Source organism: Drosophila pseudoobscura, chromosome X, assembly GCF_009870125.1.
Source record: "Drosophila pseudoobscura strain MV-25-SWS-2005 chromosome X, UCI_Dpse_MV25, whole genome shotgun sequence".
NCBI classification, from domain to species: domain Eukaryota; kingdom Metazoa; phylum Arthropoda; class Insecta; order Diptera; family Drosophilidae; genus Drosophila; species Drosophila pseudoobscura.
Genome location: NC_046683.1, coordinates 48933334 through 49204511, shown reverse-complemented (window position 1 = coordinate 49204511; position 271178 = coordinate 48933334). Strand labels below are relative to the sequence as shown.

Genomic DNA, 271178 nt, shown 5'->3' with positions numbered 1-271178 from the left:
TGTCGAACGGCATCAAAATCTCGACGACGAAAATGAGGCCGATTTTTGGCAAATTTAATGATGGTTACATCATGATTTCTTGCGAAAATCTTGATGGAAAGGATGTCCTTTTTTCCGATGGCAGTCGATTGGCAGGACTCTCCCGATCACGGTGAGACATGCCACCCCCAGATCGGCTACCGTATAGCTGAGATATAGCTTACAGAAAAAACCAGTATTTTCATGGTGTGAACATCAAAATCTTCAGAAGGCTATATCTCAGGCAAATAGGGACAGATGGGTGAAGGACCTACTTTCCCAGGATCGCGAGGATCCAGCCTGTATACCGTATAGCTGAGATATAGCTTATAGAAAAAACCAGTATTTTAATGGTGTGAACATCAAAATCTTCAGAAGGCTATATCTCAGATCGTTTCAAACCTGATCGACATCAAGGATTACGTTAACTTGGGAGCCAGCCAATCCCGAAAGTATGCAATGATTAATTTAAGCATTCTTAAGTCATCTGATATCTGGTTTAGTTAGCTTTTTAGTCATTAATTATGTTAATTAAAACTACTTGTAAAAAATGCTATCAGTTTTGAGCAAGCTGTCGTCTAAAGCTGCTCAGCAATTAATCTACTTTCTACTATTCCAGTTAGTCGCTGCGTTGATCCTCAATCTGACGCGGTCCGGGTCCGTCCTCGCCAGCCTCGTTTCCTGCAGCCGCCGCCGCCGCTTGGTACAGCTGCTTCAGATCATTGTAGAGCCGCACGGCGAGCTGCATATTTGGAGCCTGGTGGCGGCCTGGCACCTGGTGCTCCTTGGGCGGCTGCACGCACATTTTCACCACCTTCTGCATGGGTCGCGTGAGCCGCACACCACTCAAGAGTCCAGGCTGAAAGGTTCCGCCGCCCAGGAGTATGTGTTCACAAAAAATCTGGAAGTTGTTGTTCTGCTGGATGTGGGTGCAAGCATGTCGCTCCTCGTTGCACATTCCGCGACAGGAGTGGAAGTGGCAGTCCTTGTCGCTTTGGCACTTCACCCCGCGGGACAGGCGCTTGTCCAGCTGGCTCTCGACGTACACGTGCTCGGCGCTCTGGTACTTGAGGCGACGCTCGGGCGTGGTGCCAAATCGATTCACCTGCATCTTGCACATTTTCAAGGGCTCTGGCTTCATCTCGTCCATGCGGAAGATGTACTCCATGATGTTGAGAGCGTGCTTCAGACGCTGCTGCCGATTAGAGGCTCTGAAAAAATACATTGAAAAACTAAGAGGGAGGACAAAAGGGTTTCTAATGTACTCACAAGTACTGCATAATGCTGGGATTCGATTGCACTATCTCTAGTCCTTCGGTGGCATAGTAGGGCCCGCAAGACCCGAGTACTGCTGGGAATACAGACTCCTCGTCGAAAAGCTTCCCCATCATGTAGTTGTTATCCTTGAACAATCGCCAGAAGCTGACCATCTGCTGGGAGTTGTCATCGGCAATCTCCTGGTTGACCAAGGCGCGTATCTGAAAATTGTACATAAAAAAGTTAGACCAACCCTTGGACCTTGCTCAGAGCCCCACCATGTTATCGTCGAGGGTGACATTGTAAGCGAGTATAATGTGTAGCTTGACAATCTCATGGAACTCCTCAATCTTTGGGTAAATCGACTCCCCCTTGGTGTTCTTCCAGCTCAACTCGTCATCGTTGTGCCTGGCCAGCTGCAAAAACGGAGTTATGAACGGAATTGGTAGGCATGACAACGCCCCGATATTGCCAGATACACGACCTACCTTCACCGCATACATATCACCATTCTTTTCGGCCGTAAACAAAATGGTCTTCATGTCATTCAGCGGACACTGGAAGTTGTCGAATGTGGACTGTGCCCCGCATAGCTCTTCGCATAGCGAGCCACTGTACTCCTGCTGCTCAAACTTCTGGCACTGATTCGACAGAGACGGGTAAATGTATAAAAGGATATACTCGTACATATGTATGTATTTAGTATGCAATTTCTTAGGGCTCACCATGAGATTGAGACTCCTGTGCGACATGAGCTTGAAGCAGAATTTTAGGTTGAGGAAGGCATAGCTGAATAGGCCCACCGCCAGCAGGACCGCAATGAGAACTGTTCGCTGCATTCCAAACCGAAGTTTCCGACGCAGGGCGGACAACATTTTATTGAATTTCGGTTTTCATTATGGATACATTTGCCACTACAGCAGGTCCTAATTGTCGCGAGGTCTATCCCCAGGTATATACACTTGAAGCTGCAGAAGCTGTCAATGGAAATGACACGAGTCCAGGTCGAGGACATGCGCATTGGATGCGCACCTATCGATGACTATCGATTACTATCGGACCACACGCACCCCCAGCTAGGCAGCCAGCCAGCTGGCCTGCCAGCTAGCCAAAAATCAAAAGGGTGTTTGCATTTTGAAATTATTACTTAACGTATAATTCTTTATTTATACTCTCTGCTAAATTGAGCAATTATTACCGTTACTTAATTCATCAATTTTTGTATTATTTTTTGTATTTTTTAATAAGTGTTTCATTTTAATTTTCATTCAAGTGTTTAGAGTTTCTTCTGTATTGTTTTTGTATTTGGTTTTGGTTTTGTTTTTGGTTTGTTCTGCTTTACTAAAAATTATTTAAATTCAGAATCATATACCTAGGTCCAAGTTTTATTGTTGTATATTTTTAATAATATAATTATTATTTTCGCATTATCTATCTGCTGCGCTGCACTTCTTGCCATTGAATTAGTGTCTCCATTGTGTGTTCAGTATCAGTATCTGTATTTGTATCTGTATCTGTATCTGTATCTGTGTCATTTGTCTGTATCTGTATCCGTGTCTCAGTATCTGTCTCTTTGTCTAATATTCATCTTTGTGTGTATGTATGTATGTATGTGTACGTGTATTTATATACTTAAGATAACCGTTCTTTATGCACAATTTTATTTAGTTATATACACAACTATAGTATGTGGCTATGACAAATGCTACAACAAATCAAATAGGTAAAAAAAAATATTATTCTAGGGGATAAATGTCTGTGCACTCGACTCTGAATCGTCTTGCGCTAATTGTGTTTAATTCTGCTATATATATACCTCAAACGGCGCATCATATCATCTGTCTATAGAGCTCTCTCTCTCACTCTCTCTCTCGCTCTGTCTCTAATGCTTTCTGCAGTTTCTGTGTATAATTATCGCATCCTATATCCGTTTCCATTCGTAACACTATCTTCTGTCCCTCCAAAGTACTCGTATTTTATGTATTTTCTTGGTAAATTTGTGTCTCGCTACGTGAACATTAAAAATGGTATGCCTCGGCTTAGTTATTCTTTGCTTTACTTTACTTTACTTTACGTTACTTCTCTCCTCCTCTCGTTAGTACCTCGTATTAGATAATTTCATTAACTTGCATTAATCGCTCCGTGTTTTTGTTTGTTATTTGCTTTTTTTGCTGGGCTGTAGGCTGTTATGAGTATTCTACTGCTCTGTTATATACACTCTGAAGATTAGAAAGGACCTCTCCTCCGATTTGCCCTACACTGCTCCTTTAGTAGTCGTTTCCGATTCCGATTCCGGCATCGTGTTCTCATGTTCTCGTATTCGTGTCTTCTGTTCGTGTTGTTCTTGCTCTCTTGTTCTTCTCTGTTGTATATTATTATGTTTTTTTCGTTTAAACTTTATGCAATGTTAACATTTTGTTGTCTGTTTTTTTTTCTTCTTTTGATTTTGTTACAAAATTGCAGCCGCTTGGCATTTTCATTTGGTTTCGTTTCGTTCGTAATTTTAACTCATTATTGTTGGTTTTGTTTTTTTTTTTGTTTGCTTAGTTCATTTAAAATAATGTAAAAAAATTGCAAATTGCATGCGCTCATTCGTTAATTATGTGCCATTAAAAAATGTCTATGATTTCTCTATATGTATTCATTCTTATATTTACAGCAGTTAATCGTTTTTCATCTTTTGTTTTTGTTTTTGGTGTTGGTTTTGGTTTGGGTTTTGGTTTTCATTGAACTTGAACGCAGCTCTCCCCCACTGTGTTCTATCTATCGTTTATTATCTGTTTCTGTCGACCTACTTTGTTGTTCAATTACGTAAAACCTTTGTTTTTGGCAGTGCATTTATATTTATTATTATTTTCGCCCCACTATGTCCTGTCTCGTCCCGTCTCGTTTCGTGATGATTCCCGTTCTTTGTTCGACTACAAATTATTTTTTTTCGTTTAGTTATAATTTACTCATAAATTAAAGGTTATTAATTAATCAACAGCAGTTACTATATATACAGTTTTCATCTCGTGTTTCGCAAGGTACTTCCGATTCAACGGCTATACATACAAACTTATATATATATATATATCTATCAATATATATATATATATATTGGGAAATCAATCTGTGTTCGAGTTTTCTTTAAGTTTTGATCTTGTTTTTTTTTTTAAAGCGAAACTGAGGAGATTAGAGGACCATCGAATATATCGAGTACTTAATTGGAAGACAGTTGTTTTGGGGATAATGTGGGATAATGCACACAGAAAACGATAATACGGGAAGTTGGGAGAATCCCTCTACCTCCTCTACCTTTGGGGTAGTGGAACCTTCTCTTCAGAGTGGGAGAACCTTCTCTTCTCGTTCATTGAGCTGAGAGAACCGCCTCTTTAGCTTTATTTTTGGGGTCGAAGAACCCACTCCTTGGATTCATAGAGCCCCCTTGTCAAAAGTAGCTGCCAAGAGAACAATATTTAGGGGTTGGTTTACTCTGGGGAAATAACAGAATCGTATTTGGTATTTGAGCAAAAAACGGCTTATTGCTTTGTTACAAAAATCGCAAGCAGTCCCTGAAGAAAGTCATCGATCGATCAATCATAAAAATTGCGCATATCAAAAAAATGATAACAAAAATCACCCTCCTCCACTCTTTTTATGCAATATATTGTTATTGTTATTGTTTTTACTTATAATTCGATCTTAAAAACTCTTCTCTTCTGCTTCTCCGTTAACTGCGGTAATTTGTGTGCCAAAAACTACAGTTTGCTGTTTGCTGTTTGCCGTTTGCTGTGGTTGCTTCTTTGGTTATTCATTTGTAATTATTTGTTAATATTATTATTTAGTTGCACGTTGCGTGTTGCAGTTGCAGTTGCAGTTGCGGTTGCTGAAACTCTAAATCTTGTGGCGCTGCTTTCGATGCAATCGGTGCATCCCTTAGAACTATGTATCTTTAACTAGCATTTTCATGTTCATTTTCATTTTAGATTGGGTTTCCTACTCCGCTCCGTGTCTTCTCTATCTGCGAGTACTGTACTCTGTGGAGTAGTAGGTGCATTTTTATTTCCATTCCAGGCCTCATAATCTTATGTTTCTATATGATGTATATGTATAATATGTATCTCTAGTTTTATATCTGTATCTTTAGTCAATTTAAATACGCAAATTTCAAAACTGTCGCTTAATAATTAGGTTTGAATATACAAATGTTCCGGGAGTGTACAGTACGCGTACTGTGCTTAAGTATTTCATTATCATTATCATTATCATTATCATTATCATTATCATTATCATCATCATCATCGTTATTTATTAAAATAGTCGTTGTTCTGCTTGCTGTTTTATTTCTCCTTCGCCTCTCTCTTGTAGCTGTGATTCGTGATGAGTGTGTGTGTGTGTGTGTGTATCTGTGATTTGTGTATCTGATTCGTGACTCGGTTATCTTTTTGCGGAGTGCATGGTGTGTGTGTGATGAGTGACGCTTTCAACAGAGTTTTTTTTTTGGCTTAGCACAAAATTAACCTTAACTTTCTTTCGTTTTTCATTTCTTGTTTTTGGCAGTGTACAAATTGTAATTAAATTTAAAAGATTTCCATAGGTGTTCCGACATTCTCTGGTCATTACTCAGTTATTGCTTATCGCGATGATGATGCTGATGGCAATGGCGATGCTGATGGACAGCCACTGTCCCACTATCATCTCAGTCCTCGTCCAGGCTCTGCGTCCGCCGTCCCAGGTGCTGCTGTTGGGGTTTCTGTTGCTTTGAGACCACCAGGTACTTTCGGCCAAAGTACGGCGAATCTATGGGATTGGGATGCACGAGACGGGGGAACACTCTTTTACTTCTTCCGCAGGAAATTGCGTGCACGCTTGCGCACTCTCTTCAAGACCCCAGACCCGGCGAGTGGGTCCTCGTAGCGCGTGGCATGTGCTGCCTGTGGCTGATGCTGCAGCATATGGTGGCCATGGCCATGGGCATGGGTGTGAGCATGAGCGTGACTGTGGTGCGATTGCGATTGCGGGTGCGATTGCGTTTGCGAGTGGTGATGGGCATGCGAATGCGAGGTGGAGGTGGAGGCTGTGGAGGCGTGATAGTGATGCATTTGAACAAAGTCGTCGTCGCCAGCGGGATTCACGGACCCGGAAAGCGGCGAACCCGGGGACATGGGCTGCGACAGGAGATTGTGCTCGGAGGGAGCATCGAAGGATTCAAAGTGATGGAACTGCTGCTGCTGGTGTTGGTGGTACAGCGGCTGTGGCGATGGCGATGGCAGCGACGATGAGTGCTCGCTGGTTGTAGAGGCATCCACTCCGTTGAACTCTTTGGGCAGCTCATCGATCCCCAGGGACTTCTCGAAGTGCGAGTTCCCCGACATGTTCGTGTAATCATAGCTGGGAAAGGTGTACGGCAGATACCCCGCATGATGGCCCTCGCATCCCACCATCCCACTCTCGTCTGAGGTGCCGCCTCCACTCCGATTGTTGATGAACTTCACTTCGTTGGCATTCCGCTCGAGGCTGCTGCTAAACACGATATTGATGTTGTTCGAGCTGGTCGACAGATTGATGTTGGTCGGAGACATGGGCTCCGTCGAAGTCCCAGTCCCAGGTCTAGTTCCAGTCGTCGCCGTCGTCACCGTCGTCGCCGTTTGGTTGAGGTTCGTCTCCTTGGAGCTGGCCCTGTAGCTCTGGAAGCACTCCCCCGCATCGCTGGAGGCTGTGTTCGTGGTGTTCGTATTGTTGTTGTTGCCGCCGCCCTGCTGGAAGTTGTTCTTGTACTGAAACTCCAGCGCATTGCTCGGCTGGAAGGGATAGTTCTTCGAATTGTTGAGGACATCTGTGGCCGTGGGATCGCCCTTGGACAAATACTGATGGATATCCTCGCTGGTGATCTGTAGGTCCTGGTCCAAGTAGCTGTTGCACTGAATGTAGTTGTTGCAACAGTTGTTGAACGACTCCCCGGGATCCTGATGGAAGAGCACCGTCGTGGACTCTTCCTCGAATTCGCAATGGTAGTTGCTGCCGCGACGCTTCCGGGCTGCAGCCGCCGCCGAAGTACTGGGACCCTCATCGTACACGGAGCCACTCTTCCAGCAGGCAGTCTCTGCGCTGGTGATCTTCCTGCAGGGCTTTTTCCCGGGCTCTGGCTCTGGCACCTGCCAGGCATCTAGCTTTTCCTCCTCTTCCCCTCCTACAGCGCCCTCGAACTCCGTCGGCGACTTGCCGTCGGCCAGGAAGCTCCAGCGGATGGGCGAAGGCGAGCAGGCGTATTCGGGGAGATCGTTGCTCAAAGCTCCCTTGGAGCTCTGTCTCTCTAGAGTAGAGCCGGCCGCGTCCTCTCCTGCCTTAAGCTCCCCCGCCATCTGCTTGGCCCTGTCGAAGATGGAGGTCAGTGATCCCAGTTGGCTATTCGGGCGACTGGCATTCAATCCCCTCAAGGAGATGGATGTGTAGCTCGGCTGGCGGTGCTGCAGCCGCTGCTGCTTCCGCATGGCGGCGGACGCCGACTTGATGGAATTGTTGCGGCTGAGCGAGGACCTGGAGCCGTAGAGACTCGTCGAGTCCGTCTGGTAGCAGTAGTCGGAGCTGGTGCAGCAGCTGCTGGGGCGTCGCGACGAGGAGCCGTACAGATCCTCGGCGAAGAACTGGGCCAGCTCTGTGCGCGAGGAAGAAGTGCAGCATGACTTGCGCACCATTATCTCCTGGACCTCACGGTCCGCGCAACTGGGATCCTGGCAGGAATTGGTGGACACATCCGTGACTGAGCGGTGGCGACGACTGGCGGCGCAGACAGCGCCGTGGCGCGTGGTGGTGCCTGCCGCCGAGTGGTGCCCCGAATGATGGGTGGAAGTGGTGTGGGCTCCCGGCAGACTCCCGCTGCCCTGGCGACGACGTCTACGATAATGATGATGATGTGAGTGATGGCTGTGCGGTGAGGTGTGGCGACTATGATGCGGACTATGGCTGTGTGGCTTGCGTGGCTGGTTCTGCAGTGGTTGCAGTGGTTGCACTGGTTGTTGCTGCTGTTGCATTTGGTGGCAGTGTGATAGAATGGAGACCGTCTCCTGATTCGGCTCGTGCTTGTGGCTGTGGCTGTGCGGTGGAGGCTGCTGCTGCTGTTGCTGTTGCTGTGGCATCTGTTGGGGCTGCTGCGAGGGGGCTGCTTGATCACATACAACATCCTTCTCATAGCTACAATGTACGTATTCGTGTGTGGCATATCGTGACTGGTGATGCGACTGCTGCTGCTGCTGCTGCTGTTGCTGCTGTTGCATGGACATCGGCATCGGCATCTCCTCAGCGCGACTCACGGACCGAACACTGGCAGTTTCAGGAGGTGAGGCGTTCCTCAGTCAAGGCCCGCTGTTCGGGCAGACAGGTGCTTGCTGACGAAGGTGATGGGGCGCAGAGGCACCGCTCCGGCCCTGGTGTGTACTTCGGCCGCCGTCTAAAAATCGCTCTGATGCAGCTGCAGGGAAGCGCAGTTGCGGTTGCGGTTGCAGTTGCAGGAGCAGGAGCAGGACGACAAAGCGGCGGCAACAACGAAAACGTGAGAAATAAAGAACCAAAAAATCGAGAATACAAAAAGCGATTAATATAGCCGCCAAATGTGGTTCAATCGTTTCGTTTTGTGTCGTTCGAGTACTTTATTAATTTCTCTTTTTTTCTGGGCGTTGTTTTTTTTTTCTTTAGCTGTGGTTTCAATCACTCATTATAAAACAGTGCATGCAAAAAGGACATGCCAATAATACGCATGCAATCAATGGAAAATAAACGCTTCCACTAGTATCATGCAAATTCTATTCGAAAATAAATGAAAAGCATCCGTATGGACTTTCGTTGATGAGGTTGATAGGGGGTTCTACGGGCTTCGATTGATTGATTGACTGATTGATTGATTAATGGTCTGATTCAACGATGGATTGATTTGTTTGATTGACTGTAATGATTTTCATTTGCTTCCTTTATAGTTTTTATTTGTATAGCATACTTTTTTGCGACCATAAACAGAATCACAGTCGTGCTCCGAGTTTCATTTTCACCAAAATTGAGTGGCAAGAGAAATTCCGAATGAATTTTGTGAGATTTGATAATGAACTGTTTCTAAGGATATTCTTAAAATAAATTTCACTTTGTTAATGAGATTGAGCAACGGGTCGTATTTCTGCCAACAAAAAGTATGCCCATGAATCGTTCAAGGATGTCTTGTATTTTGAATGAATTTCAATTTAATTTGTCGCCTCAGTTCTTTGACGAAGTCGACTTTCTTATAAGTAGTGTGTGTGTGTATGTATGATATTTTTAACGCATTATTGGCACTAATCCTTTTTTTTTTTATCTGTGAATCTGTGAGGCGAGTGGTGTACGCGAGTGTTTGTTGGTTTTGTGGGTGAGTGGCGAGTGGTGTACGAGATTTGTTTTGGGTGAGTGTAGATTTTTGGAAAGAGTTGTGCGTGGGGGCTGTGGGGCTCTGGAGCCCTGGGGCCCTGGAGTTTTTACTTAGCCAATCGGTTGGTTCGCTTGATCCCAAGTCTACGAGTAGATATTCTCTTCACTTGCGTACTATAAAAAGAACGAAATGAAAACAAGATGTTTAAGCAGATTCGAAACTGTCTACGAGTATAAGTAGCTCGTTGTAGCCTTAGCCTCAGCATTAAGTAGCTCTAGATATATTTTGTATAGTTAGTTATAGTTCTAGATTCGACTTTTGGGTGCATTGAGTGCATTGACTGGCGCCGCCGCGGCGGGTCTTCCAAGCAGCACGCGCTGGGCATTTTCATGTAAATGCTTTCGTGATTGGGTGTTTTACGAGTAGTTGGGTGCTCTTTGGTAGCTTTTGTGTGCCTTTTGCAACCTACATGACATTCTTCCGTGCGCCGAGTGCCGGCGGAAACTGTCGTCGCCCACGTAGTCGGACTCGTTGTGGTAGCACTTTCTCGCTGCCACTGGCGTTTGTATATTCGTGCCATAGTTCGTGTAGCACGTGGAGGAGCCTCCTCCGCCAGCACCGCCGAGGCCTCCTCCCACTCCTACTCCAACTCCTACTCCTCCTCCGCTCGAGGCCGCCCCGTAGCTGTGGGGAGTCGATGTGGGACCCAGGAGATTGGTGCTGTCGCTTAAGGGATAGGGACCCATGCCTTCAACCGTCAATGAGAACGAGGTCGTACCAAAGACTTTGATTATTACATATAATACGAGTAGTTATAGAAGATTTCGTTTCGTTTTATGTTTTGGTATTTCATGCAAGATTCAGATCAGATTCATAGTCGCCAGATTTTGTTGTTGTTGTTTGTTGTTGTTGTTGTTGTTGCGGTTGGTAGCATACATTACATTTGGTTGTGTGGCAAGTGTGTTTTTGGTCCCAGTAGTAGATTGATGATTGATAAATTGATTGATTGATTGATTTGGTTTCCAATGGTTCAAAGTTTGATTCGATTTTCAGTGACAGAATTCATAAATAAACAATTTGAGAGTTAATTTATCTACCAGATAATACGCGAGTATCACATCGATTTCTCAATTGTAGAGTAGAGAGATTATAATAAATACAAGATTATAAATATAAAGATCACAATTTTCTACACGAACAAGCAGCTAAACAACAAAAGAAGATTGTACGACGAGTATATTTTTCATTCCAAATGAAAATTCATTAAGAAAAATACTCTATAATACTCTATAGGCAAACGATAATCATAAATAGAGTTTTACACCACAGATACGAGTATGTAGGTAGGAGTATCATTAAAAATGAGTGGAATGATTGGATGTTTATTTATTTAGATTATGTTTAAACAGAAACAGAACTTAAATGTTGTATAATTGCTCTTTGGAGTATTTGTGTGTGTGTGTGTGTGCAATGTATATCCTTTCGTTTAGGGGAAAAGTGTCACTAAAATGAATTTAAATTAACATTTAGATTTCTGTTTCGTTTGCGTTTTCGTTTGGGCTGTGATTGTGTGTGTTTTTGAACAGTTTACAAGTCTATTTTATACGTAGGTGTTTTTTTCTTGGGGGCAAGAGTCCTGTTGCTGTTTCTGTTTCTGTTTATCTAGAGGTAGGTGTGTGCGTGTGTATCTGTATCTGTGTGTATTTGTCTTGCAACATGGATATGCAAATATTTGTGGATGTTGTTTTCGAGCAATTTGCACAACAAATAATGAGGAGCAAAGAGCACAAATGGGGATATTAAAAACACAAACTCAAATTGAAATAGAAACAGAAATTCAAATTCAAACTTAAACAAAAGGTGAAAACTTGTGTAGTGGATTTTTTTTTGGTGATTTCGGGTGGGTGGATTCTAGGGTGGAACGTGGGCTGTGTGTGTGTGTGTGTGTGGTGGTTGTTGGATTTTTGTTTTGGATTCTTACGTGAGTCATGTTGGGTCTTCTCCTCGGATACCATCAAGGCGGCATGCTCGATGCCAGAATTCATTGATTGTGGCTCCAAGCTATTTGTGCAGTTTAGCATACTCCTGAAATTCGCACACTCTACGATTATGTTTTAAGTGTAAACGTATTGTAAAATTGTAATTTTGCAAAAACTAATGAGAGCAATTTTCCGGGTTGGCAGGGGGGGTACTCAAGACAGTGTGTGTGAGAGAGAGTCAGAGAGAGAGAGAGAGAGTCACAGACACGGAGAGAAAGACCAAGCGAGAGGTTCGTTAAAAGCTTTCTTTCTTTATCTGGGATTTTAAGGGTCCATTGGGTGTGTTTTTCTTTACAGATAGCTGGAAGAGCTCTTGGATGCCTGCTGCTTGGAAGTTATTAGGCGCGGCTGTAAAACAATATTTTTAATTAAAATTAAACAAAAAAATCAACTGAAAAATGCTAAGAAAATAAAGTTTATTTATAATCAAAAAAAAAAAAAACGTGAAACAAAATTGTATTTAGGCTAGAATTAATACTAAAATCGGAATATTTGCTAGACACAAGACACAATCCAACATTCTCCCATAAAAGATCTTCCATTCCTTGAGAACGAAGGGGGGGGGCAGGGGTCCCTTTGGATCTTGGATATTGGATCTTCCATTCCAGTGGACAGAGGGGAATGAGGAGCATAACGAAAGTGGATCACTGCGCTTTGGGTCTCTTGGAGGCCTCCCCCTTGCCGGAGGAAGGCGGCGATTGTTGAACATCCCTCAGCGATATGTCAATTTCCGCCGTGGCCGTGGAGCCATTGTTCTCGTTGACACTATCCTCACTAAAAACGCGGTGTGTGGAGGGGACGTAGACATAATCAAAGACATAATCAGTGTGCGTGTGTGTGGATTGGTTGGTTGGTTGGTTTGATGGGGTGTTGTGTGGCATGTGTGGCATGTGGGCATGTGGGCATATGGGCATGTGGCATGTGACATTTGCCGGTTAACTAAACCAATTTTAATCGTTGATGAGCGGAGATGAGAGGGCGGGGGGGGCGCTGATTTTCATGAGTCATGATTCGAAGGAGTCATGATGAAGGATGCGGCGGCTCTTATAAATATATATTTTTTTATACGAGTAGATTGATTTTATGCAATAGAGAGAGTTAGAAGTTAGAGAGTAGAATAGTTTAAAGTTCATATTAAAGATATTTGTTGGGTATTTATTTGGATATAGTATTTGCTATGGATTTGGTTTTTTTATTTAGATTTGCTTTAAACGGCAGCCACTTGGTTTTTTTTTGTTTTGTTTTGTTTTTAATGTATTGTATTTTTTAAGGGGTGGTACGTAACAAAGTAACGAGAAGTACAGGCAAAGTTTTTTAAGCGACATGCCGAAAAATTGTATAGAAAACGTTTGAGCGCACTTTTCATATTTCAATTGGGGTTTTCTTTTTCTTTTGGTTTTTGTTTCTTTGGTTTTGGTTAATGTACATAAATGTTGCTAAATAAAGTACAGCAAATACGATAGCTACGTTTTAAAGTTTAGAAGAAGAGCGGAAACGCATCAGATTCGGATTCTTTGAGATTTAGAGCCCAGCCCTTCTACGAGTGGAGGGGCTTTCTTTTGGGGGGCTTTTGGGGGATAGGTAGCTTTCGGTGTGACTTCATGCATCGGTGGACTTACCCGTACAGTCTACTATCTCGAAAAGTCCTTTTGGTTTTGGTTTTGGTTTTTTTTTATCGGGGCATTACAATGGAATGTATTTCAAGTCAGAGAGAGAGAGTTATTTTTTTCGAAAGGAGATTGTGCATAAATCAAAACACAAAAGAGAACAAATTTTCAAAGGAAAAGAAATCAAGGGAACCCCCCGAGTCGAAGTGCATATGTTTTCCATCATTCGATTCAAGGGGTATCATAAACAAGGGGTATGCAAACCGCATAATAAACTTCCAAGTAAATGTTAAGAAAAAGTCAGAGTTAGTTCAGTTTTTGGGGTTTTCTTCTTCTTCGGGGTTTTTTTTTTGTTAGGGTTGGGGGGAGGGTTTGGGGGGGGGGGGAAGATTGCTTTTAGAGTTTTCAGGAACTTCGTCGAACAATTGCCATGATTGGTGTGCAGATTCGTGAGTTTAGAGAATGAAATCGGAAGAACATACCTGCCATTGTTGTGTCGGAAGAGGGCCAGTATCTCCTCGAACGTCTTGTTCTTGGTCTCGGGCACCTTTTTGTACGTGAATATCCAGAAGATGGCCAAGAAAACGCTGAACGGCAAGAACGTATAGTTCTCCAAAGCAGTCTGAAGTGGGCAGGGAATCAGAAAGGATAATCGTTATTCATATGTATATGTCATGGATAAGCCCAAACCCTATCCCACTCACCTTCATGCTGGGGAAACCAATGCCAACCACGAAATTGGCCATCCAATTCACTAGCACTGCAATGGCCATGGCACTGGGTCGTGGTCCCTGGGAGAAGAGCTCTGCGGTGATCATCCATGGTATGGATCCGGGGCCAACGGCAAAGAAGACCACAAATCCGAGGGTGGCCACAACCGAGAGGTAGGACATCCAGTCGATCATTTCCTGTACGTAACCAAAAAACTCCTATACAAAATGGCATAGTAATCGCATTCTCGATGATTTGTAGGCTTTCTCTTTTCGCGTTTTTCCTTCGTTACTCGTTACTTTTAACTCGTCTTGCGTTTAACAAAGAGAAAAAACAGTTATTCGTTACTTGAAACTCGTTCCTTCCACTCGTTTCAGGTTTAACGAACTGTTTGTTCTCTAATTACTCGTTACTCGCTTAGCGTTCAACGAACTGTCTGTTCAAACCAAAAACAAATCAAGGAAGTTGATGAAATCTCATCAAACAAAGAATAAAACTATATATCGTAACCCTAAGATCGCTATCGCCGACTTTTCTTTTATGCATGAGAGTTGAGTTGAGTTGAGATTAGAGTATAGCTATTGTTTAAGAATAGTATATTTTTTTAGCTTTTCGGTTCTGTTCTTGGTTCTCAAAGAGTTTCTACCGTTCACCGCAACTGTCGCTCGAGTCTTTTCTGTGCTGCTGCTTGGGATATTATTAGTAAGAGCGTGATTCTATATCTTACAAAGTAATCAAAATTAAATTAAACTTAAATTAAATTAAAGTCAATTAAAAGTTAAAGTTAAAGTTAAAGTAAGCTTTAATCGTAGTCTAAGTCGACATTGAGAGTAGTGTTTCGTTTGTGTTTTGATTTAAAAGCGATTGCTTTTCAGCGCGAGTGCTCTTCTGCTTCTGGCTCTATCTTTTGTACAGTTACCAACACTGCTGCAACAGTGTTGTGTCTCAGTGTTAGTGTTGGCTAGTGGCAGTAATGGAAACAGGGTGCCGTGTCCGAAAAACGTTTTTGCAGAGTGGTGTTCGATTATTGCGATTGTTGCCTTTGAAACTGTGTGGTTTGGATTGCTTCTAATAGAATTGTTTGGCCTGATCATAGCGAAAAGTAAAAGCAATAAATAAAACAGAATTCAAATGAAAACAGATTCGTCAAATGATTTCGATTTCGAGTGAGTGTTTGTTTTGGCTTGGTTGTTGTTCTGTGTTCTGTGTGGGTGGGCGAAAGCCTGCCAAGTCGAGAATAGCTTTTAAAAAAGGGGCGGGGACGGGTTGCACGCGGGGAGCTGAATCCATGGGGGAGCCCTTTCACCGGCAGTCGTCGCTCTTCCAGTCTTTGTGGAAGATAACAGCGAATGCCGGCTCTGACTCTGCTTTGACGGGGTCTCAGGACCAGCTCTCACTCGTGCAACAACTTAAGACTAGGCAAACGCAAAATTTCAAAACACAACTCATAAATGCATTCTAAAGGCAAGCAAGGTGCAAAGAGTATTATAGAAAATGTTACGGCTTAAAATTACGCTAACATATTGCACTAAATTATGTGCTTAAATATTTAAAAATTGTTTGAGAGGCCCATGGCTAATCATGCAATATCAAGCGGGAAAACAGATTGCAATCCGATGAAAAAACGATAATTAATAACCCCCAAAAGCGATACCATGTGTAGGCCTATAAATTACGACTAAATAGGTATATATGTATGTATGTATACATATTTACATGTATAAAGTAGGTATTAAATACAGGTACAAATTTAATGGCTGAGGGAGAGGGGGAGCTCTAGCAGCAGAGGCTATAAATTCATCGTGTTATAAATTCAAAATATATCTCACATCAATAATTTATAGAGAAATGTACGCGCGGGACAACTGTCATGCCATGTGTCCCCTCTTCTCCTCTCTATCTCGTTCTCTTTCTCTTTCTCTTTGAGGGTATCTATGTGTTGAGTGTGCATCTGCGTATGTGGAGTGTACTCGGTGTGAATGTGAGTGTACTCGTGTTTCTGTGTGTGTGAGTGTTTTTGGTTTTTTGTTTGTTTGTTTGTTTGCTGCTTAGCTCTTTTTAGGGGGCTACGGCTACTGGCACTGGGGTTTGTTTAAACACAACGTCATGCATAAAATATTCATATCAATATTCAAATATTTATAAAAACACACGCATTCGCTTGGACGATATGCAGATGTGGCAAGAACGAATATACATATTTATCTAAGGGATATACATATGTATATAGGGATAGAGTAGTTTCAACAGCATCTCCTTTAAAATCATATGCAAATGCGAGACACAAAAAAAATGGAACAAACTGCAGGCATTCCACATTCGCATTCCACATTCCGGGGAATATATATGTATAATATAATACTAATATATAATATTGTATGCTACAGCACAACCTGGCCACTCCTATACTTGCCTTAATCAAGAACGAAATCGTTATGAAAATGGAGAAGATGAACATGCCCCCGAGGCCGTACAAGTGCAGAGTCCTACGACCCGTGCGATCCATCAATGGAATGGAGACCAGTGTCATTACAACCTATGGGAGAGAAGCGCCAATGTTAGACACATTTAATGATATATGAAATGATCGGTAATTCTTGCCATTATGGCGCCTATGCCTATCGTAGCAAACTTGGCGCTCTCCTCCGTCAAACCCGAGCTCATGAACAGCGATGTGGAGTAGTAGAAGACGGCGTTGATGCCACTGAATTGCTGACTCAGCTGCATTACAATGCCAATGATCAATGGGGGACGCAGGGTGGGCGAACAGATGAGCTCCATGGTGGAGATATGGCTCTCGGCCTGCTGGGCACGCTCCTCGGCGCGCATCTCCTCAATGTCCTCTTCGACAGAGCCAGAGGCGCGGAGCCGTCGAAGGGCTACAAAAGGGAATCAATATGCTATAGATACAGATACTACAAGTATATATTTTGGGATGCGGGGTACCTTTTCGTGCCTCCTCCTCCCATTGTTTGGTAATCAGCAAATATCGTGGCGACTCTGGGCAGACGGGCAGTAAAATTAGTTGCAATATTGCTGGACATATGGCCAGGCCGAGGAGTATGGGCCAGCCCTCGTTGGTGCCGAGGATCTGCTCGATCCCCAGGACCTGGGATAATAGTAAACCTACAGTCACAGCCAATTGATTAACAGTACCTAAGCCACCGCGTAGATTCAGTGGCGCTATCTCCGAGATGTACATCGGCACTAGAGATGTATTGAGGCCTGAATGGGGGCAGAATGTAGATTTGAGTTTAGAGCATCTATTCAATCGGATATCAGAATACGTACCACAATTAACGCCAATTATAAATCGGCCAAGGAATAACATTTCATAGGAATGACTAACTTTGGTAAAACCCATCAAACAAGCACCCGATATTCCAAGTACATTATTCAATAGTAGGCCGCCTTTTCTGTGGATCCAAAGAGATATCGAAATCACATATATCATCTGTGGACTGGATGGTCATTGGGGGGTGTTGTCAGCCCTGGAACTTACCTGCCAAATCGATTGGCCATCCAGCCGCCACTGAAACCGCCGAGCATGCCGCCAATGGCAAAGATGGACACCGCCACCGAGTAGAGCTGCTGGATGAACTCCTCGCTAATGTCCTCGCCGTAGCGGTCCTTGTACACATCCTTCATGAAATTCTCGATATTCTTCTCCGGGGCATTGATCACTCCGGTATTATAGCCGAACTGCAGCATCCCCAGAACCGCCGAGAAGATCGAGTACGTGAGGAAGAAGGTGAGACCCTGGAAAATGTGTGCCGAAAGAAGAAAATGTATCCATTAGTCTTGTACAACATCTGCCCGAAGGGGAGGACAACGGAAGGACATTTAGGGATTCGGTTCTTGGGGGGTTCTGTGCGGGTCCATCAAACGCTTTGCAAACAAACGAGTGTGCGGTACAGTAAAACCAAATATTCAATATCCATAATCCATAATCCATCGATCGATCGATTCTCTAAGCATACGTTTTCGCCAATTATTCTAATCGAAACTTAGGCATAATCGAAATCATACATAAAACTCTGATGAATGGAGAGTGTCTGTCTGGTGGGATGTTTCAAAGGAAAATTTATTCAAAATATAAAGGAAAATCATATCCAAATAATATTTTCGTTTTATTTCCTCAGCTTTTCGCTTATAAACTTAATAAAAACTTAAAATTATAATTAAAAATACCATTGTTCCACTAGAAGGAGATCTGTTGAAAAGTTAAATGTAGCAATTTCCCATAATCGGGAGGATACATTCCTCGAATTATGTAAATGATTCATTGAAAGGATAGATTTGTTAAATTGCACTAGTGATTCATTGACTCGCTGATCAAATTCCTCATAAACGAAAGGCCATATCTCGCAAGTAACAATCTGTTATGAAAAATATATCGATGCTATATCGGCTGTAGGACGTCTCCTGCTAATGGAACTGGTGTACAAAAGATTCCTACATAAAGTACGTTGATGACAAAGCCGTCTGTATGTGTGTGTCTGTGGGATGTGCAGAAGCTGGTGCCCAAAATCGGGAATAGTTATATCCCATTTTTCAGGTAGCAGCTTCTGCTGTCAGTGGACGTGTGTGTGTGGGTGTGTGTGGAGCGTGTGGTATGTGGATGGCTGGACGGCTGGATGGATGGGTGGCAAGGTGGCAAGGTGGTTCTGTGGCAGGGATGACGGGATGGTTGAGTTTTTAGTGGGTTTAGTGGGTGGATGGTTTTAGTGGACAAGTGGCTGTGTGTGTGGTTGGTGGTTGGTGGTTTTGGTACTTTGGCTCTTTGGTGGTGTAGTTCGGTTTGTAGTACATGAGATAGAGAAATGAAATTCAAGTATTTAATTACACAACATGGCAAATAATTTAAGCTACAAACTTGTTCTAAAAGTCTTAGCTTCCGTCGGTGCGTGTGCTCCTCCAGTCTGTCGACATATTCGCGCAGCTCCTCGATCTCCTCCTTCACCTGCTGCACGGTGTCCAGTTCATGTTTGATGGCCACCATATCACGTTTGACCTGTTCGACAGACGGTATAGCATATATTCGATCAATCAATGGAGCGGAGCGAAGGATACTCACCTCTGAGACTTCACTCTGGCAGGACTCCACGGATTTGGTCAGCTCTTGGAGCTGAGTGCGAATTTCGCACAAGGCGACTGTCGTCTCCAGGTGTCGATCGCCTCGCTGCAGCTCATCGAGTTTCGCTGATAGATTCATGCTCATCACGCTAACTTGCTTTTGCAAACTGTACAATGTACATATAATTCAATTGCACAGTCACGGTAGCATGCCATAGTTTCAGTTTCAGTTCCAGTTCCAGTTCCAGGGCAAGAGGTCACGCAAGAGGTTGCAAGTAGGTTGTTTTTTTTGTTTTGTTTTTTTTTTTTGCGGTTGTCCAGTTGCAGAGAGTCGCAGGCGGAGGCGGAGGCGGAGTCGCAGTCAAAGATTAAGAAAATATCAAGCAGAAAATGCACTTTAGTCGTACGATACGCTACATGGCTTTCATTTCGGCCGAAATCCTACTATATAGTACATATATACATATACATATACATATATATATATGTATGCATATATATGGTACTTGTATCGTATATAGAGCTATTTAGCGTGTACGTATACGTAATTTATTTCGCAAAAACACACACAGAAAACGAAATTATTTATGACCGCTTGCATTAAAATTTACTGAACTATGCAATTATTGAGGAATGGGGAATGGGGAGTGGGGCATTCGGAATGCGGCATGGAATGGGGAGCAACATTAATATTAAGAGCCAAGGAAAACGCAGCAACAGAAAAGAGTGGGAAAAACGTAGGAAGGTGGAAGATGGAAGGTGGAGGCAGGATAGAGGCACGGGTCAGGCAGTCGAAAACAGGGAAAAGAGAAAGCTGCGGAAAAACGCACACCAGATACAACAGCAGGCAGCTCTTTCTTGGGGTTCTTCTGTGCTGTGGTTCTGTTTCTGGTGGCAAAAGTCCAAGAGCAAACGAAGGGATTTCTATAGAAACAACAAAAAAAAAGTTAAGAGCACGAAGGATGAGCAGGAAAGGAGGCAGAAGCAGTCGAAAGAGGAGTAGCACGAAAGGATGCAGAAGCAGTTGGTTGTTTCTCCAACAAATACGAAAACAAAAGCCAGGACAGGGCCCAGGAACACGCCCAGGCCCAGGCCCAGAAGGCAGTCGACGTCGACGGGCCACTAAGTACATAAAAAAGTAACTTAAACTAAATTGTTGGCATATTTCGTTAAGGTCCAAGGCTCAAGAGTAATGGGAAAGTCGAAAGTAGAAAGTAGAATCCAGAAAGAATGAAAAATTGATGGTATTATAGTCGCAGTGGTAGTCGTAGTGGTGGTCGCAGTCGTACTCGTTGCAGAGCTATCTCATCGCTTTAAGTCGCTGCCACATCCGAGAGGCAACCATCATTTATTAAAGATACCGTACAGTCCGCCTTTTGTTTGGTGGCTTTTTTGTTCTAGTTCTAATCCTGTTTATGCTTCAGTATCAGCATGCCCTTTCCTCTCCTCCCGTGTTGGTCCCATCGAATGCATTAGATTTACATTTTCATCAGAGAAAACAAATCGCTGGCGCGCTGTTTGCATTAGTTTTTGGATCCCAGAAATATCCATATTCGTGCTGCTTTTTGTGCGTTCGAGAGAATGCTGTTCGTACAACAAACAAACAGGCGAACATGCAACAAACAAAACACAAGCGTACGAACGAACCGGCATCTAAATCAAATGCCAACAATAGCAAAAAGCCATCATTTGAGGGTCGAGACTGTTGATACCCTACCCTTAAACACTGACTATTACAGAAGTTATACTACTAGTTCCAGTTGGAGGTTATTCGTCGTCTCATTCGATTCGAATGACTGGAACGGAGACCTTCATTTTGCACAACATGTGTAAATCCTGACTGCGAACGAAAACACTTTCGATTTCGATGTGGCATTAGATACATCCGTTTTCTGCTTCACGAACATTTGATGGAAATCATATAACCCTCCGCTAAATCTCTAAATTATAGTCACCAGGACGACACACTCTATGGTGGCGTGGTAGCGAAAGGGCAGCGTTGCTGCACACAATGCGCATACGACACGTGGGCCGGGTACTCTGGAGTCCATGCCGTGCCTCTCGAGCTGCTGCTGCTCCGCATTATGTTAATGCGGATGAGGCACTGAGGCAGCGGGGGATCTGCTGCTGTTGCTGTTGCTGCTGTCGTTAGTATTGTTATTGTTTTGCATTTGCACGGACATTGTTTTGCCGAGCATAAAAGGATTATTTTATGCATACATCAGCGAACGTTACGTTACGGAACGGAACCGAAAACCGAAACCAGAAACCAGAAACCAGAAACCGAAACCCCCGACCATAGTCGAGAGGGACCAACAGCAGCAGCACGCCCTGGAAACCAGAACGGAGGACGAACGGCAGGCGGCTGCCACTGTTGGCATCCTGTTGTTGCAAGTTATTGTTCTCTCTCAATGAAAACAATTGCTATCCTATCTGCTGTCTGCCTGCAACATGTGTATTGGCAACACACAGCACAACACAACTGTACTTGCGGTTGTCTCTCCCTTCGTCCGTTTTGTCTTCTGTCAGCTGCAGGAATTTTCAGTTTTGTATAATGGCTTTGTATACGTGAGCATTTAATAAATTTTCTGCCAATTTTCTCCGCTTTTCCGTTTCCTTCCCCCTGTCTTCACCTATGTCTTCCCCCCCCCCCCCCCCATTCATTCATTAAAATCTCGTGCGTACGTGCGTCGCCCTTGCGTCGAAAATGGATTCCACATGCCACATATGAATGTATCTGTTCGGTTTTCGGTTCAATCTGTCACAGGAGTGGAAATCCTAAGACAAAGCCAGGGCTTGCCCTCTAAGGATTATTTTTTTTTGGCAGATTATTTCAATCCCATTAGCATTGGGAGGGGTAAAACCACCTTCTGCAAGGAAAACCCCCCTCTGCAACGAGTACGAATATGGTTTCCATCGACATCATCATTGAGACGTTCGTTTTCAACGTTTCGTTGAAACATCAGTTACGGGTCACAGGTTACAGGATTCTGCTTATGGAAACATCAGTTCGAGGTCATATTATTTTCAGATTTCAGTGCACACACAATACATTTGAAGGAAATACACATACATAAAATGAATTGAAAGCATAATTCGATTATAAAGATCGGATCGGTTCAGAGCAGTTGGGAAGGGGGATACAGATCGAATCAGATCTGTTAGGGATAGTGGAAATACGGATACGGATACGGATACGTAGGATAAACCAATTGGCATATAGGACATTCACCAAACGCTAACACATGTGCTGCAGCTTCTCGTGGCATTCTGTTCTGCTGGCATCATATTTTCTGAATTAAATATCAATTTTATTTGCGGTTGCGTTGATTTTCATTGATTTTCCAGGGTCTATCAATATTTTATGATTTGCATAATTCATATTTTGATGTTGATTCTTTTTGTGTCTGAAATTTCTCAATTTGTTTTTTCACGGCTGGATATTCCTCAATTTCTATAAATTCTATAAATTATTATAGAGAGATATATGCAGAAAAGCAAAATGTTGTTCAATGGGAAACAAAACAAATGGTGGAGACGGAGGCGGAGGCGGACGAGGAGGGGGAGGGCAGAGGGTGTCTGTCCCTCCCTCCCTATCATGTGAGTGGGTGAAGAGGCAACAACAAAGATGCAACATAGATAGCAACAAACACTATGTACTTTTTCTGGGGTTTACTGTTTTGGTAGTTTGTTTCCCTCTTTAGTTAGTTTTTTGTTAATTTTGTTGGTAGAATGACCGTTACGCCAATTAGTTTGGGGTTTTCCTTTTTTTTCTTTTTGTTGGTTTTTTTTAGGTTTTTTTTGGTTTTTTGGGTGTTTTTTTTAACCATAAAAACTATGTGTGCAGTAAATTATTGCAGCAAACGAAACGAAAATGGAAACCAGAACAAAATGAAGGACATTTGACAGATGTTACACGATGCGTTTTCAACCGACGCGTCGGTGCTTCATGGTCATTGCATTTTGCCATTCACACTATATTGCTTACACAAAAACTTTGGAGCATATAATATTCTGTCGTAATACAGTCACATTTTCCTTCGGCGACATTTACGGAAACTACTGAAAGTTTTGTTTTATTTTTTGTATACATGAGAATGGCATATTTTCCCAATGGAAATGGCTGCTTTTAAGCGTTTGAAGATGTAATTTTCTTTACATTTTCGCAGATGAGATGTTTTTCTAAATAAACTTCTGAAAAACTACAGAAAGTTTTCGAATACATGAGAATGGCTCTCGTTTCCCCATGTGAATGGCTCTTTATAGCTTATTCGCTTCACAATTCGGCGGACTTTACGTTTCTGAGGTTTGTTTTGGATCAAAAACACATCGTGTAACAGCAGTAACTTTGAAAAGTGGACAAGTGGAATACATCCCGAAAACATATTGTGTGACTGACTGACGGGCTGATTGACTGACTGATGGATTACGACTACGGGGGAGTGGAGTATGGACAGTGGAGTGGATCGTGAGAGTGGAGGAGGCAGAGTGGGAATGGAGCTAATTATGAGCTTTGATGACATGCAGAGAGGAGAGGGACACCATAAAGAGGGCGAGAGAGAGTCAGGCCCTAAACCGCATGCTGATTGACTGCCTGTGCGAGTACGTTTGTCAATGACTGTACATGGCTTTTTCTCTCTGGATCAGTGACTGTGTGTGTCGTGTGTCCTGCGACTTAATGGGCACTCAAACACTTTTCGGCATGTCATAAAAAACATGACACAGGCAGGCAGACAGGCAGACAGGCAGACAGGCAGGCAGCCGCAAGGCTGCCCCTCGAGGGCACTACATGGCGCGCCGCACATCTCTCTTCGCATATACCCTCTCCTGGGGCCACACTCTCTCTCCTTTGGAGACTATGTACATATATTCATTGGTAAAACTAATTTAATTTATATTTTTGCACATAATTGAATACTAATTGAATGTTTGCATGCAGATGGAAATGGAAATGGCAAATAGAGAGAAAGAGTTGTGGCAAATATTCGAATAATCAACAAATAAATTTGAGTGCCAAAAACAGAGAGACGGAGAGAGTCCAGAGTGCAGAGAGTAGGGGTTACAGGTTACAGGTTAAAGGGGGATTAAACATTACAAAGAGTGAAAGAGATTGGGGAGGGGGGATTAGCAAATATATTTCGATATTTAATTGAAGTTTATTTGGTTTTTTGGAACTAAATTGCATACTCATTGAGTGGCGTGAATACCAAACCACTTTGCGAGTGGCTGCATCGTTCATGTTGTTGTTGTTCATGTTGTTGTGGCAGTGGCAGTGGCAGTGGCAGTGGTGGCAGAGTGGCACAGACAGAAAGGTGGATGAAGTGGATGACAAAAGAGCACATATACTAGACATTGGGTACAACATAGTGTGAGTGTGTGGTGGCAGAGTGACACTAATGGAATTTCTTTCGGCAGCCTCGCTTCAAATTTAGCGGCATCCCAGAAAGTAGACAACGAAATTCACTCGAGCGACTGTCCTTAAATTGCAGCAGCCCCGAAAGTATGCTACAACATCTGTGCTAAATAGACACATTAAGCGAATTGTCAGCGATGCATAGAGTACCAAAATTCGTTGCATACTTTTGGGGCTGCCTAAAATGGTAGACCAACTAGCAGGCCTGTCCTCGATTTCATTTCCACAAAAACTGACATTTGAATTAATAGAATTTAGTTTATTAGCAATGATCACCGTCAGTTCTCAACAAACATTTAAAACTCTACCAGCATTTAATTTTCCAAAAATGTGAATAAAACCGAGAACAAGATTGGTTATTACAGGAAATCAAATATTCTGAGTAATGGACAATCATTGTTTGCTGACTCAATCACTCAATAAACTCTGGTGACATTTTATGAACATTTTTCGTGTTTGATTGCAGCTTTTGCTGAGCAACAAAAGAAGTGACGGGTACGTAAAAAGTGACTGAAAAATATAACAAAAAAACGAAAAAAAAAATGACAGCAAAACAGCAAACAAATGTAAAATTAGACAAAATTGAATAAAAGCACTAATTTTTGCAATAATTTACAGATTTTACAGATACACAATTCAGATTCCGAAACGGAAACAGAAACAGATGCAACACATTTTTTGCAATGAATGAATGAATGAGTGAAAGAGACTCTTAAACGAATGCTGCTGCTCATTATGGCGTGATGATTATTCGTGATTATTCGTTAGTAAGTTGTGATTAATTGTTAAAATGAATGTTAGTTAGTGTTTAATGTTAGTTAGTAATGCTAGTAAGCGGAATGTGGATATGGATATGTACCTGGGTGGCATTGTGCCCATCATTTTGCTGCTGGCTTTTTATGCTTATTTCTCTGCTCCGTTGTTAAGTATTTTAGATGCTACTTATCTTATTATTGGTATTTTTAGTATATATATTAGATATAGTGATTGGTTCGTTGCTTTTGCCTTTTTCTCTCGGATTTGTTTTTGCTTTTCTTTCTTTTTCTTTTCTTTTTGGTGAATGTCGTATGTGCCCGCAGGTTTTGTTCGAGGGTACTTTCTCGAGGGTATCAGAAACAATACACACAACACACACAATGGGCAATGGGCAATGCGCAATGGGCAATGGATGATGCCGCTCAATGCGCCCTCTCAATGAATAATTGACAGAAGACAGTAGTCTAAAGGACACACAGGAGGAACACACTTAAATGAACACAAATCTGTTAAAGGAATGGAGAAACACATTGGATCATAGTACATATACAGATATATCACTTATCAAATTAACAAAAAACACATCAGAACAGAGACCGAAATTAAATTTGAAATTAAATTGAATTGAATTATTCGGAACATAGAAAAACATTAATTGTTTTCATAAATTAAGCCAAATTCCACGCGAAATAATTGCTGTTTATTTGCGGAAGATATTTATGGCTGCCCCCCCCTCCAAACGGTGCGTGCCACCAAAATAAATGACTCTTAATGAGTCATTATCTGGGGCATGCAACAGAGGGGGTTGTACAGATTCATTTAAAGTACGAGTAGATAGCGCGAGAGCGAGTGAGAGAGAGAGAGAGATACATACTCGAGCAGCAATTGGCGCAATGTGGCCTCGTCCTCTCCATGACATCTCAATCTCGATTCACGATCACGATCATCCCGACTCGAGGAGGAGGTGTGGCGCTGCCGCTTGGGGGCATAGCTAAACGAATGACGATAGAAACGGCCGTTGTTTTGTATATTCTCTGCACCACCACGATAGGCGTCTGTAAAAGCACGACGAATATATACATATATATATATATATTATCTGTAGCCTACAGGATATATTATGTCTATGTATGTTCTTACCTTCTGGTCGCAATCGCACTGGCGGTGATGTCAGCTTGAGTTGTTGTGACGTTGTTGAGGGCGGATTCTTACGTCGACCACCAAACACATAATCGTAGGAATCTTCGCTCAAATTGGACACTGGATTGGATCGATCGATCGGTACATTGGTAGATTGGTAGATATGGTAGTGGGGGATGGTGGAGGTAAGGACGGAGTTTAGATTTGGGAAACAACGCAAAAAACACCATTTAAGGCTTCGATTTCAACACTTTTGATACACAACAACACATGAAAAGAAGCACAAACTGAACCGAAACTTCAACGAAAATCAATGCAAATAACAGATATTCACCAACGAAATTGTTCATAAATATCATTGAATAATAAAGGTATACCACTAAGGTTTATTTCTTAAGCGAACAATTACTATTAAATAATAATATTCCGTACAGAAAATATCACAAATCCGACCGGAATATAAAAAACGGTACATATATGGGCATTTCCTGCGAAGATTCCATCGACATGGAATCAATATATGGCCTAGATTTTCGCTGAAATCACTTCTATTTTTGTCCCATGCGAATGCCTTGGATTTTTTGCAAAAATAGGGCAAATCAAGGGCTTCTTAAGAATAGAAAAATCATTTTGAAAATCTGTCAATGTATACGATTGTCCCGTCCCGTTCGGCTTCTTGGAAATGCCCATATGTTCTTTTGGTAATAAACTAATGAAAACTAAACCGAAATGAAATAATATTAATATATTCTTTTGGATTAGTGTATACTAACTCTAGAAACACAATTAATCGCAAAAAAAAACATTCAAGGATAAAGCAAAATGAGCAGAATTCAATCGAAATAATGAATATATTACACAAATAAACGCAGGAATCTTTTCCATATAGACACAATATATCGTGATACCCACACTTAAATATACCACGTATGTACAAATCACCACTAAATCAAAACTAAATCCCAAAGAGTCCCAAAATAATCAAAATAAACCCATCGAAATGTCCATAGAACTCACTCTAAAAAACCACAAAAAATCACGCATTAAACCATCAAAAGCATTATAAAAATAAAGAAAATATGAAAAAAAAAAACGATACAAAATCAAATGAAATCCAAACAAAGCAAATATTTAGTTTGTCAAGATTTCATGGTCATATAATATCATTAATTTGTGGTAGTTTTGGTTGTAGTTAAAGTTGTTGCAGTTCGTTGTAGGCAGAGGCAGAGACAGAGAGAGATAGAGAGATTGTTGGGTAGATTGTTGTTGTTGTTCGTATTATATTCGTGATGATTGAAAGAAGAGAGCACACAAACATCATTGTAGTTGTTGTTATAACATTTTCATTGTTCATTGCATACAATTTTCGGTGTTTCGACAGCACAAAAGGTTGTGGTCTTAAAGGGGGAGGGCGGGGGGGCTGGTAGTAGGCTTAAAAAGGAGCCCCAAAAAAGCGCAACTGCTAAAAAACACATTCCGCTGTTGTTTCTCTCTAAAGAAAAGCACAGCTTCAAAAAATAGACACACACAAAAACGAGAGAGAGTGAGAGAGAGAGAGCATAGATCATGGAAAAAGTGGAAGCAGGGAAAGTGGTTTTCCCGTTTTAGTGGGTTGAAGGGGGAGCGGGTTGAAGGTTGAAGGTTGAAGGGGAACAGCAGCATACAAATAAAAGCTATTATCAAAAAATGGCAATACAAACATCAGGCAAATATATAGAACTGTTCGAACATATAGAGACACAGACAGAGAGAGACAGAGAGAACGAGAAAGAGATAGATAGAGTTGATTTGAAATGTGAAGGAGCGATAGAGATGTTTGGCTTTTGATTGATTGATTGATTGATATTCTGACTGACTGACTGGCTGACTGATTGATTGAATGAGTGGTGCTTCTGCTGCTGTTTGCAAAAAAGTTAGAGGGGGGTGAATGGCCATGGGGGCAGACCCCAAAAAGTGTAGGGGAGGGGAATGGACAGTGTAGTACGAGACGAGTGTAGAGTTATGTGCTGGTCCGATGTGGTGTGTGCTTATAGGTGGACTCGCAGCGCAAATGTGACCATAAGCGAAAGGCTCCATAGGCCAGAATCGACTTGGGATGCTTAAACGATGAAGCACCAAGAACAATCACTGATTGAATGGGTGAAACTTGAAGGACTGCTGCAATTTGATTGCAAATTACTCAAATATTTGGGTTCTAGATGTAAACTGCTTGGCATTCGGTCCTACAAGCCAGCAAACATCATCTGGGAATGTGAGTGGGTGAATGGGAATGGGAATGGAATGTGATGTTCTTCTAATGGAACCAATGCAAAGTACGACGGTGTGTAGCTGTGTGTGTCAGAGTTCAGGTGTGGCTGTGTGTGTGTGTGTGTGTATGTGTGTATGTGTGTGTGCAATGAGGTGTTTTATTTGATAGAGAAAGAGAAAATAAACTAAAAAACGAGAACAGAACAGAACCGAACCGAACCGAACAGAACAGAAAACTATAAATAAAACTAAAATCCAATAGCAAAAGGGCAATCGAACAGAAGCCCCAATCTACACACCAATTAAAGTTGCAATCAATTGGAAAACTGGGCTCCAAAACGAACGGCAAGTGGGTGGAAAGGGGATGGAAAATGATAGATAAGAGTGGCGGGCAAAGGGCAGAGCCACAAATAAAAACGGTAGCAGCAACAGCAACAAATTGGTGCGCAACAAATTTTATAATGGGGCACAAAAATCTCTATGCAAAAAGCAAAACCAAAACACAACAACAAAATAAATGCGAATAAAATACAGAAACCGAAACAGAAACAGAAACAGAAACGAAAGAAACGGCAGGCAAACAACAATAACAAACAGATATGCAACATTCTGTGGCAGCGTGGTGGCACACCTGGAAATACGCTCAATGGCTGCAGCACTTGGGTGGAACGCAGTGGCGGTGGTAGCGGTGGCAGCTGTCCAAACGGATCTTGATCGTTCGAAATGGAAGACGTCGGCGGTGAGATGATCATCGATGATATGTCACCAATGGTCGCCATGTCATTGATCTGGCAGGCTTCTCCAACGAACGGATTGTAGCGGATTGTAGACGAGAGAGCAGATGAGAGAGAGAGAGAGAAGTACATTACAATTAATACGGAGAGAGAATCATTGGGCGAGCTAAGAGCGTTAAGAGAGCTAAGAGAGAGGTGGTCTTTAGAGATGCTTAAAAACTATGGTTTATTGTGCGTTTTGGGGGGTCTCTGTGTCCCCAAAGGGACTACGGGAGCATGGTAGCATGGAAAAGCTTTTAATTCCGGAAAAAGAGAAAGAAAAGAGTAGGGGAAAAGGGCAAGGAAGAGGAGGGGAAAAGGGTTAGGGTGTAAGTGTAAGGCAAAGGCAAAGGCAAATGCTAAAAAGGTATGTGCGGCAGTGCGGGCGCCATATTTCGCACATAAATTGTATGCCAAAAAGGGGGGAGGGGCTTTGGTCCCGGTCCGGGTCCGGGTCCGAGTCCAAGGATGGGCGTATGCATCGCTGCATACGCAAAAGCAACGCCTCGACAAACACACAGTAAGAGTAAGAGTAGGAGAGGAAGCGAGGGCGAGGGCGAGTGAGAGAGTAGTAGAGAAGAGCCTGGAGAAAACCCCACCCCGGGAAGAACGAAGAAATCGTAGGCGAAAAGGAAAACCCATACATATGCACACACGAGCATGTGTGTGTGTGTGTGTGTTTGAGTGTGTGTTGTGGTGCGTGCCTCTGCATAAAATAGATTTCCATTTTGATTCGAAGGAAGCAGCAGCAGCAGCAGCAGCAGCAGCAGCAGCAGCAGCGGAAGGACCGCAAGTCTTTAAGCTATTCCGCTGTGCACCCTGCTGTGGCACGGTGCATGCTACATGCGGCCCAAGGTGCAAAAGGTGAGCTTCCCACAGAAAGAGACTCCCATTAGAGAGAGAGAGGGGGGGAGAGCGGGGAATGCGGAGAGGATCAATCAAAGTTCAATAAAAGTCAGGTCAATCGAAGGGAAACCTCATATGTGATGCCATTTTCCTTCCATTCTCCATTCCCCCATTTCCCCATCCCCCTTGCCCCTCCTCCTATTTGCACAATTTGTAAGCCCCCTTCATCCTTTGGCAGGACTTAAAAAATGCCTCGTTTGCTGTGCGATAAATGTGTGTTCCGTGCCCCAAAGGCTACTCCTTTCCTCCGTGCCTCCGTTCCTCCATTCCTGTTCTTGTGGTTTTGGGTCTCTCTCGCAGCCCCTTCCTTCCTTCCGACCTGCTGCCACTAGCACTAACACACGTGCAACAGCATCCGCAGCAGCTGCCTTTTTCTACCGTTCGACGTCGTTCAAGCGTTCCAAGGGGGAAGGAGGGAGGAGGGAGGTCGGGGATATTTTGAATTTTTATTATTTGCAATTTGCGTTAATGTTGTGGAAAAAACAAGCATGTGGCAAGGTGGCACAAGAAGGAGGCGCCCTTGTTATGGCTTTGGCTTTTGGCTATCGGTATATCCCCCCCTCTGTCCCTCTGTCCCTCTATCACCTTCTTCTTCGCCTCTTCTACTGCCCCGTCCTCCTTCAATTTTAGCCCCACTTTTTCTTCTGGCTTCCCATTGAATGGCCATTTGTGTCACACACACATGCAGAGGGTGTGTGTGTGTGTGTGTGTGTGCATACACGCATACACTAATGACCTTTTCATGGGCGCCCTGCCCCACTGCGTCCCTGTCGATGAATGCAAGAAATGTGATGGCAAATTATGGGCCTCCTCTCTGGATTCGCCCCTGCCACATCGTGCGTCGCACTCACCATAGGCACATCCCTTAGCCACATTTACAGCCCCACATCTCTGTATCCTTGTCAGAAGCGAGCCTCAACCTCAACCTCAGCCTCAGCCTCAGCCTCGTCATCATCCGCATCCGCATCCCTTTGGGTCGTTCTCCCTTTACGAGGATACACCGAGCACTGAGGACCAAGCACTGAGGACCGAGTATATTGACAAAATGATTTGTAAACATTTTTCGCATCATTAGTTCTGTACTGCGGTGGCGGCGGCGACTGCGACGGCTGCTCCTTCGTACGAATATTCTGTACTCCTCTGTGATATCTGCAGATCCCTAGCCCCTGTTCCTGGGGCAGTCTGGGGCATGGGGCATGGGGCATGCGGTGCGGTGCGGTGCGGTGCGGTGCGATGGTGGTGCATCATTTCCCTTTTGGCATTTAAGCGATTAAAATCCGTGCATGCCTCATGGCCCATCTGCCCATGAATGCCACTTTCTTTCTCTGTGGGGAGCCCTCTCCATGGTCCATGGTCCATGTCCGTGTCCATGGCCCGATCTTTCTCTCAGTAGAATGTCCATGGCCCCTACTCTTACACCTGCCACTGAAGGGATGCCTTTGGATGCTGCGGATTGCTGACACCGCAGCAAAAGCGGAGCAGGAGGAATATAAAAATAAACTGCTTCCGGCTTCAATTGCATCAATGAGGATGGACGGCGACGGCGACGGTGACGACGACGACGACATGGAGTTGCCTTCGAATGAGGGGGAGGAGTAGCAGGACACCGCACGACAGACAGCAGGAGACGGGAGACGGGAGGAGATGCAAGAGATGCAGGATGCAGAATGCAGGATGCAGAGGCTTTGGCAGCAAATATTTGCTTAAATTTGTGCTGAGGTTAAGCTTTTTGTTTGCCTTTGCAGCAGCAGCAGCAGCAGAGGGGTGGGGAAGCGAGGGGAGATAAAATATGAATAGGAGAGGGAGAGGCGGGGGTGGAGGTGGAGAGAAGTAGCGGGAGGCAGAGGGGCAAGCGAAAAGGCAAAAGTAAAGTTGATGACATCTCCCCCAATGGCCCCTGTCCACAGCGCAAGGTATATGCAATGTCAGGTGGGGCGCACAGTCTCCGTTACTCTTCGGAGAACAAAGGTCTGCCTTCAAGTGGGCTGCCTTGTTTCATCTCATTTTTAAGGATGGAATGTCAAGTACTTTTATATCGAGAAAGACGGTTTTCTACTCTCCAATTAAACACAAATGCAGTGAATTTCCTTTCTCATTCAGCGCCTATCGATTGTTAAACGTTTTCAAAGGTTTTTCCTGGAGAGAAATATGTTTTCCAACATTTATAGACACTTTCATAAGAAATTAAGGCTGCACAGGTTTTCCAGTCCACTCCCAAAAGGCCGACCTTCCCTTCTGGCGGCTTGTACCTTGCGTACCACAATTGCGTCTGGGGGCAGCCGCTCCATCCGCTTGGATGCTTCGTTTGGCTTTGGCTTTGGCCCAGTCTCTTGTCTCTTGTCTCGTGGTCTGGCTGGTGGTCGGTCTGCTTCTGCTTTTATCCTTCCGTCCTCCAATGCTGCCCCACTCCTTATTTCTGCTCCTGACATAGAAAAATAGTTGATTGGGGCAAGGGGCAGGGGCAGCTGCTGCTGCTGCTGCTGCTGCTGCGTTTTGACTGCATGCCAAGGCTGAATGAAAGGCTGAGAGACGGAAAGACGGAGAGGCGGAGAGGAACGACTCCACACTGACGATGATGCTGCTGCTGATGACGCAAGCAGTCAGCCATGTGGCAGTGTGTGTGGCAGCAAGTGCATTGAGCAGTTTATTCACATGTGGCACTGTGCTGTGTGTGCGCGTCTGTGTGTTTGTGTGTGTTGCAAGGCTCTCTGTGGCACCCTGACTTTGAGGCTCCTTCTTGGCCATTGACAAAATATAGAGAAAACCTTTGCCTTGCGACTTGTGCCTCGTGCTGCTGCTTCGTCTTGGGGCAAGTTATGAAAAGTGGCCTCCAATCTGGTGCAGGCCTGCATGCAACACACTCCCACACTACTCCCCTCTCCATCTCTCCCCCCGAAAGAGGCACAAGCATTATGCAATCTCCAGACTTATTTTCGGGCTCCGATTGAGGGCCATTTTCCTTTGGCATTTCCCCCTCCCCCTCCCCCTCCCATTTGCCATTTTCCTTTTGTCTCGGCGGCGAAATCAAATCATCGTCGGGGGAAAATTGAAAACTTATTAATTCATGAGGGGCCGTCGCTCGCCTAATCAGCCAAGTCCTTGATGTCCCTCGCCCTCGATGGGGGAATGGGAAAAAAATTTAAAATTCAATTAACCGCAAAGGCCAAAAAAAGGGAGGGGAAAACAATGCACTTTCTGGGGGGAGGCAGGGGTATTTTCCTCCCTTCCTCCCCCGTCGCATGCGAATGCCCCACACACACACGGTTTTCCGCCAATGAAAAGCCTTCATAATGCGGCCTGCTTATAGGAGGCTTTTGTCTTAAGCTAAATGCTTCCATTCACTGATTAAATGATTGATTAAATGAAATAAAAGACCCTGTCACACACGCACACGCACACAGGCACACAGGCACACCTGTGCATTACAGTATCTTATGCCGCTTTTGTGGCTATTGCGGCAGGTTGTTGCCTGTTCATTAATAGGCTTTTGTCTCTGCTCACCGCAGATACAAAATTATTGCTGCTTAAATGCACTTGAATACCTGAATATCGTATGTGTGGCATCCATTGTGTAGCCAGTGGCAGTGGCAGTGGCAGTGGCGTGCCCCTTAAATGCTGCATTAACATAGAAAGCAGATAAGCCTGCCCCTCCTCCAAGCGTCCTCCTTCAGAGTTGCTTAACTCGAAATTTCCAACCAAATATTGAGAGACAACGAGGATGGGCTCTGCCTATGGCTCTGCCTCTCTGACTGTTGCACTGCCTATTGTGTGTGTCTGGGGCAAGCACTTGACAATCAGCTCTCATCTCACTGGCAACAGGAGGCCACAGCACAGGAGGCAACATCAATTGAAGCAACAGCACAGTATTAGAAGGCAGCAGCCTCTGCTCTGGCCGGAGCCCCAAATGTGATAGACACCCCGAGAGGAGGACTCCCAGCAGGCTTGCCACAGGGCAATACAAGCACACACACAGTGGAGCACAAGCCCATTGAAAGTGTGCGTCTAAGCCCCAGAAACCCTGGAAATCTCATCGTCCGATAATTCTAGGAACAACCAGAAGATGGGACCTACATTTCCACATCATTTCGTTCTTTCTAAATCATTTGGAGTTTCCCTCAGAGCAGGATATCCATTGGAGTCGTCCCACTGTGCCTATGCCTTGTCTGGGGCTCGTAGGGCTCTCCTCTGCTGCTGCCCTGCTGCCCTGCGGCCCTTCTGAGAGCATTGACAATGCGGGGCAGCTGTTAAGACAACACTTGCCTCTCCTCGCGTTTTCGAAGCATTTTCCCCCCCTCGGCAGAGGCTTCTCCTTCATCCTTCATCTTCGAGGAATCTCCGTTGGTCGCTTCTTCCTTTGTTTTCCCTTGCCCCAAAGTAGATTGCCTCGTAGATTATCGCCTGTGTTTATTTGTCCACACATTGGCGCAGCATGCCGCATGCCACATGCCACATGCCACATCCCACATGCCAGAGGCCGCATGCTGCATGCCCTTCACCTTTCCCAGAGGCAGCTGCCAGTTCACGGGGCGTATGATTAATATGATTTGCCAGCCGCAAAGTCAGGCTGCAGCATGCAGCAGGCAATCCATCAATGCACCCGCGAATCGACTTCAACGATCCCGCATTTTTCACATGATTAAAATCACTTTTCGCGCACGACGCGACGGGAACTTAATGCATGAAATATTACGCATACGCATGTGCCGCACATGCAACATTAAGACTGATGTGTGGCACTTAAATCTTTACAAGGAGGGACTCACGTTTATCCATAGGAAATCCATTTCGGGGGCAAAGAGATGGCGTATTATCCTTGCGTTATCCTCCGCCTCAGATGCTTTTGCTGCTCCTTGTGTTGTTGTTGTTGTTTCTGCTGCTGCTGCTGATGTGGCAGGTTCCTTCTACAGCGGCAACGTTCCGCTTGCCTCTCTCTATCGCGCTCTCTCTCCCTTCTAGCAGCAGTTGTGGCAAATGATAGAAACTGCTAGAAAATATGCATTTTTAATGCCATAAATTAGTTTTTCCGTTTGCCGTTGCCGTTGCCGTTGCCGTTGCACCGTGGACTGTGGACCGTGCAGCCACCGGGGGGCGGGTGTGCGGGGGGAGGGTTGATGGAGCTGCAAATAGAGAAGGAAAAACACATGGAATAAAAGTGGATTCAGAGCAAAAGCAGAAGGTAAAAGTGCCAGCAGGAGTCAGAGTGGAAGAGACGCAGAGGGAGGGTGGGGAGCGGAGGGTGCGGGAAAGTGGAGTCAAAAGTGAATCCTTTGTGTTTTCCTCCTGGAAGAGCGGTTTCTCTCACTCGCTCTTCCGCCTTAAAGTTTTACCGTGTTTTTAAAAGTTAATATATCCGATTAGCCAGCCACTAATCGCCTTCTTCCATTAGCTTTTGCTTCTCCCCCTCTCTCCCCCCTACACTCTTCTGTGCTCTCTCCTTGGCTGTGGTTTTAATCACACTTTAAACTTCTCCACTGAGCAAAACTTCATGTGGATTCCAGACTTAAATTTCGACTGTTTTCAGACTGTGAAAAGGGCGTCAGCAGATCATCGTTACATCGTTTACATCTCATCTCGTCTCCCCTTTACTGGCTGCCACTCATTCGCTGATGTGTGGCTGCCACACACATCCAACTCCTCCTCCAGCGAGTGTCTGCCCTCCGGCCCCAGAGACAGGTGTATGGCTGCCGCTGCTGCTGCCCCAAAAACTGCTAAAAGTCAAATTAAATTCTATTTTTAGGTACCCGCCAACGAAATGTGTCCCCCAAAAGTCAGATCAGATTCAAAGCCAGCCACGTAACCCTTTCCCCGCGCTCTAAACATTCATCTATTCATCCATCCTTCATCGTGGCCACCATCCAACCCCCTCATTCCCTTCCATTTATCCCTTCCTCCCGTCGCTGGCACCCCCTTTTATAGTTTCGTTAATTACTCCATGAATTTGAAAGTTTTCCACATGCCACACACGCTACTGATAATGATGAGGCTCCTCTTGCGCCGCCTGCGGCTCATCCTCCTCCGCCTGCGGCTGCTCCACCGATGGAAGTGGATATGCAAATGTGGCTTAGAATCTAGGGAAAATCCCCGGAATATGTACAAGTCGAAAGCTAGAACATCAAATTCGGGGGCATGCCGCATGCAGCTATGGATACCAATTAGAGTCTGATTATCTTCTGATGGCAGCAACAAGACGCGCGCGAGGGGCCGTTGCATCTGGAGAGTGGAATGCATTTCCTCGTGGAAATGAACTGGAAAATTGGATGAGGAAGTAGAAGTGTGATAGGGGGAGGGGGAGGGGAAGTGGGTAAGGGATTCGCATAATTTCTCTCTCTATTTCTCTCAGTGTACAACTGCTGGAGAAATGGGGCTAATGATGCGCATGATGTGGCTGTGTGGCGCTCTCTCTCTCTCTCTCTCTCGTTGGCATTGTCCTCGCTCGCGTCTTTATCCGTCTCCATCATCCTGCGTCAGCAGTGTGCCACTGCCACAGCCACAGCCTCAACTTCATCTTCATCTAAGGGATCTGCATCGTTGCATCCTCCGCGTACCACAGTCTGCTGCTGCTGTGGCAAGTTGGGCGCGGCGCTGCATTGAAATTAATATTAATCGCAGCAGCAAATGCATTAAAGCCGCTTTTAGATCCCTTTTGTTGCCTATTTATTACGTTTTGTGGCGCGTTATTAAAATTGCCACCCCTGCCACACTGCCTGCCCCACAATTTGCAATCATTAGGGGCATCTTTCTCCTGCCTCCTGTCGCCTGCCTCTCCCCCTCTTTGGGGCATGGCTGGGGAGACTTTTGGGGCACGGCACCGACAGACGGCTGACAAAAAGTCAGTGACATTTTAGCCGCAAAAACTTAATAGCCATGCAAATCTTATGCAAATTTCACTGATAGAGAGATAAAAAGAGAGAGAGAGAGACAGAGCGAGAGGGAGATGAAGAGGGAGAGGGTGAGAGAGACAGAGATAGAGTGTGGCAGGAGGAGACACAGCAATTGCAGCTCCACTGCCACAGCCACTGTCCAATTTTACACATTTAATGTCACTTTGTCATCCATTCTCCTCTGCCTCTGCCTCCTGCTGCTCCTGCTCCTCCCGCTCTTGCCCCTTCCTCCGCCGTGTGGTAGTTGTCGTGCCACAATTTAAGTGGCAACTTGACTAAATTAATACGACACTGACACTGCCACTCCCGACTCCCCACTTCCCCCCCACTCCAGTGCAGTGCAAAGTGCAAGTGCAGCAAGTGGCCCTGGACTCTTGTCTCTCGACTTCCCCCCCCCATTACTCACCCTCTCTGGCACAACTTTTTGGCCAACAAAATATGAATAATTATTCATGCATTCATGTTGCATGCCAGCCAGCCCCATCAGGCCGCAAAGGGAGAGCCAGATGGAAGGTAGAAGGCCTCCCACTGCCTCGGAAAGTCTTTAAGGATCCTTTCTGTGTGGAATATTCTCTCTAATTTATGCTGCAGAGGGAGCATGCCTCCTCCTCCTGCTCCTCGTTCATTCATCACACACGAGGGGGGGATGCGTTGCTGCCCCTGCCCATGGGTCTGGTCTCCTTTTGGTCTGTCAATTGCCTTAAATGCAATTTAATTTTCCACCTCATGATGCAAGTTCTTCTCTATGCAAAGGCACTCTTTACCTCCCCCTCCGCCTCCGCCTCCAAATCCCCGCCTGGAAACTCTTTTTCTATGCAACCTTCTGCCCCGTTCCTTGCCCCGTGTCCCCGTATCACACGTTGGTTCGCAGTTCTGTGGCCAGGGCTATAGCTATAACCTATAAGGCAATTTCTATCACAGCATCCCCTACATGCCCCACATGCCACTTGCCACACGTCACCCTCCACGCCCCCTCGACAGCTCTGTGTTGTGGCACTCATAAGCCGCCTTGAATGGGTAAATGTCAAAGTTACTCCTTGGCGTAACATTCGACACATTCGCAGGAGGCAGGAGGCATGAGGCAGGAGGCAGACGGAGTCATGGACGTGTTTGTGTGTGTGTCCTTCTGCTGCTTCCATCCTGGAGCTTGGAGCTTGGAGTCTGGAGCCTGGATCCTGGGGATTACATTACACTAAGTTCTGTGCAAACACCAGAGTTGGTTCTCCTCCGTTTCGTTCCGTTTCTGCAGTTCATTAACATGTTACACGGACACGGACACGAACACGGACACGGACTACGGGACACGGACTACGGGACACGGACTACGGGACACGAGACACGGAGTTCGAGTCGACTCTAGTCGAGGCGAGTCGCTGGTGAGACTTGGGCTTTCGTTTGCACTCCACTCCACTCCACGCTGCACACACCGCTCCAACCTCTCCACGTTTTTGTTTGTTTGTGGAAATGTATGCCTATGCCTATGCCTATGCCACCCCTCCCCCTTTCTGTTTGTCTATCTCAGTGGGGATGTGTGTGTGTGTCTGGCACTTCTATGTCTCGCACTCTCCCTTCGCCTTTGAATCTGTGGGTTCTACGCATATGTATGCTTTATGCCTTTTTCCCAATGCGGAAGTGTGGAGGAGGTCCCACCTCCTGCCTCCTGGAGCTGCCTTCCACTTCAAACTGAAGCGAGGCCTCAAAGGTTATGTTCTCCCTTTCAGATATGTACACATGTGCGGGGGTTTTCCCGCCCTGTCTAATCTCTGCATTTAAATATAAAGCATAAATAATTAACACAGTCGGTAGCTCGAATTCTGGGATTCACGAATGGAAATGGAAGGGACAAATGGGAATCTAAGAGGATTGTGTGTGAGAGGGCTGGGGTCGAGGCGGGTCGCGGCGGGGCGAAACCTCTTTCCCCTAATTAGGCAGCAAGCTTTTAGGGGCTGATCATCATCATCATTTGCAGCAGCAGCAGCAGTAGGAGCAGCAGCAGGCACATATCATGGCCAGGACTAGTCTCCAGTTAATTTGCACTTTTAATGCATTTTCCACTTGTGGCAAATGTTTGAGGATGGATGGAAGCCCCGAAAATACGGCAAAACCCTGACCGAAAATTTCATTTGTTCTCCTCGGTGAGGGGGGGGGGGGGGGTAGTGGGTGGGGGTTGCACATGCAACCAACAGCAGCCGTTGCATACTTTGCGGCGCAAAGCAAAACCTACAGAACCCCAGAGGCGGCAGCAGCAGCAGCAGCCCTTGGTTTGTGCACCCTACCCTCTCCCCTGTACCCTGTACCCTGTACTTGTATATGTTGCACGTCAATGAGTTGCCGACACAAAACCCAAAAAACAACTTGCACCAAAACACAGAAAGAGAAAGAGATGGGGGGGAGGGAGTGGGAGAGGGAGATGCAACTCCACCACTCCTCCTATGGGCGAGGAGAGGCCGTACCGTAAAACTTGCAATTCGTTTTAATGAATCCATCCTACAGGCCACACATCCACATCCCTATCCTACCATTGGGATCCATCCACAGAACCGCATGCCACATGCCACAATGCCACAGCCCATGCAGGCCACACAAGGCAGGAGGCAGGCATTCTCCCTCCCCCTCCCCCTCCCCCCAGAGGGGTTGGATAGTGAGAGTGAGAGAGAGAGAGAGAACTGATTGTATCAACTTCCTAAGTGGATTTTGCAGTCCAACTGGCATTAAGCTCTTGGCCGCAGGTAATTTCGTATGAATGAAAAGCAAAAGTCTCTCTCTTCTGCCCAGACTCCTCTCTCTCTGTCTCTCTGTCTCCCGGTGTTCCCCCTCCCCTCCTCTCGTTCCGTATTGGTATTCTGCACTGTGTTTTCTTGTACTGCAGTTGTGTTGTTGTTGTTGTCTTGCTGTCGAGCGACAAGAGGAGAAACGGAACGTAACGGAACGGAACCCAATGAAACGCTGGTCCAATCACTCGGATTTGCCTACAGAGGGATTCATCTGGGAATTCCAAACATCCTTCACCTCTCATCTGTCTCTCTCTCTCTCTCTCTCTGTGGTACTTGCATAGATTAAGTTCTTTCATTATATAAAGAGAGAGAAAGAGAGAGAGAGAGAGAGAGAGTCCACTGTAGTGACAGGCAGCCAGCCACAGCCACAGCCTCAGTCCCAGTCCCAGTCCAGGTCCCAGCCTATGCATATGAGCGCAGGGACCAGCACTCATATTTCAGGCCATTCCTGAGGTTCCTCTGGTCGCGAGTTCCGTTGCTTTTTCCTTTTTCCTGCTTTCTGCCCTCCACTGCTTCTGCTGCTGCTGCTGCTATGACATTGTCTTTCAATAAACATTCATTCCTACGATGGCATGGCCATTCCATAAAGCGAGCACAGAGCAAGTGGAAAAGAGTGAAAGAGGAAAAGCGAAAAAGGTGTGGGGTAGGGGCTGGGGAAGGGGAAGGGGAAGAGCAGAGCAGCACTGGGAATCCGTCCGTTATGATTTTTGTTTGCTTGTCGAAACTTTGGCTCTTCCTTTCAGCTGCTCTTTCACCCACACTTCGTCCTGTGGCTTTTCGCACTCATGAATTTTTAAGAGTGCCCCCCGTCTCCCGTTACCCGTTACCCGTTCCTCGTCTCTGTCCCCCTCTCTCTCTCGCTCTGCAGTTGGCAGCAAACTAACACCAAGTCCAGGACAAGGATTTTCTCTGCCTCCCCTCGGTCCACCCCCCTCTGACGTTGAGCAAGAGTGGAAATAGTTTCAATGCAATTTTGATGATTCGATGTTTCGAGAGAGAGAGAGAGAGAGGGGAAGAGCAGAGTGTGCTGCCAGGTGCCATAAGCACGAATATTGCTCTGATGGACAGAGGGAATATTTGAATGGGTTTTTGGCCAAAATGGGGAAAACGTTGTCAAGCCAACGGCTCGTCGTCTGTCTGTGTGTGTGTCTGTGTGTGTGTGACAATCTTCGAATCACATGAAATTCTAACTACACAATTTCCGATCCCAATTCGAGTTTCAATTTCAATTTCATTACGCATTAAATATGAAAACAGAAGGAGTGGGCGGGGGACGGGGAGAGTGCACCACTCTGTCAAGCCATATGTCAACTGATTCCATAAAAATAATACACTTGAGTGGAAAGTGATGCCATTCCGTACCGCATCGCACCAAGTGCTGTTCTGTGCTTTGTGCATCGTAATAGGTTTACCTATAAATGTTTATGGAGTTTGCTTAGTCGCCTGGAAGTGCCATAAAAATCATAAACACTCCCACACACACACACACACGCACGCAGTAAAGAGAAACAGCATCACACAAAAAGTGCACGAGCAGAGAGAGAGAGAGAGAGAGAGTAAGTGGGAATAACAACAGCATAGTAATCACTGCCGAATTATGAGCAAAAAGCGATTGAAAAAACGAGTACCGGTATACACAAGGTATATCCCAGTCGGGGTGAGGCATCACCAGACCGGTGTCTTACAACGGTTGCCTACTCCCTGAGGCAGCACATCAGTTCCACCTGCGAGCAAATATTGGTGCCTATCGTAGGAGCACCACACCCCGCACAAATATTCCCTGGGCATGCAGTGTAGCTGTTGTTGCTGTTTCATGTGTTTGCACTCTCTTGCAATTCATCTTTTTTGTTGTTTTTTTGCCGGCTGACGGAGGTTTTAATTGAGTTGAGCTCGTGTCGCTCTTCTCTCATTGTGTGCTGCTGTTCTCTTGTTTCTTTTTCTGATGCTGCTGCTGCTGGTGCTGCCGCATCGTGATTTTCCTTTTCGTTTTTCTTTTCAATTAATTTAAAATGCAATTGTTTTTAAGCGTCGAACACATCATCGCGCAAACTTGTTGCAATTTTCGTTTATTGCTTTATCTTGTTAAGTTCTTTCTTCTTTGCCGCCCTCCCGCGTGGCACTTTCTCTCTCGCCCTCTCCATGCCATGTGGAATGCCATGTCATGTTGACAAGTGCGTCAGAGCGAGATGGGGGACAAACAGCACTCAGCGGCAGAGGCAGCAGCGGCGGCAGCAGCAGAGGCGGCAGCGGTAAAGATTAATGCCCGCGAATGAAAGAGAAACAAATTCTGTTTGCCTTGCGCTTACCTTTTTTTTTTGTTTGTTTTTTGTTTACGCGGCTGTTCTCTTATATTAATTTATGCTTTAAACGTACTCGACTGAAGTGGAACGTGGAGATAGCCCCAGCGATAATTAATTTATTGATGCAGGCGATTAAGCCCCGAAAAAATATTTGGAGTGTAATGGTTCGTTCTTTACTATTGCACTTGAGCAGCACGAGCGCGAAACGATTAGCACTTCTGACGCGACTGATAACGAAAGAACGGAACGGATCGCAAAGGAACTCAGAGGAACGCAGAGGAACGCAACGGTACGGACAAGAGCAATAACTAACGAAACACGTTAACAATTGCTAATTAAAGACGTTTACACTTGTACGAACAAAACCGGCAAACACGGACGCGAACACGACGCTGGGGCTGACGACTGACGGTGCTGGAGCTCGCGATAGAACTGTGCGGAGCTCAAGCAAATTCGAGAGGGAGAACCTAAGTTATAATCAAGGCAGAGACAGAGACAGAGACAGCGCCAGGGACAGCGACAGCGACAGAGGGAGAGAGAGAGCGAGCGACTAAAGAGAGGGAGAGAGAGAGAGAGGGCCATTAAACTGTAAAACCTGCCAGACCAGAGTTTTGTTATTGATATGCTTACGAGATGATGAGTGAGGGAGGAGTAGGGGAACAATGGAATGGATAAAAACAAAGCGAAGCTGGAATACTCTTTCCAGGAAAGGAAGGGGACTCCGTGTACCAGCTGTTTTTGAAGGAAGTAACCAATCCAAATGTGTGCAATCGGATCCTAAAAATCGAATGACTCCCTTTGGGAATCGTGAAAATGAGTGGCATTTGAGTGTCATTCGAATACAGTACAAATTCGAGTGTTGCCCAAGGGTCAACGACAGCTTCTTGTTCGCAGACAATTCTGCTCAACAGATAACCCCATAGGCTCCTGAAGAAATGAGTCAATGCTTTCAGAGAATGAGAGATGAACGATAAGATGGGAATGTTCTCGCCCCCTCCCCTCTGGCACTCCACTTTGCATACACTTTGCAACATGTTATTAACTTCCATTGCATTCCATGGGTGGGCACAAAACGAAACAAAACGAACTTGGATAAACTGTGCGGCAAGGCAAGCGACGAAAAGTGAAAGCAAGGTTTACACTGGGACTTAACAGATAGAGACAGACCCTGAAGAGGGGGGGGGAGGGCGAGCGGCAAGAGGTGCATCACACAGCAACAAATTTCGATTCAGAGTGCCTTCCATTCCACCACATCCTCGGCATCCCACACACATTTACTCGTATTATGTATCGAGAGACAAGCTACTTAATGTAATCGCATTTGTATCTGCAATTATACACAAGTACTCGGATGCTCGGATACTCGGATACTCGATATCCTCATACCCATACTCGTGCTCGCACTCGTACCAGGGGCATCGCAAGCGGCTTTGATTTTGATGCCGAAACAGATTCCGAATTGCGATTACGATTCCGATTGCGGCCTGTTATCAGGCCTCAACAAGGGGCAAGAACAATGGCATACCTGAACGGGCAATGCAATGGGGTGGGGTAGGGTGGGGAGTGGGGAGTGGGGGTCGGTCTTGGAGAGGGCTTAGTGCCTGTCGAGGGTGTGACGGCAATTAGTGTCGAGAAGTGTCGAGTGCCGATTATCTCAGGATGGGCTCTGGGGACGTCTGGGGCTAAGGGTGCCCCGCTGCTGGCATGCCTCGTTCCGGGCTTCGAGAGTGTTTTGCGGTGATGAGACTTCGACAAGCAGATACTCGTACGCGTACACCGATAGCGGTTGCCGTTTGCCACTTGACTTGGCTAAGACCTGGCCTACCGAGCGAGCACCGGACACACCTTCTCAATCTCTGATTTAAAGCTGAGAAATGCTACGATTTTGCACCCCAAAGGAGGTGCAGCTTGATTTCTTCATTGATTGTGGGGAACAGAAGAAAATCATTCGGTTTTGAGGGAACATCATAGAAGTATCTCTAATGAAACTATCGCTAAAGATCGCTTTTAAGCGAATTCGATGCTTAAACTTAACCGATTTCAGCCGACCGATGGATGCTGCCGCATTACGCGCCAGGCGCGTCAGCAGGAGGATAGTAGAATGCCAAAAGCGATCCATCAGCAAGAGTATCTTCGATGAGGGCCCTCTCCCCCATCCACATTTGGACATCCTGAGGTCGCATATTATCTAAGATTTAATCACTCGCTGCCTTCTACTTGCTAGACGGCAAATTGAAATAAAACCAAACCAGAACGAAGCCAAAGCAGAGTTGAAAACACTTTTGCTCTGCTCATTAATCTCAATTCGGAGGAGACGACGAGGACGAAGACGAGGACGGGGACGGGGACGAGGCCGAGGAGGCTCAAACGTTTTCTAAGAAACGAAGACGCCTTGGAGTATACTCCGATTTCCATTTCCAGTTTCAAGAGACTCTGTATATCTGTGTATGTCATTCGCTCTTTGTGTGTGTGTGTGTATGTGTGTGCTTTTGCAATTATTTATGCCGTTCATTTGTTCCACGGCCACGACAGCTGCACAAAGCATTGGAGCAATAAAAGGCAACGACAACGACAGGCGACGTCTCCAACGTTTGGACGTGGCCGAAGGGAACATATCATTTACATGCCACACCAGGCACTGCTGCCCCACTCGCACCCCCACCCCCACCCCCTACTGCCGAGCAGCAGCAGCAGCCACAATGACGACGCCCCCGCACAATGGCCAAGGCGCAGGACCCGAATCCTGGCCCCCATCTACCCCCACCCTCCCCCCCGTCTGCCTCCCCCGATGAGATGTAAAGTTTAACACATAAACTCAAGACAATTTGTGCGCGTATGTGTAAGGAATAAGGCAAAAGGCAAATAATTTACAAGTTTCTGCAACCAAAAGAGGGCGCTGTAGGGACGGTGCGGACGGGGGGGACTGAGGGGACTGCGGAGGGGGGTGTGGCAGATAGCCAGCGTGTGGAACATGTGCAAATACAAAGAGCAGTCCGTGGACCCAAGAAACTTTTGCTGCTGGTGCAACAGCAGCAAATATTTTGATAGCCTTCTTTGATATCCTTCCAAAAACGTTTTGTTTCTACGACAGCCATATGATACAGTCATTCGATCTAGATGGAAGTTGTAAGAGCTATAAAGAAACACACGAAACCGCGGCGTTTTTGGGGTTTTTTAGGGAATATTTCCACTTTTTTGAAACATTTTAAGTACTAAATAGAGTATCTATGGGATATGGCTATAAAGTCAGCTGATCGAGGGATCAAAGAGGCGACCTACAAGAAACTGACCAACAGAAATCGTACTACTCTCTGGAAAGGGAATTCCAGACACACACACTCTTACATATATGTAGTATATATATACATATATGTATGTATGTATGTACGTACACCCACACACATGTGAATCTTAAAATGTGTTACTGGGGGCGTACAAAAGTGTAAAAATAAATAATTTAAAGTGTGTGTAAAGGACACGGGGCGGCGAAAAAACATTGGACGGCGCGCGGCCATTGCCATAAAGAGCGCGCCAACAGCGGCAGCGGCGGCAGCAGCGACGGCAGCAGAGGCCGAGGGAGTCCCGCATACACATGTGCGTTTGTATATGGGACACACACATAAATACATATGCATTTATGGGCAGTAGTTGTTGCCCTCCGCCGCTGCTGCCGCTGTGTGTGCGTGTGCATAATATTTTTCCACCTCCTGCTCCACCTTCTGCTCCTTCCATTCTGTTCCTTTTGCGTTCTGTAAACTTTTGCGCTCAATACCACAACAAGAACAACAACAGGAGACGGGGAAGGGGAAGGCAGAGGAGGAGGAGGAGCAGCAGCTGCAGGTTTGGCCTTTGAAATTGTTGTCCGCATAAACCAAAAGACAGAGAGAGGGAGAGAAAACTTATTATTATGTTGTCCGTAAAGAAAACCAACAACAATAGTGGCCATAAGAAGGAGCAGAAGGGAGGCGAAGCAGGAGAGGAGCAGAGGAGAAGAACAAACAACAAAGAGGCCAACGCGTGCCAAAAGAAAAACCAGCAGCAATACCGAAAATTGTGAACAGAAACCCAGAAAACCCATAGAGACACACCCAGAGGCGTTGGGGGATCTCCAAAAGGGGATCTGAGAGGACAAAAAAGACAACTATGGAAATTCAGGACAATTTCTTAAGGGAGTACCTCATCAGACCAGAGGACTGAGGCTGGTAAGCTCAAAAATCTCTGACCTATCCGTAGTTGTATCCCACAAGAAGTGCCAAAGAATCTGCGAGGATTAGCATAGCAATACTCAAGGATAATTGGCTTAAGAATGAACACTGTCAAGGGTTGGAAGTTCCCACTTCTGTTGGTTCATTAGTCAAATGGAAGAGAAAAATCTGCATGGAAATTCATGAATATAACCACTACATCGCCATTTAGTAAGTAAAATCCTTGACGAAGAGCCTCTCCAGCTCTTCTCTTCTCCAATTGTGGCATCTCTCTCTCTCTCTCTCTTTCTCTCTGTTGATTAGCCACTCCACAATCTGGTTTTTGAGTTATCTTTCATCTGCCTTCAGTCTTTGGCTGGCTTCTTTGCACTCCTCTCGCTGGCTGGGGCCATATGCTAATATCAGTTTCAATAAAACTATTTGCTCAACTAGCGCCCAAACACCTTTGGTGGTGTCTGTGTCGCCACTCATCCAATCAACCCTCTTGTATGAAAATACTCCCTATTCCTTCGCCTTGCAGCAATCTGCGCCACTGAGTTTCCTTTCTTTTCATGCCGCATGCCGCATGCCGCAAGCCTCCTGGCCCCTCCCCGCAGTCGTCCGCCTATTTTGGGGCAGGCAGGAAGAAGTCATAATTCATACAGAAAATACCAGAGCCAATATTTGTGCGTTGGCTTCTTTCATTTCTTGCGCTCGAAGGCGTCGCTTCCTTGGGATTTTTTGTCTGTCCTTCTCTTTCTTTTCCGAGTACGCCGCACACAAAAAGGTGCGGAAAATGCAGAGCATTTTTCATCATTTACTGGGGCCGGGCCCAGTAGCCGCCCCAGTGCTTATCTGTATGCCCCCATCGGAGAGTGCCCCAGTGGCTGGCCCATTAAAGCGCACAAATATGCGCAAATTGTACGATTCTCCAATTCTCCGATACGCTACGAATATTTGCAATAATATTAAACGCAACTCTCGCCTGCTCCTCTGCCCCTCTGCCCCTCTCTGGCCCTCTCTCCGACCTGCTGCCGCTGTGGGGAAAAATATTGAATTATAGTTTTTGCACGCACTGCTCTCACGGCGTTTTTGTGCAGAAATATTTGTGCAAATATTTAATATTTATTTAATTGCAGCGACGAGGACAGAGGCCGCAAAAATTCTGTGAATTATCTTTGGCCGCTGGCCAGCATGGCCCCGGATGGCATTCCACCAAAGGAATGCAAATAGTAATCGCAATAAGTTACTTAATTAAATATTTCACGTGCCGCAGGAGACACAGACTCGTCTCCTTCTCCTCCTCTCCTCCACTCCTGCTCCTCGCAGGCGCTCGCCTTTCTCTGGACTCTGGATTCTCTGTTTAATTATTATTGAATTGTCTGTGCGAGAATTTCAATTATGATAACCAAATAGTTCAATTATGTCTGTCTGTCTGTCGGTCTGTCGGTCTGTCGGTCTGCCTGTCGGTTTGTCCCACGACACGAGCTGCTTTTCATATTGTTAAATGACTTTTCTTTTCATTTCCGCTGCTTTCCGCTGGGATTGCCCGATGCCCTCTGCGAATGCCTCCCTTCGTGGCAGAGACTTAATTATAAAGGGATTTGTGGCAACAGTCGTTGAGCAGCAGAAAAAATGAACACAATATGCAATTAAATTACATTTCGCTATAAGAATTGGCTTCGAAAAGGCAATACGATACCCAATAGCAATAAGGCCAGCTTTTTAATCACAATTCTTTTATTTTCACCAACCATTTTCACCGCAAAACCACACGTTTTTCAGAAATCCAATTCCAACATAATTGACAACAATTTCAACAATAAATCTGCCATTTGTTCAACAACAAGGACCTTAAACGGCTTTCTGAGCAAAGAATCAGCAGAAATAATCCCCACACTTGCATTATTTTCCACTAGAACAACCACAACAACTCCAACCACAACAATTCGAACACTATCCACAACAGTTTCAACAACTCACAAAAAAAAACAGCCCCAATATAGAAGCCAATTAAATTTCAATTAGAAATCAGCTTCCACAGTGTAGGACACAAAAGTAATACCATCCACAACATCAACCAACAATATTTACAACAACCATTACACCAACAATGACAACAACAGCAAAAAAGACCAAAAAAAACAGCCGCGCCTCAATATCCAAAAACTAATCAAATCAAATTTCAATTATTGTTCGCTTTCGACGTGTTTGTATGCACATCCCCTGGCCATCAGTGGGGGCGTGCCGGCAAATAGAGGCGTTGTTTGCAAATGCAAATGCAAATTCAAATGCAGTGGTTCATCAGCCCTAGGTTCCCCTCCTCCCCTCCTCGTCGCCCTTCCGCTCCGCTCCACTCTTTCCACCTATCCTTTGCTTTGCTGACGATCTCATTTGTGCACACGGTTGCCATTTCGCTTGATTACATGCATTTTATATGCGCCCGCCCGAAAGTAGGCTACACTTTTCAATCACAATCAAATTTTATGCCACTCTCCGCACACACGAGAGAGAGCGAGAGAGAGAGAGAGAGCGCGAACGATACAACGGGAAACGGAGTGCATGCGAGTGTAGCAGCAGAACTGCTCTCTCTTTGAGTACATTTTCGCCTGCCAAAAATAAAAAAAAAAGAGTACATGGGAATTGGAAAATGGGAAATGGAATCTCGTTAAAGGCTTAGTCGAATCCAATGATACCCCTCCGTTCTGCCCTCTGAAAGCTCTCACTTAGAGATTCAGTTATCTAATTTTACAATGAACTCAGTTACCCCCCATTTGTGCTGCTCTTTCCACTCGATTTTCCACACACTTCACTCGATTTTCCACACTCCACTCCCGGCACACACGTTTTTTTTTTCCCACACATTCCGCTCCATCCGTAATTCAATATTCTCCTCCAACGTTAACGTTGTTATAAGGTAAAGAGCAATAAAGGCAATGGCAACGACCAAATTGACAGTTTGCTAGCCATGCCCAACCATGGGGCATGCCTCGGCACCCCCTTTACCCATCGCCCATCCGCACCCAACGCCTGTGCCCACGCCTCCTGCCTCAACTTTATTGCTAACTATTGTGCACAGCGTGGCGTATACGTAATATTTGATTGCACCTGCGATGGTTGCTGTCGATTGAACGGCGCGCTGGGCTGAATCGCGATTCTCATTTACATAACAACGGCTAAAGCGAGAGTGAGTGTATTCGTGAGTGTACTGAGAGTCGATTTGGCATTAAAAAGCGTTAAATGTGGCAAAGGAGCAAAGGCAACAGAAGCAGCAACAGCAGCAACAGCAGCAGCAGCAGCAGGCACTCATCGCAGCCATCGAGAGAGCCACAACAATCGAAAATCAACTTAAAAATTCTCAGCCACACACCAACTCTGTTTTCCTCCCCTCAACCCCTCAACCACCCTACCCGCACACACTCTCTGTGCAACATGCAATTTTCCTTGTTATTCGAACGAGAGTTTTCATTTCGAACGACTACCGACGACGACGCTGGCGTATAATTTACATTTTTTGCCTCGGTTCATGAGGTGCCATAATCATAAATTGACAACTTGAAAATTTTGCAGCAAGCACCAGCAAATACGAGTGTGTGTGTGTGTGTGTGTGTGTGTGTACATACGTGCCATACATGGCCTTCGTTGCCCCCGCCGGATCCCCTCCCGCATGCCATCGCCTTCGTTTGGGGCCAGTCGGGCATTTTTCGGTTCATTGTATCTGCATTTTTAATGCACTTCAATCCCTACCATTAAAGTGGAAAATGTATTTCAGTGTACGCTTAAATTATGCCCCATCCACGTCCACCGTGGTGCCACCCTGCCACAACGATTCTTATCCACTCCACAGCCCTGCCACTCCGATTTCCACCCATTTCCTGCCACTCCGAATCGGTTTTTGTTGGTTCTACTCCGAGAAGAAAACGGGTATTACAAACACGACTACGTGTTTGGCAGGCACCGAGAAAATCGAAACAAATATTCCACACTACCAGAATCTGTCTCAAAAACTCTTTAGTTTTCAGAGCTTTCCTCGAAAAATGTCAGCATCTTTTGGCTATAGATCCTAAAGGGTATCTCCAGCCTCGATCCCTGAAGCACTGCTCTTGGCTGTCGTTGTTTTTGCTGAATTTGACAAGTTTTCAAGTTGAAAATTTGTATCCTTTGTTGCAGTTGTTGGCTGTTCTGGGGGCAACAAATTGGCGCGGCTTGTTTACATGCACCAGGAAAAAGCATGCAGAATAAGGAGTGAATGAAGGAGCAGCAAGCAGAAGGAGGTGCAGGTGCGGGTGAGGGTGGAGGACGGAGGGCGGTGGGAGAGCCGTTGGAAAAGCAGTCGAACAAATATGCAGCGTAATGAAAATTCATCGACAACAACAACAGCAAGGGGAGGAGGAGGAGGAGGAGAAGCAGCGGCAGCGGCAGCGGCAGGGAAAAACCAAGAGAAAATCAACAAAAAGTTGCAGGGGAAACTTTTTGCATTTTTTTTTTGCTTTCTTTTTTTTGTGTATGTGTGAGTGTGTTTTTTTTTTTGTTGCTGTTGCAAGTTTTCGGGGCAATTCGTTGAAATTTCATTCAAAAGTTAATTGAAAATGGGGTTGCATTGCACTTCATTTAGATGAACTTTTGGGGGCAACAATTTCCAGGACCCAAAGGGGGGGGGGGGGGGGGGGGATCCGCAGAGACAGACCAAAAGACAGAGACAGAGGCCCGTGTCAACAGACACTGCCGGGGCTAATGAAGCAAAAGGAGGCAGCTGCAACAGCAGCAACAACAGTCGTCGTCCTGTATCCTGTAGGCCACAATAAAAATGCAAATATTTAAACAAAAGCCGCAACAGACACGAGAACAGAAAACCGCAAAAACTACAAACAGAATACGTGGAAAGCCTCTGCGACTGTGGACTGCGATGGCGACTGCCGACTGCGGACTCCGGACTGCGGACTGTGTGTCTCCGGTTTGTGTGAAAATTAACACGCAATTTTCCACCCAGCACTCCAGACACTATCCACAGACCAAGCCGCCCCCCGCCCTCCCCCGCTCCTGCCCCGCATGGCCCGTCCACAGAGGAAACGGCTCCGAAAAACGTATAAAAATCACGCAAAAAAAAAAACACGAGCAAAAGGACTAAAAGGAGTAAAAAGCCCTGGCAATGGACTTTTGCTTAAAGCGGAAAATCAAACAGCCAAAAGACAACACGCAAAACGATCGATAAGGCCCCCCAACGAAGATACGAAAGCTATCTACGTTTTTGGGGCATGCCCCAGACACTTTGCGGGCCGCCAACAGATGACAATTCCAGAGGCAATGTGTGTGTGTGTGTGTGTGTGTGTGTGGCACACTTTAAAGCATTAGTTTGGACTTTTTATGGCCATGGGCATTAGGCGCTTAAGACGCTTCAAGCCAAAAGGATAACAACAACGTGGGGGGGGGGAGAGGGGTCAGACAAATGGACAGGAAGACAGGGGGAGGGGTGCGGTGTGCGGGGTGCGGGGGGGCTGACAGACGGCATATAAAAGCAAAAGAGGCTAAGTGACAACTAAACTTAATGGCACTTCAACAACAGCAATGGAAGCAGTGGACGGCACGGCACAGGACGCAGGACGAAGGCACCACACCACCACACCACAGACAGACAGCAGAAGGACCTCAACGGACATTAGCCTCATTGAATTGAATGACAAAACAAACGACGACGAAGGAGCAGAGGAAGGAACGACGAGGCGAAGGCATAGAAGGAGAAGGCCAAGGAAGGCAGAGCCAAGGCGAAGGAGAAGCGAAGCGAAGGCTCTCTGCAAGGAACAACGACCAAGAGACGATGTTGTGGATAAGGATAAGCAGTGCACAACAGCAATGGCTATAAGCGTGTACAACAACAAGCTAAGACCCAGGGCCCAGGACCAGGACCAGCACCAGGACTAGGACCACGGCCGGGAAGGACGGCGATGAACAACGACAACGATGAAAATGTTGTATCAGGAGAGCATTAAGATAAAGCCAGCAACAGCATCAGATGGCAGGACACCAACAGCACCAACAGCAGGAGGAAGGACCTGGACCAGGAGCAGCAGCAGCGGGAGACCATCGCAGATATAAATTACAGGCAATGTGTTCAAAGATGCCCAACATTCAGATACACTTCTTGTTCCATTTAATCGCAAACGAAAAGTGTAAAATTGATGGTCCTCCGACGGCGAGCATCCCTGAAATCGTATCTAAATATTTGATCTTTAGTTTCAGGAAACTAATTTCGGTGTTCTTCGAACAGGGAGGACAGGGAGTCGACAGAGGTTTCCCAAAAGAGTAAAGGCCTTGGCCGCCTCCTGGAGGTCTACAAAATGTGTGAAAATAGTGGAAAGTGGGGGAAAAAAGCACCACACTCTCATGGAATTTTTGTTGGCCATTCCCTGCCACCCGCTGCCACTTTTGTTGGCTTTTGTTCGCTGGACAATTTCCGCTTCCGGCGCGTAAGCGCTGCTAGAGCGCTGCTAGAACGCTGGAAAGCCCCCAGATAACTCGAAGGAATGCCGCATATTGGTTTATGCATGAGGCTGGGAAGACCCTGCTCGTCAGGAGTCAGGTCTCAGGACTCAGGACTCAGTAGAGCAGTGAACACTTCATTTGTCAGGAGGCTAAGCTCCGCCGCGGCAAGGCAGAGGGAAGGATAGGACCGGACTCCTTGCTCCTGCTTGCATTTAAATGAGACGCGAAGCGATTTGACAGTTGCTTCGAACTAAACTAAACTACGAGTAAAACGGCAAACTAAAGCAAAGAAAAGAAAGGAAAAGAAAGGAAAAGACAGGAAAGGAAAGCACCAAAAACTATTGCTCAAAATGCACTTACCGAAACTGCATTAATTATTCAACAGCCATGGCTAAGGACGCTTGGCCATGTCCACGTCCTGTCGTTGCCTATCCTATCTTGCTCGGCTCGGCTCGGCTCTATCCTCTGCTCGGTTTTGGCCACTGGTCAGCGGTTGAGGCGGCCGAAAGTCGACAAGTTGAGCAGCGGTTGCCAGCACTCGGTGCAATGCAATGCAATGCGATGCGATGCGATGCCTGCGCGCCTGCAACCAGAGAACAGACGGTCGGAAAATGCATAAATATTAAATGTAAAATAGCAAATGAGTTGAAGGGAGAGCAGGCAGAGAGGAGTCTAGCGGTGTGGCAATGTAGGAGAATCCTGTGTGAGAAATCCACCAACTGACAGCGGCAGGGATTTCCCCACTAAAACCCTCTTAGAATTCCGCTTTCTGGTAGCCTTCACTCGGGGAAGGAATTATGATATCCTCGGTAGCTAGAAAGTATATACTACTCTGGATGTGTAGAGTGGAATCTTTTTGTTTCTTTACTTTTCAGGGCTTCCCCTCCTCGTCCTCTTCAAGTTCGTATTTCATTTTCCTGCCAAAACGAACGATCTTCCTGTAAGCAGAGATCTTTTGAAGAGAGAGAGGAGAAAGGCGCTTGGACGGAGAGGAGATTCAGCGGCTTCAGTGAAAGAAAACGGTTAATGGGGGAGAGCAGTGGGGCATACGAAGAAAGAGATTCAGTTGGGTAGAGAGTGGGCGAATGGGAGGAGGGCGTCCTTGCAGCGTGTGGCAGCAGCAGGACGCAGCAGCGATTGTCCCCTTTGTGACCTGGTTTTTTGGTCATAACAATATTGCCAGCCACCGAAGCGTGGAGCAGCAGCGGCGCACACAATTACCGTGGCAACGTTTTTGCCTGCCTGCCCCAAGCCCTGTCTGCCCCTTGCCACGTGGGCGTGGCACTCTGTGCACGAGTGTATGACGTCATTGCTGCACTCGCTCGCACAATTACCATTACAACAAAAACAGCAGAGGCCGCAGCAGCGGACGGCGACGTGACCTGGCGACGCGGTCATTGCATACTTTCAGGCGCTGCCTGCCAGAGTCTGTAGGTGTGTAGGTGTGTGTGTGTGTGGGTGGTGTGGGTGTGCTGCCAAGGTTAATCAGCTGCTGCTCTGCTGCTCTGCTTGTCTGCCCATTTTAATTGGCCTTCCTGCTGCCAGTCAGGCGATGGGCGCCCGCCTTTAAGTGAGTTATAAAATGCGAAACTATTCCGGGAGCCCACCTCCCCAGGGACCTCGCAGATCCTGTGGTACAGCCCCACAACTAATGCACGGCCCCCGTTCCCCGTCCCCCCTCCCCCGTTCTGCCGCGCTTTGATGAGCTTTAAATTTGAGAGCCAGCTGAGCAAAAGAGCTCGTAAAGAGCTGGCAAATGGAATAGAAGATGAGATGGGCTGGCCAAAAGGGGAGTGGGAGGAGAGCAGGGTCGAAAGGGTGGCAGGAGTGGGAGCACGAATGTCCGAGAAGCATATAAATTGTTGCGGATGGGCAGTAGTGAAGTGATAAAGCATGAAATCTTCCCAATGCGAAGGATTCACGAGTCCTGTCACCGTTTCCTGCAAATTGATGGAGCCCAGAGAGAGAATCCATGCATCTCTATCTCCATCTCCAGCTCCATTTCCATCTCTACATCTATCTGTGCCCTATCGCCAGGGGATTCTCTCCCGGTGGGGATCCCCTTCTCCACCCCCCCTCCCCGGTTAGATGAATGCACATTTAATTTACAATTTTCCATCCCGAAACTCCCCATGGCTATGCCCGTATTCCGTTCGCATCCTTATTGCTATATCCCTGCAATCCATTCCCCGTCCTTATATCCGTTTTTACTGGCAATCCCTACTGCAATCCATTTCCCATTTCCCATGCCCCGTGCCCCATGATTACACTCTATCGCCTGCTTAAGCGCCTTTTTATTTAACTAAAGAGAGAAAAAACTGCAGCAGCAGCAGCGGCAGAAGCAGCGCATCAGAAATTAGAGAAAGCGAATGCCCGAGGCAAGAATAAACAATGTGGAACGTGTTGAAAGCAAGGGCGGGATGGGCTGGGGGGGCAGATGCTATCCATAGTTGGGGCTGCAGGGGGAGTCAAAGTTCAAAGGGGTGGCGCCGCACAGCGAGGGGCAGAGGTCACAGCGTGATAACGCTTTTGTAAATACTTTTGCTGCACTTTTCTGCTGCTGCCGCCGCCGCCGCTGCCGCTGCCGCCTCTGCTGTTGTTTTTTCTTCTAGTTTTATTTTTTTGTCGCTTCCTTTCGGCTTTTGCCATTGCAAATTTTTATCTCCATTTGCGCTTTTCACCATTTCCCATTTCCATTCCTTCCTCGAGGAAAATCAAAGCAAGAGGCAGTACTGCCACTGGTGCTGCTGCTGCGCTTTTGTTTTGTTTCCCCCCCACCCCATCACCCTTCACAGTCTAAAAAGGGTGAAGGGGGGGTAATATTAAGCGTGGGATGTCACACGGCGTTATCGCCCGGGCAGGACTCCTCGGGAAATGGAAGGACACTCCGAAAGAAAGACCAACGGCAGGCTAGAAGCCTGGAGATCCTGGTGTTTGGAAAGCTCTTTGCAAAATTAAATATTAAAGCCCGTGTGCACTTATGCAACTTTAATGCAATTTTCGGGGCAAAAACTAAACGACAAGCCGCCCTTCGTGTTGGCAAGCACATCCCTGGCACACACTACGTATACTTAATTTTCGGCCATTGCCATTTGCCTGCTCTGCTCGGCTCTGCTCCTTGTGCGGGATATAAAAAAGGATTAATACACTTAAAAAGGCTGAGAACGAGAGCGAGCGACGGCCACGCTAAGCGACCATTTACCTGAAAGCCAAATGAAGCCGCAATAACAGCCGCGACAGCAGCAGCAGCAACAGCAACAAGGAGCCACTAAAACTACAAGAAAGGACATGAAAGTGGGACGTCTGCCTTGCGTTGCTACCCTGGAAAGCCTTCTGGGATCCACTGAATCGGATGCAAAACTCCCGAACCGAGGAAGCGCCTTCTCTTAGCAGGGCATAGCCCTGTATTCACTTAAAGATCAAAGGTTTCTCCCTTGGAATGAGGTAACCCTCTTCAAAACAGGGTATAGGCGGCATAACAGCCGCAATGAGTGGAATGAGTGGCACGAATGAGGCGGAGGGATGCGGTGGCCAATAAAGCGGAAGCCGCCTTAATTTACCATTGAGGCAGGCAGGCAGGCAGGCAGGCAAGCCATGTCCTGCAGGAGCTGGAGGCGGAATGGAGGCAGGGCAGGCAAGTTTATGTCGCGCGAAGGGGCATGAAAAATTCAACAGTAGACCTACTGGAAATGCCAAAATGTCACACAAGCAACAACCATCGTTGTGGCACGACGATGGTTGTTTGGGGCACGTTGCTGCTGTTGCACTGCAACTTAAATCACATCCTTCCCGCTACAGGCAGAAACATGTGATTTTCGGTCAGACACTGCACCAATGCACACACACGACGCCCCGACCCCGCCCCGTCCCAGGAGGAGGATGTATGTTGCATGCAGGGTATATTAAACAGAAAGGTACAAGCTACAAGGTACATGCAAGGGGAGTATCCGCTGCATTCACCAATGGGAATGTATCTTGCGTTCCGCTTAGCGTTTACTCGTATCTGCATGCCACGTGGCTGTGCGGCAGCCAGCCAGCCAGCCATCCACTTGCACTTTGCTACTTTCTTCTGGCAGTTTACGTGCCCCACACACACAGACACACAACCGGGGGGGGGCGGGGAGGGGGGTACTGTGTGTCATCGCCTGAAACAAAGTCACTCTGGCGGTTTCTTCTTCCGTTCTTGCCACATTTTACTGCATGACAATTTATTGAGTTCCTCTTTTTTGCGCTTCCCTCGTTTTTGGTGGCGGCTCCTCTTCTGCCTCATTTGGTGGCTGCCCCTCCCCCCCCCCCCCCCCCCCTCCCCGTTCCGTTTTCGGGCTTGGGTATTTGCTCCCTTTGTCTGTTTGCTGGTTGTAAATTTTTATTGTTCCTCTTCATGTTTTTCCACCAGATAGTATTTTATTTACCAAAGAGAAAGAGAAAGAGAGAACCTTGTGGTTCCTGTGTTGCAACGACGGGCGTCTTTGCCACAAAGTATGCATCGGAGTGCATCCATCGAATCGTTGCCTGGATCCCCTTCCAAATTAGATACTTTTCCGCTTCCATTCTCCTCTCCGCTCATGAGATGTGCAGCTCTTTTGTGGGCCATCCCCCAGCGAGTGTTCCTTGGGCTGAGGTATTCCCAAAGGACTCCCGGGGGGGGCCACGGCATCGGGGGGTCGTGGGGTATGTACATTGTCTGTCAGACCCAGTTGTTCACAATTCAAGTCTATGAAGTCGTATATGGACCTGGAAACCCCTTTTTTTCGTGGAAATCGTATCCGTCTATCCCCTAGAAAATTATCGAATGAAGGAAAAAACATTAAAATTCCGAAAACTGAAGCCAAATGATACGATACCTATAATTAAAGACTGAATGCTGAAAAATAATAGCCAGTATAAAGGAAAACTCTCCTAGAAATGGGTAAAATCATTGCCATGCGGAAGACTGAAGACGGACTGCCTTGGCAGTACGAAAATATGTTGATGTTTCCTCCCAAGAGCTCCCAGGACTATCTCGTTCCACTTTCGCTCCCAATTTAAAGACGATTTCCCCGTGAAGAGTCTCCGATTAAGGGGCATACCCCACAGACGTGGTGCTGCTCTTTGTTTTTTGCGTATATTCAGGGTTCTTTCTTCTCCTTTTGGTATCTCTTTGGTATCCTTCCTTTTAGCGTACTTTTTGGTATCTCTTTGGTTACTTTTTTCTTCTTTTTTTTTGGTATATTTTTGGTTCCCTTTTTATCTTATTTTTTTGTTTGGGTTCCCTTTTTTTTCTATGCAAAAATTTTGGTAAATAGCGCGCGTTGGTTTTTCTCCCAGTCTCCCAGTCTCCGGGCTCCTCCCTTTCTCCTTTTCTCCGGCTCCTCCTTTGGCTTTAGTTTTATTTGCCTCGCGTTTTATTTGCCTTCGCTTTTACTGCTTGCCCCTTCATGTGTGTGCTCCACTCCACTCCAAGCCACTACCCCCTTCCCCGAACCGCCCTTTGCCGCTATCTTTGCGGCTGTGTGGCATACATTTCCCACATTGTTTTCCCAACGATTTTTATTTACATTTTCCATGTGTCTGTGTGTCTGTGTCTGTGCGTGTGTTTTCCCATTTTCCCATTGCATTTCGTGAGCAAATAAAAGCCGAGTATCCTCCTCCTATTTTTGTGGGGGGAGGGGCTGCTGGGAGGCGCCTCCAACCAATCTGTTTAGCATGAAATTCTGAAATTACTTTCGCGGATGGATTTTAAGGATCCATAATGCAGCAGCACAGGAGACCCCCCCCCCCCCACTCCCCCCTCCAACGCCACCGAGACCGCACTTGACGTATTTATGAGCTGTCCGCATGGGGCATGAACCACTCTCTAAACTCCATTTATAACTTTTTTGCATCAGCATGCCCCATGACCCCAGCCCCTGCCCCTGCCCCATGCCCCATGCCCCAAGCCCCACCACTGAAAAAAGCCAATCAAAAGCCACAAAATTCTGCATGCTCCGACACCTGATGGTGGCTCTGCCACACCCGCCTCCATGCCGCTCTGTGCGGGGGGGGCGGAGACTGGGGGAAATGTGTGGCAGGTAAGCGCAAAAAAAAAAACAACTACTGTGTGGGTGTGGGATATGTGGGTGTATAAAAAATGCAGGCGGCCACACGGCTTGCCCCCGAGGGGAGGCGGCACACACACACACCACCACACAGTGGACACTCGTACACACACTCACACACACAAAAGAAAGAACACTTTAAATACAGAGCAACATATGGCGGTCGGTCGCCTGTCGCCTGTCCTCTGTCCTCTGACTTTATATCCGGTGGATGGGGTCAGGTGGCATGCGGCATGCGGCGGCAGGTAGTGCCATTGTGTGTGCAATTTGCAAGGCGAAAAGGTCCCTGGCGAAAAGGTCCTGTCCTGTCCTGCTGCTGCGGTCATTCGGCGGTAAGCCGCCTTGTCATCCACATCTTCGATTTCCAGGCATTATCCTCTGTGCCACACACCCCAGCCCCTCCCTCCCTCTCTGTTGCAACTATTAAAAACAATCAAAAAAAACTTGCATAAAAACAAAGTTGCAACAACAGGGATTGTGGATTGTGGATTGTGGCTGCTGGTTCATATTTATGATGAAATGTGTGGTCCATGGCTTTCGCAGGGTCTCACGGATAAATGTTGCAGGTAGGCACCGCACTGGGGCGGGGCAGAAGGCGTGTGGCATGCGGCATGCGGCAGGCGGCTGATACCCCATATTAAGTGTTTCTGTTGGCACGTTCAAAACTAATTTGAAATTAATGGAATTCCCTGAATAATTGAATTTCGAATCGCCTGGCATATGTGGCAATTAGTCGCTGCCATCAAAATTGCTGCATGCCACACACACACACACACACACACACACACACCCACACACGTAGAAAGAGAGGGGAAGCGGCGTTGTACACCTCATTATGTGTCATGTCATCTCATTATGTCGACGGCCCAGACGACACCGACACTCCAGGTCCTTCCTATGGTATGTACACCCACACATGCATACATGCATGCGTGTATATGCCACATATGTACGCATATGTGCCACATTATGTAAAGCCATAATCTGTCTGCGTGCGTGTGTGTGTGTGTGTGTGTGTGTGTGGCATGCAGATTTGGTGCCCCGTTATTTAGTGCATGACAGTTAAATGAGTTGTGGGGCTGCCTTGTATCTGCCTCAAACTAGGGGATTTTAGGGGCAGGCACATTTAATCAAATTTGTGGCACTTGTGTGGCAAAGGCAGCATTTAAAGCGACGTCTAAGAGGAGCCTAAACTGCAGCAGGAATGCATATATCTCCACGATGGTGGCAGGGAATTCATTTTAGCAGAGAAAAAGGGGGAGAGGCAGGCAGGGAATGATTTGAGTCTCCCGAGGAGAAGAAAGATATAGGGAATATAGATATAGATATAGAATATAGATATATAGAGAGATATAGACATTGGAGAACAGTCTCTTCACCTGCAGAGAGTTGATAGAAGGAGTACCTTAGAGGAAAGAAGTGAGTGTGAGACAGAAAGGTGGGTAAATGTTTGGGAATCTTCTTCTACAAGAAGGTTGCAACTGGCAGTAGGATAGATGATTGTAGGGAACCTTTAGGAGCTCCAGAGAAGTCGATGTTAGAGAATATCCTACTGCGGAAGGCAGGGATATAAGGCAGAGTCTCCTACTGCAGCGCAAATGTGAAAGATTCCTCCATTTCAGCAAAGAAAAGATGGAGAAGAATGACCAAATGGCAGGGAATCTTCGACTGCATCAGGGCTAAAAGTGAGACAATGAAGGTGGACGGTTTGAAGAGTCCCATTCTGAAAGAAAAACCTCAAAAATACAGCTCCTTCAGCAAATTATCCGTACAGTTGTTCCATTTAAAGTCTCAAATTTGATAAGACAACGGGACTGCCGGGCAAAAAAAAAGAAGAGGGATAATCCAATGTGCAATAAATCATCATTATATATGGCTCTGGTTGTGGCTCCGGCTCTGGCTCTGGCCCGACCCAAGGGCGTGCTCTTCATATGGGGAAACCGATGATGAAGCCCCAAAGACGATTGCACCTGCACATCTAAGTTATTCATTATTCATTATTCATATTCATATACGTACACACTCGTACTCGTACACAATAAATACGAGTACATACGATTACTTTCGTTATGCACTACGCGACTTGCGTCATTATTCGCATTGTGCGGCAAGGACACGGACACGGACACATGTGGGGCAGGGGGAGGGGATACCCTTGGATGGCAGTTTACTCGTATCTTATGAATTATGAGTATGCTAGTGCATTGTGTCCCTGTAGACATCAAATTCTGATTGCAATTAAAGATAGAAACCAAAACAAAAATAGGTCCTTTCCTCATTTTAAAGCCAGATTTCACTCTTCAGTGAAGAGTATGCAAGCCTTGGCTTCTCCGCCGCCCTGTACGTACGTAATTTCTATTCAAGTTTCTGGCTTTTTCCAACTGTCACGAACGTGTGGCCATGAGGCGATAGTCAGAAGCGAGAGATAAGACATTTGCAGCCTTTTGGGGATTGGGCGAGTGGCAGTGTGGCAGCATGGATGGAATGGGATGGGATGTGGCGCTGGAATGGCGGAAAGGAGATCTGATCCCCGGGAATGGGCACAGAGAGACCCCGGGACACACCTTTAATCGACTTCATTCGCTCATTAGGTAGATGGCATGGAATGGCAGTGCGTGCGTGCCCAAGCACGAACCCTGGAACTCGAACTGGGAGTCGCCCTGCGGGAGGCGCCACCTAATGCCATTTGCAGCGCGTAATTGTTTCCCCGTTGGTGGTGCACCTGGGCCCAGGACCTGGGCAACGACTGGTGCCCGCACTGGAGATCCAGAGATCCCACATTAGACGTTAAATGCATTTATGAATGGGTCGCTGACTACTGCCACTGGTGCTACCTGGTGGCATCTACAGCTCTACAGCTCTACAGTCGGTGTCGTCAATTGCAATTACTTGCGGGGTCCTCCCCGGCAGACGGGCGGAGACTTTTAGTCCGCCCATTCATTTGCCTCCGCCATGGATGGGGTGGGGCATGGGAATGGGAATGGGAACCAGGCCAGGAGGACAGGACATTAACGCTGCAAATTGTGCGCCCTTTGTTGCGGTTTGCAACAGCAGCTGCAGCAGCAGCAACAGAAACAGAAACAGTGGTAACAGCAGAGGCCCAATTCTGGCACAGTTTACCCCCCCCTCCCTCCACTGATGCTGACTCGCATTACGCATACGCCGCGTGTGTTTGCTCTGAGCCCATCCTCCGTTGGAGCCGTGGACCAGCGAGCGGGGGCTATTAATTTAGTGGCCCAGTTGTGTTGGCCATCCCAGTAATTGCATTTTATTTGGGCTGGCAGTCAGTCGCTTCAGTGGCTGTGCTTTGGTTTAATTGGTTTTCGCGTGTGTGTTTCTCTCTCTGTTTTCGTTGCGTTCGTGGCGCTGAAAATCTATTTGGCCGTTAATTAAAATGCAACAGTGCGTATGCGCAATGTTGCAAAAAGTCAAATGGCCAAACGATGGACGTTGGACACTGGACGCTGCTGCACCTGATCACTCGCTCTGTCTCTCTCTCTCTCTCTCTCAGTCCCTCTCGCTGTCTATCAATCTCTTTCCACCCCTTTCTATTGTGTCACTCGAAGAGATAAAATAACTGCAAAACGTTGACAGGTCCCGCCCCCGCCCCTCCACACTGCTGCCCCTCTGCATTCGAGGGACTATTTTTATTGACAGCAGAGTGGCCCCAACTTTTGTTGGAAAAAAAGACCAGAAGAAAGAGAGGCCAAATTCTAGTGGTCGCAGCATTTGATACCCGTCAAGGTGGGATTCTTGTAGGGGGCCTCCTTTCCGTAGAGCTCCTCCAAATGGCATAATCTATGAAGCAGAAGAAGAAGCAGTGGCCCCTAAAGATCCTTCCTTTCAAAGGCATCAAATCGTCGGATACATTCCTCCGCAGCCCAAAGAGGGGTATCAAAAGGGTATCAGCGGGCAAGCAAGGGGGGTTTTCGGTTTGGTTTTCGCCTGTCAACACTTGAGAGGAGAGAGAAGGAAGGGCGAGTCCCCCGTCCCCCGTCCCCCATTCATAATTTGCATTGTTTGCGGTGAAGCATTCCGATAAGAGGGCGACAGCGAGAGAGGACCCATGTCCAAGTGTTGTATACCCTGTTGAAGGACTCCCAGAGGTAGAGGGAAAGGGGCTGCAGTAAATGGAAATTGGAGTCAACCTCCTGGCATTCGGGATCACAAGAGCTTCACTCATTTATCACTCCGCTTATATCGTATGGCGGGGGGGGCGCTACAAAAATGTTGTGGCCATCCCACTCGCTGGGTGGACGGACATTCAGGCTGGGGGAGGATGGCCAGTGATTGATGGTTCGGCAGCCATGTCAATCGTTTGGGCCACTCGACTGGTGGTGCCGCTGATGCAGTTTAAACAGATTAGAGGCACTTTTCCAAAGGAAAACAACAGCAAAATAAAAGAGTGGCAACAACGAGCTGGCCGCGTTTATTGCCGCCATGTTGCAACGAGAGCCATGTTGTTCAATTTGGAGGTGACACCACCTGAAGGACATGATGGACACGAAGGACATGAAGGACGAAGCGTAACTGTTCATCCGGCAAATGTTTTACACGATGTTCACTTTTTATTTGCCTTACAAATGAAAAATCATGCAACACCGACACACACACACACACACTTGTGTACTTTAATTAAAAACTCCCTGTCTCTCCCTCCCTCCCCCTCCCCGTCTCCCTCGCTCTCTCGTTATGTTGTTGGATGCAGTGCATCCTGCATCCTGTGCATCATCCACGTGCAACACAATACTTTTTAAACTAACGAGCGTGAAAAATCATGCGCCAGCACATTGCCACGAGAGAGGAGTTGCATACTGGGTGCTGGGGTGCTGGGGTGCTGGGGTGTGGTGGGGGCATGGAATGCAGCGAGGGGGTGTGGGGATGGGGGATCAGACAGTTCAATTAAAAGTTTTTGCAAATTACCAAAGTTATTCCACCGATGAATAATAAATTCGTGGAGCGAGCGAGAGCGAGCGAGAGAGAGAATTGTTAATGGAAGTCCAGGAAAAGGAATTAAAAGTAAATAAATTCAAAATAAACACAACGAAGAAGATTTCAACTCGATTTGAATCGAAATTGATTCAAAGGACGACGAATACTCGTAATTTGCCAGAGGAATAATCATCATTGTTGGACGCTCTTCCGTCTGGAATCGGAAGCCACTCAAAGAGTCCATTATCCTCGTGATTAGCTTCTTCGAATCGTATTGATCGAGGAGGTGCCGTCCATGGGAGTTCAAGGAATACTTTTGTCCAGGGAAAAAATTGTTGGGGACTGTCACCGATCATTCATTCTCTTATACGAATCGAAAGCCATTCAAAAGGTATTACAGGAAAGAATACAACGAATCGATGCAAGGAGTAGAAGGCAGGGACTCAAGGAATCGAGGAATGTCTTCTTTGAACCGAAAAGATTTGGAGAGCATCCTCGTGGTTGTCTTCTTGGAGGCAAATCGATTGAATGATTACTCGTAGGGGGACTGCATTTCCATGAGGAATCACCATTGTATTTGACTTTAAATCCATTCATTTCCAAGGAGAATCATTATAATTTCCAGACCTCCTTCGAATCGAAGCAAATCTGGAAAGCTATGACAGGGAATCAGCGTTCGGGGACTTCTTTCGAAGACCAATACACTTCCAGGAGCATCATCCGTCGTCTTTGGATCCACTGGATCGTCTTTCCCCTCCATTAAATGCAGCAGCAAAATGCAATAAAAGTGCAAAACTTTTCCCAGCTCTGTTTCTCAGTCTGTCTGTCTCTCTATCTCGCTCCGTTTGATTCCCATATCGTTAGCCGTATCCTTGGCTCCCAAAAGACTGCAATTGAAGTCGCATTATAGCCGGCTAATTTTTTGTGTGGCAGGCAGGCAGGCAGGTCTGTCTGTCTCCATGTGGCAGGAGGCGAGGCACCATAATTCATGGCAGCTGGCTGCATATCAGACGAAACTTTTTTCGCCCAATTCATTGGCGATATCAAAATAAACCCCAGCCGCAGACAAACTTTTCACATATGACGACAAGAAGTTTTCCTTTCTGCCGTTTTACCAGCTCAAAGTTGTGCTCTCTATTTTTTCCTTTATTTTTTTTCTCTCTCGGTTTGGTTTTCCTTTTTGGCTACTTAACTGCAGGCGGGGCGGGGTGGGGCCGGGCGGGGAGGAGGCAGCTGCAGAAAGCAACAACATCGGTGACGAGTGAAAAGCCCTTGGAACGAGCAGAAGGATAGCTAAAAAAGAACACCCCACGGAGCCAAGGAGGATGCAGCAGGATGCTGTTGGAGAAATTTCTAATGAAGTTTGCAACTCGGATGCGAATTCGAGTGCGAAAGGGAGAGAGAGACAGAGAGAGAGAGCAGCACACACAAAAGTAAATTGATTGCAATTGGAATCAGTAGCAGAAGCTCGTAACGTCAATCAAATTGAATTCACGCAGAGCGGAGCTCCACTCCATTCCACTCCACTCCACTCCACGACTCCCGACTACGAGTGCTGCTGCCGCATCCACAAGACATCAAAGATACAGTGTGTGGTGTGGCGTGCTGTGGTGTGCTGTGGCAAGAGGGAACATGCATCATCAGTGTGTGAAACTTTGTTAATGAAATAGGTGTGAGGCACTGCCTGGCACTGCCACTGCCACTGCCACTGCCAATGCAATAAAAGTTAAGTGAAGTTGAATGCTGATGTCGAAGAAGGAGCTGCTCCTAAGACGGCGAGTGGGATATTGGGATATAACTGCATTCTGCTGATTAAAAACATCTATAAAAATCGCCTGCAAAGGCGAAATTGCAGCTGAATGGAACGAAACGAATGCTCATTGAATGCCAAATGAGTGTTTGTGCAGCCCCAAATGAAGTGCGATGCAGGGGGGGGGCAGGCACGTGGCCCGTGGCACATGTGAGCTTGCAGCTTCATTATCAATCATTTGGCTTAAGTTTTCAGCTGAAATTTCAATCCACAAATTGCACTGGTAGCGCTCTCTTTTTTTGTTTTTGGCCTTCCATCTCGCCGGCTTGCCCCTGCAACGCTTTGATAATGTCATTGTTCGGAAAGTTTTTAACACTCCCTCGCTGCAGGATGACACTGGCATTAAAACAAACGTCAGCTGTGGCCAGGATTCAGCTTATCACTCAGTCATGGCTTCTCCTCCGCCTCCACCGCACGCGCTTCGAGCATTAGAAAGTGTAGCATGCTTTTAAGCGCAACTAAAACTGTCAGACTGGGGGCACGGGGCACGGAGCACAGGCAAGGGTGTGCGAGTATTCATGGGGAAAGGTATGGCAGAGTCTGCCTGTAAAGCAGTGCCAGCCTCACCTCTCCCCTCGAATGTACCTTGAGTGGATGCTCATTTTGTGGGGAAGCAGTGCCGCAGCAGCAGTCGTGTCGTCTCTGCAACATTTGTCAACATGCCAAGCGTGTCTACCTCTCTCTCTCTCTCTCTCTCTCTCTCTATTCTTGATAGCCTTTGTGTGTTTGTGTGTGTGTGTGTGTTGCACGGTTGACCTGGCGCTGTTTTAACTGTGGTTAACATATTTTTCAAGCGCTTTTTGTGGCTGCAGCAGCAGCAGCAGCGGCAACAGAAGCAGGAGCGCTCTCGCTGGCGGTGGTGGCAGCGGCAACAACTTCATTCTTGCTTTTGTGTGGTTTTTATGGCTGTGGTTGTCCAGCTGCTACTGCTCCCTGCTCCGTGCTCCATGGCCCCTCGTGGCACCTCCCTTTTGCTGCAAAACGCCGCAAAACGCCACAAAACTAAAACCAGAAGCTGCGTGTTAATTTTACATTTTTACGCTTTCATGGCCGTCACTTGCGTGTGGCATTGGAATGCCTTTCCCCCCCCCCCCCCCCTTCTGTGGGGATGGGTGGTGGGTGCCAGTGCGGCAGTGTGGCAGTGCGGCAGTGGCAAGTGGGCGGACAGTTTAGCTCATTGTTTCGTTTAAATTTTAAGCAGTTGATTCGCTTTTTTCGCATCCGCTCCCCGTCTAGAGAGCTGCGAGGCTGTTGGTGTATGTGTGTATGTGTGTGCGTGTATGTGTGTGTGTGTTGTGTGCGTGTGTGTGTGTGTGTGTGTGTGTGTGTAGTTGCTGTTAACCTTTATGGCCGCAAAACAGTTTAAGCTGATGGCCGTTTTATGACTGACTTTTGCATGCAGATTACGCATACGCCACGCTAGCCCGAGCTCCAACCACAGACCCAAACCCAGCCCCAACCCCAGCCTCGACTTTGCGACTCTACGAATGCGAGTTGTGTGTGCAGCAGATGTCAATTTTTAAAATCAAACAGCACTAAAGGCTTTTCCAGCCCCACCGAGGATATCGACCTCAATCGAATAACATTTTCGCTGCCATTCGAGGATTATGAATGCCCTATATAAATAGAAGGTATTATGTTTTTTGTGCTCAAGTAATTCGTTTAAGAAATCCAAAGAAATTCACTGTTAAATATACCAAAAAACACAGCTTAAAATGTAAGAAATTATGTACTATAAAAATTACTTTTTAAATGCTCAGATTAGTGCTGAAAAATATTTAAGAGTAGTACAAAAATACTGGAAATATATACGTAAAAATTGCGAAATTTACACAAATAAAAAATACATTAGAAACTAAATAGCAAACTTAAAATATAAAAAACATATACAAAAAATATACTAAAAATACTGAAGAAGAAAATACAAGAAAAATTATACTAAAAATACTGAAGAAGAAAATTCAAGAAAAAATACTACATATAAAACTATTTTTGAAAATAGCAAAATATGCAAAAAAAAAACTGCACAGAAAATACAAAAAAAAATACTCCTAAAATACCAAAAAATTATTATCATAAAAAAAAGTTCCCGAAGAGCGGGGTATTCCACATAGTATTGCTATTCCTATCCCTTTCCAAAAACCAAGGACTTGCTCTCTTTTTTCTCGTTTTCTCTCTCCACAGCATGGGGTCGGTCTTGCCTGTGAGGAAGGGGGCCGGGATGGGGCGTGGCTTTTGGCACTTGGCACTCGCTTTTGCTGCTCGACTGAGTTTTTGGCCGTTAAAACCGTTCAAGCCGTTGAAAGCGTCCAAACCGTTCAAACCGTTCATTCGAGTGCCATAAGCTGCTATTAATTTGAATTATACGTCCATAATTTGCCCCGATTCCGTACAGAAAACTGTCAATGCAATTTATCTGTGTGCACTGCCCCGCCCCGCCCCGCCCCGCCATCGTTTCTGTGTTTCTGTGCGGACGGACAGAAGGATATATAAGCCCTATCGGGACAGATCTCTGGGGACAATAAAAACTTGCCGCAAGCCCATTGACAGCTGCCGATACGGGCATAAGCGCATTATCCGAGGGGAGCCTCCCCTCCCCTCCCCTCGCCTCCTCCACAGATCGATGGCCCCCATACTGGCAAGTAATTCAAAGAGAAACCTCCTTTTCGAAAATCGCTTTGATCGCATTAGACACGGCGAGGACGAGGCACGACACGGAATGGGGGACGGCCGGTGGGGGCATGGAATCAAATGATTTCCGTGCTGGCCGACAAGCCGACAACCCGAACGAGGGCAAGGGGCAAGGGGCATGGCGGAAGCGGCAAGCGGCAGCAGCGGCGGCGGCAGCAGTGGCGGCGGCAGCGGAAGTGTTTCCACCGATTTCCTTGCAGGAAAATGCTCTGCAATTTACCTTTCAACTATTAGACGTCGTTGCACAAAGCACAAAATCCAAGTGGCATGAAAGCGCAGGGCACGGGCCAGGCCGGGCAGGGCCAGGCCAGGCCATGGGGCAGCATTAAAGCGATAGCTTAGCCTCTTTGCTATTAGAAAGAAGAAAGCGAGTCAGACAGAGAGAAAGGGAGAGATGGCCACACAGAAACGAGAGAAATTACAAAAAAATATTATTGAATGGCGCCAGGTGGGTCCTTGGCAACGGGGGATTTGTGTGGCGTCAAAGGACAGGTGCCAGGGCACTGAGGATGGAAATCCCATTGAAAAGCTTCGACATGCAGATGCTTGTCGCCTTGTCCCATGTCCAGCCCTGTGTGGGCAATCCTGCAGCTGTCCTTTGAGGCGAAATGAATCCGAGATGTCAAAGGCAGGCCCCATCCCCCCACCCACCCCCTGCCGTACGGAGACCACTACACCCCACCCCAGCCCCCCCCCCCCCCCCCCCCCCCCCCCTGGGCTTCCGTTCGATGTGCTTTGCTTATTAGCACAAATTGATTTCTCCTGTCGCCCAGCAGTCGTCCCGTCGCTTATTTATTTTGCATTAGCACTTTTAATTAAACTCTCTCTCTCTCTGGTCTCCTCTTTCGAGGTGCGACCGGAAGCTGCCACTTGCCGCTTGCCACCTGCCAACAGCCAACAGCCAGCCATCTAGCCACTTGGCACCTAGCGCTGCCATGCCCCAGAGCTCCTTCAGACGGGTGCCGCGTGCCCCAGAGCGTTGCAATCATTGTAATTAAATCAATGAATGATTCATGTGAGTGCTGCATTAATGCAAAATCCGTGTACTTAGCGGGGGGAAAGCGGGGTGGGGGAAAGCGGGTGGGGGAAAGCGGGTAAAATGCGATAATAAACCAGGAAGACAGAGGATCTGGCACCACGACGCAGGCTTCGGCTTCGGCTTCGGCCTCGGGCTGGGGATTTTCGCCCAACTAAATCAGGAAACACTCGACAAGGATGCCAGAGCATCGCCGAGCGCCTCGTTCCAGTGCTAATTTTAGTGCCAATTAATTTGATAGCAAACACTTGGCAGAATGCAGTGTCCTGCCGCCTGCCGCCTGCCGCCGCCTGCTGCATCCTGCCGCGACTTTAATTTTGTAAAAAGCTTTGAGCATTAACCCGAGAGAGGGAGGGAGAGGGAGAGGGAGAGAGAGAGAGGAGTGCTGCTGCTGGTGTGGCGCTCCTTTGGCTCCTGCCATGGAATTAAATTCCCGAGTGTTTATTGCATTTGCATTCGGGTAATTGCCTATACAATTTAACACGAAATTAAAACCAAAAAAAAAAAGGCCGTCTCCCGGTGCAGGTCTCTGTCCTGTCCGGCGACATTTCATTCAACACTTAAATGGCAATTTAAGGACATTTCACTCGGAAGGACGGACGCATAAAGGATGTGCCAGTGCTGGCGGCAGATATGTAACAGGAATTATGGCCCACAAAACTGAGATTCAATTCGCAAAACGAGTATCTGGCTGTGCGTTTTTATTTGTCAGAAATTAGCATATAAATAAGGCGGACAGGGGCATGGCAGGGGCACGGCCTGGGACTCCTCTTCATTCACTTAGCAGCAGAAGAGAGCAGCTCCATAAATTGCACCCCAAGCCAGGCATCTATCCTTCCATCCATCCATCCTTCCATCCATCCATCTAGAATCTATCTGCCACTGTTCCCTTCATATCTCGTGCCCCCCCCCAGACATTAGTTGCAAAACTTTCATTTCATTTCTATGCAATCTACGCTGTGTGTGTGTGTGTGTGTTTGTGCAACATTTTCTCTAATCCTCACCTTGCATCTCTCAAAACAATTCTTGTGCGTAGCTCGCTGTCTCTCTCGCTCTCTCTCGCCTCCCATTGGGCTGTCAGTTTTGCTCCCTGGATGTCAGTCAAGTGGCATCGTAGTCGACTGCTCGTTAGCACACACCTCATGGGCCGCGCCTGCTCCTGCTCCTGCTCCTCCTCCTGCTCCTGCTCCTGCTTGTGGTCCCTGGGACACCGCAAAGGATTGCAGATTCTTTTTGGTGGTGGTGGGAAGACGAGGTGGAGAGGGAGGTAATAACTTGTCCCCAATCCGCCCTTCCTCCCTCTCTCTCCGTCTCTCTTGCTCCCTGTATCTCTGCTCCCATCAGACATGCAGCTGTCTGTCATTTCTATAACTACTTTTGCTACTCTCCGAAGTAAACCGAAGAAAGAGTTCTCCTTCAACCCCCCCCCCCCCTTCCCCCCACACACACACATAGCCACCCATACATAGACATAGACTTACGCAAATGTTGCAGTCTTGTGCCCCCCCCCCCCCCCTCCCGTCACCCCCCATCTGCACAATTACATACAATTTTGAGTGCGTTCGTGCCTTTCCTTTCCTTTCGTTTCCTTTCGTTTCGTGTTGATCCTCTCCGTTTTTGCACAGCTGTCTGTCTAACTGTTGTTGTACTCATAACTACTTTTGTGCCACGCCCCCTTAAAAGACACTGGCAGGGATAGTGGGTGGGAGGGGGGGGGCGGGGAAGGTGCTGCAGCCTTTATTAAAGTTTTATCGCATTATAAATTTCCTTCTCTGGCAGAAAACATTTTTCGTGAGCCAAAAACACAGAGACACTGAGAGAGGGTGAGGCATAGGAATACACTGAGAAAAACCAAATAGCAGTGTTTATTTTGGGTAAGAAATATGCAAATTTGTTATGGTTTTTGTTTTAGAAAAGTATTTTTGGTTCTTTTTAGTTTTTTCTTCTTGGTTTTTTCCTCTTGTTCATTGAATGTTTAAAATATTGTAATATTTATTAAATTATTTGAACATTTTCCCAGTGTAGAGGGGCATCTGTGGCACACACACACACAGAGCCAATGATGATGTCGTTCCAGCGTACACCTGTTTCGAGTTGTTTTTATGATTGTTCTTTCTGGCAGTTGCCCTGCGCTTGTCTGCCTGCCTGTCTGCCTGCCTGCCTCCCTGCCACATTCTGTTGCTGCTGCATATTTGAATACACTTTTGCGTTTGGTCGCTTAACTTTAAATCCCTTTCGGCGAAGGGCGTGGGGCGTGGGGCGTGGGAGAAAGTTTCCCCTCGAGTTGGACGACAAGCTAATGACAGTTTTGTCAATAAGTTTTTCGTCCTTTGTCCTCCCACACACACACACACACACACACACACATGAGAGAGGCTCCAGTGAGAATGCAGCCTAATGCAGCAAAAGTTTTTATTGTTTTATCCCAAAAAAAGAAAATAACAGAAGCGCCTTTTTGTTCGAAGGCAGTGGGAGGGAGAGGGCCCCCCCCCCCTCGACGCCCTCTCCCTCATATGAATAAAGTCGTAATATTTGTATGAAAGGGCTTTTGGCTTCTTTTTTTTTTGGGGAAGTTTGCAATTTATAAAATATGAACGAGAGAGACAGACAGAGACAGAGAGAGACAGAGAGAGATGGCGCGACGTTTGGCATTCATTAAATTTAGTTTTCGAAAATCTCCTTTGCCACCGCCCCCCCTCGCCGCCCCCTCTCGAACTTTTTCACTTAGTTTCGTATTTAAGTAGGAGAGTTTTTCCGGGCGCCTTTTTTATTTTTCGGCAAATATTTGTGCAACGCTTCAGAACTCGCTCTCGCACTCGCTCTGCCCAATCATAGAATGACGGAATGATGGACAGCAGCTGTCAGTCTTTCAGTTCTTCATTCAGGTGCACAGCCAGCCCCCCACCCCACCCCCTCCCTCTGCTGCTGCTTCTGCTTCTGCCCACAAAACAAAATTTCAATTTCAAGTGCACTCCAACGAAACAATTTCCACAAAAATTCCACTCTCTCTCTTTCGGCCTCTCCCTTTGCTGGGCTTTCGCCCTGCATTTTTGCTCGTTTTATGAAATTTTCGGACCCCAAAGTGAATTTATGGCCGTTTCTGGGCCCCTCTCCCCCGCTTCCCCCCTCTGCCCCCCCTCTGCCACCCCCCCTGCCCCTCTGCACGCGCTGTTTGGCTTTGGTTCTTTAGGAAAAAGCGCAACATTTATGCAATTAAAGCCAAATTAGCAATGAATGCAATGTCGAGTGGCTTTGGCTCTCACCCCCTCCTCCCTCCCTTTCTCTGGGAGAAAAGTTGCCATCAAACTTTTTGGCCTTTTGTGAAAGTTTTTGCTTTTCAGAAACGAGAGCTACCTCCCTCTCACCCCCTCTCACCATCTCTCTCTCTCTGCCTCTCGTTACCTTCTGGCTGACTGTTTTGTGTATAGTTTTGCTGGATTTGCAATTAATTAAATGCCTCCCTCCACCCCTACCTACCCCCCGCCCCCTGCTGTCTAATGAGCGTTTAAGGCATGCCCATCGCCCATCATCTGTCGGCTGGCATTAGTCGCCCCATTCATAGGGCTCCCCATTCACTTTTGTGGCTCCGGAGACACATTTCCACTCATGATGGAGTCTCCATCGGTGGCTCAAGCCTGCACGACAGAGAGAAGAGTATTTTGTGTCACCTGGAAGCCAGGCCCAAGACCAAGACCAAGCACAAGTCCAGGCCGTGCGAACAATGGGGGGATATACGAGTAGAGTGGCTTCCTAGGCAACACCGCACCAACAATGCAACCTCTGACTCGGGGACTCTGCGCTCAAGGCATCCTCTAAAGCAGGAGCAGGAGCAGAAGCAGGAGAAAGGAGTAGGCAGGAGGCAGGAGGCAGCAGGACTCTTATAAAGGAAAGTGGCAGGAGGCAGCCACTTATCCCTCTGGCAGCAACATAATCAGCTGAAGCGATTAAAGCACTTGTCCCCATTGTTTGTTATTACAATATTAGCCACTGCTTTTGTTGTTGGAGCCACTCCCACTCCCACGCCCACGCCCACTACGACCCCTACTCCACTGCTCGCTTCTAAGCGTCTTACCAACTTGACTCTTGGCTTCCAGCCATTGTTTGCTGCGACTTCAAAGGCTTCGTGCCACAACCAACTCCAGATCCCAGATCTATAGATCATTCATCAATAAATTACATGCCGAAAGGAAGGAAAGCCGCAAAAATGTTTGTCAGCAAGAGGAGCATGCCCCCCTCCCGCTCCACTTCTGTGCTTCCTGCAACGTTTTTGGGAGGGGGGTGTTGCGGGCTTGGGCTGGCTGGGGCGGGGGGAAGCTAATTTATGCCAGACTAATGACACTTTACAACATTGTGGCAGGCAGCACTGCCAAAAAGGGGTTTTCGCAGTGGCATGCCACCCGCCAGCGAAAGGCAAAAGTTTTTCGGTGGCCTGTCAGGCATCGCGGAATGCGGTGCCGGAGCCGTAGCCGGAGCCGGAGCCGTAGCCGCTGCCGCTGGAGCTCAGCGAAAAATGATAAATACGCTTTAGACCTAATTAACTGGCGACTTTAATTAATTTTTAATGAAAAACTTAATGAGCCGCAAACATATTAAAGTAACTAAAGCCCCAAATGAGGTTGCCACAGGTTCAGGGGAGAGAGAGAGAGAGAGAGAGAGAGAGAGAGAGGTGGCTACCCTTCGCTTCGATACACACGTTTCTCCCCAGCGATTCTCATGCAGAATTATCGCATATTTATTTACTTTCCTTCACCTTTTTTTTCAACAAAATTTCGACATGAATACGAAAATTATTTTATCAAATATCCACCACACATTCAAAGTCAATAAAAACAGATTTCCAAAGACTTTGGTTCAGATATTATTTTCAACATACAATATACTGAAAATAAACTAATTTAAGCAATTTAAATGTAATTTTATTAAGTGCAATGTGAGAATCTACTAAAAAAAAATAAAAAAAGAGAAAAGTTCACTTTTTCTGTGTTTCTTTTTTTTTTGGTATTTTTTTTATTTTTATTTATTTTATTTTATTTTTTTATTTATTTATTTTTTTTAATTTATAATTATTTCTAAATACAAATATAATTCTTGATCAAGGACTTTGGGGACTAGTGAAAGTCTCTCTATAACTGTCTTACAAAAATCCCAAAAAAATATACACAATTTCAGCTAATGGAAGATTTGTAAAATTTTAAAATTTTTATTAGAATGTCCAAAGCCTCCGCAGACTTATAAAAAAAAAAAACAGGAAAAAACAAGAAAGGTTTTCACCTTCCATCACTGGGAAAACAATCGCTCAATATTTCATAAATAGGCACAAAAAGTGTTATACAGATAGTCCTACTCGATTCTCAAAAAACCTCAAAAATCACTTCTGTATTATATCTTTAAAACCGTAAATTTTTGGTAGATATAGGGCTACCCAATTACTATACGAAATGGCACTTTTTGCACTATTTTTTGAACATTTTTTCGTAGGAACGCCAGAGTGGAAACGCCCCTAATGACTATATTTCTTTTTGCTATGCCATTTTTCTCTGAGTGTGCCTTCAAGTACAGCTTTTTCCTTGGCAATTATGTATTAGAATCTTCTATTTTTAGGGCACATGTGGATGGCAAGGCATATCCAAGAAAGATCTCTTTAAAGTTAACAATCCCCGTCCCCAAAAGCGTGAGTAAAATGCCACTGCCATTTCCATTGCAATATGAAATATTTTGACAAAAGCAGAAACCCCCACCTCCCCCCCTGCTGTGGCTGCCGCATCAAATCTTTTCGCTTCGCTGAGTCCTCCGCATAAGGCAATCTCCGCTTTATTACACATCGTACTCCTATGATTCCTATATCCTCTATATCGTGGGGCGCATCGCATCTGACATTCAATCAGTGCCCCTGCCACCCCCCACCCACTGTATGCCCCAACCCCAGCCCCACGCGCAACGACAGGGGCTTTAATTGGATTTTCGTTGCTGCGGCCGCAAAATCGACAACAAAAAAAAACGAAAAAGAAAAGAAAATTTCGCGCTGTAAAAAGGAAAAGTCGAATGAAAAGCACCAGCGGATGAGAAAGAAAGGAGAAATGCAATTTTCGTCAGGCGTTGTGTTCCGTTCCGCTCCTTTTTTTTTGTTGTGTTTGGGTTTCGATTCGCTTCCATTAGAAGAGGGGGGAGGGGGGCTTAGGGGGCTTGGGCTCCATCTCCATCCTGGAGGATGGTTCCTTTTTTGGCTCTAAGCTTTTGGCGCTGTTATTTTGTCGGTGGCAAAGTTTACATTTCACACATTCATCACTTTTGGCAGCTGCAACTAATAGTGGCAGGCAGAGAGCGGCAGTGGCAGTGGCAGTGGCAATGTCCTGCCCCCTAAATGGCAGAGGCACTGCCAGCATTTAACGAGGATAGGAGCCAGCGTTTTTATTGCAGTTTTTCCTCGCTGGAGCCCGGAGAAAGAGCCATACGAATCAATGACTTTTCCACATTTTTCACATCTTGAAGCCTTAACCCTTAAGCCACTCTGCCCCCACGCCTTTTGGGTGTAATACTATGCTTATATTCTGTACAGCATTTGCTGCCACTTGCCACGGGGCGGACACCATGATGATGAAGCTGTCGCTCGATACGTGTGCCTTCAATCTGCAGTCCATTGATCATCCAAGGAGTGGAATACAACGAATGGATACACTGATTTATGGAGCCCTTCTCGCATTAAGCTTGAATTTCTCATCGTCGCCCTGGGAGCCGTCTCGACTCTCACGACCATAATTCATCTTAATTTTAATTTGCTCGAGTGATGGAGTGGCTGCCAATGCTGCAGCAGCAGCAGCAGCAAGCAGTGTGCCCTTTGCCCCCACCTCTACCCCACTGCTCGGCCCCTGCCCTCTGCTGTCCCTTTGGAAGGTTCGGGCTGCTGCTTCTCTAAGCTGCAGCTTCATTATCTTAATCTACTCCTTTTTTGAAGTGCCACAAAAGTTTGTCCAGCACACACACACACTCGCATAGATACACACCCATACAGTGGGAGAAATTTGCACGCAATTGCACTTTGGTTGCAGTTTAATCTACGAAATTGCTGGCAATTTTCATAAATTGCTTACATTACGTAAATGAAGAGGCAGGCGGCAGTCGGTAGTCGGCAGTCGGCAGTCGACCTGCAGGCAGCAGCATTTTGCCATTGTCCTTTGGATGCTGTCGTTGTCCTGCCACTGGACCCTGGACCTGCCCTCCTGTTTTTTGCCCCCAAATCTCCTGCCAGTGGACCCCCCACTAAGCCCATCTCCCGCCTCCCCCCTCCCCCCTCCTGCACGTTCCGTTGCCGTATCGCGGCCTGTCATCAAGGCGCTAGAATATTACGTATACGCAGCGATGGCCCCCATGCAAAACTTATTGCTTGACACAGAGCGAGCGGGGATAGAGGGGTGAGTGGGGAGGGGCCAGGGGAATGGAGTCTAAAAAGATACTACTACATAAAGGTATGGATATATATATATGTATACAGAGGCTCCCAGAGATATCTGGCTGTCGAGGAACGTGTGCTGCGACATCGCCACACAGAAACTAGAGAGAAACAGAGGCGGAGAGTCCTTTAGGGAGGCTACAGAGGATGCTTCAGTGTGCAGAGTGTCCAAAAATTGCAGCTACAATTAATTTATGACATTTTATAGCATGATAATGCCAGCCCGAGTCACGTTCCGCTGCTGTTCTCTCTGCCTCTGCCTCTGCCTCTGCGGCATACAACAATGTGCGAAATTTTAATTAAAATAAAATATTAAATCAATGCCAAATTACTCGGGCTGTTCCAGAGGGTAACTACAGGTCGTGACGGTCGGAGGGAGAGGGAGAAAGCGAGAGAGAAAGCGAGAGAGACTTCTACTATATAGAAATGAGAGCAGAGGAGAGACACATAATTCATTTGGCACAGAAACGAGAGGCACAACGACAAAGTCGCTTAATTACCAAACGCTGTCGTTGGTGCCTCCACTTCTACCTCTACCTCTACCTCTGTTGCCCCCCCGCCGTTGTTGCTGCCTCTCTGCTGCTGGCGCTGCTTTTGCTTCTGTCGACGTCGCATTAACCCATTAATTAAGGTGACGTCAAAGGCAGAGCCAAAAGCGATAAAAGCACCAGCGAAAACTGCGAGAGAAAAGAGAGGAGCAAAAGTTAAAGGACCTCAAAGCAGGAGCGAACGCAGGGGATAAATTTCTAATGGCAGCAGCCGCATATTTATGGGGCATCTTGTCCTTCGGCAGCAAGCACAGAACATATGGATGGGATGCCCGTCCCCAGGCCCCCCAAAACGGATGTCTAATTGAGGGTCCAATTCTTTGCACTTCTGTTGCACTTCCCTTCGACCAGGGCGTTGCATTATTAACTGCTTTGCTTCGATCGATGTGTGCTGCTGCTGCTGCTGTGGCGTGGCATTCATTACGGGTACATCGAGAGAAAAGCAAAGAACAGAGGCGAACCGAGCTTAAGATATAAAGATACAAATGGGGTAACCACCCCACGTTCCGCGACCTCCAGATTCTTTTACAAAAGGCATAAAAAGGGCTCTTCGAGCTCTAATTACAATTTTCCATATTTTTGGTTCAATTTTCATTAGAAATATCTCGAAATGTTTTTTCCAAGTGTAATTTGGGGTCCAAATATCGGGGATGTCAAATGGACAAAGTTTTCCGCGGCACCACTTAATGGACAGTGTGCCACAGTGCCACAAGCTGCAAGTCCCGCAACCCGCTCTGGCCCCTGCCGCGTTCCAATGCCAAATAATTTGAAATTAGTTTTAGCCTTGCTCTGGCTTTCAAAATTAAACCAAAAAACTAAAAGAGCAAAAATCAATGCACCAGCAGGCAATAAAGGGGGCAGGCTGCACTCTGCCAGTGGCAGTGGGTGGGGCAGTGGGGCAGCGGGGCTGTGTGGCAGTGGCAATCGCATTTTCAGTTGAGTGGAAGTTCGTTTTCGGTTTGTGCTTCTGCCATTTCTGGCCATTTGGTCGCTTTCTCATGGCATTTGGCGTATGTCAGGACATTCTGGCAGTTCAATAATGAATAATAACGTTTGGGGGCGGCAAAGGGGAACGTTCGGAGGCGCCACGAGTTAAAAACTTCTCCCGCCTCCGATTGTCCCTCCTCTTCTATCTATCTGTGTGTGTGTGTGTGTCCCTCCTCTTGTGTCCTCTGGTGTGTCCGCTGCAGTCGCACGCTGCGCGGCGATGTCACAACAACAACAAAACAGCAGCAGCGGCAACAACAGCAACAACAACGCACACAAAAAACTTTGGCAATATATTTGCAACGCATTACGTGGCATGTCAAGCATTTTATCGCGCGTATTTTTCAATTTCACAGAGGCACAGCGAGGCACCAATAGGGGGTCTCCTCTCCACCTCTCTCCACCACTCTCTGGCAATGACAGTAGCAGGGGTGCAGCAACAGTGGAAGAGAGCAGCGGCAGCAGCAGCAAAGGAGCACAGGAGGAGCAGGAGGGCCGGAAGCAGTGGGGGCCGCGGTGCAGCAGCAGCGAAAGAAGAGGATGCTCCTCGCAATATGCTTTCTGTTGAAAATTAAAAGGATGTGCCCCACGCTCTTTGGACGCCCCAAAACGTAGGGCAAAAACCCGAATATAAACACTGTAATGGCTCCACCCACAATTGCCACGCTTTTTCCGCTAGACATTCGCCGTGCCACAAATTGTCCTTCTTTCGGGTTGTCCGCAAAAGATAAGAGGCAGGTTGCAAGTGCTTCTTTCTGCTGCAACCTTTTACCAAATACAACAAAAACAAGTGGGAAAGTAGCAAACGGACAGGGGGTGGGGGGAGGGGGGGGGTCAGAGGTGAGGCCGTGCCACACACACACACATTTCCGATGGACGCCTCATATCCGTTGCTGCCGCACACAACAGGAAACACATTATAGCAGCTGGTAGACACAGACTTATGTGTGGCACTGTTTGAAAAATTGTTACATCCACACGGTGGCTGTTGGATGCTGGCTGCTGGCTGGCTGGCTGCTGCTGTCACTGGCACACTTTTTGTTGTTGCATGTTGTTTTCGCCCGTTGCCACCAATGTTGTTGTTGCATCATTTTTTACATTTTTTGGGTAAATATGTAAGCAAGCAGCCAAAGCAACAGCAACAGCAAAAGCAACAGCAAAAGCAAAAGCTGTAAGCAAAATGTGAGTTATGCCAAAAGAAACCACAGATACAGATGCAGATACACAAAAAAACACACACACAGATACAGATACAGCTACAGCTACAGAGAGAGAGAGTGGGGGGGGGGGTGTTGCATAATGGCCGCCAGCGGTTCCATCTATCAATATGGGCGAAGTGCAAAAAGTGTTGCATGCAGCGACAACGAGCTTCGTACCCAAAAAATCTCCAAAAGGAAAACGAGCTTCACCGAACGAAGCCTTTGATACCCTCGAAGATTCATTGTTACAGAGGTCTAAAATAGTACAACATAGAATGGAGTGTTTTGAGAAGTCTCTACGGAAGAGCGTCCTTTCGTCGGAACGAGGCGAATGGCGAATATTTTACCATCCCACGACGAGAGGGAGAACCTGAAAGTGTCTTTCGTTATGGCCTTGGATTCACCTCGCGATCGATCAATCCATTCGTCCACACACTTTTGTTGGGCCTTAAAATTCGCAGGAGGCTCCTAAAGATCGTTGATTTCTGCCACACCTTTGGATCGTTCGAAACATCACTTCCTAACGCCGAATACCCTGCTCTTTAAGACACAAAAAACCAGTGAAAAGAACCTTTTGACAATCCGCAAAAAAAAAAAAACCGCCTGCCCCATGGACCATGGACACACAAAAAGTGTTGACTGCTCTCCCTCCCTCTCCCTCCCTCTCTCTCTCTCTCTATCTCTGCCACTGGGGGAAAATTGCTGAGGGGGAAAATTGGCCAAGCGGGAAAAGGGGGCCGAGAGGATAACAAGCCCTTGAGCCGCGACGAGAGAGTGGAGGAGGAGTGAAGCAGGAGGAGGATTGGTGGAAGAGTGGAGCAGGAGGAGGATTGGCGGCGGAGGGGTGGCCGAGGAGTTGCACAACAATCCCAGGGATCGGAAGACTGAAATTTCAGGCTAAAGTCGAAAGCCAAAAGAAAATGCCACCTACTCCTCCAACCAATGGAAATTGCTCATTTATTTTGCAGCTGTCAATATCAATAACAAATGGTTGTTATGCCTCAAACAAACGGGGGAGGGGGGAAACCCACACACACACATGGAGAGGGGAAAAGGGGGGCCTTTACTAATTTCGGGCCATGGAAATGTGTGCCACTATCAACATTTACTTTTGCCCCAAAACACAAACCTTTTTCTGTCGCTGTGTGTGTGTGTGTGTGTGTGTGGGGCTCGTGTAACTTTAGGAGGCACTTGACAGAAGGTAGAGGGGGGGCTGGGGGGGACTGGGGGCATGTGGCAACATCCACTGACAGCAGAGTAATAAAATAAATGAGCCACCATTCTTTTAAATTGAGTTTAATAAACGTCACACTTCATCGACAACGACAAAGGCACTTCTATAGGATTAGATGGCCCCAAAAAAGAGAGCAGCAGACCGCACTGGACCAAAGACCCATGGACACGCTTCACAGATACGAACGGGGCATGCCCCAAATGAACTATGAAAATGGTGCTGGGGCACACACATTTATTATTCCCCAAGCGTTTGACCAACAAACAAAAAAACGAGAGAGATCGAGAGCGAGAGCGAGAGAGGCCCTGTGTGGCCCAAAAGATGGCAGGACAAGCGGCGGGGCATTCAAATGCCGCTTTCTGCATTGTGGCCGCTGCTCCACTCTGCATATAGCCAAATATATGTATCTGTAATATCTGTTGAAAGTAGCTCACGAGTTGTGCAACAGCATCGCAGAGCATCGCATCGCATCGCATCGCGATTGCAATTACGATAAATGGTGCTGCTGAAAGATGGGATTGGATACCCCTTGCCACGCCCCTCCATAAACCGACAAATGAGCCAAATAAATGTTGATTTATTTTTGTAAATTCCATTGCTAGCCGACTTTTGTGAGATTTATATTTATATTTTTATTTATTTTTGAAATTATCGAATCGAATGCAATATCAAAAATATCCTACGATGCGATGCGATGCGATACGATAGGAATGGAGAGGAGAGGATAGGAGAGGAGAGGTAGCTAAATATCCAGCACACAAAGGCAGACACCAGACAGATGGAGGAGGCGGCATTCGACTTTTGGTTTCTTTTTTTGGCTAACGGCCTTTGTGCCACACGGCGTTATGTAAACGTTCGATGGGGCATTCGGCATGGCATCGCTTGCCAGCTCGCTCAGCAGCTGTGAGAAGGGGCACAAGGATGTGGGGGCAGCAGGAAAGCAGGAAAGACTCTGAGGAGGAAGGTTTAGGAAGAGAGGGAGACCGAGACACAGGCGCCAGTGGATTGAGAGTCTCCCACTTGCCACACCCGACACCCCACACCCCCCATCTTTGTGTTTATTCAACGTCTGTAAAACAAACTTGTTTATGGCCAAAAACATATGTATAAATAGGGGTATAAACAGTGTTCCCTGGGAGGGGCAGTAGAGCCCCATATATCATATGGAAAGGTGAACAACACAGCAGAAGGGCGTCTAATGAGAGGAACTACACGCCAGAGAAGAGACCAAGAATGCCCTCTGATGGATGGCAACAATCCGAGGGAAAATGCCCAGCAAAACGTGGAAAATCTATGATGAAATGAAGACAAGTTATGTTCTAAGAGAGAGGCACTCTGCTTCAAGCCAAGAAAGTCACTAAATCAAGGCACTATGGCTGAGAAGATGTCTACCATAAAATCTCGAAAAAGATAGAATATCTGATGGGAAGATGGAAAGAAAAGCATGTCATGTGGAGAGGTGCCAGCAGAGTGGCTACAAAAAGATGGATTAGCCGATAAATGTATGAATCAAATGGAGAAAAGGAGAATACGATGAAGCACTGAAAGAACTATCAAATGGAGAGCACAACGAATGAAGAGTAGAAGAACTGTGATGGACTCCTCGCAACGTGACAAATCGCTTCCCAATGGAAGAGTAATCGTATGCCATTCGAAACACGATATATATGTGGCTCCACGCCCATCCCCACCCCCACCCCTCCATCCACTGTTTGATGGCTAATTAAAAGGGTAAATCAAAGGGCAGTGTCGGCGTCGACAACGGCAACGGCCGAGGCCGCAGCAAATGTTGACGCTACACAAATCACACAATGGAATGGAGACCGCGAGGCAGCCAATGCTGCCACTCAATGGCTCCAATGGCTCGATGTCGATGCCACACACAAAGCGCCATTAATAGAGCGTGAATTTTAGCGCACACACATGCAGAGTGGGGGGAGGGGGGGGGGGGGGGGGGGGGGGGGGCGTGTGTGTGTGCACATTTATAGCCCGCAATGTTTTGCCAATCAAAACCCCAAAGTCATTTCATTATTGGCTTTGCGTAATCGACGTCAAAGCATCGTCGGTCCCCAAACCAAAAAGTCAACAAAGGACCAAAGAGGAGACGTGGAAGAGGGCAAGAGAGAGAGGGGAGAGTGGAGTGAGAGAGAGGGGTCCCTGCAGGGAGCTCGTGGCAATGCATTCAAGCGAATTCGAAGGCAAATATTTTTACTTTTTGACACGGAAAAAAAGGGATTTCGGGTGCCACTGCCGCCTGCCGCCAGCCGCCTGCTGCCTGCCGCCTGCCACTGCGACTCTGTCGATTGTCAAAAAGTGTAAATGACACAGTTCGTTAAAGGCGACATCGAGACGATGGATAGATGGCCGTAAAGACGACGCGATGGAGGGTCTGCAGGGTCGAGATCCATAGATTATGCCACGCTGTGGGGCGTGGCTCCACCGAAAACTGTGCCCAGCAAAGAAACGAAGAAAAAAAAAAGGATTGCAGGGCAAACATTAATGGAGGCCACACACAGACACAGGGACACACACACACACACACACACACATAGGACACAAAGGTACAAAAGACACATAGCTACAGATACAGATACAGATACAGATAGAGATACACAGATACAGATACAGATACAAATGCAAACAAACAAATCCAATATGCGGGGCATATAACCAGCAGATTTTTCGTCAAGAATATATGACAAATATTTTATGCGCACATCATAAAACGAACCGCAAAATGGGAAGGGGGGGGGGTGGGTCAGATAAGAAGAGGAGCAGGAGAGGGTAGGGGAGTTTGAGAGGAAGGAGTGCAGCGGAAGGGAGGAGCCTACTCCGCATACTCGTATCTGGCAGATACAAATCGCAGGCCTTGCGACAACAGACAAAAAGAAACAAAATAAAAGACAAGAAAACAAGGAGGAATAAAAGGGAACAAAATAAGAACGAATAAGGGCAGAAATAAGGAGAAATAAGAGCGCCCCTCCCCGCCCCAAATAACAGGCTACTTTCGGGCGGGAACGAAGCTTCTGCTACCCCTTGCCATCGCTTGCGTGTACATCAAACGTACATCAGATAGGAATCAACATCCTTCGAGGCTAGCGTTGGGCCAAAGGCCATTTGAATGGGATGATAGAAGACGATAGGACACGATTGTTTCTATGGCTTCTACAGAGAATTCGGGACGATTCTTTTGCTGAGCACTTGAGTGCTTGGAAGGACTCCCTGGCGTCGTATTATGCCCTTGAACTCCACACAAAACGAGGAAGGGGGTCGCGGAAAAGCAGGGAGCCCCACAGATCGATCGTTGCTTCTGCAGGGCATCGGAGAGCGGAGCTATAAGTCATCATACCCTTTTTAAGGGCCTCCACCGACAAAAAAAACCCAAAAATTGGCGAGGACAACGGCCGAAAGGGACAAGGCAAGACAAAAGGATAACAACAGGAGCTGGGGCAGGAGCTGGGGCAGGAGCTGGGGCAGGAGCTGGGGCAGGAGCTGGGCCAGGAGCAGGAGCAGCAGTTGAGTCGAAAAGGTGCAAATAATGCTGGATGTAAGAAGGGGCCCCAAAAAGTATGCTACACATGTTGACATATCCCCTCTCTTTCTGTCTCTGTCTCTCTCTCTCTGCCTGCGTGTATTTGCCAGTGGTTTATGTGTGTGCGATTGAAGGATCTGTTGTGTTGACGTGAAAATTTGCACGTCTTTTGTTATGCACGCGTGTGAAATGTGTTCTTCGCTGGGATTCTCCGATTCTGTTTCTGATTCCTAAAGCGCACACACACACACACAAGCACGCACGCAGACACACAGGCAAACAGAGAAAGAGAGAGGCCAAATACTGTTCGAAAGAGAGAGCAAAATGCACTGCAACCAAAAACACAAAAAAAAAGGGTTTTGTTTTCTGCTCCTTTTTTTTTTTTTTGCTTTCCGCACACAAACTTTGTGCGGCGGCGGCGGCGGCCTCTTTCTTTTTTAGTTGTTATAATATAACGGGAAAGATATACTACATATATATTTTACTATGTGGTGTGTGTGTGTGTGTGTATTTGAGGTCGAGTTGATTGCTTAAGTAAACGCACTCCGGCGCCCAAGCAAATGCTTTGCTCCTTGCCTTTCCCTGCCTTTCCCTGCTCTTCCTTTTCATTCCATTTCTTTTCGTTCAACTTTTTTGATGGCTGTTCTGTTCGGTTCTGGCCTGGCCTGCCCTGGCCTGGCTTTTTCCCCCATTCATGACTCTTCCTTCCTTCCTTTCTTCAATTATTTACTGAACTTCCCTTTGGCTTTTTTCCCCCCGTTTGCGGGTCAATTTCGTTTTGCGTTTTTCCATACTGATTTTTTTTGCGCTTACATATTTTCATTAATAGACGGCTGTTGTTTTTGTTGTTGTTGTTGTTTGCAAAATATTTTGCCGCCCAACGGATAGATGGCCGACGGGAAGTGTGCGCTTCAACTTTCACTTCCACTTCCACTTTCTCTCGATGCAGTGCAGTGCGTGGGCAAACGCAAAAAGGGTTCATTTGTGTATAAAGGATATAAAGGATAAAGGCTAAAGGATAAGGCTTAAGCTGGAGAGAGAGAGACACCCCATAAAGGCTTGGAAAATTCCCTTCTTTGGTCGACTCACCTGGGGCTTTTTTGGTTGCCGCTTCCGTTCTCGCCGATTCACTCGAGTCAATCTCTCGCGGTCTTCAACATACTTTTGCACACTATTTTTTGGGATATTCGATTGTTTTTCTTCCAGTTTGTGGTTGGTTTCCCGCTCAGACCGAAGAAGGCACTAACATGGGCATACAGTTTCAGGCGGTATTTGAATGGGAACTGGCAGTACGAACACCATTTACGCCATTTCTCAATTAATGGCTTTCACTTATCGAAGCTGCAAAAAAACAAAAAAAACAAATGGAACACAATGGAGATTCAGGATTCAGTTTATCAACAACAACAACAAAATACACCGCCACATGTGTAGAGAAAGAGCGAAAGTCCTGCGTGCGTGTGCGTGTGCGTGTGTGTCCTGCAACTCAAGGAATGCGAAGAAGGAAATGCCAGAAGTGGAAGCAGACCAGAAATCAAAATGCTTCAAATACTTTGCCTCCCATTCAAGTCGGAAAATGTGTGCGCTGTGTGCCACATGTGGCAGCCAGTCCGGGGCCTTTAAATGTCAAAGGTTATGGGTGTTAATAACGCTTTTATTTAAAACGGAAAATCGGACAAAAGAACAAAGCAATGCGAATGCCAAGCAATAAAAAATAAATTAAATGGAAAATGCACAAGGCCCCAACCCCCCCCCCGCACCGCAGCGCACCGCCACCCCCCAGCAGAGCAACCGAAAATCTGTGGAGCAGAAGGCCAGGCCAGGCAGCAGGCAGCAGGCGGAGGAGGAGATGGTTTGCGGAAAGAAGGCGCGAATGTGTCACGGATTTCATTGCTCATTGAATACGCATTCATTTCAGAGGCGGTGGCGGAGGCGGAGGCAGGGGCAGCAGCGGAGGCGGAGGCGGTGGAAGAGCAGTAGAGACAAGAGACTCTGAGAGACGCGCGGCGGCGACACTGCCAGCCATTCAGGCAGCCCATTCGCCTCAATCGAGTCACTCAGTCTGCGTACGTAAGCAGGACGAAGGACATCATACACACACACACACCGACAGAGAGAGAGAAAGAGAGAGTCGCACACATACACCGAGAGAAGGTTATGGCGGGGGGGGCGGGGAGAAGGGGGGATGGTAGGATAGAAGCCACAGAGCCTGCAGAGTCCCGCAAAGGAGAAAATCAAAACTACGCGAAAAATGAGAAATTTCTGAAACTGAAATTTCCACGACTGTATGCGTGCCTTCGCTCTTTAGGCATGTGTGTGTGTGAGTGTGTGTGTGGCGTGTGTGTGTGTGTGCGTGCGTGGATAAGTATGTTTTTTTTTGGTTGTAATTCTTTTGGCAATTGCATTACCTTTCGTGCATTTCTATTGAATTTTACAAAAACATAACCGACACACACACACACACACACATACACAGTCGCAAAAAAGAAGCACACGCACACAAAGAACAAAAAAAAAAAAACGTCCTGGGCCACACACAGTCAAAAAATAATAACAACGCTCTTCCTTTTCTTTTCCTTTGCTTTGCTTTGCCTTTTTTTTTGGGTGCAAAGGAACTCTTTTTGAAAACAGTTTCTTGAATGTTTCGAGTTTTTGGAATCGCTGATATTTTGGTTGTTTTTTTTTGTGTTTTTTTCGATGACGCGCGACGTACGTGGAATTTTCATACGCGTTCAACTGTTGTGCGGTGGAGTCTCCTCCTCGAAGTGGGGCTGCGACTGCGACTGCGAGTGCCAGTGCGAGTCCTGATGGCTGATGGCTGATGCCTGATGCCTGCTGCTGCTGCTGCTGCCTGTGGCGGAACCGCCCTAAAACACAGACGTGAGAATGACTGAGAAAAGTGAAAATTGTTGTACGAAAATTGTGTCCAAAGCACTGGCAAGGCTGAGCTTTTCTTTCCCTCAGAAAATACCAGTATTTTTCGCGCTCTCTTGCTCGCCAGCAAGGACAAAAAGCTCTCAATCAATAAAGCTTTCGCTCTCGCAGACTCCCACCCCCGCCCCAGCAGGGGGGACACCCTTAACCTGCCACCGCACCACAGCACCACCCACTCGCAACCCACCCCCCTTGCAGCACATGCTTACTCTCCCTCCCCCTCCTGTTGAAACGGGAGTCTCATGTCTCATGTTTTTCTGTGGCTTTTCCAGCAAATTAACACCAGGATTTTACGCTTTTCCACATACACTCGCACGCACACCATCGCACACACACACACACACAATCGCAAAAAGGATGGCCGCGAAAAGGGGTCTAGTACCGTGCACACCGTACCGTTAGCGGACGCGACGCCTCGAGGGTTTTCAGTGTCTCTCCTCAAACTCTTTTTCTTCGAAACAAAAAAAAAAACTTTTGCACTGCGATTCGACTTGGAGGATGGATCGAGAGAGGATGCGCTCCACACGTCTGACTTTCAGCGTCGCCACAACATGAATGTCAGGTGTGCGACAGCGAACGTTGGGAATTCCGGCTCCCGACTCGTGCGTGTCTCTCTCTCTCTCTCTGTCTCTGTCTCTCCATCCTCACTCGTGGCCCCCCTTATTAGAGAGACAGAGAGAATCTCTTCGATAAACCGTTGTTTTCCGTTTGACAGTTTGGCGGGGAAATGTCCACTTGCTGGCGGGACTCCACAGAGTTGCAATTTCCGTGACAGCTGCCACGCAGCGAACAGGGTTGCATGCGGGCTCTGAAAGCTCAAGGAGCTTTTCAACCGTTAAACCGTTACATTTAGAAGCCTGGATGATGGTAATCAAAGTGGAGGACTCTCAGGCGACACTTTGGCATCGCTGATGCCAATCAGTGCCATCAATCTGCCAGGAAACTCTCAACCATACGGCCACTTGGGTCAAAGGACAAAGGACAAAGGACCTGCATAAACAGTCTAACGCACAAATGTTGCAGACTCTTGAGGAGGCCCCTGAAAGGCCTCTCAAGGTGCAAATTAGCAGCGCAACATGAGACTCAAGACGATCTCTGGACAACATAATTCCGCATTATGTTTCCGATATGGATATGGATATGGATATGGGGGGAGAGGGAGAGAGTGTAGGTAGGTCTTAGGCTGAACAACAGCTGAAAACGGTTTCGGGAACCCGCAGAAAACCCCAGAAACTTGCCCCATTCATGCGGGCTCACTGAAGGAATGCCCCGTGCCGCCGGCCAAGGTGCAAACTGCAACCTTGCCACATACGCGCAGTGGCGGGGGGTACATTCAGGTACGCTGCTTTCCACGTTTTGTGGCACAGATGCTGCAGTGAGAGAGGGTAGTTTTGTCGGCATGATTTAACATAATTTCACTCCGAAACGCAACACCCTTTGCCGGGCGCCGAGTCGTGGATGGAAGGAGAGGAGAGGACATCTCCTCAAATCGTTATATGGCTCTTTTGACGCTTTAAATTAATTCACACCGCACACGCACAGCGAGCACAGTGCACCCTCTACCATTCCTCTGGTGCACCCTCGCATACGAGTATATCCTTCCCGGCGTATCCTGTTTGCCTATACATTTTTTTTTGTGCCGTGCTGTCATGCATTCGCGTTTGATTAAACAGTTTTTTAAGGGCATTTCCGCTGAGAACGGGGCATCATTAGTTGCTTAAGTTTAGGGTTGCAATTTTGGTCCATCGCATCCCGCGCCCACACCCGCACCCGCACCCCCATCCAATCCATTCCCACCCCCATGTATGCACCCCCTGGCAGGACGCACCCCTAGACAGAGTCCTTTTCCATGCCCACAACGACTACCACTACCACTACCACTACTGTGATGATTATTTGTGTACTTAGGCGCAAGTTGCATCTGTCCAACAATGCCACTGCCACTGCCACTGCCACTTCCCGAATATCCACCTCCTGCTATCCACACATCGATATCCGTTCTCCCAGTGCTTGCATGTTTTGGTATTTGTTTTTGGGTACGAAAACGCTGAAAAACCCAGAGATCGATGGGCCATGTCAATGGCCTTTAATGGCATTTCATTTACGGTACTGCAGCGTTATTTCGAAACGAGAAATCATCCTCTCGGCCCTCGTCATCATCATTATTGGACATGAAATACTAGAGGTTTTTAAGTGGTGTTTGTGCAACCTCCACTCCACTCCACTCCACACACACACACACACACACACATTGATGGATGGATGGTTGAAAGGTTGAATGCTTGTGGGGGTGGTACTTTCCCCACAATTATAAAACGATTATCCAACCCTGATCGGGGGTTTGTCAAAAACCAAAAGAATACAAGTTTGTGCTTTCAGTTCTCTGTTGTAGAGGAGAGGATAGTGGAATACAGACCAGAGATCAAAGTTGATGTCCAAGAAAATGGAAAAGTGAGGCCTGCACGGTGGTCTGCAGGCCAATGTCGAGGGGCACCACCAGCCACGATGGATGATTGGCTCAACAAAAGGTAGAATCTTACGTCTCGATCGATGGATTACTGGCCTTCTAGCCCCAAGAATATATGCATATATTTTCAATGGTAAAAAGAGTACATTCCTTGCCACTCAATGGTACAGCAGTGCACCCAAATCCTTATAAAAGATATATCGATGGCTCGAATTATGGACTCTATGGAAGTTCCTTTAGTGTTAAGTTTGCCCGAAGAATAAAAGTATTTTTGTTCAGTTTTCTTTATTTTTATTCAAAAATATTTATGCTTTTCAATTTTTATAGATTTTTAATAGAAGTTTTTATAAAAATATATATATATAGTATATAATCTAATGGGGGGTTTTTTTTCGGGGGGTATGTAAATACATATGTATATAGGGGTTTCTATAATATTACGTATATCAAAAAAATATTTCTTTTGTATTTTCTTTCTTATTGTTGAATGCACAATCGAGCGAGCAGACAAGTACGAAAAAAAAAAAAGAAAAACTTCATTTGTTGTAAACTTTAGGCTTAGCTTCTTAATATTTTAGTATCACAAAAATCGTCAATCGTCAACCATTTTAGATATGAGATTATCCACTGATATATGTAGATCGTATATAGAGTGTATAGACTTTAAGACTTTAAGACGTATCCTAGCTTAAGATCTACTTTTGAGCGAAAGTTTCCCATTGTTTCGTTGTACTCTGGTGTGTGTGTGTGTGTGTTTGGTTACAACCGATTTATACATTTAAATTATACATTTTTTGAAGGAACAATAATGCTGTGATATTGCTCTCCCTCTCTCTGTCCGTCTGTCGCTATGTGACTAGGTTTTAGTAAGTAATTAAGTACACAACCGCTGGTTCTACGGGATACCCTGCCCTGCGACAAAGGGCGTCCTATGTTCTATAGCTAGATGTTGTACTGTTTTCAATACTTTGACTGGTAGTGAGACGCTGGTCCGTAATGTCCATAAACTAAAACTAAAACTAAAACTAAAGTTAAACTAAAACTAAAACTAAGGTTAGGGTGGTGGGTGGTGGGTGGTGGAATGGCTATGAAGAATTGAAGGGGGAGGCCCACAGATACAGAGGGGCTCTCCCCGGCTTACGATTCTATCTATGACAAAAAAAAAATGACTAGAGTTCACACTCGACTTTTTGGTTTTAGCAACACTGGTCTTCGTTGACCAACACTGGCCTCTGCCACTACTAAACTAAGGATGTTTTTTGGTTTTTGCTTTGGTTTTTTGCCTTTCGAACCTAAAAACTATTACTGCACAATTTTCGCCTGAATTTGTTTGGGTTTAAATTTAAGAAGAAAAAAAATACCTAGCGATAATCTAGAGTACTTTATGTAGAACTAAAGCTGTAGCCGAAATTGAAGAAATATATGTATATGTATATCTTTTATCATGTACAAAACTTAGAGAAAAACCTATGACTAGATGATGACTAGACATGACTAGTGGGAATGCAAGAAAAACTAATGACTAAAAGGACATGAAGAAGGTGTTTCGAGGTTTTGAAAGGTCTGCGGAATGATATGTGGGTATGATATAGAAGGAATAGAGTGGGAATGATTAATGAAAGATGAGAATAGAGGAAGAAGATGGAATGTAGAGGTAGGAGGGATGAGTAGAGAATGTTGATAGGCAACCCCGAATGTTTACACATTAGGATTGTTCAGATTAAAGATTGAATGAAGAGTGAAAGCAGTGAAAGAGGTGAAAGATTGGTGTTAATCTATGATCTATGAGGAAGAAGTAGTTGATGAAAGATAGAAGTGGAAGGTCGATGTACAACCATGAAAAAGGTTCGATGATGGTGTAGGAATGAAGAGAGAGAAGATGTAATACGAATGATGCTTAGGAATGATGTATGAGGAATTTTTAGATGACAATAGATGGTTGGGTGGATGTATGAGGAAATTATTAGAGAATAAAGTACGGATGTGTTGACTAGAAGAGTGTTCTGATCCTAAATGACTAGATATCCTACGAGTATCTATGCCTAACGACTAGAGGGAAATGGTAATGGAAATGCCTGCTACCTGGTACGAGGTACTGCGGAAGGGAGCGAGCCCTCCCGCACACGAGATCATATTGAAGCTGACTAGTGCCACTCACTATTCTTTGGCTAAACACTGACTAAGCACTGACTACGGACTAGGGACAAAGGAAGTTCGAAGGAGACTCTGACTAGAATTGAACTCATTTCGTGGAATGGAAACCAAATCGATAACTAAACATAAACATTACGACTAACTAGTGTGTAACTAAGTGATCAAATGGAGGCAAGAGTTGTTTTCCCCGTGTAAAACTAAATTCTTTGGTTTGTTTCAGCTGCAGACCCGCCCCCTCTGTGGCAGGGCGGGGATAATTAATGGCTAATAACTAAAACTTAAACTATAACTAAAACTTAAGTAAAACTCAACCTCAAAACTCACTCTCGTGCACTCTCGGGGACTCTCTCTCTCCCTCTTTAGTGCGCCATCGTGGTGTGCTGGATGACGGAGGCGCAGTTCCTTAGATTCGTGAGGGCCGCCGCCGCAATGCTCTCCTCCTCCGTGAGGCCGTGCTCCACGATCTGCAGGCGGCCATAGCCCGCCGAGGAGGCCGAGGAGCTGCTGTCGGACATGTAGTCGGCATCGTAGTCGACCTCGTAGTGGCTGCTGGTGGTGCTCCTGGCGGCTGTGGCGGTGGCTCTGGCGCCGCTGGTGGTGGGGGCCACCACGTACACGCCCTCATCCTCGTGCGTCGAGTGCGAGTGCGTGCTGCTGGCGGAGGAGGAGGAGGCCACACTGGAGGAGGAAGCTCCGCTGTACGGCGTGGCCTTGAACACCGCCCTGATGGTGGTCCGCGGCATCTCCTTGGCGGACTCTGCTGCTGCTGCCGCTCCCTTCTTGGCGTGCGTGAGCTGATGCTTCCTGAGATACGCCGCACGCTTGAACTTCTTGCCGCAATCGGAGCAATCAAAGCCGCCGCCAGTGGCAGTCTCCTCAGTTACAACAGCCTTCTTGATGGCGCCTCCTTTCGCTGCTGCCGCCGATGCCGATGCAGATGCCGATGCGGCTGGCTGCTGGTTCTCCTTCTTCACGCCCGCCGCCTCCTTCTTGGGCTTGTGCCACCGCCGATGCGAGGCCAGATTCGCGGGGCAATTGAACTGCTTGCCACACTCGGGGCAGCGGTACTCCAGCAGCACAATGCAGGCACACCGATGCCGCGCCAGCCCGAAGGCGTCCTCGAACTTGATGCGACACAAGCGGCAGACATAGTCCCCGATGACATTCTTGATGGCCGCCAGCTCTGCCTTCGTCTCCTCGGTGATCTCCACGATGTTGTACTTGGGATCAATGTCCCCGTTGCTGTACTGCATCGTCCCGTCGGTGATGTCCTCCAGGGGTCGAATGATGGTACCCGAAACGGGGGACGATGTCTCTTCATCGAATTTCAGCTTCCGCGTGGCCTTGTTCCGCGACGAGGACTTGCCCGATGTCGATGCTTTGGTGGTTCTGGGCGCCGTGTCCGAGACTTTGATGGGTTTGGCAGGTGTGGCCTCCACGAGGGCCCCCGCCCTGCTCGTTGAGGGCAGCTCCTCCTCTTCGTCGATGTTTTTTCTGGGAAGCTTTGCGGCATGTTGGCCATCATCCTCTGTGGCGCTCAATTTACGCTTCAACAGCGGACCAGGACTCTGCGGTGGGGTGATGGTGGTCTGCTCCTCCATCTCCCGCTGCTGCTCCCTTGGCACCTCCTTTGCCACGGCCTCGCTGCTGTAAACCTCAGCAAATGCGGTGGCCATCGGAACATCCGTTCCGTCGCTAATTGGATGCAGCACCTCCTCCTGCAGCGCCTCCTCGTGCAGCTCCATTGTGGGTGTTGGCGGCTTCACCGAGAGATCCAGCGGAATTTCACACTTGCTTTTCAGATTCAGATAGCGACTGCGGTACTTCGGGGGCAGCGAGGCCACTGTGGTGAGCAGCCCCAGACCGTGGGGCATGCCCTTGTGCTGCAGCTGGATGCCAATACTATGCGGGTGGCAGAGTGTCGATGTCTGTGTCTGCTGTGGCAGCAGTGTCTGTATCTGTGTCTGTGTCTGCGTGGCCATTGCACTGAGAGTCGCCACCGCCGCGTGTCAAACGAAATGATGGGGCAACAAATCTTAAACGCGTCGCACCTTTAAAAACGCAAACGTGAACGTAACTTAACGTAACGTAACGTGGATTGAAGAATGATTGAACGTGGAGAACGGTGAATGATTGAACGTGGTGAACGGTGAATGATTGAACGTGGAGAACGATGAATGATGGAATGATTGAACGGGAAACTTTTTTGAAAACTAAGCACAAACAAAAAAAACTTAACAACAGAACAAGAAACTGAGGCGCAAAACTGAGGCTGAGGCAAAGCTCCTTTTGGGCGAAGAACGGTCGGTGTCCTGTTCTCCTGGCTGTCGTTCCGCTCAACGTCTCTGCTGCGAATGAATGAGAGCGGTGCCCCGCACGGCTATTTATGTCAAAGGAAAGCGAAACCGAAAGGGAAATCATTCCGGCGACGGCGGCAGCGGCGGCAGGCGTTGCGTCGCTCTTTCATCCCCCAACAGCCGCCCCGACGCGACGTTCGATGTCCTTTTTAGCCCTTGCACAGAGCGGAGCAGAGCGGAGGTCCTTGGCGGGCAGAGACGCTAGCAGAGCGGCAAGGCGGCAGCGGCAGCGGCGCTAGCAGAGAGACGAGACCTTTGCCGGCAGCCGCAAAAGCCGGAATCTTTTGTTAGCAATCACACACACACACACACACACCAGCACAAGCACACGCATTAGTCACCCTTTTTTCCACAAAATGCAGACAGAGGAGGCCACTGCTAAGGGGAAAGTCCTGCCGGCAGTGAAAGTCCTGTGCAGGAAAGGTACATTCCGGAGAAGGTAAGGCCCCCAAAATGGGCAAGGAGAGATCATACCTTTCTAGAGGGACCTCCACCCTTCCCTTGATCTGCCCTGATCCTCCACGCACTGCACGCTTCCTTCCCTTTCCCTCCCTCTCCAAAGGACAATGCACTCGCAGAAATCAATGCCATGCAAATGGCATGTGGCATGTGGCATGTGGCAGCAGCTGTTTTTCCCTTTGCCACGCACCACGAAAATGCCCAGCAAAGGATGATGGCACCTTCTTTCAGTGTTTGTGCAAATATTTCAAAGGAAATTCGATCGCCCAAAACAATGATGATCTTTTTCCTCTTGCTTTTCCGCTTTCTGCCGCAAAAACAGCTGACGCCGCACCATGAAAACTCCCCTCCCCCCTCCCCCTCATAGACCCCGTGTTAATTGTGCGTGCAACCGATTGATACCTCTAGCGTTTTGAGCGTGCAACCAAATGAATGAGCCGGTCCAAAACCTTCCTCTCGGGGGATCCTTCCGCTGCTTTGTTTGCTTACCGAGCGAAAAAACAGCTGTTGCAGCAGGGAACGGAGGACGGGGAATGGAAGGACGAAATCAGTGTACTCCAAGTGCAAAAAGGTATCTAAAGGTGAAATGTATCTACATATGTGTCTGCAAAAAGGTTTTGAAAGGTTAAAGGTCTTTTCATTCATTAAATTTCTTCAAGTGTAAAGTGTAAAAGAGATGCAATGGCACATTCATTGGAGTTTCTTTAAGTGTACACGTTCTTAATGGATTTATCGGGGTTTCGTATGCCTCTCCCAGTGGAAACCGAAGTTTATTCAATCCGATTTCTCCAAGTGTATCTTTAGGCGCCGCATTTCTGAGGGATCTACAATCATCTGATTTCTCTGCGTGTATGTAGCTGCATTTATCAGCGCTCTCTCTCTCTGTCTGTCTCTTTCTCTCTCGCCCCTTGCCACAGACGGTGTTGCCTCCTGCCCCAGACCCTGGTGGCGGCTGAGGCTAAGGCTAAGCTCGTTGTCAAGTTTGCTTTTGGTGGGGTAGGTACACCATGCGGCGTGTGGCATACAACAACAGACACAGCACAACATTGCTTTCGACGAAAGTTCACCACCAAAGCAACAGCAGCACAAAAAACTTCAGCATAAACAATCGCTACGTATCTGTGTGCGGAGTATCTGTGCATCTGTGTAGCGAGTATCTGTATCTGTATGCCTGCCCTGTGCTTTGCCATTAAACATAATCGAAATGCGACGCCGTTGCGACGCCACATCGTCCTGTGGCAGTGGTTGCCATGAAAGGGAATGCACTTTCGATTCCCCCCGTTAAGGGCTCATTGAAAATATGGCATATTATTCTCGTATGTTGGAGGAACAGAACGAACGAGCGAACGAACGATTCGACGCCATTGTTCTTACGGTAGGCACGTGCAACATGGCAACGCGCCACCCCAAAACGGGCAGAGAGAGAGAGCAGTCTCGTGTCCAAAGAGTATTCCCAGAGCGATCCCAATCGCAGCAGGGCCCTGCAGGGGGTGGCTCTGCTGCTCTGCTGCTCTGTGCCTCTTCTCAATCAATCTGTGTTGTGTTTGCCATGCAGCTTAGAATTACAAATAGAATCCATATCCCGAACCGAACCGAACCAAACCGAACCGACCCGACCCGACCCCCGCCCGAACTTCAGTCGAAAGCTAAAGCCATAGAATCCTTGGGAAGTCGATTGGGTCTGGGTCTGGGACTGGGTCTGGGCCTGGGACTGAGACTCGTCTCAGAAGTGCGCCAGCCACGCGAGCATTGTCCTTCCTGCCGCCTGAAAGATACATAGATCTGGGACGCTGCAAATTCCAACCCCATGTTCGATGAAGGGCCACCCTCCTGGCAGAAAGTCCTGCCAGAAAGTCCTCCTTTAGACCGCTCAGCCCCGACTGCTGCTCTGCTTTATTTTGTCATCAATAAAGTGAGAGAAAAGTGAGTCCCAAAATGAAGCAATCAAAGGGGGAAATCCTCCGCTTGTGAAGCTTGTGATTAATCCCCGCGTTCTGGTGTCGTCTGTCTATCAAAAGAAAGAAGATTATCCAGAAATTGAATAAGGCTCAAGGGAAAGTCTTAAGTCCTCTACATAAACACATACATCTCTCCCTCTTCCTCTCTCTATCTCTATCTCTATCTCTGAGTGTCTGAATGATCGCTTCATTGGCGGCGATTTACACAATTTTGGAAATGATCCTCATTTGTCAAGATTTCATTGAGAGAAACTTCCTTCTAGGAGGCTTATGGGATCTTTGGTAATGTTTCAGAAGGTGATTTATATCCTTTGAGATGGCAACGATCTTCTATCCCCAAATAGATAAAAGAACCCACTCAGATCTAGACAGTTCCGGGTGCAGTCCAATGTCCCAGGGTAGCACAGGGGATCATCTCCTGCAAATCGGTTGTAGGGGTTTTATTCTTTGATCAAACCCGGCTTCAATATCATAGGACTATCTCTTTATTCCGTCAAATGTGGTGTCATGTGACTTACCTTTATTTTGGCTAAATATTTGAGCCTTTGGAAGTCATCAAACAAAATCCCACGAAGGAACTAAAGATCATTCCTTTTGGTAGGCCTTTGGGAAAGGCATAGACCACAGACCACAGAATTTTCGGGTACGATCCCCCATTTCTAGAAATATAATTAAAGATATGTAATTAATTTCTGTTTGATGTTTGTCAGGGGCCGCCCCCGTTTCTCTTTGTGTAGTCTGATAATCTCCTGGCTGATTGCTCTGATTTCTGCGCTCCAAGGCGTACTTGGCACAAATTTGCACTCAAAAACACCAACGACAACCCGGACAACCCATGGAGAGAGATGATGCCGCCCAAACTCCTGTTGCTGCCGCCTCCTGCCGCCTCCTGCCGCCTCCTGCCGCCTCCTGCCACCTCCTGCTGCTCTTTAGCTACGCATTTTGTTTGTTGTTTGTATCGCCCCAATGCCTAACCCTTAAGTGCATCTTTTTATGGTAATTTTCAAGTGCAATTCCCATCCCATTGCCACCATCCAGCGCCCCACTCCTCCGCCTTTCTCTGTCTGTCTGTTGCTTCTGGAGCCTTCTGTCGTCCTGGCGGAGTCCTGGCCCCTCTCGCCTCCTCCTGTGGCAATAATTAATGTTCGAAAATGCATCGTTTATGCGGCATAATGCATTCGTTGCATCCATTTCTGTGTGTCGTCTCAAAAGCCTCTTTTGAGTCGCGTGCAACAGCACTTGCTGCTTGGGCAGCTCCTCGAGAGGATGCACTCAACTTGTGGCACATGTTGCCTGTGTGTCCCGTGTCCCGTGCGCCGTGCCCCATTGTCGAAGGAAGGGTTGTTGCTGGCTGCCTTTTTGGGGGTTACAGTGCCCCGAAGGGATCTCCATCAGCCACTGAGCTGTAATTAAATTTTTCGCTTTCATAATTTCATGCAATTTCTGGCTCTGGTTTCTGGGCTTCCAGAGGCGTGAATTATATTTTAATTGGGATTCGGGCGATTCCTGCCATAAGGAAGAGATTATGCCACCCCCACCCCCCCGCAGAGAGTGGCACAAATTATTCGATTCTTCTAGAACCAAAAACGCAGCAGGAAAATCCCCGAAAAGCTTAGGGATCCCCACCGAAGCAAAAACAAATAACAGTCGAAAAAGCGAGGAAAAGTGGGGGGAAAATTAGATGCATTCAGGGGATACATAATTATAGATGTGTTCCGCTCGAGTCAAGGCGAAATTATGCAGCATGCAGCGTGCAGCGCCGCAGGGGCACACAAATCACTCACTCACACATGCAGCAGAATCGTGGCAAAGGAGAGGCAGGGGGGGGCAGGACGCACGAAGGCAAAAAGCAGCAAGGAAATAAAATATAGTAAAGGCATAAAGGAACAGCACAAAAAACAATCACAATTCACAATTCTGTCGGGTGTCGAAGTGCTTCGGGCACGCGACCGGCGACCAACGCTCATTTGTTGTTGCGCCTGCTAATGTCCTTGCCGCTCCGTGGCACGGGCACGGGCACAAACCCCGCTGCTGCCTGCCTCATACAGCGGCATGTGCGGCAGGGAAATCACAATGCAATGCAACCAACCACCCGAATCTCGGGCCCAGTCCCAGTGCGAACCCCAGCATGGAAATCGTGGCCTGGCCGCAGCGCAATCGAAGCTGAAAATTCAGCCAGGTGCATTTTCAAACACCAAAAACCCAACAGAACACACGAGCCACCACATACGAGTGCTTGCAGCAGCAGCGGCGGCAGCACCAATCGAAGGGTGCACAAGGGGCACAGACAGGCAGACAGGCAGTGAGGCATGACTATAAGGGAAGGGACTTGCAGGAAGCAGACATCACGGCAAAGATTTCGTTGGACTGTCGTTGTTTTCTTATTGGCAAGTGAAAATCATTCACCTGGGGATGCCTTTCAGTAGGTGGACTTCTTCCCTTTGAAGAACTTCTTCATTTCATTCCTCTGCTTTCCCATATCTGCCTCTGTAGCCAGTCACCACTGTAGCTAGTGGCCATAAAGCAGAGCTCAAGCGTAGCGCGATTTCTAGCCTGCACTGCGTTGCGGGGTTTCGGGCGGTCGGGCGGTCGGGCGGCTCAGCTCTGAGGTCTCTAAGGCTGTTGCTGATTTCAATAGGGGGGTTTTTTAAATAAAAATACTCGCGCGTCACTCGGCGCTTTAGGGGTGGCACTGCACCGCACAGGAGGAGAGCTCTGCTCTGCTCTGCTCAGCTATGCCCGGGTCTGGGTCCGGGTCCGGGTCCGTTCTAAGCCTCGTACTCGAATATCCGCCGCCGCCGCCGCATGTCAGTCACAGTGCCGTGAATGCCCATAGGGAGGGTTCGGAGCCAGGAGCCAGGAGCCAGAGTGGGGAGTGGGGAGGGGGGAGGGGGGAGGCGAATATAAAATATTACATTTTTACCCCCTTATCTGACGGACAATGCGATATATAAAATTCCAATTGGACGCGTTCACCGCAAAAAGCGAGGCAGAAGGAAAAGGGAGAGAAATACGAGTATTCTCCCTTCGTTTGCCAAGATCCTGTGCACAGGATTCCCCTTCAGTGGTGCTGCTGTGTGAAAATTGCACGACTTGCGCTTCTGCTTTTGACAATGGGCCTCACAGAGCATTAACTAGTTTCCGTTGCAATTCCGAATCCAGCGATTCTACCCGTCGCCGCTTAATGAGGAACTTCATTACAAAAGCAACCCCATTCGACGGGGCTCTGGCACTGCCGCCTGCCTCCTGCCCCCTGCCCCCTGCCCATGCCTCTTCGTTTCCTGTTTGGTTTGTTTCAATTAAATCGCATGTGCGATCCACGGAACAGAGCACAGGACACATTGCAGGGCAGGGCAGGGCAGGGCAGGGCACACGGCCATGGCTCATCTGTTACTTAATCATGGCATTGCCATGGATACCATACCTTTTGCAGCGAGGGTGTCCCCGTCTCCGTCCTGTCGTACTGCCCCACGCGACCTTTGAGCAGGCACTGATATTTATTGCCATTCGATGGCACAGATGGCTAGCCTTCGTGGGACTTCGGTTTGCGCTGGTATTCCACCAGGTCTCACATCAGAGTAGATGTGGAATTAAATTGATTGTCGACTGATATTATACCAGAAGTACGGAAAATTTTATATGATTTTCTATAATAATTGATGGAACAGCAGCCTTCATTGGTCTTTATAGGTTTTGGGAATGTATAATCCATTTAGAAATATATTCCTATAAGCGTACATTTACTCTGTTCCTTCGATCGCTTACGCATGCCAAAACCCCAAGAATTCCAGATCATTTTTTGGCTTTGCCTTCGGGGAACTGCCCACAAAAATATTTATCAGTCGTAAACAGAATTTTTTGCAGTCTTTGCTTTGTTTTTTTGGGGACTTTCACTGCGAGACGATGGACCGACAGACAGGCGATTAAATCATGCCAGAGTCGTCGTCTTAGGGTTGAGTGTTTTTCAGGAAATTTTCCGATTTTGCACTAATTTTCAACGAAGATTTCGACAATATGAAAATAGAATAGGATTCCATTGGAAGGAGGTATATTAAGGATATATTTTACACAGAATATAGTGGAGGTTAAATGATTATAAGTGGTATAAGAATAGGCAAGCAAAGGGGGTGTCTTTCGGAGTCTCATTGTGGACTTTCTCTAGTAGTACAGATAATCGTAGCCGGGATAATCTGCTCCCCCCAGAGTGGCATTGCTCCAGCCAAACTGATACCGTATAAGGGCATCCACATCCTGGACAGCCACGCCTCGGGTCTGCAGCTTCTGGATAAACAGTTTTCCCGGTGGAGAGCCAGTCACGCGCTCGTAGGCAGGCAGCAGGGCCACCAGACGCCGCCAGAGCTCCGCCAGAGCGGGACTCGACTGTGTGGCACTGGGCTCCAGCAGGGAACGGATGAGCTCCAGCGGATAGATCTGGAAGAACTCCAGCTCGAAGCCGCGGATGCCGTTCACCAACTGCGAGGCCTGCGGATACTTGTTGATCACCTTGATCTCCAGCTCCAAGTCCTCGAAGATCTTCAGGGAGCTGCCCGAGAGAATCAGCTGCTGGGAGAGCCACTGCAGCAGTTGCCGCACCTCGGGCTGCGCCGCCAACTGGCGACTGAGGCGGTAGGCCTGCAGGGAGTTGATGTCCCTGACGACACCCTGGAACTCCTCGTCGTTGAGGATGTAGGCCTGCACGAGTTTCTCGATCTGCTTCCTGGGTATCTGCCGGAAGATGCTACGCAGCTCTAGGGCCAGAGTGCTGGGCGGTGGCCCGGGTCTGGGCGCAGCAGCGGCAGCTCGAATGGGAGCCAGCTGTGCGGAGTAGGTGACTGCCACCAGGCAGCAGAGTCCAACGAGTGTCCAAGCGGCAGGGATCTGCATTGTGATGTATCTGTCTTCGGTGACTAGATGGATGCTGTTCGGGCCGGCTGCTTTTATAGCCACAGATCTGCCCGCTTATCTGGGTAGCCTCTTATCAGACACACTCGGTAAAAACAGTAAACATCCGACGCTTTACATAGTCGGACGTGGTAATAGAAAAAGGTAGTGTGTCAAGATAAAGGTAGGGCTATTTACGACCCTTAGTCATGATTGTCTCACGGCTAAATATGGATTTAGTGGAGAGGTCTGGTAGCAGAGGAGCAATCGAAGCGCCCGCCACAGATAATAATTCAAAGATACTGCAATTAGAGTGCATTTTGAAGCTGGAAATTCTCCCAGTTTCCCAATTCACACAGACAGATATCTCCCACTAGAGCTCTCCACGGGAACAAGTGCACGGCTGTCCGCGATTGCTGGGAGAAAGTGTTGGAGAAAGCAATCATTAGAAACGACAGATGTCTGTTGTAAATTAGTTACTCCCCGTACCTTTCACTCGATCGCATATCCGTTCCACCGACATTAGTTCCACTCGAAGAGACTTGCCCACGTTCTACTCGTTTGGTACATGGCATGCCCATGGACACACACGCAGATGCAGGACACAGGACACAGGACATAATTAGGATACACCTCCGCCTCCCGCTGCCGCTGCCGCTGTCGCTGCTGCGAAACAAAAGAAACATAGAAATATTCCAATTGAGCACGAAACCAAAGAGATTTGCTATATAATTTCCAAAAATGTTGTAAACTGAAGAAAGAGTCTGGAAAATTGGAACTTTCGACAGGGATGCAGGGGATGCAGAGGGGATGCAGCCACCCCATTAAAATGGGAGGAGAAGGGGAGGGCGCAAATGTTGATTTTTTGGTTTGGACCAGAGACCAGACCCAGGGGTTGATTGTGTGCTTCGATTGGGTTTTAGGGCAAAAGTAAAAGCATTCTGATCGACAGGGTACAGGGTACAGGGGAAAGGGCCAAGGGGAGGTTGGGTTGCAGCTGCCGCACTCTCACACACGCAGACGCCGACAGACGGACACACAGACACAGGGGAATGGGGGAAGGGGGAGGGGACGGGGAAGGATACCCGCTTTCGGTGCTTCAGGGATAAATCATGTGTAAAGGTATTTTGATTTTTGTGATTTTTGTGCGGCGCATTCGCAAAGAGCATTCGCGGCAGCTGCTGGACTGCACGAGTGCATCAGAATTCGAATCGCAGTCCTGCTGCTGGCCGGAAAAACCACTGTGGAAAGCCGGGGGGGAAAGGCCCGTGTCCCCGCGCCGCTTGCGACAGAATGTTGCCATGCAACTGCCACACAAACAAGCAACGGCTTGGGGCACGAGTGTTTTCTTTTGTTTTTTTTTTGTTTTTTAATTGATTTGGCACAGGCTTCAATTTAACGCTTGGCTGCCACTTCCTCTCCGGGAAGTCCTTTTTTTGCATACGATTGTCCTGCACGTGTCCTTCGCTCCGTTGGGGTTTTTTTTAAGTTTTCCACAACTATAATTTTCAATAATTTCTGTACGTGCACTTCCTGCCGTACGAGGACATGCCAATGAGTCAGAGAACAGTCGAAACAGAACAGAACCCATCCTCCCAGCTACAGGTACATTTGTCCTGGGCCACAGCCTTCCCCCTTTTCGTGGCACGCGTCGGGAGAACCCCTTCGGAGACACAAGAACTGACGAGACACACAAAGGAGGAAGGCGGGCGAGAACCTCAAACCCAAGAAGGCACAAAGAACAGAACCCTCGCGCCGCCAAGAAGTCAGTGCATTTTTAGGGGTTGCTCGATAGTTTGCTGCTAGCTGCTGCCGTCGAGGGTTGAGGGTTGTGTGGCATTCCTTGAAAGAGGCAGCGCAGAGGGCATGGCAGGCATTCCTTTGCCGGAAGGAAGGAAAGCAAAGCAACACGTTCAAGACATTGTTGAGTCATCATCGTGCCATCCCCCTCCCTCCGCCTTGTGTGTGCTGGCATTTACATGCCTCGCAGGACCCTCGCAAGACCCTCGCAAGACCCTCGCAAGAGGCGCCTTGTCGCTGTCCTTTTAGGGAACCCTCCATTCATACAGCCATCCATCCATTCATTCGTCACTTAATTGAGTTTGCGGCAAGAAGGGGCAAGCCAAGAAGAAAACCAGAGAAAATGAGACCATAAAAGAGGCAATTCCTTTGGCTGCAAAAGTGGTGCCAATTGTAGGTTTCACTTTAGGATACAAATTGAAACGCCCCTCAGTCGGCGACGACTTATTACCCTCGTCTCCTCCTCCTCCGTTCCCCTGCCCCTGCCCCTCACCGACACCGACACCGTCACCGTCACCGACACCGTCTTAGGGGGAATCCTCTGTTCGTGGTCTGGTTCCTTTCTCGAGGGGAAACCGCTTCGTATTCGTTCCGTTCCCCTTTCGCAGGGGGGGGGGGGGGGAAGAAGCCATTAAATTGATTATAAGACATCGTCGTTGAAATGTGTGTAAACCGTTCCTGCCAGACATCATGTCGCCCAGGGAAGTCCTTTCTGTCTCCCCCCTCTCTCTATCTCTCTCTCTCTCTGTGCTTCTCTTTTGGTTTTGTGTTTTTAGTGGAAGGCGTGGCAGGATTGAATTGAAGTCGAAGCTGAGGAATGCAACTAATTAGATGGGTGAGCCGTTTAGATGCCCAGGAAGAACGCAATGAAGCATTTGAGAAGCCAATGAGGCGGCCGTTGAATAGTTAATGGGGGAAGGACTTCAAAAGGTTAATGGACGGGAATGAATCAATGTTGTTCCTCTGGAAAGGAAGAAGGTGTGTCAGATCTTTGAGTGGAGGATTGATGCATAGAGGCGTGGCAGAGTTGGTTTCAGGAGCTATGATCCTTAAAAGGAGGCTAGTTGTGCAGAAACAGAAACACTCTTTTTCTTTCCCTTATCTTTTGTCCATAATTCGAATAAGAGTACACATTTGGCACACGCCCACTCCCACGCATACTCACTTATTTTGCTCAGCTTCGGGAGAGAGAGGGAGATCACATCTCTATTTGAGTGACATTCGGAAGGAGAGCGACGAAGATAAGCAGCGTTTGCTCGTTCCTTTTTGCTTCTCTTCTTCTCGCATTCTTTCACACGCGCACACACACACACACATGCCGGTGAAACAATCAAATGAAAACATTCGAGACACAACGGAATGGCTTATTGCACAAAAAATAAAACAAATACATAAATACATTAATGTATGTACATAATATGTTTGCTTGTTCCACTGCATTTGCACATTTTAGCGCACACGATCAGCATCTGCTTAATCACGCCACTTTTTCACTCTATTCTGCACTATAAACACTAAAAATTAAACTTTTTTGTTGTGTTTTCAATCCCTAACTTACAATACACTACACTGCACTGCTGCGCGACAAATTTTCATAATTTTCCCGCATTTCACGGCCCGAAACAACAAAACAACGCCAGTTTGATTTCCGAATAAACGATTTGCGCTTAGAATGAAGAGCGGGGGGGAACTGTGGAAGCTGTGTGAGCGTAAGAGATGCGTAGGCGGCGAATAATGAAATTTTACAAGGTGGTCTCTCTTTTCGTGTCTTCTTTCATGCTCAGCACAACTGAGAGCGCTGACGCTAGTTTTGTTGAGAGAGCGAGAACGAAGTTGGCTGTTGTACTGAGCAGATCACCTTGCATAATTTCGAGGCTTGCATATAATTGCTCTCTCCCACTCACTCTCTTCAGCTATGCACGCGTATAACCAAACTCTTCTTTTACTGCTTCTTTCATAGCTTATCCGCATTGTTTGTGGCTTCTCTGGGACCGCTCTCCACTGCACGAACTGAGAAGAGCGAACTTTTCTGCTCCTCTACTCCGCCCTCTCCCACTAAGCGAACGTTTATAGGGCACTTTCTGGTACAGGTATTTGTGAGAGGGGTAAACGAAGAGTGCGGGTGTAGGTGCAGTGTCATGTAATCAAATCATGTAGAATGTAATGTCGAGTGTAGAATTTGAAGGGCTATTTTTGGAAATCATAAAATGCATCGATGGATTATTTAAAAAATATCCTGTTTCTGCCCCGTTGTGTTTACAAAAGGCACTCCCTACTTCCTACTCCCTACTCCCTACTCCCTACTCCCTACATCCTACATTCAACTCCCCTAAATTCATGGAAAAGTCAGCAGCTGCTGCCTGGCCGAACCTTTATCGCAACGGCACTGATAGCAGTTCCACCCAGAAATCTGTCAGACAGCGGGGAACAAGAGCCAGGAGCCTGTGTTCACGGCCTGTTGGCCAGGCGGCGCACGTGTGTGGTGGCAACGACAACCTCATTTACATGGAACACAGGAATGGGTACACGGAATAGGGATAACGCACAAGGGATCTGTGGAGGGAAAAGCTCCCTTTCGGCTCATATTTGTCTAAAATGTAAATGTAGAATTATGTACATATTAACGATGAAAGGCGAGGCGGGGCGAGGCGAGGCAGGGCGCTGCGCAGGCGCAACCTGGGGGTTCAGGGACCGGCGGCACGTTCCACGGTTCTACCCCTCTGGATAGCTCTAGATAGCGGTACATAAACAGCTGCCCTGCTTTGCCAAAAAACGAGTTTATCCTTTATCCGAGGAGTCAAGGCACTCGCGTGCCGAATGCCGCATGCCGCATGCCTCGAGTCCTGTTCCTCCCCGTGCAGTTCATTTCGAGCCTCATTTCGATGCTCATAAATAACAATGCAATGATCCCCAGGTATTTTTCACGTGTTTGGCACGTTTCACTCGATTTTCCGGTTCTCGATTCCTCAATTTTCCTCCCTGCTTATCCAACAAAAGGTGATGAGGAGGAGGAGGTGGATGTGGATGTGGATGTGGGGAATGAGTATGTGGCACGCGGCCCTTTTTGATAAATTGTGCTTTAAAGCGAAGGGCCAGCCGCATTGACAAATGGCCAAAGCAATGCCAGCGGACAGGACAGCCCCCCCCCCAAAGGAGGGGAGAATGCAGAAGAGACGTTGGAGCCAAAGACAACAATTGGTTTTGCCTTATTGATGGGAATAAATCTTCATCGTCGCTGCCTCTTGCTTTATTTATCTCAAAGTGTAGCAATTACATTAAGCCCCAGGTTTTTCCAGGTTATCGGACACCACCTGGGACCAATAGCGCCGCAGGGAATGCATTTCCCTGAAGCCCAGGCGTGGCGGCAGTTTCTGCAGAGGCCTGGGGTCTCCAAAAATCCTTACTTTATAGAAAAAGTACCCCCAGCAGATCAAAGGCCAAACCATTTGCTGAATGAAGGCTTATCAAGGCAGTGGAACAGCGATTTCGGGGCTAAGAGGGGCAGAAAAAAGTGTTCTTAAGTTTTCTTAGCGGTTTTTCCTTCCTCTCTCCGTTGGTTTGAAGAAAATGGAGCTCGTGCCAGTTCCAGGCATCAGCCACTGCGGCAAGAGGAGGCTCTTGGTTAAGGCCACCGCGGGACTCGCCGGGTTTCACTCCCACATGCTTCAGGCACAGACCCATGGCTCTGTCTTCAGATGAGGATGAGAGATGCATGTCCTTCAATGCGAATAAGGAGTGATTCCAATCCCCCAATACAGCAAAGGACTAATTCCTTTTCTCCAAAGCGAAGAGGGCGTTATATATGGGATCACAAATATTACTTCCATTAAAATCGAACAAATTCAAGCGATGCATAGCACCGCCCCCCATGCATATATCCCTCCCGGAAGTCCGACCTCTGTCGGTGGCCAAATATTATCGAAGATTCCAAGAAAACGTTTCAAACAGTATTCCGTCAGGCGTATGCCCAAGTTTAGACCGAGCTCTTGCCCCAAAGCATTGCGAATCGGGAATCGGGAATCGGGAGCCGCTATAGAAGATCGTTTTCCACGGCTCAACCTTTGATAGCCGCAGCAAATGCATTCACTCACGGAAGCACAGTGCCACAATGGTTGAGATCTACCCACGCTCTCTAGTTATAATACATTTATTGTACAGTTTAATGGATTTAGTAATTATAGGAAGAAAGGGGACTAACATAAGGTATGGAATGGAGAGGCGAGAGAATGGCTTTAGTAGATACAGTATGTTTCCCTGCTGCTATACTCCTTCAACATCGCTTAACCCTTCAAAATCCAGCGTATACCCAAAGAACAGACGTGCAGGAAGTCCCCTCTGGAGCGATGGCAGAGCAATAGACTCTCTTGAGATACCGATAAGGTACGCAAGTGGCAGAGCTTGAGCAGCAATCGGTCCTCTGAAACGCAAGAATTGGATATCTGAAGAAATAAATCAAAACGATCGAATGATAATCTCACATTGGTCCTGTGGAAAAATCCGATTGCCGCTTCTTATATTTGGCACATCCTTAGGCTTGTTCCTCGTCATTCAGATGGCATTCAGTCTGCCAAATTCTCCTCTCTGGAGACCAATTTCCTTGCTATTTACTCTCAAAAGCTTCCAGAAGCCTGTCGCATGCCGAAAATTGGTTCAAGCCTTAGAGAACGGAGTTCCATAGTAATGCAACGAGCTCTGGTCATTAATCCCCACCTGTAGGGGAGATCCCAGACGTTGTTTTGAGGCTTAAGAAGCGGGACAAAGTCAATTCGAATCACAGTTTTGTTTTCTCCTCCTCCTCGCAGCACTTGCGCATATAATTTAAACAAATTCTAACATGATTTAGGTATAGTTTTGAGTCCTTGTTTTAACGTTTCATCCACATCTTACAGCAATGTGATCTACCTGAAATTAAAGGAGCTTTAGTAAAGTAGTTCCACATCAAAAATCTCTTATTCTCACATAAACATAACCTTCGATTATCACTTTTTCTGATTTGTAGTTTTTTCTTTGGACCAGATCTCCAGCTGTCTTTGCAGTTGTTGCTGTGGCAGACGCATGGGTAGTGTTCGCTGGGGCACGGGTATGCCAAAGACGCGCAGGCGATACAACAAGTACTCGTAGATCTCGAACTCAAAGTCCTTGACGTAGTGGTAGCTGATGGCAGTGGTCGAACAGCAGGTCTCCGTCTGAGGATGATACCATCTTTAATAAAGAATCTCTGATCCACAGAAGTAGTATCTCTTACCGGCTTGTAGAACACCAAGCCACTCAGCCATCCAGTGGTGGGAAAATGGGGCACCAAATGCTTGGGGGACAGCGGCAAAAAGCGTTCCTGTCCCTCCCCATCCCGAGAGTCTCCTGCCACAACACCCACATTCCTCAAGCACCTGCCTATCTGCCGATCCTCTGACAGCGTATTCTCTGGACAGAAACGGGTGTTATTCAGCGCAAAGAGATTCAGTCGCCGCAGGGCATCACGACTCAACACGTAGCCTGCTCCACCAGACATGTAGCCCTGCGGGAAATCGGTGTGGAATTTGTGGCCAAAATAAAGAGCGGCCTCTGGATCGTAGGGGTAGAGAAAGTACCTCAGATTCTCCATGATTATAAAGCTGAAAAAGAAGAGATGTTTAAAGGAGATTCAAAAGATTTGCTCGTCCCACTCACGTATCATCATCTGCCTTGAGAAACCAATCGTAATCCTCTCCATGATGCTTGTACGCGTATGCAAAGCCGGCGCGAACTTTGGCATATAGATTTTTACGATCTTCAGGCACACCCACATCGATGGCCCCCAGTTCTTTGTCCTCTTCGCTGCTCAGGAATATCAACTTATTGCAGCGCGAACCCCACGTGTTCTTCACCTTTGCGGCCTTTCTGTGGTGCCACTGGGGTATTGTCAGCACGAGGCACAGCACTCGCGTTTCATTAAACAGCCACGCGGCAATGTCCGCCTCCGTCTCAGTTTTTGTTTCAGCGTGGACCTGGGGCGTGGCAGCGGGGGCCTGGGTGAGGGCATAGTCGCGGCTATCAGTGAGTCGCAGGTAATCGAAGAGATCGGTCAGTCGTATGCCAATGACCAGGCCCAGCACCAGGCAGAGCACATTGCGATACATTCCGTGTTGGATCCCAGGCAATCACTGGCAGGGAGAGTGATCGTGTATGTTTTGAACAGCGCAACGAATGCATTTCGTTGCCAGCTGATTGAAGAGGCTCCCACTCTTCTTTTCTCTCGCTCAAAACGGGTTTACACATAGTCGCGGGGATTGTGTTTGGCATTCATAATGAGTCACAAGTCCCAGTCAAAAGATGTCGTCAGAAAAGAAATCACCCAAAACTCGCATACAAATCACAGATTATGTTTTCCTCTCACTTTCGGGAACGCCCGCGATGATCGGCCAGCCCATCTGCCAAACTGGTTTTCCGAGTAGCATATTCAGGTGTTGACCTATTTTTGGCATAAATTAGCAAACAGCTCTCTCCCGCCATTCCTCTTCTCTCCACCAAATCGATAGATCGCTTGCGATCTGTATAAATGAAATCATTCTGTTTATTTTTATTGCTAGATAATCATTTCATTCTCATTCTCATTCGTTTGTTTAGTTTAAGTTTTTTTATATAGCAAATCCATGTTACAATTTGTGTGTTCCGTGTATCATTTTTAGCTTTTCTTGATTTTAGTTTGTAGATTTACTTTAGCTTTAACCTTTCTTGGTATGTTTCGTTTTTGTTTAGACTAAAATGTGGACTAATTATTTCAGCTTTTGCTTTCATTTTTCTTAGCTTTGCTTCACTTTGATTTTGTGTGTTTCTTTAACACTTTTGTTTTGCTTTTCTGGCCATTGGTGTTGAGCCTTTTACAGCCCTTTGCTTTGGGCCCCTTCTGACCTTTCGCTTCGGGGGACCATTCTGACCCTGCGGCTCAAATCAAAAGGCTCAAGCCTTACAAAATGGTTTACAAAAAAATTTTTAATTGTAATATTAGTTTGTATCGTACTTAGAGCTTAGGCTTTTATAATCGATTCATTATATATGTACTTCATTTATATTTCATTATACGTTTAGTAAGTGCACTTGCCAATTTCTGTTTATCCCGCCTCGCCTCGAAATCATATTCAAAATAAACAAAAATTGTACGGCGCTAAACTCAAATACAACAACCAATCAAAAGGGTATGTCCGTAAGCCATAGGTTTTAGTTTTTTGTTTTCTTTTTTGTTTTTTTGTTAGTACATGTTCTTGTTTTTAGTTTTTAGTTACACAGCCTTAGAAACTACTTAAGGACTAAGTCGTACATGAAATCATGGGGACAAACACAATGCCAAATCGTGCACAAACAAATTAGCAAAGAAAACACGAGAAATGGGGAAAAATTATTAAAAAGTGTACAGTGCGTTTCACAACCACACGTCGCTAGCAATTGTTTCAGAAAAATAGATATATCGTAGTGTTGGGTAAACATTGCTCATTTTGGTGAACATGTTCACTTGTTCTTTTTTAGTAAGTTGTTTCCTTGTTTCTTTTTTTAAGTAAGTTCACTCATATTGCTCACTTTCTCTTTTAGATTGCTCAGTTACTCACTTGCTCACTCAGTTGTTCACTATTCAGATCGCAATATGCCCTTTGAGGAGCAAAATTGCGCAAAAAGTGAGTAGAGAACAAGTGAACAACAAAGAACAAGTCAACAAGAACAAGTGAACAACAAAGAACAAGTGAACAAAAAAGAACAGCTTGGAAGGAACATGTTCAGTTGGTCACTTAAGTGAACAACTCTTTTTTGTTCATGAGCAACACAATACTAATATATCGTAAAAGGCGATCATTGAATTAAGGCGTTCTTTGAATTAAGGCAATGGAGAAAGGATATACAATTGTTTAAAATATAAATTCAGTTTTCTCATCGACTTACAGCTATGACACGCACTGTCGCACCGGGCTAAGTGTGACAAAAAAAACGCTCTTTAGTTAAAAAAAAAATATATATATAATAAAACATATTTTTTGGATTATTCCATAAGTTATATAACAAAAAAAAGTTTTAAAAAAAATTGATATATATATATATATAATAATATGTATATGCGAAAATGTTTACGTCTTTATTATCGATTTATGATCGATATATCGCTTTATCCTACAGGTCCTTCCTTCCATTTTCGTTTCGTTTCGCTTCTATGTTTGACATTATAATTTCGCTTGCAAAAATATACATTATTTATATGGTATAAACATTATTCCGATACATTTTTCAGGTCTTTTGCCACCAATTTTCTCGCTTGGTTGGTATTCTTTTTTTTCTTGTATAAATTGTATTTATAGTTAAATGTATTATAATGTTAGTTTTTTTGTTGTTGTTTAATTGTTGATGTTTTTTTTTTAGCTTGGCTTTAGATTACAATTTATCCATTATATTATAAATATTACGGTTTTGCTTATTGGTTTCCATTTACGATTCTAACATTTTCCTTTTGTTTTTTGTGGTATTTTCCCTTATGTTTTGTGGTATTTTTTTTTTGTTGTTTTTATCTGGTTTTTTTTTGTATAATTTTAGGAACCTATTTTTTAGCTAGCTGAACGCTTAGACGACGCGTACAAATTTCTATAAAAAAAAAATGCTTTTCTATAATTTTGGGCTTACAATTAATTCATATGTGTGTGTGTGTGTTTGTGTGTGTATGTATAACATCAAAATATATATATTATATATGGATTTATATTGGTTATATTAGTACGTCATATCTGCGTTTGTGTGTGTGTGTGTGTGTGTGTGTATGTGTCAATGATCTCCTATCTTAAGAATATATTGTAGTGTATTTCAAAAGTCGTGACAATCATATGGATCCATGAATAGTTCATACATCCATTTAAATGTCAGCACTTGTCTGGTATCAGCACATATATCGATGATGATGATCTATATATATATATATCGATTAATAATCATATATTCCTTATCGTTTAGCCGAATGACTTTACAAAGCATTGACAAGTTTTACAAATTTTGTTTCTTTTTTTAGATGTTTTTTTAAACATTGGCACGATATTTATAAATAATATATACGGTGTTATATAGCCTATGAAAATATATATGTAAATGATTGATTAGTGTTTTGTTTTGTTAGTTCTGATTTTCTTTGCTTTCAATCCCCACAAACAATTCTCTATGGTGTTATATAAACCTATGTATAAAGTATGCTACATATGCGACCCTAGACCTAAGCAAAATGTGGTGTTCGAATATCATAAAGGCGCAAACACAACGAATCCAAATCTGTATTATGAATCATGTATCCCATCTGTCGCGTTGGACGTTTGACTAACTATGCATAACAATTTGTGTATATATATATATAGATATAATATATCATATATGCCTGTCCTTAAAAGGATTTCTAAGTAAAACTAAACAACATAATATAATAAATTACAAGATGAACGTGTTTGTTGTAGGTTCTATGATCTGGTTGTTGCTCTCAATTGGAAGAGAGTCTTCTGGTTTCTATATATTCTTTTTAAAGCATATTCAAAGCATTCCATATATATTGTTGGGCGTCTAAATGCACATGCTGCATGCCACACACGAAAAACTGCAGTACAATATATAGTTAAATCGTATAATATTTACAGCTCTAAATGTTTTGTCATAAATCAAAGAATTCTAGGGTGGAGGGGGCTATACACTGACTAACGATAATGGCTAGAGTAGTTTTTTGTTTTGTGCCGTGGAGAAATGGTTTAAGAAATAGGGGAAAGTGGGGGGAACTAGTTATTCTTTAGAACTAAGTTATAGATGATATTTTTTCTCTCGCTGTTCAGTTTATCGAGTGTTCGTTTCTCTCTTGCTACTCTTTGTACGAGTGTTCGTTCTCACTTGCTACGAGTTCTTTTCTTTCTCTTTCTACTCTGTCTCGCTACTCTTTGTACAACGAATTCGTTTCAAGAAGTCATCTTAATCGCTAAATTCTTAAGCTTAGAGCTATAGTTCCTTGCTTCACTCACACACTTCTCTTCGCACACATGCGCTTTGGACTTTTGGCTTAATATACGGCTTGAATATATCTTAATCGCTATGTTATTTGTATATGTATATGCATCTAAAAACCAAACTCTTTCACTCACTCACTCACTCACTCGCTCGCTCTCTCTCTCTCTCTCACTTTCGCTCACTCTATATCGCCTAACACTTATAGTTATCGGTACAACTGATATATTTTACAATTTTTCTTTCACTTATTGGCGTCCGAATTGGCTGTTGATCCTCCCACAACGCCTCCCGATGCAGCTCCCCCATTTGCCTGCTGGTGCGGCTGTGTGGCATGCTGTATCGTATCTGAGCGACGATAGTAGAGTAGGTAAGGCACCCGCGGCGCATGCGGCTGCAGCACTTGCTTCTCGCTAATCGGTTTCACCGAGCTGTCGTCATAGCGCAGCCAATTATTGTACCCCGTGTGGAACACATCCGTAATGTAGTGCCCCTTGGAGGCCTCTTTCCCGTCGTGATAGACAACAGCAAACAAGCGGTAGGCACGCTGCTTCTGTGAGGTCTTCTTTGAGCCAAGTATCTCTGCAAGAAAGATGATTAATATACGGATACAAAATATGCGACTGACTGGCACTCACTGGCATCGATCTTCAGTTCGGCGGGGAACTCGACTTTCTTTAGGATCTTTGTGCAGCCATCGGATCGGTAATCGAAGTACTTTAAATGCAATATCAGTACAACTGGCAGCTTTTCGAGGGTCATTTGCTTCCAGGCCACTACCTCCTGTTTGGTCTTGCTGCCAGTGACGCCCTCTATTTGATCACGACCCACCAGGATCTCTAGAGCTTCCTTGACAGAAGCGGCTTTCTGAGGATTAGAAAAACAGCGTTTAAGGATTAGTAGTTCTTTGGCTAGAGTACGCACTCTCTCGGTACTCACTTCAATGTTCAATTGTAGAGTAAAGAACGGCTGAATCACATCCGTGGAGTGTTCTCCCTCGCGCTGCAAACGGGAGCGCAATTCTCCGCGAAAGATGTCGCTGATGGGTGTGCGTCCAAAATCTGTTTGGCGAGTGACACTGCCCTTGTTGCGATTGTTGCAGATCTTCTAAGGAGAGGATTTCAATTAAAGAAAGAAATTCCCTTCAAGTCATTCACTTACCTGCCAGACCTCGCCACCATCTTCCGACTCCGGCTGCTCTTGGCCATTCTGTTGAGGCACTGGTTTGGCAATTAGTTTTATTACCTAAAAAGGAGAAAAAGAAACCTCAATATTCATTGTATCTAATATATTATCTGTCTGTAGCTTACCTCCAACATCTCATCATTGAGTTTATTCAAAACATAGCCTAAAAACTCCTCGGCATCCTCCTGGCGACCCTCGACATGCTCTTCGCGGCTATCGTTCCACAGCTTGTAGATATCCGTGGGCTCAAAGGCAATATCGCATTGCAGATCCGTGCCGGCAAATTCATCTTTGCCCTTGTTTTGGGCCGCCTTATTGAGGGTGTTCAAACGCAGACGCAGGCCACTGGGCAGCGATGAAAAGTTGGTCATAAAAGACATCCTATAAAAGTAGAAAACAATCATTAGAATACTCTCCAAGTCGGGGATTATCATTCATGTTTGTGCCTGCTTCTGAAGAGAGTCTCTATAAAAAGAAAGACTCTCTGCTGGAAAGAGCAGAGCACGTGCACGCTACTCCAACGCCCAGCGATTGCCGTCAGAACGAAGACAACGCACTGAACGCATAGCGAAGCCGCGTGTCATTTATTCTGCCACAAACGTAACACAAACGTCAGCAAGCTGCTTTGATGTCTGTTGACTTGTCTGTGGCACTCGACTCCCATTGCCCCCCCTTCTATCCCTCACTCACATGGCATTCACTGTGGGCGTCTTCACGTCACTCAGGACCGCCGCCTGTTTGGGTATCGATCGCAGCAGATTGTAGAACGGCGAGCAGCCCAGCAGCGCCTGGAGTATGGAGTTAATGTAGCAATAGTTTGAGCGATTGGTCAGGCCCCTGGGACGCAGGCTAATGGGCGTCAAATTGGTCTTATGACGTGTCAAGAAATCTGCGTATTTGTTGGTCCACTCATCGAGCTGGGCCGCCGGACGCGCAGCAGGCTCTGGCTTCAGTGGCTTGATCGATGCCGAGGGACTGGGCGCTGGCATCGCTTGTGCAGAGGCAGCCGAATACGAGAGCGTCCCGGGTGTTATCAAAGGCGTGATGGGCGCAGGCACGGGTGCTGGGAGTTGCAGTTGCTGGTGGGCTGTCGGCGCGGGCAAAAGTGGCTGCAGTTTTGGCTGTGGCTGCAGTTGTGGTTGGAACTTCAACTGTGGTTGAGGCTGGGGCTTCAGCTGTGGTTGTGGTTGTGGCTGAGGTTGAGGTTGAGGTTGAGGCTGTGGCTGTGTCTGAGGCTGCACCTGTGGCTGTACCTGTGGCTGTACCTGCGGCTGCAGCTGAGGTTGAGCCTGAGGCTGTGGTACTGCTGCAACTACCACAGTGGCCTGCGGCTGTGGTTGAACCTGTAACTGTGGCTGCGGCGGTGCCAACTGCAGCACTGGCTGAAGCGGTTGCAAAGGAGCCGTTGCCGGTGATGGTTTGTTGGCCTCGTAAGGTGCCACCTTGGCCACTGGCTTCTTGTTGGCAAACAGACTCGCCCACGACGGCTGCGAGCTCTCGGCACTGTTTTGGTTGCTCTGCGAAGCAGGCGGTGCGGGCGGTGCCAGATTAAGTGGCGGCTGCGGATTGGCGGAAGAGGAGGATGCGGATGAGGATACCACGGTGCTTAGCGCTGGCTGCTCGTAGACAGTATGCTGCCGCTTGGCCGCATAGCTGCTGTAGGTCTTGGTGGTTGCCGCTGGCTGTGTGGGAGGTTGTGGCTGCTGCTGTTGCTGCTGCTGCTGGTGGTAATGTGATTGCTGCTGCTGTTGTTGCTGCTGAGGAGCTGCTGCCGTCGCATTGCTCGTCTCCTGCTGCTGGAAATGGCTCGGCGTCGCTGTTATGCTCGCCGTTGAGGTAGTTGTTGCTGCTGCTGTTGCTGCTGCTGCTGTTGCTGCCGCTGGTACTGCTGCTGCTGCTCCTGTGGCTCCTCCTTGCTGACTGTTCTTCCGCTCTAGCAGTGGGGCATTGCTTGCCACCGGCGACGAAGGCACCTTCATCGTTCCATAGGTACGAACTTGCGGCTGCTGCGGCTGGTGTTGTTGTTGTTGCTGCAGTTGTTGCTGCTGCTGCTGTTGTTGCTGCTGTTGTTGTTGCTGCTGCTGCTGTTGTTGCTGCTGTTGTTGTTGCTGCTGCTGTTGATTGTTGCTGCCACTGCTGCTATTGTTGGCGCCGCCGCTGCTGCTGCTATTGCTGCTGGTGCTGCTGTTGTTGGTATAATTATTCTGATAGTGCTGCTGCTGGTAATGCTGCTGATTGGTGTACGTCTTTGTGGTATGACTGTAGCCGCCGGGTTTGCTGAAGCCGCCACTGCCACTGCCGCCTGCTGTTGCCGCTCCTCCTGGACCATTGTTCACATTGTTGGGCGATGCCGTCACCGAAACGGACTGCGTGGACTTTTTGTGCTGCGCGGAGTTTGTCCAGGACTTAGTCTTTGTGGTCTGTATCCCCGTCTCGCTGCTGCTGCTGACACCTGCTCCTTGGTGATGATGATTGTACTCCGACGAGTACTTGCGACGCACCTGATGCTGCTGCGCTTGATTGTATTGCTGGGGCGGCTTTCGCACTTGCTGCTGTGGCGCCTGTTGCTGCATATGTTGCTGATGATGTTGCTGTGGCTGATGTTGATGTGGCTGTGGCTGATGTTGCTGTGCCTGATGTTGCATATCCTGGTAGCTGGTCTGTTGCTGCTGGGGTAGTTGCTGCTGCTGCTGTTGGGGCTGTTGCTGCTGTGGCATCACCACTGGCGATGTCTGTTGCTGTTGATGGTGCTGCGGTGCCGCCTGCTGCTGCTGCTGTTGCTGTTGAGGTGCCACTGTTGCCACCACCAGATGGGCAGCAACTTTCGTTGCCTGCTTCTCAATTTGCTGTGGCAACTGTTGCTGCGGCGGAGGAGGATGTGCCTGCTGCTGCTGCTGCTGTTGTTGTTGTTGCTGCTGTTGTTGTTGTTGTTGTTGTTGTTGTTGTTGTTGTTGTTGCTGCTGCTGCTGCTGCTGCTGCTGCTGCTGATACTCAATTTCGATCTGCTGCTGTTTTTCATTGCTCAAAACATTCTCCAAAGGAACTTCATTATTATTGTTCATCAAATTCTTCTCCACGACTGAAAATGAAAGGAAAACGAAAATAAAGCATAAATAAAAGACATTTTCTTGTGTTGATCTCTCGACGAAAAATTCAATTGCCACATACCACATGCCACAAACTAATTTACAATATCCCTATTCCCATAATTGATGCCAATTGAATGCTAAACGATGCTAAAATAATCTTCAACTTCAGCGAGCAGAGGAGAGCAGAGCAGAGCAGAGCAGAGCACTTGAATGTGGGATCGAATTCTCGTCTGCCATTAAACAGCAGACACATAATGAAATTCTGGATGGTACGATGATGGTATGGGCATGCTCTTCCCAGCAATTAAATTTGTTTGTGGCGGCCCTTCAATTGATTTGTTTTCGTCAGAAATGCAGAAAGTATGACAAATAATAGTTAAAATCAATATGGGTATAGATGCAGATCCGTTTGATCGGTAAAGGCCACCCATGTGCCCTGTTCCGTAGCCTTGTGCAGAGAGGATTGGGAACAGAACAGTGACTTTAACCAACCGAGGGGCTCTGCTGCATGATGCGGGACACCAAAACCCTGCACAAACTATTCTTGAATCGATATAAACCTTAAGTAATCCCCATATCATACACGTAGGGGCTCCAGCTCCCTTTTTCCCTCTTATTCGAGAAAGAGTAACCAAGCAAAGAGGGTTATAGACGTCCAAAGACCTGTGCTGCTGTGGTGGTTTACTGCTCCACAAACTATTACGAGTATTTTCAGTGATAAGCAGACCGACCGCGCGACCAACACAGGCCTTCAATTTTGTCCAACAGATTGCCTGTCGGCGGGGCGCTATCAGTGCAAATAGAAAACATAACTAATCCATGTCAAAAACTCGTGTGGTGTGCGGGGAGGTAGAATGGGTTGGGGGGGGGAGGGGTACGGACACGAAGAATAGACTATTTGTTCGGCAATCGATAAGCCGCCAAGCCAAAAATGATTATTAAATCACAATAAAACTCCCCCCCCCCAGCCACCGGACCCGCCCCATCGTATAAGCGAACTTCGGCACTCGATTGCCACTGAGATACGGCAATACGAAAGATAAACTAAACTACATTATTCGACATGCGATGCGATAAGAACTGATGGGAAAATTGAAAGAGCAAAACCGAGAAATGGATGAGGAATGAAGCATAAGGCATGAGGAACAAGGTTAAGCCAACAGAGGAGTGGACAATGGAGCGAGGGGAGAAGAGTCAACATTCACATGATCCATATATTCCCAACCACATCCCACATCCCACATCGATGACAAAACAGATCCCAAGATGATATCAGGGGCTACGCCTCTCTCTCTCCGAAATGAATCAATAAAATGCAATCGCAACCTTGGGAAATAGGTCGTGGAAATAGGTCCTTAATCTGTTTTAATTTCCATGCAAAACCACGTTATATATTCGGTTATAAAAAGCCAATTCCCAGAAATAGCCTCATCTTCACAGAAGATTTCTAATTTCTTACCAGAATAATTTGGAATTTTCAGAGTTGCAGATCACCAGTTTCTTTTTGTCATCGAATCCCGGAGATTTCTGGCAGATGCAAATGCAATTTTATGGACAATAGATCCGTAATTTTCTGAACAGCAGAGCATTTCTAAAAATGTTTCTCAAAATGTCCCGGCCCGATTTGTGAGTAGAAAAATATACCTACTTGTAATTGTTTCTAAACGTATCTTAAAACGTGCTAAAACCAAATGCATATCCATATATATTCGAGCAATTCTATCTTTGCTCTACAAAAAGGCTTTATTTAGACACTAATTAGCGGAGTACTTCTAACGAAGTGCTTTCGTTCGACAATTGTAAGGAGGGCGGCGCTAAACGTCTACTTATGAAGTTTCCGCCCCTCTCCACACCCCACCCCCCACGCCAGCTCCTACTCGAAAGCGCCTCCCTTCGCTGAAAATCATATGACAGTCGAGAGAGCAGGCAAACCTTCCCCCAATGCCCCCAATGCCCCCAGAGATGGCCATCCATGGAACTCTGAATGTGTTAATTAATTTCAATTAGCAATTAACGAGCGACTCTCTCACAGAATTATTAAATACTTCAATAAATATATGTATAGCGCAAAATCGAAAATAAAAACCAACACAACAGCCACACAGACTGGTAGATTTGTATGGAAATTTGTGGAGCAGCAGCAGCAGCTGCCATAGAGATGAATGCATTAAAAATAGTGGAAATATATGTTATAGTATATATGGAAAAAAAATCTATGCCAGGGTGTTAGCTTTTGGGTTGCAATAGCAACAGCTTTTGATATACGTTACCATAACGATAGAGTATAGGGGGAGGGAGGGGTTCTATAGCCAGAGAGGGAGAGGGAGAGAGAGAGCGAGAGAGACAGGGGGCTTCGATCCGTGTGCTGTCACAAGGTTGGATGGATAATTACAGACATGAGTGCACAGGTAAATTGCAATAAGTTGACTGCACCAACAATAGCAACAGAAACAACAACAAAAGCAACAACAACAGCGACAGCAACAAAAACAACAATAGCAAACAAGGAAATTGTCAGGCACGAAAACACAACACAAAACGACAGAAAATACGAGACTGTACTTAATTTCCATTTGTCATTTGAATGCGTTAGATGGGAAAAGTGTAAAACAGAGAGAGAGGGAGAGAGAGACCCAGAGAGTGGGGGCACAGATGGACAGTAGTGCATTCAATGCATTGGCATAGTGCTGTTCCTTGACTTTATTCCACCCCCCCAACAGAAACTCCCAAAAAACCAACAAACAGAGTAAATACTTCAAAGAACTGCAAAAATACTAAACAAAAACATACCAATAAAAATTTCGAAATAATTCTAACAAAAAATTACTTCAAAAAGTACTAAAAAATAAAATACTGAATAATTCCACAAAAATACTACAGTGTAGAAAAAATAAATCAAAAGTGCGCTCGTTCCACAATTTTCACTTTCGCTTTCATTCACATACGAAAACTGTTGGAACTCCTCTCGGAGTTGTATAACAGTATATAAACGTATAACAGCTGCTTGAAGCTTCATTGAATTTCGAAACAAATTTGGTATCCGAGATCCGATCCAAAATAATCAACAGAAATGGGTCAAATTTTGTTTCACTTATGGCCATGGAATACACCCCTTAAAGTCGTCCCCCCCGCCCCCCTTTCGATCCCGCCCCATCAATCTAATTGTTGCTGTTATTGAAAGCGCGATTTTATTCAATTTTTATTAGCTAGCAACAGCAGCAGTAGCGCGGGCAGCGGCAGCAGAGGCAGCGTCTGAGGGGCACACACATAGGCTGGCTGGCTGGCTGGGTGCCTCTATTCTCTATGAGTTATTTAAGCTTCGATCCGAGAGATCTATCTATATGCAAAGACGATATGGGGGCGCTTTTAATTGAGAGAATCAACAGCAAGTGAAAAGTGAACAAACAATCGAGTTTCATGGTTCATTTGGGAATCAAAACAGAAACGCGTTCGTTGACCACAAAACAATTATCACAAGACTTAGGAAATACATAGATCTATCATGTATTTGTTTTTCACAAATGTATCTCATAGGCCCATGCACCACCCTCGCTCTTTCCGCCCTTTCCACGCTTTAAGCGAGTACAGATATATGAAATTGTTGATTAGTTGTTAATCAGTCACTGACTGACGACTCACACCATCGAAATGAAAAAGAAAGAAGGGGTTTCCATTTCGCTGGTCGAAGCTTTTTATACTCTTCTTGACATTCGGTATGCACGGTATGTATGTATGAGTCATATGGCCAGATATCTTGATTGTACCCTCTTTCCCTTAGGAATGAGTCACCAAAGACAGGGCACATACAATCTGAGTATTCTTTTTTTTTTCAGTAGTTCAGTATTCTAGGCTTTGCTAGTATTTTTCGCGATGTTTCTAGTTTGGTTAGCACTTATTATTTGTTGGTATTTTTCTAATTGTGTTTTAGTATTTTTTGTAAAACTTTTAAGTACCTTTTTATGGTATTTTCTCGTACATCTCCTGTAAAAATTAACTCAAATTAGGGCAACAATTCTTCGATTCTCACGTATTCATTAACCCCAGCCCCAGATAATCATTGTTCGTCGAATCAACTCCTTTTCGCATTCAAAGAAATGTTTATTGTAGTATTGATACCCAATTAATCTTTCGTCTTTTACAGCTGTGTGGAAAAATCATCATACCCCATGCAATAGGGTACACGAAAAACAAACCAAAGTCCGTCGAAAGTTGGGTTAAGCGTGGAAACAAAGGAATGCCACATAGCGGAGCAAAATTCTGAGATATATAGTATACATACAAACATATGAATATGATATGTGTAAGCGGTACAATTGCATGTGGGGCATGTGGAAGAGGAGTGAACACCGGATGGGAAATGGAGGAGGAGTGGGAAAGTTTCGTAAGCGGCCAAGATGGCGCTGACTATGCTATTGATTCGCATGGCAGTAGCCCTGCTGCTCTTTATCGCGGGGTACTCTATTATTATGCGGGATTCACAGTACTCAATCCGCTGCCGTTGCTAAAGCTGCCCCTGATTACTAATCTACAACATGGGAAAGCCCTGTCCCTAGCAACAGGGGAAACCAAAAGCCAAAAGCAGAGACACCCTGTAGCCAGTAGCCTGTAGCTTTTCTTTGGCTATTGTTTTGCTGCCACCGCAATTCAATTGAATTCATTTATGTCAATTTACAATAAATAATACCCAAAGAATACAGAGAGAATACCGACACTTTATCTCTCTCTCTCTCTCTCGCTCAATAAATGAAACTGCGAGTGCAAGTGCGATTGCGAGAGTGAAAATTGCATAATTGTACAACGAATGAGCGACCTTCGCCTTCGTTTTTGCCGGCAGCCAAAGCACTACCATCACCATCACCATCGCCATGACCATCAACAGAAGAGGGCAAAAACAAACTATAAAGTTAATCGGAGAAAATGGTATGCTATCGGGGGTATTATGTACGAAAGCGGGAGATGTCATAATAGAAGGGAAGCCGGAGGGGGCGGGGGGCGGGGGGCGTTGCATCGACTGAGCGAGAGCTAAGGTGAAGTGACATTTGAGCGACAGAGGGCAGAGCAGTTCCAAGGACACGCTGGTCTCTTGTAATGTACGAGTGTATCCTTTCATCAGCCAGCAACCTGTCACGCACAGTCCTGACAGTCACCCACTTCTGCTCAACTCCCACATCATTAACATATAAATGCGTAGAACGTTGAGCGTGGAGCGTGGAGCGCAGCTCCATTCAGCCATGGGCTAGATACAAATGTATCTGTCAGACACAGACCCCAAACGGAGGCCAGGCTCGAGCGGCTCAAACGCGTTGCATACTAAGCAACAAGCAACAAGTACAGAACGCCAGAGAACAAGGTAAAACAAGTCACAGTCCCAGCCACAGCCACAGCCGCCGACGCGCGCGACACAAACTGCGTCATCCATGCTAGGTATATACGTATCTATGAGATGTATCAGTGCCCGTGCACATGTATCCGACAGATATGTACATCCCGAATGAACGAACAAGCATATGTAAGAGCCAAAGAGACAAAAAGGCAAAAAGGCGAAAGAAAAGCTGAAAAGCTGAACGGCGTAAAAAACGAAACAAAGCACATTGACTGCACACAACGCCTCGTATGCGCAATTTTCATTTTCATTAACAAAGAAAGTGCCGCGCTGTATCCCTGCACTCCCCGCCCACCACTGTTTGAGAGGGGGGAGGACACACGGAGAGGAAAGCGCTGGAATAGGAGGTGTTAAGGGGGCGGTAGCATCGCTTTTATTGAACTGCCCAGAGTCATCACCGTGGCCGTCGCTTGGTTCATTCAACCTTTTTACTGGAATAAAAAAAATGCCACAAGATGTGGCAAGAGAAGGAAGCTGCTTCTTTCGCCTTCCCTGTTCTATCTGTGAGACCTTCTGCCCCAAGGATTGTCACGGATGGTTGTGCTGCCATCATTCATTCCGAACATCTGTAATATATAGTCCCCCATCGCTTACCCTCCTGCCCGGCTGGCCCTTGGCTGCTTCGGCTTCTGCCCATTGATTGCGCCTCCGTCCTGCCACCTCTAGAATGCTCTGTGTTTTGGCCCCATTCCCAGAGTGTGGGAATGCACCCAGCATTCTTGTCAAATGGTGCAACTAATTTAAAGACACCTGCTGCCGCATGTGGGGGCGTGTCACCTGAATTCCTCCGCTCTCTCCCCCATCCCTTCCACTTCCGGCAAAGCGTGCCACGCGTAGGACGAACTAAGCCGTGTCCTGGCTGTACGTTTTGCATTTCATGTTCCATGCATTTATAATTTAATCCTATATACCAGGAGGTACACGCGCTGTTGCTGTGGTTGTTGCTGTGGTTGTTGCTGTGGCTGTTGCTGTGGCTATTGCTGTGGCTATTGCTGTGGCATTACAGTTTTGCTCTGCGTCCGCCTCCTGCCGTATTATATTTCCCGTTGAGGGGATCTTATGCACGCGCATTTCACTAAACAGCAATTTCCTTTGCACAGCAGAAAGATTCAAGCAAAATGTGGAGGCGTTGGCCATTTGAGCTCTTCTAATGCGCTAATCATAGGGGAAGCTTGCAATTCAACTTATGCCACAAAAAGGGAGGCAGGGGCAGGGCAGGAGTCATAGGCACCGGGCAATGCCAGGAAGAGGCATCTATAGCGCCCTCTGGCGTTGACCCACAATATCGAGTACATGCCCCCAATGTGTGTTCGTGTGTGTGTGTGTGCGCGCCCTTAAAAGTGTACATGTATGTGTGTTTGTGACATGGAATTTTTATGAATGACATTGACCGACCAACAACCACCCAAAGGAAGACATATAGACCGACCGTGCTTGTACACTTCTTAAGCCACCCTTTGAGCGAGCCCCCCCCCCTCTCGCGCTTTTTCTCTTTCTCTCGCTCTCGCTGCTCTCAGCGGCACATCGGCACAGCGCCATTCCGCCTCAAGAATCTCTTAAGAAAAACAAAAAAAAACACACAAAAGTGGTCTACGTCTACGACCATAGCACATGGCACCACCGACAACAAAGTACAACACAAAAAACTGTTATAAACCAGAAACCAAAGCACATTTTTGTACGATTTTTATGGCCTGGCAACAAACGCGTGACGCAGAAATGAAGGGCTGAAATATTGAGATACTCGTGGAGGGGCAAAACCGGCGGCAGCGGTGGTGGTGGGGGTAGCGGGGGCTTATCGCGGTCTCCGTGTCGAATGCAGTTTATAGGTGGAAAAACGTTAAGATAATGTACGGATTATACAATCTTCGCACTCTAATGGTAGTTTTGTCGGCGCCTAAAAGGCGGCATACGAAAACCAATTCTCACACACGCACAACCCCATACACACACACACACACAACACACACACACACGCACACACAGATGCGTAGGATTGAAAAGTAAAAGTCTTTGGGGGTCGGTCGGAAAGAAAGGTTAACCTTTAACCTAAATCGCAACTAAAGAGCGCAACAGTTTCTCGTGCGCTCTTTGCTTCGGGGCATACGCTCCTCTGTCATATGAAAGAACTGTTATACAGGCCGTTTGGTCGCCATGTGGCGCGCCAGCGGCTACCGGTTTTTCAGGCTTTCCCTCGGCAACAGAAACAACAATTCAGAAAATCCCACCCCTTCAGACGATTGTTGTTGGTTGGTAGGGGGTTGGTTTGCCCAAATCTCTGTGTGAGAATTCCTCCTCGATTGTGTTCTCTGCTCGACTCTCTGCTGTTCAATCAGCTGTTCAGTTCAGGCTGTACGAGAACCAAACCAAACCAAATCAAACGCAACGGCAACCCTTGCAAAGCCAAAGGCACATCATATACCTGCAAAGCCAAAGAGAGCTACAGCTAGCATTCACCTGAGCGAGAGAGCGAGAGAGCGATAGAGAGAGCTTCCTCCACATGGCGGCTCGTGAGAGTGGAGCTTGCGCTCTGTGAGCTTGAACTTCAAATGCATTCTAACACCGAGAGACAGAACGAGAGAGAGACATTCAATTTTCGCATTTGTATTTTTTGTTTTATGCTGTTTTTACAACGTTTTTCAAATTGTCTTTGTTGCTGCTACTGCTACTGCTGGTGCTGGTGATGGTGCTGCTGCTGCTGCGAGCTTTGTATATCGTATAACAGTGGCAGTGGCACTGTCACTGCTGCTGCTGCTGCCGCCCCTTGGCTTTTGGTTACGACGAATTTTCATTCCGCAGCGAACGGCGCACCAGTCAAGAACAGAACGTGGAACATTGACGGAGAGACCGAGACGCGGAGCGACGTGTGTTCTGTGTTCCTTATTATTTTTGTTGGCATCTCTCTATATATCTCCACCGCCAGCACCAGCAGCACCACCACCACCCTCCTCCTACCCCCACTCGTCTCAAGCGGGCAGCACAAAGAAAAAGTCAAAATTATTTGAATTGAAAATTGCAACAAAAACCAAACAACAACAGCTGGGGGTTTGGTTCGAGGCGGAAAATGCAAATGCAGCTGAAAGTGTCCGGACGCGTGAATGTTGTGTGTTGACGATGAGAACCACGTAAGCTCGGCGTGAGTGTCCCGTCGCCCCCCACCCCTTCTCCCCCCCTCCGCCCCTTACCAGTGCCGCGTGTGGTGTGGTTCTTCTGTGCTTCACCGCCGCTCCGACATTTATCGATCACAACGCCGCTTCTTCCGTTAGGCGGAGGACGTTCTTTAAACCAATATTCAATGCTCAACGAAACTCAAAGACACCAATAAATTATACAATTGCAGTGGCAGTGGCAGTGGCTATTACGACGTACAGCGCTACGTACCTATCCTATCATCGAGAGTACCGTACGTACGTACACGTACAGCACCCCCGAAAAACCATCAGTGCCGAAAAGCACATGAACTAGAAGCAGAAGCAAAGGCAAAGAAATAACCAAATTAAAAGCAAAGACAGAAGGCAGCAGCAAGAGAAAAGCTAAGAACAAAAAGAGAAAGAAAAAAAAGTGCAAAGTAAGGGAAATCTCGAGAAGGAAGGAAGCTGAAGCTACTACCAAAACAAAACATTCTGCCGTGACCTCAGCGATGCAGCTGCAAGTGCAACGGTAAAACAGAAGTAAACCAAAAATAAAGCAAACAAGATATAGAAGCAAAAGCACAGCACAAAACGTGACAAATTGCAAATACAAAAAACAACTTAAAAATCCCCATAAATAAATATTCGAAAATATTTGAAAATCTAGAAAAAATATTCCGATTCTCAATAGAAGCACAAGCACAACGCGTGACTTGAGATAGTTTTTAAAAGATTTAAAAGTATTAACTAATTTTTAGTGTAAAGCTCAAAGTGCACATAGACCGAGAAGCGACGCGAACAGCAGCAGAAGCAGAGACCTTATAGATATTTTGAATATATGCACACGGCCTACGCCTATCTATCGCTTAATAAATAAATAAATTTATTTATCAAAAGTAAATGAAAGCAAAAACAAAACTCAATAACAATTGACAAAAACAACAGCCAGCAAGCCAGCCAGCCAGCCAGCACACACACATAACGGCGCATGCAGTCGCAGTAAGAGCCAGAGAGAGAGGGAGTGAGAGTAAAGCCCAATATTAGAAAAGAGCGAGTGCAAAAGCTTGGGAGAGGGAGAGAACAGTGGCAAAACGCTTGCTGCTGCTTGCTATCCGAGGGGGTGAGCCAGAGAGCTACAGAACGATAGCGTGAGAGAGAGAGAGAGAGCAGCAGACAAGATAAAAACACAGTCAGCGTCGGCAACGGAATTCTCGACATCGAAATCGACGTCGACATTCGGCATCGGCATCGGCACAGGCATCGCAGTCGAAAACGGGAACGGGAACAGACGAGGCGCGGGCGCAAACACTTCTTCCTCCTCGCGTGTTGCTTCTCCAACCATTCTCTCCTTGCACTTGCACTCTTTCCTTTCACTCCGTCGCGTGTGCGTGTGCGTGTGCCTTAACGGAATAAACGCATCAGAAGTACCGCTCCAGCATGTTGGATACCAATGGCGGAAGTAATACCGCGGTGTCGGGCAACTCTGCGGCACGCCTGCGCAAATTCGATAGGACGGACAGCGAGCTGGCCTGCGAGGAGGCGGCCCGCTTGACCGCCGAACAGAACGACAGTCCAGAGGACGAGAACGACGAGGAGAACGAGGATGAGGACGATGAGAGCGAGTATGGGGAGCTGCCGCCACCGCCGGACGGTGGCTATGGCTGGGTCATCTGCTTTGCCAGCTTCATGTGCAACATGATCGTCGACGGCATTGCCTACACTTTCGGCATCTTCCTGGAGGAATTTGTGGCCTACTTTCACGAGGGCAAGGGCACCGTGGCCTGGGTGGGGAGTCTCCTCTCCGGGGTGTACCTTAGTGCCGGACCCATCGTCTCGGCGCTGGCCAATAAATACGGCTGTCGAGCGGTGTGCATCGCTGGGAGCATCATTGCCTGCATCGCCTTTGTTTTGAGCACTTTCAGCAATTCCGTGAGCATGCTGATGGCCACCTATGGATTCCTGGGAGGATTCGGCTTTGGAATGATCTACCTCCCGGCGGTGGTGGCCGTGGGCTACTACTTTGAGACGAAGCGTTCGCTGGCCACGGGCATTGCGGTGTGTGGCTCTGGGTTCGGCACCTTTGCCTTTGCCCCACTCGCCACGTACCTGCTGGAGGAGTATGGCTGGAAGAATGCCATCCTCATCTTTGCCGGCCTCATCCTCAATTGCGCCATCTTTGGCGCCATGATGCGACCCCTCACGTACCCCAAGAAGAAGAAGGTGAAGCCCCTGATGCAGCGCATGTACGAGGAGAAGCAGCTGCAGCTGGAGCGTGGCTCGTTCGCGGGATCGCATTTCATGGTCCAGCTGCCGGATGGCACCATGGAGCGGAAACTCAAGATGCCCCTCAACGCAGACCCTGGCGTCCATTCGAGCCTCAACCTGGAGCTGATGGCCCAACAGGCGGGCGGCCTGCATCCCGTTTCGACGCTACCAACCATCACCGAGTCCAAGGTGGTTGATGTGCACCACAATGGAAGCGGCGCCCAGTCCCCGCCCAATGCCGACAGCAATGGACAGCTCTCTGCCGGTGGCCGCGGGGGTCGTCGGCCGCATCGCAGCTCCGAGTCGGATCACAGTCCGTACCACTCGCAGGATGGCGGAGCCATGACCAGGAACGCCTCGCAGCCCGCCTTTCTGGCCAGCGACCATCAGGGTCTGCCCAAGAACGGTTCAGTGCCTTCATTCAATCGCGTGCGCAAGACCTCGGCATCGGAGCGCTTTCAACCCTCGCTGGCGGCCATCAGAGCCTCGTCCCGCCACGATCTGGAGGCGGGAAATGGCGGAGACTTCACCACCTCAAAGATGTCGCTCTCCCAGCGGCAGGGCAGCAGTGGGAGCGGCAAAATGGTGCGACCCATGTCCCGCAAGGACATCTTCTACTCGGGCTCTGTCACGAACCTGCCGCAGTATCAGTCGCAGAAGTCCCTGGCTGGCTATCGAAACTCTGTTCTGTCCCTCACCAAGTACGAGAAGAGCATGCAGAGTGTCCACAAGCTGGACCCCCTGCAGGACGCCGAGAAGCATCGCGAGGAGTACGACCTGTGCCCGTGTCTGGGCATCCCCGATTCGGTCAAATCCGTGGTGAACACCATGCTGGACGTGAGCCTGCTCAAGGATCCCGTATTCATGCTGATTGGAGTGTCGAATATCTTTGGCATGGCCGGACTGTACGTGCCCTTTGTGTATCTGGTGGATGCGGCCAAGGAGCACGACATTCCCAAGAGCGATGCCGCCATGCTGCTGTCCATCATTGGCATCACCAATACAGTGGGTCGCGTGTTCTGCGGCTGGGTGGCGGATCTGCCGCAAGTCAACTCATTGCTGCTGAACAACTGCTGCCTCCTGGTGTCGACCATCGCCGTGACCCTCACCCCCCTGTGCTACAGCTACTCGGCGTACATCACGATGTCGATATTCTTTGGCCTCGCCATCTCCGGCTACATCTCGCTAACGTCAATTATCCTGGTCGATCTGCTCGGCCTGGACAAGCTCACCAATGCCTTCGGCCTGCTCATCCTGTTCAGAGGATTCGCTGCTCTGATCGGCACCCCTCTGGCCGGCGCCATCTACGACATAACGCACACGTACGATCTGCCCTTCTACATGGCTGGCGCTCTGTTTGCCATCTCGACGGTCACCAGCTTCTTGGCCCCCTGCCTGAAGCGATGCAGCCCCTCGGATGAGACGCCCGTCCATGTCGAGACCCTCACGCCCATCGATGAGGAGCAGGATGAGGAGGCGGAGGATGACGAGGATCAACCCATCACCATGGTGCCCAAGATCATCAAAACTCTGGCCAGTCCGCAGCAGGAGGAGCCGCCACAGCCGATGTTCCCGCAACAACAGAAGAAGGCCCCAGAAGCAACGACATCCGAATCAAAGCTCTAAGTATTCGAGAAGGAGATGAGTTTTGGAGGGGGGCGTGGCACGGAAAAGAGATGAATTTACATACGAAAGAGGGCAAACGCCAGGGGGAACCGAACCTATTGAAAGATCCAGCCAGATATTTTTCTAAAGCTTATATACAGAAAGCGGGTCGATAGATACGGTAAAGAGTATTGTAGAGAGAGGGGAAGAGAGAGAGAGAGAGATCACACACACACAAAAGTAAAACCTATATACAAGGATCATAAATATATATACATATATATATATGCATGTACTATTAAAGCCCCAGCAGCAGCGGCAGCAACTATTACCAACAGCAGCAGAATAGAGGATTGCCTTATGCTGGAATTTCTACAAGGAACTTGGCTTTAGCTTTCAGATAAGATTCCGGGGCGAAGGGGAAATACCTTCGGCTTTTATGGCTACTAATTAAAATTAATAATATACGCTCATAAATCATTACAACAGGAAAAACAAACAAAAAGAACAACAGAGAAGAGAAGAAGAGAACCAGAAGTCGAAAGAAGAAGCAACCCTGGGGTAAACTGATATACTAATGATATCCATTATATAGTTTTGCAACTGTTATACAGCAACAAAAACACACAAAATATTTGTATGAAATAATTTTTTTTTTTTGTTATTAAAGAAAAACCTTACGATTACTATTATTACTATTAAAGATTTATGAATTTTGTGTACTAATAATTATAGGAATTATAGTTGTTGTTGTTAAAAAAACGGCAAGCTGTTATAAAACAAAAAAATGTGTCATTGCAAAGTAGCGAGAGCAAACGATGTGTAACTGTAACGAGTAACGAGTAACTGTAGCAAAGAGTAGTGCTAGAAGTAGTTGATGTATGTATGTTTCTGTAGCAGATCTAGATCTGTAGGAGGCCCGAATAAAACTTAAGGCGAAGTAGAGGCGACGGCGGCAACAACTATTAAAAACTAATAAATTTTATATTTTTTAAGAAAACAAAATGCTACAAAAACTAAAGCAACACAAAACACACACAACAACAAAAAAAAGACGAAAAATGCAGCAGCGAAAACACGGAAAAACCAGCAGCAGTACAGCAAACATTATAAAAAAAAACAAAAACTAAAATTGTTTTCAATTTTAAAAAATTAATCTAAAAATACAAATACAAATTTTATGTCTCATTTTAAAAACAATTTCACAGCTAAAAAAAAAACCTGAATAGAGAAACATCAGAGCAAAGCAAAAAAAAAACAAAACAAAAGAAATGCCAATCAACAAAAGCGAATATACAAAAAAAAAAATCTTTCAAGTCTAAACTAAATGTAGAAAAGTTTTTTTTTTGAAGGCTTGTTGTGCCTTCTGTTATACTGTTATACACCGAGAGGAACAAAGAGGTCGCAAAAAGAGAAGAGAAAGAGCTGAGAAATATATAATGTGCTATACGTTGAAGTGTTATACATAAAATATAACTTTTTAAAAACAAATATTCAACTCAAAATATTTAGAAATCCAATAAGCAATAAGCGAATGAAAAATATGAACCACGCTGCTACCAAAAAATACAAAAAAAAAACCAAAAAAAATACCACAAGAAATATTCTAAAACGAAACTGTTATACGCATAAGAATGGGGGTAAAAACCAAAAGAACAATAACTGTTTGAGGAGATTGGAGAGCAAAGGAGGAGATCGATGAATAGTAATAAAGAAATTGCCATACATTTTAACAAATTCTCTAAGATATCTTATGATATATTTCTTTAATCAGGCGGAAGCACATGTGGCGCTGTTTATAATCTGTTTTAACGAAACACTGCTCTAAAACCCATCGATCAAGACCCGATAGAGCAGATAGTGGGAAACCTCGCTCTTTCAGACTTAAAATGTTGCATTTATCGGTAGAGCTGGAGCTCTACATTCGAGGGCTCTTCTTGGGTGTCGTGCGCCTCCGCTTGCTGGGGACAGAGCATGACTCCGGGGCATAGAAAACCTTCTCGGAGCCCCCATTTGATTAGCCTAATCAATACAATAGCCCAGGGGGCTGGCTGTAAGTTGAGTTATGTATGAACATTACTAATTGTAGAGGCCACACGGCCGTATCGAGTATCGATATCGCCTATCAATCTGCTAGTCTATGGCCAAACACTTGGGTCGCTGCTATCGGCCGCTATTTATACGAATGGCCCGAGAGACCAGACCAAGTGCTACGAAAACAGCAATAAAACTGACATGTTCAGGGGAAAGGGGAAAGGGGAGGCAGGAGAGTGAGAGAGCAACAGCCACAGCGACAGCGACTGAAACCCAATCAGTTTGTCAATTCCAGGCACTTGATATGTCTATAGAGATATATACGACCCGTGCAAGTGGTTCGATTAACCATAAGGGCAGAAGATCCCTTTTTGTCGCATGATTCTTGCACTTCAAATAGGGAATGCAATTCTCAAAACTGATTAATAATTAGTTTTCATGACAAATCCGGGGCGAGTAGTAGCGTATCTGTGTATAGGAGTGCAGTGTGGAACCACCACAGCTTGGACTCTGCCTCAGCTCTCGTTTTGATAAGCGTGCAAAACCAACGACAAACAACATGACGGAAGCCACTTGTGCAGCTGATTATAGAAGGGGTAAATGCAACGCCAGCGGCACCACCAACTCCACAAAAGGGCAGGGGACGGACCCACAGGCAAAGCCAAAGCCAAAGCCACTACTGGCCTAGCAACAACTAGACGTGCGATGTACTGCCTAATGACAATGTTGTTTATTTCTGTGGCTCATGTGACGAGGCAGTGGCTCGGCGGCTCCACTTCACCTGCCAGAACAGACACACTCCATCGAACGACCGTAAGCTGAGTAGAGCAGTCGCGGCACCAGTGGCAGCGGAGCAGCGTGAAAAGCAAGAGTAAGCAAAAAAACGTAAAACAACAACAGAAAAACAAACTGCATATGAACACGACGTTATCGAAGGCATGCCATGACAAATTCCAAAATACAAATGGAAAATGCAATAAAATATAAAAGAGAACTGAAAAGAGAAGCCCGAGCAAGCCGAAGCTTGGATATGCTGCCCGAAGATGGGAAAGTCCAAGTCTTAGGCCTTATAAATGGCTCTGCCACATCGATGCACCCCATGGGAAGGGGCATTATCATTGAGTGGAACAATTAAATTCTTATCATCGAACAAATTGAGTTTAGATTATGAAAAAATGATTCGCCTCCCACTTGGCAGTAACTGAAAAATGGGAACAACTCGAAAAAATAAACACAGAAAGAGCCAGCCATGAATGTTATTGAGACCCACTGTATGTACATATACCCCACAAATAGTGTCAACAAAAAGCATTTGCTTTCCATAATCTATTATTGCAACAATTGTCTGTGTGGTGTGGTGTTGCACTCACCCAGCTGATCCTGATGCGCCGGCGGCGGCGGCTGCTGTTGCTGTGGTGTCGGTGTGGGGGCTTGCGATGGCTGCGCCTGAATCATTTGCTGTGGCTGCTGTTCGATGGCCACTGTTGGCGGTTGCTGCCATTCCTGCCCTGCCTGCCACTGTGGCGGTGGAGGCAACATGGCTGCTGGTCCGGCTATTGGTATTGGGGCTGGCCATTCCACTGGAATGGCTCCAGGCGGTGCAACACCGCATTCAGATAGCTCATCCACGTACTAAAAGCCAAACGGAAAGAAAATTAAGAAAACGAAGGTGAAATCGAAGGAATCATCGCTAACCTGTTGGGCTGGACCAGCTCCCGGGTGAATGGTCTGCAGGGAGGCCATCTGTCCATCGTCGTAGATTTGCATGACGCTCATTTGGTGCTGCATCTCATGGATCGACGCCTCGTAGACGGAACAGCTGGGGCTCAGCATGCTGCCCGTTTCCGAGGAGGGCAGCGAGAAGCTGTTGTGGTTGAGCTCATCCCCGAGAGCAGGGGCCCCATTCGGATGCGAGACCTGCTGCTGCTGCTGCTGTTGTTGCTGTTGCTGAAGCACGTCGGCGTACTCCTCCGCGTACATGGGGCCGGCATGCCAGATCTGTGGCATGCCTCCATCCGGCTGCTGGCCACGCTCATCTATGCCGCCCGCCTGGCTGCCATCCTCGGGCACGTATTGGTACTCCTGTTGTGGGATGAGATGCTGGTAGACGTAGCCTCCCATGCAGTTGTACATGGCGGCCGGATTGTACATCATCGGCATGTAAAGCGGAGGGCCGGTGGCCTGCTGGGCAGCCGCTGCTGCTGCCGCGTTGGGCGGACCCTGCAGGGCCGCATGCTGCGGTGCAAAATAGGTAGCGGGATACGGCCCGTAGGTGTAGTGATGGGGCGCGTAGTAGGGAACGGGCTGCATTTGACCTTCGGGCGGTCCGGCAACCAGCTGATGGTCCGGCTGGAGCTGCATGTTGGGCGTCCCGGCGCCGCCGCCGTCCGGCTGCAGTTGTTGCTGTGGGGGCAGAGAAATCAGCTGTTGTTGCTGCTGCTGCTGCTGCTGTTGTTGTTGTTGCAGGTGACGTGGTCCGTGGTAGTCATTGCGTCTCAGCCCACCTCCGCCACGGGCGCGCCCACGTGCACGTCCACGGCCACCCATGCCAGGATTATGCGGATTGGGACTGACTCCCTGGGCAGCCAAATTAATAGGCAATGGCTGCAGTTGCTGCATCAGCGGATTACCCTGCAGAGATAGCAATAAGAATAGTTAGTGGGGAAATTCATTTTATAGCTGTTTAGCGTCTGATCACTTACCTGCTGGTCCTGGGGCATGTCCCCGTGGGCCATGTAGTGGGCCTGTCCTCCTCCGGGTATGTAGGCGGGAACCGAGTGCGACCAGCCATGCAGATTCACATTGGCAGTGACATTGTTCACATAGACGTTGCTCGGAATGGGTGCCTGGAGCATGGCTGGAGCATAGTGGCCGCCCGCATGCGGATGTCCTCCATGGGCGGGCATGTAAACTTGGTTGTATATCGGCTGTCCGGTGGGTGTGAAGGCCTGGACGGGTGCCGCCATCACGTTATTATTGTTGTTTCCGGCGGGAGACACCACACTATTATTGTTGTTGTTGTTATTGTTGCTGCTAGGAGGCTGCGGCGTGGATGGATTCGACACGGGTGTGGTTGCAGCAACTGGCGGTGGCTGCGGCTGTGCTGCTGCTGCTCCGGCTGCTGCGGGTGCCGCAGTGCCAGCTCCGACCGATGATGGCGGTGCCGCTGCCTGCTGCGGCTGTGTTGTCTGCGCCATTCTTTGGGAACCTCAAGTACTTGGCTTGCTCCGTTGCTTGTTCGTTTTGGAGGGGTGAAATGAGTCTCAAGATTCGCTGCAGGCGTCAAACATTGAAGATTCGGTTTGCTGTGTAACGTACGAATGAAAGAGAGAAAAAACACATCAACGAAATGCAGGTTTGAGGTTACGGAGAGTCCCCGCTACCGGAACATTTGCGCCGCCAGCGGTCTGGCAACTCTGCACAGCTGTCTTGGAGTAATAAAAAAATCAAATAAACAGACCGAAGAGTGGCGGAGAGCAAGAGGCCATGCCGTACGGCAGCGGTGCATCGGTTTCCCGGACTATGATCAAAAGTGTACCATAATTAAAACAACAATAAAACCACCATGCGGCCGCGGCGGCGTTCAGACTTTGTTTTTTCTATTCACTATTAAACTTTCATGCCACACACACTCCCTCCCCAATTAGAGATGAGCGAAAAAAAGTCACTGATATCGGAGTGTGTAACAGGTTCGGTTCAAAGGGTTATATTTTTTAAATATTCTGCAAGTGATTTAATTAAAATGGGAATACATACAAACACCGCTTCACTTGTGCTGCGATTGGGAGTACACTTATTTATAGTAGAATAGCACCCATTTGGTGGCAAATCACATCTGTCACTGTCGCTCCACCGGACTCGCAGAATCGCAGCATTACTCATCTCTGCCAAACACAACACACACGAACAGAAACATGCACGAACACGCACAGAAACACACAAATACACATGTGCGCGCGTATGCCTGTGTAATAAAGGAAATTAGAAAATATCTTCAGTGGCAGAAGAAAGGCGACACTTGCCACCAGCTTGAATCCGAGTGTCGAAATTCTAGCTAATTCGAGACGTCTGCTTCTTCAGGCGGCATGTTTTAGCTTTAGCTTTATGTAAATGCAGCCAGGCAAAAGCCAGGCGGTCGTCGCCGGATTCAACGTCCAATGGCGACCGAAGAACACGTTGAAACGAGAAAAGAGAACGCTGAGCGCTGAGGAATGCGAGGCGGCGGCATAGCGAACAAGAGGGCGTGGAGGGAAGGGGGCTGGGTGGAGAAGGGAAATGAGTAGTTTATCGAACGTACCTTTTGTTGAGTCGCCAATTGAAATCAATTTCGTAGCAATTTGATCATATTTTATGCGTGCGGGCGGCCAAATGCGGCACTGAGATGGCCTGGTGGCTGCTGGCTGGTGTCGCGGCGGCTCTCTCGTTCGCTGGCTCTCTTCTTTTTCTAATGACACGACCACGACGATAATTCCGCAACTCTTTACACGCTTCTACTTCGTTGCTCCAATTAACAATGTTTTTCCACCGACGGCCACCGCACACGCACAAGCACTTGGTATGTGTTAGCACAGTACTTTATTATCAATTGCGATTAAATTTTATTTAAATTTATTTTTTGTGCAACAAACGGATTTATTGTTCTTTAGCAGTGTGACCGCGGAGTTAAGGACTTAAAATATACGGTCTGACCTCAGAAATATACTGTAAATATACTAACGAATTATTTGTAATCAAGTTGCATCATATTCGTGGTTTTTGATATTCGGTTATTCGAATAAGCTAAGACCCTCAGCTCTTAACTGATAGCTTAATCCGATTATTAAATCAATTTCCTACAAGATTGGTTGAATTTAAGTTTTCCTCTTTATTGCATTGCTTATAAAATAAGGTTTAAGCAAAACCGGTCAACAACAATTTCCACTAAATTCATTTCATTACATGCTAACTGCACGCAAACTACACATTAACTACCTTTTCATGTAATTACCAAGAGCGTGTACGTTTCAAAAATTGTTGACCGTTTTTTCATATAAGCCTCATGGAAGCGCCTGTGTGAAAAACTTCCGTTATTCACTTTTTGACATGCCTTTTTCCGACATTTTCGAAAAAATTGTGATTTTGATGCCAAGCGATCAGGAATTCGATGCTGATTACGAATTAATATTCGATGTGGCCTGGGACATGTCCCACATTGGCATTTCTACAAGGTATCTACATTGGTGAATTGCACAAGAGGGTGAGTCCCTACACGTCCTAAAATATACTGGAAAATACTACTAAAAGTATACATTTTGTAAGGTGTGTGAGCTAGACAGGGTGTAAGCTCGGACTCGATGTATAAGAAATCTGCCAGCCCGTATGGCTGCAGGGTATACCTTGAGTTGGCAGCGCTAACATTCAAATTTGAATTTGAACTTAAAAAATTTTAATTTCTGAGGACTTAAGAAGACTTTTCTTGATTTAGACACACACATTGTTTTTATTGACTTGATATTAATCTTGCAATGAACAGTATTATAAAATGCAACGTTTTTTTTGTGGGTTACAGGTTGCCGTCACAGCTAATTCCATCATTTTGAATGCTTTTTGTGGGTTTTTTTTCCAAAAACACTTATTGAACAAGAAACGCGTTGTCTTAAAAAATTAACATCCAGATATATAAACATACATATTAATTAGGTACATTGTAATGCAACAAATCGTTAATGTTTTGCTGAGACCAAAAAAATTCATGTGCCGAGTGCTTCAACTGTTGGCAGATATTAATTACTTGATTGCTTTTTCCATTAATGTGTGTTTGCCCTCTCGATTCCGTAGGTTTTTGCTTTCTTTCTTCTTTTTGTTTTGCCTAATCAGTCTTTGCTATAAGCTGATTGTACATTTTTTACAGGGTAGATGCTGTTCTATGACAATTTAATGAAAACTAACATCCAAATAAGTAATGGTAATGGTAATAGTTATAACGACATAGTAGTATCTCGATACTCTAACAATAGGAAGACTACGGAGTAGTACGGTATACATATGTACGGTATGCTCAGGCAACAAGTAGTATATATATTTATATATATATATATAATAGACATTGTTATGATTCCTTAGTTCTTAGTTCTTTTAGTCGATTAACGATTGCTGGATTGCTGTGGGAGTGGGTAGATACAGAACCAGTCCGTGTGTGGGGGAGGTATAACACTTATCTAAATACGATCTAACAAGAGACGACACACACATACAATACAATACAATACAATACAAATATACATCAATTTCTAAAGTAATTGTCGATGGCTGCTGTTTTACATATGCGCAATTCCCGCGGGCATCCTACGGATCCTAGGGATCAATTTTGCCAAGCTCTATATCCTTTTCAGGGGCAGAGTCAGCGGCAGGGACAGGTGACTGTGGTGGTGGTGGTGGCTCTTCCACATCTATGGAGTTCTCCCGCTCTGTTATCTCGGGCATCTTCAACGAGAAACTGCTTAGTTTCCGCTCTGCCGATCCCAGCGAACTCTGTGAGTCCGCCTTCAGCAGCGTGGAGCGCCGTTCGTTGATCACTTTGAGGGAATCGTACATCTGATCATCGGCACTGCCAGTGCCCTTGGCCAATCCCCGTTCCATGGAGCGGGCATGGAACACAGAGTCATCCAACTCGCTAGCCACCGCCGTCTTGGGCCTGTAGAACTGCCGAGAGCTGTTGCTGCGAAACAGTGGGACAGCAGCTATCGTCTTCTGTTGATTCTGCTTCTGTTGATTCTGATTCGGATTCTGATTCGGATTCTCCTCTTGCTCGCTGCGAGAGAGAGGCAGAAAGTCCGGGCGCACCTTCTTCGGAGGCAGGCTGCTCGGTTGATGCTCCAGCGCCAGCACCTCATCGTAGGACCTATCCTCGGCCTGTTCGAGGCTCTCCTCCGGCACGGCGGGCTCCATGCTCGACTGCCCCGACAGCTGACGGACAGGAGGCGGTGGCTCCGAGCACACAGACAGTTGGCTTCTAAACGGAAAAGAGATACAAGCGTGGGTTTTCATATAACACTATCAAAAGGTTTCAAAGTGTCATTGCTCACCGAAAATCCTTATCCACCGATGGCGTGGCCGAGGGCCCGGAGCTGTAGCGCTTTGGTGAGCGCAGTATTGACTTGGGAATCACCTCCGGGCTGTGCAGATCGACCTGAACGCGCCTCGACTCAATGCTGGAAGTGCGACTAGCCACCGACGCACAGCGAGCCGTCCAGCGGCCACTGTACGAGGAATCCGACATGGTGGAATTGCTGCAAGAAATCATCAGATCAGTAAAAGGGCTTCCAAATCTGCGCTTTAGCATCTTTACCGCCTGTTTCCAAGAGGACTACGTCCCTCCTCCTGCTCGATGGGACGCTGGCGGGATAGGACATGCCGCTTGGCCGTGTCCGAGCGTTTGTTCCGCTCGCTGCGCTTTTCGGCGCTGGAGATGGCGACAGCCGCATGGGCATGGCCACTGCCGCCATCAAAAGAAGAGGCCTGCCAGTACACCCGACCCGCTGCCGGGGGCTGCAGCAAGGAGCACTCTCGTGTGGCCCGCTGGATAAGGCTCGAGGAGTTGCTAATGATGCGAGTCGAAGAAGAGGAGGCAGCGGCGGCGGCAGACGGGCCTGGGCCTGGGCCTGCCCAGGGACGCCCCTGGCGCACTCTCCTCACGCTGCTGCTTGCCGACGACGACGAGGGTTTCGGGTGGTGTCGTTGGTTGTGGTCGTGGTGATGGTGATGCGAGTGCCGGTGGTGGTGGCGCCGATGGCGTTTCGTGCAGCACGGACCCGTGTGCAGCAGCGTGTCCAGCGGCGTCGTCGTCATCAGGTGGTGGTAGTGGTGCAGTGAGAGCAAATTGGAGGGATTAGTGGCGGCGTTGGTGGTGGTGGTGGTGTTGGAGGTGTATTCAAGGAGATTGGCATGATCATGAGCATGAGCATGAGCGGTGGCAGCGGCATGGATGGTGGACAGATCGGGCACTGATCCAGTGCATGTGAGGCGGCGCAACTGCGGCGAAAAGCGTGTGGATTGGCGACTGGCGAGGTGGCGAGGTGGCGAGGCGATGGATGATGCAAAGAGAGAGGAATGGGAAGAGGTGGAAGATTAGCCAATTGTGTTTGAAAGATTCTCTGCTACAAATTTCCACTCCGCAATGAAGTTCTCCGAATGGTTTATGGCGCTTGCGCTGTCTGTGAATACCTGAGGGACTTGGAGAATTTCACCAACTCCGCGGTCAGTGCCTCCCTATCGAAGGGCTGCTGCTGCTGCTGTTGCTGCAGCTGCTGGTGATGCGGATGCGTGGCAGAGAGTATGGCTGCCTGAGGCTGCTGGTGGGGATCGCCCGGCGATGAGCGGAACACCCCGAAATGCTGATCCCAGCGCGTGGATTGGTATTGGGCACCTGCCAGAGGAAACACGAGATTAAAATATACCTTAAGGGCGACGAAAGTCCGTACCCATTCCCCGTCGCTGCGATGCGGATGATCCCTGATTACTCCGCGTTGGATTCTTGCTGCTGCCACCTCCTCCTCCGGCACGTAGTCGTGCCGGCACCACCTTCGCAGCCGAGTCGCGTGCCTCGAAGGTCATCACACAGGAGGCCACCACAATGAAGCCCCCAAAGCCCATCACAATGGGCCCCACATACGCAAAGTTGTTCAGATGGAAGCCCTTCAGGTCGTTCTTCACGCGCACCGTCACATTGCCTCGCAGCTCCGACCCCATCGATAGGTGATCCGCATAGTAGCCCAGGGTGGCCATTCCGGCGCCCAAGAGCATCAGCGTCAGGCCCAGGATCAGAGCCCGACAGGCATGCCACAAGCACTTTGAGGACATTTTACCTCTGACCACCTGCACATTCCATGTGGCTCCGGAGGCGGGATGCGCACGTCGCAGGTTCCCCAGGGAGTGCTTCCGCTTGATTGTGCCGCCGCCGGCGCGACGGGATGGCATTGCAACGATGCTTCTTAATCTTCACTGCGGCTGCAGAACATTAACGTTGATTTCTGAAAGATTTGTACGGAATATGCAGAAGGAGTAACGAAGAGATTGCTTCGACTTAATGATATAGCGGTTACACCATAAATACTTGAACTTTGCTGATGGAACACGTCTCTAGATTGAAACCCACAGCGTGGGCCGCAAGGAAAGGAAAGGAAAGGCTCTAGACCTGCCCTAATACTATCACATTCCTAACCTTTCCCATCGACCGCCATTCAAAAAGTATTAATTTTAGCCCAATTTTAATGCAGAAATAAAACAGGTTAGTTTTTAAGTAAAGAAGGAAAGTATCCAAAGAATGGTGGAATTTTCCATTTCGATGGATCATAAAATGTATCAAACAGAAGGTAACCTCAAATTGCATAATTTTCTAATCCAGATTCTTAGATTCAATAGATTTTGAGTTTAGAAAATAAAATGTGATCGAATGATCTGATGGATGAGAAATCTTCTAGAACTACCTAGCCTTGAAATGGATATGGGTCGTAGCCACGCACGGCATGTATTTTGTTTTTAGGCTCTCGGGCATCGATGTGCAAAGAGCATAGCGGAATCTTCTACAAATTTGTGCTCTGCATTCCACACAAATTGCTCAAGTTTTCACCAAATTATGGATCGAAAGGGGCAGAAATTTGCCTGTCTCATGGCCTCTCCACCGGTTGTCCGACTATAAGGTGTACCCCAGTACAGGCAGTTCTCTGGCTATTTATTTGTCACCAGTTTGAAGGGGAATAAGTACAGGAGAGCCATATCAAAAACAAAACCCAAGCTTAGAGAACGCTTAACAATTCGAAATTTAAGAAAAGCGAGTACAATGAATGCCATGCTCTGAGAATAGCTGAAGAAGCCGTTGAAAACAACAGAATAATGTGGATGGGACTTGAAGAATAGCGGACACTCCTTCAAGAGGCGCCACCACCGGAGCCGTGTTCGCGGCTGTGCCGCAATTAAAGCCAAACAAAACGCGAGCTCCCAGCGGAGGCCCAGAAGGTGGAGGGGCGATAGAGGGGGTCCGGGGTCCTGATAACAAGGCTCACAATGACAGCCTGGCCGCGTTTTCTTCTGTCTCCTGAGTGCTGCTTGACACGTGAGCCCCAAGACGCAGGCTGCTGCTTAAATTTAGACCGTATTCTCATTGGTGCCACTTGTGGGGCATGGGGATACAGCGGCGCCTCGCCTATTGCTGGGCTGCCCATCCAGAGTGACATTCCCACTCTCTTGCTTGCACTTATGGTCCATCATTAGCGGGATTTTGAGAGCCATTGGATGGGGTATCTAGAGCACACTTTCATTATTTGCACTGTGAGGTGTATTCAGAGGTTGAATGAGATTTCACTGATTGAATCGCTCGCGGAATATGCTACCATTCATCACCCGATGAAATATTATAGTAATTTGAACAGATTTCACTGGAATGGTAACGCACATTCCGAAGGTCTTTCAGATGGGATTTCATTAAGATAGTGCTTCAGACACTGCCGTATGCACTTCTATTCTATCAATAGAGAATTTTTCAATGCTATTGAATTGGAAATTCACTTCACAAACGTTCATTTGCAATCTTCAGCCATCAAACAAAGGATTTTCACACCGATTGCATACGATTTCCCCACAAAAATGTCACCGGGTTTCGTACACATTAATCGCTTACTTGTTGGTTCTTCTTCCCGTGGATGATACCTTCGGGCTGTTGCTGCTGCTGCTGATGCTGATGCTGCTGCGGATGTCGATGCTGTTGCTATTTGCTGTCGATGCGAGGAGAGCCTTTTGTGTGACCTAAAAGCACTTTTTGCCTTCGCGTCTGTATGTATACTGGCATGTGCATATATCTTCCACTTTTCACCTGTACTTTACCCTCAATGGTCATCCTCAGGAGTGCTCTATATCTTCATTGGCAGCTTCCATTTTCTGGCTTTTGCTTGGCTTTTCAATTTCCGAATAAAGAATGATATTTTATTTTCACTCCTGAAGCGTTTCCGCAGCTTTCTCGATTGAGGCAGGACTTCGCTGACTAGAGCGATGGCGTCTGCATCCGAGCAACCTCCACGCGCGTCTGATAAGACGGTGCCACAACACCACGAAGCATTCATCCCTCATGATATCGCCTCTCGATTCCCATAAATCTGAGTCTGCAGACTGGTCGAAATCGGCAGTGGATACCCGCTGCAATGGACTTCATTTCACTCTCCCAGGGGATGCTGGCCCTCGGGGGGTTGGTTGCTCTTTGGGGAGGTTTCTCCGTAGTTGGCATAACTGGCGCCACCTATTGTGGATTTCAACCTCGGGGGTGTTTTATAGCATCCATATCACAGTAGTATAACAGTTAGATAGAAACTTGCTTTTAAGCTGGGCTTTAGCGATGCAGCGGCTGCATGCTGACACAATAGCTCAGCGCGCAATAATATAAATCATTTTTATATTCTGTGCAGCATTGGCCTGTATGAATGTAACTCATGCTGCCATGCAGCCGCTGCATCGTTTGAAGCCAGCATTATACTTTCACACTCGTGACTCACTGCTTGTTATATTATACTTTCACTCTTATTATTTTTCACTGCTTGATATACAGAATCCAAGAAGTACACTGCTTTCAACAATCTCCCTGCTGTCATCGGAAACAACTGCTTGGTATTGTTTTGAGATGGTTCTGCCTCTCAGGCTGTCCTTTCCTCCCACACATTTACTGCTTTCAATGAGAACACTGCTTTCAATGAATAACACTGCTTTCCCAAGTCTATTTGCATTTGAATTTGAATTCAAAACCCCTCTCGGACTCATATTCACCACAAGAAAGAAGGGGTAAAAGCTTCTCTACTCCGAAACTGTACCAACCGAAAGTCACCACAAAGCGGGGAAAAACTCAACGAAAGCAGGACATGCGCAAAGAAAGTCATGAATGGTCGAGACGATACGAAGTCGAAGGACTCGGACTCTACGTCTCGGGAACATCAACAACAATTTGACAAGAATTCCTGCCTCAATTCCGTCGACGTTCATTCATAGGCGAAGTGTAACGGCGTGCTGACGTTCCTCCGTGCGTGCCGGATGTTCCGACGAATCCCCAACTGGCGGATATACGTGATGCAGTTGTTCAAACCGAATCGTTCCGTTCTCCACCGTGTGAATCCCATAGCCCGTGCGTGTTCTACGACAGGGTTTTTGTTTGTTTTTTTGTTTGAGGCAAAGCCGAAAGCCAAAAGCCAAAAGCCTGTGCACTGCCAGTGATTGAGTCTCGTCCTCGATGCACTCCCTGACAATTGAGTGGCGCTTCCTTGATCCGTACTATAGCCCATCCGTGTGTGTCCCAAAATCGAATCCCATACCGGAAAGTGAATGTGAATGAGAAGTGTTGCCTCCTTCCGGAAAGTAAATCCCGAACAAACCGAAATAAACCGAATAAAAGGAAAACTACATTTTGTTAACGATCGTTCCTAGAGCATGTAAAGCATATATTAACTTAATCAGCTAATCAATAAGCAGAAGGGAGCTAAAGTTTCAGTGCGATTCAGTGCGGAGGACCCAAGAGAAAGTTGCTCCTGTCCCTAAGTGAATTTATCAAGTTGATATTTACGTGATTCCGCCCCGGGGCGCCCCGACAAACAAATGGCAGAAGTGCGTGAGAGCCCTAATCAAGTGGCAGATGAGCAGTAGGTGACCCCCAATTCGAGTGGCAGGCAGCAATAGCCCCAGACGAAGTAAGAGCTCTAGGTGACCCCCAAAAATCGAGCGGCAGAGCAGCGTAAACTCCCAGTCCTCCAATGCAGTTGGCCAAATGTGCGTTAGTTAGTGCCGATTCCAAACGGGGAACACAGACTGCAAAATGCGTTTGAATGAACCAGCGAAAATAGCGTCTCCGAGAAATAAATCGAAGCAAGCCACAGGAACAACCACTGCTGCAACAGGAGCAGCAGCCGCCAGTCACACCACATCGATCTCCGCGTCCACGCGACCAATTGAATGCTCCGTGCGCAACCTGATCAGGCTGTTTATCCTAACCACAACGATCATGGGCAGTGGCAGGGCCATCGGTAGCGGCCTGGTCCAGGCCAATGCCGTCTATGAGGCCGTCAATCGGATCAAGGGCGTGGATCCCTATGGCTTTGTCGCCTCCGAGCAGCTGGACGAGCTGCTGTTGGACGCCACAGTGAAACTGCCCGCGAGAACCACACCCGCGGGAGCAGCAGCAGCAGGAGGAGGAGAAGGAGGAACCACAGCCACGCCCTCGTCGGACCACTTGCCGTTGACCACGTGGCGGGATAGTTACGGTAGGGAAAATTGCAAAATTGCTACTTGGAAATCAACCCAACGAGGGGGCGGCGAAGCGAGGTGGGCTCGGCGCAGGGCCATTATTATATAATTGTTTTTCAATGAAAGGCTGAAAGACTTTCACTCTTTGAATACTTGGAAAATTGTGATATATTCATTACACCTGCACTGAGAGAAAAAAAAAAATAGTTTTCTTTTGTGACAATTCCGAAAAGGCGTTTTTTTTTGTGCTTTCAAAATTTTCAATGGTGGTATTAAATCATTTAATTTGCGACTTAAGCCCATGGTTACTTCAAATTAAAGATAAAACGCTATAATTTCAACATTTTCATACTCAATGAGTAATGAAAGATTGTACAAAAAGGGCTCATCCAATGGATACGTTAAATATTTAGATATTTTACAATAAGATTTACGAGGCTTGTATAAAGCAAACTAAAAATGTATTAGAAAATAATCGAATTGGAACAGTTTAATATACAAAAAACAAGTGAAAACCGATGTTAGATAATCCAGACATTTTTATATCAAATGTAAAACAAATTCCAAAGATCTGCATTACAAAAAGAAATTTCTATATGATATTCTCACATATGTATGTATATACATATGTAAAGCATGGTTATATACAAACATATTCACAATGAAAACTATTTCGGAAAATATAAACTGCTTTCATTTGAAAGTGCAAAATTTACCAATTGACGTATCCGATAAATAATACAATAAATTATCAACAAAATGTTCTATTTTTTCTCAGTGCAATGTGGATAATGTTTAATATGTCCTATGCCCTTCTAATGTTCCTCTATATAGAAATGACTATCTGCCATCTTCCAATAAGTGGATTTGGTTTGCCACCAAAAATAGGTTTCCTGATTCTCTGATTTTCCAAATTTATTAGTCATATACAACCCCTTCCTTTGTACCCCTTCCCATTTTGTGGAAACCAGAAATTAGCATAGACCCTTCAGACAGACACTCGACCAGATATCCAGACCCGCACCCACACCCACACTTTCGCCCATGCTTTCCCGCCAGTGGGTGGCCATGTCATCAATTCTTAACTTTCCTTTCCCTTTCCTTTCTCTTCGTCGGAAGCAGATTCGAATGAAATCGATAACTCCTATGCCGCCGCCGCCGCCGCCGCTGCTGCCGCAGCTGCTGCTGTGCCTGCAGATGGGACCAGCCTGGCCTTTGAGGCCGATGGCAATGGCGATGTGGAGCCCGATTACGTCATAGATATGAGCCAGACATCGACGGTGGCCCCCAGCTCCCAGACAGCCTCAACGATCTTCGAGCAGCGGCTGCCGGGGCGGTCCCAGGATATGGAGTCCCTGTCGCTGCAGGCGGACGGAACAGGCGCCACAGCAACGGCCAAGGGTCCGCTCTCTGAAGCACCCAGTCGGAAGAACTCCCTTAGTAGGGACGACATGACCTTCCAGCAGATTGGTAGCCAAAAGATAAATGCCTTAATGCTGGCCACTACGGCGACAGTCAGCGGGGGTAGTGCCGCCACTAATGCGAGCATTGCGACGCCCACAGAGCCCGTGAGGAACAAAACGAACAACGTTCGCACTTCGGCGGTGAGGGTGGACAGCAACAGTAAGCACTCGCTGCCCAAGGGCCAGAAAACCGATGCGCCCATGCTCAATTACATCTTTGACACGTTCTCGGCGGCCAATAAGCACCACCACCACGATCAGAGGTAAGTGTGGAGTCGCCTCCAGATGGGAAGATGTATTCTTTAATACGCACCTGACGGTCTCACAGATATGGTCCCCACTTCGAGGACGCACAGCGGTTGGGCCAGGCCACGAATCTGACCGTGCAAGCAGGCTCCAGCATCCACTTGAACTGCAGGATTTCGCTGCTGCAGGATAAGACTGTAAGTGCATCTGACCAGGTCCAAATAATCAAGTGCTTTTTACCTGCTTTTGAGGCGCACATTTCCATGTTTATTTCCCTTGCTCAAAACCGCGCCATTTTGCTTTAGATCTTCTTCTTAGTGATGACACAATCAGTTAAAAAGTGCATCGATTAATTTTACATCGATGAAATAAGTTGCCTATTAGTTCATCGATTGGCTATCGTTATTTGAAAATTTGAAATGCCCTATAGGAAGTACTGAAATGTTTTCCCATATACACGCTCCATCATCATTTAGGTCTCTTGGGTGCGACATAATACGCAGGACGAGGAAAACGCCCTAGATCTGCTAACAGTGGGCATGCACACATACACGGGTGATAAACGCTACAAAATGGAATTCCAATATCCTAACAACTGGCGACTGAAGATAACCAATGTGAAGAAGGATGACGAGGCCATTTACGAGTGCCAGATCTCGACCCATCCGCCCCGCCTCATACAAATTAACTTGCATGTGAATGGTAAGTACGCGCGAGCAGATACAGACATTGGAAGAGAAGTCACTCAAGTGGTTTGGCACAGCTCCCAAGGTGATGATTGTGGACGAGGTGGGGGATCCGTTGCAGGAGAAGTACTACGAGATCGACTCCACGCTGCAGCTGTCCTGTGTGGTGCGCAACGTGGCTATGACCAGCTCCGTGGTGTACTGGAAGCACATCGACGATGTTCTCAACTATGACGTGACACGCGGTGGCGTGAGGTAAGTGAGAGAGAAAGAGGATAGAGAGTGCGAGTGCGAGAACTCCCTACTAACGAGAATCCTGGCTTGCAGCGTCAAAACCGAACTGATGGAGGATGGGGCCAACTCCACCCTCTCCATAGCGAAGATCAGCAAAACCGATTCGGGCAATTACACCTGCTCGATCAGCGAGTTCCAGAACTTTACCATTGTGGTGCACATTCTGAATGGTGAGGCCCCAGCCGATGGAATGCAATGCCAATTTTTCCCCCGAATGTGGGTAACAAAATCTCCTTTCTTTCCGTTGCAGGCGAGAGCTTTGCGGAGCTGCACCATGGCGGGGCAGGAGCGGTGCAGGCCACGTGGCACAATCTGGTGGCGCTGCACTTCCTAATGCTCATCCTGCTGGCGGCGAGTAGACTTAGGGCAGATTTTAGGTAAGGTTCCCAGTTGTTTTGTTAGGGTAAGCGAGTGGGGGGAAGAGGAGGAGGAAGATAAGCCTTCCTACGTACACATACATACACTTTTTTTTGAGTAATTGTTAAGATTTTGAATTTGTTTAGGGCCCCGGGGGCACAGGAGAGTTATTAGAAATAACTAAAAAAAATTTAAAACAAATATTAAGAGAAGAAAACGCAGCCTAAGTTAAACTCCAAGCGATCGTCGTGTGTACTAGCTATTATAGATATGTTTCTACGTCTATCATCAATTTGTACATGAGCAGGAGCACGCCTAGAGTTAAGTTTAGAGTAAGGCAAGGTGGTACAAGGCGCAGAGGCCAACGAATTTCCCTAGCAGAACGACACGTGTACGGTCACGGTCACGGTCTGGCCTAGATCTAGTTTATACAGGAATGTAAAGCATTATGTGTAAGTCACCAGAGGAGCGGAGCAGCATCAGCACCCCTCGCAGTTTATTTTGGAGCTGACCTAGGGCTGGGAGCTGCCTAAGAAATAGCTGCATGCGAAAGAACTCCTGCGGGGACTATTCAATGTTGAACTAACTATAAAGTGCAATACTGTCATATACATATTATATACATACACACACACACACACACACACACACATACATACAAGCAAGCGATCGACTAAATGATATGTTAATAAACGAATACTCGTATATATGCAATAATAAAGTGAACTATATATGAGTGCAAAGTGAATTCAAAGCTGCAGCTTATTGGAAATTTAAATTTGATCGCACCACACAATATCGATCTATCGATCAAAGTGCGTTTTATTCAATCCATACATCGATATGCAAACTCAACAGCTGTTCTTACAAGGAAAATGATGTAAACAAATTTCTTACAATTTTGATTTGCGGGTGGCAAAGTCCATTATGGCCTGGATGAACTCGTCTCCCTGAAAACGATTGAGGAGCTCCGTGCACTCAGCATCATTAGCCTTCAGGAGGTTCGCCAGGAAGCCCTCCTTGATCAAGCGTTTTCCCTCCTTCAGAGAAGTTGGTGGCAAAGCGGAAAACTCCCGCAGCTTGGGCCACACCACAGAGTCCAGCTCCTCGGTCTTGTAGATGCGCGACACAAAATTGAAATTGTATGCCTCGGCGGAGGAAAGTTTCTCATTAAGGAGCAGAATCTCCGAAGCTTTGGAGCGTCCAAGAATCATGGGCAGCAGAAAGGAAGAGCCTCCCTCTGGGACGAGACCCAGTTTGATGAATGGCGTGTAAAAGTATGCCTAAAATGATTAAGAGATGGCTGTTTAGCAGGGGCTATCGAGGTGTGAAGATCAGATTTACCTCCTCCGCACACCACGCGACATCGCAAAGTCCCACAATGGTGGCGCCTATGCCAATCGCAGGTCCATTTACCAGACTAATAAGAATCTTGTTGCAGTTTATAAAGCCCAGCACCATGGCCTTGAATACGTTATTTCCTTCTACAAGAAATGCTTGGATGTCGTCCGTTTGACCACTTGGGGTTAAGTCATTTCCGGCCGTAAAGAAGTCGCCCACGCCGGTCACCACCACGATTGTCACGTCCGCATCGTCGTTCACTTCTGCCAGCACGCGAGCCAGCTCTTGGTACGCCACTCGATTCAAGCAGTTCTTCCTTTTGGGATTGTTGAATTTAACAATCAGAACCTTGTCCTGCTTCTCCACTAGCAGTTCCTGGTACCCTTGGTATGCTGCCATCGATCTTTTTACGGAGAATCGCAGTTATCTCGACCAAGTGGATGACAAAGTCCAATTAATGTGCTATTTAACTCATGTTTATTGTTGTTACCGCCATCGGATTACTTTCGTGTGAGAGTATGCGTGTGTGTGTTCAAATAAATTCGTGCGGTATGTTAGAGATGAACGATAGAATCGTTCTGAGGTATTTTTAAAGTCGCAGTTCACGATGAAAGAACATCTGATTGAATTTTATTAGAAATTCCATTAGCCAAGCAACTAATGTGGTTGGTTGTGCTACGCAAGCTATTAATATTTTAAGTAGAATTCCAGTAATTGATATCACCATATTGGCTAGGTAAATCACCAACATTTTTAGCTATGAATAAATCTCTTTACATCGATCTGGCAGCTCTAGAAAGTACCGCAAAACATGATAAGTTATTTTTTGTGCTATAAACAACATTCCACTTAAGCTCTAATCTCATTTACAGCCATGCAAATATTAGCTTACAAGAAAGTTCAATGTTTACAGTTTTGACTTTCGCTTTCCAAAGTTCTTTATAACCTGCAAAAACTCCTCAGCATGAAAACGATTGATCAACTCCTTGCACTCAGCCTCATGAGCGTTCAGGAGGTTCACCAGGAATCCCTCCTTGATCAAGCGTTTTCCCTCCTTCAGAGAAGTAGGTGGCAAAGCGGAAAACTCCCGCAGCTTGGGCCACACCACAGAGTCCAGCTCCTCGGTCTTGTAGATGCGCGACACAAAATTAAAATTGTACGCCTCGGCGGACGATAACTTCTCGTTGAGGAGAAGCATTTCCGAGGCTTTGGAGCGACCAAGAATCATAGGCAGCATATAAGAAGATCCCCCTTCTGGGACGAGACCCAATTTCGAAAATGGAGTGAGAAAGTATGCCTGAAAATAATAAGATTATGTTCAAGATCGAGATCAAATTATTGAGAGGTCAAGTTGGGACTTACCTCCTCGGCACACCATGCGACATCGCTGAGCCCCACAACGGTGGCGCCGATGCCGATTGCTGGACCATTAACCAAGGTAAAAACGATCTTCTTGCAGTTTATAAAGCTCTTTATCATGAATTTGAATATGACATTTGACTGTACGAGATACTCAGTGAGATTGTCAGCTTTTCCACTTTGGGATAAATCTTTTCCAGCCGTGAAGAAATCGCCCACCCCGGTCAACACAACTATTGTCACGTCGGCATCATTGTTCACTTCCCCCAGCACGCGGGCCAGCTCTTTATAGGCCACGGGACTCAGGCAATTCTTCTTTTTAGGATTATTGAATTTCACGACCATAAGCTTGTCCTGCTTCTCCACTAGCAGCTCCTGATATCCTTGGTACTTCATCACTGTACTGTGAATGGCAGTGCCCTCGAGCAATTAACTGACAAAGTCCAGTTAATGCTGTGTTATCTCATGTTCATTGTTGTTTGTTTGCCACTATCTGATTAAACTAGAAGACGTTGTCCCATTCGGTCTAAAAATAAATAATGCGCCATAGAGATGGGCGATATTCGAACTTTCAAGTATTAGTATAGAACAAGTCACGGACAAAAGTAGGTGCCGACAGAAATGTTTTGAAGTTCCTATATGTGGAAGTGAAGATTCCATTAGCTATTATGATGATATTTTTCCTAGTATTTGTCATATATAGCTGCATCAGCTGTATGATGGTAGGGTGGAATATTTTTCTGCAATATAGATGTTATGATTTGCATTACACTCACGTCACTGTTTTAACCGTATTGGTGAGTTCTGTCACGCTCCGCTGGCTGAATTTATCTTTTTGCATTGATCTGGCAGCACTGTCATTTACCGGTACGCTTGAAAAAATATCGGATGTTTTATTTTGTGCTGTATTTACAACATCAACTTAATCGTTAATTATTCGCTAATCTCATCGATGACGGGCACATTCGCCAGCTCGGAGCATTTGCGCTTCCACATTACGAGCTGTTCCCGCAGCACCTTTTCCTTAGCAGCCGCGCGCGTAAGTAGAATTTTGGCCTTTTCCAACAGCTCCGTCTTCTTCGTGAGTTGTTCCTTGATGAATTTCAGTTCCCCGTTGGTGGCGTCCTTAAAAAGGTTAATAAAACACTAATTATTAATAACAAGGTGCAGATATAATATTCCTGACTAACCTTACTGCATCCGCTGCATTGGCTGCACTTGCTCCGCTTCTGGAGCTCTTGCTGCAGACCAGAAATCTTCTGCATAGACTCCGCATGCTGCTGTTGCCACTGGGCCACGTCTGAAGGTGTGGCCGAAGAGTCTACTGAGCTGCGTGACTCGCTCGAGCGCCTCCCGTCTTTGAGGAACTTATTCTCAGATCGCAGTTTCTCCACGAGATTGCGCAGCGAGAGAATAGTGTGCTCTGCCGACTGGCCCTGTTGGGTATTCACCTTGAGGCCGCTGCACTTGCAGAGCTCCCGCCTCGACTCGTTGCGTGCCATTTCCTCCTTGAGGGCGAAAATGTAACTGGGAAAGGATATATTACGTATTGCCTTCCCTGGAAGTATTTTTAGGCTGTACTTACTCCTCCAAGTGTTTGATACGTTTCTGCAGTCTATCGGTGCTGTCGTTCTGCCGCAGAAGATCCGATTCCAGCTGCAACTGGAGATTCCTTGCCTCCATCCGTATGTTCTGAGCCTCTACGCCCTGGAACCGCTCCTGAAGTTTCTCAAGTTCTGTGGTGAGAGCATTACTACCCCGGCCCTCCAGCTCCATGGCAATAATCTTGCGCTGCTGCAGTTCAATGCGGTTCTTCAGGGCCTCGATAAGGTCCAACTTGCTCCCATCGTAGAAGTCGTGGTTATCCTGCGGCTGGGGATGATGCGCTGGCGAACTGCACTCGCTACTGGGCCCTGTGTATGTCTCGGGGCTCTCCGACGGAGAACACGAGAACTTGTTCACGCCCACGTGCTGCAGGTTGGGACACGAAGGAGTGCGACAGCACTTGAGGGGATTGTTCGGAGCACTCGTTGGTCCTCCGCGCGCCACTTTGGTCTCTAGCAGATGCTTATCCTTCTCCAGCCTGGCAATCGTTGTGCGCGCCGCCTGCAGCAGGGCCCGCGACTTTTCCAGCGCCATCTCCGTTTCTTCCAGCTTGGCCTTGTACTTGTCGGCCTGCTGCTGCCAGCGCTTTTGCTTCTCCCAGAGACCCACCTCATTTGCGCTGCGCGTACGCTGCGTTTCTAGAATCTTTTGCTGGCGCTGCATTTGGTCGCGAGTATCGTCCAGCTCCGCCTCCAGCTGCTGGATGCGCTTTTGCTGGTTCTCGTTCTTCACTCGCGCATTGAGCTCCGTCTTAATGGAGACCACGGGCCGCTTGACTAGTTGCTGGCGCAGCGACTGTGTGAGTTCTCGGGCCTGCTTCTCGCGCTGTGTGATAATCGTCAACTGTCGGCGCAGGGCCTCCACTTGCGTGTGGTAGATCTTGTTGGTGGCCTTTGTCCGACTGAGATCGGCAGACAGCTTCCCCATCTGCTCCTCCGAGTAGTGGGAACTTTCCTTGAGGTACCTCTGCTGATCTTCCTGCGGGGCGATAAAAGTCTTCATATTTCTCTGGGGGATTCTTGCTAGTATGTTACTTACATGGAAGTTTTGCATTGTTTCCAGTAGCTCCTTTATATGCCTATCTTTCTCCACTATGAAGCCGCGTAATTCATCTACATCGGGATTTTTTCTCTCCAAGGCCTTTTCGTGTTTCTTCACGACTTTTAACCTGAAAAATGATACGTTTAGAGGTCTAACAGATCCTCTGGCTAATACTCACTTGTCCTTTAATTTTTTCACTTCCAATTCCCTTGCTTTCAGGCTTTTTTTGATGTATTCCAGCTTTTCCTTTAGCTCCTTGATCTGCTTATGCAGCGTTGGCAGTTCCTTGAGCTCTTCTGTGTCCTGCTTCTCCTGCTCTCCTTCTGGCTCGTGGTCTGGTACTTCCACTACCATCACCTCGTCATCTTCGTCGATTGCTTCCTCCTGCGCTTCCTCCTGCGCTTCCTCCTGCGCTTCCTCCTGCGCTTCCTCCTGCGCTTCCTCCTGCGCTTCCCCCTGCGCTTCCTCCTCCGCTTCCTCCTCCGCAGGCCGCTCTGGGGAGCTGCTGTCCTCGAACATTTCTTCGATCTTCTCGTCGGTGAGGTCATGGACCGATGGCTCTGCACTCGCGGAGTCTACTGCCACTGGCTGCTTAGGTCGCTGCTCCAGCTTGTTTCGCAGCTCCATGATCTCCACATCCTTTGTCTTGATGTTAAAGTTCAGATTGTTTACTGTGGCCCTGAGGGATTCGTTTTCGGCTGTCTGTTTGCTAATCAACTGCTGGCTCTGTTCCCGTTCAGTTTGCAGTAGATCCTGGAACTTCTGTATAGACTTATCCTTTTCCAGGAGTAGTGTGTGGAAGGAAAGTATAGTCTTTTCAACGACACCGCTGTGAGGACTCTCGGGCTCGCGGCTCTCCGCCTTAGATGCCTCCAATTGCTTACGCAGTAGCTCGCAGCGTTCGTTAGCCTCCAGGAGTCTGTGGGCGGGGAAGGAGAAAGGTGAGTAAGTCGGAAGGAAATTACTCTTAGTATTCACTACTTACGATGCTTGCATTTCCTGCAGATCCTGACGAGAGCCCCTTCTGCTCTCCCCTGATGTTTGAACCGCTTGATGCTGCTGCGTGCGGATGGCATTCGTCTGGACTGCAGTCTCCAGCAGCTTTACAGGCTCCTGCGTTTGGGTGGACGTGTCCGAGTGAGGATGGCGTCTGCGGGGCGAGCCAATGGGCGAGGATTGCCTATCTATTAGTTGGGCTGCTCTTCGCATGGCCGGAACAGCAGCCACCTCTGCCTCCGTATTGGTGGCTGGATCCGCTGTCCCCGTATTGGTGGCAGCCTCCACTGTGGCACGGGGAGTCGTCTCCCCAGTGCCCTGTTCACCGAACAGAGCGTGTATGGTCTGCCAGTGCTCCGAATCTGTAGATTGTCGCACCCTCAGCTCGGACAGCTCCCGCTGGACCTCCTCCAGCTTCGTTTGCAGGCTCTCGCATCGCTGCTCCAGCAATCTCGATTGAGTTTCAGACTTGATAAGCTTGATCAACTGCTTGGAGCTATCCTCCTGGGGCGTAACCTTTGATTGTACTGACTCCAGGGCCTCTCGGATAGCTGCCGAGTGGTCTGCCTTCTGCTGCTGCTGGTGCTCCACCAAACGCTGCTGGAACTTATGGTAGGCAAACACAAAGTTGGTGAGGAAGATCAATGGTGTAAATTTGGCATATTTCTCTTTCAGTGCAAACAGCGAATGCTGTAGGAATCTGCAGGAAAGAGAATTAGATTGGTATTTCATGCATAATAATATTATGATAGTATTTACTTTTGTTTGATTTCACTATTGCTGAGCTCTAGCTGGAAGTCCTGTTGTGCCTGCGCCATCGAACGCTCAGTAGCCTCCAGTTGGGATTGCAGACCGTCTGCCTTTAGCTGGATTTGTTCCCGCTCCGCCTCCAAGCGGGAGACCTCTGCTTTGACTGTGAAAGATAAAGATGAGAATGAATAGAAGAGGATAAGCTGCATGCCCCACTCACCACTATCTAAATCTCGTTGGACTTTGGCCAGCATTAGCTTCTCATTAGAGCTGCTCTGGAGATCGGCCACCAAATGCCGCAGACTGATGTGATTGTCGGTGATATCATTCAGAAGCTTTTGCTGCGAATGTATTTGCCCATTGGCCACTGATAGGAGACCTTCCAGTTGCTTTGTCTCCCGCTGCAATTCCGCTTGCTTTCCTCGCCAGGAGGCCAGTTCCTGCCGCTGCTGTTCGTACTCCTTGGCTGTCACGTAGTCCAGTTGATAGTTGTCCCCAATAATGCCATACTCGGCACAGATGTCTGGCAGTTTCAGTTCGCCCAGGAGCTGCTCCGTGGCCTGGCCCAGCTGCATACACAAGATGGCATTCCGTTGCTCCAGCTGCTGGTGTTCCTCGGCTGTGTACAAGTGCCGGCGATGTACATCTTCCAATTGATCCCGAGCGGCGGATAACTCGGCCTGTGTTTGCTTCTGTTGCCGCATCAGCACGGACTTATCTTCGATAAAGCGCAGCTCCTGGCGCCGGGATTCGGTGAGTAATTGATCATATTCCTGCCGCATATAACCATAGGAACTGCTATTCTTCTCCAGTTGCAGCTCTAAGCTGAGCACTTGCTCGTGCAGTTGCTGATTGTGGTTCAGCAGCTGGTTGCCATCGGCGCTCATGTGCAGACGCAGCTCTTCATAATGCTTTCGCAGGAGGGAAAGTTCCAGCAGCTGCTCTGACTTGGGAGCCTCTTCCTCTTCCATATTCGTGATGAGGGGGCGTTGGAGTCCAATGGTTGCTTCAGTGGGCGTGCTAGGACGCGTGGCAGTGTTGATAGCTGGAAGAGCCTCGTCCTGCTCCTTCGGATGCTCCTCCTGATGCTCCTCCTCTGGCATCTCTGGGACATCGCATAAACTTTGGACAGAGGAGAGCTCTCCCGTCTCCGAGTCGCTGCCATTTTGCTGCAGGAGCAACTGACGCAAAGCCTCTTCGCGTGCCTTTAGCTCCAACAGCTGCCCCTGTAGACGTTGGGGCGTGGAAATGCCACTGGGCAAAGCTTCGATGAGTCGTCGTAGCAGCTCTGAATCTATGGTAATGTGCTCGGAAGTGGCTGTAATGGAGAGTATGGAAGGGAGGGTGTCAAGGACATATTCCGAGCTCTTACCATCGTACTCGCGCAGCTTCTCCAAGATCTCGTACATTCCCATGCGCAGCGTTTCGTTTTCGGCCAGGACTTCATCGTATCTGCTCTGCATCTCTGTGCTGGCTGCACCGTCTCCCTGTCCGCGTCGTGGGGATTTTTCCACGGGCGTACTGGAGGGCAATTCCCCCACCTCACTGACCTGTCGCAGAACATCATCCAACACAAGGGGCTCTCCGCGATTTAGTTCCAATAGCTTTCGCCTGAGAGGATTCCCAGGTGAGACGAAAGAATCAAAGAAGAAATCTCCCCACTCACCTTAGTTCGCTCTTTTCCAGCTTCAGCTGCAGACGCAGTTCCTCTGAGGTACGCAGCTTCAGCATCAGTCTTTCGATCTGCTTGTCCTTGTTGCGCTGCTTGGCGCGCGTATTCTTGGCCAGAACCACCACGTCTTCGGGAATGTTCAGTCGGCGACGCAACAGCTCGTTTTCCTGCATCACTTCGTTGAGGGAATTGAGCTCCTGGACATAGCCTCGCAGCTGCTTTTCGCGCTCCGCCAGCTTCTGTTCGAGGCTCGCGCTGCGACGCAGCGCCGGCAAGAGGCCATCCTCTTCACGCTTGTACGATTCGAGAGCACTCAGAGCATGCATTGCCTGCTTGGCCTTCACCACATTATCCTGCTCGGAGGCGTCCAGCATCTCGGAGAGCTGTTGGACACGGGCTTGCGTCACCGCGAGGCGTTCCTCGATCATCTGGCAGCAGGCACGCGGCTGTTCCGGATTTTGAAAGCGTTCTCGTTCTTCGGTAAGCTTCTTCATCACCTTCGTAGAGCTAATCATTTCTTCGGCCATGGACTTGAGCCTTGCTTCTAGCTTTTCAATGTGCTTCTCGCGGGTCTCGAGGATCTGTGGGGCAAAGGATGTAATATTAAATAAGAAAAGGAAGCGGTGTCCCTACGTTTCGCAACTGCATTTTCTCCTCATCCTGTTTGCTGTGGCTGATCTTTGTGCTGGCAGCTAGAGTGTTCTTGCCCGTGGCCAACTGTTTTGTTAGTCGTTCCACCTCTTTTTCCTTGTCGTGCAGGGCTTTCTTCCAGCTGAGGCACTGGGTCTCGTACTTTTCGAGGAACTGACGCATCTCATTCTCATGCTTCTCGCGCTCCACTTCGAGAAAGGTGACATTGCCCTCGAGTCGTGTGATTTCCAGGCACTGCTGTTGCTCCTTTTCCCTGAGCGATTTGCGCTCCTGCTCCACCTCCGTGATGTCCTCGCTCAGCTGGAGAAGATTGGTCTTGATGCTCTGCAGCTCACGCTCCTGGACGACTATCGTTTTGGATTGACTAATGTTCTGGTTCTGAAGCGTCTAAAGGGAACGAGAGGTTGAGCATCCACTGAATAGTTTTCCGCCCTTCGTTCCACTAACCTCAATCTCTTTTAGCAGCCGCTTGATGTGCTTATTCTTGGTGTCGATGTTCTGCAGCAGCGTGTCCTGTTTGTCCAGCTCGGAAAGCGGATCGGACGAGTCCTTGTCGCTTGCCTCTGCTTGCTGGGCAGCCTCCCTGAGGCGCAGCTCTAGCTGCCTGATCTCTTCCCCCAACTGCAATTACAAATTGTTTAACTCTTCATTCAAAAAATCCTTTGATTGTCCCTGCATTCTCACCTCCTTTGTTTTACTTTTCAAACCATCGCGCTCATCCTCCAGCCTCTGAAGCATTCGCTTGAGCTTCTCGTTCTCGCCCTGCAGCCGTCCGCCACTGCCACCCTGTTCTAGTAGTTGGGCCGCCTGCTCGCCCTTGTACTCCAGCACGGCCAGCGTCAATTCTAGTGTCTTGCGTAAGGACTTTCGGGGCAGCTCCTCGAGCGTCTCGGCCAACTCCAGTAGCGTCTCGTACAGCTCCTGTTTCTGGCGCGCCGTAAATTCGCGAAACTTGCGCACAGATACAGTTTCCGGTATGTCCATGCTGGTGCTGGCTCATGGCCTCGCGCTTTGGCCGCTATTTTCGTTCTGAACAATGCACACTTTTTCCTGATTTTTCAGGCTACGATTCAGGCTCTCTCCTGAAAGTGCCGCTAACCTGTCACTTTTTTCGGTTGCTAGGTGACAGGTGGGTCAAAACAAACTCGGCTCGAATGGGGGTTGACTCACGTTCTGTGTGCTCCGGAAACGGGGTTGCTGCTGCTGCTGGCGCCTGTTAATGACCCACCGTTTGTTTTTGCTGGCATTTTGTTTTGCTACCTGCGTTCGGTGGCGTTGCGTTGCGTTTTGTCCACGTTTCCTGACAGGATAATTGCCCAAAAGAGGCGAATGCTCGCTCTGTGTGGATCCTCCACGTACTCCTTCCAACATTGGTTCGGGGAAGGAGCGGCTTGGTGCTCCTCCGTAAACAAAATGGCAATTGGTAACCAGGAAAGTGTTAATTGGCAAAGTGTCAAAGTACAAAAAGGGGGGAAGTCCCTGAAATTGAAAAGCCATTTCAAAGTTTCGCTGTTTCTCCTGGCATGTTATGCTTCTGCAAGTTCTTTTTGGCAGCTCTACACCTTCTCCTCCTCCTCCTTCCTCCTCTTTTAGACAGCTCGTTGAAGGCCCAGGCCTCCCAATTTTTGTCAGCCATTTACGTACATTTGTAAGAATAATTGAAACTAATGGCAAACGACTTTGGTTGCCCTCCCATTTTTGGAATCCCCCCGTGTCCTTCTCGCTGTGAACAACTGCAGTTGTCAGCCGCAGGGCCCGAAAATTGAAATGATATTTCAAATGGCCAATTACCAATTTTGGCTCTTTATTGAAACCAAAAGAAAGCCCCAACCCCATGACGCCCTTCCTGTTGCACAAAACATGGGCATAAAATAATTGAAACTCAATTTTTTAGGCACACAGATCGGGGAGACCAGCCTTGTGGCTCTTGGCATCCATTTGGAGGAGCATTAGCTCGTAGGTCACGAGTGTAGCCATCATCTGGAAGGGTGTTAAAGCCACAAGTTAAGGATCAAGGGAATTATAGTCCAAACATCCACAACCTTACCCCAAATAGACTCTTGCGTGTGAGGTAAAATAAACGATAGCCAGAGAGTCCAACGAACTCTGAGGTTAATTGACTGACGAACCGCTGCACCTCCTCTGTCCAGTGAGTGCTGGGCACCAGATAGAGCGTTCGAAGGGGCAGAAGCGAGGCATCGTGTATCTTGGAGGCGGACATGAAGACAAGGCTAGTGCGTGCCAGCAGGAAGAGCAGCGAGTACCAGAAGTACACATAATTAATGGGATGACGGAGCTTGCTGCAGCATCAGGATGGAGATCATTAAGGGTTTAATGGAGAAATTTTAGTATTGAAACTCACGTGAAGATAGCCAGCGCCTGATTGCAAATGACGTAGACATTGTTTGCACAGGACATAAGCACAATGTTGGACATGCTCTCATCCACGAGGCTCGCCAGCTCACAGAGACGTATGTGATCTCGGCGGATATCGTACCACAGGGTATCCGGAACTTGCTGAAATGGAATTATCAATAAGAGCAGGTGAATTAAGAGTTATACTTGATTGTCTTACACGACCCTGCAATGCCAGAACCCGATCTGCAAACTGCCGAAACCGCTGCGCCAGACCAATGCTCGTGAGGACTATGAAGATATCCATAAAATTCCATAGAAAAGTGAATGCTGCGTTTAGCCACTGTCATTAAAAATAATCAACAATTAATTGGGGAAACATAGTATCAATAAAATAAGCTCCCATACAAAGCCATAGCAAACGGAGAACATGTTGTAGGGCAGCAGCTCGAAGGTTTCTGAGAATTCCTTCTCCAAATAGGATCCGAACGACAGACGCGAGTGATTCGTGTGGCAGTGAAAGATGTGCATGTGATAGCTGTAGTAGCCAGAGGCATAGTACAGCAAGTGATCCACTGGAAAAAAGGGGATAATGAATGAGGAATCAACTCAATCAACACTCACCCACTGCCAAAGATCCCACGACACAGCCTATGAGGCGTAGCTTAGATCGAAGGCTGTGCTTGGACGGAGCATAGGGTGCAAACTGCATGAGAATGTCCAAAGAGCTCCAGGGCAGAATGAGTTTCGACCAGGAACGAGCGAAGCCAGTAAAGTTCAACCAGTTGACGATCCCCACAATCAAGAAAACCAAATTCACTGCAACAAAAAATACAAAAACAAGGATTTTGGATGAGGATTCCCCAAGAACCAGCAACAACTCACTCATGTTCTTGGCATTCAGACCCGTTCTAAAGAGAATGTTCGCCTGCATTACAGTTTTGATCCCTCCCAGCAGCAAGAACAGTCCGGTAAAGCACATTCCAACGCTTCGGAGGCGGAATTTTACATCCTGCGGATCCCGACTGAGTACATTTGAAAGGGGCATGATGCCAAACAGCTGTGCTACACACAGATCTGTAGACACAAGATGATACAAGGGCCACTGGCAGTGCAGGGGGAATGCATCACTTACATGGCCTGATGGCTCGATAGAAGGTATCCAGCTCCTTGAATTCCTTGCCGCCCTTGGCACAGCGCCATCTCATGGCCAGGATAGTGCGCTGCTTTTGCCGTCGGACCTTTAGGCGCCTCAGGATGCTATCCGGTGCCTTTGACATGTTCCTCAAGTCTGAACAGCAGCTAATCCAAGAGCTGTGTCTCATAATTGTTGTTTACGGATACAGCTCCCAGATCCGGACATGCGACCCAAGGCTAAAGCCTAAAGCCTGTAATTAGGTTCCACCGAAACGGCACTTCAGCGGTGTACAATGTATATTCTGTATGTGTTTAAGTTTTGCACTTCGTGTAAGCCTGAAGTTTCAGTGCAAAAACCGTCGGCGACATGGAAGGACCTGCCTTGAATGCGCGCAAAACAGGACCCAAAAGGAGGCATGAGTCATTACTGAGGACTCTGGCACAACCGGCGAACACTGTGCCAAAGCTGGCGGATAAAACGCACCTGGAATTCAATGTGATTACCAGCGAGAAGCTGCCAGAGTATGCCCGGCTGGACATCTTTCATCGTGCTGTATATCCATGTGGGTATCCTCCAGTTTTTCCTCTCATTCGTTTCTCAAAGGTTCCCCCTAGTCATGTTCCTGGCCCAGTGCTTTGCTGTGATGCCCTTGACTGGCATCCGGGAGCCCAATCCGCGACGAGTTCGCTTTACCTACAAATCGTTGCCCATGGTCGTTACGCTCACGTTTATTGCAGCCGCTTTGATGATGGAACTGGCCATGCTCAAGCACTTACTGCAGATAGGCATTAATGCCAAGAATTTTGGTGAGAATTTCAAGATTATCAAATGAGAAAAATACTCAATGTTTCATCTTGCAGTAGGTCTTGTGTTCTTTGGGTGCGTGTTGCTTGCTTGCGTTGTCTTTATTCGTTTGGCCCGACGTTGGCCTCCGCTGATCCGCTATTGGACACGCACGGAGCTGGTCTTCACCAGGGCGCCCTACGAAATGCCCAAAAGGAACCTATACAGACGCGTGCAGTTGGCTGGCATGATGATCATTGGACTGTCGTTGGGTAAGAGACTCTTGGAGATCTGATAGAGTGTTCCTGCTAAATTTCTTTGTTTTCTAGGGGAACATGCCATGTACCAGGTTTCTGCAATTCTTAGCTACAAGCGGCGTGTAAATTTGTGCTCTGCGGCGGCCAACATTACAGCTGTGACCAGCTTCGAGGACTATATTACCTTGAACTATGATTATGTGTTTCAATGGCTGCCCTACAGCCCCATCATTGCTTCTTTAATACTGGTATGCCATCGGAAGAATATTCTTTGGATATATATTAATATTAATCAGCAGTATTCCTTAGCTTATCAATGGAGCCTGCACTTTTGTGTGGAACTACATGGATCTGTTCATCATGATGGTCAGCAAAGGACTTGCTTATCGCTTCGAGCAGATCACGGCACGCATACGGAAGCTAGAGCATGAAGAGGTGGCCGAATCCACGTTCATCGAAATCCGTGAGCACTATGTAAAGATGTGCGAACTGCTGGAGTATGTGGACAGCTCCATGTCCAGCCTTATACTACTTTCCTGTGTGAATAATTTGTATTTTGTTTGCTATCAGCTTCTGAACGTGTTCAAGTGAGTGCAATCTCTGATCTCTGCACTTAAGTATGATGTTTACATGTGACTTTAATCCCTTTGAAAATAGCAAACTCCGCTGGCCCATCAACTATGTTTACTTTTGGTACTCTCTGCTCTATCTAATTGGACGTACGGCCTTTGTGTTCCTCACGGCAGCGGACATCAATGAGGAGTCGAAGCGTGGTCTGGGCGTACTGCGACGCGTCTCCAGCAAGAGCTGGTGTGTGGAGGTGGAGCGCCTCATATTCCAGATGACCACCCAAACGGTGGCTCTGTCGGGCAAGAAGTTTTACTTCCTCACACGCAGGCTTCTTTTTGGAGTGGGTAGCCGTAGCCCTGCCCCCGTGGCGAAATGCTAGTTTATGTTGACACTCTTCCCCCTCTCCTCTCTCTCTCCCTATGTGTCTGCCTGTCGTTTTAGATGGCTGGAACCATTGTCACATACGAGCTGGTTTTGCTGCAATTCGATGAACCCAATCGACGCAAGGGTCTGCTGCCCTTGTGCGCCTGATGACAAACAACATGCCCCCACATTTCTCGCCATTTGTCATGCCAGCTGCCACGGACAGACAGTGCTGCAATTAGTTTTAAATACTTAGTTGGTAAATTGCAAATCGTAAACAACAACCACGCCCCCGCTGTCCGCTCGGGAGGTGCTGCTGCCTGCCAGATTGCCACTCGAGTGTCCAGTGATAGTTTGGCCATGCCGCAGGGCGAAACATTCCATCGGGCGGTCTCGAAAGGTGCGTTGCAGATCGCCAGGGTACTTTTGGACTAAGTTTCATGGGACTTTTTCGTTTTCGTTTTTTTTATCTAGTTCTTTTCATTTCACAAATCTATGGCCTGCTGCCTGTAAGTAATGTCCGAGCCTTGGATGTGGAAGACATACGCTATCGATGGCTTTCCCCACGCATATTCTACTCCGCACTCATCATAGCATTGAATATCTGCGAATTTGGTGCCGTGTTAAATTATGTGGGACAGGTGGCCATCAATTTTCACAACTCTAGTACTCTGTCGCTATATGTTGTCTGTCTGTTGGAGCACTTTTTCTTTTGGCGCTTGGCCATCCAGTGGCCCAGCATCATGCGCTCGTGGCATAGCGTGGAGCAGCTTTTTCTGCGCGTGCCCTATCGCTTCTATGGGGAGTACAGGATGAAGAAACGCATCTACATTGTGTTTTCAGTGGTCATGTTATCGGCTTTGGGTGAGTTTTGCGACTGTCACAAAAAGTCTCTATCTAATGCTTATCCCATCTCCTTTCAGCGGAGCACTGTCTGCTGCTCACAAACTCCTTTCATCTCAGCAACATGGAGCGCACGCAGTGCAAGAATAATGTCACCTACTTCGAGAGTATCTACAGGTGGGAGCGTCCACATCTCTACATGATTCTGCCATATCATTTTTGGATGCTCCCCTTTTTGGAGTGGATAAACGAGACCATTGCCTATCCGCGCTCCTTCACTGACTGCTTTATTATGTGCATTGGCATTGGCCTGGCCGCACGATTCCACCAACTCTATCGACGCATTGCTGCTGTTCACAGAAAGGTCATGCCAGCTGTGTTCTGGACTGAAGTGCGGCAGCATTATCTGGCCCTCAAGCGTCTGGTGCGTCTCCTGGATGCCGCCATTGCACCGCTTGTACTGCTGGCATTTGGCAATAATATGTCCTTCATATGCTTTCAGCTCTTTAATAGTTTCAAGTAAGTTTTGCGGGACATGAAGAGGCTTTTTCTGATGGTTTTCTTCAACAGAAACATTGGCGTGGACTTTATGGTGATGCTGGCCTTCTGGTATTCCCTGGTCTTTGCAGTAGTACGCACCTTGCTGACGATTTTTGTGGCCTCTTCAATCAATGATTTTGAGCGAAAGATTGTAACGGCTCTGCGGGATGTTCCCAGCAGGGCATGGTCCATTGAGGTGGGTATTGATTTTCGTCGGGATTCATCTAAGACTCTTTCTATGTGCAGGTTCAGCGCTTCAGCGAGCATCTGGGTAATGATATGACGGCCCTATCCGGCAGTGGCTTCTTCTACCTCACACGCTCACTTGTCCTGGCTGTGAGTCCCACACTACATCTGTCCATTACGATGCCTCATCTATACTCTTTCCTTCCAGATGGGCACTACCATCATCACCTATGAGCTGATGATATCGGATGTGATCAACCAGGGCGGCATCAGGCAAAAGACTCAATACTGTAGAGAATTCTAAGTTATAAATTCTATAAATTCAAGAGCACGATTAGCCATAAGTGTCACCAAGCCCCATGCAAACCACTTGCACAGCTATTCAGATAATAATCTGCAAAATACAAGGCTAAATGTTAAACGAAAGGCACACGCCCCCTTGTTTGTGGTTCTGGGACACGCTCTAAATCATTTTCCACTCAACAGCGAAGCCATGAAGCAGGTCGCGACTAGAAACACGCTTCAGCATGCCATTGGACCATGTGAGTGGCGTGGATGTACTTAGATGTTCCTTTTGGATGCTACAATCTCTACCATTTCTAGTCATGGTTGTGGCACAATTCTTTGGTGTGCTGCCAGTGTCGGGGATCTGGCCAAGTTCGCCTGCGGAGAAGGTAAGCTTTCGCTGGTTCTCCCTGTCGTTTCTTGCGGCCGTTGGAATATTCGTCTTCTCCATTATGGACTGCGTTCTTTCCTCCAAAGTGGTGCTCGATCATGGCCTAAAGATCTATACTATTGGTGGGTAAATCATGTTCTTTCCTTTGTGTTGTGCTGTATTTCCATTGTGCTCACTCTTCGGCAGGTTCTCTCAGCTTCAGCGTGATTTGCATCTTTTGCTTTGGAGTCTTCCTCCAGGTCTCCCGTCGCTGGCCGCATCTCATTCAACGGACAGCGGAGTGCGAGCAGATCTTCATGCAGCCCGGCTACGAATGCTGCTTTGGCCGTCGCTTCAGTCGTCGCCTGCGGCTCTGGGGAGTGATTCTCTTCGTGGCCGCTCTCTGCGAACATTGCACCTACGTGGCCAGCGCCTTGTACAACAATCATCTGCAGATTGTCGAGTGCAAGCTGAATGTAAACTTTTGGTTGAACTACTTTCAGCGCGAGCGCCAGCAGCTCTTTCTAGTGCTCCAATTCTCCTCCTGGTGGATACCCTTCATCGAGTGGACCACCGTCTCGATGACTTTTGTGTGGAACTTTGTAGACATATTTCTAATTCTGAACTTTCGGGGATTGCAGATGCGCTTCCAGCAGATGCACTGGCGCATCCGCCAGAATGCCTTCCAGCGGATGCCAAACGAATTCTGGCAGACAGTGCGGTGCGATTTTCTGGATCTGAACGATCTGCTCAGCATCTATGACAAAGAACTATCTGGACTTATAGTCCTCTCCTGTGCCCACAACATGTACTTTGTGTGTGTGCAGATATATCACAGTTTTCAGTGAGTTTTTGGGATCATATTCCCCCACAGTGTTCTTTTCATTCATCTTAATTTCTGTAGATCCAAGGGAAACTATGCCGATGAGCTTTACTTCTGGTTCTGCCTGTTTTATGTCATTCTGCGGGTCTTGAATATGATGTTTGCTGCCTCTTCCATACCCCAGGAGGCCAAGGCCATATCGGACACTCTCTACGAAATACCCACGGAATTTTGGAGCGTGGAACTCAGGCGCCTAAACGAGGTCTTGATCTCGGAGAACTTTGCCCTCAGCGGCAAGGGCTACTTTTTTCTGACTCGAAGGCTGATATTTGCAGTGAGTTGGAGTCTTATGAAATTAATCGGATTTCGTGTAATTTCTCATTTCTTTCAGATGGTCGGCACCTTAATGGTCTACGAGCTGGTTCTGATCAACCAAATGGCTGGAACTGTGAGCCAGAAGAGCTTCTGTGACGGCGGTGTCGGCTCCTCCAAGAGCGTATTTGCCTAATGGGCTGTCTGTTTGTTTGTTTTGGATTTCTCGCACCTATCTGCAATATCTGTGTAATGGCACACATTAGATCTTATCTTATATCAATACAATATAATGCGTGTCAGAGAATGTTCCTGGGGCTGTGGCACCCTTGCAGAATGGTAGCCATTTGTTTGGCACCAGCCCTCAAATGGAGTGGTCCGCACAGAGTGTTCCAAATAAGAACACCTTGCACCATGCCATTGGATATGGTGAGTGCAAATCTGTGAAAGGAACAACCTTAAAGGATAGATCTATTACAGTTCTGGTTGTGGCCCAATTTTTTGGCGTGCTACCCCTTTCCGGAGTGGAACCCTCTGTTCCGGTTGCGAGTGTTCGCTTTCGATGGTTCTCCCCGTTGAATCTGTTGCCAGTGGCCGCGCTTTGCTTTGTTCTTCTAGATTTCGTGCTGTCGGCAAAGCTTGTGATTCAAAATGGGCTCAAGCTATACACCATAGGTAAGAGAAGCATCATATCAGTGCCATATCATTCCCATAGTCAAATGATATCTTTGCAGGATCACTAAGTTTTAGTGTGATTTGTATTTTCTGCTTTGGAGCCTTTCTGCTGCTTGCACCACGCTGGCCGCACATCATCCGACAAACATTCGAATGCGAGCGGATTTTTCTGCAGTCCTGCTACAATTCCTCCATTGGCCGTCGCTTTAGCCAACGCCTGCGATGCTGGGCCATTGCTCTGCTGGTGACTGCCCTGTGCGAGCATCTCTCGTACGTGGTTAGCGCCGTGTGGAGTAACTGGAAGCAGATACGCGAATGCCATCTAGACATTGACTTCTGGCAGAACTACTTCCTGCGCGAGCGCCAGGAACTGTTCTCCATTTTGCCCTACAGCACGTGGTTCGCGCTGTATGTTGAGTGGTGCACCCTCTCTATGACGTTTGTGTGGAACTTTGTGGACATATTTCTGATTCTGGTCTGTCGTAGTATGCAGATGCGCTTCCAGCAATTACACTGGCGCATTCGTCAGCACATTGGGCGGCGCATGAGCGACGAGTTTTGGCAAGAGGTGCGTTACGACCTCTTGGATCTGAACGATCTTCTACAGCTGTATGACAAGGAACTGTCTGGCTTGGTGCTCGTCGCCTGCGCCAACAATATGTACTTTATTTGTGTTCAAATCTATCATAGCTTTCAGTAAGTGAAGATAATTCTATCCGAAGATATTCCCTGATGTATTTTTACTATATTTAGAGTCAAAGGAGCTGTCTTGGATGAGGTGTACTTTTGGTTCTGTCTACTTTACGTTGTCAGTCGCATTGTAAACATGGTGCTTGCCGCCTCCTCCATCCCCCAAGAGGCCAAGCAAATCAACTTCACTCTCGATGAGGTTCCCACAAGCTGCTGGAGCAAAGAACTGGAGCGCCTGAACGAGATCTTCCACAACGAGGCCTTTGCACTTAGCGGAAAGGGTTACTTTGTGCTCACCCGAAGGCTGTTATTTACGGTGTGTTCTTTAATATGTACCCTTTTGAAGCTTTACGATGACATCTTTCAGATGGCCGCCACTTTGATGGTCTACGAGCTGGTTCTGATCAACCAAATGGAGGGCGAAGAGGTCCAAAGGAGCATCTGCAACCGTGGTGCTGGCTCCTCTATGAGTATTTTCTTCTCGTAATTCCCTTTCAGCAGTTCCCGTTCGCCTTGCGTTTCCTTTAATGCATTCTTCATGGAACTGTCATGCTGTCAGCAATTGGCTCTTTAGCTCAAAGATTATGCACATGATAAGCCGCACAATTGGCACGGACACCATCAATTAGTCGGAACAAGCAGCACAGCGCACCCTGCTTTTGGCTTCGTTTTCAGTTTCGTTTGTGGGCTTCATTCAGTTGTTAGTCGAGCTCCGAACATGGCCAGGACAACGGGGGATCCCGCCAAGCGTCAGAAATGCATTGCTCGCATTAAGTTCTGGCGAAGATCGCGAGTGGGCAGCGAGTATGTGCATGCACTTGAGAAATACTACCCAATACCCAATACTAATCTGTCACTATATTTGAATAGTATTACTCTGGGAATCCTCAAGTATAAAGTGGTCTCCAACAAATCGCAACGCTTTCAGTTTTCCAAGAGTAGGTGGGATATCTTTTTGGATTTGTTTATAGTTTCCCTTCTTTTGCAGTAAACGCTTTCCTGCGTCGGGCCGTAAGGGATGATTACAGATACAGCGGTTCCTTCCAAGAGGCCATCAAACCAGGTAGAGGATTCAAAGCAATGTTCCTTCAATCCTCATTTAATAGTTCCCTTTTTTCAGTACTCATTATTGCCCAGATCTTTGCGCTGATGCCTGTGCGTGGCATAGGTTCAAAGTTGGCCGAAGACCTAACCTTCGCCTGGTCCAGTGCTCGCACATATTATGCTTTGGCAATGATGATATCTTTTGGGATTACCTCTGGATATATCGTTGCCTTCATGACGAATATTTCCTTCGACTTTGATTCGGTGGAGACCATGGTGTTCTATGGATCCATATTCCTCATCTCGATGTCTTTTCTGCAGCTCGCAACGAGATGGCCAGCCATTGCCCAGGAGTGGCAGGCAGTGGAAACCAAGCTGCCGCCGCTGCGGCTGGGAAAGGAACGCCGATCGCTGGCCCATCACATCAAGATGATTACGCTGGTGGCCACCACATGCTCTCTGGGTAATACTTACTTTTACTTCATGATTCGCATTATTTATTGACGTTCCTTACAGTGGAGCACCTGCTGAGCATGACATCCACGATGACCTATTCAGTGGCTTGTCCGCGCTGGCCCGGTCATCCCGTTGACAACTTTCTGTACTTCAACTTCGCGACCGTGTTCCATTTCGTAGACTACTCCACTTTCCTAGGTCTGTTAGGCAAGGTGATAAATGTGCTGAGCACTTTTGCCTGGAATTTTAACGACATCTTTGTGATGGCCGTCAGTGTGGCACTGGCATCACGTTTCCGGCATCTCAACGATTACATGCAGCGCGAAGCAAGATCGGTATAAAGAGAACCACAAGGAAATGATTACTTCTAAGAGCTGTTTTTCCATTTTCAGGCCACCACAGTGGACTACTGGATGCAGTGCAGGGTCAATTTCCGGAACCTTTGCAAACTCTGCCAAGTCGTAGACGATGGCATCTCCACCATAACTCTCCTCTGCTTCAGCAACAATTTGTATTTCATTTGTGGAAAGATACTGAAGAGCATGCAGTAAGTTATGGCTATATATCGTGGTTACTTTTAATGATATTCTGACAGGACGAAGCCCTCTGCCTCGCACACCATGTACTTCTGGTTCTCGCTCACGTATTTGCTGGGCCGCACACTCGTTCTGTCGCTTTACAGCTCCAGCATCAATGACGAGTCCAAGCGACCGCTGCGCATTTTTCGTATGGTGCCCAGAGAGTATTGGTGCGATGAGGAAAGCCAGGACAGAGCTTCCATTTTATTCAGAAAAAGTAATCTTTTACTTTTTATTTTAGCTCAAACGCTTTTCCGAGGAGGTGCATATGGACACGGTGGCATTGACGGGCATGAAGTTCTTTCGTCTGACGCGTGGCGTTGTCATTTCGGTCCGTACATTCAGATGGATTATCCTTAGTCATGTCGATTAATAGAATACTATATGTACTATATACCCTGTGCAGGTGGCAGGAACTATCGTGACCTACGAGCTTATTCTGCTACAGTTCAACAAGGAGGAAACGACGGCGTTTACCTGTGAAAATGCCTAATGTGGCAAGGGGAGGCCACAAATTGTGTGTAGTTTTATTGTCGCTGTTGCTTTAATTATAGACAACTGAAAACAACAGGTGTTTTTAATGGCCATTCGCATTGCAAATGGAAATTCGCTAGTCTAGCAGCCTTTTTTCCGCAGTAGTCCTTTGGAGTTGGACACAGCCGGAACGCAGCATGAAATTTCTGCCTGCAAAGCTCGAACGAAAATTCCGTCGCTTAAAGAAGCACTCGAGGTCATCCTTGACGCGAAAACTTGATGTGATGCACGAGAGGTAAAATGATGAAATAGTTATAATTGTATAATTAATCACATATTATCTCAATCCATTAGTGCTCGCAAGAAAGTCATTGAAGAGAACTGCGATGCCTACAAAAATCAAAAGCATTCGGAGTATGAGTGTAGGAAACGACCGACAAGTAGCAAAGCCCCATCCTCCATTTTTGTCTCTAATAGAAATATTTCCATAGAATTTCCTGGCGGCACGAGGGAAACATTTCTCAGCGAAGGCAGTTTCCACCAGGCCGTGGGCAGGGTTCTGCTCGTGGCCGAGTTCTTTGCCATGATGCCGGTAAAGGGAGTGACGGCCAAGCATCCTGGAGATCTCAGCTTCTCCTGGCGCAACGTACGCACATGCTTCTGCCTGGTATTCATCGCCTCAAGTCTGGCAAATTTTGGACTCTCCCTGTTTAAGGTGTTGAACAATCCCATTAGCTTCAATAGCGTCAAGCCCATCATCTTTCGTGGCTCTGTGCTGTTGGTTCTCATTGTGGCTCTCAGGTTGGCGCAGCAGTGGCCCACTTTGATGATGTACTGGCACGAAGTAGAGCAGGGCTTGCCGCAGTATCCATCGCAGGTGGGAAAAGGCCAGATGGGACACACCATTCGAATGGTTATGCTTGTGGGAATGATGCTTTCCTTTGGTAAGATGTGTACATAATTGAGAAATGATTATAAATTTTGTTTTTTAACCACAGCTGAGCACCTACTCAGCATGATATCGGCCATTCATTATGCGAGATATTGCAATAGCACCTCTGATCCCATCAAGAACTATTTTCTTCGCACCAACGATGAGATCTTCTACGTGACCAGCTACTCCACGGCCCTGGCCTTGTGGGGAAAGTTCCAGAATGTCTATTCCACGTTTATATGGAACTATATGGACATGTTTGTGATGATTGTCAGCATTGGATTGGCAGCAAAGTTCCGACAGCTAAACAATGACTTGAGGAACTTTAAGGGAATGGTGAGTGGAATAGTTCTCCTTCCTCCTTCGCCATTCATTGTATCTTCATTTAGCACATGGCGCCTTCGTACTGGTCGGAGCGTCGCATTCAATACCGAAACATTTGCGTTTTGTGCGACAAAATGGACGATGCCATTTCCCTCATCACAATGGTGTCTTTTTCGAACAACCTCTACTTCATATGCGTCCAGCTCCTGCGTAGCCTGAAGTTTGTACAATGATTTCTGGCACATTTGCGTGTTCATTTATGCATTTTGCCATTTTCAGCACAATGCCTTCGGTGGCCCATGCCGTTTACTTTTACTTCTCTTTGATATTCCTCATTGGCCGCACGCTGGCTGTGTCTCTGTATTCCGCCAGTGTCCACGACGAGTCGCGGTTAACCCTGAGATATCTGCGCTGCGTGCCAAAGGATTCATGGTGTCCGGAGGTCAAGCGCTTTTCGGAGGAGGTAATCAACGATGAGGTGGCACTCAGTGGAATGAAGTTTTTCCATCTCACACGGAAGTTGGTGTTGAGTGTAAGTAAACCTACAATCGATTCTGGAATGGAATATCTTTATAAATATAATTTTTCTTTGTGAAGGTGGCAGGCACCATTGTTACCTATGAGCTGGTGCTTATCCAGTTCCACGAGGATAACGATTTGTGGGATTGCAATCAGAGCTATTACTCTTAAGTTGAGAGAGGGTTTTATTTGCATAATAAATAAAAAAAAATCATCTTGCACTTTATTATTATTATTATTGTTTGAAGCAATTAAAGGAAACCAACAAAATGTCGACCGTAATATCAATCGGTTATATTGCCTAAATTGTACGTCAGATTATCATCCATCTATAGAGAGAGAGAGATTCTACATGTGTTCCGCGTGTGTAGACTTTACAAATATCAAACGTTCTTCAAGAATGGTCACTATATATGTATTGTATCACTTATAGACTAAACGGGGCTTCCTACAGATGGTGGATACGAGTACGAGTATTACGATTATGTGTGTGTATGTGTATGGTGCAACCTACGATTTACTGGCATGGGGTCTCAGTGGTCTTAGGTCGTGCGGTGGCGAAACAGCTCGGGGAATATACAATATGCAGTGAATGCAAAATTCAGCTAAAGATTTTCAATTACTTATGTTTAAATTCAGTTTTCCCGTGTCGTCTCGTTTTGTTCGTTTTTTTGTTTGCAACTACACAAAAAAGGTAACATGTTCGGAAGTTTTGGTGGTTTCTGGTTGCTTATGATGTCTGTTTTCCCATTACAAAATATATGAATATTGTATTGTATGAAGCGGAAGCTACATGATAATTACTATGATATCTATATGTATGTGTATAGGAATCCTAGCACATGTCGCGTGTGCATATGCATGTGTCTACTAATACAATTGTACGGCTGCCAATAAAGAACTACAAAAACTTGTTCGATGTTTTGCTAAAACGCTTCCTCTTGCTTCACACTCGCGCAGGGGAAGTAGGATATGAGAGCTACGTCTGGTAGAAGGCAAACACAAAGTATCACAAAGATTGAGATCTTAAATTAAAGCATAGCGAGAGGGAGAGAGGGATAGCTCAAATAATCGATTAGTGGATGAAGATGGGGAATGCTGAAACACAAATGGCGAGTGTTTTGCGTTTGAATGAAACAAGTCTAGAGAGTATTTGCAGATTCTCAATGTCGCTTGGCATCGTACTGCTTCACCTTCTCCGGAATGGCTGCCTTCTCCACAGCCACATGCAGACCCAGCTCCTCCAGAGATTTTACATAAATCAGTTTGCGCCAGAACTTTGTGCTACCAAGAATATACGAAATTCCCAATATGGCAAAACGAAATAGTTGTGCTTAGATGCTCACCTGACAAACGGACGTGCCATCCACACCAATGACTTGATCCAAAAGGTTGGGTGCACCAAATACATGTGTTTCAGACTCTTGCGCAAGCGTCTATCCAGCAGTTGATAGCATCTAAAGGGGCAAAAAGGCCTTATCCAATGATAAGATAATCGGATATCATGTATATACGTACCGCTTCAGCCATGGAAAGGGCGGCACATTGCGCCTATTAGAGCCGCCATGCAAGTAGATTAAGACATAATCATCTGTCACCAGTTGCTCTAAGGTCTTGACCACATAGAGGAACAGATTGTCCATCACATAGCTGTAGTCGGCCCGCGATCGATCCGGCAAGTGACAGGCGCAGAAAATGACTATTGCATTCTGACCGCCAGACTTCAGATAGCCGCCATGTGACAGCACACGCTTGTAGGGCTCGATGACCCGCATGTCGATTTCCCGCGTGCGTCCATCTGGTAGTGTGATCTTCTGCCAATTCCGTGAATCGCGCCGCTCTTCGGCAGCCGAATACTGTGGTAGGGTCGCCGCAGCCGGAGTGTGTGGCGTGGGCGTTGTGGCCAGACCAAAATCCAGGTCCAGATCATCGTCATTGTCGGGCAGTAGTTCAGGACCTTCGCACTCATCGTCATCGTCCTCCCCATCCAGGCCGTCGATGAGCGAGCTCGAGGGACTCAGCGACGCCAGATTGTGTTCGATATCCTCATCATCATCGAAGCTATGGTTTGAGATAGAGTCCAGGCTTGAGATGTCCTCGCCACCAGGCAGAGTGCTGCCGCGCTTCGTCTTCTTGCCATTGGAGTTAGGCAGCAGGGAAACGGATTGAAAATTGGACTCCACAGCAGCAAGGTACTGCGAAACATCCGCATCCGATTCGCTGCTGAGGATGTCGGGGCTATTGGTCCTCAGAAGACTGACTTTGGCATCCTGCGGCTTGTTGCGGGGGGCTTGTTGGTTCAGTGTGTTCTTCGCCTGCACGGCCGCCTCGGTGGCGGGTACTACGTCGGGAAAGTTGTTCCGCTTGGTCTGAAACGGCTCAGAGTCCGAGTCTGTGTTCGTCGGTGACATCAGCGGGTGGCTGTTGGCCAGCGTGCGTTCAATGATTTGTCGTTGTGGCATCGTTTCGATGGACAGCAGCTCCGGTCGCATTATTCTATTGTCCAGGGTAGCGCTCGTCTTGGTGTCTTTTTCTTCCTCCAGAATGGTTTTCACCTGGGGCGTAGTGTCCTGCGTACACTCATCGGCCAGCGGGGAGATGCCCGTCGAGTCCGTGGGCGTCTCGGAGATGTCCATTTTGCTCTCTGACTGCGACGATTCCGATTCCGCGTAATGAAAACTGTAAATCGATTAGTCATATGTAGTGGGACGGATGTATTGTTTTGTGTGTTGGCGGGGGAGCGCTTTACCTCATAGTTCCCAGTGTTTTTCGAATAGCTTGTGTGAAAATTGGCTTGCCCACTCATCTAGGCAATGCTAAATAATGGCAGTGCATCAGTCGCTTTGCTTAATTAGTCAGCTGTTGTAGCTTAATTTTCTATTTTTGTTGTAAACAAATTTTCCTCTTTTGGGCCCAATCTAGAGTTGCCAACATTACTCAACGAAATATCAGAATTGAGCAATAGAAACGATTACTCTAAGGTTTTTTTGTTTGACCTTTTTCGCTAAAACCGTTTTTTGGCAAAATCCAACATGAGCAAGTATTTAAAATAAACCAGTCAAGTAAAAAATAGATTCATTAATTGGATAAAATGATGTGGGCAGGGCTGAGAGCCGATCAAAAACGAGGAATATGTATAATAGAACTTGAATTCGTCAGTATATTTACGGTATATTTTGAAAATTAGACGGTATGTTTCGGTATATTTCTGGTGGTCGGACGGTATATTTTATCGATAAATCCGCGGTCACACTGCATCTCTACTTCACATTGTTGTGGCGTCGTGAAAAAAAAATTAAAATTTTTTATAAGACTATAATAATTGCAATGGAAGGTGCACATATTGTCGTTGACAATACCGATACAGTGCCTGTCCGCACTCAGAGCATTTCTGTTCCCCCAATTATTTCGTCCCCTGTTTCCAGCATAGGCGTGACTTCCATTTTGACAGCGACGCCTGCAGCAGCCACAACAGCGACGACTGTAGCAGCGACGACTGTGGCAGCGACGGCGACAGCGACAGCGACTTCGACAGTGGCAGTGACGGCGACAACTCCTCCGCGAAATCCGATTCACAATCTTCCAATTGAACTGCAGAATGATCAGAAGCGCAGAAGGTGAGTCAGAAAACATTATCCTGTCCCCAAACTTTTGCTAAGTAATCTTTCCGCTTGATAGCTCCTCGCGCACCATCAAACGGAAACGTTTTGATGATGAAATCGTCGAGTACAACATCACTGTGCCCACGAGTCGTGGAGGAACAGACCCTAGCCGCAGGGACAGGCCACGCACCAGTTCGCAAAACTATCCAGCTCTGATGGGAATACCCACATCTCTTAATATGCATGCGGCACCCGCTCCCATGCTAGAGACCCCTCCTACACAGGGATTAGTGGAATGCCTTTTGCCTGGAACTCCAAGTGGCACAGTGGCCTCTGTTTCCCCGGCCACGCCCACTGCTGCACCGCCAGTCACACCAACGCCTCTAGTTGTGCCAGTGACTCCGAAGCCAGTCGTGGAACGTGTTCCAGCCACCGATAGACGACCGACTGTTCGGTCCGGGCGGCCGACCAGCAAGAGGTCACAGCGCCGCAATGGCCGTCCCTTGGCACAGCTAGCCACCAAAGATTTGGGACGCTGGAAACCCTGCGACGACATGGCTTTGATCATCGGCATTCAGCAGACGAACGATTTGCGGTTAATCCATCGCGGTGTGAAGTTCTCGTGCAAGTTTACGGCCCAGGAGCTCCAGCAACGTTGGTATGCGTTGCTTTATGAACCGGCAGTGTCGCGGATTGCCGTCTCCGCTATGCGCAATTTGCACCCCGAAATGGTCGAGTCCATACAGCGAAAGGCCCCGTACAGTACCCAGGAGGAGGAACTGCTGGGCACCATCAGTAGTGTAAGTAGAGATATGATGTGAATCTGACTAAGAAAAGCAGTTTCTTATACATGGACTCCCCCATCCCACAGACTGAAACCCCCAAGCTGGAGCACTTCCAGAAGCTGCTCGACAAGAATGCGGGTGTTTTCTACTACGCCCGCACCGCCAAATCGCTACACAACCACTGGCTGCTCTTAAAGCAGTACAGTCTGCTGCCGGACCAGGTGGTACAGCCGCTCCATGGCTTGGAGCAGACGCTGCTGAGCTTCTCCGACGCAGAAGAACAGGTTTTCGAGAATGATGTTAATGTGCCGCGTGACGAAGCGCTGGAAATGGAGAGGGCTCTCACGGATCGCCGCAACAAGCGGGACATTCGCGTGCTGGAGAACGAGCTGTCACGTTGGGGCGTCCTGGTGGACTCTGTGCTAGGATCAACAGCTGCCTCTGAGTTCGACAACCAGACTCTGGCCTGTTTGTGCGGCCGTAAGGTGCGCTATCTGATGCGCTCCAAGGAGATTACATTCGGACGCGATGCCAAGGACTATTTGATTGATGTGGATCTGTCGCTGGAGGGTGCTGCGGCAAAAATCTCTCGTCGCCAGGGCACCATCAAGCTGCGCAGCAATGGCGACTTCTTCATTGCCAACGAGGGCAAGCGGGCCATTTTTATCAATGGTACGCCTCTGCTGACGGGCATGAAGACGCGACTCGCTCACAACTGCATCATGGAGATGTGCGGACTGCGCCTAACTTTTCTGGTTAACTACGAGCTGATCAATGCCATACGCCATGAGAGCGCCAAGACATCGAATTCCCTTAATTAGCTCCCCTATGAGTGTCGCATTAAAATCTAATTCCATAAGTCTAGTGTTCAGAATGAAAAATCAATATGTGTAACATCATAAACTAATGTGACGCCCACCTGAGGAGCTAACAGTCGACGATCGCAACGCCTCCAATCGAATGGAAGCCAGAGTTCTTAAGGGGAAATGGAAAAGAGTTCCAATCTCCCGGATTTTCGGCCCACAGTCTACCGCCGCATCGAATCTGGCTCAAGACACCTACGCCGTGCCGCCACAACTTCACAACAGCGTCAATGTCATGGAGTTAATTTGCGGCTAACTCGTAAGCTGCTATTAATTACAGCTCAGACTCTCGAAAGTGGCTGCTAAGACACCATAACCATCTATCCATAACCATTCTATTTGCATGTCACCAGCGCTGCGTCGCTTACAAAGTGAATTAAGCAAATAAAGATCCGCGTCTGTTGGGAACTTTTGCTCACGCGATTGTCTAAGATCTCTGTTCTATGTTTTCAGTTCTCAGTTGTGTGTGGCGACATGGTCTCGGGCTTCCATCTGGGAAGGAACCTACCGGGGGGCCGGCACTTAATAGCCGCCGATTGTGTTTGGGCAAATTTGTTCGACCTTGCGAACTCTGCGAACTCCCAAGTTCCATTTACAAATTGTAACAGATCGGGCGACTCCAAGGGGAGATTGACTCCCCGAAACAGTCCGATAGCAAAGGTTATAAATGATGGCTGCTGTTAAAATAATTAATTAATCGACTGACAGGCGAGGACCATGACACATAATATAGAAATTAGTCGCCAAAAAGAACCACACGGAGAAAGTTCGATGACTTTCTGGCAGCCAAAGCAGCAGCAGAAGCGACGGCCTTTCTTCGAGGTCGGATTCGGATTCTGTTTTGGGTTCGCTTTGGGTCTTTCGATCTTTAATTTGTATTGTTGATACTATAAACTAATAAGCTGTCGGGCCATGCAAGCTGCGCAGCATATTAAAATATAATTAATTGTTGTCACTGTCTATAAAAAGTCAATTTACTTTTTGGCCATACCAAGAATTTCGTGGTCTTGGTCTTGGTCCGTCCAAGTTCTCCCATTCCATCCCATTCTCCAGCTTCTCCATCTTTCTCCGCTTTGTTTCTCCTGGAATTCCAAATTCTAACGTTGATTTGTGTGCATTTTTTTGTTCGCCATCTGATCTCAGAGCCAATCGATGGAATGGACCTATGGATGGATGGTGTTGGTGGTGTGTTCTGCTGCTGCTGCTGCTGCTTTCTTTTCCCGATGCCCAAGTTGATGATGGGAGAGCTAATGAAGCTTGGCTTTGTCTTATTATATCTTTTGTGCAGTTCACCGAACTTTTGTTGTTGTTGTCGTTGTTGCTGTTGTGGTCCGATATTCCGATATTTTGGCGATGTCGCAACTGCTAAAATTAGTCTGAAGCCCGTCTTGGGGGCTCTTTCTCTTCTCTATTAGCGTAGGTCATGCTGTTTGTCGGCGCGACCGAAGTGGAGCACTACATGGGATCTTCATTTCACATACATACATATGTACGAGAATCTATGCTGGTTGGGGCGTTGCGTGGGGGTCTCTGTCTCTCGATAGAACTTTCACAGTTTCTTGGGCTGAGATCACCCAAGTGTCAGAGATCTGTGCGGGGAAAAGACACCTGTAGGCACGGCACCCATTGATTGCTCCAGTTCAGGGTGACATAATAGTGTGATTATCTCATTGAATTATATGAAGTGAATAACAAAATTGTCAAAAGTTTCGTGACTTTGCAGGAAAATTGTCCAAAAACAATCGATGTAAGGCCATAAAAATAGGCTACCAATCGACTTCGATATGCCAAAATCATGGGGTCTGCCTTCCCTCTAGTACAGTCCCTGCCATAAGTGTGATTATTCAACAAAGCAGAAAACTCTGTAAAACGGTTTTGGAGCTTTGATATTCATTTTGCTAATCGCATTTCAATCAATTTCATTTCAATTGTCGGCTCCGGGGGCTGTGTGGATCGACATTTGTCGTAGACGTGCATGTCGCATGCGTCATGTGAAATATTCAAATTTTGGTATTGGTTTTGTCGAGTTTTGCATGTAACGCATAAATAATACTCTAGCTAGCAGGTCGAAAACACTACTGCGTGTTGTTCCGCGTCGCTCATACGCACAGTGGGCCGTCAAAGTCAGCGTCGGGTGTGCACTGCATTTATAATTCCCCGTAGTTTTGTTTATTGAACTGGCTGGCAAATATATTGTATCTCTAGCTTTTGGGCTGTGACTATTCATGGAATGCACGCTGATTTATTTCACCTATGCCTCCCCTCCCCTTTGTCGCTGCCCGAACCACATGCGAGTGTAAGTGTGAGTGTGAGGGTGAGGAAAATGATTTCATTTGTGGGCGACGGGCGTGACGTCAGCCATCCAATGCATCCATCGAGATCGGTGGCACAGCCTATGGAGCAGCCTCACAGTTGAATGGATTGATACGAAACAGGGGGCCTTGAGGTTCTCTGCTCCATTAGACGGCGGCGGCGGTGGCGTCGGCAGCCACTCACCCACGCACTCCACATCACGTCACACACACTCGTAGCTCGTATCTCTGTGGCGCCAAAATAAAGCAAGTTCAATTTGCAACTCCACTTTCGGGTCTTAAGATCTCGAGGGTTGTTGTCGTCGTACCGCCGAGTGCCGCTCGCTCCCAGAGCGACAGATACTCATACTTTTTTTTTTGCAGGCGAGACAAATAATTACAACGCCTTTGATTTTTTAATTAAGTCGAGCTTGAAGTCGAGATACAAATAGATATGGATATGCCATACAAAAACATTTGCTTGCTCAGACTTTTTATTATCGACGTGGGTTGCTGTTTTATTAATGCTTTGTCTTTTCCTATTTTTCTAATGGATTATGAATATTATATCCATACTCTTGTCGAGAGTTTCCATTCTGCAAAGAAGGGTTCGTAGGTTCCATATATCATAGTATTTCTACTCTTTCCCAAGAACATTCCGGGCCAAAACTTAAGAAAAGACGCTCTTTAAATAACCATGACAAATCGAATCAAGGAATCCCTTAAGAATCCCAAGCCAACCCTCTCATTTGGAGAAGGGTATTTCCCCAATCGCTCTAACGCCATTGGCCTTTCGCTCCCCTTCGTCTATTGATTATTTGATTTGCTGACTCAACCTGCGAATCGCCCCAATAGATTTGTATTTTAAGATATGTTTATTATTCGTCTAGCGCCTGAGGGATATTGAGCGATAAAAATTGCCCAAAAACGAAATATTTTTAATAAGTTTTTAACTGATCGGAAACTGTCGAGACTTCACTCCAATTGGCGGCTGGCTCCGCTTCGCACTTCAAGATCTAACGAATACCAAGGCCAAATGCAAAGACCCTTTCGAAAACGCGATACCTTCCCATAAGAGATCGCATCGAGTCGAGCAACCCCCACCCCCACTTATTATGCATTATGGAGGAGCACTGAGAGATGTGATGTGATGTGAAGTGAAGTGATCTTTGGACTGAGGTGCGATACCTTGCAATTAGATTTAATTATTCCAAGTGTTCTATTCACATATGTGGAGGGGAGATCTGAGCAGAGTAGATCTGATGTAAGTCTAAGAGCCAGGCAGCCGGAACAAGTTCGATTTTGGCGCGTGACAACTGCGGGTGGGCCGAGGCAGCAAAGAAATCGGCTTAGAGTACTTGCCCCCAAGCAGATTACACCGGGCCCAGAACCAAACAGACCAAAAAACCATCAGCCACCAGTCGGCAGACACCTTAGAGACCGCTCTGGCTCTGGGCTCTAGCAGGCACCGTAGACCCCTCTCTGGGCTGCGGCAGACACTGTAGACACTGTAGACACTGCAGACACCGCGCTCTGGTGCTCTGTCAGACACGATCCACGAATCGACTCGCTGCCGAATCGCAGTGCTGGGCTGGAAACGAGCTCCGACCGAATACCCAACCGTTTCTCGATTTGAATTTGAAGTTTTTAAACCGTCAACTAAGCACGCTGCGAATTTAGTGGCAATCGAGCCAGAGAGCTGTACAGACGGACACCACGGAGGCGACGCGAAGCGAAGCTTGAACCACCGCAAAACTAACGAAACCGAATCTGAAGATTGCATCTCGCGTGGGTCGTCGGCAATCGGAAGTGCAATTCTCTTCAAAACACTCATCTCTGCTGGAGCAGCAGGCCCCATCAGCAGCGCTCACTCCCTCTCCCTCTGGAGCGGCGGAACTAATTGAGCGGCGGAACACACTTGGAGATCTCATCTCTCCCTGGGATAATTATTATTACAGTCGAATGTTTTGGCGATGAGGGTTGCCGAAATTGGCAAAAGATACGAGTAAAATTCGGAGCAAAATTGTGCGTGTGAAGGCAAGCGTGAAAAACAGAAGAAAATTGCAAATTACTTACTAATTCAACGTTGTGCCTGAAAGAAGGGACCGAAGACCAAAAAAAAAGAAAAAAAAACCATCATGAAGATCTGTCTGGTGAGTGTTTTAACAATTGTTTAATTTGCGATAAATTGTGTAAAAGTCAATGATCTATAAAATCGGCGAATAGCAGTCGTGGACAAATAAAATAATTATGGTCGTCACTTTGGAGACACTAAACATTGGTTAAAACTATGTATGTGTGATTGGCTGGAGACTGGGAACTTCCAGCTGTGTTGGATTGTGTTGCATTTAAAAGTCAATGTTGTCAACAAAATATGTGTGCGGTTGGGGGCCTGAGGCAATCGGCGTTTGTGTACTTGTTACTGTGAATTCTTTAGATACTAGTGTAGAGTGTAGTGTGTGGTTTACATGAACTCTGGGTTCAGCTCGTCGCAGCGGTTCTTGTTCTTCATCAGATAGGCGGCCAGGTAGCTGACCGGATCCTCGGGCCTATCCTTGGCCAAAGCTTGAAGTCCGTTCAGCAGTATGGGGGCCACCGTCTGGTCGAGATACTGACGCACTGGCAGCGAGTTGAGATCCAGTCGCGGCTTGCGACAGGTCACAAACGGTGCGGCTCCCTCATCCAACGATTGGGGGTGCGCACGGGCGGCTGAGTTCGGTCTGGAGAAATCAGTGCCATCTCCACCTCCGCTTACAGTTCCAGCACCAGATCCACCGGCGGAAATGCGTGAGGCCGGTGCATCGGTGGGGAAAACATTGCCGTTAAAAGGCATCACTGTCTAAAAAATAAAGTTTTTTTTTTTAATACAAATTAAATTTTTTTTTCACTTTTGTTTTTACCGATTTTTTTTTTTTTAAATTTTTTAAATATTTTTGTTTTCGAAATAATTTATTTTCGGAGCTCTGCTCCGTACGACTACTGAAAAGGGAATGAAAAATCGTAGATATTTCCCAGGCACATCGCAAATTTTATGCCGAAGTTCGAAGTCAAGGCCTACTTTCTGGTGTGTTTTTCTTTAATTTTATTTAGCCAAGTTCCTTCTCGAAAACTCTACAGTTTGAAGTTCAAAGTCAAGGCCTACTTTCTGGTGTGTTTTTCCTGAATTTTGCTTAGCCAAATTCCTTGGTGACATCATTCAAAGGTTTCCCATAAATTTCGAATCTCAATCAGCTCGTAGATAGAGCGTAAATCCCTCTGGCCATTCATCTATCACCCATCCATCCGCCTGACCTCGCCCCAAACAATTTATGAGAAGCATCCGAAATTTAAGAGCCTCGTCGCGCTGTCTCATGCTTTGATTTACAGCCACTAGCCACTGGATGGGGAGTCCACCGCAATCCGCAATTATCTCTCAAGTAGACTCCAAGTAATTAAGAGGCTTTTTTTTGTTTGTTTTTTGTTGATCAAGTGCATTGGGCAATTGTCATAAATTGTGGCCCTAATTTCGTTTAAAACTTTGGAGTGCCGGTCTGGGGACTCCTCAATCTATTCATAACTCCCCTCCACCGTGTTCTACAGATTTATTGCTATTTGATTTTCATCATAGTGATACATAGAATCTGCCAGATAAATTGTTTGATTATCTTTGTAAACACTTTTCTTAATTGGCATCTGTAAATCACAAACACAATCCCTCTCCTTCCTCCACTATCATTTCATCTAGCCAATACGATAGATCTGTCTCTGTTTATAAAAAAAATAAAACAAAAATCTATTGAATAATTCATGGGAAGCGATTAACACATATTTCGCTACGAGAAACGTGAAAACCTGTAGTTTTTGACCCATATTAGAGATTATTTTGCCAGAAATTTGAATATAAATAGAGAGACTCGATCAAAACAGCAACAGAGCAATAGAGGAATGGGCTGGAGGGCAGCGTTAACGCTATTCCTTAACTGTTTTACGGAGGCCTCAATTGTCTGGCGTTTCAACAGAAATCGTGCATTACATGGCGGCTTCCCCCAGATATTGATCTTCCTCTTGGCAGAGCCACAAAAATGTGAGTGAAAAATGAAAAACAAGAGCCAAAAGCAAAGGTCACTGGCATCGGCATCGGCATCGGCATCGAAAGAGTGACGGATGATGATAGAGGAAGATGATAGTGCTGTATTCAGATACAAGATGAGTGTATCTATGAGTGGGCAGTAGCACGTGGGCAACATTTTCTCGACAAGGGAACTTGAAGGGAACTACTTGCGCAAAGGTCTTCAGAGACAGGGACAGAGAGATAAGTAGAGCCCCAGTTCTTCAAGCATATGCAAATGAGTTTTTGCCGCTTCCAAAAGAAACCAACCCAAAATTAGCGCAACTGAATTAATTAGCAAGTGGAATCACTTGCCACATTTTACTTTTATTATTTATGTGACCTTGAGAGGAGATGGCGGAATGGCCACTGGCCACTGGCCAGCCCAGGCCAGGCCCTAACGATTCATTAAGTGACAGAAATGAATTCAAATTGTCTTTGCCATTTTGTCTCACATTTCTCTTCTCAGGCGGCAAGCCCCAAAGACATATAGACAGACACCAAAGACGGACACCTCTACAGCGTCCAGTAATTATGCAAGTTTCCCCCCTCCCAAAAATGGACGCATGAACTCTCCCGCAGATGTGATATACGAGTATAGCTTCGTTCGTCTGCGACTGATTTCTGTTTCTCATGTTTTTCATTTCACAATTACATATTATTAAATATCATTTCCAATGGGATAACCGCCTTAGCCTTAGGCTTTTATCTTTGGCGTTTTGTTTTCTGCATTTCACGCATACATTTTTGGCCAATGATGCTGCAACTTTTTGAAGAAATTCCGTATAATATTTATAGATCAGTGACCCAATTCCTTTTGATGGATAGAGCTGGCTAATTTGACTCGATTCTGGGTATTCCGTGTGGTTCACACGATTTTGCCCCCTTATGCGCCTTGAAGATAGAGATCTCGCAGAATATATTTTTGCACTTTTTTTAATGGCTTTTAAAACAAATTAGAGACAGCTGCTGTTTTTTGCCACTGAATGGGAAGCGGATCCAAAGGCGGGTCACAGCCATAACTATCGCGGGGGAGGGGACGGGTCAGCCATTCGCCGAGTGAGTGATGTGGGAAGCGCAACACCAGATGATGATGGTGATGTTCTGGGGGTGCTAATAAAGCTATAATAAGCCATAGAAGTGAACTGATTTGTAAGGAATACTTCTATCAATTGATATGTGACAGAATACCGCTTCGAACTATATCGATATCTAAGGAATCCTTCTACTAGATCCAGCTCTTTCTATTATTCCATTTGGCTGTCTGTCGCCCAACAAAACTGACAGTTTCAACTGCCAACAAGCTGCCAGTTGGCTTTTGTAAGACTGCAAACGAGGCAACCCAGACATAATGCCCACACAAGAACTGACAGCGCGAAACAATGTCGCCAGAGAAACACACTCGTATGGGTATGGGTATGGGTACCCATATTTCAGTGGAGTCCCACGCATGTGGCATGAGCTGAATGCCAGATGAGAGGAGCAGAAGCTGAAGGAGGAGTAGCTGCAGGCGCTGCAGAGTTCCACAGATGCTAATCATTTGGCATGGCAACGAAAGTATGCCAAAGTCAGCTGCCGCCACTGGGGCATGGCATGGCCTGGCCCTTTTTCCACAATTTTCCAATTCCTATTACCATCACCATCAGCATTTCGATTTCGAAAGTAAACACACAATTATTAGACATAGTTTGGCGTTGGCTTTTTAGGAATTTTTTTGCATATAACGCTGACACAGATGGCGCCTCAGCTCTGCTGCCAAAAGTGCTTTTCCCACAGCTGTTTGCTACGCGCCAGACGGAGTTCATTTACACGCAGCTCAAGTAAGAGCCCACAAAACAGAGCCACAACCAAAGCCAAAGCCAAAGCCAGAGCTGTTGCCACCAATTACTGTGATTAATTTCGCTTAATATGTGTGCATCGCGAGTGCTCCAAGTGCTCCAAGTGCTAGGCGCAATTATGAAATACGGTTTAGCATTTTTGTGCGGCACTAAAAAAGAAGAAGCCCAGCAAACAGTTGCATGCCCGCACGGTTCACACACCCCTTCCACCCCATCCCGTGGCTGACAATGAAAATCGACTTTGAACAACACGAAAATTAAAACACGAGCGAGCGAGGCGAGCAATGAAACAACTTGCATTGGCCCATGTCGACGGATCGAAGTGCCAGCAGCAGTTGGAGCCTGATCTGAAACTTAATTCGATGGCAGGCAGCAACAGCGGTAGTGGCAGTGGCAGTGGCAGCGGCAGCGGCAGCGGCAGCTCTTCGTGCAGCTTTCACTCTCTTTTGGGGCCGAATGTCAACCGTTGGCCAGCCAACCAACGGTTCAGTTCGATTTGGTTTGGTTTCGTTTCGTTTCGTTACTGTGGCCCCAAATCCACTTCTTTTGGGGCGGAGGTTGGGCGCCAAACTGTGACAAATTGGAGCAAAACCGGAGGGACAGTAGGGCTGCCAAAGAGCTGCCAAGTGCAGTGCCAAAAATTGCGGAAACATTTCTGGCGACGAAGCGCGAAGTGCGCGAAAAACCAAAACGAATAACAAAAGACTCAAGACACGAACTTGCCAAAAGACACAGGAGGATGAGTCAGAGTCAGAGTCAGCGTCACATCGAATGAATTTTCCACTTGGATACCACACTCTGCCACTGCCACTGGTGCTGCTACTGCTTCTGCTTTTGCTCTCCGCCTAATGGCAATGTCGACCTTCATCAGGGGGCCCATTACACAACGGCCCGGCCCAATCATGCCTCTTTCACGCCTCGAAAAATTGGGCACAGAACACAAAGCTCTGTCTGCCATTCTTGTGGCCCCATTATGCAACGCACTTCCATTAGTGTTCATTATGCAACGTTTTTCCATAAATGTGTCATGTAAAAATGGATGAAAACTGTCGGAAGCGCCGCTTCGCTACTGCTTCAGGGGTTCAAAGCTCTAGAGGTGTGTGCCGTCCGCCCACGTTCGTCGCTTCTGGATGACCTTGAGGCATGCTTGCATCGGGCCTGCATTACCATACACAACCGCAACACACACATTACCATTTGTGCTTCAATAATTTTTATGATGAACATTTGTTTTGACAGCCCCCACTGACAATTGACAGTCAGTCCAATGCATGGCAATTGCATGATTATCATATCAATTCTATGTTTGGGGCAATTCTGTTCTACTCAAAGGCATGCGTGACTGCTAGAGAGCTATGCGGATTTCACACTTTACAACCCATAACACCCATAACATCCCATAACACACTCGTAACACTCGCAGCATTCACGCAACACAACACTCTTTGTGGCGGCTGCAGGTATCACACCCCAAGTGCCACAAATATGGAGAGCAGCTGGGGATATGATGCAATGCTACTGCCTGCCAGTCAGTGTTTCGAGTCCAATCTCTGATGCAAATCGAATGGGGGATACCCTCAGCTTGGCCACAACTGAGATGTGATGCAAGTTTGCCTTCCGAATGGGTTTGGCCTGATGCTAAAGAGAAGAATCTGAGAAGTGTTACTCGTATTTATAAGAATTAGCATTGGACAGCAGCTGGCTAATGGAAAACTGGGTTACGTTAGCAACAAATGCAGGCGACCGGACTATGGAACAGATCACTCGAAGGCGTACGAATCTCTTTAGAATCCGATCTGATTGAATGGCTTTTGAATGGAACAAACAAGACAAGCAGCGGACAGCAGGCAGCTCTCTGCGAACGCTGCGTGGCTGATTTGATTGAGGGGCGGGTTCTACGAAAGCCCACACTCTGTTACTGAAACCATAGTTGAAGCCTTAACAGCTAAGGCATGGTTCAGCATTCAACTCAATTGTATAACCGCTTACACTATTTCTCTATACTCGCAGTGTTTGTTTTTGTTTTTTGTTTTTTGTTTTTTGGTGGTGCCCCAAGACAAACAGGAAGTGCCGCAGCCAAAAAATTCGTTGACCAAAAAAGGCCAGGCGCTTTTTTCTTCGTTTATTTTTGCAGTTACAAAAAGTCAAAGATCTAATGAAATTTAATACAATTTTGGCTGCCACACAGCTGCTTGCCACCGCCGAAAAATCAGCGGCTCTGCTCGAAATCTGACAGCGGGGTCTGTCTGTCTGTCTTTCAGTCATCGTACTATGTGGGTGTTTCTCTCTCCTCCAACCCGAATCTCTTTCGGCATGGATCCAAGTGTAATTCAATAGTTGTTTCTGCTGCTGCTGATGCTGTTGTGGGTCACATTCTTGGAATCGTTTGTGTCTAATGAAATGTTTCATTAGTTGAATCTATAGTCTCGGGTTTCGCTGAATGCTGCTGCTGTTGTTGCTGTTGTTGCTGCTGTTGATGTCATATATGGAATGTAAGCAATTAGAAATTATTATTTGCTTGGATGATCAGCAGAGCATTGCTCAATGTCTGTTCAAAGCGAAATGTTTTCAAGGGAGTTGTATGGCAAATGAATCATTGAAGATTCTAGCCTTTAAATAGTTCACTTTTCTTTAATTTGTGTGGGCTTGTCATATGATTTTTGAATTCTTGCTTATAATGTCATAAATATTTCTTAACTTATTGGAAATTGTAATTTCCACCAAAGATCTGGCTTCCTTATTGCCCAGTTTGTTCCTTAAGTCTTCCGTTTAGGCATGTAAATACATTTTTCTGTGGTTCGTAGACAAATGAATCATATCTTTGAATCCCATGATTATCTTATAAATTATATAGAATTATAGTCTTAGTTGTGCTATGAAAATTATTTGTTTGGAATTGTTTGGGAGGATCATTATTTAAATTAATCAGCTTGGTTTTTCTACAAAGTTTGTGCCTCGAGCTAGATATTTCTTGTGTCACATTTTCCTTGAATTCCAACCGAAATGTCCCATAATTACTTCTTAAATTATATACACTTATAGTTTTTATTCACCAAAATCCGTGATGACAAACAAAAACTGCTTGAACTTTGAGGGAAGGGAAGCATATTTTCAATGAGTGAATCATTTTGGTGTTTTCCCCAATTTTTATGACCATCCTAAACTAGATTACATTGCCTGATATTTTCTATGGGTTTTCATGCCACATGATTCATGACTGCACTCACCATGCCGGAAGCATTCATCCGCCGCATTAATTATGTGTAAACTGGGAAACGAAAACCCATCGAAACATGCACTCTCCCAGCGAGATGGCGATGGCGAGTATGCAAAACACAAAACACTCCCCAAAAACTCAATCGGAACCAACCCAAAACGCAAACCAAACCTGAATCTCAAACCCCGAGTCCGAATCCAATGCGATAGCCACATGAGTTTTGCTATGAAACCGTATCGATTTGAAAGGGGCTTTGGGGCTTCATTAGCTCTTTGTTCGTGCTCAGAATGCAGGCAGCCATCGAATTGCCATTTTCCTTGGATCATTTATCATCGTACAACTATCCCATGGGTCTGATCTGCTCTGGTCTGGTCTGCTCCAGTAAATTCAGAGCAAACGGATCATAATTGAAGTGAATTTTAATTAAAAAACTGTGAGCAGTGGGGCAGTGAAGGTCATTCGTGGGGCAGAGTTGGTGCCGTGCCGGGGGGGCCCCCAAATTATGGCTTTGTTTCTAACATTTTTTTTGCAGAATTCTTTGTTCAGTTTTTTGAGTTTTTTTTTTCTTATTTTGGGGTCAGCTTTTGGGGCAATTTGAGATGTTGCGTAAATTACAGAAGGAGGGAGGGGTGGTACTGAGAAGGGGGAAGGTTTATGGAGCGGGGGAGATTGTTGCGCAACATTAGTTGGTTTTTTGTTTTTTGTGTTACCATTTCGACAAGCGGCAGCCACCACCAAAACAACTAGAAGAAAGGAAGGCTACCGTTCGAGGAAGAAGTTTGAGATACCCTTTAGGAATAGTGCTTTTGGAAGATGTATATGATACAGTTTAAGGCAAAGCTGTAGGATATAGTAATTCGGTCTTGGCCAAGACCAAGACCTTTGCATGAGAAAAATAAAGATCTGTGGAAAGTTACAGCCAGATAGCATTGCGATCTCCAAAGAAATCGACTATTTTTATCAATAATGAATAAAGAAAATACATATATATATTATATGTTTGAATAGGAAGTAATGTACTATATATTCCTCCTCTTTATGGTAAACACCTCCTCAAAATCATTATACTCTTCTGGGCCAGGGTACAAGGTGCCTTGTAGTGTAACAAAATTGCGCGCCAAAGGAAAACGTGATTTTCCACTTTTGATTTTGTTTTTTTCTTTGGGTTTTAAGGCGCGCACCACACTCTCGCGCCCAAAAGGAGTCCGCTTTTGCCGGGAGTCGTCTCCAGCGATTCTCACGTAACCGCAGACACTGCCACAACATCAACAACAACAACAACAGCTTTAGCTGCAACATATGTTGCTACAGCTCCAGGCTCGGCCCGATCCCGCACTGGAGTCCGCGTTGGGGTAGCCGCCAACCGGTTGGGTAACTGGATGTCTGCCATATCGGGGGGGTCTCTGGCTCTGGCACTCCATTGAGGGAGCCTCCACGCTCCACGTTGGCTGCCACTTTTACTCTCGTTTTGGCCATAGACAGCGGAAATGGCCGCAATAATTTGTTGGCAATTTATTTCATTGCGTTAGCTGATTTAATAAATCTCAAACTCTGATGGATGCTGGCTCTTAACACGCGAATACCTAGCGAATTATGAGTAATTGTGAGTGGCTTCTTGTCTATGAGAAAGTGAAGGAGATAAAACTGTAGCAAAGGGATCTACGTATACCCTTTCTTCTGTAGATGATGATGGGAATTAACCTACAAGAAACTTCCCCTACAACTTCCCCTTAAAGTTAACTTTTTGGATCTTCGAAATATATCTGTGGCTGTATCTTTCATGGATGTTGATTAAGAGATTGAGTATGCCTGGCAAGTACCTTTCGTTTCTGTTGCAAAAAAGAGGTAGAGATATACAAACGTATATCAATTAGGGAATAATACCCAATGAATGTACAATTCATTCCTTCCATCACTTCCCCGAAAAACAAATTAAAGAAAGTGTTGGACTTTCAGACAGACACCTTTCTTCTCTCCCGCTGATGTAATCGATGATATTTCTTTGTGCAAACCGTAATTAATGATGGATAGTGTTACCTGTGACAGGTGTTAGTCATTATGGCCATAAATCAATAAGGGTATTTGCATGTAGGAGCATATCTGCCAAAGCAAAAGGCAGAGCAATGTTCCGACCCCGCCATTAAAGGAAGTTCATTCTTTGCGGTTCAATTATTCCGAAATAAATGTGTTTCAACAATTAATTAAAGCGCCATAAGTTGCCAGAATGGAGGGAGAGTCGCCGGTAGATGAATAATAAGCGGGTAACGAGCACGAAATTATAATAAAAATGTCAGCGTAGTCGAAAATTAGCCTCCAGTCTCGACTTAGAGTACTCCTCCCACTGCCTTTTTTGGAGATGTTGATGATATTTATGACGGAATGAGCAGCGTAATGCTGAAACGTGCGGGTGGTAGAATAATTGGCCAAAAGAATCTTAATGCGGCAGTCAACCTTAACCGTGAGCCAATCCCAGTCGAAATCTCATCTGCATAACGCATACGCAGTGGTGAACCGGTTGCTGCAAAAACACTTTCACATGCCGCGTTTCCGCACGCAGCTCTGCTGCTGCTGCAAGTTGTATGTTACATGTTGCACAACAACAACAACAGCAGCAGCAGCAGCAACAGCAGCAGAAACTGCAACTCTGTCACCTTGACTCTGAAACGTGCCTGCCCCTAAAAGCTGCCCCACCGGAAAGCCACCGACTGATTGACTGCTGCCTCTTTGGGGGCTCGAGGCAGCTGTCTACGGATGCTATTTGTTTGTCCAGTCCCCCCATTTGGAGCAGTTTTTACTAATCAACGACATTAACGCTTTCTTGCAGCTGCTGGCATTCGTTGCCCTGGCAGCGTTTACTTCGGGGATTGGAGCCAGCCAAAGTCCCAGCTCCAGTCAGTACCACATCCAGACGGACGAGGGGCCCGAGCGGTATTTCCGCTTCCAGACGGACAACGGACAGTTCCGGAAGGAGAAGCGTCTCCAGGATGGCACTGTCATAGGTGAGTGGACTGCAGCAATACCATAAATGATGGTCATTCACCTTTTTGTTTGCTTTCATCGCCCCCTGACAGGCACTGAGGCATGGATCGATGCGGCAGGGTATCTGCGGCAGAAGGACTACATAGCCGACAAACAGGGCTATAGGATCCTCAAGTCCAAGACCATCTATGTGGGCCAGGGACGTCCCATTGAGGTAGGTCTATGCTCCCGCTCTCCCCTTAACCCCTCTCACGATTCGTTTGCCCCACAGGATGCCATCAAATCCACCAAGTCAGCGCCTGCGCAATCGGGCATTCTGGTCGATGGTGGTTCTTCTGGTTCTGGTTCTGGTTCGAGAAACACATTTGGCGGCTACCAAAGGCCCGCCTATGGCTACGTTAGTTCCACCACTTCGACTACCACTCAATCACCTCCTCGGGATTTGCAGCTTGACTTGGATCCGCTGGTGGATTCAGGAGTGGGAAAGCTGAACTATTTGCCGCCAGAAGAGGCGGCCAAGATCCAGCCGCAGTCCCAGCTGGGATTCGATCACTATCCAGACGAGCTGCCTCGGGCAAGGGGCCAGCTATTGTCCGGTCAGCACTCGCCCCTGGTGCACATTCAGCCAAATTCAGAGCCCGTGGACAATGGCCTCAATGCCATAAACGTGTATGATGCAGAGGCGGATCGGGACTTTGGCCACGGACGATTCGGATCGGTGATCAGCTCCACGACTCCCCAGCCGCCTCTACTCTCAATGCTGCCACCCTTGGGATCACCGCATAGACGCCGCCTGCGTCCGCGTCCCACTGCCATTGGGATTGTGGCGAGCACTCCATCGCCCATTGCTGCAGGGGACTCCTATGGATTTTCCGCTCCAGCGCCTTTTGCTGCACCGCCTTCTGTTGCCCCACCTTCTGTTGCCTCTGGGTATAATTATGCGCCCTCACCCACGCTATCCACGAGTGGGTATGCACCCTCATCCTCCAACAGTGGGTATGGATACTACTCGCCCAATTCTCCGCTGGAGGTTAATTCCCTGGAGGCTGCACTACTGCCACCGCTCCCATCCCGAGCCTACCGCCGCCGCCTGCGTCCGGTGCAGAGCAATCACTTGGACGAGCTCAGTGCCGCGGGATACGATGGTGTGGGCGTCACCAGGAACGGATTCCGCTATGTCCTCCCGAAGCAGTACCACGAGGAGGAGACGAGCGCGGCGGATGGGAAGCGAGCCGGCAGCTTCGGCTACGTTGATCCCTTCGGCATCCGTCGCGTGGTCTACTACAATGCCTCGCCGGGACGAGGCTTCGTCCACAGGAACAACAATCAGTACGTGGGTGCGAATGGAGCGCCCTACGATGAGCCGGGACCCGCGCAGCTGGTGAACGAGTAGTGTCCGCCCAGTAGTGTCCTTACAGATGGGGGTGCACCTCCAGCTAATCCATTCACCTACTCACCGAAGCACTGCCTCCAAGGTCGAGTCTCTTCCCGAAGCACTGCCTCCCAGTGGACCCATTCGCCGAAGCTATGCCTCCTGGTGGAGCCTCTCTCATATGAAGCACCAAAACTAACCGTAGAACCTCAGAATAACACTTAAGATTAACCATGTACATAATCCCCGCTTTTAGCATCACATTCTCTCTCTCTATCGATTCCTCACCCTATGGCTCTATATCTCTTACACACACACACACACACACACACACACACACATAAAGAAAACGACATCTGTGTTAATTAATTTAATGCTTAATCACATTTAAATGTAACTTAATTTATAAACGAACATTTTGTATGCAATTAGCGCCTAGAACTAGATACGTTAGGGGTACTCACAGCCACCACATCACTGCTCCCCAAACAAATGAAAACAAGTGTTGTCAAATATTGTAGAGTGTTGCAAAGTAAAGTGTTGAAGTGAGATGCAACTCTGACAAGTGCTGCAAAGTGATGAAGTGAGGAGGAGCATTCGTTTCATGTATTAATCTTGCCATATTAACGAAAAGTAATTAAACAAAGCGCGCCGCCCCACTCTCACTCCCCATCGCAACACAGCTATCCAATCCTTAGCACATAATATGTACGATAAAAACGATACGATTAAACCCGATACATGATACGTTTCTTTGCCAATAGCTGTTCATTGAATGTAAAGCGACTTGTTAAGATTATAGCGAAAGTTTTTTTTTTATAAATGAATGAGCACCCGTTGCCAAGAAACCTCTAGCAAAGTACGACCGTTCTTTGTATAATTCTTAAGAAATATATTTTTTTTTTAATAAAATAAATAATTATGTATTTAAAAGCCAATGTAATGGGGATGGTTTTTTGGAATAGCCAGGGGATTGGCTTCAAGGGATTTACTTGTGCCTTTCATGAGTTTGCATTCGGATTTTCAAAGCGACAAGGAGATCTTAGGTTTCTTAGATCCATGTCCCAGGGCGGATCTATGACTTTGGGGAAATTGGGATCCCAGTAATCAGTTAATAATCCCTCATTCCAAGCAGTGTTCGCTTGAAACTAGATTTTTACTCTCTTGCTTCTCAGTTTTTCGATTCCCCAAATTTTACGCAAACGGATGTTGGATAAGAATCATCACCATTAACTGCATTCAAATCGTATCACAACCGTAAACTGTTAGACCACTCGGTAAGTGAATCTATTGTTCGAGGAACATCGAACCATGAACGTGTTGTGTTCCTTGCTGCCTCTGCTCGTCATGAGCTTCACTTGGCTGCCGATGGAGACAAAAGCAGGCAATATACTATGTCTCGTGGGCACTGCCCGCCACAACAATCCGGGATGGATGCAGCCCCTCTTCGAGACCCTGGCCGAACGCGGACACAGTCTCACAGTTCTGAGCACTGCTCCAGTTCCAACAAAAAATATAGAAGGTATCACAGTCTTCTCGCTGCCCAACGATTACGATGTGATGCAAAAGTACTTCGTCAGTCGCACGGCCTCGTATAGCTCGGTTTTTACTGCGAAGCAGCTAATGGTGCTGCACGAGGTTCCTTTGGGCAGCTGCCGAGCAGTGATGGAGTCCTCGGTGCTGGCAAAGTTGCGGGCCCAGCTGATCGACGAGGTAGCCGACGTGGACCTGATCATCTCCGATGCCACCAATACCATGGAGTGTCTGCTACCTCTGGTGCCCAAGCACCGTTCAATCCCCATACTGGGGGTGAGTGGCGGCAAGCTCACATCGGAACTATTGACGCTGGTCCGCGCCGAGGACACCATCAATGTGGCAAAGATTCCACACCCTATAAGCCAGCTGCCCGAAAACATGGACTTTATAGGGCGCATCCAAAACAGCGCCTTGTATCTGGCGGAGAAATTGTTAGTGAGATCTCCAGGAGATTTATATAGATTGAGAAAACACTAATGACTGTCTTTGCCTTAGAATTCGATGGACCGATATTTATCCCATTACCAGGGGCGCCTTAGTCCGCAAAAACCATGTTTATCCACCCCTAAAGCTGGTGCTACTCAATACCCACTCGACCCTGGATTACGCCCAGAATCTGCCAGCCAGCGTGATTGAAGTGGGAGGACTCCACATTTGGACCAAGTCGAGGCCCCTACCGCCGAATATTCAGAAGTTCGTGGATAAATTCATCGATGGCATTATCTACATCAATTTTCCGCATATTGATCTGTTCTTCGGGATCGGGACTAAGGCTGTGTTGCTCATGGCCGAGCGCTATGTAACCTACGGCTTCATCTGGAATGTGGAGAATGTGAATGAGCTGCCGGAAAAGATGGACAATATTTTGACCCTTCATGTGGATGCAAGACTGCAGCAGGACATCCTAGGCAAGTCTTTCCGCCTAATTCTCTTTTAAGGTCAATGATTGTAAATGTAAATGTTTTCATACACAGCCCAATCGAGGGTGAAGTGCTTCCTCAATCATGGCGACAGCTTCAGCCTCCAAGAGGCCGTCCACTATGCTATTCCCGTCCTGGTTATCCCCCTGATACTTGAACAGTTCAATGTAGGTCCTTTGATTCTTTGATATTTCCATTTACCATCCTCCTTCTCCCGCAGAATGCCCAGCGCATCGAGGAACGCAATCTGGGAGTCGTGCTCCCGACCAACACTTTCTTCGAGATGACCATGGCCAGAACCCTCAAGCAGGTCCTCCAGAATAAGGCGATCACCAATGCTGTCTCCAAGGCTCAAGTCAAGTTCCGCACACGTCCCATGCCACCGATAAGGACGGCCGTGTGGTACGTGGAGCATCTGATCACCGAACCCGAACTCTACAGCCACCTCGCCAAGCCATCCGTCAACTTTATTGTGTCCCACTCGCTGGACACTTTGGCCATTCCAGCTGTAGCCCTCTTGGTATTCTTGTGCAATATGATCCTCTTAGTGCTGCAGTTAATGAAATCCGAGGAAATACAGAGCAGGATATTTGTCGACGATGACGGCAATGTGGGGGTTTGGGAGACTTTGGAAGAATATGAAATTCGCACTGGTATAGTAAAGGGAAAACACATTCCCCCTCCAAAAAAGAATAATATGGGGCGCCATCCATGCAAGAATCTTCCGGACAAAACAAAAATGAGCATTGATTAAACTACTGTATTCCCCAAGAAAAGCTGTCTAATAAATAATCAATCGATATCTGAGGATAACTGGCTCGCTTATAATTTCTATTAAACTTTCGATTGTTTTCTATCCAACATCTATAAAGGTTATAGCATTAGATTTTGGCAAGATCAAACGAAGATAGCTAATAAAATTCCTCTTGCAAGAAACTTTCATAGTTTGTATTTTATTTGGCTTTTTGGGATAATTTTCTTTAATGATCGGCCAAGGCAAGGGCCTGGCACTTAGTCCGTATTTATATAATTTAAATACATATATGTATGATTTTAATACGTAAGCGCCGGAAAGGGTATGGGAGCCCAAGACTGCAGCATGCTCTCTCTCTCTCACACAGTTTTTTGGCATCGGTGTTCGTGAAGGGACGAATTGAGAAGGGGGGGTGCCGTGACGCAGACAACGAACTATCTTAATTCTAGTCGAACTTGTCATGAGAGATGGGAAACCCATGTAGAGAAAGAGGGCAGCCACGAACGCTAGTTATGTTCCAATGGTCGCTCTTGCACTTTGTCCTATTTCCACTTCATTACCTATTTTATCGGAATTACGGAGTATTTTATTTGTTTCCAGTCTTCATTCGGTTTTGCATTTTTTTTCTACTTACATCTTGTTCTCTCACTCTCTCTTTCTAAGCACACTGCACGATTTAGAAAGAGAGGGAGAGAGAAAGAACAAGCGCGTGGAAGTGGTAGCACAGCCACTGCAAAGGCTATATCAATAATCCGATCTGATCCAGATTCGGCAGTCTAGTAGATCTGGTCCTACCATAAGATTCTGCTTTTTCGGTATGGTAACAAAGTTGATTCATTTACTTTTACATGCATTTTACATATCTCATTCAGCCAAAGATGATTTTTGGAACAGCCCAAAAGTTGACCATGCTCTTTCTTTCTCTGGATTAACAAAGAGCAGGGTCTTAAGAGAAGATCGTCGCAGGTAAACCGAACCCGAACCCGAACCCACAGGTAGGCACGACTCCATGGGCCGAACAGTTTTTATGGCGACAAGTGAGACAAAAGACGACCAGCAGCGTCCACGAATGCGCTTGGCCAGCAATAAAAATCCATGTCTTCAGTGCGTTTCTGGAATTCTCCGCGACTAGAACTGTGAAACTCTAAAATGCTAACGAAGCTGCTGAAGATCAGCTGCACTTCGAGGCAGTGCACCTTTGCCAAGCCCTTCGAGGCGATGCCGGGACCACGCGGCCCTTGGGGTTTGGGGAATCTCTACAACTATATGCCAATCATTGGCTCCTATTCCTTCCTGCGGCTGCATCAGGCCGGGCAGGACAAGTACGAGCGATACGGAGCGATTGTAAGGGAGACGATGGCCCCAGGACAGGACATCGTTTGGCTGTACGACCCCAAGGACATTGCCAAGTTATTGAACGAACGCGACTGCCCCCAGCGACGCAGTCATTTGGCCCTCGCACAGTACCGCCGCCAGCGTCCGCATGTGTACAAGACCACGGGTCTGCTGCCCACCAATGGTCCGGAGTGGTGGCGTCTCCGTTCACAGCTGCAAAAGGAGCTGAGTGCCCCGAAGAGCGTGAGGAACTTCATTCCCCAAGTGGATGGCGTGACACGAGAGTTTTTAACATTCCTGAGGGAATCATCGGACGATGGAGATGCGATCGATATGCTGCCAAAACTAACAAGATTGAATTTGGAACGTAAGTGGAGAACGATTCGATGAATCTATGTTTGTAATCTGAGAATCCCTTTGCAGTTACTTGCCTTCTCACCTTTGGTGCTCGCCTGCAATCCTTCTCGCCAGAGGAGCAATCTCCCCAGTCCCGATCCACACACCTGATGCACGCCGCCGAGACCACCAACAGTTGCATTCTGCCCACAGATCAGGGCCTGCAGCTGTGGCGCCTTATGGAGACGCCAAGCTATCGGAAGTTGCGTCAGGCACAGTCCTACATGGAGAGCGTGGCCCTCAAACTGATGGAAAGCTCCTCCTCCGAGCAATCCTCCCTGATCTCCACGTACCTACAAAACCCAGAGCTCGATCACAGCGATGTGGTGGGCACTGCGGCGGATCTTCTTTTGGCTGGGATCGATACAACCTCGTATGCCTCTGCGTTCCTGCTCTACCACGTGGCTCGGCATCCTGAGGTGCAGCAGAGACTCCATGCGGAGGCCAGAAGAGTGCTGCCCGATCCCGATCAGCCGCTCTCTGCCGACGCTCTTCGCACAGACATCACGTACACGAGGGCAGTGTTAAAGGAGTCGCTTCGCTTAAATCCCATTTCTGTTGGCGTTGGACGAGTACTCAACCAGGATACGGTGCTCAGTGGCTACTTTGTGCCCAAAGGGGTAAGGGGAATTAGCCCATCTTTAAGGGTTCCCTAATGAGATTCCATCTTCTCCAGACCACAGTTGTGACTCAGAATATGATTGCCTGCCGCTTGGAGCAGCACTTTCCGGATCCCCTCCTCTTCCAGCCCGATCGTTGGCTCCAGCAGCGCAATGCCCTCAATCCCTACCTGGTGCTGCCCTTTGGCCATGGAATGCGCGCCTGCATAGCCCGCCGTTTGGCTGAGCAAAATATCCATGTGCTGCTCTTGCGGGTACGAGCACGATCATCGATCTTTGATCGTTTCCCAAAATTTGTTAGTCAAACGATCTGTTCTTATACGATTTGCATTTTCCAGCTGCTTCGGAACTTTGAGCTAATCTGGCGGGGAGGAACGGATGCGGACTTGGATGTCGTCACGCTGCTGATCAATAAACCAGATGCCCCCGTGATGATCGAGCTTCGGTCGCGTTCGAAATGATTTGCAAGTCTGAAAAGTACGTGGAGTCTTTTCTTCAGTTGAGTTCAGATCAGTTTTAAATAAATTGTTTATTTTAATTAATTATTATAATTAGTGTAAATCATATAACTAGATCTTGCATCTTATGTGATTGAAAGGCTGCGGGTGTTTTGGTCTAATTACTAAGGAAATTCATTCCAGAAAAATTCATCCAAATGGTGTCTAGGGGTTCCAAAGGTTTAAAGAGAATAATTCCAAGCCGTACCGAGGGGCGATGCCGCAAGACGCGCCACTTGTTAAACATAATACTCGACAAAAAAGACAGCTGTGTGGGCCCACAAGGGTTGCCTCTGCCTCTCAGAGTAGGGTGCTGTGGCTTGTTTATATAAATTTCTTCGAGTATTTTTTTCTTCTAATTTGTATAGGAGTTCTAATGGAGGTGTGACAGCCCTGGTGGACAACAGCATATACACGCGTATAGTATGTGGTGACTAAATATTCAGTTACAATGTTTTAATTATAGATATACTCGTATTTCATTTGGGATTTTTAAGTGTATATGGCTCTATAAAAGTGGTCCGACTAAGCCCCTATCTGTCTCTTTCTCTGTCTCCGTCTCCGTTTCCGTCTCTACTTCTGTCTCACACTGTCTCACGCCCAGTGAAAAACTATATAAACTACTACCTGTTTTGCTCACTTTCATGTCAAAAATATATATCGTTGAGGGAGGGGAAGCATTTAGAGCCTCCATCCTATATACTGTGATACACTCCTATCCGTACCATTTCTATTCAGATCTAACCTATAAGGACTTTGGTTGTTTGCCGCACTACTCGCTAGGATGATTGGTGAAAAAATACATCTAAATATACAATACAGGTCCTCGGGTGGAGCTGCTCCTTTAGCTATGGTGAAAAAATAAATGTTTCATCTGTTCGTTCAGAAGACATCTTTTCCAGGAAGCGGTTCGAGTCGTCGAGTCTCCTGCGAGTATGGCTGTCGTTGAATATGTGTGTTCGATGAGAGGATGAGATATGATTCTGCCCTCCGTTTCGTCCGTGTTCTGCTGCCCCTCCAGTCTGGAGTTCCTTACAGTTCCAGCAGCAGAACCTCCTCATGCTAGAGTATATTAAGCAGCGACGAGTCCATCATCCGATCATCGTAAAGACTCAGGGTCTTACTGGCCCTGGCCTTTCGCACCGATGGCGGCACATCCCCAGGGGTCTTCACACGCTCCGCGGGATCCCTGAGCCGCTCGCTGCTCCCTCGGCCGCTGAAGACCTCCCGGAACACCTCCAAACTATGCTGGCGGCGCATCTGTTGCTCCGTGGGAAGTCCCTGGCCTTGGGTCTGGCTAGTCACCAGAAGGGAGTTTGTGCGCAGGTGACCCGGTCGACGCTTGGAGGAGGGTCGCGTCAGGGTCTGCAGTTCGTTCCCATGGCTCAGGATGCAGTTGTTGTTCGTGGTTGTGGTGCTGCTACTGCTATTGATGTGCTTAATGAGGCTGCTGGACAGTGATCGGGGCACAATATGGGCGGGAGTGCCACTCCGCTGCTCCGCGCTCCGCAACTGCACGGGAATGGACTTATTATCCAGCGGTTGACGGGGGCTCAGGTCGAGATTGTTGGGTCGTCGCATGCCGCCCCCCGCTTTCAGTGCTGCCACCAGGTTCGACTTCTCCTCCCCCAGCTGCAGTTGGCGGCACAGCTCCTCTGCGTGCTCCTTGCGGAAGAGCTTCTTGTGGATGAGCGCACGGACTCCGTGCCAGCCGCGTAGCTTGTGGTCCGTGTTCTGCTGTTTGGGGAATCCCTGCCCCAGGCTGGAATTTGTGTTGGTATTCTTCTGGTGGTGATGGGCAGGGGGGCCTCCGCCGCCTGGCGGCAGCAGCTCCTCCACACCAACATCGTGCTCCAGGCAGGATAGACTGTTCTCCTGGGGCTGTGTCTGGAAGCTGTGCTTCTTGCTTCGTTCCACGAGCACCGGCGGCGGTCGCAGTGGCAGTGGCGCTAGATTCCGCTCCTGGCAAGGATTCCTACCCTGGTACGGCTGGAGCTGTTGTTGCGTGTAGCTCAAATGATTCTTTTCCGTCGGCAGCTGCTGGTTGGGCGGCGGCTGGAGCAGTCCCGCCGTGTCCGAGTTCATCTGGTGATGCACTGCAGCTGCCGTCGTCGTCGTTGTTGTCAGATTCACCTGCTCCAGAGATGTGGGCGACGCCAGGTTGTTGGTGTTCAGCAGCGGACTGGCCGGCTGGGCCTGTAGACGTGGCTTTAGTCCCGACATCTCCTGCATCCGCTCTTCGGCGCACAGCGACGTGAGCCTGGCATCCGCATCGTGGTCCCAGCAATCCTCACAGGTGTCCCGCACCACTTTGGCAGCTGCACCGCCTCCCCAGCCGGCGGGAAAGAGCGGTCGGGCTTTGTGTCGCACCACCAGCGCCTGCATCTGGTCGAAGCTGGGGTGGGATCCCACCTCCTGCTCGTATGGGGCCTTGTAGGGCGGCGTCATCTGTCCAGCGGCATAAAAGTCTGCGCAGCGAGTGGACACTTCCCAGAGAACGAGTCCGAGCGCATAGACATCCATCTGTTTGAGGGACGTCTCGCAGTCTCGCAGATTGACGGCTCCCTCCAGGAGCTCTGGGGCCATGTAGCGCAGCGTTCCCACCTCATTGATGCTCTTCGTCTCGGCCATGGCCACCTCGCCCTTGTACTCGTACTTGGACCCAAACACTTTCAGAGCAAAGCCAAAGTCGGCAATGCAGCACGAAAGATCGGCCTGGACAAGGACGTTTCTCGTATTGATGTCGCGATGGGCCACGCAGGGTTTGTGCTGGTCCCCCAGCCGCAGTTCCGTGTGCAGGTGGGAGATGCCGCGCGTGATGGAGCGTAGCATGCCGCAGCATTGGGAAAAGTCCAGGGTGTTGGCTATCAGCCAGTCCTGAAGGCACCCCAATGGAGCCAGCGATAACACCAGCTGGTACTCCATCCGTCCGTCCATGGTGCAGCGCTCATCGTATCCTAAAAGAGTAAAATACCTATAAAAATGGAGCTGTCGCACCTCCCAGTGGTGGTTTCTTACCAAAGTAACTCAACAAAGCCGGACAATCCATCAGGGGCAAAGCGTATATATTCCTCTCATTCACATAGTACTGATGGTGCTCCTCGGGATAGATCTTTACAGCCACCTCCTGGTCGTGCAGCAGACCCTTCATGACAGTCCCGTACTTTCCACTGCCTAGCATTCCAATTAGATTCATGTTGTCCACATTTCGCAGATTAGAACTGTAGCCTGGTCCCGACGGTGCCAGAGGGGATTCCTCTGGCTCCGGCTTCTCCTTGGGCCCCCGACAATACTGCACGGCTAGGAAGATGCCAATCATGATGGCAGTGACTCCTCCAGCAACGCCCAGCATTGTGCCAGCCAGGAAGGACTGGTGCTGCTTGGTCGTCGCCAGATTGGTGAGCGGGGAACGGATATCGTTGGAGCCCAGCTCCAGGGGTGCGGGTTCCACCACAGAAAACTTCGTATTGCACACATCTCCCGAACAGCAGCAATAGTACAAAGAGCTGGTCCTCGACGTGGGGGCTGTGCTGATGCACTCCGACGGATTGCAGATGGAGTTTCGGTCAGTGTTGTCCTTCCAGCAGCCTGTGGATTGAGCAATCGATAGATTTATTGGGATGAGGTATGTCTCTATGTCTCTTTGGACACTCACCTTGCTTGAGTATACTCGTGCTATTCAAGCTCTGATTCCACAGGGTAAAGCAGAAGGTGTATCCCTCGGAGCAGCTGCGTCTGTGCGGCTGATTAGGAATTGCACTGGGCTCGAGCTGCTGCTCCCCCAGCAGCTCCCCGCTATCGTCCTGCTCGGAGTCATCGTCGTGCAGGGAGTTATCGTTCTCCATGTAGCTCATGCAGCTGTACTGCCGACTGGGAACAGGTGCTATTCGAAAGATAGAGAGAGAGAGGGTTCCATTAGAAGATATAATGGAATATATAACTTCGATCTATCGAATACTTACAGCTCCTGGCCAAGGAGACCAGGGCCACTAGCAACCAGCTCCATGTAAATCGATTCATTTTGGAAATCCTCTTATAGCTTCCTTGTGGTGCCTGTCTTTAAGGTCTATCGATTTTATCGATTCGGTGCCACAACACTCAAAATTTACGGCATTTTGTGGGTGAATAAAACTGCTGAAATATCGAAAATGTTTTATAAATATTGTTGTTGACGCAACCATAAGAATTATCAATAGTCTGCGATCCAGTACGATCCCTCCTCATTCCCCGCTAGCCCTCCTTCCCTTGGCTTGTGTATCAATATGCGATGGGAGTTTGCAAGTTCAGCTACTTTATCAAGCCGTGGGCGAACCGATAATGCCGGACCCAGATAAATTTTAATTCCAACCAGCGCCTATTACCGAGTGTCGTCTTACGCTCACGCTCACGCTCCCCCACACCCACAATTCCAGTCACTGGAGGGAACGCGGCTGCACTTTGGAACCCATTCGGAACCAGGCGCCGCCTGTCTATGCAATACCATTTCGAATGGAGACGACCTCGACTAGGGGATACCCAAATCCAGAGGGATTGGCAATAGATTGGCACAGTGCTGATATGTCCCTAGGGGCCCAGGGTAAGGGGTAAGCAAGTCTCCTCTTCTTTCTTCCTCTTCCTTCTGTCGCCCACTCGAGACGCTGATTAGAAAATTTTGCAAGCATTAATTATGTGGATGGTTGAGCTTATTACGTTCTCCCACTGTATATAGAGTATATATGTTGTCCTCTGTGTGTGTGTGTATGGTGAGTGATTTGCATTGGGCCGACATTTGGGTTAATTGTGGGTGACGGAGCATGAAATTTCCAGCGAGATAGGAATATTTTGTCCGATAAGGAGGCTTGTATACGATTATCAAATCGCTCCCCAATCAGCTACTTTTTAGAGCTTTCTATTCATGCTCTTGGAATTCAATTAAAGAATGAAAAGCTCTACCCCTTTCCCGTCCTAAGATCTGAGGACCTACAAGAGCTGCTCGTAAGAAGTAAGAGAAGTAGTTTAGGGACTGGGACTTCGATTAAGATCTACCGTGATGAAAGGCAATTTAAATTTGCGTTACTTTTCCTGCTCTCAAGTCTCGAGATTCCAGGAGTCCCTCCTTTGGACTTCTTGGACGTGGGTACACCAAACCACACACCACACGAATTGAGTAAAACGAGATCTTTGGAGTTCTGTGCGCTCTCTCTCATTGCCCAACTTTTGTTTTTCTGTTTTTGGACGTTATCGCCCCAGAGTGAGTGCGTCCCCCCTTTCGTTCAGCACGCATCGACCGGCTAGCTTCTCTCACCCCTCTAGCGCAGGCGCAGACACCAAAGAGAGCAGAGCAGCAACTCTCTGCCGCGCCAAAACAGGTTCTGCTGGCGCTGTCTCAAGTGGGGCTGGTGATTGTCAGCGAGGGGAGCGGTAGTGTGGGGTGGTTCGAAGAGCCGCCGGGTGCTCCCGCACGATAGCCGACGGCGCCAGTTAATTGCAAATGCTGCTCGCCACCCTGTCCAACGTGGAGTATCTCTGATTCAGAAGTTGTTAAGACCCACTCTTGACTACTGGACCGCAAAAGGGTATGCAAGTGTCGGTGAAGCTCTGTTCTCTATGCGCTGCGTTTATTCTCGTTGCTGCTGCATTTGTTGTTGGGGCCTGATTAACTTTTTGCGTGTGCATTTTGTCCATGTCCACGCTTTGGTGTGTGAGTGCGTGTGTGTGTGTGTATGAGTGCGTGAGAGTGTTTCGGGGTTCATCTTCGTTTGGCCAAGGTAAATAAAAGGGAAGGTAGCCCCGGTTACCCAATTATCTCGTTACGTGAATCTTTGCACGCAGCCAATTTGAGAACGCCTCACCCTCTATTCAATATGCATTGGTTTGGCTGCATTTTTCAATTGCGACATTCGAACGAAGACTGACTACCGACTACTGACGACGCGATGCGACATGCAAAATCAATGCGAGACACAAAAGTGCAAGCAAGACAGCAGCAGCAACAACGATAATGGCAAAGTGAATGTGAATGGGTCTCAGGGGTCTGCTCTTGTTGACTCCTCTCTCCTCTCTTCGCTCTATTTGCCAGGGTGGGTGGCCGTCGCCGCCAACTGTCTGTGAGAGTGTATTATGTGTGTTTCTGCTGGTGTGCGTGCGCACAGAGACGACTAAAAAATTGATTTTTCCAAGACATTTTTCTCGAGTTGTTTGCGGAAAAACTTGAACGTATCCACAAACAGGAAAACTTTTTGCTGCACCTGCACTTACACTCGGAATTCAGAGCATGCTCTTCCCCACTGCAGTTGCACTCAATAGAGATTTTCCGTAGTTTTATTAACTAATTTGTTGCACTGAAGAAAATGAACACACTAGCCGCAAACTTTATTGGTGGGGCCCCGGCGCCAGTCGCGTCTGCTCTCCGTCGCCGTTGTTGGCTTTTGGGGCTTTTTATGGTGCTTTAAACTAGTTTGCTGGATGGCCGCGCCGACGTTTGCCGCTCGATGTTCGTTTGGCCGCCTTCGCCCGCTCGAAGTAAATGAATGCGGGAGCCACTGCGTTCGGCCTGTCTCTGGCGTCGTTGTCGTCTCTGCTCTTGCTCTTGCTTTTGCTCTCTCCGAATGCCATTCGTTTGGGGCTGAAGAAACAGGCATGCGTGTATTTACGAAGCAGCATGGAATGACAGAATCAGCGATTGGGGCGTGAGAGAGGAGAGCGTGAATTCGAGTGTGAGAGCAACATTTTCGGGAGCAGCTGAAAGAGAGCTTTAAAGCACTTGTTGAGCATGTTTTTCTTTCGCATTTTGGCTTTTATTCAACGAGATTCCATTAAACCCTACTGCGGCAGGGGGTGGGCGGGCAGCACTTGGCCCACACACTCCCCGAATCCGATGCGCAGGCCGTTCTTCTCACAGTGACCCCGGATAATGACCTCGTCGTAGTCCTGCAGGAACTTGCGGCTCTTGCCGCCCGGCAGCTCCACATTCTTAGTGCCCTTCCAGCACAGCTCCAAGAGGGAGCCATACGAATCAGGCGTCTCTCCACTTATTGTGCCGGAGGCCATCAGATCGCCAGGTCGCAGGTTGCAGCCGGTGACCGTGTGGTGGGCAATCTGCTGCAGTGGCGTCCAGTACAGATGCTTGAAGTTGGACTTCGAGATGAGGGCCTCGTTCTGATCCGAAGCTGGAAGTAAGAACGAAAGGATCCCCACATCAAGCCCAGTACTCAGGACTCTCATCCATTTGGTACCTACGTTTCAGGGAAACCTCCAAATTGATGTCAAAGTTGAAGGGCACGCTCTGGCGCAGATACGGAAGGACCTCCGGCTCCTGGGGGAAGTTGTCCAGCAGGAACGGCTTCAAGGCAGCCGTTGGCACCACCCACGGCGATATGGTGGTGCCAAGGTTCTTCGCCGTGAATGGCCCCAGTGGAACATACTCCCATTTCTGGATATCCCGGGCACTCCAATCGTTCATCAGGGTGAAACCAAACACATTCTTCCAGGCCTCGTCCACGCGGATGGGTTCACCCAACCGGTTGCCGGGACCTCCAATGAAGAAGGCCATCTCCAGCTCAAAGTCCAGCAGACGGCACGCCCCGAACACAGGCTTCTCGGCGCCCTCGGGCAGCGTCTGTCCCAGAGGACGACGGATGGGTGTCCCAGAGACGACCACAGAGCTGGCCCGACCATGGTAGCCCACTGGCAGATGCCGCCAGTTTGGCATGAGGGCGTTATCCGGACCACGGAACATGATGCCCACATTGGTGGCATGATGGATGGACGAGTAGAAGTCCGTATAGTCCCCAATCTGGGCGGGCAGATGCAGACTAATCTCTGACTGAGCGATGATTGCACTAAAATGGAATATGAAATTTTGTTAAGGATAGCGAGAGCTTTTTCCAACTGTTCTTTTCTTACGCTTCCTTAAGGTCCACATTTTGATCCAGTTCCGAACCCTTCTGCAAAAGCTTCTGAGTCTGTGTCCTCACCACATCCCAAGCTTCGTGGCCCAAGCCCATGAGGGCGTTCAAAGTCTCCGCCTGCAAGCTCGCTTGCACGGTGGGTGGATATAATTGGGAGACAGCTTTCAAGTCGAGGACATGATTTCCTATGGCCACGCACAACCGATGAGCTTTCTGTTGACCAGAGAGAGAGGGAGAGTGATTTTAATTACGATATTCAGACACGATATGAGGTCTTATCAGAGCTAGGATGGTACGATGTGTTTTATAAGTTATTTTGAGTTGAGATTAGCATATTGTTTTCCTAAACAAACTTGTTTGTCGGATGATGTATGCAAATGTTATGCCCCAAAGTGGTTTCTGTTCTAGAACGAAGCGAAATCTAGAACTGGCTCAAAGTCACATGGAAAATGGTTGAACTTGAGAAAAAACCAACATAAATCTTTAATATTTTCCTTGGTTTTAATGGTTTTAATCATTTGCGGTACTCACATTACTTTGGGTGGAAAATACAGCATAGGGCAGGTTCTCCAGAGGGAAATCGCTTCCCGCTGGCACTGGCACAAAACTCTGGGGCATCTTTGAAGCACTGAAACTGGAGAACTTTGGAAGGTAGGAGCGGATCAGTAGACTGAAACAGACGACCAGCAATGTGCGCGGAGCCAGAGCGAACAAGAAAGAACGAATGAGCGGGCTCCCCTTCAAGATCGGCCTTATATATGTTGAGTGCTCTCCAAACAGATCTAACGCGTTTCTCTTAACGAAACCAAGCCCCCAAACGACTAAGAGAAATATCATGAGAGAGTGAATGAACAGAGAGTTGTTTTCTGCGCTTTGGTTACTTTTATTTTGATTTATCATTCGTTTATATATATATATATATAATATATCCATTTATAATTATATTTTTATGTTGGAATAATTCTTGTTTTGCTCTTGTTTTGGGATCTGCACATACATATACAATAATTTAAACATACATTAAATGAGACTCATGATATATATATACCAATATCTGATCTACACATAGTATATCTCTTGTACTGGATAAACTTAGTTAAAACACATTTAAAATACAATACATATGTATAATATATATCCTTTATCTTTGATCTGATTTATCTTTATTTATATTGAATTGACAAACGATTCGTGTTCTTTTGTTGTTGTATATGATTTGTCTGAGTTGTGTACATGGAGTGGTCTCGAATCCCTTCTCTGACTTTTCCTATACCTTCCTTTGGACTAACAGAATTTGAAAGAATATGGGAACTCATAGAAAAGAATAGGCAGTCCAACATTTGTAATTGAGTTTAATTGACTTTTTGGATATGGGAAACTAAACTCCAACTAATTCGTTTATACGTATTTAATTCTCTAGACGAGTATATAGCACAGTTCGATAATTGGACTAGATACGATCTAAGGATGTGGGTGTCCCCAGATCCTCTTTCAGTTTCTTCTTAAGTAACAAGCACAGGTCTCTCTATAAAGGTACGCATGGCCATAGATCAACGTCTCTATACGAGTATAGTAGGTAACTTTTCTCTCCGCAAAATAGATCAAACGATTAACATAACGAATCAAACGGAACCCTCTCCTTCTTCATCTTCCTGATATGTTAAGATAGCGTTCGATTAACCATTCAACAGTATTTTCCAACAGTAAATATATGTATATCGTTTCATAGGTATTATGTGGGTTTATGGGACCGTGTTCCGTGTTTTCTGGTGGTGCGTGTTGTGGTGGTACATATAGATATTCAAATATTGTATACTTATAGTTTTCTTGAATCTTTTTCGATTTTAATATCGGTTTTAGATATAGTTTTACCAAAAAAAAAAAACAAACGCTCGCATTAACAGGTTTCGATTATATGAAAATTTCCAACACTGGCCCACACACTGGGATAACGGTTAACGTATAACAGTAACGGAATGAAGAATCGGAAAAGGAACAGCTAGTAACACTTTATAGATACATACAAACAAATTTACATTCAACATTGAACTCTGATGATCTTTCTTGATTCGTTTCGCGGTCTCCTTGATATGCTTTTTGTATGATCTACCATTATCATTCCATTCTGAGAACCGCTTACAAATCATCGCCCAAACGATGGATCTCATCCAGCATAAAGTCCACATCCGCCTCGTTGACGGCAGCCGATGAGATGATCGAACGGAAGAAATTGGGTCGTCGATCGTCAGGCTGATAGCCCACCATCAGACTGCCCTTTTGCATCATGCGTCCCTTGATAATAGGACAGATCTGCAGAGAGATCATAGGGGTTATTCCACCAAACCTTTGGATATCTTTTTGAGGTGAGCTTACCTTTCCCAACTCTGTCTCCTTTCTGGCATCATGGGGCACTCCCCGCAGCCGCTTCGGCACATACCAGAACGATACATTGACGCACTCTGGCTCCAGGATCAGATGGAAGCGATCGGACTGGGCGCGAATGCGCTTCAGCTGGTATTGGACCAACTCCATCAAGCGGTCCTGCTGCTGTTCGAAGCCCTCGGTGCCCTTGGCGCGCCACTGCAGCCACAGCTTGAAGATGTCGTTGTGGCGCCCGCACTGGATCACCTTGTCTCCAGTGTCGTAGCTAATGTCATAATGCTTGTCGGTCATGAACAGATACTCCGCCGACATCTGGTTGCAGCTGATGAGGAGGCCCTATAGAAAGCAAAATCGATATTGAATGGAATCCTTTTCGGCCTTTCTCTTTCCCTCTTTCCCTCTGGCCATAAGTCAAGTTGAAATTTTAATTAAAATTCCCGCCTGCCAAAAGACGCAACTGTGACCGATGGCAACATATTGCAATGAATGTAAAAAATCGGAGGAAGGACGGACTGAAGGAGGGTGACTTGGCGCATGTGGCCCCCGAGCCACCAGGGTTGTCAAAGATTTCATTACGCTTTTCATTGTGTGTGCGACAACCCCTGTCTGTCTGTCTGTCTATCGGTCCGTCTGGTCTCGTTCGTTGTTTGGAATGAAGAATAACAAGTAATTGTTCGAAACACAATTGGAATTCTTTGCACAAACATTGTTCAATGTGTATCCAAAAGAATGTCGGGTATCGTTCTGGGGTTGTGGGGCAGGAAAATGGTACTTTAAATATGGGGTTGTGCTGAAAAAGTCAAGGAAATTGTTGTATTTGTATACGATATCGCCTTCATATCATATCCCAAGCCAAAAGGATTCAGAGATGTGTCTATAGCTCTCCAAAACGAGGTGCTCATAGTTTGTGTAATTATAAAACCCAAATAAACTATTTTTATCTCCTCCACAGTATCCCTATACATTTTATATAATCTCTTCTTTATTTATATATATTATAGATCTACTTACATCCTCCTTGAAATGAATGGTCGAGCACTGCAGTAGGGCTCCCATCAGCTTGTGTGGATTCCAGGTGACCGAATCGGCGCTGCAAAAAGTCAAATCATATTCGTAAATAGACATTCAATTACGAATTACAAACAATTAACACTAAGCTGCCACACTGTGGCAGCTAGCGCTACCCACCCCATCCCACAAGCCCCGCTGTGCGACAAATGGGGGAGGTCTCTCCACGGCAAGTGCCATAAATTGTGGCAATTTCAGGCCGCAGCACTTTAATTGAATTCAAAAGCGAGAGACACAACCCTCGGGGCAAGGACTCGGGGAGGGTTGACAGCTAAACATCCCTGGGGGAGCTATTTACAGTTATGTGGGTGCGCCACAGCTTGCTGCCTGCCTCCCAGCCTCACCCGGTGGGTGTGTGGGTGGGTGGGTGTCTATAAACATGATCCTTATGGAGTGCCTGGAAGTGTGCTTCAGGTTTTTGTGCCCTCTACTGGTGGGAATTCGAGGGTATATTGGGTATAAGAATCTTCTTTGCAACCAAAACATTGGTTTATAAAAACAAGAAAATATAATGCCCCCTACAATTTTTGAGATATGGAACTGTAATTTAATTAATGGATCAAGTTTTTATCCACCTAAATATCAATTGTCATAGTTGTGGAACAAATATTAAAATTACACAAGACAAGTCATTAATATTATCCGTGCCTCTAATCACAGAAAAAACGTATCATAAGTAATCTTTTAATCTCTTTATGAATATAAGTTATCCAGCCATAACGTGGATCATATAAGCACTCAATAGATCCCTGAATGGGTAACCGCATAGTCGATACAGCCTTCAATAAAGCCCGAACTGTCTTTCTTCCCGCATATGTTTTGTGATTGAGCGGCGGCATGTGGCGATTGGGCTACAGATGAGATTTCCCTTCAATTGTTTTAAGAAACTTCTTTCAAACTGAAACTCAGCGAATTTAAGAGGTTCCCTCATCCTCTGCACCCAATAAAGGACCATTAATCAGGGCTCTGTAAGCCCCCAAAATGCCGCAACGCAACTTGTCAGCTGTATGGGCATTTTAATGATTAATTCGCATTGAGAGCCTTTCAATTAAGAGCCTCAATTTGCATGCCACAACGACGCTGGCATTAGGAGCCATTATTGTGGGTGATGGATGGATGAAAGATGGGAGGAGGCAATCAATTTGAAAGTGTTTTAAGGAGGCTAAGGCTAGGCTGTTCCTGCTTGACCGCAGTCTGTCAATACGAACGACAGCTGCACTTGCCACATTTGCCTAAGCCCTCTCTTAAGGCGGAGTCGGAGGTGGGACTGGAGATGGATTCAGGAATGGATTCAGGACAGGAATGGGTCTGGTGCTAAAGTGCATTTCAGGTTTTAACTTTAAAATTAAAAATTCCTCTCCTCGGGGATGAATCACTTTCCCTCACTCTGCCACTCGCCCAGCCACTGCCACTCGCATTGTTTGTCGTAATTGTTGCGTAAGTAATGCCCACCCATTCATGCCCATGCCGTGCCACCCCCTGGAGGTCGCGGGTTGGTAGAACACGGGTTGGTTCAAAATCCACTTTGTTCATTTGTTTGTCTGGCCCAAAAATGCACTCGGCACTCGGCTCTGGGTCGTTGTAATCCCTGTAAGCTCTGAACACCTGATGGAGGCACTAAATGACAAATTGAGATTTTTCCCACATGTTGAAGTTGATTTTCTGCACGAGGGGGAGACGACTCGGCCGAGAGCTGAGCGATGCGGGCCATTTGGGAGCATTTAGATTTAAATTCATCCTACAAAAAACCCAAACCCAAGCGGAGATTTCAATTTGTGTTTTGACTTGGCAAAAGATGAGGGTGCCCCAAGGCACACGAGTTCCTGCCACGAAGGATGATGAATGAGCTTGACAATTGCTTTGGACAAAAGGGAAGCGGGCCCAGAGGATTGTCGAGGAACTTCTATGAAGTGAAAGGATATGATATGAGCTCTGAGGAAGTCTGAAGAACAGTCTTTGACCTCTTGGATGTCTTCTACTTACCGCTCAACGCCAGTGAATCTGGGATGACGATGCTTGCGAGACATCAACAGACCGCCGCCCCAAGCAGCCTTTAAAAGAAACAGAACCGATTCTCATTTGAATATCCCAACCGCAATCCCCCAGTGAAGAATACTCACATCGATGTGCATCCAGCAGTTGTACTTCTCGCAAATGTCCGCAATGGTATTGATATCATCGAAAGCCCCAAGGACAGTGGTTCCAGCGGTGGCATTGACAAAGAAGGGTATGTCGCCCTTGGCCTTGCGCTCGAGGATCAATCGCTCCAGCTCCGAAGTAATCATCTTGCCATGCTCATCCGAGGGCACCACAATGCAGTGGTCGGTGCCCAGGCCGCAGACGGCGGCGCAAGACTTGATCGAGTAATGGCACTGGTCCGAGGTGAACATCGCCAAATTTCCGGGCAATCCCCGAGAGCCATGCTCCTTGTAGTTGGGGAACATCTTATGCCGGGCCGCCAGGAAGGCGTACAGATTCGAGATGGAGCCACCGGGCGCCAGGATGGAATCGCCGCCGGACCAACCGATGATCTCGCGCATCTTCGTCAGCACCACCGTCTCCATAAGAATGAACACTGGGGCGATCTCGTATGTGAACATGTTGGTATTGGCCGTGGCCGTCAGCCACTCGCCAGCCATGGAGATCAGATCGAGTCCATTGGACAGCTGATTGAAGAAGTGTGGATGTCCTGGGGGGTTATACATAAGAAAAGAGGTTATAGCGCCAATAGCTCTATTGGGGGATATGTTGTGCCGCCTTTTGGGTGTTTAATGTGGCTGAAAATGCTTTCCCTTTAGCCATGGCTGTCGCCTCCGTCTGTCTATGTCCCTAAGCTGACAGCAGATGTGTCTGGCAGCTGTGCTTCCATTGCCAGGAGCTTCCTCCATCACCCCCATTCCTCCTTTCCGGCAGCATTCTGCCACAGTTTTTTTTGTTTTATTAAAAATATATTCGAGGGCTGAAACAAAGGCCAAAACGAAGCAGCACGGCTGACTGGGCTCGAATGGAAGGCCGCCAACGCCAGCGTCAGCGTCAGGGCCAGTGCCAGTGCCAGCCGCCACGGAAGTGCATATGTTCAAGGGCAGACGCCACTCACACACAAGGTCCTGGTGGCCAATCGATGGAGGCTGGATCTTAGTTTTTTCGTGCTGTAATCCCTGTACTTTTCTCTGACTGAAGAGCTCTATAAATTGCTCATTTATTGTAGCTAATTGTAGGACTTTCGAAGGAGCTTCGATTTGTGGGGGGAAAACTCCCACGAAGAACCAGAGAATGCTTTCAGAAAAGCATCAGGAAGCTGTCCGTCCGTCCCCCTGTTCCAGCTTGAACCCTTCGGCGTCTGTCAGTTCACATCTTGAGTGCCATAAGTCGTGTGATTAAAATCCCATTGCCCACAAGGCTAAATCCACCCAAACACACACAGACACAGACACACACACAGAAGGATACAAGGAAACAAGGACTCTGCCAGAGCGTCGGCATTCAAACATTTCAATTTGCGCAGGAGTCACCCTCGACCCAGACAGCAGCAGCAGCAGCAGACAGCAGACGGCCAGGACTTTGGGCACAGGACTGAGGAGGCAGTCATTCATTCGCATCAAAGGATCAGGAATGCAGCGAGTCAGAAAATAACAACGGATTTTGATTAAAGCTCCCCTGTTTTTATGGAGGATGATGTTGTCGTATCAGGTTGCTGCCGCCGCGTCTTCCCTGCTTTTTGACAGGGCGCACATTATGTGAGATTAAGGATCATAAATGGGACTCTTATCGGAGTCTGGCGTAATGGTAGAAGATGCAAAAAAGAGGAGCTCCTTAAAGAGAAGAATTTTTCTCGCTTTTCTAAGGAGTCCCCCCCTCCCATCCTAATTATTCTCCTTTCCCAAAAGTTTCCCATGCAATCTATGTTTATTCAGCGGGCAGACTTGATTGCGTACACTTTTAATTCAATTTTTAGGCACACAAAAGTCAGTAAACCACAGGGGGAAGGAGGATGCCAGAGCAAGTCCCATTTCCTGCAACCAAATCGCGGAAGCAACGCCTGCTTCCGAGACAAGGCCACAGCTTCCGGGGGTTGGTTTGGGCAGGAGTACGAGGGGTTTGTATAGTAAATACGCTTATTATCGATACTCCAAACACAATTGCGGTCACGTGCGGCGAGAGACATAGACACAGGACACACAGGAGCTGCCCCTGGCATTAATTTTCAATGAAATGAAATCAGCAAGGACATTCATCGTATACCAACGCACAACAACAACAACAACAAAAAAAAGGAGAGCCGAAACGTGCGAATGACTTTTGGCTGCGAAAGCCAAAAGGGAAAGGAACCCTTTCCCTGATTTATGATTGATGGCAGCCCAAAGGGACTACGAGTGTTTTTGAAAGGTGTAAACCAGCTTTGGGCCATGGCTCAATGGGCCATAAAATGGCTTTGTCTGACGCTTCATCCTCTGTGTCTGTCTGCCTGGCGGAAGAGTGCCATCAATATGCTAATGTGCTTATCTAGAAGGCTGCACACTTTGTGTCATAATGCGACCGCATCGTCCGGAGGCACGCGTCCGACAGAGGACATATGCTAAGCAGCAACAAATTTGATTAGCCCGCGACTGGGCAAACACAGGAGACCCCCGATAAGGATTCAAGGGGATTCACGGGAAAAGATATAGCCGAACTCACCCGTCTTCACTTGGTACTTCAATGTGGTGGCACAGTCCTCGATCAACTGCTGCAGCGGCAAGGCCCGATCGGGCACCTCCAGGTCCAGCAAACGCTTCAGGTCCTCTGGATGATGGAAATCCAGTACCTTCTCATTTCGATCATTGGTGGCCTTTACGAAATCCAATAGCACATCGACTACCTTCAGCAGGAACTCCTGTGTCTCCGGTCCGGCAGACACTGTTGTGGGCATGAGATCTGATAAAAAAGAGCGAACATAAAAAAGGAAAGAAAAATGTGAATGTGAACGCTTATCGGGAAATATGAAAAGCGTGTGGCCCCGCTTCTGCTGACAGGCCCTCGCTCTTATCATGATATATGGCTATTATTATGGTCATGATTTAAGGGGAGTCCAAAGCGGGATCCTCCGGGGGCAGACTGAGATTCATAACGAGCTTTTTATGGTCATCCTCCAAGGGGTGGCGCAGGGCAAGGCCAGCACCCAGCTGGTGGTCGTGTCCTTCGCGTCATCCTCCAGCGGTGGCTGCAATTAATTTCTAGGGCTTTGTGCGGGGACTTAAGGTCTGGCCACTAAGCCACCAGGCAAATGGGAACAGTAGCTCCCCGGGAATCAATTGGAAAACTTAACGTTGCGGATGATTACCAAATGTAGAAGAAGCAGGAAGAATGGAGCAGGGAGCAGCAGCAGGAGCAGGAGCAGCAGTCGCTGCACGACAAATTGTAGCAATTTTGAACATTCCTCGAGTTTACGGCAAAAAGTTAAATAAAATTTAATGTGCTTGACTGCCTCGATGGCCAGGCTGTCAAAGGCAGCCGCCCACCCTTCGGACTATCCATCTCTCTTCCTCCCTGATCCTGCAGAAGGAGCAAGCATTAAGCACAGACGCTTCACACACGACCAGGATTTCACTGTGTCCTTCTCAGGCGTGCGCAATATCCTGTGACTAAACGGTTTATGTTTGTTGGGTTTTCAATTTGGTGCACGCGTCTGGCTGCCAGGGAGAGTCCTGGTCTTGGTCCTGGGCCTGGGCCTGGGCCTGGACCTGGGCATGGTGGTGGCTTCTCCTTTGACTTCTGCCGCGCGTCTGTTTGTCTCTCTGTTTGTCGGTCGAAAATCTGTTACAAGGCAACAGTCGGCCCGCTTTCACGCTCCACCAAAGCCAAATGCACACATGAAAACAGGAGCAGAAGCCAAAACAGGAGCAAAAACAGCCGAAACACGGTAGTGTAGGACAGTGTGCATAGGCCATTTATCAAGGACACGAGTGTTCTGGACAGCCCAGCTCCTTGTCCATGTCCTTGGCAGACCTCCCGTTTTGTTTGCCTCGCAGTCGCAGTGTCGGTTTAACACTCATTTATTATTTGCTCGGCCAAAAAGCGATTTGTGTGCAGCTATGCCAGGAAGGAGTAGAAGGAGGACCAATGTTTGCCAGAATTATTACTAGTAAATGGTTTTGGCAGACAGACAGGACAGTGCGGTTCATGGGTATAACTTGGGGGGAAATGTTATGGGCAGAGAGCTAGCCATTTGTAAACCATTTAGAGGTCGATTTTGGCTACCTAAAGAACATTTCGAAGAGGAAAATTAATTAGTAACTAAAAGCAAATGAATTTTGGAGATTAATAGTTTCTTCTACACTTTCTTACAACTGTAAATAATTACTGGTATGGAAAGCTACTTAAATAGACGCAATGCTCATATGAAAATATTTGGAATATCTCCCAATTGGTTAGACCATGGAAAAATAAATCACAGAAAATATAAATTAAATTCCTTTCTTGTAATAATATATATATGTATTTTATATTTTATTTATGATATTTGGATCTAGCTAGACTCCGATATACATCAGAATCTTAATTTCATGTGATAGTATTACGAGCTTTTAAATATACGAAAAAGTCTCTGTCTTGATCTTGTACGTTGCCTTTTGAATCCGTACCGTTGGCTATGTTTAATAAAACCAGGTCAAAATTGATAGTTCCATTTAAAAGTTAGGCATATTGTGGCCAAATCATGCCTAAACCTTGTTCTTCTACCATCGCGTTTTATATAATTCAAAAATTTGTTTGAAAAATCAAAACTTCCGTGTCATGATTTACATGTACTACGATTTTTGACATGGATTGGCAAGACAAGAATGCTTCGATAAACTTAGTTCAACCTTTGTTGATTAGGACCCTTCGTTGCCAATGCATAAAAGTGCTTAAGCGAATTCAGTACTGGACGTCCTTGGCGGCAGAGCGAATCTCGTGGGGATAGTCCCAAAACGGTTATTGTACCGGAAAAAACGAATGCTGTACGGGATTGGGTATTTCAATACCATAACATAGAAGCATTGAGGAAATTTAAACTCCAATTACAAGTTGTACTTTTCTACGATAATCCGAACTCTCAAGCATTGCCCCCCATCATATTTTTTGAGCAAAAACTGAGGCTGACGAAGCGCTGTTTAGAGATACTTCCTTCTATGGGCCAAAGAACTGCGAAAATAGGTTAGAGAATATTTGTAAAAAGAATAAACCCGTTTTCAATGTTATCTTGTTGACCCTTCACTATTAGGTTACAAATACAAAAGGCAGCCCTCGTATGGGGAGCACCGTTACCTAGTGCTATACTATCTAATAAGTATGATCCATTGCATGTTATATAAGTGTAAGTATTCCTCCTATATTGCCAAGATATAATACAGATTTTCAAGATAAGCTTATATCCCTTCGAATCCTATAGACTTGTAATATATTTTTTTACATCATATCATACCATAGTACTCCAACTTCTGTTTGAATTACTTTGTAAATTGTACTCACCATATGCCGTCAGTTTGCCCGTCCTTTCGGACAGTTTATACCCGTTCGGATTGAGCGACATTTTCTCCTCTGCAATGGTATAAAGAAAGAGAAAACGATTCATTAATAAAGGGAGGAGTACCAGTTGAAGGGCCCTCTCGTAGTAGGCGGCAAATGATGTTCGGCCAAATGAAGTGAATAGTCAATGTTATGCAATCGGAGACCCTAAAGGGTAGGCCCTGAAGAGAGAGCTCTGGCCACTGAAAGCAGGTGTTACATAAATCTGCCTCTTACTACACTCTCCCTCTCCCTCTTCTAACTAGAAATTGCATAATCGAGGAGAAACAAACAAACAACCTTCGAAAATTTGTCTAGAGTGTGAAAATGCAATGAGTGAGTAAATAAATAGAGGAATTTCGGTAGTGGAAGGGTGGCGGATGGGGGCCATATAGACAGAAGGACAACTGAAGGGCAATGGTGGAGTGTGGGTGGTATACACACTGATTTCATTTACCCCCCCCCTCCCAGTCAGAAAGAGGAGTGGAACGGTGTCCCTCTTCCCATTGGGACGCCTTCTGCTATTGCGCAGTGAGCGTTAAGCAAATTTCCTCTGTTTTTCCTCGATATATATATAGATATGTATATATGTTTGTGTATATGCAAAAGTGTATATAGGGATACAGACAGCGCGACAGCTGCAGTTAATGGAGGAAACCTTGGAGGGTGCCTGGAGACTTATGTAACCACGGCTGCCATACAAAAATTCGCCAAATTCATTCGAAAGTCGCCAAAATGATTATCTTAAGTAATTCATGGTTCATGGTTAGTGGTTCATGTATATTTCTGTCACTCACACTGCCTTTTTTCCCACAAGGTCTCCCAAACCTTCTAGTTAGGTACACTCAAATCTAGTGGAACACAATCATAGGCAAAAAAATCGCCAATTTCAATATAAATGAGCCAACAAGCAAAAAAAAGTCACTAGTTTCGGCGTAAAATCGCAAAAAGGTGGCAAAATCAGAGCCAAGGAAAGCCAACAACGATTTCAGTATGGAGGGAATGTATTTGTCTGAGGAATCTTACCGATTATCCTGCGGATATCGTCGATGTATTGCCTTAGATAATTCACTTTGGCTACTGTGGCGGTGCCAGCGATGTGAAGGACGAAAGGAATGTGCGAGAAATGAGGTGGAGAATCGAGTCTGGTACGAGTAGTAGTAGTATCTCTGAGATGGATCTGCGAGGAATGCGAATTGTTTTGGTGCTGGATCTACGTGGAATCTAAGAGGCAATCTACACAACTTACATAAATCCTTTCAAACGACACTCACAATAAAAAAAATCTTTCACTTTTGATTAAATGAAAACACACGCGCGTGGGACGGAGCAAATACTCGACTGAATATGGGGGATATATAGAACTCTGATAAATATACTATTTTATTTATATTTCTTTTGAAATTTGCAGTTTTCAGCTTGGGATCTGAGGACAGCAGCCTACACTCGCTGACGATCTGTGGAGCTATGAGCCTTGGCATGCGTCTGTGGCGCCTACGAAGCTTTTCTGTTCGTTCAACAAAATGGCTGCCCACACAAACACACACACACACAGATACACCTAGGGAGCTCTTGCATAACCTTCGCCAACAGCGCGAGATGAAGAGCTGTTTGGCGCTCTCTCTCAAGGCTCTCTGTGTATGGGTATGCCGCTCGTGACGTCATTGATTTTTGGGGCAACCATCTTTGTTGAGCTGATGGCGTGGGCGGAGCTACAGCAGTGGGCGGGCACCAGATACACACACGGAAAAAGGAAAAGCCAAATTATGTGCGCAGGACTGCGGAGGCGGATGGGGAGTCCAGGCCTCCTCCCTCTGTCCCCTGCCCTTTCTCCTCCTGTGACGTGGCAGAATGAAAAGCTAATTAACAAACTAATTTCTGCCACTGTTTCTGACATTTACAATGGCCCCCACAACGCACAACTTTTTATGAGAGTTGGTCCTCACGAGCATCGAGGGAAAGCAATCTAAGTCTCCATAATTGCTGTTGCTGTTTGTCGGCCCCGTACGTAACACATTTGCTGCCTACATATAGTATATACTATACATATACCATATACATTTACTATATAATCGTGTTACTATATGGAGCAAGTCTAAATTTGGGTCAAAGCCCGCCCCTTCCACAGGAAAATATCTTTATCTAGTTGGGAAATTGCATTATTTTCAGCTGAACGAATTTCGTAGGATACTTTCGAGGGTCGCACACATACAAGCCCACGTTTGAGCGCGCATATAGGAGAACACTTATGTAATTGGGTGTGGTAGGAGGTGGGTGAAAGGAGGGCGGTGCGAGAAAATGCGGGGAGTAGCAGATGGGGGTGGGCAGGGGCCTAGCGAAATGCCAGATGACGTCCATCAAGCTGCCTGGTAAAGCGAAAAAACAACGAGAGATGTGAAAATATTTGCCCTCAGAGTGGGGGCCATCAGCATCATCATCATCCCTCCAGAGCTCCTCCCACCTCCCCCTCTCTTATCTGACAGCAAGCAGCATCTGCTGCTGCTGCAGGAAAGGATTTGCAAAGGCTTCTAGGAGGAACTCGTGCGTCATCCCCATCGATGCGGAGGCGGCGATGCCACTCGATAAGTAACTTTTTAAGTAACTTTGCTTTGCTTCATTTCTTTTCACTCTTTTCACTGAATCCCATCCCCAACCCAAAGAGGTTTCTCTTATGCTTACCATTATGGGGCCATAAGATGCTAAAAATTCTTGGTTAATGTTTAAAAATTGAATAGTGACTCATAAAGATACGACTATAATATTGTATGGTTAAAACTTTATCCAGAACTTAAACACTATAATTTTGATTCGCAATCGAAGCTTTTCTACGTATACTATAAGTGCAAGACAGTCGCAGCATGATGAAATTATACAAGGTGGTCCTTATTTTAGGGCTTACAACAGCAAATACAACAGCAAACCTCATTGAGATTGGATGTCATTTTAATTTGAGAGTATAATTAAGACCCGAAAGAGGGGGACTAGACCTTGGACCACTTTGTATAATCTCATCATGAGCTAGCAAATGAGATAATAAATGAGCTTTGACCTTTAAGTAGATCTGATTTCGCAACCCAGCAATTCAAACGCTCACAAATGATGTAGCACACGAGCCAAATGCGAGACTTAACCCGACAAAACGCTCGTATTTGGATCTGGAAATTATACAAATGTATTTTTTTCTTTCAGTTTGTGGCAGTGAAAGTATAATTTTGTATACTTTATACCTTTATACTTTATATCATGTAGCCATGTATCATCCTAGCAAAACAACAAACGTGCCTTCTTCGAGAGTCCCGCAAAAAGGCGTTCTTTGGACCAGCCCTATCGTGAGAAATCCATCACTAATCCCCGATTTCCCTGGTACAGACATCAAACTTGATAGCTCGAAACTCGTATGTAGATCATATTATTCTCTATAGAGTCTTCCATAGTAGCTATGTACATTTATAGAACTAGGACTATACCTAATAATTATAAGCCGTACTACATTCTCGTATGAAAAGTTCATATTGGGGAGAAATTCCTTAAGAAATCCACACAGATTTTCTTTATTCACCGATCTACCCGAAAGTGTGCTCGGGGACCATTTATATTTAACCAATTCTAAGAGTTAAGTGCATATAAGAGATTCAAGATGAATATGAAACTTTATTTAATTAATGAAATAATTGAAGGAATGCTTATTATTAATATGTGAAGATAAAAGCTTAAGTATCGGTAATCAAGGAATATCTCCTGCAGATGCTATCTGATGGTCCATCCTTTCGTATCTCACTTTTGCAATTGAATTCTATGATCCTTCCATGAACCTGTTCATTAGCATATACTTTTCGGGATTTTCCCTAATTTTTTTTGATAATTTCGAATTCTTTTGAAATGTGGCAAATAAAGACTACCCTTTCTGGGATAAGAATGCTCTAGAAATATCTTCGCTAACTACGAAATACCTGTGGAGACCCACCTGTATTATCTTTTTGACTCATTGACTGCCAGCTTAACCATCTTGCAGTCCCATCCATCATTTGTGTCACTCAAATATTCTCGATTGCAGAGCAAACACTCCTACGGCTATTGGCTTATCGGAGTAAAAAACCCCACTTCAGAGGCAAAAGCTACCAATAATAATTATCTCTTATCGGCGATCTGATGGCTAGACAGAGAGAACAATAGAGGGCATATGGCGATGGAAATCTGCGATATCATATCCGAATCACTCTTCGCACTTGACTCTATCGCGGCAGCCGACAAAGCCATCAAAATAGCTATATTATTATTAACTTTAGCCACCATTTCCCTGGAGGTTCAGTTGAGCAACTGCTGGCATTCGGAACGGACAACTTTATGCATATATATATAGCCCTAGCAGACTTCGCTCTAGGATCATTTAAAGGGTAGTGCGAAGAGAAGTCAAGTGAATTTAAGGAATATTACGGATCAAAGTGAGTAGAATAGAAGCGATGGGTATGAAATATTTACCTGGCTGTGTTTGCACGTAGCGCAGATAGGCCCTGTAACCCAGATAGGCGAAAATCTTTGGAGTTTTTCTCTCACCCAAAGAGGGGGGGTGGGGGGCAACAGTGATAGGTCTGGTGGCGTTTTGGGCGGCGAGACGAGTACCGGAAAGATTGGATAGGGCGTTGCGACGCGTCCTCTTTCGCTCTCAACTCTCAACTGGCGGAACTGGCGGAAAAAGTTCCATGCGGCAACAGCTGCCGGTCCCGTCAGTGAAACAGGAGTTGGGGAACCAATTTAGACTGTCATTAAGCTGACAAAATAAAGTCGGGCCTGCTGTTTATCCAAGAGTTTATTCTGCTGTTCATTCGCTGAAGCGAAGAGTATGGGAGCTCCTGCTTATCGCGGAGCGAAGAGTATAGGAGCAAGAGCAGAAACAAAGGATGAATCCCTGAAATATCCTTTGAAAACGGCGTTCTGGGGATTCCTGGAAAATCGCCAATCGATGGCGCTTACATAACCCTTTTGGGTTTGGTAAATCAAGCGCATGAAATCGGAAACACAATGCACACAGGACGAGGCTCCAGGAGGTTGCTTTTTGCAGCCTACATTCGGGCGCGCGATAATTGCATTTCGAGCACAATTGCTCCTATTGTACGGACCACAGCCTGCTCCTCTGGATCCGCCTGCTCCAGCCCACAGATGCCATTACATATGCCAGCCATGACTCTTGGCCCCCAGCCACCCAGCCACCCAACCACCCAATCCCCACTCTTTTAGCTCCTCCTTCAGGCTTGCAACCCCAGCAATACCTAACCCTCCGTCTCTTTCTGTAGCCCAGCTCTGCGCCATCGACCATGTGGCCACCGGGAAGCCGACAGGGAAAGCGATATGGACTTGGAGTCGTCCTGCCATTGGCTGTTGGACTCCTGCTCTGCTCTGCGCAGACGCAAAGCTCTGTGACGTCATTAAGAAGCACTGCATCAGCAGCAGCAGCAGTAGCAGCAGGGGATACTTTGGGGGATGCTGCTGCTCTCAGGGCCACAGCAGCCCAAATCCTTGAAGACGCGCGACCCAGCAGCGTAGTTCAGGATTGGAGTTTGGTGTGCAAAGAGCTCTGCGGGTAAGTCTCGGAAGATAGAAATCCAAAGTGTCCTTGGATGTAAAAGATTCTAAAATGAAGAAGTGCTAGAGATACATTTTTTTTACAAGTTCCTCCTTTAAGTGATTTTTGTGAACTCACGATGATAATATAACAATTAAATGAAAACTCGAAAGTGAATACTCGACAGTGGAATGCGGCGGCGGCACTTCGAGTGAGGGTGAGGCCTCTGAAGAGCCCACCGTAATCGCGGCTGTCAAGCAAACTATGTGCTCAACACCTGATCGGGTGTACCCATATCTGAATCGGTGAATCTGTCAATAGCTCTAAGTGTTTCTATTTTTTTTGAGTGATTAATTACGCTGTATACCCAGGGTCTTTTATATACTCAAAGTTTGTATATATACATATATATTGTCCTCGAACACTTAGATATCTCAAAATAAACTAGTTCGAGAGCTAAAATTGTAGTACTGAGATTTCTATGATCTCTAAACAAAAATGTGATGTCTTTTTTTTAAAGTTATTTATTTGTAACGAATTCTAATTTATACAATATACAATAAAAGTAGGTATATAATGGTTATGGTTTCGATTACGAAATCCGTCGTCTGGCCGGTATATTTAGTAATAAATTCAAAGAGCTGTAAATAAGAGCACACGTCTATGAAACCAATATCTAGTGATTTACCTAATTTCATAAAGATTAAAGTACTACAAACAAAATCACGAATAATAGTTGAACATTTTTAATGGAAATATATTGATTGCAATAAGATAATCTTTCCACTCTTACGAGTTTGCAAAAAAAAACGAGGAAAAAACTATGAAAATATTCCCATTTTCCATTACAGAGCCGGCCTGGGCGTTACGACGCCTGGCGAGGCCCATTCTACGATCCTGAGACCGGAAATTGATGCGGCCAAGTGCGGGCAACTGTGTGGACTGCCAAGGGGTTAGTGTCCATTTAGAACCGATCCTCCCTAGCCAAAGACCGATATGATCCATCGCCCATATATCCCATTCACCTATGATATTCTCCGACTAACTAACGTTCTTCCGTCTGCATATTTTCTTTCTGTTCCTTCGGTTCCTTGCAGATAACGTGGGCGATAGACTCTGTTCGAGCTTCTGCCAGCAAAGGCATCGCTCGCTGTCCGGCTGCAGTCCATGCCAGGTGCAGGAGGTGGAGGAGCAGAAGGAGTGGAAGGAGGCCAGTGCAGTGCAAGGCAATGCCACACATGGTCCCAGCTCCGGGGAATCCCTGGCGGCAGTAGCAGGAATTGCGGCCGCCTCGGATGGTACGACCACGGCGACACCCGACTGGAACGAATTGTGCAAGGCGCTCTGCAAGACTGGCGATGGCGGGTCATTGTGCAACTGTGATCTATCGCCGTTCTTCACCTGAAAGGGGAACCCCCAGGTGCGATGGAAGGCGCTGGATCACAAATAATTTATATATATAATTCAAAAGTTATATAACATTTTGTTGTTCTTCGTTTTGGACTTGAGTTAGTGCTAGTGTTGTCTTTATATATACATATATTCTATATTCCATATCTTGTTGCGAGAGTTTAGTTGAAATACTGTAAAGAACAAACAAAAATCGATAGAAAAAAGGTAAATCAAACAAAAACCAAAAACAAAAACAAAAACAAACCAAAAATACAAGCACTATGCATATATATGAAAGAATCACGCGCAAAGCCGGAGGAAGAGCGAAAATTCGAAAATTCCCTATGCGAATCAATTAATTTGTAATTAATTTCAATTATAAAAAACGTAACTATAGAAGAAAAGCTATATAGGAAGTAAGCGGAGGAGAATCCAACAGCAGAATCACGCAGGGCTTCCAGTGTCCCCACGCTGGATAGAAGGATCACTCATCCCTTGGGCATCCGGCGTGGGGGCACAACCCACAGTATTAGGTGATTGGAATAGGGAGACACAACCAATTAATATCAACAAACACAACATATCGTGGTAAATCAATTACTTACACTCAACGTAACTCACATCGGACTTTTGATTGACCTTTTTGTTTTTTGACGGAATCAGCATATCAATTTACGAAGGAGGCAGGAGGCTATCTGAAGTTGGTATCCGAACAGTTTTTGTTCAGTTTTTTGGCTTACAAATTATCGGCAAATCAAAAAAGATAAATAAAAGATAGGCATCAATTATATGTGTCACATTAGCGGCCACGTTAACCAAGAGTTTAGTGTTGGTTACAGCCACTTACAGATATAAATATGAATATAAATACGATATTGGTCTATATCTATATATCTATACACAAAATGAGTTGCGATTGCAAATCACAAACTCAAAGGCGGGACAAAACCCTGAACCCTGAATACCCCGCGCATACATTTACAATTACTATAGAAATCATTCTATATATATATACATATATACATATTTAACATATATGCTAACATTATCTGTGTGTTTGGAAGACATTTTTTCGCATTGTATGAAATGGAAGACAATTTCAGCAAGCAACAACAACAGCAAAAAGCATTCTGGAAGACATGCGTCAATTTAATGGGGGCCCACACCATCCAGCCCCCTTGCAACTAGTTCAATAAGACCCTAAAACAAAAATAACATAAATAATACTATGCTAAACTTAATCCTTATTTCGATTCAAAAAAGAACAAAGAAAAACCTAGTCAATGGCTAGCACACGTTGTTGTGTCAAACGCGACGCTGTGACTGACAATAATTACTAGAAATAATACAAAAAAGATAGATGGAGATGGAGATTTGGGTATTCAGTGTCTAAATATCTAAATATACTTAATCGCGCACCTATACTATATATAATATATGATATATAATACAATATATTGCACCGAACGATAATTACGAGATTATTTAGATGGAGAATATCGCAGGAGTTTAAGAAGCATTATTCAGAGCACATTCATTGATAACCTAATGCGGCTTCAGTATGTATATCGATGTGTAGCACGTTAATCAATCACTAATTACAAAATACTAATCGTACTACTAATCGTACTCCAATGCACTTGCATTTATGTATATGTGTTAGGCGTTGCGTTTCTGCCATGAATACTGCGGCTAAGGAACCATAATATCAACCATTATTGTAAACCAGATTAACTAATAATCAACTCTATAAAAAACATCATCATCAATTGCGATTACAATTGCAACACCGAACCGAAAACCGTTTCGCAGTTTGTTTTCGTTTGTTGTGGCAAGGCAAGAGGCATCGATCTAGCCCGCGTTGGGTGGATACGATTATATAAAATAGCAGATAGGAAGAACCATAGTTGAATAGCTTGAAATGCCATATAGTATGTATGCCGCGAGTGAAATAACCCCGAAGAAAATCAGAAATTTAAAGACAATTCCACACAAGTAACCGAACAACTGACAAAAAAAAAACAAAAACAAAAGCAAGCATTCAAAGTAAAGGCAAATATATCTATTATCTGTTAAATGTTGTAAAGCCCCTCTAAACACAAAAAAAAAGAAAAAACGAACAAACCAAAAGTCTTTCATTTGGGTGGGAAAGGAAATGGGGTAGGCCATCAAATTCCGTATCTTCATAGGTCGTAAATGGGCGATATATGTAAAGTCGTGATAAATACCCTCGATGGACCGCGATTTATCAAGAATTAATCAGCTTTGCAGTGGATTTGAATGTGTGTAACACCCAGTAGCAAGCATTTGCGAATCCATACAGTATATATATTCTTGATCCGCATCAATAGCCGAGTCATTATAGCTTAGTCTGCATGTCCATCTGTCCACAAGGAGTATAAGAGCTAGAGCAACCAAATCTTGTGTGCAGACTCCTGTGATATCACACTGAATTAAGTTTTTTTTAATTTTGCCACGACTCCACAAAGGACGAATACCTGTGGCATCCACAGTTTTAAAGATACGATACAACCAAAAACGCATCATCATAGAGAGCGACCATATTTTCCCATTGTCGAATCTAGATAATTTTTTATCATTTTTAAAGCCAGAATGAAGAAATACATTTAGACTGGCTTCGCTACCCCTTCCATGCGCTACCTAATTCTCTCTCTCTCTCTCTCTCTCTTCCTCGTGCAGTTTGCGCACTGCTGAACGGCTGGTTATAGTATGAGAAAAGAGAGAGAGAGACAGATCTGAATAAAAAACAGAAAAAATATTAGTTGTCAAAAAATAGGTCATTAGGTTGTAACGTATCCCCATTCAGGCTGAGGTAAACTCAGTCGCCTTCTGTCACATACGTGTGGGCGGTCAGGCTAGGGGACACAGGGCGTATCACATCTGTGGGGTCGGGTTGGAGGACTCGGAGCGTTTCACATCTGTGGGGTCGAGAAAGGGGTACGGAGCGTACCCGCACTCGTGTGGATGGTCAGTTTGGAGGACGAGGAACCAGTATCAGGTAGATAGGGGGGAGTCAGGGCACTGAAAATATCGCCTAAATCAAATGAGTTTTTATTCGTACAATTATCTTTTATTGAGTGTGCCGAGTTTTTAATGCAAGGGAAGAAAAAGGTTGCCGCACGGAGCAACATTGTGACTTGGGCCGGGTTTACGGGTAACTGTTGTTAGCTTTGGAATCCTTGCAGCCATCGATCGGCTGCGGATGAATAAGTGTCGGGAGTATGTGTTGGTTTGGGATAAATTACAATTTTAATTTTTCAACGCACAAAATAATATATGTCTGCCTTTGAATAAAATGTCAAAGTTAACGGATTGACACAAAAAAGCACAACTTTATTGATTTGACTTGCCGCCAAAGGAATTGTGGTTCACTGCTTCGTCAAGCTCTTCAAGCAGTCTACATATAACCGTTTCGAGGAATTTTCATACTGCCTTAAGCAGTATTATATGTACATGCTTAATGCCAAAGTTCTTGCTTGGCGCAATAAAATTCAAATGCACTGCTTTGAAAGCTCAAACACTCTAAAAGCTCAAGCATTGTCTAACCGTTTCGAAGACTGCTGTTTCAACTGCTTTAAGCAGTATATTAAAATTTGAATCACTAGAAACAGTAGCAGTAATATATACCGGGTTCTGGAACAACTAGCATAATTATGCGCATAATTAATTAGTATAATAGTTATTTAGTAATTAATTATGCTAATGTGCCAGAACCCATATTTACCTACACATATATTACTATTATCTACATATATAGATTAATATTTATTTATATTTTGTATTAACATTAATTAATAATTGAAACAAGCGTTCATCTTCTGTTAATTTGCTTATTTATTGCGCATGCATGATATATTCAAACATAATCATTGGACAGAAGAAGGCAAACATAAACTGGACGTGTTTTTTTCTCTATAATTCAATTAATTTAAAAGTCACGTTAGTTTAGTGGTCGGTCGAGTACAAATATTTAACAAATTCATGAGTATACATTTCAACTAATTTATAATTAAACGAGGAAGATGCATTGTGCTTGCGCCTTGGGCGTTTGTTAATTAGTACGATCCTCGCATATTAAGTACAAAAGAAGGCTAGTCAGTGGTCAGTGCCCGATCGGTGATCGCTAGGAGGTGGTTAACAAACTAAATGGGTTGAAAACGACAGGCGTATCATCGAAACGAAACTTAGCTTCAAATTTCGGATATCAATCCCTCAATCTATCTCCTACTGTACTGGTTTCCCCTTAGCAATATTCTTAGAAAACTTGTTAACCTAGTATATCGTAATTTACATTGGCAAGTATGAATCGTTAAGTATTTGTTGGGTTTGTAGCTTTAGACGTTAGTATAATAGATTTCGAAGGGCTCCTCATGTCACCAGCCGTAGCTTTTGCTCCCAGCGGCAGCTCCTGCTCCCACAGTGTCTTTTGTGCTCGTATATGTTCTGTTCTGGTCTTTTGTGTTTGATTCCCGTGCGCGGGCCAGGGTACGCGACAGGGATTAGCTAATCGACATCCGATTAGAAAGACGTCTTCATCATTCAGTCGCTAGCTCATCGATGCGACACCGCACGGCGTGTTCGAGCACCTCCAGGCTGGCGTAGTCAAGCTCTTTGACCAGGCAGAGCGTGGCAGACAATAGATTGGAGCTCTGACGAAAAGGGAAATGATTCAGTTATACATATATCTTATCGATATTGTGCCATTTACTCACCCGGTTAATGGGTCGACGATGATAGCCCGAGTAATGATTCGCCACAGAGGCTGACACGTTGTTAGTCGAATCGCTGTAGCGACCCTCCGGCCGTCTGCTGGAAAGGAACCAATCATCTAATATACCCGTACGAATCCTATGCAATCCCATTGCTTACCTTGATCGTGGCCTATCCTCTGGGTCCCAATCTCCGCCGTTCTCACGCGCACTTCCATTCCGGTAGCCAGTGAAACGATCTCCACTCTCGGGACCGACGCTGCGACGTTGTGGGTGGTTCAGCATCTGGCTGCCGTACGGATTGTGGTGGACCTGCGGCACTTGGTGCTGCTGGTGCTCCTCCCATTCGGTGAGGTCTGTCTGGCTATGGCGATAGTGTGCCGGGTAGGTCGGGCGATCCGACTGATAGTATTCCTGTTCGGGGAATACCAAAATTAAAAGGGGATTTGCATATCGAACATCGATTCATCATCGTCTGAATGTGGGGGCACCGAGTGGCAGCAAGCCCCTTACCTTCATCGAATGTGCGGATATGCTGGGCGGGATGGGCGCTGGTCGCACCTCCCGATAGCCAGCATTTGGGCTGCTCTCCTGGTCAGAGCCCGGCGAGCGCTGCTCGTCATTGGGCGTTGGTTAGTGGTGCAGATGTTTTTAGTCGGGGGTTGAGTTGTGGTTGTGGTTTTGGTTGAGGTTGTGGTTCGGGTGGTGCATGGTTGTTGTGAAAGAGTGAGCACATTAGAGACGTTAAATTCGCATTGGTGACCCCCCAACGGCCATCCACATGACGGAATGTTGAGCAAGTCGCACTGTTTTTTGGGGCACAATCTAATGCTGCTTCAATGGCTCATTAGCCCGTGTAGCCCTTCCTCTATTCTCTGCATATATAATGACCCATTTTTCCCCGTTTCAGTTTCGGCTTTTGTTCGCTGTCGATTTGGGCTTCTTTGGCAATTATTGTTTGGTTTGTCTCTCTCGTTTTCCCCTCCCCCCACCCCCCAGTTCGCCCTGTGGCTCCCAAAGTCAACTGGCTGACTTAAGCCACAAAAGCAAGCAGACAATGGGTCCGATGGCCAAGCGACGGGAAAAAGAGAACCTTAACCATGTCGCTGTCGCAGCCGAAGCCGAAGCCATCGCGTGACTCTTTCAAGGGGTTACCCTCCTACTTCAACCAAGTGTGACGTGCCCCCATCCACGCCCTACCCTACCCTACCCCATTCAGTAGGGTGCCCCAAAAAGTGGGCTCGGCAACGAGGCTCAGCATATTGTCATGATGGATGTGCGTAGGGCGGTGGCGGTGGCTGGTTAGGAAGTGGGTCTTACATCGTATTGCTGATAGGAAGTGCGCTGCTCTTTGGTTAACGTGTTATACATGGGCGATGGCGGATGCACGGGTTCCTGGGAAAACCAAGACAGATTAGTTTTTAGTTTTTGGGATAAGGAAGGGGAGATTAAAGATTATTCTGTAAGGTTTTCCCTGTTCAGTTATCTTGGGTATATTCCTTTCAGGACTCATATTTATAAGCAGACGAACGGACACTCCTAACTTTATGGATCCACTGCCTTCTCCTGCACTCCACATCTCTCCTATGGGATTCTCCATCTCTAGGGGTTACCTTGGTGGGTGTTGGGGGCTTGGAGCCATGCACTGGCAGCACCTGGCTGCCACCTAGATCGCTGGCACTGTGCGTGATGGTCCCTTCGCAGCTGTGGTTACCCGGCGGGCTGGCTAACAAAAGCGGCTTGTTAATGGGAACGGGATTAGCAGGAGTGGAGATACAAAGACGTGGCGAGAGTTCAGTTAAGAGTTAAAAGTTAAGAGTTAAGATTAAAGCCAAGGCGAGTGTGAAACCAGGGCGTGGCGTGGGAGAGTCTCGACAATGGTAGCGATTTACCTCTCGCATGATGGGACTCGAGCTCTGGCGCTGCTGCTGTGGCTGTTGTTGAGGTTGCTGCTGCGTCTGTGGATGATACTGCTGCTGCTGCTGCGGTGGCGGCGAGTGTGTGGGGTAGCTATGCTGCGGCGATGTACGCTGCTGCTGTCGTACCTCATAGGCATCTTCGTACACCTCATCCTCGGGCACCGAACCGCTGCCGCCGCCGCCTCCACCGCCACCGCCGACGCTGCCACCGCGACGCAAGGCATCGTCCACCTCCTCCTGTGTGACTTCCACATTATCGAGTTTCTTCAGATTGGGCAAAGCGCGCAATACGATCGCCCGATAGCTGCAAATGCGGTGTGAAAAATGTGAGTACCTATTGGAGGGCTTCTTTCGACTGAAATCGGAGGGGGGCATTACTCACTTGGCGCCGGCCTGGTCACAGAATGGATTCTCCTCAAGCCAGAGGTTCCTCAGTGCTGGCAGATTCTGCAGGTAAGCAATCTCATTGATGTCCTGAATGTGGTTCTTGCGCAGATATAGTTCCTGCAGCTTCGAGCAGTCTTCAAAGTGCGCCAAGGTGCTGATTTTATTGACGCTGCACAAGAACAGTAAAACAGAGAGAAAGAGTTTCAGAAGAATGTCTCACAAGCTGTACGAGTATCTGTGGTTCAACAAACTTTCTCTGTTATAAAGCGACAGAGGCGCATCGGCCTCCAACTAACTGCCGTGAATCATGAAAAGATTCTTTCGGTGGCAGCTGCGTGGAGAGGTCATTAACTCTGTTGAAACCGAAGAATGCCACACAAGCGACCGCCGTTAAAGAAGCACCAGATGGGCAGAGGAGACACGCTCTTTGTCATCATCTGTATCTGTAGGTCAGTTTCGTAGAGCCGTCTCCCCCGGTTAGCACCTCCATCCATCGATTCATCGATGCTAATTACTTTCAAATGGCCAATTGCCCGAGGCAAAGGCAGAGGCAGAGGCGCGTGCTTTGATTGTTCCACCCCTTTTCGTGGCTCTGGCACCCCCCCACCGATAAGATAAGATATGGGGCCGACGGAGGAAGTGTATAAATAAGTGGCTAAACTTAGCCACGACTCGTCATTAAATGGCACACGGGTGCATTGCCTCGAGGAGAGTCGACGAGTCGACGAGTTGTCTCCGAGTGGCTCTGGAGCCGTTCCACTATTTTTAGGGCTGGGAACTAAAGCAGGCCACTCCGGAGTGGAACCATCAGAGAAATAGTATGCATAATCCGGGTCCCCCATTAACGTCAAGGTTGCCCGCAAGAGTCATGGCACTAGGCACTCGGCTCTAGGCCCTCGAGCCCCGAGGAGCTGGAGGAAAGTGCCAACGGCACGCAATTCAAATCAATATGGATTCCTTAATAACCAAAAGGAAATGGAAAAGGGACTACGCCAACGCGTTTCACCTGAACTGATTTATGGGCTCACATAAGAACATTGCGTACCGCGGCACTCGACGCGACCGCGACCGCCACTCCAAGGCAAGGCCTAGCTCTCTCTTCCCCCACGCATATAAATGCCAAACAGACAACAACTGAAAAAGAAACCCAGTTGTTTCTTTTTGCCCAACGACTGGGAACAAAAAGGTTTTCCTTGTTAAATGCTAAGTAAAAGGCAGTCAACTTTGATAGTCGAAGGGGATCTAGAAGTTGTTGCCCCCAAATATACAATACACAATATGCAATATTCTGCTATCTATTACGAGTAGCTGATAAACCCTAATGATAAAGCAAAGCAAAGTTGAAGAGCCTCGATTGCGGCAATAGCTTCCTGATAATAGGCATGCCATACATATAAGTATACGTAGATCTGAAGAGTGCTTGAAGAGTTCTTAGGGTGAGTACAAAGGTAAGGTCTTTATGGAATTCTGTATATCTCCCAAGAATATATTGTAAGTCTCAATTTCTATCTTGGAACCCCTTTTATAGAGTTTTCCATGGCCCTAACAAAATCAAAACACTGACTAAGCCTGTCCGATTAATTCTACATTCCATATTTAGGAATAAATGGAGACAACATTTTTGAATTTCGAACATTTCGAATGCCAATCGATTGGTGTATTCTTAAAGATTCTGAAAAGGTATAGCTTTTAGGTTTAGGTCGAAGTTGACAAATTTGATTCATAGCTTAAGCCACAAGAGATACTACTTCATAAGTCTCTGTCTCTGTCTGTGTCTCTGTCCCTGTCCCTCTCTCTTGTCTTTCTACAATAAGATGCTGTTTATCAAGATACTCTTCCTGCTCTTCCGATACCTCAAGTTCAATGACAAGCATTCATCATCAGAGCACTCCCCGTATGGCCATAGCTTTTGCATACACCTCTCATATTTATACAAATACGAATATATGTATACATATACATATATGTATAGTCATGCATCTGAGACTTGTCAGCATATTGCCAGCAGATGACGGCGAAGTTTTAACTGGGGGTTGGGGGGAATCGATTTCGGTGACCTTGGCAGTCAAAACTGATTGTCGCCTTTTAAGGCAGCGCCATGGCATGGCATGCAATCCAATCATCGCAAGTACAAATACAAGTACAAGTACAAATATCGCTGAAAAGAGTACAGATTGTACAAAAGTATCTTTTACAAGTATCTCTGGAGCCAGTCTCTGAAACAAGCCCCCCCTACGCACTCGCCACAAGGGGCCCACGCCACGCAGCTGGAAAAAGTACGAGGCAAGCGACTGGCTATTGCCAATTTTGGAGCTCCCACGACTTTTAGCTTATATTTCGTATCTGCTGTAGTTTTTGTTGCCTCTTTTTCGTTTGCATTAATTACGCGCGTTACGAGCGTGCCAAAGTATTTCTCGTATTTCTGCCCGCCTAATGATGATGCCGTAGCGAAGCGGCGATGACATCACTTGAAAGCAAATATCAAAGCAATTCGTACCGCGGAACCGAAGCGTACTCAATCAGAGCGGGCTTGCAGGAAATGAAGATGAGATGATCCTTATATGATAGAATGACTTACCTAAGCGCCAGCACCTCGACACCACGCATGCGCTTGATGATGGATACATCGGTGAGATCACTTCCCCTGAAAGAAACGGAGAAAGAGAACAGAGATAGTGATACAGTTAGCCCTCTCCTAAATGATTGATTCGTGCAGTGAGTGCAGTCCGTATCTGAGATGGGCTCGAGAGCATAGTAGGCTGTCTGCTGCTCGAAAAAGTAGTTCAACTGCTTTTTAGTGCCTTTTCCAAGCATTTTCATGGCACTCTAAGCTCTTGAGTGGCAGGCGTTTTTCCACTCGCCAACGGAGCGGAGGCAGTCGTGACGCTCGGCAATGGACGACACTTCTAAACTGGTTAGAAGATTGCCCCCGGATTTGGGTCAAACTGGAGGGGCACCAGTACCAGTACCAGCACCAACACCAGCACCGGCAGGCACCCCAGTGAAAGCCGCCAGAGCATGCCCCAAAAAGTGGGCAGATACCCAAACAGATCGGAGCTCCAGCAAGGGGCACGATACGGTACGCTTTCACCTACGTTTTCTGCTACTGCACCTGCACGATTAACAATAGAGATCTATCGCAGCAGCTTACCAGCAATTCAGTTTTGTAATTAGGCCCAGATCCGATTGCTTGGACCGAGCTATGACCATTTCCTCTGTGAGGCGCGTCATTGTGTGTTGCTTTCCAGTGACCCGTGCAGTCGCAGTCCCAGTCCAGTCCACGGGTTCCAGTCGCCACCAAACAGGTGTGCCTGCCGCTCCGTCTACGCTCTGCTCTCTATATGTAAACCGCTCACAAATGACCAATTTCAGATGCGGCTGGGGGCACGTAGAGAGGTTGAGTGGCGAACAAACAACAGGTTACCACGATATATCTCTATATACACATATATCTAGTGGCTGTAATTGTTGTTGTTGTTGTTACCGATTCGCCTTGACGTTGTTGTCTCTGACGTATGTAGTAGTTGTTGCTTTTGTTGTAATCACTGGCGTGTCGTTGTAGGCGTTGTTTCAACTGATGCAATTTCGTAATTATGAGAGGCTTGGAGTTCCTTCGAATGGAATTCGTATGGGAGATACCTCCTCAGCGAATCTCGCAGCAGCGCACTATCTCTCGCACGGATGCACGGATGACTAAGCACCGCGGTTGTTGCGCTTTTATTTTTACTATCAACGTAATACACCGATTACACTCGACTCGACTCGACTCGTGAAGCTGTAACTGTAGCTGAAACTGAAGCTATTTTCGTGTGTTTCTCTTTTAAAATTATTGTGCGAGCCGAAATATAACAAAAATAAATGTGAATTGTTGTTAACCCCGTAAAAATAGTTCACTTTTTGTCTGGATCGATTTTTTGAGCACAGATGTTTTCTGTATACTTCCTTCCGTAAGGTTTGCTGGTGTAAGAATGAGGTTTTTGAATAAGCTGACTATGGCTCTATGTTTTGAGTTGACACTAGGTTCGCAAGAGCAAACTTTGTTTAACAAAAACAAAAAGATTTTCGAATTTTCCATGCACCGTTTTTTTGCAACCAACAAACGAAGTCTTCGCCTGCTTTACAGGTATTTCTCTCTGTTCGTGTGTTCGTGTGTGTGGAGCAGAGTGAGACGAAAGACCAGACTCGCGCGTGCTTTACACAATGTTCCGCTATGTGCTATGTTAATAAAACTAATAGTTTTTCCCCAGTCGGTGCGCTCGCAACAACAGTCGCCACTGTACAGACTGGGGCCTTTTGAGGCATGTTGTGCAGCCGGAGCGATGGAGCTTTTTGCTCCACACACACACACCCACGTAACATTTGTTGTCTCTGTTTACGAATAGAGTGTGAAGCGGTAAGGCGTGAAGGTTGGTTGCATTTCGACTAAAAATCGAGGTGGCTATAGGGCTGCCACCAAGTATGGTATAATTAAATTAGATCATAGCGGTTAAGTTTAGTCCAAGCTTGTTCATTTTCCTAAACAAGAACTAGCATTACTGACCATCCATTTTATCCCCAGGATGAACAAATTCCAATAAAATAATCTACATGTCATCATAATCAGATTCTGGAAAAGGATCCTATTCTTAAACAGTTATTTAGTTGCGTTTGTTCGATTTTCCAAATATTTCAACCCTGTCCAAAAATCAAAATTAGGCGCGTACAAATTTTGGCTAAGGGAAAATGTGCAAATATATACATTTATAAATATAAAAAAATGTTATCAGTAGATCAACCATTTTAATAATTTGCTGGACTTAGACGTATCAATAACTCAACTTTGTGCAAATGTGAACTCAACTATCGATAAGTAACGAACGGAAATTTGAGCCTTTCCAATACCCTGAAAATGGCCAGCATTTAGTATTTTACTTTAATATATATTTCTTTATTTATATATTTTCGGATTCTCAAATCATGCTTCCGTGCATCATTTATTCCAATGCATTGAATTTAAATCCATTTCGCTCATTCACTTTCAAACATTTTCTATTTGGCGGGCACCACTCTTTGTTTTTTTTTTCAAATCGGTTAAGGCTCTCATTTTCGCTAAAACCTTTTTTGACGCAAAGTCCAATAAAAGCAAGTATTTAGAATAAGCCAGTTGAGTAAAAAATTGATTCATTAATAGGTTAAAATTATGTAGGCATGGCTAAATATTCTATATAGCTGGGAGTATGCGACAGAATATCAGAATTATGGAATATGTAAAATATAACTTGAACTCGTCAGTATATTTACGGTATATTTTTTAAATGAGACGGTATGTTTCGGTATATTTAGGAGGGTCAGACGGTATATTTTTTCGATAAATCCGCGGTCCACATTGCTGTTTTGTTTGCTGAAAATGTATTTTACTTAAATATATATTTCTTTATTTATAAATTTTCGGAAGCGAAGCACATTAATTTCGTGTCGCGGAACGGAAAACATTGCTGCTGCGGAGCGACGCCACAAGACTATTGAACTACTATTGAATTGTGGAAACAAAACATCATCATAACCTTGGGCGTGTATTAATTACTCGCTTCAAGCAGCTAGCCCCAGCAATTCTTCTGACATCTCCTCTACCCCTCCTCCTCCTCCATCTCCACCTCCCGCCCCAAGTGACCGAGTGGCGGATATAGCAGCAGAGCAAACATCTGGCGAGATAAGGGCGATCCGCTCCCCTCCCCGTCCCAACGAACGAATTTATTGCAAAAACGGGGAAAAAGTTTTTTTTTGAGCTGCGGAGAAACGTTGAAACGTAAGTTGGATTACGTCATCGTTTGGGAGCAATTTTAGACGGTGATTGTTTGTGTTGCTATACATTTCTAGACTCTGTTCGCTGGTCGCTGGTCGTTCTGTTCGCGGCGCTACTCTAGTATTGGACGGCGACGCCCCCTCATCATTGTGTATCTGAAATAGGCTATAGATTGCGACTGAAACGGACGATGATTCATGTCGGTGAGAACACCTGGAACCTGCAGATCCTCATCACAGATCTGCAGGTAGAGAAGACGCTGCGGGTGAAGGGAGATCAGCACATTGGCGGAGTGATGCTCCAGCTTGTTGACCCGGAAATGCCCAAGGACTGGTCGGACCATGCCCTGTGGTGGCCCGCCAAGAACGTTTGGCTAACAAGGACACGCTCCACACTGGACCAGGCCGGAGTACAGTCGGACTCGTTCCTCCACTTTACACCCATGCACAAAACACTGAGGGTGCAGCTGCCCGATCTGCGGTATCTTGACTACCGCGTCAACTTCTCGGCCAAGACCTTTGGGGCCGTGGTGAACCTGTGCAAGGATCTGGACATACGCTACCCGGAAGAGCTGTCCCTCTGCAAGCCCGTGGAGCAGGAGCACTTGAAGAAGAATTTCTCGAAGCTTCCACAGAAGAAGATCCCTGTGGCGGAGGCCAACGGCGTGTCCTACCTCCAGCCCGCCCCGGACACCAACTCCTTTGTGCCCATTGCCGCAGCCTACAACGGTAGCAACGGTAGCCTGGACAGGTCGCACAATGGCAATCTCCTGTGTGCCCCTGCCTCGCCGTATGCCACCACACCAAGGAGGGCGGCCACAGCACCGGGAACACCGATCAGCTCGCCCACAGGGACATGGAAGCACAGCTCCAATGGATACGCCAGCTACGATTCGAATTCCAGTTTCGGCGACTTCCAGGAGAACCTGGCCGTCTCTCCCCGATCCCCCAGTCCGGACGTGCGGGCCCGTCTGGTGCGGCCCAAGACCCTGGTGGAGAAGGCACGCCTTAATGTGGGCTGGCTGGACTCCTCGCTGTCCATCATGGAGCAGGGCGTGAGGGAGTACGACACACTCTGTTTGCGCTTCAAGTACTTCACCTTCTTCGATCTGAACCCGAAGTACGACCAGGTGCGCATCAATCAGCTGTACGAGCAGGCCAAGTGGTCTATTCTCAACGAGGAGCTGGACTGCACCGAGGAGGAGACCCTCATGTTTGCCGCCCTCCAGTTCCAAGTGAACCACCAAACGGAACTGCATCCGCCCGGCATAGATTCCGGGATAGAGACGTCGAGCCAGGAGAATGGCGGAGAGGATGACATCGATTCAGCTCTGAATGAGCTGCAAATTACACTCGAGGGACCCAGCAATGGCAAAGATCAGGGCAACATAACCAGGATACCCGAGCTGTCCGACTACTTGAGATTCCTCAAGCCACAGAGGTTCACCCTCAAGGGCTACAAGCGCTACTTCTTCACCTACCGGGATCTGCACTTGCATCTCTACAAGTCGCAGGAGGATTCGCGTCGCGGTGCTCCCACCATCAGCATCAACCTGCGCGGCTGCGAAGTGACTCCCGATGTTCATTTGGCCCAAGGAAAGTTCGCCATTCGTCTGGAGGTGCCGCCCGAAGGCAGGAGCGGGCCCAACAGCGAAGTCTGGGTGCGGTGCGAGAACGAGGAGCAGTACGCCAAGTGGATGGCTGCCTGCCGTCTGGCCGCCAAAGGCCGTTCTCTAGCCGACAGCTCCTATGACAGCGAGGTGAGCAGCATTCGATCCCTGCTGCAGATGCAGAAGCCTGCCCAAGGTGCTCCCCTGACCATCAATCCACGCAGCGTGGAGCCCATGGACTACCTGTCGCCCAAGATGCTGCGCAAGCTGTCCAGCAAAGCGGTGCAAAGGATACTGGAGGCGCATGCCAATGTGAAGAAGCTGCCGCTGATGGAATCGAAGCTCAGGTACATACAGGCCTGGCAATCCCTTCCAGACTTTGGCGTCACGCTGTTCATCATCAAGTTCGATGGCCACAAGAAGGAGGAGCTGCTGGGAGTGGCCCACAATCGCATCATGCGCATGGACCTCAATTCGGGCGACCACATCAAGACCTGGCGCTACAACACAATGAAGGCCTGGAATGTGAATTGGGGCATCAAGTGCATGATGATTCAGTTCCACGACGAGAGCGTGGTATTCTCTTGCCAGTCCGCCGACTGCAAGGTGGTGCACGAATTCATTGGCGGCTACATCTTCATGTCGATGCGCTCCAAGGAGAACAATCAGACCCTCAACGAGGAGATGTTCCACAAGCTGACGGGTGGATGGTCGTAAAGAGATCATAGCAATCATAGAGCGGTGGAGATGTAGATGGAGGAGTACAGCAGCAGTCTTACAAGTGCCAAGCACAAACTTCGTCGCATGTTTTATCTATATTTAAAGAGTTCGTGTGTGTATGTGTAAATGTTAATGGAAAAATGGAAACGAAGATAGAGCAGCAAATACCTAGACTAATAACGACCTACACTGATGATAACAATGTTGTGCCTTTTGCCAGAAGCAATCTTAACCAACTCCAAGTCAATGTTCTGTGTACTGTGTTCTGTGTATGTATTTCTAACAGTCCGACAGTCCCACAGCCCCCAAGCCCCAAGCAGCATGTTAAAGCTACAACTTTAGTCCAAAGTGGGGTGATATAGCCCCACAATCAGCCTTTTTTTTTACTACTACTCTTCGTACAGTTTATTGTGTGTGGACTAACCAGCAGTTTTATATATTGTATATTTATTAAACAAATTAATAAGCAGAATAAATTATTTGATACGTTTTTAATGATCGTAAACAACATGATCGTGTCGTGTCGCATTTATTTGCATATACTCCACTCAATCCAGGCATCCAGACAGATGATAGCAGCTGGAAACTCGAACCCTGAGCTGCCCTGAGCTGCGCTGAGCTGCTCCTCTGGGTGCTTACTCATCCCCCATGGCGGAGGGGCGTGCTGTAATATAAAGCATGCTTATTGTTATTAATAACAATTTCAATTGAATTGATAAGCAGAGGAGCGACGTGGACTCATTCTTTGCCCTATACGGAGATTACACAGACACTCCATGGGGTTAGCCGTTGATTGATGACAGCGTTGAAGAGTTATTCTGAATGGGGTCGCATCTCAGGGGGCACTGCAAAGATGGCATGGAGGCATGCAAAATCAAAGAAGTCTTCAATTTAATTCAATTAGGGACAATAAAGTTAAAGCTGGAGAAATTTGCTATGGTCTCTGCCAGTTTACATAGAAATCCAAATGAAAGGGCTTACAACCTAATTGAAAAGCTTTTTTAAATTCGATAAGTCAATCCCACAGTTTCGCGCTGTTGCACGATGAATCGATAGCCAGTTCCAGTTCAACTGCAGTGCTGCGTAATTGTACCATTTGTACTTGAATCCGTCAGTATATTACCGGTATGTTTTTAAAATGAGACGGTATATTTAATCGACACTGATGTTCTTGCCACCACATCTAGCGCACACACCTTGCAAATTTTCTACATTTCACAGCTTTTTCTAGAATTTTCCAATATATTTAAGACGCCTTAAGGATTCACCGTCTTGTCCAATGCACCAATGTAGAAACCGTGTAGAAATGCCACTTGGAGCCGTGTCCCAGGCCACAACGAATTAGTATTCAAGATCAGCATCGAAAATCTGATCGCTTGCCATCAAAATCTCAATTTTTTTCAAAAATGTCGGAAAAAAAGGCATTTCAAAAAGTGAATAGCGGAGGTTTTTCACACTGGCGCTTCCATGGGGCTTATATACAAAAAACGGGCAACAATTTTTAAAACACACATTTCCCTTCAGGTGTCGCCTTTGCTAATTACATGACAATGTAGTTAAAATGTAGCAAATGTGGAGTTATCGTGTAGTTACCATGTAAGGAAATTAATTTAGTGGAAATTGTTGTTGACCGGTTTTGCTTAAAACTTATTTTATAAACAATCCAATAAAGGTGAGAACTTAAGGTTAACTAGTCTTGTGGGAAATTGTTTTATCAATAGGATAAAATATCGAGTTCAGAGCTGAGGGTCTTAGCTAGCTGGTAATATTCAACCGAATATCAAAAACTAGGAATATGATGCAAATTGATTACTAATAATTCATCAGTATTTGTACGGTATGTTTTAAAATTTGTGACGTATTTGCTCTTTTGGCCTCGTGTTTGCCGTCATATTTTGAACGAAAATTCTGAACTTGTGCTAAACAAGCCGACTAAGTTTTCGAAACATACTTTTAGTATACACGGGGTTACTGTTTAAGGACTGAGCATCATAATGAGCACCGAATCAACGAAACCAGCGCCCAGCCAGGAGGCAATTGTGGCCCAATTTCAACAGCTGCGGAACGACCAGCGAAATTTGGCCAACAACCTGAACACCCTGGAAATGGACTTGAGGGAGCACAAGTGAGTCACTGGCAGGCCACCAAGTGGACATTACAATGTTAAAATGTATTTTTTTTTTCCCAGAACTGTGATAGAAACACTGAAGTTGGCCGATCCGGACCGCAAATGCTTTCGTCTGATCGGCGGCGTCCTCTGTGAGCGAACCGTGAAGGAGGTGCTGCCGCAGCTGGTGGAGAACCAGGACTTCATTGCCCAGACCATTACTTTAATCACTGAGGATCTGAGCAAAAAGGGCACGGAGCTGAACAAATTTAAGGAGGAGCACAACATCAAAATTCGTGGCGAGCACCTGGGCGCCGAGGGCGGTAAATCGGATGCGGAGAGCAGCGGCAGCAAGTCTGAGAACCGCAACGTTCTCGTCTCCAACTAGAGGCCCAAGAAAGCAGAGAACCCAGCCTGCGCAGCGTATTTATTGTGTCTATGTATGAAATGAACTCTGCCAAGATTTGCGAACAATAACTCAACCGATCCCGGATCATGGATTGAATACTGAAGTTCTAATGTTATATGTAATTTTTAGCTGTAAGGCGAAGTTCACGCGCCCACTCACATCCCAAATCTCTGTCATTCACGCATAACACACCACACCCTACCAAACAACCACACACTGGTCCTGAAAGTAAACCACTTCTGTAACAGAATGAACCACTTGTGTGGGGCTTTATTGGAACGCTTCTTAGGACTGCTCCTGACGCTGGTAGTCCCGCTTGCCGCCGGACTTGCTCAGCAGACGGATATTGGTGATGCAGATGTCGTGGGACACGGCCTTGCACATGTCATAGACAGTGAGGGCCGCAATGGAGACGGCTGTTAGGGCCTCCATTTCGACGCCTGTCTGGCCGGAGCAGCGGACAGAAGCCTCCAGCCGCACGCACTGTTCCTCGGGAAAGAGCTGTGCCTTCACCTTTACCGAGGACAGCGATATGTTGTGGCACAGGGGGATCAGCTCGGATGTCCGCTTAGCCCCTAGAATGCCGGCCAGTTGAGCCACACTAAGGACATCGCCTTTGGCCAACTCGTTGGCTGCAATGAGCTGAATGAGTCGCTCCCCCACTATAACGGTGGCTTCTGCTCGGGCCAGTCGCGTGCTGGTTGGCTTCTCGCCGACATCCACCATCTGGGCCTTGCCCTGGGCGTTGACGTGGCTGAGGGTGCTGCAGTGGCGGGCTGCCTGGAGCAGCTGTGAACGATGAGAATGAAGATGATGGTGGAGCAGTGCAGCGCTTGCAATGGGAAATTGGAGACTGGTGTCGGCTAGCCGCCTATGAGTATCATCGGGCGATTCTCCATCTGCGAGAGATTCAGCATGCCTGGGGGAGAATGCTGAAAATGTGAGTACTCCTCTGTGACTCCACTGATGGACTCCATTCAAGCTCACCTGCATGCTGTCGTTTCTTGCGCCGCACTGCGGCTCCGATCAGGTCCACCAGATCCTCCTCAGAAACGTCGCTCCTCATGGCGTCCCGCAGGGAGAACTCCTTGTTCCCGAACAGACACACCTTGATGTTTCCGTCTGCGGTGAGTCTTAGCCGATTGCAGGAGCCGCAGAAATGCTCTGTCATGGAGGTGATGAAGCCCACCTGTCCCTTGAACCCCGGCACTGCAAAAGCCTTTGATGTGTCGTTTGGCCCATTTGGCAATGCCTCGAACTCGGGCCATTGACGGCGAATCAGCTCTACCGTCTCTTTGAACGAGATCAGCCTGTCTGTGTGCCATTTGTTGCCGGAGAAGGGCATGTACTCGATGAATCTGACGTCAACGGGCCGATCTCTGGTGAACTCCACAAAGTCGCAAACTTCGTCCTCGTTAAAGTTGCGCATCAGCACGCAATTGACCTTCGGGCGGTAGCCCAGTTGCACGGCAAGATCGATGCCGGCAATGACACGTTCCCAGCCCTTCCGTCGGGTAATCTTCTCGAAGCGGTCCTTTTTCAGTGTGTCCAAACTGATGTTAAGCGAGTCCAGCCCTGCCCTTTGCAGGGGTAGCAGCAGACGGGTCAGTACCAGGCCGTTTGTGGTGATGCCCACATGCTCCAGCTGGGGCAAGGCCTTCATCTCTGCCACCATATCGACTATGTCCCGCCGAACAGTGGGTTCTCCGCCCGTAAGCCGTATCTTCCGCACCCCCTGCTTCACAAAGATGCGGGCCAGACGGATTATTTCCTCAGTGGTCAGCAGATTCGCCTTGGGCTGCAAGGGCACTCCATCCGCGGGCATGCAGTAGTCACCTGAAACACATGTTTTCTGTGAATTTCGCCACAACATTTAATTAAGCCAGGCATCCACTTCAGGCCCTGGGCCTGTTATCGTGTCAGCATGGGTGTCGTGTCGCTGATAAACGATCGATTGGCCCAGAACCTGTTGCGGTAGGGCTGGTTGGAAACTTACAGCGCAGGTTGCAGCGTTCCGTGAGCGAAATCCGCAAATAGGTGTGGTGTCGCCCAAAGGTGTCCGTCAGCGGCGAGTCCTATGAAACAGAGGATTAGCTGATTCATTCCTCATTAGAAATGTGGCTGCTAGCACCTGTTTGTTGACTCTCTCCGGCTCAGTTTGCGCACTTGTCGCCAGTTTCAGGGAACCGGTTGCCGCTGCCGAAGCCTTCTGGCGGAGGGGAACCGGTGCTGCAGTCTGGCACAGCAGCCTGTTCGCGTATTTCACCAGAAGACGCATTTGATTGATGTCGTGCTTCAATAAATTAAGCTTACGTAAACACTTAACTTGCTGGGGGGCTGGATCAAAGCAGGCCGTTTAATAATATTTAATGATAAGCAATTACATATGCTCACGGCAGGGGCGCTTCTTCTTTCAATATCGCTCGGCGGGATCCAATTTCGGCAGCACACGATCCACTCCACACTCGCCGAGCTTTGTTTGTAAACTAACGGCGCGGCTGGTGATTCTATTGGGGCTTTTGGCATCGCTAAAGCTCCTCCACTTATCATTTTAGTGAGCGTGTGTGCAGCGTACCGGCTAATTGTTGGCATTAGGAAATTTGAAATGGCTATGGAAGAGAAGACACACTCCATTATGAGCTGAGCCGAATTTTGCAAACTGCTTACTTCAGCAAACGGCGATAGCTGCTTTATCAGCACTGGCATAATGCATATTACAAAACGTCCACTGCCTACATGCTGTAAATATTAGAATATTGAACACGTCCAAGGTTAAGAAGAAGCTCAGGCATTCCTTATGGTCGTATTTCACTGTACTTCAAAACCGTATAGTCTGAAAACTAATGGCCTGATGACACTAGACTTGGCTAGCTTTGCTGCCAGGAGAGAGATAGCTTGATTGACAAAACGCAAAATTAGTGTTCGTATCCGTATCTAAGCACGTCTCCCGGCTATTAGTTGAAGTATGGAGGCACTATCTGTGACAAAACAGAAAGAGCCAAATTGATGCATATATCTCTCTCGCTCTCACCTCCCCTAAGGCTGTCCCGGCTTTTGCAGTTTGCGCTGTATGTTTTTCTTGTGACTTTTTGCAGTTAGTGTCTAGTGTCATACGACCATAGCCGATAGACGGGAAATATCGAGTAAATTCTATGACCGCAGGAACAGCTGATCACGCTATTTTGCACTTTGATCGGCCGTTGCTACCAAAACGATGTTGAGACCTACATTCCAAATAACCAGATAAACAATGGACTTTCGAAAAGCCCGTGCCAGGCAGCCGGAAATCGTGCGATCCGTGCAAAAGGATGCTCGATACACCAACGAGCTGGCCGAGGACTTCTCGGATGTCCTACGCCTCACTGGCCCACGAAATTGGATTAAATTCAATCAAATGTGCAAACTGCTGGCGGAGCTTAGTTATCACGGATTCGCCTCGGTAAACAGCCTTCAGACGCTGGGCGAGGAGTACACGGGCATCATACAAGTGGATGGCAACTACAAGCAAATACCCAGTCGACTGGCAAGTCCTGAAAGTGGTTCTTTTCATACAAATCATAGACTTACAATCACCTTTGTAGATGCAACTTCTTGCCATTGTCCTTGAGTTTGGTGGCGATGCCCTGTTCATCCGATTATTGCAAAAGCTGGACCTGTATATAGCCAATCACGAGGAGATTCGTCCCGAAGCCAAGCTTCAGCTGAAGAAACTCATCCATCGCCTGAAACAGTCGCCCAGCTATATAAAGGCCCTGCACAAGTCGCTCTTTTACCTGAATTCCAGCAAGTACCAGTTGTCCAAGCGCACCACTGGCATCAACTACGTACTTATCCGCCACTGGCTGCAGCCAGAGTTCTCGCTGTACGGCTACAAGATCCTGGGCGTCATCACATTCCTCCAGGTGACCGTCTCCCTGGCCATCAGCAGCTGGGATGCCTGGCGGGAGCACAAGCGTCAGCAGCTAGAAACCCTCAAGCAGACGGGTAAACGTTTCCTGCATCGTGCATCGAGTGTCAAGTCGTCGAATCACGATGCCCCTCAGTGCATACTCTGTCTGGAGCCGCGCATCAACTGCAGCCTGACGCCATGCGGCCACATCTTCTGCTGGAGCTGCATTCTGGAGTGGCTGGAGGAGCGCGACGAGTGCCCGCTGTGCCGCGAGTCTCTGAAGAAGTCGCAAGTGATACAACTACAGAATTACGCCTAGGATTATATTTGTATTTTGATTTATTTAAAACAATTATATGTATATACATTGTATACGAGGGTTTTGTGTTTGGTGTGTGTCTTCATTATATATAAATTCTTAAATCTATTTCTATTTACAATAAGCTATATGGTCAAACAGTCAACGTCTATATAATATCTAGATGAACAGTGCGGCTGAAGATCTGCTTACGACGCCGCGACTCGTACGCCGAGCGCGCCTCTGCCGGCGACTCGAAGGCGACCCTGGTATCTCCGGTGGGTTTCCCATCGTCGTTGAAGCGGCGGATAATATCATCGGGACTCAGCTTGTAGTCACTGAAGAAGCGTAGGATGTCTTTCAGCTCCGCCTTAAAGGGAACATTACGCATGGCCACCACACAGCCGGGACGATTGAATTTGTCGGGAATCGAAGAACTGCTGCTGCTGCTGTTGGACACATTCAGTCCTGGCGACAAGCTTCCACTGCCGGCCCCGCTTGGGATGATGGGAGGATCTGGCCTGGCGAACGGATTAAAATGCTGCTTTTGTGAGCTGTTGCTATCTTCATCCTCCTGACGCTGCCGCTCCTGTGGCACCTGCTGCTGCTGCTGTTGCTGTTGCTGTTGGTTGTCAAAGCGACTGGGACCACGGCGCCTAGACGTAGGCTGAGCAGACCCCTGCCCGCTGGCACCACCGTTGTCGCTCTGCCGTGGCCCATTGCCCCCGGGAAAATAGTCCATAAACGGCTTGTTCATGCGATCCGCAATCTCCTGCGGCGTGATGGCCACCACCCGCAGCCCACGGCCACGGAATCGCCGATTGTGGAACTCCCGAATGGCCTGCTTGGCATTGGGCCCATCGGCAAATTCGATAATGAACTCACCTGAGCTCTGATTGCGATCGTTCAACAGCATTTCGATGTGTTCGATGCGCAGATTCTCCCGGGAGAAGAGTTCCCCCAGATCGTTGACCCTTGTGGCATATTCACAGTTATGAATACGCACGAAATTATCCTCCTGTCGGGGAGGACGCACTGACTCATTCTGGGGAGGCATGGGCATGCCAAAGGGACCGCCACCGTTGTGGTACCGATTAATCGAGGCGTCCATGGGTCCTCCTCCTCCTCCGCCATTGTGGTTCTGGTTTTGGTTGCGGTTATGGTTTTCCATAATGTTGTTGTTGTTATTGTTATTATTAAATGGAAAATTGGAACCGCTGTTTTGTTGCTGCAATTGCTGCAGCTGCTGCTGGACAACAAACGGCATTATGCCGTTACCCATTGGCCCAGTGTTGCCAAACGGTTGCATGTGATTCTGCTGCAGCAGTAGTTGTTGTTGTTGTGGATGCTGCTGGTCGCGAATTGGATTGTCATCTGCATTGCGTCGCCGCGGATCGCTGTTGTACCTCGCCTGCATTGCGCTCTCCTCGCGCTGCTGCTGCTGTTGCTGTTGCAGCTGGAGCTGCGCCTGCACCTCCTGACGCCTCTTCTGATCCTTGAGTAGCTCCTCCCGCTGGTCGGCCTCTTCCTTCAAGAGCTGCTCGTTGGCCCGACGCTGCTTCTCCTTGGCCTGCAGCATCTCCGCCTGGCTGCTGGGGCGCACCCGCAGCTGCCGGAAGCCTATGTAATGCCGCGATGTGTCCTCCAGGGCCGACAATGCCTCGGTCTCGCGTGCAAACAGCACAAAGGCCACAAACTCGCGGCGATTGTTGGGAGACGGCGCTAGCAGGATATCCACAATGGTGCAAGTGGCGGAGAACATCTTCATGATGTCCTGCTCGGTGGTCAACTGCGGCAGATCCTCCACGTACAGGACATTGAAGCTGGGCAGGCTGCCGCCACCCCGATCGCCGGCATTGCGACCAACGACATCTTGAGGCGGCTGGTGCTGCTGGCTACGCGATTTCTCTTCGGCCTGCTCAAATTCTGCATCCCCGATGGGCACAATCTGCACCTGGCGATCGCGGAACATGGTGTTGTTGCGCTGCAGCGCCTTCTGCGCACTGGACACCCGCGAGAACTCTATGTAGGCCACTCCAGTCCGACTGCCATTCACAGTCATGATTTTGATGCCATTGTGCGGTATATAGAGACCCTGGAAGTACTTGCGCAGATCGCTGTAGGAGGTGTTCTGGCACATGCCACTGATCTTCACATAGCAGGTGTCGGCCACCGCCGAGGACATGCCGCCACCGCCGCGAGGGCTGAGACCGCCCCCTCCACCACCTGGTGATCCGCCCACAGAAGGCGAGAGCTTGGCTGCCGTCTGCTGCTGGAGGAGCACCTGCTGCTGCTGCTGAAACAACTGCGGATAGATCTGCGCATACGGATTGACACTGGCAAACGCAACGGGCTCCTGCGCTGGCACCATCGCCTGCGCCTGCGGCTGCCTCTGGACCTGTGCCTGCTGCTGTCCCTCCAATTGGGCAGGACTGTTCGACGCTGCTCTGGCTGCCGCCTGCAGAGCGGCAATCAATTTCTGTGCATCGGGGGCCAGTGGCGGTGCTGGGGCTGGTGCCGGGCCATTGGCACTGCTCATATTGTAGTTATTTGTGATATTGTTGGTGGTATTGCTGGTCGTATAGTTCTGCAACGAGGGCAGAACGGATGGCACGCCCAGGCCGAGGCCGTGGCCCATTCCCATGCTCATGCCCTGAATACTCCCCAGTCCCGGAAGACTCACGGCGGCAGCAGTCTGCGGGGGATTGGCCCAGGGCGACAGACCGCCAGCAACACCACTCAAGCCGCTGGATTGGAGCTTTAGCTCGCGCTCATTGCTATCGCCACGCTCTAAGCGACGCTTACGGATAGCACGATCACGCTCTCGGTCACGTTCAAGCTCCCTTTCACGTTCGCGTTCTCGCTCACGCAGCTCCCGATCGCTGTCCTCAGAGCTGGAGGATCTACTGCGACTACGACTGCGGCTCTGGCGGCGATTCTGGCTGCCACTGGCACTGGCACTGCCGCCTGTGACCTCCGCTAGGACAATGCCGGCCTGCTGCTGGTAGGCCAGAAAAGAGGGAACCTCAGCCTTGCTCTGGCTTTGGCTGAGGAAACTGTTTAGGCCACCAATGATCGGTGGCTGTGGTGTGGCCACAGGGACTGGCATGGGTACGGGCACGGGCACAGGCACTGGTGACGGGGCAACGACTGGTGTGCGTGCCGTCTCGATGACCTTTTGCATTTCAGCCCGCGATGAAAGCAGCAGGCGCACCTGGATCTCCATGAGTTTCTCGCGATCCTTCAGCATGGCGCAACGGGCATCCTCATCGGTACTAAAGGTTGTTTGTTTTGGGTGGAAAAAAGAGAGAGAAAGGGAGAAAGTGAAGCAACAAATGAGGCTAGGAATTCTCAAAGCATTGTCGGTTTTGTATGAACAGACGGCACTGGAACCCCCCTCCTGAATCCACCAGGAGCTCTGAGAGCACGCGCCTCCGTACTACTTAGATATCTACTTAATGGACTACATTTTTTGTTTTGTTTTGTGTGGGCTAACTACCTGAAAGCGATGAAAGCATCGCCCATCTCGCCTCCAATTATGTGGACACCGCCCTCTGGTATCGAGAGGCCCGTGAAGAAATTTCGTATGTCGCGGGCATTAGCCGTCCACGGCAGATTTTGTAACCGAATAATCACACTCATCTTGATCAATCAATTAACATGCAACTTGAAATTTATTTCTTTCTTTTCACCGAGAGCTAGACAGGTGGAAAGACAGACGTATCTCTGGTCCTATCCGTCTATCAATGATCCTTCGTTGTGTGCTCTGTCAGAGATTCTTCCATCGCTTATCCGCAGCTCTGGCAAATAGCTTCAGAGGTCTTCAGAGAGAATAGACTCCTTTCAATAATCGCAAGATTTGGTCTGTAAGAAGAATGGAAGACACAAATATTATGACAAGCGAGTTGAAAAAGTTAGAGGAACTTTAGTTAAATATTAATACTGTCATGCCCGACGTTGCTACCACGTGCCCTGTGCCTCGACAATAACGTTTCGCCTTGTTATACCCGATACTCAAAATGAGTATTGGGGTATATTAGATTTGTGGTAAAAGTGGATGTGTGTAACGTCCAGAAAGAATCGTTTCCGACCCCATAAAGTATATATATTCTTGATCAGCATCAATGGCCGAGTCGATTGAGCCATGTCCGTCTGTCCGTCCCTTTCAGCGCCTAGTGCTCAGAGACTATAAGAGCTAGAGTAACGATGTTTTGGATCCAGACCTCTGTGATATGTCACTGCTACAAGAATATTTCAAAACTTTGCCCCGCCCACTTCCGCCCCCACAAAGGGCGAAAATCTGTGGCATCCACAATTTCGACGATACAAAAAAACTAAAAACTCAGAATCGTAGAAGATGACTATATCTTCTAGAGTGCAAAATCTGAACCAGATCGTATAATTATTATAGCCAGAATCAAGAAAACAATTTTATTCTTTCTCGCTCTGTCTCTCTCTAACACACAGGTTTCATGGTCTGTTTTGCCAATTGCAAAATATGAGTTCAAGGATCTCAGAACCCATAAGAGCTAGAGCAACCAAATTTAGTATCCACACTCCTGTGATATCGGACCTTGACCGTTTCGTGTCCAAATTTCGCCACACCCCCTTTCGCTCCCGCAAAGGACGAAAATCTGGGGCATTCACAAATCTCAGAGACTATTAACGTAACGTAGAGTAACCAAATTTGGTACACACACTCCTTTAAGATGTCACTATAAAACGTTTATTTCAAAACCACCCGCTTCCGCCCCCACAAAGGACGAAAATCTGTTGCATCCGCAATATTGCAGATTCGAGAAAACTAAAAACGCAGAGTCATAGATAATGATCATATCTATCAGGTTTCTGAATCTGGATCAGATCAGATCATTTTTATAGCCAAAGGGAACAAATCAATTTGCACTGGCTACGCAACGCCCGACGTCACGCTCAGACTGATTTTCTGTCTCTCTCGCACGCACTCTTTGTCGTGTCGTTTAATATTCGCGGCGTCTGCCGGAGGAGAGCCATACTGACTTAGTATCGGGTATAACCGTAGAGTTGCGGTGTCCGCAGCAACTCACAACGTTCCCCCTCGTTTTTGTTTAAAAAGGACATTCTTCCACAAAAATATTCATAGACTATAGACTATGCCCCAAAAGAATCATATCAAGATCTGTTTGGACAGTGGAAATATCTTTAAAAACTATATACTTAATGGATTTCAGAGATTCAAACTGAATTCCAATATCCAGCACGAACATTTTTGATTTCCGACTACCGACTATAGTCCGACCTATGATTAGAATCGAATCCATAGATACTTTGATTACCATTTTTCAGAATAGAGTACCCAGTTCTTCCATTAAATGATAGCGTCAGGCAATGAAATTACAGACCATTTTGTGATCTATCATGGGTACTTATAGATCAATATCTTTGCAAGATGTTAAAGTACTATTATGCTATTTTGCTGAAAGGGTTTCCACACATTCACCAATTCATTTCCTTTTCCCACTGGAAATACATATTTGGTTGCAAAATGTTGTAATATTTTCCCTTAATTTATAGCGTCAGGCAGTAAAATAATCGATTTCTATCAAACGATTAGCAGTTTTAGGTATCAAGTTCTTCGAGTCTGAGTCAGAGAAGAAACAATGTTTTCCACCTCTAATTATTGATTTTCCTTAGCTATATTTCAGAATAAATCTTTAGGCTGAGCCAGACTTATGATCAGAATCCTCAGATTTCATATTAGCTAATTTTCCTTGAATTACCATTCTCCAGAATAGAGGTTTCCCCTATTCAAAGCATCAGGCCATGGATCCATATCTCTCGAACAGCTTAAAGAATACGCCAAGGTCTGAGCTCCGTCTTTAGCGCTCCCATAGATCTCTCTACCTCCTGATTCTTCATTTCCGATACAAGCAAATCTTTGTTTGTGGCTATACGAGGACTTCCTGAGTGGAAAAGCCTCTCTGCTACTGATATTTATCGGTGGATTCGCCTGCACACATTTCGGGTTACACCATTCGCGAATAATCTCGCATTTTCTCATGACAATAATCTACGGTCTGGGGCCAGGTGTCTGTTTAGGGTATTGCATAAGACGAGACCAGTTTTTCCAATCAGCTGTGAGTCGTTTTCCCAGGCGAAAAAAAAACTCCACTCGAGGAAGATCTGAATGGGTCTGTGGCTCACTTACCCAGGAGGCGGCGGTGGCGGGTGACCTTCGCACATGATCTTCCACAGACACGAACGGGGAAGATGGAAGAGTTGTCCCTACCTATTGGTACGCCCCCATCAAATGGAGGCTGTGGCATGATCCACCATGAGATCATACCTCCATTCATCCACATGATCATTAGTCGGCTCCGATTTCCTCATTAAGAGACGCATTCAATTAGCTGAACCGGGGGACACCATGCAAACTGCTTTCCCGAAAAAGAAATGCCACGAATAACCCGTTGTTGTTTTTGCTTTGGTTCGTAATGGGAAAGCTATTATGCAGCTTAAATTCAATTGCAACTCAAGACTCGATACTCGATCGACCCAAAACACAAACACAGAGCCAGCCAGCAGACACCAGACACCAGACAGCAGACAGCAGGAGGAGCAAGTGCATGAAGCCTGATCCGATCCGATCCGTTCCGAACCGATCGGTTTGTCAGTGTTTCGATGTCAAAGACATTAAGAGTCGGGGAGCTGCTGCTGTCGTCTATTAGCGCGGCGCTTCAGGAAACCCAAAACTCCACTTCACACTCCTCACAAACAGTCGGCAGCGACTCCTTCCGCTTGGCTATATAAAAAGCATTGTTGGCCATGTGGCCTGGCAGTAACACCAACGAATTGACCGCGTAACCGTCTCCGAAGTCGGTGTTAATCATCTCGTCATCGCCAGTAGCTCTGTGATCCGTGAATTGATTGAATCGTTGATCGCATCGACTGATCGATCGCATGCATCGTTAAGGATTAAAGCAATGAGAATCCGCACAGTGAGTGTGACTGATCGATGTGTGCCTCAAACTATGGACTGTGATGTTTTTTTTTTGTCCAATCTGTGATTTACCCCGCTTTTCGAAGCGATCCTTTAAGCACTTTAAGGATCACAAATCACTCAGGAAAATCACAAATGTTTTTGGGGTTAATGAAGAGCAACTTACTGTTTTATTTCCTATTAGATTTGCACCTAATCTTTAGTTCTTGCAATAAATGTCCGCCACAATCAATCATTCAGTTGATAAACCCTTTGATAGTTCTTTATACACATGTACATATATTCCACACTTGCGTTATCATTTATATATCCTCTCTAAGGGAATTCTCTGAAATACACAATTTAAAACCAGATTAGATGAACACTGAACTCGAGTAGGCATAAGAAAGATGAGAAACACATTAAAATATAATAGCTAATGTAAGATGGAAGACTAATGTTTGTGGAACCACTCAAGGGCCTTACTAACCCAGAGATCTATGTGAATGACAACAAAAATAGCTATAGTGATTAAAATGAACCGATTAGACATCCATAGATCCACTATTTTATTGTCCTATAATCTCTAAAGGTCTTTACGACTGAAAAACTAAAGTATCGCAAGGCAATCAAAGCTAAAACTCCTAAAATACCATTGATACTGCTCGTATTTCTAAAAAATACACCAAAATCCAACCCCCAATCTCTCTAGGGCCTTACTAAACCCAAAGATCGATTCAAATTGCAAGAAAGAAAACCGAAAAATAATGATGGTTTAGGTTCCCTGCTTTCAGACAATGGCCGCTTTGGGCCTTCTAATGCTTGTTGGCGTCCATGGAACCACCATAATCAGCATTAAATACCCGCAAACACTGTTGCAGCAGCAGAAGGCAGGCGGCGATGTGGGGCTGGAGCATCCGCAGCCGGCAAAGCGGGACCTTAGCCTGAGCTATGCGGCCACCAATATTGATTCCAAGGAGGGAACACGAGTCAAGACCATCACCGTGATCAAGAATGTGGGTGGCGTCGGCGGTGAAGTGCAGAGGCAGCAGCAGAAGCTGGCCATCGATCCGTCACTGCATCAGAACGAGGATTGGGCGAGTGCATTTCGTGATAACTTTGACTCCTATGGGGCCCTGCCCGATGTCCCCGATATAGACGATTTGTTTGAGTTTGTGAATCGCAAGAAGCCCGACGAGGCACCGAAGAAGGCACTGGAAGCGGAGACCAAGCCCAAGCCAAAGCCCAAGCCCGTAGAGGAGACGACCACCAGGAAGGCCGTCAGCGAGCAGAGCGAGAGTAGTGGCAGCAGCAGTAGTAGCGGCAGCGGTAGCGCTAGCACCAGCAACAGTGACAGCGATGAGGCAGTGGTGGAGAAGATCAAGGGTGATGCCGAGCTGCTGCCACACATTAAGCAGGCGAATATCCTACGTCTGCAGGCGGCCCAGGCACGCGCATCCATGGAGAGTCGCCTGAAGACGCGCGAGTCCCTAATAGCCGTCAACTACTCGACGCCCATGCACCAGGTGACGCAGTACTTTGACAACTATGTCCAGGCAGTGCCCAATGGCTACGATTACTCCAAGCCATGCGGTCCCCCGCCTGGGGGTATTAGCTACCAGGTGACGACGCCCTCGGGACGCACCTACGACATACCGCAGAGCAATAGCAGTGGCACAGGAGGCGGCAATCATCCCTACTTGGCACCGTCGCTTACGAAGAAGACGCAGATTCCGCCACAGGCTCCGGCACAGCCTCAACAGCCGCAGGGGCAGCAGCCTCAGCCTCAACAGCCGCCTAATTACTCCTCGGTAAACTCGATTGTGCCGCCCGTTGGCAATCCTCCTCCTCAGCCACAGACGCAGCCTCCGTTTCAGCAGCAGCCGCAGCCCCAGCCCCAGCAGCCAAGTGGTGGAATACTGCCGCCTCTTCCGGCAGTCGGCAATGGGATCTCCACCAGCCAGCGGCCCTATGTGGCGCCGAGGCTGCGCAACAATGGCCTTGGCATCAGTCGGGGACCGGTGTCACCTTTGCCACCGCTAGGCTCGCCGCCCCAGCAGGCGCCCAGCTTCCGCTCTGGCATCTTTGGAGGCGGTGGCGGCCCAAATCGTCCAAACACGCTGCGTTCACGTGGCCTAAAGTATTGACCGCAAACTACATATATATTCGGGTCTACAAACTGTACCTTAACTTAAGTATCAAGAGAGTTTCCTAATAAACACAACACATTATACTATGCCAGAATGAAAAAATCAATAGCGGGGCTGCTGGCCTGCGCATTTTCACTACTTTTCACTTGAATGGATTTTTAGTTTACTTTCACTAAGAACACGGTTTTTTTTTTGGTCAGCGACTTAGATATTAAACGCCCTGGTCGTTGGGGTGCTCCTGTTCTGCGTTGGACGCCGTACGAGTACGATTTATTCAATGAACTTTTACTCACCTCACACCAAATGGGAAACCATACAAATACGCAACTTATTCGAGGGGCCAATGCACAAAGACAATTAGGGTTCGGTTTTGCTGCAAGCGCTATATATTTATTCGGTTAATTTCTATTGCTTATTCAATGTGAAGTCTAGAATTTCCCACAACAAAAATGCTGTAATTGCTGAATTGTGACAGTGATAGAAAAAACATGGCGGCCACACACGATTGGCTCTATCGATGTATATACCCAACGATACACAGGGTTGCAAAAACATCGGTTTGGTTTGGTGCGATAAGTGGAAATTCCATCGATAGTGGGCCGATACTTCAATCGATGGTTTTGCACCGCCTCTAATGCATATCGTGCGTAATTTCCATTTATTTTGCTCCTGCTTTCATCAAATGTTTTCACACACTTGAACTGCATAAATAATTACAGAAATTGTGTAAAGACCTTGCAACGAGTGCACTAATCACGTATTAAATATTTGCCTTGGTGTTCGCTTTCGTTTTCGGGCATAACGAACGCTTTTCCAGACGCAGTCCGCACACAACTAAACGTCGACGTCAGTGGGCGACGCGCAAAAAAAAACCCGAGAATTGCGATAGAAAAGAGTGCACGCACAAACTGAAGCAAAGCGAAAACTAAAAGGAATTTTTGCACTGGGAAAAACGCAAGCGCCAGCGCCAATCGTGGAGAGTTGTTTTTTAAAAAAGGTAATGTAAATTTAATTAATATCTGCTGCAGTGCAAACAACAGTTTCGTCTGTTTGTGCATGTGTGTGTGCGAGTGTGTGAAAAAGTTGTTTTCCCTGAAATGTCGGGTTTTTTTTTTGGGTAAAAATAACCAATTTCGATGACGAAATTACAGAAACGGGATTCAGTTTCCAGAGATTTTGAGTGTGTGTTGTTACTTAAAATAATTTTCGCATTGATAAGACAGGTGGTGTATCTGTGGCAGTCACAAAGCAGTGCCCGTGTGCGTGAGTGTGTCTGTGGGGGGGTTGATAAGCACCTCTTCGGGAGAGTCTCCCACAAAGGTCGCATATGGCTGGCATTTCGAGTCTTCGTTTTACCAATATTTTGACAGCTCGAAAATCAATTTAAGTGGCTCTGAAGCTGAAGCCCCACAAAGCGCACTCTGTCTCCCCCTCCCTTCCATCTTCCATCTCTCTGTCTCTCTCTCTTCCCAGCTGTACAAATATGTAATTAACACTGACTGATTTTTCAACTTCTTTTTGCGACTTCCCCCCCGCATTATTCAATATACATATGCCACTCTGTCTGTTTGTTTTTCTTGCTCCCTCTTTTTGGCTTGGTTCTATGGAGTCTGTGTGTGTGGTGAGTGTGGGAGTGGAGCGCCATCTCCCATCTGCCAATTTTTGTGTATCTTCGACGGCAGCAACTTGTTGTTGGTTCTGCTTTTGTGCAGTGTGGTGGCTTCTGTGGCCTCGAGTGTCGCGAGATTGGTACGCAAATTCATTCGTTTATCGCCTTTTGTGTGTGCGCCTGAAAAGCCATCATCATGATTGGGATTCAGCGTTGGCCCCGAGCTCGTGACTCATGTCCGAGCCTTACGTACGCGTTATCTGGAGTAGTAATTTAAGTGATTTTGTACGTATATTGTTAAAACCCCTGTATTCCCTGTAGAAAACATAGTTGGTATCGGTAGAAAATAGTACCAATCACTGTAGAACACAGTTATTATCCCTGTAGTAACCTAACCTAAATAGTAACTTAACCAGTGTTGAGTAGTACTCTTGTAGAAACCAGTGTTGATTAAATATTTTATAAAAATCGTCGCATCATTCCCAAGAATATTCGAGAACAAGTTTTCACAGCATCTACTCTGCTCTTTTCCGAACATTCAGCATCAAGAAAAAGCTTAAATCAAGATGAAGTTGAACGTTTCGTATCCGGTGAGAGGCACCCAGAAGCTCTTTGTGGTAAACGACGAGCACTCGTTGCGTATTTTCTACGACAAGCGCATGGGCGCTTTGGTTCATGCCGATCCCCTTGGCCCCGAGTGGAAGGGCTATGTGCTGCGCATCACCGGGGGCAACGACAATCAGGGCTTCCCCATGATGCAGGGCATTTTGACATCGGAGCGTGTTCGTCTGCTGCTGAAGGATGGCCAACCGTGCTATCGTGCTCGTCGCGATGGCGAGCGCAGGCGCAAGTCCGTGCGCGGCTGCATCGTTTACTCGAACATCTCGGTGCTGGCTTTGGTGGTCGTCTCCAAGGGCGAAAACGACATTCCCGGACTCACGGACATTACCCTTCCGCGTCGCATGGGTCCCAAGCGTGCCAGCAAGATTCGCAAGTTGTTCAATCTGTCCAAGGATGACGATGTTCGTCGCTATGTGGTGCGCCGCCAGCTGCCGGCCAAGGAGAACAAGAAGGCCACCTCCAAGGCCCCCAAGATACAGCGTCTGATCACGCCCGCCAAGTTGCAGCGCCGGCGCCACTTCATTGCCGAGCGCAAAACGCGCAAGGCCAAAGAAAAGGCCATGGCCGTCGAGTATGCCAAATTGTTGGCCCTTCGCAAGAAACAATCGAAGGCTCGCCGCCAGTCGGAGAAGCGTCGTCGTTCGCTCTCCGTACGCCGTTCCTCGGCTTCGGCCTAGACGAGTGGATCCATCCCCATTTAAAATCTCTTATGATCTCTCAACAACCAAATCAGCTTAATTTCTCAAAGAAGGAGAACCTTAAATAAATGAAAAGTAGTTTGCGTTTGGTGGTTTCACGTTGTAGCTGTAGCGTTCGTCGTGTTTCTTGTAGTAAAGTCATATTTCATGTCTGGCCACGTGCTTTAAGCTGAATTAAGCTTTACAACACTGGCTACTGTCTCTGTTACTTTACCCACACTACATTTACGGCTTTCCTGGCACGTGGCACGGTTTTAAAGTATGGTTTTCATTTAATTCTGTAACTGCATGGCTGCACCTTAATGGGGATTTTTTGTTAATTCTATATTGTGTAAGCTTGTAGTTTAGTCTTGTTTTATGACTGTTTTCAACACTGCCAATTGGTATATGCTTTTTCTTAGTCTAATTAACGGCATTTCAAATGTTTTTATTGTGTTGTTTACCAGCACTACCATATGTTTCCCTCCATGCATCACACATGTGCCATTTGAAGTGCTTTCCTTCGCTTCTGCCTCATTCCGATCAATTTCAATGGACTCCGAAGCTATTTTTGTACGCCTCATTAACTGCACAGTGATCTTGCTGTCTCCCCAGAAAAGCTTTCCATGGATTTCGGACCGCCCACCCAAAGATTCCAGTTGAATGAACTCCCCTCTCGCCGAGTGGTGCATCGATTCGGTGTTTTAATTGTGAATATTCAATGCAAGCGAGTAAATAATGGTTATTTCATGCCTATTTACTGATTGTGCTCGCCCGCTGTGCCAATCGATATGGAGCGCCTGGGAGTGACCCTGAGACAGGTGGCATAACTCTTGTGCTCGTCCCAAAGTCCATTATTAATATTGGATTGCGTGATGATCTAATGCGCGCCCAGCCATCCAGCCCAACCACCCTTTCTGCTTTCTGTCGCTGCTTTTCTGCTCCACATTCTCTATTTCGTTTTTAGTTGTTGACCCAATTCGTCCACAAACATTGTTGCAAGTTCTCTTGATGGTTGCCATGGCGTGCCTGCCACACAGCCAGTGTCTGGCCTGGCGTCGCCTCGCCTCGCCTCGTCGTTGTTTCGAAACGATGTTCGTGTGAAAGTCGAAACGAGAATGTAAACAGTTGCCGCCTTGCTCGAGCTGTCTAATCTGCCTAGCCCTAATCATATTTGGAGTACATTTTAGCTGTAATTCATCTGGAAATACCCACCTTACAATAAAATTGCCTCCTGTACTTCCAGCATGAGCACAACGGCCGCCAGTCTCATTGAGGCGGCTCTAAATGCCAGCAGCAGCTTGGCTGCTAGCAACTCAACAGCGACAACATCAACCACAAGCACAACAACAGTGAAACCCAATACCAATTACGTTGTCCAGGTGAAGGATCCAATGAGTGCGCCCCTCGAGCCACTGCTCCACGTGGGCGATGGGATATTCCTGCAAACGAAGACCGCCCAGGTGCTAGCGGGTGTCTGTGTATGGGCCGCACTATTCATCACCTGTCAACAGGTAAGTGCTTGACGATTATACCCATCCCCTATACCGTTAGCTAATGTTTACCTGCCTTTGTCCTTCCGCACCAGATCTATCAGCATCTGCGCTGGTACACAAATCCTCAGGAGCAGCGCTGGATTGTACGCATACTGTTCATTGTGCCCATCTACGCGACATACTCGTGGATCAGTTTGTTGTTCTTCAACTCGGATAATGTCTATATATACTTTTTCACAGTAAGAGATTGCTACGAAGGTCAGTAGTCCCGCGGAGTGCCTGTTTCTTGAAAGCTAATCTCTTGTATCCTTTATTCCCGTACAGCCTTTGTCATTTACAACTTCTTGTCGCTGTGCTATGAATACCTCGGCGGCGAGGGTAATATTATGTCGGAGATACGCGGTAAACCCATCAAGACCTCTTGTTTGTACGGCACCTGCTGCCTGAAGGGCAAGACCTACACGATTGGCTTCCTGCGCTTCTGCAAGCAGGCCACATTGCAATTCTGTTTGGTAAAGCCACTGGTGGCGTTCATCATTATATTTCTGCAGGCCTTTGGGCACTATCATGATGGTGACTGGAGGTATGATGGAGGCGGCAGCACCAAAAGAAAAGAGACGCCGCTATAACTCTCCTTTTTGCCTCTCTTGCAGTGCCGATGGTGGTTATATTTACATCACAATCATCTACAATATTTCCGTATCGCTTGCCCTGTATGGACTGTATCTGTTTTACTTTGCCACACGTGATCTTTTGACTCCGTTCGAGCCCGTCTTGAAGTTCTGCACCATCAAATCGGTGATATTCTTGTCGTTTTGGCAGGGCGTGGGCCTGGCCATACTGGAGAAGGCCAATGTGATCTCGCCCATTGTGGACAGTGCGGGCACTGTGGCCACAGAGGCGGGCACTGTTTCGGCCGGCTATCAGAACTTTTTCATATGCATTGAAATGCTTTTCGCTGCGATTGCGCTGCGCTATGCGTTCCCCTATCAGGTATGTGGCAATGCCGATAAGATAAAGCCCCATGGAACGTGTAAAATGTGGAATTTCAACTTGATAAGTATTTCATTTCCCTTTTAAATTGTTTTAGGTATATGCACGCAGCTGCATTAGCGATGGCCATGGACGTTCTGTCACCATGCAGTCGATTTCTAGCAGTCTAAAGGTATGATTCGTAACTCCCCTTTGCAATTGCCAATAATCGAAAATGTTCTCTCGTCTCGCCAGGAAACCATGAATCCAAAGGATATTATGACAGATGCTATACACAACTTCCATCCGCAATATCAGCAGTACACGCAATACAGCTCAGGTGCGTTTTGAAGCCGCCCCACTTTCACCTTTCTTTGTTTTTTTGTTTTTCACTCGTTATGTGTGGTGTGCTCGTTTATGTGCCTGCTCTTCTATTCTTATATTCTTCTACTCTTCTACATTTTCTTCTTATCTTTACTTCTGTGTTCGTTTTGTTTGCCTGACATTCTTCCCTCCATTTGCGTTATGTTTTTTCACTATTTTGTTTCTTTTTTTCTTGTTTTTTCTTATCTTTTGCAGAAGTAACCTCGGCGCAGCGTTACGAAAAGCTCTAAAATATATACGAAATTAAGCAAAAGCAAAACTCTAGCGATGCTCGCTACCAAAAAAAAAAAAATCAAAATCCAAAAAAAAAAACAAACACTAAAAACGGACACAATACGAAATGAAGCAAAATACAAAAATACAAAATACAAAACTGTACTTATAGCTTATGTCCCTCCACTGCAGTTGCCTTACAGATGATGAAAGAGAGACAGAGAGAGAGAGAGAGATACGTACTAGGCCTAGTTACTTACTAAAACACACAATCAAATGCTGAAAGCTGCAACAGAAAATGCCTTAGGGATGACCCAACCATCCCGACCCACCCCCATCCGCCACCCCCAGCCCTCTTCTAACCATTCTACTTTGTTTTGTGTTCGTGCCCCGTCTGTGTACTTTTTTGTATTTCTTATTTTTAAAAACTCTTAAATTTAAGCATTTTTTTAAACAAATTATTTAAATGTTAGCATATACGTTTAAATGACCTTCTGATAACATACCAACAACAAAAACCAACAATAATATGTAAACGATTATACATATACGTAAACAAATGATTTTATTACATATATGGTATTGTATGGCAGTAGATTCCGTTTTCCCAACCCAACCCCAACTCAAACCCGAACCCCTTCAGGCAGCATTTACTTTTCGCTCAAAAGATACCAAAAAAAGCAAAAACCCCAGAGTTTTCTTTTAGTTTCCCTTTGTTTTCCCCTCCCTTTTGTGATAGACCTCAAACCCTAAGCTCTTGTCGTGCTTTCGTCTATATATTTCGTGTTTCTTTGTAAATGTTTAAATCTTTAAATCAAATTGTATAAAATATCTAGAAAATAAATGTACAAATAAGCTTGACTTTTGCCTTGTTTTCTGCCTGCTGCATGTTTCTCTTGACTTGACTCGACTCGACTCGAATGATATGATTCTTCTTGTACATACATAGAAATACATACACACATATGTAGCCTATGATTAAGAGCTCCCTAACCCCTCTGACCTCAGGTGGCAAGAACTCGCGTGGCATACGCGTCTCCAGCTACGATCCCGACGATCCGAACTCTGGCGGCGGTGGAGCATTGCAGGAGGCCTCACAGCATCAGCAGCCGACCAGCGGTGGCTACAACGCAGTGGCCAGCGGACCCCTGGCCTCCAAGACGCTGGGAAACCAAAGGAAATTCGCACCGGGGGGACAGCGTGTGGCAACGATTAGCCAGAACTACAATGAGAAGACCATGCTGCTAAGCAGCGACGATGAGTACCAGTAGAACAAGGAACAATCGAGTTTCAAGGATCATTTTTATATTTTTGAATTTATCTGTTGTATTCCCTTTGATTCGAATTGATTTTTGATTGCTTGTACAATAATCTTAAGTAGCAAAAAAAAAACCAAAAAAAAAAAAGAACAACAACAAAAAAACAGCAAGAGAGAGCATTAAAACCCTATAGGCAATTAATGATTGTAGCCCACACGAATCACGAATCGTGTGTGTCTCTGTGTGTGTGCGTGCAATGAACTTTTTTTTGTACTTGTATTCCATATATACAATATGTAGAGCATCTCTTCTGTAAATTGTCCAACAATATTATTGTAAAAGCGATAAAGCTATAAATGAAACTGAAAACTGAACAAAAATCAAAAAAATATTAACAGAAACTGCACTTCTTGCGTCTCACGAACCGTCTACAGGCTGCTTCTACAATAACAAATACAAGTAAAACCAGAAAAAAGGAGAATATATTTATAAGCAAAGGGCTAATTTTTAATGCATAATTAACACACAAACACAAAAAAAAAACAAACATATTTAGAGCGAATTTGTTGGCTTCGCGACGAAGGAAGATAATTAGGTGAATGAATGTTGAATCCCCATTCCGGACACGAAAATGTATAAAAGAATTTTACCCTGTACAAACAGATATTCCAAGAACTCCAAAGGATTGTCCCAACAGTATTTTGATATATAGCCAGGCTTCTCATCAAATAAATACGTGTGTGTGCATGGGCCAGAGAAAACCAGAAGGAAAACCATAGGAAAAAGTCAAATTATGTATAATTATGTGGAGGGAGGGGAGAAAGTGAAAAGAGATTTGAAGTTAAACCAAAGCAGAAACGTTTTTATGTACATTTTTTCGTTAATAATATGAAATGAAAATAAATTAAATGTCATAAAATACACCAAAAACTAATTTATGTATATAATATTTGAATTCTTTTCCTTGGCGGGCTTTCGTCTGGTGAAAGGAATTAATCGACAAGTCAGTGCCTTTACCTATTTCAGTGGGATACGGTTCACTTCTTTAGGTGTCTAATATTTATGTGCTCCCCAGGTACATGAAAGATCGTGAAACCTTCTTTAAACATCAGTTTTTTGTTTATTCTTGCCCAACTAGCAACCAGATTTTGAATTTTCCGTCTTCGCGCCACAAATCTCATCCTTTACAGCACTGCACTGTCTGCCAGCACTGATATGTATCGATGATCGCCGCCGATAAAAAAGCAAATTTCGGGAGGAGGGAAAGCAAAGTCAAACGTATTTCGGTTCAGTTTCTGGTTTTGAAACGAAAGATAATCCACACACCTATTACCCAATAGCACCTAAACTATAGGATTTGTACATCATATGTGGCCCAGTTGTTTCAGCGGAGGGGGAGAAGGCGAGGATCTGAAATTTTCGCTCTCCTTTTGCACTAGGTGTGGAAGGGGGAGCGGTGCAATTGGCGAGGGAAATGCGAAAACGAGCAATTAGAAGAGCGTGGAGTGTGAAATGAGCAAGCACTAAGCGCCCTACGCATCTAACCATTTCACCCACCTTTCCCCCCGCTCCCGAATAGTCCCATCAACAAGTGTCGTGCCGACTTGCGATCTACCGTTTTCTGTAGGAGGGGGAGAGACCACGAGTAGAAACGAATGTCAAATGAGCGAACGATTAGAAACAGGAGCAATGGGAGAGCATGGAATGAACGAGCACCTAAGTCACGTCCGCATCTCTGCCGCTTTCACAGCTTCCATTGTATCCCGTGCTCCTTCGCCAGGCCACAAGTCAGCTCCGCGTTTCGGGCCGTGAAAACCGGGAAAATAGGGGAAAACCATTAGAAAAAGGTCGCGCAATTAAAGTAAAGTGCAAGTGTGAAGTGCAGCTTGTTATTAGAATTAAAATATTGGTAAAAATCATGTTTTAAGTGCCAGAAATAGTGCGTTCGTCTCGTGCGGGGGTGGCTGATCATGATGGTTAATGTGCTTAAATAAGTGCATATATGCACTACAGATGCATATAAGCATACATATATAAAAACATATTTCTTTTTTTCATTTTTTTCTTGTGAACGATTCAGGCAAAATGCTGCTGCACCCTCGATCCCGTTAGGTTTCTTCACCGTGTCTTTATTTTTTTCATTGGGTCGCGAGCTCTGCCGTTTGTGTGGGTGTGCGTGCGTGTGTGAAAAAGGGCGCGAAGTGGCTCTCCTCTCTTTTTCCAGAGAGAGCGTTTCACCATGTCATAGCCGCAGCGAAGAAGAGGAGCAGAAAGGAATAGACGAGCGCTTCCAAGTGTCAGTCAGCATGAGGTGAGGCATCGATCAAAATATGCCGGGAATCGTGACAGGGTTCCCTCCAATGGCTCACCCTATTTTTAATGCCATCAACATTTTTGCTCTTATTGGAATCCCTCTCATTGGAAATCAATTTGCATGTGCGTGAGTGTGAGTGTGTGAAGTCTCGGTATAAAATGGTGAAAATCGTGCCGGTAAAAAAACCGATCGTTGAAGAAAATCTAAAAATCTGAAATCAAATAAAATCAAACATTTTTTTTGTTTTTTTTTTGCGAGTGGTTGAAAAGTCCGCCGTGTCCCGTTACGTCTGTGTTTCGTCGCGCGTAGTCGTTATTTCGGAATCGTCGTGCGGTTGAGAAGGACAGGCGGCAGAAGGGGATAGAATGAAGAGATAGCCGAGAATTCGAGAATTACTAAGGAAAAGGTAAGTTGTAAATTCATTTAAATATCCTTTTAAGTGTGCGTTCCGATCGGCTTTGAAGCTGTGGGAGAAACTACAACTTTAGTTAATTAGTCGTTTCGGTTAATATGATAATTGAATGCTGCAGCAGTGGCTGCCCTCATTATATACCTCTTTGCATACATATGTACCGCATGTATTATGTATGGAAATAATCTTGCAACTGTTATGTCATTGGGCTTGCATAAATTATTATTGCGTATGCATATGTATGTGTGTGTGTGTTTATATGAGCAGCATCCAACACCCACACACCAAAATCGATACCGATATATGTACGTACATATATGTACATATGTATGTGCACACATGTACCCTGTATGCATGCATAATCCAACATAGCGAAATGGCAGGCACGTAAACGGAAACCCCAAACGACAATCGCACATTTCCCAATAATTATATTTCAATGCATCAGAATTTCAGCATGACAGTTGTCTGGTTTCCGTAATATCATCATCGTCATCATCACCATCGTGCTCTGTAGCAGCAGCAGCAGCAGCACCAGGAGCAGCATCATCATCGTTGAACCATTGATACAGTTATGAAAAGCCGTGTGCGTGGGGAGGGAGCATAACAAAAGCCTTTTGGGCCGTATTACCCCCCCTACCTCCTTTCCACCACCCATACCAATCATGTCCTGCTGCTGCTGCTGCTGCTGCTGCTCTGGTGTGGTGTGGTCAGGTCTGGTTGTCTGCTCCTGGGGTATAGTGCGGTGTAGTGCTGTGGCATGATGCTGGGGAGTGTGGGTGTGGTTGCTCATTATCTGTTTAACAGTTCCACATTTAACGAAGAAGCGTCCGTTGGCATTGCCGGTTCACGATATGATATGGCCACCAGTGGGCGGTGGGTGGTCGTTTATTGGGCTGCTGTGTCCCCGCCGGGCAGTCTGCTAGAGATGACCAATTATGCGATAGGTGAGCTTATGATCGATACGAACAGGTGGAAGCTATCGGAAGGAGAAGGCGAGCTTTTGATCGATAGGAACAGGTGGAAGCTATCGATAGAAGAAGGCGTGCTTTTGATCGATAGGATAAGGTGAGCTTGTGCTTGACGGGAGAAGGTGGAAGCTATCGATAGGAGAAGGCGAGCTTGTGATCGATAGGAACAGGTGGAAGCTATCAAAAGGAGAAGGTGAGCTTTTGATCGATAGGATAAGGTGAGCTTTTGATCGATGGGAAAAGGTGGAAGCTATCGATGACAATCAATTGCTTGAAATAGTTGGCAAGGTTGGTTAACTTTGAGAGAGCATCCTTGTTTACATATTTTCAATAGTTGGCAAGGATTCGGATGCATTGGTTGATTTAAGGGCTCGTATACTCGTACGAGTATGTACTATATATTTCATATTTCCACCAAAAATCGAGGCTAACCCTTGGTATACTCAAACTTATGAAGGAAATCAGCTACAATTAAACCATCGTTCGATATTTTCGCTCATCTCTGGCCTGCTGTCTGCTGGCCCCATGCTGGTCCATATTGTATGCTATATGTGAAGGACAATCAAAGGGCAGGCGGACTGTGGGCCCAATAAGTTTATTACTTACCTCAACGCATTGCCCAACCAGCTATGCCGCCTCGTCTACTGCCTGATGCGTGATCCGGGGGGATTGTGGTGTTGGAGGCGGCACACAGGCAGTCCTTGAAGCAGGAAGCATCATCTTTCCGTGTGTATATACATAATTCATGAAATGCACATCATTGCCTCAGTAATGATTGCCGCTACAGACAGACGCACAGACATTCCCGTGCATGCCTCAATGGATGTGTATACAAAATGTACAACATATGTATGTACATATGTATGTGTGTGTGTATGTATGCCAAGAGGAGGTCCTGCCATGAGGAGGCGACGGCCCATCGAGATCCCATGGAAATGACTTTGATATTTGTGGACGATATCCCGTTGCTTTGTTGATTGTTATGTTGCATAACTGAAGGAAGAAGAGTCCCTGCTGCCGCCTGCCGCCTGCCTCCTGCCTCCTGCCTGCCTGAATGCGGAATTCCATTTGAAATTCCCATTGAAATTCCCCATTCGATTTTGTATAGATTTTCTGCACCCTCTGCTGCCAGCTGCCATCTGCCAGTTGCCTTCTGCTTGCCGTTTATCCAATTATTGTTCATTTGCCAATGTAAATATTTTAATTCTTGACCAAATTGCGTGTATGGGCCTCTTGGGTCCATTCCTCTAGTGGAAATTGGGGGCATCTTCAGTTGATTGGAATTGAAACAAATAAAATAGATACATATTTTAATTTTATTTTAGAATAACAATCCTTTTAATTGTGGTTTTTAAGGGGGGGTGGGATTGGGCGGGGGGGACGCAAAGGAAGCCAAAACGAGCGACGTTTGGATGGGAGTCCAGGCACAGCCTAGGGATATGGAAATGGGATGAAAAAACCATTCAAACATTCTCTCAAACAGAAATACATTCAGTCACTCACTCGATCACTCACTCGCTTGTAGACTCACTCCTTAGATCACTCACTCTTATACTCTCTTGATCAGTCTTATACCTTCCCATCACTCGCGCTTATACTCGTTTTTATACTCGTTCTTATACTCGCTCTTGCACTCGTTCTTATATTCGGTCTTATACTCGTTTTTGTACTCGTTCTTATACTTTCTCTTATACTCGTTTTTATACTCCCGCTTATACTCGTTCTTACATATACTCGTTCTTATACGCGCTCTTATACTCGGTCTTATACTCGATCTTATACTCGGTCTTATATTCGATCTTATACTCGCTCTTATACTCGTTCTTATCCTCGTTCTTATACTCGCTCTTATACTCTTATATATACATATATGAAGGAGTCTTCATTCCCTCGTATACCACATCCGTAGTTGGTATACTCGCTTTACAGGCTCATGTACTAATATACTCACCCTTATACTAGATCAATTACTCGTATACTCATTCGTATACTGCCTCATTCACTCTTATACTTCCATATTCACTTTTTGCCTTGTACCTACGGTCAGCAGAGGAGGCTTTTAGGGCATTTCATTTGCAGTCTCACACACGCACACACACATGCAAACGCACGCACTTAAAGCGTGATTATTAGCACAACAGAAAGAGAGAGAGAGAGAGAGAGAGAGTGAGAGGGGGCGATAGGTAGGGATGGAGAGTGGGAGGGAGAGCTGGTAATGTGGCTGGGGTTGGGGCTGACCCGTTATGACCACTTGCATGTGCTCCCACTCCCACAGCCACTCCCACAGCCACTGCCACTTCCACGCCCGCTCCCCCCCCCAAAGCCCCATGGTCATTGCCTCCTTGTTGACACACTTCTGCCAACAGTTGATCTTGCGGCCAGCCGCAGGCATGCGGATTAAAACCATAAAGGATATGCACACACGCCACACACACACATCCACAGGCATACATACATACATACATACATACATATGTATGCATGTGTGTACGTGCTGTGCGTCTCTCTGTGTGTGTGGCGCTGTCTATGAAATTTTAAGCACGTCCGTTTCGAAGCCTAACGAGTCCGTCCCCATTTCCACAAAGAGAGACGCAGATACAGAGAATGGAGAGAATGGAGAGAAAGGAGAGAAAGGAGAGCTGCCCCCGAAAGTAGGCAATATTGTAAATGGGAAATCTTGTGGAAAAACACACACACACACACAGGAAAACACTCGCATACAAACGTAGATAGAAAACTTTGGAGTCGTATTGTGTTTACAAATCACACCTAATAACAATTGAGCAGAAAAGGATTTAGCAGGCCTTCGAAGCCTGCCTCCGTCCTGCTGTTCAACAAATTGTTGCAAGTTTTCTTTTGTGCGTGTGCGTGTGTGTGTGTGTGTGGCTTTTAGGGTTAATTAAAATATGCAAGCAAATAAAATGAAATTGTTTCTAGCCCCTCCCCTCCCCCCACCCCCTACCACTGAGAGATGGGAGCCCCCCACTGAGAGATGAGACGAGATGAGGCATGAAATTGTGGTCAGGACACTGTTTACTTGTTGGCTTACACATTTATTCCATCCATTCGATGGCCTAAACGGTGCCCGCTGCCACTGCCACGGCCTCTGCCGCTGCCGCTATGAAAATGCATTTTTAATTTCATTTAATTTCGGACTCTTTCTCTCTGCTTTCTGCTCGCCAGAGTGAAAATGAAATTGATTAATGCTGTAATGCAAAAAAAAAAAAAAATTGAAAATGAGGGGAAAATGCATAAAAACTGGTGGTTAAATAAATAAATTAAAATCAATAAAAACCACAAAAGTGCATACACACACGCACACACACACACACACTCACCGCACACACACATGCAAGTGTCTCTGTTTTAACATTTCACATTATTACAATTACAATTAATTTAATAATAAATTCCAAAATAATTACATTTTCACTTGCTTAAATAAACGTTTTGCCATGGCATGGCCGGGCGGCATGAAAATGAACTCCCACTGGACTCCACGGTGGGAGTCCACGCATCCGGCAGAGCATTCCATGAACATTTTACATATGTATTTGTGGATCTGTGCAACTTTATCTGTTTGGTGACCAATTGGCAATCTGCTGCACAAAAGAAACAACACAAAAAAAAAGAGCAGGCAACAATTTAAATGAAGGAAATCCTCGGGTATACCCGGTCTGCCCGAGTACTTAAGCTTTTCTGTGCTGTTGGCTTTAAGGGGATTTTTAAGTGGTTTAAAAGCTACAGAAGAGTGTGGACAATTCTGGCAGAAAGGAAAACTTCTCTCAGGCCTTAGCAGGGGGCGGGGGATTTCCTCTGCCAAAATCTACCATAGATCTGATATTCTGTGGGTGGCTCCTTTTTGAGGAAATTCCCTTAAAAAATCTACCAAAAAAGGATTTAAAAATTCCACACTTTTCCCACAAAAAGAAAAGGAAATATGTTTTTCCTTGAAAAACCAAAAGGGAACAACATTTTTGTGCTTTATATTTGCATTCAAAATGAACGCTCTTTTCACGCACAAGCAGAGGAAGTACATATCAGA

General features: G+C 46.8%; 38 protein-coding genes and 2 long non-coding RNA genes across 72 annotated transcripts; 20 read left to right on the top strand and 20 right to left on the bottom strand.

Moving 5' to 3' along the window:
* Positions 1-496: 496 nt before the first annotated feature.
* Positions 497-2309, bottom strand: aln (divergent protein kinase domain 1C). Its single transcript, XM_002134956.3, has 5 exons — positions 2001-2309; positions 1764-1916; positions 1554-1691; positions 1288-1496; positions 497-1229 (listed from the first exon to the last, which is right to left on the bottom strand). The coding sequence occupies exons 1-5, from the start codon at positions 2148-2150 to the stop codon at positions 638-640; spliced, it is 1242 nt and encodes a 413-aa protein (XP_002134992.1). The 5' UTR covers positions 2151-2309; the 3' UTR covers positions 497-637.
* A 581-nt stretch (positions 2310-2890) lies between these two features.
* Positions 2891-42739, bottom strand: Glut1 (Glucose transporter 1). Its single transcript, XM_033381729.1, is given in 17 exon segments — positions 2891-8725; positions 10116-10430; positions 11628-11731; positions 13775-13914; positions 13997-14200; positions 16417-16539; positions 16605-16882; positions 16950-17228; positions 17295-17419; positions 17506-17762; positions 18880-19017; positions 19081-19246; positions 26123-26303; positions 26389-26508; positions 29267-29431; positions 35078-35431; positions 42276-42739. Coding segments are annotated over 16 exon segments (5235 nt in total). The 5' UTR covers positions 35088-35431; positions 42276-42739; the 3' UTR covers positions 2891-6095.
* A 42891-nt stretch (positions 42740-85630) lies between these two features.
* Positions 85631-104801, bottom strand: LOC26532539 (uncharacterized). Of its 4 annotated transcripts, none has more exons than XR_004470073.1 (3): positions 104602-104801; positions 97274-97414; positions 85631-85767 (listed from the first exon to the last, which is right to left on the bottom strand). It is a non-coding gene; the product is annotated as an uncharacterized lncRNA (long non-coding RNA). The 4 variants fall into 4 exon arrangements; XR_004470072.1 differs by lacking the exon at positions 104602-104801 and adding an exon at positions 102126-102311; XR_004470074.1 differs by lacking the exons at positions 97274-97414; positions 104602-104801 and adding an exon at positions 87757-87940.
* nerfin-1 (nervous fingers 1) lies at positions 90222-94375 on the bottom strand. The gene has a single exon (XM_001353640.3). The coding sequence runs from the start codon at positions 93961-93963 to the stop codon at positions 92341-92343; it is 1623 nt and encodes a 540-aa protein (XP_001353676.2). The 5' UTR covers positions 93964-94375; the 3' UTR covers positions 90222-92340.
* mat (materazzi) lies at positions 100777-101677 on the bottom strand. The gene has a single exon (XM_001353639.4). The coding sequence runs from the start codon at positions 101637-101639 to the stop codon at positions 100914-100916; it is 726 nt and encodes a 241-aa protein (XP_001353675.2). The 5' UTR covers positions 101640-101677; the 3' UTR covers positions 100777-100913.
* A 2758-nt stretch (positions 104802-107559) lies between the features above and the next one.
* On the top strand, positions 107560-107913 carry LOC26534352 (uncharacterized). Its single transcript, XR_001453166.2, has 2 exons — positions 107560-107680; positions 107736-107913. It is a non-coding gene; the product is annotated as an uncharacterized lncRNA (long non-coding RNA).
* On the bottom strand, positions 107590-111428 carry LOC6900615 (glycoprotein-N-acetylgalactosamine 3-beta-galactosyltransferase 1-like). The gene is made up of 5 exons (XM_002134952.3): positions 109104-111428; positions 108682-109048; positions 108396-108622; positions 107915-108338; positions 107590-107853 (listed from the first exon to the last, which is right to left on the bottom strand). Exons 1-3 carry the CDS (start codon positions 109550-109552, stop codon positions 108416-108418), a joined length of 1023 nt encoding a protein of 340 aa, XP_002134988.2. The 5' UTR covers positions 109553-111428; the 3' UTR covers positions 107590-107853; positions 107915-108338; positions 108396-108415.
* Positions 111429-111803: 375 nt separating this feature from the next.
* Usp10 (ubiquitin specific protease 10) lies at positions 111804-136809 on the bottom strand. Its single transcript, XM_033384434.1, has 11 exons — positions 136407-136809; positions 134812-135414; positions 133805-134740; positions 133480-133741; positions 116753-117681; positions 115293-116614; positions 114728-114983; positions 114579-114662; positions 114357-114524; positions 114056-114284; positions 111804-113999 (listed from the first exon to the last, which is right to left on the bottom strand). Exons 2-11 carry the CDS (start codon positions 135304-135306, stop codon positions 113662-113664), a joined length of 5019 nt encoding a protein of 1672 aa, XP_033240325.1. The 5' UTR covers positions 135307-135414; positions 136407-136809; the 3' UTR covers positions 111804-113661.
* On the top strand, positions 125853-130813 carry LOC4813386 (monocarboxylate transporter 3). The gene is made up of 2 exons (XM_001353638.4): positions 125853-126210; positions 126415-130813. The coding sequence occupies exon 2, from the start codon at positions 127643-127645 to the stop codon at positions 130094-130096; it is 2454 nt and encodes an 817-aa protein (XP_001353674.3). The 5' UTR covers positions 125853-126210; positions 126415-127642; the 3' UTR covers positions 130097-130813.
* A 759-nt stretch (positions 136810-137568) lies between the features above and the next one.
* LOC4813264 (uncharacterized) lies at positions 137569-147248 on the bottom strand. 3 transcript variants are annotated; one of them, XM_001353636.4, is made up of 6 exons: positions 147137-147248; positions 140569-141117; positions 140312-140513; positions 139437-140147; positions 139174-139377; positions 137569-139100 (listed from the first exon to the last, which is right to left on the bottom strand). In XM_001353636.4, the coding sequence occupies exons 2-6, from the start codon at positions 141062-141064 to the stop codon at positions 138443-138445; spliced, it is 2271 nt and encodes a 756-aa protein (XP_001353672.4). In that variant the 5' UTR covers positions 141065-141117; positions 147137-147248; the 3' UTR covers positions 137569-138442. The 3 variants fall into 3 exon arrangements, with proteins under 3 accessions (XP_001353672.4, XP_033241082.1, XP_015043012.2); XM_033385191.1 differs by having other exon boundaries at positions 139437-139787; XM_015187526.2 differs by lacking the exon at positions 147137-147248 and adding an exon at positions 142764-143198.
* Positions 144085-149154, top strand: dpr20 (defective proboscis extension response 20). Its single transcript, XM_001353635.4, has 7 exons — positions 144085-145377; positions 146483-147086; positions 147152-147266; positions 147546-147771; positions 147833-148010; positions 148083-148219; positions 148300-149154. The coding sequence occupies exons 1-7, from the start codon at positions 144933-144935 to the stop codon at positions 148428-148430; spliced, it is 1836 nt and encodes a 611-aa protein (XP_001353671.3). The 5' UTR covers positions 144085-144932; the 3' UTR covers positions 148431-149154.
* Positions 149155-149178: 24 nt separating this feature from the next.
* On the bottom strand, positions 149179-150283 carry LOC6900614 (enoyl-CoA delta isomerase 2, mitochondrial-like). Its single transcript, XM_002134951.3, has 2 exons — positions 149751-150283; positions 149179-149689 (listed from the first exon to the last, which is right to left on the bottom strand). Exons 1-2 carry the CDS (start codon positions 150144-150146, stop codon positions 149300-149302), a joined length of 786 nt encoding a protein of 261 aa, XP_002134987.2. The 5' UTR covers positions 150147-150283; the 3' UTR covers positions 149179-149299.
* A 77-nt stretch (positions 150284-150360) lies between these two features.
* Positions 150361-151705, bottom strand: LOC4812842 (enoyl-CoA delta isomerase 2, mitochondrial-like). Its single transcript, XM_001353634.3, has 2 exons — positions 151110-151705; positions 150361-151044 (listed from the first exon to the last, which is right to left on the bottom strand). Exons 1-2 carry the CDS (start codon positions 151500-151502, stop codon positions 150655-150657), a joined length of 783 nt encoding a protein of 260 aa, XP_001353670.2. The 5' UTR covers positions 151503-151705; the 3' UTR covers positions 150361-150654.
* Positions 151706-151982: 277 nt separating this feature from the next.
* Cep290 (Centrosomal protein 290kDa) lies at positions 151983-159480 on the bottom strand. Of its 3 annotated transcripts, none has more exons than XM_033385189.1 (13): positions 158506-159480; positions 158269-158442; positions 157804-158208; positions 157165-157751; positions 156871-157109; positions 155719-156816; positions 155508-155661; positions 154738-155448; positions 153931-154671; positions 153750-153879; positions 152692-153689; positions 152297-152633; positions 151983-152231 (listed from the first exon to the last, which is right to left on the bottom strand). In XM_033385189.1, exons 1-13 carry the CDS (start codon positions 158803-158805, stop codon positions 152040-152042), a joined length of 6066 nt encoding a protein of 2021 aa, XP_033241080.1. In that variant the 5' UTR covers positions 158806-159480; the 3' UTR covers positions 151983-152039. The 3 variants fall into 3 exon arrangements, with proteins under 3 accessions (XP_033241080.1, XP_033241081.1, XP_033241079.1); XM_033385190.1 differs by having other exon boundaries at positions 155719-156792; XM_033385188.1 differs by having other exon boundaries at positions 155719-157109; positions 158506-158939; positions 158992-159480.
* A 109-nt stretch (positions 159481-159589) lies between these two features.
* On the bottom strand, positions 159590-161523 carry Gr61a (Gustatory receptor 61a). Of its 5 annotated transcripts, XM_001353632.4 has the most exons (8): positions 161312-161523; positions 161062-161253; positions 160801-160995; positions 160585-160751; positions 160397-160519; positions 160184-160338; positions 159869-160121; positions 159590-159801 (listed from the first exon to the last, which is right to left on the bottom strand). In XM_001353632.4, the coding sequence occupies exons 1-8, from the start codon at positions 161499-161501 to the stop codon at positions 159712-159714; spliced, it is 1365 nt and encodes a 454-aa protein (XP_001353668.4). In that variant the 5' UTR covers positions 161502-161523; the 3' UTR covers positions 159590-159711. The 5 variants fall into 5 exon arrangements, with proteins under 5 accessions (XP_001353668.4, XP_033241091.1, XP_033241093.1 ...); XM_033385200.1 differs by having other exon boundaries at positions 160801-161253; XM_033385202.1 differs by lacking the exons at positions 161062-161253; positions 161312-161523 and having other exon boundaries at positions 160805-160896.
* Positions 161524-161657: 134 nt separating this feature from the next.
* On the top strand, positions 161658-163498 carry Gr64a (Gustatory receptor 64a). 2 transcript variants are annotated; one of them, XM_033385204.1, is made up of 7 exons: positions 161658-161876; positions 161929-162120; positions 162178-162369; positions 162427-162602; positions 162664-162941; positions 163012-163264; positions 163366-163498. In XM_033385204.1, the coding sequence occupies exons 1-7, from the start codon at positions 161681-161683 to the stop codon at positions 163453-163455; spliced, it is 1377 nt and encodes a 458-aa protein (XP_033241095.1). In that variant the 5' UTR covers positions 161658-161680; the 3' UTR covers positions 163456-163498. The 2 variants fall into 2 exon arrangements, with proteins under 2 accessions (XP_033241095.1, XP_001353665.2); XM_001353629.4 differs by having other exon boundaries at positions 162175-162369.
* A 71-nt stretch (positions 163499-163569) lies between these two features.
* On the top strand, positions 163570-165282 carry Gr64b (Gustatory receptor 64b). Its single transcript, XM_001353631.4, has 6 exons — positions 163570-163687; positions 163762-164151; positions 164211-164649; positions 164701-164866; positions 164917-165006; positions 165065-165282. The coding sequence occupies exons 1-6, from the start codon at positions 163648-163650 to the stop codon at positions 165158-165160; spliced, it is 1221 nt and encodes a 406-aa protein (XP_001353667.2). The 5' UTR covers positions 163570-163647; the 3' UTR covers positions 165161-165282.
* LOC4813422 (gustatory receptor for sugar taste 64c-like) lies at positions 165267-166875 on the top strand. Its single transcript, XM_001353630.4, has 5 exons — positions 165267-165398; positions 165460-165654; positions 165719-166355; positions 166416-166668; positions 166726-166875. Exons 1-5 carry the CDS (start codon positions 165350-165352, stop codon positions 166840-166842), a joined length of 1251 nt encoding a protein of 416 aa, XP_001353666.3. The 5' UTR covers positions 165267-165349; the 3' UTR covers positions 166843-166875.
* Positions 166876-166942: 67 nt separating this feature from the next.
* Gr64d (Gustatory receptor 64d) lies at positions 166943-168523 on the top strand. Its single transcript, XM_002134950.3, has 5 exons — positions 166943-167075; positions 167127-167321; positions 167381-168017; positions 168075-168327; positions 168379-168523. Exons 1-5 carry the CDS (start codon positions 167015-167017, stop codon positions 168496-168498), a joined length of 1266 nt encoding a protein of 421 aa, XP_002134986.2. The 5' UTR covers positions 166943-167014; the 3' UTR covers positions 168499-168523.
* Positions 168524-168681: 158 nt separating this feature from the next.
* Gr64e (Gustatory receptor 64e) lies at positions 168682-170626 on the top strand. Of its 6 annotated transcripts, XM_033385197.1 has the most exons (9): positions 168682-168815; positions 168882-168949; positions 169000-169074; positions 169132-169518; positions 169572-169846; positions 169904-170058; positions 170107-170269; positions 170331-170420; positions 170496-170605. In XM_033385197.1, the coding sequence occupies exons 1-9, from the start codon at positions 168730-168732 to the stop codon at positions 170580-170582; spliced, it is 1386 nt and encodes a 461-aa protein (XP_033241088.1). In that variant the 5' UTR covers positions 168682-168729; the 3' UTR covers positions 170583-170605. The 6 variants fall into 6 exon arrangements, with proteins under 6 accessions (XP_033241088.1, XP_033241085.1, XP_033241086.1 ...); XM_033385194.1 differs by having other exon boundaries at positions 170107-170420; positions 170496-170626; XM_033385195.1 differs by having other exon boundaries at positions 168699-168949; positions 170107-170259; positions 170496-170626.
* A 102-nt stretch (positions 170627-170728) lies between these two features.
* On the top strand, positions 170729-172928 carry Gr64f (Gustatory receptor 64f). Of its 3 annotated transcripts, XM_033385199.1 has the most exons (7): positions 170729-170858; positions 170918-171003; positions 171055-171507; positions 171562-171833; positions 171887-172041; positions 172101-172353; positions 172419-172928. In XM_033385199.1, exons 1-7 carry the CDS (start codon positions 170761-170763, stop codon positions 172509-172511), a joined length of 1410 nt encoding a protein of 469 aa, XP_033241090.1. In that variant the 5' UTR covers positions 170729-170760; the 3' UTR covers positions 172512-172928. The 3 variants fall into 3 exon arrangements, with proteins under 3 accessions (XP_033241090.1, XP_033241089.1, XP_015043005.2); XM_033385198.1 differs by having other exon boundaries at positions 170918-171507; XM_015187519.2 differs by lacking the exon at positions 170729-170858 and having other exon boundaries at positions 170918-170985.
* On the bottom strand, positions 172557-175378 carry LOC6900612 (BCL2/adenovirus E1B 19 kDa protein-interacting protein 2). Its single transcript, XM_002134948.3, has 4 exons — positions 175090-175378; positions 173859-175019; positions 173687-173797; positions 172557-173624 (listed from the first exon to the last, which is right to left on the bottom strand). The coding sequence occupies exons 1-4, from the start codon at positions 175092-175094 to the stop codon at positions 173504-173506; spliced, it is 1398 nt and encodes a 465-aa protein (XP_002134984.1). The 5' UTR covers positions 175095-175378; the 3' UTR covers positions 172557-173503.
* Positions 175379-175565: 187 nt separating this feature from the next.
* Positions 175566-178023, top strand: Rcd5 (microspherule protein Rcd5). The gene is made up of 3 exons (XM_001353627.4): positions 175566-175957; positions 176019-176742; positions 176814-178023. The coding sequence occupies exons 1-3, from the start codon at positions 175668-175670 to the stop codon at positions 177546-177548; spliced, it is 1749 nt and encodes a 582-aa protein (XP_001353663.4). The 5' UTR covers positions 175566-175667; the 3' UTR covers positions 177549-178023.
* A 3166-nt stretch (positions 178024-181189) lies between these two features.
* On the top strand, positions 181190-193707 carry LOC4813027 (uncharacterized). The gene is made up of 4 exons (XM_001353625.4): positions 181190-182034; positions 191848-192022; positions 192095-192216; positions 192274-193707. Exons 1-4 carry the CDS (start codon positions 182020-182022, stop codon positions 193393-193395), a joined length of 1434 nt encoding a protein of 477 aa, XP_001353661.4. The 5' UTR covers positions 181190-182019; the 3' UTR covers positions 193396-193707.
* Positions 182029-182926, bottom strand: Dpy-30L2 (Dpy-30-like 2). The gene is made up of 2 exons (XM_001353626.4): positions 182782-182926; positions 182029-182720 (listed from the first exon to the last, which is right to left on the bottom strand). Exon 2 carries the CDS (start codon positions 182712-182714, stop codon positions 182346-182348), a length of 369 nt encoding a protein of 122 aa, XP_001353662.3. The 5' UTR covers positions 182715-182720; positions 182782-182926; the 3' UTR covers positions 182029-182345.
* Positions 193708-194492: 785 nt separating the features above from the next.
* Positions 194493-196643, top strand: Ugt305A1 (UDP-glycosyltransferase family 305 member A1). The gene is made up of 4 exons (XM_001353624.4): positions 194493-195341; positions 195406-195818; positions 195885-195997; positions 196051-196643. The coding sequence occupies exons 1-4, from the start codon at positions 194686-194688 to the stop codon at positions 196582-196584; spliced, it is 1716 nt and encodes a 571-aa protein (XP_001353660.3). The 5' UTR covers positions 194493-194685; the 3' UTR covers positions 196585-196643.
* A 1014-nt stretch (positions 196644-197657) lies between these two features.
* dib (Cytochrome P450 302a1, mitochondrial) lies at positions 197658-199509 on the top strand. The gene is made up of 4 exons (XM_001353623.4): positions 197658-198286; positions 198343-198935; positions 198992-199189; positions 199274-199509. The coding sequence occupies exons 1-4, from the start codon at positions 197734-197736 to the stop codon at positions 199394-199396; spliced, it is 1467 nt and encodes a 488-aa protein (XP_001353659.2). The 5' UTR covers positions 197658-197733; the 3' UTR covers positions 199397-199509.
* Positions 199510-200390: 881 nt separating this feature from the next.
* wit (wishful thinking) lies at positions 200391-205997 on the bottom strand. 2 transcript variants are annotated; one of them, XM_033381640.1, is made up of 5 exons: positions 205670-205997; positions 203395-203566; positions 203088-203315; positions 202451-203020; positions 200391-202389 (listed from the first exon to the last, which is right to left on the bottom strand). In XM_033381640.1, the coding sequence occupies exons 2-5, from the start codon at positions 203450-203452 to the stop codon at positions 200495-200497; spliced, it is 2751 nt and encodes a 916-aa protein (XP_033237531.1). In that variant the 5' UTR covers positions 203453-203566; positions 205670-205997; the 3' UTR covers positions 200391-200494. The 2 variants fall into 2 exon arrangements, with proteins under 2 accessions (XP_033237531.1, XP_001353658.4); XM_001353622.4 differs by having other exon boundaries at positions 203395-203563.
* Positions 205998-206186: 189 nt separating this feature from the next.
* Faa (fumarylacetoacetate hydrolase) lies at positions 206187-208053 on the bottom strand. Its single transcript, XM_001353621.4, has 4 exons — positions 207853-208053; positions 207317-207534; positions 206651-207252; positions 206187-206580 (listed from the first exon to the last, which is right to left on the bottom strand). The coding sequence occupies exons 1-4, from the start codon at positions 207937-207939 to the stop codon at positions 206234-206236; spliced, it is 1254 nt and encodes a 417-aa protein (XP_001353657.2). The 5' UTR covers positions 207940-208053; the 3' UTR covers positions 206187-206233.
* A 236-nt stretch (positions 208054-208289) lies between these two features.
* On the bottom strand, positions 208290-219777 carry Gad1 (glutamate decarboxylase). Of its 2 annotated transcripts, XM_015187518.2 has the most exons (9): positions 219545-219777; positions 219322-219475; positions 218260-218328; positions 215449-215685; positions 212892-213460; positions 212755-212822; positions 210715-210793; positions 209695-210039; positions 209458-209631 (listed from the first exon to the last, which is right to left on the bottom strand). In XM_015187518.2, exons 3-9 carry the CDS (start codon positions 218318-218320, stop codon positions 209458-209460), a joined length of 1533 nt encoding a protein of 510 aa, XP_015043004.1. In that variant the 5' UTR covers positions 218321-218328; positions 219322-219475; positions 219545-219777. The 2 variants fall into 2 exon arrangements, with proteins under 2 accessions (XP_001353656.1, XP_015043004.1); XM_001353620.4 differs by lacking the exon at positions 219322-219475 and having other exon boundaries at positions 208290-209631.
* Positions 219778-222605: 2828 nt separating this feature from the next.
* LOC4812912 (uncharacterized) lies at positions 222606-227269 on the top strand. The gene is made up of 4 exons (XM_001353619.4): positions 222606-222737; positions 223587-223873; positions 224707-224807; positions 224953-227269. Exons 2-4 carry the CDS (start codon positions 223608-223610, stop codon positions 225258-225260), a joined length of 675 nt encoding a protein of 224 aa, XP_001353655.3. The 5' UTR covers positions 222606-222737; positions 223587-223607; the 3' UTR covers positions 225261-227269.
* A 1891-nt stretch (positions 227270-229160) lies between these two features.
* LOC4813727 (transcription factor mef2A) lies at positions 229161-236661 on the bottom strand. Of its 8 annotated transcripts, none has more exons than XM_015187516.2 (10): positions 235435-236661; positions 234862-234927; positions 232279-232452; positions 231870-232200; positions 231591-231716; positions 231298-231372; positions 230491-230589; positions 230138-230391; positions 229981-230077; positions 229161-229917 (listed from the first exon to the last, which is right to left on the bottom strand). In XM_015187516.2, exons 1-10 carry the CDS (start codon positions 235512-235514, stop codon positions 229804-229806), a joined length of 1416 nt encoding a protein of 471 aa, XP_015043002.2. In that variant the 5' UTR covers positions 235515-236661; the 3' UTR covers positions 229161-229803. The 8 variants fall into 8 exon arrangements, with proteins under 8 accessions (XP_015043002.2, XP_001353654.3, XP_033238700.1 ...); XM_001353618.4 differs by having other exon boundaries at positions 229981-230074; XM_033382809.1 differs by having other exon boundaries at positions 230138-230379.
* Positions 236662-237631: 970 nt separating this feature from the next.
* On the top strand, positions 237632-240899 carry Fit1 (Fermitin 1). The gene is made up of 2 exons (XM_001353617.4): positions 237632-238068; positions 238140-240899. The coding sequence occupies exon 2, from the start codon at positions 238256-238258 to the stop codon at positions 240389-240391; it is 2136 nt and encodes a 711-aa protein (XP_001353653.1). The 5' UTR covers positions 237632-238068; positions 238140-238255; the 3' UTR covers positions 240392-240899.
* Positions 240900-242229: 1330 nt separating this feature from the next.
* On the top strand, positions 242230-243160 carry Pfdn2 (prefoldin 2). Its single transcript, XM_001353616.4, has 2 exons — positions 242230-242519; positions 242583-243160. Exons 1-2 carry the CDS (start codon positions 242389-242391, stop codon positions 242887-242889), a joined length of 438 nt encoding a protein of 145 aa, XP_001353652.1. The 5' UTR covers positions 242230-242388; the 3' UTR covers positions 242890-243160.
* Positions 243153-245830, bottom strand: Mocs1 (Molybdenum cofactor synthesis 1). 3 transcript variants are annotated; one of them, XM_015187509.2, is made up of 6 exons: positions 245578-245830; positions 245305-245519; positions 245042-245247; positions 244907-244985; positions 243898-244746; positions 243153-243842 (listed from the first exon to the last, which is right to left on the bottom strand). In XM_015187509.2, the coding sequence occupies exons 3-6, from the start codon at positions 245186-245188 to the stop codon at positions 243196-243198; spliced, it is 1722 nt and encodes a 573-aa protein (XP_015042995.2). In that variant the 5' UTR covers positions 245189-245247; positions 245305-245519; positions 245578-245830; the 3' UTR covers positions 243153-243195. The 3 variants fall into 3 exon arrangements, with proteins under 3 accessions (XP_015042995.2, XP_033240044.1, XP_001353651.3); XM_001353615.4 differs by having other exon boundaries at positions 243629-243829; positions 245578-245817; XM_033384153.1 differs by having other exon boundaries at positions 245305-245830.
* Positions 245831-245934: 104 nt separating this feature from the next.
* On the top strand, positions 245935-247173 carry Pex10 (peroxin 10). Its single transcript, XM_001353614.4, has 2 exons — positions 245935-246433; positions 246492-247173. Exons 1-2 carry the CDS (start codon positions 246161-246163, stop codon positions 247116-247118), a joined length of 900 nt encoding a protein of 299 aa, XP_001353650.3. The 5' UTR covers positions 245935-246160; the 3' UTR covers positions 247119-247173.
* On the bottom strand, positions 247150-256723 carry LOC4813385 (uncharacterized). Of its 2 annotated transcripts, XM_015187508.2 has the most exons (4): positions 256499-256635; positions 254243-254404; positions 250597-250961; positions 247150-250372 (listed from the first exon to the last, which is right to left on the bottom strand). In XM_015187508.2, the coding sequence occupies exons 3-4, from the start codon at positions 250737-250739 to the stop codon at positions 247267-247269; spliced, it is 3249 nt and encodes a 1082-aa protein (XP_015042994.2). In that variant the 5' UTR covers positions 250740-250961; positions 254243-254404; positions 256499-256635; the 3' UTR covers positions 247150-247266. The 2 variants fall into 2 exon arrangements, with proteins under 2 accessions (XP_015042994.2, XP_015042993.2); XM_015187507.2 differs by lacking the exon at positions 254243-254404 and having other exon boundaries at positions 256499-256723.
* Positions 253929-257119, top strand: LOC4813065 (RNA polymerase II degradation factor 1). Its single transcript, XM_001353612.4, has 2 exons — positions 253929-254074; positions 254835-257119. Exons 1-2 carry the CDS (start codon positions 254060-254062, stop codon positions 256200-256202), a joined length of 1383 nt encoding a protein of 460 aa, XP_001353648.3. The 5' UTR covers positions 253929-254059; the 3' UTR covers positions 256203-257119.
* On the top strand, positions 257065-263973 carry Tmep (Transmembrane endosomal protein). Of its 2 annotated transcripts, none has more exons than XM_015187506.2 (8): positions 257065-257202; positions 260359-260626; positions 260701-260866; positions 260933-261191; positions 261262-261601; positions 261699-261773; positions 261836-261920; positions 263186-263973. In XM_015187506.2, exons 2-8 carry the CDS (start codon positions 260360-260362, stop codon positions 263446-263448), a joined length of 1455 nt encoding a protein of 484 aa, XP_015042992.2. In that variant the 5' UTR covers positions 257065-257202; position 260359; the 3' UTR covers positions 263449-263973. The 2 variants fall into 2 exon arrangements, with proteins under 2 accessions (XP_015042992.2, XP_001353647.2); XM_001353611.4 differs by lacking the exon at positions 263186-263973 and adding an exon at positions 262160-263038.
* Positions 258357-259238, top strand: LOC6900610 (40S ribosomal protein S6-like). The gene has a single exon (XM_033384154.1). The coding sequence runs from the start codon at positions 258381-258383 to the stop codon at positions 259110-259112; it is 732 nt and encodes a 243-aa protein (XP_033240045.1). The 5' UTR covers positions 258357-258380; the 3' UTR covers positions 259113-259238.
* Positions 263974-271178: the final 7205 nt, after the last annotated feature.

Coding starts and splice junctions, on each gene's coding strand:
- nerfin-1 (XM_001353640.3), bottom strand. CDS start 93,963: ATGGCCACGCAGACACAGACACAGATACAGACACTGCTGCCACAGCAG.
- LOC6900610 (XM_033384154.1), top strand. CDS start 258,381: ATGAAGTTGAACGTTTCGTATCCGGTGAGAGGCACCCAGAAGCTCTTT.
- LOC4813727 (XM_015187516.2), bottom strand. CDS start 235,514: ATGACGCGCCTCACAGAGGAAATGGTCATAGCTCGGTCCAAGCAATCG. Junction 231,373..231,590: donor AGCCCCCAACACCCACCAAG/GTAACCCCTAGA, acceptor TGGTTTTCCCAG/GAACCCGTGCATCCGCCATC. Junction 229,918..229,980: donor ATCGTCGACCCATTAACCGG/GTGAGTAAATGG, acceptor CCTTTTCGTCAG/AGCTCCAATCTATTGTCTGC.
- LOC4813386 (XM_001353638.4), top strand. CDS start 127,643: ATGTTGGATACCAATGGCGGAAGTAATACCGCGGTGTCGGGCAACTCT.
- Pex10 (XM_001353614.4), top strand. CDS start 246,161: ATGGACTTTCGAAAAGCCCGTGCCAGGCAGCCGGAAATCGTGCGATCC. Junction 246,434..246,491: donor AGCAAATACCCAGTCGACTG/GCAAGTCCTGAA, acceptor TCACCTTTGTAG/ATGCAACTTCTTGCCATTGT.
- LOC6900612 (XM_002134948.3), bottom strand. Junction 173,798..173,858: donor CCCTTTCCATGGCTGAAGCG/GTACGTATATAC, acceptor TTGCCCCTTTAG/ATGCTATCAACTGCTGGATA. Junction 173,625..173,686: donor ATGGCACGTCCGTTTGTCAG/GTGAGCATCTAA, acceptor TATTCTTGGTAG/CACAAAGTTCTGGCGCAAAC.
- mat (XM_001353639.4), bottom strand. CDS start 101,639: ATGCAGATCCCTGCCGCTTGGACACTCGTTGGACTCTGCTGCCTGGTG.
- wit (XM_033381640.1), bottom strand. CDS start 203,452: ATGAATCGATTTACATGGAGCTGGTTGCTAGTGGCCCTGGTCTCCTTG. Junction 203,021..203,087: donor CACGAGTATACTCAAGCAAG/GTGAGTGTCCAA, acceptor CTCAATCCACAG/GCTGCTGGAAGGACAACACT. Junction 202,390..202,450: donor GGCTTTGTTGAGTTACTTTG/GTAAGAAACCAC, acceptor TTACTCTTTTAG/GATACGATGAGCGCTGCACC.
- LOC4813027 (XM_001353625.4), top strand. Junction 192,023..192,094: donor CCAGGATGGCACTGTCATAG/GTGAGTGGACTG, acceptor GCCCCCTGACAG/GCACTGAGGCATGGATCGAT. Junction 192,217..192,273: donor GCCAGGGACGTCCCATTGAG/GTAGGTCTATGC, acceptor TTTGCCCCACAG/GATGCCATCAAATCCACCAA.
- Fit1 (XM_001353617.4), top strand. CDS start 238,256: ATGATTCATGTCGGTGAGAACACCTGGAACCTGCAGATCCTCATCACA.
- LOC4813422 (XM_001353630.4), top strand. CDS start 165,350: ATGAAGCAGGTCGCGACTAGAAACACGCTTCAGCATGCCATTGGACCA. Junction 166,356..166,415: donor CAGATATATCACAGTTTTCA/GTGAGTTTTTGG, acceptor TAATTTCTGTAG/ATCCAAGGGAAACTATGCCG. Junction 166,669..166,725: donor CTCGAAGGCTGATATTTGCA/GTGAGTTGGAGT, acceptor CATTTCTTTCAG/ATGGTCGGCACCTTAATGGT.
- Cep290 (XM_033385188.1), bottom strand. CDS start 158,805: ATGGACATACCGGAAACTGTATCTGTGCGCAAGTTTCGCGAATTTACG. Junction 157,110..157,164: donor CTGGAAAAGAGCGAACTAAG/GTGAGTGGGGAG, acceptor GAATCCTCTCAG/GCGAAAGCTATTGGAACTAA. Junction 154,672..154,737: donor CTGCAGGAAATGCAAGCATC/GTAAGTAGTGAA, acceptor CCCCGCCCACAG/ACTCCTGGAGGCTAACGAAC.
- Gr64d (XM_002134950.3), top strand. CDS start 167,015: ATGGAGTGGTCCGCACAGAGTGTTCCAAATAAGAACACCTTGCACCAT. Junction 167,322..167,380: donor GCTCAAGCTATACACCATAG/GTAAGAGAAGCA, acceptor ATATCTTTGCAG/GATCACTAAGTTTTAGTGTG. Junction 168,018..168,074: donor CAAATCTATCATAGCTTTCA/GTAAGTGAAGAT, acceptor TACTATATTTAG/AGTCAAAGGAGCTGTCTTGG.
- LOC6900614 (XM_002134951.3), bottom strand. CDS start 150,146: ATGGCAGCATACCAAGGGTACCAGGAACTGCTAGTGGAGAAGCAGGAC. Junction 149,690..149,750: donor TCGCGTGGTGTGCGGAGGAG/GTAAATCTGATC, acceptor TAATCATTTTAG/GCATACTTTTACACGCCATT.
- Gr64e (XM_033385192.1), top strand. CDS start 168,730: ATGGCCAGGACAACGGGGGATCCCGCCAAGCGTCAGAAATGCATTGCT. Junction 168,950..168,999: donor ACGCTTTCAGTTTTCCAAGA/GTAGGTGGGATA, acceptor CTTCTTTTGCAG/TAAACGCTTTCCTGCGTCGG. Junction 170,059..170,106: donor AAGATACTGAAGAGCATGCA/GTAAGTTATGGC, acceptor ATATTCTGACAG/GACGAAGCCCTCTGCCTCGC.
- LOC4812842 (XM_001353634.3), bottom strand. CDS start 151,502: ATGAAGTACCAAGGATATCAGGAGCTGCTAGTGGAGAAGCAGGACAAG. Junction 151,045..151,109: donor TCGCATGGTGTGCCGAGGAG/GTAAGTCCCAAC, acceptor TATTATTTTCAG/GCATACTTTCTCACTCCATT.
- Usp10 (XM_033384434.1), bottom strand. CDS start 135,306: ATGGCGCAGACAACACAGCCGCAGCAGGCAGCGGCACCGCCATCATCG. Junction 133,742..133,804: donor GAGCTGGTCCAGCCCAACAG/GTTAGCGATGAT, acceptor TTTGGCTTTTAG/TACGTGGATGAGCTATCTGA. Junction 114,525..114,578: donor ATGGTGGCGAGGTCTGGCAG/GTAAGTGAATGA, acceptor TCCTCTCCTTAG/AAGATCTGCAACAATCGCAA.
- LOC4813264 (XM_001353636.4), bottom strand. CDS start 141,064: ATGCCATCCCGTCGCGCCGGCGGCGGCACAATCAAGCGGAAGCACTCC. Junction 139,378..139,436: donor AGTCCTCTTGGAAACAGGCG/GTAAAGATGCTA, acceptor GATTTCTTGCAG/CAATTCCACCATGTCGGATT. Junction 139,101..139,173: donor TCGGTGGATAAGGATTTTCG/GTGAGCAATGAC, acceptor TTTTCCGTTTAG/AAGCCAACTGTCTGTGTGCT.
- Pfdn2 (XM_001353616.4), top strand. CDS start 242,389: ATGAGCACCGAATCAACGAAACCAGCGCCCAGCCAGGAGGCAATTGTG. Junction 242,520..242,582: donor ATGGACTTGAGGGAGCACAA/GTGAGTCACTGG, acceptor TTTTTTTCCCAG/AACTGTGATAGAAACACTGA.
- Faa (XM_001353621.4), bottom strand. CDS start 207,939: ATGCCCCAGAGTTTTGTGCCAGTGCCAGCGGGAAGCGATTTCCCTCTG. Junction 207,535..207,852: donor TATTTTCCACCCAAAGTAAT/GTGAGTACCGCA, acceptor TCTGGTCAACAG/AAAGCTCATCGGTTGTGCGT. Junction 206,581..206,650: donor TTTGGAGGTTTCCCTGAAAC/GTAGGTACCAAA, acceptor TCTTACTTCCAG/CTTCGGATCAGAACGAGGCC.
- LOC4813385 (XM_015187507.2), bottom strand. CDS start 250,739: ATGAGTGTGATTATTCGGTTACAAAATCTGCCGTGGACGGCTAATGCC. Junction 250,373..250,596: donor GATGCTTTCATCGCTTTCAG/GTAGTTAGCCCA, acceptor AACAACCTTTAG/TACCGATGAGGATGCCCGTT.
- Mocs1 (XM_033384153.1), bottom strand. CDS start 245,188: ATGCGTCTTCTGGTGAAATACGCGAACAGGCTGCTGTGCCAGACTGCA. Junction 244,747..244,906: donor GGAACGCTGCAACCTGCGCT/GTAAGTTTCCAA, acceptor CATGTGTTTCAG/GTGACTACTGCATGCCCGCG. Junction 243,843..243,897: donor CAAGAAACGACAGCATGCAG/GTGAGCTTGAAT, acceptor TCACATTTTCAG/CATTCTCCCCCAGGCATGCT.
- dpr20 (XM_001353635.4), top strand. CDS start 144,933: ATGCGTTTGAATGAACCAGCGAAAATAGCGTCTCCGAGAAATAAATCG. Junction 145,378..146,482: donor CACGTGGCGGGATAGTTACG/GTAGGGAAAATT, acceptor CGTCGGAAGCAG/ATTCGAATGAAATCGATAAC. Junction 147,267..147,545: donor CGCTGCTGCAGGATAAGACT/GTAAGTGCATCT, acceptor ATCATCATTTAG/GTCTCTTGGGTGCGACATAA.
- Rcd5 (XM_001353627.4), top strand. CDS start 175,668: ATGGAAGGTGCACATATTGTCGTTGACAATACCGATACAGTGCCTGTC. Junction 175,958..176,018: donor AATGATCAGAAGCGCAGAAG/GTGAGTCAGAAA, acceptor TCCGCTTGATAG/CTCCTCGCGCACCATCAAAC. Junction 176,743..176,813: donor TGCTGGGCACCATCAGTAGT/GTAAGTAGAGAT, acceptor CCCATCCCACAG/ACTGAAACCCCCAAGCTGGA.
- Gr61a (XM_033385200.1), bottom strand. CDS start 161,501: ATGAGACACAGCTCTTGGATTAGCTGCTGTTCAGACTTGAGGAACATG. Junction 160,752..160,800: donor CGTGGGATCTTTGGCAGTGG/GTGAGTGTTGAT, acceptor CCTTTTTTCCAG/TGGATCACTTGCTGTACTAT. Junction 159,802..159,868: donor CACGCAAGAGTCTATTTGGG/GTAAGGTTGTGG, acceptor ACACCCTTCCAG/ATGATGGCTACACTCGTGAC.
- Gr64f (XM_033385198.1), top strand. CDS start 170,761: ATGAAATTTCTGCCTGCAAAGCTCGAACGAAAATTCCGTCGCTTAAAG. Junction 171,834..171,886: donor TGAGGAACTTTAAGGGAATG/GTGAGTGGAATA, acceptor ATCTTCATTTAG/CACATGGCGCCTTCGTACTG. Junction 172,354..172,418: donor CACGGAAGTTGGTGTTGAGT/GTAAGTAAACCT, acceptor TTCTTTGTGAAG/GTGGCAGGCACCATTGTTAC.
- dib (XM_001353623.4), top strand. CDS start 197,734: ATGCTAACGAAGCTGCTGAAGATCAGCTGCACTTCGAGGCAGTGCACC. Junction 198,936..198,991: donor GCTACTTTGTGCCCAAAGGG/GTAAGGGGAATT, acceptor CATCTTCTCCAG/ACCACAGTTGTGACTCAGAA. Junction 199,190..199,273: donor TCCATGTGCTGCTCTTGCGG/GTACGAGCACGA, acceptor TGCATTTTCCAG/CTGCTTCGGAACTTTGAGCT.
- Gad1 (XM_001353620.4), bottom strand. CDS start 218,320: ATGTCGCTCAATCCGAACGGGTATAAACTGTCCGAAAGGACGGGCAAA. Junction 215,686..218,259: donor GGGCAAACTGACGGCATATG/GTGAGTACAATT, acceptor CTTTTTTATCAG/ATCTCATGCCCACAACAGTG. Junction 210,040..210,714: donor CCATTCATTTCAAGGAGGAT/GTAAGTAGATCT, acceptor TGCTTTCTATAG/GGCCTCCTCATCAGCTGCAA.
- Ugt305A1 (XM_001353624.4), top strand. CDS start 194,686: ATGAACGTGTTGTGTTCCTTGCTGCCTCTGCTCGTCATGAGCTTCACT. Junction 195,342..195,405: donor TTGTATCTGGCGGAGAAATT/GTTAGTGAGATC, acceptor TCTTTGCCTTAG/AATTCGATGGACCGATATTT. Junction 195,998..196,050: donor TGATACTTGAACAGTTCAAT/GTAGGTCCTTTG, acceptor CTTCTCCCGCAG/AATGCCCAGCGCATCGAGGA.
- aln (XM_002134956.3), bottom strand. CDS start 2,150: ATGTTGTCCGCCCTGCGTCGGAAACTTCGGTTTGGAATGCAGCGAACA. Junction 1,692..1,763: donor GTGATATGTATGCGGTGAAG/GTAGGTCGTGTA, acceptor CCGTTTTTGCAG/CTGGCCAGGCACAACGATGA. Junction 1,230..1,287: donor CCCAGCATTATGCAGTACTT/GTGAGTACATTA, acceptor GTATTTTTTCAG/AGCCTCTAATCGGCAGCAGC.
- Gr64b (XM_001353631.4), top strand. CDS start 163,648: ATGCCGCAGGGCGAAACATTCCATCGGGCGGTCTCGAAAG. Junction 164,650..164,700: donor CAGCTCTTTAATAGTTTCAA/GTAAGTTTTGCG, acceptor TTTCTTCAACAG/AAACATTGGCGTGGACTTTA. Junction 165,007..165,064: donor CACGCTCACTTGTCCTGGCT/GTGAGTCCCACA, acceptor CTTTCCTTCCAG/ATGGGCACTACCATCATCAC.
- Tmep (XM_015187506.2), top strand. CDS start 260,360: ATGAGCACAACGGCCGCCAGTCTCATTGAGGCGGCTCTAAATGCCAGC. Junction 260,867..260,932: donor AGTAAGAGATTGCTACGAAG/GTCAGTAGTCCC, acceptor ATTCCCGTACAG/CCTTTGTCATTTACAACTTC. Junction 261,192..261,261: donor TATCATGATGGTGACTGGAG/GTATGATGGAGG, acceptor CCTCTCTTGCAG/TGCCGATGGTGGTTATATTT.
- Gr64a (XM_001353629.4), top strand. CDS start 161,681: ATGGAAGGACCTGCCTTGAATGCGCGCAAAACAGGACCCAAAAGGAGG. Junction 162,370..162,426: donor GATCATTGGACTGTCGTTGG/GTAAGAGACTCT, acceptor TTTGTTTTCTAG/GGGAACATGCCATGTACCAG. Junction 162,603..162,663: donor TCATTGCTTCTTTAATACTG/GTATGCCATCGG, acceptor AGTATTCCTTAG/CTTATCAATGGAGCCTGCAC.
- Dpy-30L2 (XM_001353626.4), bottom strand. CDS start 182,714: ATGCCTTTTAACGGCAATGTTTTCCCCACCGATGCACCGGCCTCACGC.
- LOC6900615 (XM_002134952.3), bottom strand. CDS start 109,552: ATGTATCGCAATGTGCTCTGCCTGGTGCTGGGCCTGGTCATTGGCATA. Junction 109,049..109,103: donor CTCAAGGCAGATGATGATAC/GTGAGTGGGACG, acceptor CTTCTTTTTCAG/CTTTATAATCATGGAGAATC. Junction 108,623..108,681: donor GCTTGGTGTTCTACAAGCCG/GTAAGAGATACT, acceptor TATCATCCTCAG/ACGGAGACCTGCTGTTCGAC.
- LOC4812912 (XM_001353619.4), top strand. CDS start 223,608: ATGTGGCCACCGGGAAGCCGACAGGGAAAGCGATATGGACTTGGAGTC. Junction 223,874..224,706: donor GTGTGCAAAGAGCTCTGCGG/GTAAGTCTCGGA, acceptor TTTCCATTACAG/AGCCGGCCTGGGCGTTACGA. Junction 224,808..224,952: donor ACTGTGTGGACTGCCAAGGG/GTTAGTGTCCAT, acceptor GGTTCCTTGCAG/ATAACGTGGGCGATAGACTC.